General features: G+C 37.0%; 11 protein-coding genes and 5 pseudogenes across 43 annotated transcripts in view; 10 read left to right on the plus strand and 6 right to left on the minus strand.

The window, feature by feature from the left end:
- Window positions 1-3,238, plus strand: part of LOC147537429 (urease-like) — a 3,329-nt pseudogene extending 91 nt beyond the window's left edge. Inside the window, exons 2-5 of the transcript XR_015225872.1 lie at window positions 410-520; window positions 2,277-2,429; window positions 2,578-2,955; window positions 3,044-3,238. The product of XR_015225872.1 is annotated as an urease-like (transcript). The remainder of the gene's footprint in view (window positions 1-409; window positions 521-2,276; window positions 2,430-2,577; window positions 2,956-3,043) is intronic.
- Window positions 3,239-13,977: 10,739 nt separating this feature from the next.
- Window positions 13,978-16,576, minus strand: LOC147537430 (protein FAR1-RELATED SEQUENCE 5-like; annotated as a pseudogene).
- An 11,206-nt stretch (window positions 16,577-27,782) lies between these two features.
- On the plus strand, window positions 27,783-33,509 carry LOC147537431 (putative F-box protein At4g38870). 6 transcript variants are annotated; one of them, XM_086641669.1, is made up of 9 exons: window positions 27,828-29,216; window positions 29,664-29,727; window positions 29,835-29,874; window positions 30,904-30,993; window positions 31,077-31,150; window positions 31,239-31,299; window positions 31,385-31,483; window positions 31,794-32,030; window positions 33,008-33,509. In XM_086641669.1, the coding sequence occupies exons 1-8, from the start codon at window positions 29,173-29,175 to the stop codon at window positions 31,853-31,855; spliced, it is 534 nt and encodes a 177-aa protein (XP_086497795.1). In that variant the 5' UTR covers window positions 27,828-29,172; the 3' UTR covers window positions 31,856-32,030; window positions 33,008-33,509. The 6 variants fall into 6 exon arrangements, with proteins under 6 accessions (XP_086497797.1, XP_086497792.1, XP_086497794.1 ...); XM_086641670.1 differs by having other exon boundaries at window positions 28,044-28,149; window positions 31,385-31,475; XM_086641671.1 differs by lacking the exon at window positions 30,904-30,993 and having other exon boundaries at window positions 27,783-29,216; window positions 31,385-31,475.
- A 36-nt stretch (window positions 33,510-33,545) lies between these two features.
- LOC147537432 (hexose carrier protein HEX6-like) lies at window positions 33,546-37,399 on the minus strand (annotated as a pseudogene). Its single transcript, XR_015225607.1, has 3 exons — window positions 37,134-37,399; window positions 34,518-34,840; window positions 33,546-34,184 (listed from the first exon to the last, which is right to left on the minus strand). The product of XR_015225607.1 is annotated as a hexose carrier protein HEX6-like (transcript).
- A 21,342-nt stretch (window positions 37,400-58,741) lies between these two features.
- On the plus strand, window positions 58,742-60,040 carry LOC147537433 (hexose carrier protein HEX6-like; annotated as a pseudogene). Its single transcript, XR_015225873.1, has 2 exons — window positions 58,742-59,071; window positions 59,405-60,040. The product of XR_015225873.1 is annotated as a hexose carrier protein HEX6-like (transcript).
- Window positions 60,041-60,169: 129 nt separating this feature from the next.
- On the minus strand, window positions 60,170-65,872 carry LOC147537434 (uncharacterized). 9 transcript variants are annotated; one of them, XM_086639997.1, is made up of 9 exons: window positions 65,557-65,834; window positions 63,973-64,036; window positions 63,826-63,865; window positions 62,602-62,709; window positions 62,455-62,518; window positions 62,306-62,366; window positions 62,129-62,220; window positions 61,582-61,818; window positions 60,170-60,674 (listed from the first exon to the last, which is right to left on the minus strand). In XM_086639997.1, exons 5-9 carry the CDS (start codon window positions 62,485-62,487, stop codon window positions 60,564-60,566), a joined length of 534 nt encoding a protein of 177 aa, XP_086496123.1. In that variant the 5' UTR covers window positions 62,488-62,518; window positions 62,602-62,709; window positions 63,826-63,865; window positions 63,973-64,036; window positions 65,557-65,834; the 3' UTR covers window positions 60,170-60,563. The 9 variants fall into 9 exon arrangements, 7 of the variants coding, with proteins under 7 accessions (XP_086496123.1, XP_086496124.1, XP_086496122.1 ...); XM_086639998.1 differs by having other exon boundaries at window positions 62,602-62,706; window positions 63,973-64,123; window positions 64,386-65,834; XM_086639996.1 differs by having other exon boundaries at window positions 63,973-64,123; window positions 64,386-65,834.
- Window positions 65,873-70,607: 4,735 nt separating this feature from the next.
- Window positions 70,608-74,072, plus strand: LOC147537435 (hexose carrier protein HEX6-like). The gene is made up of 3 exons (XM_086639999.1): window positions 70,608-70,872; window positions 72,153-72,475; window positions 72,898-74,072. The coding sequence occupies exons 1-3, from the start codon at window positions 70,731-70,733 to the stop codon at window positions 73,981-73,983; spliced, it is 1,551 nt and encodes a 516-aa protein (XP_086496125.1). The 5' UTR covers window positions 70,608-70,730; the 3' UTR covers window positions 73,984-74,072.
- Window positions 74,073-75,506: 1,434 nt separating this feature from the next.
- LOC147537436 (hexose carrier protein HEX6-like) lies at window positions 75,507-78,472 on the plus strand. The gene is made up of 3 exons (XM_086639991.1): window positions 75,507-75,848; window positions 76,572-76,894; window positions 77,219-78,472. The coding sequence occupies exons 1-3, from the start codon at window positions 75,707-75,709 to the stop codon at window positions 78,302-78,304; spliced, it is 1,551 nt and encodes a 516-aa protein (XP_086496117.1). The 5' UTR covers window positions 75,507-75,706; the 3' UTR covers window positions 78,305-78,472.
- LOC147537437 (uncharacterized) lies at window positions 76,446-84,236 on the minus strand. Of its 7 annotated transcripts, none has more exons than XR_015225123.1 (13): window positions 84,030-84,236; window positions 83,304-83,399; window positions 82,730-82,788; window positions 82,560-82,629; window positions 82,413-82,452; window positions 81,196-81,303; window positions 81,039-81,112; window positions 80,890-80,950; window positions 80,713-80,804; window positions 80,143-80,379; window positions 79,032-79,202; window positions 78,507-78,648; window positions 76,446-77,252 (listed from the first exon to the last, which is right to left on the minus strand). XR_015225123.1 is itself a non-coding variant. In XM_086640000.1 (12 exons), the coding sequence occupies exons 2-11, from the start codon at window positions 83,352-83,354 to the stop codon at window positions 79,050-79,052; spliced, it is 945 nt and encodes a 314-aa protein (XP_086496126.1). In that variant the 5' UTR covers window positions 83,355-83,399; window positions 84,030-84,236; the 3' UTR covers window positions 76,446-78,648; window positions 79,032-79,049. The 7 variants fall into 7 exon arrangements, 3 of the variants coding, with proteins under 3 accessions (XP_086496126.1, XP_086496127.1, XP_086496128.1); XR_015225121.1 differs by having other exon boundaries at window positions 76,446-77,429; XR_015225122.1 differs by having other exon boundaries at window positions 77,380-78,648.
- Window positions 84,237-87,001: 2,765 nt separating this feature from the next.
- Window positions 87,002-92,667, plus strand: CCD7 (carotenoid cleavage dioxygenase 7). The gene is made up of 7 exons (XM_086639017.1): window positions 87,002-87,819; window positions 88,973-89,101; window positions 89,713-89,844; window positions 90,633-90,905; window positions 91,040-91,125; window positions 91,760-92,071; window positions 92,366-92,667. The coding sequence occupies exons 1-7, from the start codon at window positions 87,012-87,014 to the stop codon at window positions 92,513-92,515; spliced, it is 1,890 nt and encodes a 629-aa protein (XP_086495143.1). The 5' UTR covers window positions 87,002-87,011; the 3' UTR covers window positions 92,516-92,667.
- Window positions 92,668-98,448: 5,781 nt separating this feature from the next.
- LOC147537439 (dnaJ protein homolog 2-like) lies at window positions 98,449-102,685 on the plus strand. 2 transcript variants are annotated; one of them, XM_086639018.1, is made up of 8 exons: window positions 98,449-98,630; window positions 99,350-99,583; window positions 100,346-100,511; window positions 100,620-100,761; window positions 101,108-101,241; window positions 101,326-101,468; window positions 101,590-101,788; window positions 102,139-102,685. In XM_086639018.1, exons 2-8 carry the CDS (start codon window positions 99,434-99,436, stop codon window positions 102,468-102,470), a joined length of 1,266 nt encoding a protein of 421 aa, XP_086495144.1. In that variant the 5' UTR covers window positions 98,449-98,630; window positions 99,350-99,433; the 3' UTR covers window positions 102,471-102,685. The 2 variants fall into 2 exon arrangements, with proteins under 2 accessions (XP_086495144.1, XP_086495145.1); XM_086639019.1 differs by having other exon boundaries at window positions 98,616-98,989.
- An 8,838-nt stretch (window positions 102,686-111,523) lies between these two features.
- On the minus strand, window positions 111,524-126,461 carry HUB1 (histone mono-ubiquitination 1). 2 transcript variants are annotated; one of them, XM_086644151.1, is made up of 19 exons: window positions 125,752-126,461; window positions 123,150-123,311; window positions 122,928-123,015; window positions 121,661-121,888; window positions 121,406-121,567; window positions 119,397-119,590; window positions 119,229-119,312; window positions 118,993-119,112; window positions 118,715-118,901; window positions 118,465-118,625; window positions 118,295-118,366; window positions 117,931-118,007; window positions 115,954-116,148; window positions 115,406-115,478; window positions 115,186-115,272; window positions 114,337-114,474; window positions 113,782-113,984; window positions 113,527-113,692; window positions 111,524-112,339 (listed from the first exon to the last, which is right to left on the minus strand). In XM_086644151.1, exons 1-19 carry the CDS (start codon window positions 125,863-125,865, stop codon window positions 112,208-112,210), a joined length of 2,643 nt encoding a protein of 880 aa, XP_086500277.1. In that variant the 5' UTR covers window positions 125,866-126,461; the 3' UTR covers window positions 111,524-112,207. The 2 variants fall into 2 exon arrangements, with proteins under 2 accessions (XP_086500277.1, XP_086500278.1); XM_086644152.1 differs by lacking the exon at window positions 125,752-126,461 and adding an exon at window positions 124,061-124,257.
- A 19,664-nt stretch (window positions 126,462-146,125) lies between these two features.
- Window positions 146,126-170,388, plus strand: ASG3 (SNF2 domain-containing protein / helicase domain-containing protein). 5 transcript variants are annotated; one of them, XM_086639979.1, is made up of 18 exons: window positions 146,126-146,309; window positions 146,693-146,798; window positions 155,520-155,660; window positions 159,271-159,349; window positions 159,480-159,649; window positions 159,846-159,980; window positions 161,121-161,301; window positions 163,616-163,751; window positions 163,889-164,006; window positions 164,933-165,022; window positions 165,234-165,341; window positions 165,437-165,631; window positions 166,283-166,408; window positions 166,613-167,289; window positions 167,878-168,023; window positions 168,341-168,505; window positions 169,677-169,791; window positions 170,037-170,388. In XM_086639979.1, exons 4-18 carry the CDS (start codon window positions 159,271-159,273, stop codon window positions 170,059-170,061), a joined length of 2,466 nt encoding a protein of 821 aa, XP_086496105.1. In that variant the 5' UTR covers window positions 146,126-146,309; window positions 146,693-146,798; window positions 155,520-155,660; the 3' UTR covers window positions 170,062-170,388. The 5 variants fall into 5 exon arrangements, with proteins under 5 accessions (XP_086496105.1, XP_086496103.1, XP_086496101.1 ...); XM_086639977.1 differs by having other exon boundaries at window positions 146,247-146,309; window positions 146,693-146,837; window positions 155,157-155,660; XM_086639976.1 differs by lacking the exons at window positions 146,126-146,309; window positions 146,693-146,798; window positions 155,520-155,660 and adding an exon at window positions 158,076-158,511 and having other exon boundaries at window positions 170,037-170,108; window positions 170,139-170,190.
- A 332-nt stretch (window positions 170,389-170,720) lies between these two features.
- On the plus strand, window positions 170,721-172,767 carry LOC147537442 (type III polyketide synthase A pseudogene; annotated as a pseudogene).
- Window positions 172,768-182,095: 9,328 nt separating this feature from the next.
- Window positions 182,096-215,369, plus strand: LOC147537443 (uncharacterized). Its single transcript, XM_086641699.1, has 3 exons — window positions 182,096-182,919; window positions 211,706-213,943; window positions 214,145-215,369. The coding sequence occupies exons 2-3, from the start codon at window positions 212,437-212,439 to the stop codon at window positions 214,357-214,359; spliced, it is 1,722 nt and encodes a 573-aa protein (XP_086497825.1). The 5' UTR covers window positions 182,096-182,919; window positions 211,706-212,436; the 3' UTR covers window positions 214,360-215,369.
- A 16,553-nt stretch (window positions 215,370-231,922) lies between these two features.
- SRS2 (P-loop containing nucleoside triphosphate hydrolases superfamily protein) lies at window positions 231,923-249,794 on the minus strand. Of its 5 annotated transcripts, none has more exons than XM_086639985.1 (30): window positions 249,474-249,794; window positions 249,200-249,403; window positions 248,413-249,055; window positions 248,261-248,302; window positions 248,013-248,176; window positions 247,082-247,283; window positions 246,411-246,467; window positions 246,157-246,262; window positions 245,931-246,064; window positions 245,737-245,811; window positions 245,453-245,578; window positions 245,214-245,345; window positions 245,044-245,127; window positions 242,281-242,394; window positions 242,102-242,202; window positions 241,380-241,446; window positions 240,598-240,648; window positions 239,526-239,603; window positions 238,566-238,775; window positions 238,420-238,458; window positions 237,529-237,600; window positions 237,362-237,448; window positions 237,226-237,282; window positions 235,719-235,927; window positions 235,559-235,652; window positions 234,067-234,117; window positions 233,721-233,783; window positions 233,398-233,457; window positions 232,730-232,792; window positions 231,923-232,257 (listed from the first exon to the last, which is right to left on the minus strand). In XM_086639985.1, the coding sequence occupies exons 2-30, from the start codon at window positions 249,379-249,381 to the stop codon at window positions 232,168-232,170; spliced, it is 3,453 nt and encodes a 1,150-aa protein (XP_086496111.1). In that variant the 5' UTR covers window positions 249,382-249,403; window positions 249,474-249,794; the 3' UTR covers window positions 231,923-232,167. The 5 variants fall into 5 exon arrangements, with proteins under 5 accessions (XP_086496111.1, XP_086496109.1, XP_086496107.1 ...); XM_086639983.1 differs by having other exon boundaries at window positions 234,064-234,117; XM_086639981.1 differs by having other exon boundaries at window positions 233,983-234,117.
- Between the last annotated feature and the right edge of the window lie 18,514 nt (window positions 249,795-268,308).

The following is a 268,308-nucleotide window of genomic DNA, read 5'->3' on the forward strand; positions in this document are numbered from 1 at the left end:
TCTTTATGATGATTTAACGATACTTTTTTAATCACCTGAAAACTGCTTTTCTTGGCAGATGTATATTCCGTCTGTTTTTCCTTTTTATTATTATATAAATTATAATCTTCACCAGTTACTCTGAGAGTGAATATTCATGCCGGAAGCACCTAGCTAACCTAAGAGCAAATCTATTTATTAAACGCTTTAGGCACCACTTTTCAGCCTGTTATCTCCAATACATACGACATCTTATGTTGTTGTTGAAAGATCTTCCTCTCGTCACTATTAGTCTACTATTAAGCAGGTGGCGCTATTATTTCACATCTCTCTAAATAATCAGCATCTCATTGTTAGCGAGTTCTGTAGGCAGAATTTCTTATTCAATTTATTGAATTTGACATCCTTTTGCTCTCGTCCCAAATTGTAGATTGGTAGTCATTATTACTTCATCGAGGTAAATCCATTTCTGATTTTTGATCGAAGAAGAGCATATGGTATGCGATTGGATATACCAGCAGGGACGGCTACTAGGTTTGTGGTATGATCCTGCTACATTTGTTTCTGAACTCAGTTCTCTCTCTCACTTATCATTTTGCGTGTTGCTAACTTGCTAGCTTGGGTTGGTGAATCTAAACTCATTTATACTCATTTCATGACACAAACAAATAGTCTTGTAAACAAATTAGTCTCTGGATCTTTTTTTTGGTTGCCAATACGCGGACAACCAAATTCGTTATGTGGACAACTTTTTCTTTGGGTGTAAATATAATACGTTAATTTTAGTGGACAACCAAATCTCTCTCTCTCTAGCTCCTTCCTACCCTTTACGCCATCATCACCATGGAACTGGGGAGTAAAATTCCTCTGCAGAACCATGGATCCATGAACATCTTTCTTTTTCGTGAGAGATAAGAACATCATTCATGCCTATTAGATTACATATTTCTGATCCTCTCTAGTTATCTCAAACATTAGAATGTTTGGTTTATGTGGGTTTAACCAAATTTCAGAAGTTCTCAACAAAACAAAATTCTTCTTCTTCCCCTAAAATTGATCAAATCAATCATCTACCCAAGTTGAATCAATGGAAGAAACATGCGCAGAAATCAAAATTGCAATGGGAAAAGTGAAATACCCAGATCAAGAAAAGCAGCATCCAAGTAAGAGACATTGATTTCAACAGAAACACCACTAGTTTGAGCTCCAGTAGTGAAAATTACAGCATACCCTAATATATCAATTAGTGAAGCAGTTGCTCCTCCATGTAAAAAATTCTCAGAATTCTAATCAATCAAGAAAAATGAAAGAAACCCATGTTAGAAAAGTTAGAGAGAGAGAGAGAGAGGAAAGGGTTTTTGTTGTTGTTGTTGTTGTTGTTGATTGAAGACTTACAAGGAGAGGCTGAGGGACTTTGAAAGAGCAGAGAATTCAACCTGGTTCAATGAGATCAACTTTGATACCATGAATGATTAATGGGTCGAATAATGAAGGAGATAATTCATCTATTTGAAATTGAGACACCCTTTTCTTTCTCATCTACACTTCTCTCTAACAATCTCTTCACTGACTCCAAATCCATAATCTTCTCTCTCTCTCTCTAGATTATTCATGATTCGTTTCTCCACTGGTTTATTAAGCAGACTACCATAGAAGAAGCAAAACAATAAGATAAATTGAGAAGAATAAGTTATTATTCTTATTAGGGTTTTAGTTTCTTTGATGCATCAAATTATAAGAACAATTAGTTAAGATAATTGGAGTTCCTGTTGTTGGGCAGTCTTGATTCATCAAGAAAAATACCATCAAGGTGGTGGTTGTCGGACCGAGAAAGAATATGGGTGAATTACAAGAAATAAATTGTCCTTTAAAAAAATAATTAGTTATATTTCAACCCCATATATTTGTCCACATAAGAGAATTGTTTGTCCACCTTTTTTTTTCTGTATTGAGTAAAAATTATACAGATGCTTGTAGTTTCTTTGCTGCATCCAATCAGTTTGGGTATTCTTCAGTACTGCAGGTTTTGTTTGAATACTCATTTAAGTACCTGTAGAAAGGCTAGCCATCCTATATACTTATTCTGTGAAGCAAACAAGATACTTCATGGTGTTCGGTCACTCTGATCCCCGTGATTAGTATCTGTTAATTATTAGTTTGTGTAGTATACTTTTTACGTATATTTGCCTGTATTGTCCTAAATGTGGCTTAGGGGATTGGAGGGGTATGTATTTGTTCTGTTTTTCATCAGTTAGCTCATACTTAAGTTAAAATCATTGAACTGGTTGCTTGACCAGCCAGGAGAAGCGAGAAGTCTTACTCCTGTAAGCATTGGAAGAAGTCAAGTGATCAGAGGTGGGAATGGCATTGCAGATGGTCCTGTTGGTTACCAAGGTCATGGAGGCTGTGAGTGCCAAAAAATTCGGTCACATAGAAGAAGATAATGCTAGGTTTGGACATTCAACTGTAATACTGTTATTGGAATCTTGTCCCCTTTTGTCCTCCCATATTGTATTAGCAAATAGTTAGGATTATTTGCGTCTCCCTGACCCCATAAGAACAAGAAAAGTATGTCTAATTTCCGAATTAACTCTGCAGTGAAGGTACCACAGTAGAATATTATTTTTTCACAAGAAAAATTTCTCGTGAAACTTATGCAAACATGTCTGGGCCTACAACTGGGGACAAAATCCACTTTGGTGGTACGAACTTGTATGCAGAAATTGAAAAAGACTTTTCTGTATATGGTGATGAATGTGTAATTGGAGGTGGGATAGTGATCAGGTATGAACGGGGCAAGCTTCGAGCTGTCCATCATCAGATTGCTTGGATACTGTTATCACAAACGCTGTGATAATTGATTATAAGGGAATCTACGAAGCAGATATAGGTATCAAAGATAGACTGATTGTTGGTATGGGGAAAGCAGGAAATCCAGATGCAATGGATGGCGTTTTGCTTAGTATGATTGTTGGGGTATATACTTCTATCATCTGCGCTAGAGTAAATATGAACTTAAATCTTGGTTCTTGCATAATCTTATTCTTCTATTTGTTGAATTCAGGGACCGTTGTTTGTCATGTCAACTTTATCTATCCTCAGTAGACACAGCAATATCAAGTGGTTAGGAATCCTGATTCTAAATCTGAACTGTTGAGTATGTAAGAACACTTTGACACTTGTTCTGAACCATAGTTAATATACTCACTAGATCTATATCTTTTAAGGAATTCAAGTTAGTGCAGGGCTTTACCTGTGATTCTGTTGTGAACTGTCTAATCTACAAATAGAGTCCAGCTCGAGACACTTCTAAGTTGTAATTAGTGTTGTTATAAAGGTTGGGCTGGGCCGGGGCCGGTCCCGTTCCGTACAGGTTGTACAGACCCGGCCTGCCCTGTACGGATAACGCGCCAGGTAAGCCCGGATTTATAACCGGTCCCGGACTGGGCCTATAATTTTGGTCCACCAGGCCAAAATCGGCGCGGCCCGTCTCAACGGTCAGATTTCAAATTATTTTTTTAAACCAAGTACAAAAACGGCTAGTTGGGTTTTTTACCTCTCTTAACTTCATTTTCAAGCTCTAAAATTTTTCATCTTTATTATTTTACCTCTCATTCTATGCAAACTACAAAGACTCAAGATTTCAAAATTTTCAAGTATTGGTTTAGTAATTAAAGAGGACTATTATTCAAGAGTCAAGTAATCAATTATTGAAGACTTTAATTAATTACTTTATTAATCAATTATTCAAGACTTTAATTAAGTGTATCAAGTAAGTAATTTACTTCTTTATCAACCTATTTGAGTTTTTTTACATATAATTTTTTTTTCCTATCCTCTCATTTTTATTTTAGTTATGGATTACTATGATTTTGGTAGTCCCTTCGGACATGATAATGTCCAAATGTCCGGTGAAGAACCAACTATAGAGACTAATACCTTCGGAACTCAACAATCTAAAAGATTTATATGAACAATATGAACGAATGTATGGAACTCAAAGGATTCAAAGTAATCAAAATATTGCTTCGTCTAGTGAAAATCATCCATGACAGAGATTGGTACTACGTAAAAGAAATAATCAGGTGATCAAGGTTGTAGTTATTGTTTTGAACTTAAAATGTAATTACAAGGTGTTTTAGACAATGACACAAACATAAATAATGATCACTTCGATGTTCTACAATGGTGGAGACAAAATAGAATCTATTACCCACTATTATGGCACGTGATTTACTTTCTCCTCCCTCATTAACCGTTGCATCGGAGTCAACTTTTAGTGCATGTTCACAGGTTTTGACCGATAGAAGGAACTAGTTAAATGACGATATTTTAAAACAATTATATGCGTGAAAAATTGGGATGATTTTGTAACTAGACAAACCACTTACATAGAGGAACTTCAAAAAGAATTTGAAAATCTACAAGTGGAAGATGAAGTAATTGTTGAAGATTAGTTACTTATTTATCATGTTGTATTTTTATTTTTACTTTTCTAATGTAAAGATAATTTGAACGATTGATAGGTTAAGTCGGTGCCAACCTAGTTGTGATGTGCTTAATCTATAGTGATCCAAGTATCTACCTTTTGTTTTGTAACTTTTTTTTTATTTCATTTTAATTAAATAAGAAATACCTTTATTTCTACCATTTGAATGTCTTTCATTTATGTTTCTAATTAATTTGGTTGTCTTGCAAAAGAGTAAAGAAACTAAAAGAATTACACTAAAAGACAAACTACTCTACAGTGACTACTAAAAGTAACACCAATTAATTTGAAACCACTAAAAGACAAACTAATCTAGATAAGAAACTATGAAAAAAAAACTAATATTGATAGGCTTTATGGAAAGAAAAAATGTTTTCAAATAAAAAAATGGTCTTCCTCAAAAAAATATAAAACAAAAAGTGTTTTGAGGCCCGGCCTGGCCCGGACCAGTTAACAGTCCCGGGTTGAAGCTCGGGACTTTTCAACCCGGGCTGGCTAGGCCCGAGCCGGTAACAGGCCAGTGCCAAAACTGACCCGGTCCGACCTTTATAACATCACTAGTTGTAATCCCCAGTCTTTCCCCAAAATGTCCGTATTGGGAGAGATGTCATGAAAGCTTTGTCCAATTACCATGATTCACTTTCATCAAAAAAAAATAAAATTAGCATGATTCTTACAAGTATGAGGAAATGAAGTGCATTGGATATTCTTATAAGATTCTTACATTCAATTGCCATACCGATAAAAATGACAAACAAATTTTTGGAAAAGTTGGCCCAAACTCCTTAGTAAGTTTTGCACATTTTTGGACATAGTAAGTTTTGCATAAGTTCACAAATGTTATGAAAGATTTGCACAGGGAGTTCAAGCCTAAAGAGATATTGACATATCTTTTTGGCAACCAATAGAAAATGTGGTCTCCGGTTCAATTAGCACTGATATTGTGCCAGATAGTTCCTGAATATCTTTTCAGTTTTCACATGTTTTTAAATCCATGAAGGTATCACGAGGATAATTGGAGGAGGGAAAGGACCAGCTTATGGGACTCGTGCAACACTTGTACACCTGCACCGGTTCATATGAAGCTCATGCTACAGTCAACTGATAATCTCCACTTGAACTGTGGTTTTACAGGAAAGGTTCGTGCGCTCTACAGTCAACTGTATGTTTCCCCTTATTACTTTTAGTTCAAAGGGAAACAGTCCGGATAGTGAGAAAACATCATAGAATGAATGGATGATTTAGTTGAACTCTCATAGTAGAAAACATAAAGAAAACACCCTCTATTAGTTCAAACATACAACAAGTGTCAAGTGTCAGACCTCGAACATGAATGCTCTTTCTTCTTCCAAGTAACCTATATGGTTATTCTGCACGACTTTGCTAGAAACTTCGGTATCACAATGAGAATAAACCGGTAACATATAATACAGGTTAAGGTTTCGGGTGATTAGTATCTTGAGTCGTTTTTTGTTGTTCATACTTAAACTGGTTTTGGTTTTTTATCTTGTTCCAATCCAAGCATGTTTTACCTGTTTCCTTCCCACTTCATTGTTTATCCCTTACTATTACTTTCTCGGTCTCCAATTTAATACTATATGCTTTTACCTAATAGAAAACTGTTGAGGAATCTCAAGACCAACTTGGATAGTATAGTTCCTATATAATGTAATCTTTTTTCTTCTTTATTTCTTTGTTTGTCATTTTTCATAATGGAGGTAACACCTATGCGTCGAGGATTGTTATTGATACTAGGTCTTCACAAATCTATCTTCGTATATGCATGTATGTGATTTTGATCACCTTCTTCAATTCGAATCCGAGCTTGTTTTAGTTTTCACATTGATTTAAGTTGTATTATGAATGTGTGAGTTAACAGAAGAAACTCGTGCACTACCCTTTGGTGTAACGGTTGGACACCCCTGGTAAGCCCATGATGCATCAATGCCTTGTAACGACTAACATAGTCGAATTCTCAAAAAAAAAAAAAAACTCATTTGAGAGAGTTCCTTGATCATTATTTAATCAGTAGAAATAATGATTTAAGTTTGGGTTTTTGGTCCAGAGTGTCTAAAAAACTAATTCCCATAGAAAAACTCGAATATCTACGAGAATCATTTTCTTCTAATACGTATAATACCCTTCTATATGAAGGGTTCCAACCTTCTATGAAACTTATTTAGCGCGTGGGAATAGAATGTGATTATTTGGAATCGCATGCCCATAATCAGTGGCAGATCTAAGTTGGGGCTAAGGAGCCTGTAGCCCCTCTCAATATTTATAAGGTTGTATACAATATGTAATATTCAAAAAAAAAAAATTCAGTATTATAAGTTCCGCTGCATTCCTAACTTAACCAATAGATGATGTTGGCTCAATGACAGAACGCACGCTGAACTAAAGCTAGGTTGCGAGCTCGAGTTACAACTCTTTCATTTTGTATTGTTTATTATGCTTAATATTTGTATAAATAATTTGTCTGTGCATTAGAACATCATAACAGAATCAGTAACTTATTGGTTTGATCTCCTGTTTGAGCAGCAACAGACTGCGGGTGATGGTCATGATCTCGGTCTGTTCTTGAAGAACAGACCAATCCCCACAATCATCCTTTTCACTTATTTGGGTTATTTAGGTGTCGTTTGACAACCAAAAGTAGAAGTATTTTTGCTTTTAGTAGAAGTTCTTTTGCTTTAAAAAAAGTAAAAAAATTTCAAAAGTATATTTGACAAAATGTTACTTATAAGTAAACAAAGTCAAAAAGTTAGTTTGGTAACTAAATTTACTTTTGATAATTTTATTTTTCTTTTTCATAGAGACACTTGATTTTAATTGAATTTGTTTATGATTTTCACGATTACTCTCGTATACGAAGTAGTGGTGATATTGGTGGTAGTGGTGGTGCGATGAAGATATGGTTATGGGGTGTGGTGGTGGTTGAGGTATGATGGTGGTGGTGGTAGGGGTATGATGGTGGCAGCGGTGGTGGTTGTGGTGGAGGTATGGGTGGTGGTGGAGGTTTGATGGTGACGATTGTGGTGGTGGAAGTATGGTGGTGGTAGAAGTATGGTGGTGGTGGAAGTACCGTGGTGGTATTAGTGGAAATACGGTGGTGGTTGGGATACGGTGGTGGTGGATAAGATATGTAAGTGGTAACGGTGGAGGTATGGTGGTGGTAGTGATGAAGGTACCGTTGTGGTGAAGGTATGATGGTGGTGAAGGTATGGTGGTTGTGGTGAAGGTACCGTGGTGGTGGTGGTGAAGGTACCGTGGTGGTGGTGGAGCTACGAGGTGGTTGTTGTCGAGGTGTGGTGGTGGTGGTACGAAGGTGGTGGTTAAGGTGTGGTGGTGGTAGTTAAGGTAGGGTGGTGGGGGAGGTACAATGCTTGTTGTGGTGGTGGTGGGGGTAGAATGGTGGGGTAGAAGTTCAATTGTGGTAGTGGAGGGGAAATAGACAAAAAAAAAAAAAAAATCGTCAAGTAAAATTCATTCATGTCTCAAAAAAGTTACTTTACTTTGAAGTCAAAAGCTAAAAATTTTAACTTTAAAAGAAAGTCAAATTTTAACTTAAATGAAGTCGGTAATTTTTGCATACCAAACTAACTTTTTGACTTTTCTACTTTTTGTTTTGATGAAGAGACTTTTCTACAAGCAAAAAAATAACTTATTTTAGTGTCGCCAAACGACACCAGTATTTTCCTACTAATTTTAGGGGTTCCCACTTAGTTGAACCGCATTTCAAGTTTTGTAGAGATTATTTCATTGTATAATGTATACCTGAGTTCATTCTGAAACCATGATTTAATTTTTTTGTTTCTAGAAAAAATTTATTTCGTAAATTATAACTACTTACTGAGAGTTTCTAAAATGAGCAGATCTCTATGATATTCCACTATTTCTCTTTCCCTCAATACAAAAGTTCCCAACAAAATTGAGAGACCAAGAAATCAGTCCCTAAGAATTCAACTTTATTTTCTTCTTCATTCTCCGAAAGTAGTATAGAATTACAAGGACATGGTTAGTATATATGTTTTTTTTTTTCTGATTTATTTACTTACTTTATGAGTTATAAAAGGGTGAACTCTCTTAGTATCCATTACTAATTTGTGGTTTTAATTTTATCAATAAAATATTTCGTAATGGAGAGTTACCTGTACCAAACATTTTTCTTATGGCTAGATCTAATTTTGTGGTCCTTGCAAAAAGAAAAAAAAAATTCATGTTTTTCTTTTGGGTTTTTTGGGCTTACCCCCTCGTCACTAATTTGTATTGAGTTTACCCCCCCTCAATAATGGGTAATTGAGCTTACCCCCTTGGACTTACCATTAGTGACAAAAACACAAAGGCTATGTTTGATGTACGTGAAATAATTGCCACTACCAAGAACAACTATTCTTCATTATGATTCATATTAGGGATTCTACCTCATTTTATTGTTTGATTTGGTCAGGAATATGATTAGTAAAGATTGATTTTGTTTATATATTATTTACTTTCTGATTTTATTATCACATACCAAACATATCCTTAGTAGTTTTGACAAAAAATCTAAATCCAAAGAGGTAAGCTCAATTACCAATTCCTGAAGGGGGTAAACTCAATTACCAATTAATTATGAGGGGGTAAGCTCAAAAAACCTTTTTCTTTTCGAGTTAGACTTGTGGATAATCCACAAGCAACCTCCCTTTCTCAGTACCTTACTCCTAGGGAAGTCGAATCATTGTTGCCTATCTCAAAGAAAGATACACTGCATTGCGACCTCTCTCAAAGAAAGATACACTGAATATAATGATGCCTTTAACTTTGACAAAAAATATATCTCGTGGGTACTGTCAATTCAATGGCAAAACTTGCTAATGGTTTCAGTAGTAAATTACTTTTCAATAATTGCTCTTTTTGACTTGAAGTTTTTATGGATTCATTGCTCATGCAACACTCTCATTTTAGAGTTTCTCTCTGTAGACATTCTATAATAAATGTGTTCACCTCATATTAGAGTGTCTAACAAAGTGTTCCATTGGAGATGAGTTTTTATCAAAAACTCCAAAATGTCATGTGTGACACTCTGAGTGTTAGAGATTGAGTGTCCCATTGGAGATGCTCTAAGGGAACAACCTAGGTCTATTATAAAGTATTTGTATGTATGGGAGCCTGCTAATCTTGTAATTTTCAATCAGTCGTTAACCACGTTCAAAATTGACCTAACAACCAACTTTTTATATAGATTCCAACGTCATTACATCTATTATACAAAACGATCAAGATGACTAGGAAAAAATGAATGTTCTTAGATAGTGAGTAGGACAAACACTTCTCATTAAAATCTATTATACAAAATAGACCAATATGACTAGGACAAAATGAATGTTCTTAGATAGTGACTAGGACAAACACTTCTCATTAAAATCCAGCCATCCGTTTTTTTCCCAAATTAAATTTGATTGCCCCTTGAATTACCTCTTTATTGTCCCTTAATTACCTCTTTTGGTTACCAAATGTGGAACCTTCATTTTCCTATTCCCTCCAAGAACTTCATTTTTCTTTCACTATGTCATAACAATGTTCTTTTTTGTGAAAATGATTCTTCTTTACATATATATGAAGTGGGAAGTTTCTTGAGTTCTCACCGTAAGTTTCTGATATTGGTAAATTTAGAGTTTTTTGTTTTTTTGTACAATATTTTAATATGTTTTTATTGATTTGCAGATAACATTGAGATTACTCATATAAATTTACTTTTTTTAAAAATATTTTTGTAAGTAAAATTACCGAGCCCGTCCGGCCCGAGACCGGTGGAGCCCGCTCGGGCAGGCAGGCTCGGACGAGCTACGGGCCGTGATAAGGAGACTTCTGTCCGGCCCGATCCATCCGACACCTACACGCGGGCTAGGCATACTCGTGCCCGACCCGCCCGAGTCCGGCTATATATTGCCCGAACCTGCCCGATTCCCACTCGTGATAAGAAGGGTGCTTAACTTCTTAAGAAAAACACCACACTCCGTGTCACTACCAATGCGGGATTTCTTTACAACAACTTTTCTTTATTACAGAAGTTTTTAACTACTTCTTTCATTGTCGTGATTCAAATTTTCAAGTCTAAATGACAAAATATGTGTAGACTTATCATGTATCCTTGGGATAATGGCACATGGCAAAAGGTTGTGACCAGGACAAAATAAATGCTTCTGCCCTGCTGAGTTGGCAGGTGATTTGGACAACCATAGGCATATAATAAACACAAAAATGATACACCTCCCGGCTCATTTCCCGGCCGAAACCCGGCCGGGTGAGTTGGCTTGCCAAGCGGGAGGTGGAATCATGACGTGGGTTAGTTTGAGTTGGATTTAATGTGAAATCTGTTTTTAGTCCCTCCTATTATACTTAATTATACTTGAGGACCTCAATAAAAGTGAGATTTTCCAACTTTCTTGGTCCCAAAACGAGCTAGGGTTCTGTTCTCTTTTTCTCTCTCTTAGAAACGGCACCACCACAACCAAGCTAGCGTTTCCTGGCAAAAATCTAACCAAACACCCGAGAAATACCCATCTTCACGAAGAAAACCAAACTCCAAACCGAGTGAGTTGTTTCCTGGCGATGATCACAACCAAACTTCACTTCTTCATAGGTAAGGTTTGATTTTGTTTTGGTTTTATCTATTCCTCCCAACTTATCATACTTTCTAACTCTCTCTCTCTACGGGTTTGAAGATTTCACTACAAACCGAGGTGAGTCCTCATGGTTTTCTATCTCTCTAAACTTTATTTGATTATATTTGTCTGTAAGTAATACTTATGATTTTGACCTAAATTCTAATTTTGCCCTAAATTCTGATTTTGCTCTAAATCATGCCTAAATTGTGACCTAAATTGTCTTATGTGATAAAATTGTGGGTTGATTAGAGTTTTATAGCATACTAATTTGGTTTTTGAGTTGCTAATCGTATTCATGCTAATCAAGTCTCTTCTTCTCAGCAATTACCTATATTTTTGTTTCTCTTATATTACTTAACTCTGTCCGACTTTTTCAATTTTTTATGGTAGGTTCGGTTCAACTGTTAACATTTGAGCGAAGAATTTGAGATCGAAACAGTGCTCCGAATCTCTCATGTTTATTTTGCTGAGTATATGTGAATGAATCTTAAATTTTACTTTTAAAGTACGTTGAAAGAAAAGTTCTATCTATTGGATATTTGGATTGTAGTTTAAATGGGATGCTTGAGAAGTCTGTAGATACATATATTCGAATGTCGAAATTAGTGATTGTAGTTTCACCTCACTCTAACTCACATTTGTTTAGTTTGTTAGCAAAATTGGGTTGTTTTGCCTGATTTTGAAAATTTATGGAGAACTACGAAATGGGTATTCCATTTTTATGGATTTATTTGTTAGCAATGGTGAAATTGATAAGTGTTTGAAGTTTCACCGAGCTCTGATTGAGAGAGGGTTCATACCTGACATAATATCTTGTAATAAGATCTTAAATATCCTCTGTAAGGATAATCATATTAAAGTTCTATCTATTGGAAAGAAAAGTTCTATCTATTGGATATTTGGATTCATGTCAATGTGATACAGATGCTATGATGCAATCTCCAGTCTCAATGACTTCATATGGGCCGAACCGGTTCGTTCGGAGAGCTCCCAATCTACGACTCCTGCAAATTCGACAAGATTGATAGAAGAAGTGGTAACCTCAATGCCGAAAAAGATGGAGTTATTCAAGGTTTAGCCATGTTAGTAGTTTTGTCTAAACTGGTTTAATGGTTATTGCAAGTGTTTTATATCTTCAAATATGTTGTATTGGAACTAGGTTTCATGTTGTATTAGAACAAGATTTTGTGGTGTTATCTTATACGTTTGAGTTTTGTTACAACATTTGTATTTGTGGCTTCAAAATTAAGTATACGTTCCAATACAACATATTTGAAATGCTTATTTACTTACCCTAGAGAGAAGACATAACAAGGATTGCATTTGATTTCTAGCAACAGAATCACCAACAAAAGCCAATGATTTCCCTCTTAGAATATCTAAGAATTGATAAGGATTGAATATAGGTAAATCACAACCATCTGGTTTCCATCTCCATTTCATGAAATCAGTATCAGGTCTACCATATCTCATACAGTTTTGATGATTATGAATATGATTACAAGTATTATTTGTATAATATGGTGCATAGAACTCCAATTCAAACTCATCACTTCAACTTACAAAAACAAACATAACCTTTCATAAACCATTGAAAGAAAAATCGATTTCTAGCACATCAAGAAGTTTTAGCTCATAGAACTCCAATTCAAACTCTGATTAGCATGAATACGATTAGCAACTCAAAAACCAAATACAAAATTTGTTACAACCATCACAAAATTAAGTATACGTTCCAACCGTTACTAAATTAAGTTTGTCATCACAACAATTACAAAATTAAACGCATTCTTCTTAGTCCTTTCATCGAAAATGCAATCTTCTTATTCGTCGGTTAAAAAATCAAATTCATCGTCAGGCTCGTCGATCAATTGAAAATGTGTCCTTCCAGCATTAGATTGTCGAACTCCCACATTTGCTGAAAACGGGACATTTGAACCACTTGCAAATTGAGGACGACACACTCCCAACAATAAATCCATGTGAGACTGCACCAAGCGAACATATTAAGATTTCTAAACTAAAGTAAACACAAACAAACTTGGATTTTTTTAACTAAACAAGAAGAAAAGAGTAAGTTAATAAATTACCATCTTAGGTTCCGGTGTAAAAAATATAGTTTGACTACGACGAATCGAACTCTCTTGTGTACTCAACTCGGACTCACATGAAGGCATCTTAAAAGTTCGAATCTATAAAATAAACACAAACATGCTAAGAATTTTAACTAAATAAGATGAAAAGAGGTAAGTTGAGAAATTACCATCATAGGCTCCGGCGTTGAATATACTTGGGGCAAACTCTCTTGTGTCTTCACCTCTGACTCACATGAAGTCATCTTAGAAGATGAAACCTATAAAATAAACACAAACATGATAAGAATTTTAACTAAATAAGATGAAAAGAGGAAAGTTAACAAATTACTATCATAGGTTCCGGCGTTGAACATACTTGGGGCAAACTCTCTTGTGTCTTCACCTCGGGCTCACATGAAGTCATCTTAGAAGATGAAACCTATAAAATAAACACAAATATAATAGGATTTAATATAGTAGACAATGTAAGAAAAATATGAAACATTAATAGAGGTAAGTTAGACAAACACGACTTACTTTTCTCTTTTTGTATGGTTTCTTTTTAAATCCAGTCTCTCTTGGACGACCCTTCGACTTAACTAACACAGGATCATGGATATCTTCACGTGCATTATCCTCACAGTTGACTGTATAACCCGTTTGTCGACTTGTCCCAGAACTAGTTCTATGGACTTCTTTTGAGTTCATCTTCAACTTATATTTCGACATCCATTCTTTCAAATGATTAGTGCTTCTCTCGTCCAAAGATGCCTCATCTTCTATTTCAGTGTAACAAACACAATTCATCATAACGTTTCTGCTCTGGTGTTGTATCGCACCCGCCATAGTTTACATTAACCCGTGTATGAGATCTCTTCACATCCTTCCTCCATCTCCTTAGAATGTATTTCTCTGGTATGACCTTCACATCATTTCTACACAACACCATCAGTGAATGTCGGCATAAAATGCCCTTAGACTCAAACAAAAGACAATTACATTTAATCTCACACTCAGTAGGCTGAAACAACGCCATATATCTAGCCTTACTAAATTCCTTTTTCTCTGAAATTAAATACTCATACTGTGCGTCGTACTCTCTAACATCCACATAGTCACAAGCAAGTTTTCCAGATAGTTCAGAGTGAAAATCTTGAAACTTAGCTAGTGTGTAAATGTCCCTCATCTGTTTTTCTATTTCGAAAGGAGTCACTAAAGGCAAGACAAAATTATAAGACCTAAAGTCTTCTCTTGCCTCTTTCTCAACTTTATCCTTTAAAGCAACGTTGTATTGTTCAACAAAAACTTTTAATAATGTTTTCGCGTTCACATATCCATCAAAAAACGCATTCATTCTCTCACTTCGTTGGGTACTAGACATTCCCGCCCATTTCACAAATATTGGAACCTATCGTTTTCTCTCTCTCTCTATACATATCATTCAACCATCGATTATCCCATAAATTATAATGATCCATCATATATTTCCACTTAGACTCGAACTTTTCGATGCTAACTGTGTCATAAACAATATCATGTAGCGTAGTATTTATCTTCTTGTATTATTTGTAGCTACTTAGTTTCTGACATAGGGGTGTTCGTTGGTTCGGTATCCGGTATTTTGGTGTCATCCGTTACCAAACCACTAATGGTTTGGTTAGTGATGTTTCAAACCGTTACCAAACCGGTCAGAGTTTGGTTCGGTGACTAACCAAACCATCATAAGCGGTTTGGATACTACTGGATACCAAACCATCCATAAAACGCAATTTGTTCTCCATGAAAATCGGTGAATCGAGTTACTTTCTTCATACATTGACGTATAAAATCAAGACAACACTCCTGAAAAACTTGGAGAAACCATCAAACTAACATAATGCATCGAAAAAACATTTGAAACATGAAAGACATGTGTAGGTCTCCCGCCGAAATATTATATAATAGCTAGTAACATTGATGATACATGAATTGTTTTAATCTAATACTAGCTAGTAACATTATATTGTAGTAGTGTTGTTGTTTTGTATGGGTAGTAGTTATTCTTATTTATAGCAACTTGATGAAAGATATGTATTTGTATGAAATTATAGAGATACGATAGATGTATTTTAGAAAAAATTATGTAAATATATAATTATATATATTAATTGAACTTGACTGGTTCGGTTTGGTTTTAATGGTTCCTAAAAAGTGAATCCACTTACCGAACCAAACTAGTTGGTTTTTGGAAATCTACAACCATACCAAACCACTCGTTGTTTGGTTTGGTTTGAAAACCGACTGGACCGGTTTGGATTGGTTTGGTTTGATTGGTTCGGTCTATTTTTGCACACCCCTAGAAAGTTTCTGAGGTATCTTCTTCATTATATGCCAAAGACACCATCACTGTCTTGTGTTAGGGAAAACTTCCTCAATAGCACACCGCATAGCTTGATCTTGATCTGTAATAATACCATCAGGCGCCTTACCATCCATACAATCAAGCCAAGTCCTGAACAACCAACTAAATGTCTCTGTATCTTCATTAGACAATAGACTACAACCCTAAAGAATAGATTGTCCATGATGGTTAATCCTAACAAAAGGAGCAAAAGGAAGGCCATATCTATTTGTTAGGTAGGTTGTATCGAATGTTACAACATCGCCAAATTCTTTGTATGCCTCTCTACTCCTCCTATCTGTCCAAAACACATTACGTAAGCAACCCTCATCGTCTAAATCCATACTAAAAATAAAACCATTGTTCTTCTTCTGCATAGTCAAAAAGTATCGTTGAATAGCTGCAGCATCTCCTTCCCCAAGACGAATTGCTCTTTTCTTTTGTATATAATTTCTGCAATCTCTTTCATTAAATGGGACATTCTCATGTCCACCAGCTGCTACAACATGTTGCTTATAGTTTCGGTTCACTTTAATTCCTGCCATATCACTAATTTCAAGTTGTCTTGCCACACGTGCATTAATCTTTCGATAACATCTGAAGTGGCGAGCTTTTCCGGGGCTAAGAATATGATTGTGCTCTAAAAGAACACTACTAATTTCGTACTTCCCACTCTCATTCAACTTCCCACAAATTTTGGCTAGACGCCCAGTTTTACTAGTAGGTTGTGGTTGAATAGGATTGCTACTTTCTGATTTAGCTGACCCATTTTTTCCACAAGTTAGTGTAATGTATCGAACTACATCTTCCTTTTTTTTTATGATCGTTTGCTTATTGAGAACCCTTCTTTTCTAGCGTAAGAAAGACATACTTCATACATTTCATCAATGGTTTGGAACTCCAAACCAACACTTGGTACAATTATTTCTTTATGTTTGTCACTTTCTTTCTCAGACATTAGCTCAAAATCATCCATATGTTCACTTTCTGAAGATTGCGCCATCTCTGCAAAAGACACTCTATTAAGCAAATATTATCAGATTCTAACTACTTCAACTACTAAAAATTAAAGTTGTATGTAACCAATGAAAAAGTCCAATCCATAATTGAATAGATATACATGGGATCATTTAACTAAAGTGAACTTCTCATAGTTATGTGAAGTTAATATTGGATCGGCCAAAATTATAAAGTAATTATGACAAAGCTAAGTTATTAATAATGAAGTCTAGTAGACTAATCAAACTCAAACAAGATTTTTGCAATAAAGAAATAGTAAGTCGAACGGGGTAAAAAAGATGCCCTAACTACACTATACAAGCTTTGTTCAATAAACCCTAATAAAGAAATAGTTATTTCAGCTGGAGCATTGAAACAATTAGTGGTTTTGGTATATAGTTACTGTTTCTACCATTAACACTCCAATTTGATTGATTTCAATTACCCATTTTCTATTACTATTTGAAACTTTGTAAGCGTTTTCTGTTCCCCTTGAGATCTTGCTATTTGGGTAGTCACTTTTCATTCTTGATGTTTCTCAAATTGGTGTTTTTCGTTTTGAAATTTTGATTTTGAGTGTGTTTTTTATTTGTGATAGACTGTTATGACAAGATACAATAACTTGACTGGAGTGGCTCATAAATGGACTGCTAATTGTTCTTGGTATAGGCTTGGATTACAGAGATGGCTTCTTATGTGAAGTCCATTGACAAAAAACACTTACTAGAAGCTGGTTTAGAAGGGTTTTATGGACCAACTTTATCAGAAAAACAAGACAATCCTGGTTTTCAAGTTTGAAGTGATTTCATTGCTAATAATCAAATCCCTGGAATCGATTTCGCCACTGTTCACCCTAAAACATAAACCAAAATCATTCAATTCCAAATACAAAGGAAAAGTCAATATTCTTGTTCCAACTCCTTCCTAACCCTTTACCACGATTCTACTGTCCTTCTCCAACAAGATTTGGAAGACAATTAGGGTTTTTAAAAACATATCTAGGGTTTTCAAATTCCAGTCTAATGTAAAATAGTTAGAGAGAGAAAGTAAATAAGATAGAAAGAGAGAGTGAGGGAGGGAGAAACACCTAACTAGAGCTTGTGGAAAATGAACAAGATGAAGGTCGGAGCTTGGTGGTGGTGGTGGCGGTGGCAATTTTTGTTCTAACAGAGGGAGGGAGAGAGAAAACCCTACCAAGCCAACAACTATTTTGCCCTAAAATCTGATTTTTGGTAATCTTTATTGGGGTCCTCAAGTATAATTAAGTATAATAGGAGGGACTAAAAACAGATTTCACATTAAATCCAACTCAAACTAACCCACGTCATGATTCCACCTCCCGGTTGGCAAGCCAACTCACCCGGCCGGGTTTCGGCCGGGAAATGAACCGGGAGGTGTATCATTTTTGTTAAACAAAACCAGTAAAGAGCTAAAAGGAAAGAACAGAGAATGAGATGAAAGAGGAAAGTATAGAGGTCGATGAAGAAATATTTCAGAAAGAGAAACTAATGAAGATCGGCTGGATTTGGAGATTCGATTGAAAATGTTCTTAACCGAGTTGGAAAGAGGAGGGAATTTTAGAAACTAAAATCATTATTCTCTCTAGAAATCTTATAGATACAGTAGAGAGAGAAAGTCAGATTCGAATTTGAGATACCAAGAGAGATTTGCTACAAAGATTGGTCGAAATTATTTCTAAAGGAGATTGAGGGATTTGATTAGGCTAGCTGTAGTGAACCAAAAGGGTAGTGGTCTGTTCAGCTGAAATTTTGAATTGGAAATCTCATAAAATATAGTAGAAAAAGATAGCTGGGTTTTCTATAGAGAAGGAAAGAGGACAGAGAAAGATTTGCTTGATATTTTATGAGAGATTAAGAAGGAAAGTAAAGTGATTGAGAAGTGGAAGATTTTATTTACAGAATCGACGGGTTTTGGGGCATTGTTTTAATTCTTCTTCTACTATCTATATAACAGAACAGAGAACAAGGAAGTAGATTATCTCGGATTGGGGGGTCAAATCATCCTCTCTCGAGCTCACCAAACCACAGAAATATCAGAGAAAGAGAGAGAGATAATCTCTCGGCTGGGACCAAAATTACACCATTATCATCTTCATTTTCTACTTCTTCTGTATTCTTTCTTTTTTGTGAAAGAAAAGAGAGATAAATAGAGAGAGAAAGAGTGATTGTAAGAGAGAAGAGGGTATTTGCAGAGTGAGAAAGAGAGAAAACAGAGTTGATATTAAGAAAGATTTGTATTGAAAAATCAGAAGTTTAATCCATTAATGATTCATACTATTACTGTATTTTCCTTCTCTGTCTAATAATTTTAGTGAGAGAAATATTAGAAGAAAGTGAAAAACAGTAAAGAGAGAGAGACTACAGAAAGTTAGAGAGAAAAAACAGTGAGGAAGATGAGAAAATCTGTGGGAAAATAATTTTCCCATAGAGAAATTGTTTCCAGGAAGACGAGAAAATCGAATTCCTTAAGGCGCGTTTGGTTGCAGACGGGAAAATCAGCAGAAGAAACGATTTCCAGCGAGAAAAAGTTAGGTCTTCTCCTTTTTCTCTCCTATTTAGTTTTAATCTTGATCATGATTAGCTAACATTGTTTTTCTAGGGTTTTAGGATGAAACTCATACTTGAACTTTTAGAGACATATTTTTACTTTGTTAATTCTCTTGATTGTGATTCAAAGTTGAAATTGTTTTAATTTGTAGAATTGATTTTCTTTTTATTGTTTATACTTTTAAATTTGATATATCATGCTTAGATTAGATTCTTTGATGATATATGCTTATTGATTGATAAACAATAGTTTAGAGATTTGTTTTTCGAAATAAACAATTACATTGTTATAGATTATTGGGTTTAAACGAAAACATCTTCCGGAATTAAGATAGTTCATTATCTGAAATTCCGAGTTATAAAAAAAGAGGATTGATTAGATAACTATTTGTTTTAAAGGTGATTTTATGTAGTAGATTCCGAAACCCCTAGACTTCTTCCCCCATTTGAGTTCATCTTTTTATTTGTTTTAATATTTTATATATTTTATTTTAAAACCAAAATCAGAACATTTGAAAAATCTTATTACTTCCTAGTTTTAGAATAAGCTTAACTAGTCTCTGAGGAACGAACCGGTCTTACCGGAATTTATTATGACTTGACACCCGTGCACTTGCGGGTGTAGACCTATTTAGGTACTTTTTAGGCCCATCAAGTTTTTGGCGCCGCTGCCGGGGACTATGTTTGAAATTTTTTCTAAACTTGGAAAGTTTTTATTTTTGGTAAGTTTTGACTTTTTGAATACTTTGACTTGCTTTTCAATTTTTGGTGTGTAGAGCACTAAGGAGCTAAAGAGGAGATGCAACAAGGAGGACCTCAAAAGAAGAAATTTACATTTTTTTAATTTTTTGTATTCATCTGCAAAGGTCGTCGCCCGTCTCGAACGGGAGGTAACTTTCTCTAATCACCCACGAATCCCCTGTTAGTGGGTACTTTTTATAAGATCTTCGTAGTGCTTCCTCGATTTTCGTGTTAAAAAAATAAGAAATAAAAAAATAAAAAAAGGAGATGGATAGATCGTGGTCCCAACATGAAGAGGTTGTTGATTTGAAGTCGTCTGACTCGCTTAAGGACGATGAATCATGGTTGATAAATGTGTTAAATGAGACCATTGTCTCGCTTGACTTTGGTGAGGATATAGAATTCTTTAAGGACCCTGAGTACATCGCGATCAAAGAGAGTATAGAAGGTTTATCTAAGCCGACTTCTAGGGAGTGTGAGTCTGATATTAGGGTTTCTCTATTAAAGGAACCCGAAGTACTTGTTTTAGAGACCTCCAATTTAAATCCAGGTGTCGTTGATAGTCCTCTAGATTGCTTTGTATTTTGTCCCTCAAAACCATGTGTAGATTTTGAAGCACTCACTCCCTCTGTCGATCATCCATATGAAGACCCATTCTATCCGATCTGTACTCTCTCTAGTGCGGTCCCAAACTTAACGACCTTATTGTCGTCTAAGTTTGGGGATTGCCCTTCTTACTTGATAGTCTCACTTACACTATCACCGATTCACAAAAATGTGAGACTATCGTTCACCCAAAACTTTGTGTTTTGGGTGGACCCACAGATGTATCGAATATTGGTTTACAGTTAGTTACACTTCTGTCATCCAGTAGGTATAATTTTTTTCCATTTTTCGAATCATCTGTTTCGTCTGGCTGAAGACGTTAAACTTAGCGCTTTCTGGGAGGCAACCCATGCAGAGGACGCTGAATCGGGTAATATCTTTCCCTTCACCCTGTTATTTTTTGCATAGTCTTCAGAACATTGAGGACAATGTTCGGTTTAAGTTTGGGACAGGGGAATGAATTTTTTTGTTAAATCCTTATTTCAAAAATTCAAAAGGGTTCAAAATTTTTCAAAATTTTAAATTTTTGGATTGAAAATGTGAGTCTAGTTATTTTTGCTTGTTAATAGTTATAGAGTCTAGTTGGTTGTACTACACTTTTGCTAAAAGTTTTTCCACGAATTTCGAGTCTTGAGGTTGTCTGTGCACTAGCCATGTGAGTGTTAAATAGGTGAAGAGTTGACTTTTCTGAGAGACTTTAATCGATCATTAGTGGAGACTTAACCTATGTGAGATTCTGAGCCTTTCTTGTTGTTTTGAGTGATCTCTTCTGAGCTAATTCTGAGTAGAATGAAGAGCTACTCAACCTCGCAATATTGAAATGAGAACTCATTTGATCTCTTGAGTTCAAATTTTACAACCACTAGGGATGTCATCAGGAAGCGAACTTTATCTTGTAGTCTGAGAAACTTGAAAACAGTGTCAACTAGAGGAAGATAGGAACCTTATCATTTAGAACCCTGAGAATAAGGCATGAAGCAAAGTGGAGAGAATTATACCCAAGGAAAGTGTTAAGAAAGTATGTTGTGTATTTTGAGTTTTATTACCAGAAGCGTATTGAAAAAAAGAAAAAAAAAAAAAAAAAAAAAAAAAAAAAAGGAAATAGAAAAGGAAAAAAAAAAAGTGTTTGTTTAGTTGTTTTTGTTTATCCCTTGAAGTAGTTCTTGAAGATTTGAAGAAGTCGAGTTCTCAGGAGTTCTAGTCATATCCTCATCAGTGTCTATCGACCTCTAGGAAGCATTATTAGACAGTAGATCAGGTAAGAAGAGTTGGTTAGCTTCCCCATTCCATATCAGTGGTTGTTTCCTTCCTATGAGATCAGTCGTTTACGAAAAATTTAGTCCGTCTTTTGTAATGTGTTGAGTTTGCTTTCATACTCATACTCGCACATTGAGTGAACCATTTCTGAGTGACTTAAATTTTTTAAGTGTATGACCGTGAGGTAGTAGTCGAGGCGAAATGTATTGAGAGGGTAATCAAAGTCTTGTCTGTTCTAAACCGAAATGATATTCATATTGGCTGGTCACGTGCACGTGTTGCGTAACATCATAAACTGAGCACAAAGAGAAAGATACCAAGAGTTTTTTTTAGAAAGATTGGAAGAGATTGGATTGAGAGAGCTGGGTATATTTCGAATTTGGAATGAAGATAGGAAAGATTTCAAGTAGAGATATCTAGAGAGGGAGAGAGATTGATTTGGTTGGCTTTATCTCTTATACAAGAAGACAGAAAACAGAGTGAAGAATTATCTCATCTTTGGGGAGATCCTCCCTTAAGCTAAAACAGAATACATTCAATAGAGGGAGAACCAGAGCATCATCATCTTCTTATCTTTCTTTTCTTTGTATTTCTTTTTGTGAGAGAAAGTAAAAACAATATAGAAAAGAGAGAGAGAGATTTTGTTAGAGAAACAACTTTTAGAGTGAGAAAGAGAGAAAACAGAGTACAGAGAGAGAATTGTAAAGGGAGACAAATTTCTACATATTTTCTTTTTTCTCTTCTTTGTTAAAAGAATTTATTTTGGTGAGAAGAGAGATAGAGAGAGAACAAAACTTCTTAAATCTTTTTGTGAGAGAGAGATTAAAGAAAATGGTTCTTTGAGTTTTCTTTTTGTCCTTGTGAGAGGGACTCTCATCAACATTAATCGACCTTCTTCATCTACATCAATGTTCATCACCATTATCATGGAAGCTTAATATTGGGTGATATCTCTCTTGTCTTCCACTCTTGATTCTTATATTAAAACTCTTTGTAATGAATTTGATAACTATGAGTACCTAAATATCTCAATCTAGGATTTTTAATGAAGTTTTAACGTATGATGTTGATGTTCCTTTCATGTCTATTATCTTAATGTTCTTTAATCGTAGTAATATTAAATTCTAGGTGTTGATATACGAAGATTACTTCACTAACGATGCTTTTGATTTGATGGTTCATGTTTAGATTAAATTCTTTAATGAATCATGCTTATAGATTGATAGTTAGTAGTTGCAACTTTAATATTACGATACTTTGAATTTAGACTTTAGCGTTATTTGGTTTCAATTCGACTATTTTCCGAGGTTTGGTACGATCGGTTACCAAAACTTGAGTGATAAGAAAAGATAAGCATGTTTAGTTCATCACTAATATTTGTTAAAACATATTCTAAAATCCTAGGTCTTCTCCCCCATTTGAGTTCATCTCCCGTTGTTCATTTTAGTATTTTAATTTTATTTTATTTTTCTTTTATCACCAAAACCCAACTTTGAAGAAAAACCGAGTTACTTCCAAGTCTTAGAATAGGTTTGACTTAGTCTCTGAGGAACGAACCGGTCTTACCGGAACTATTACTTGACGCCCGTGCACTTGCGGGTGTAGACCTATTTAGGGTAACCTTTCTAGGCCCATCATCAATTCAATTAACATTTCAACAAATCATAAGTCATTCATCACATCAAATCATGCTTCAAAAGTATCCGAATACAAGAGATAGATAAATATGGTGAATGAATAATAAATGAGAAAAAGATGAAGAGAGAATCTAACTTTTTCGATGTGGTGCGAGGCTAAGATCTACGAAAAATATGAGTATCCAGGTGCATCCTATCTCCCCTTAGTGAAATTCTGGATTCCCTTTAGAATTGCCAAAATGGTGGTCCTCGAGCAAAAACCAGAGTTCCCCGTAGCAATCCCCATCATCTTCTTCATTTATCACGAACCACCATTAAAGACTACTCAAGCTTTCTCTCTCTAGACATTTCTAACCCAAAATCAAATCAAACCACATGAGAAGCTAGCCAATAGGATGGGGAACAAAAGCCCTAAGCTTTCCGGCCAAAAGAGTGACCGGAACCATCCTAACTAGCTCCGGCTAGGTCTCCACATTCCGGACACAAAACTTGAAGATCCAGCCAAAGAGAGGTGTCTCGTGCACGTCTGAGCTGTCCCGAGCAGCTGTCCCGAACCTTTCTCTAGGCCGTCCCGTGCTTTGATGAAGGAATCCCGAGCTGTTGAAGACAAACCCGAAGTGAACCAATGTTGATGCACCATGATGTGGTACTTGAACAATGAAGCAAAACGCTGCCAAAATTTTGCTACTATACACTATAAATGAATCGGTTAGTTAGCTTGGAGAGGAAGGGTCCTCTGTCGGCAAGAGTTCTAATTTGAGACAAGATAATATATACTATCTTGATCTTTCACCTCACCGAATTTTGAGAAAGGTGAGAACAAATTTTTATGTTAACAGCGTATCAAATTCAAGAGCCATAGCATCCATCCATCTTTGATATTCCAAAGCTTGTGCGGCAAGTAGGGACTACTACATGTTCACGCAGATATTTGGTAGGCACGTAAGTGAACCAATAAGCTTGTGCAGATGGTATGATACAAGTGATGAAAGATACTAAATGAGTGGAGAATGGAGTGAGGGGATTATAGAATTCAATGGGTAAGTGCCAAACTTTCTAGCAAATTTGGCATATAGCTTTGTGGGAGTATTGTTGAGGAGATAAATTTTGATTTAGTATTGGTGGGTTTGCGTCAACCTTGTCGTTTCTCACTATCTAAATTCAACTTTACAGGAACCAAATTCACTACGAGACGCGAAGCATAGTGAGTTAGTGACTAAAGAAGACAGAGCAATTTATAAGGCAGATAGGTTGTAGAAGCAGAAGTAAATTATAGTAGTTTTTTTAGAGAGAGTTGAAAATAACATCCGGGATTTAGTAAATGTCTGCCAAAGAAGTCCAAATAAACCCATATTCACCAATATTTAGTACTTTAACAACTACAAAATACATAACACTAAACGTATTTGTTTTTTGTTTTTCATCTTTAACCTCATCACTGCGATTCTTGAAGTTGTATTTTCAAAAATGATAATCGACACATCTGCAATTGGTCCAGCCAACACCAAAAGTCGCATCCCCTCATATGAAGCCCTGCAAATGATACAATGAAGATTGTAACACAACAGGAGGATGGAGTACAAGCATTTTTAGTTAAATTAGATATAAATGGAGTTGCATACCATTTTCGGGCACAAGGTGAACTGTCGATTTGGAATTTCTAGAGTTCTCAAAAGATTTCACCTGTAGATTACCTTTCCTTCGACCGCGAGCACATATAATCTTTTCTTGCTTTCATCTATAGAGTCCATTGTCATTAAACTCCTGAGTTCACATAAAAACTTACTTGTTTCAACAACTGATTAATTTTGCAAAAAAAATTTCAAAATCTATGCACATCAACGTAAACAACAAAAAAAAATTTAAACTTGCTTCTGGTCTTCATTGAGGTTAGCCATAGTTTTTAAGTACTTTTAACACCTAAAGAAGGTACTTTAACATGTTCTAGTAAGGTATACAAATCTTCATTAATCAAACCCAAACCTAATCAAGCTCAAACATACCACAAACAAAAATCAACCTCAAACATTGAAAAACAGTAAACAAAAAATAAAGTCCAACGTTTAACAAGAAATAATAATTCAAAATTGGTGAAATGAGGAGTATGAATCGATAAACAAAGTATGCGCTATGTTTGGTTATAGTTTTTGAAATTTTTAGGTTTTCTTAAACAATCTATTGAGATGAAAATAAGAACTCTACAATGCAATAAACAAGACTTGAAAGAGCAAGGATTACCTCTTATTATGATGAAAATCGACAAGAGAATATAAGAAGTGAATTTGATGGTTTAGGGTTCAGTTGAGGGTAGGGGTGGGAATCGGTCCGGACGGGCGGGCAACGGACACTAACTCAACCGGTCCGGGCGGAACGGACACAAGTCTTAATTGTCCACTCGGACATCCGGACAAAACGGGCAGACATTTCAGATTTTTCTCCAACAAAGTGCCCGTCCGTGACCGTTTTGATAGCCGGACAAACCGAGTATCGGTCGGTCGGGCACCGGTCACTAATTGACAAATAAAGAAATTTTTATTCGAAATTAAAACTGTTTAGTAGGTAAATACAACTTTCTAAACTCTCACTTTATAATTCCAAAAGGTAAATGAATACAAAATTAAAAGATAATCATTGAGATTTTTCACGAATTACCATCAGTTCTATTCTTCTTCTCGTGGATTACGATCGTTGTATTGTGGATTCGAGGGTTACTAATGAAATATTGAGATTTGAAGGAGAAAGAGACTAGAAAAGTAGAGAGGTGAAGACAAGATTAAGAAAAATGATTTGTAGGGTTATATATTTTTACTCTTGAAATCTGAAGGTTGTAGCTAACCCTCCAAATCTAAAGGCTTAAAACCAATCATATAGGCGGGCGGGTATAACGAGTAGGATAAACGGACGGGTATTGCAGGGTTCGGTCGGGCGGACTCGGTCGGATCATTGGGTAAGGACCTGTTCTCGCGTCCGTCAACTTAAGCTCTTTCGGTCGGGCGGGTACTGACTGATTCGGGCCTCAGACGGTCACTGACCCTTCGGACTCGAACGGTCGTGGGCGGGTTCTGGGCCAAAATCCCACCCCTAGTTGAGGGGAAGCACTGGTAGAGAGAAAGCTGTGTGAAATTTTGAAGGGAAATTTTAAAAGGCCCCCCCCCGTTTTTGTTAAAAGGCCTCCCCGCTAAAAGCGCCCCTCATTATAACCCATTTGGTTATAGGGCCCCCTCTACAAAAGAGCACCTCCTTCATCAATATTTGACCTAACGGCAAAGTTAACGCCGTTAGGTCAAACTTAACCCAAGACCAGAGATGTTGACCACGCCACATCATCATCTTCTCCGGTAGGTCGCCGGCCGGCCAAACTTCCGGCCGGCGACCTTCAAATTTTTTTTTTTTTTATTTTTTATTCTCTCTTCTCTCTCTCTCCAAAAAAAAATTTTTTTTTTTTTTTTTAACTCTCTCTCTCTCTCTAGATCTCTAGAGAGAGATCTAGAGAGAGAGAGATCATGGATCTGTTCGCAGACCCCATTAGAGGTCTGCGAACAGACCTTGGTCTGCGAACAGACCTTCAAAGGGTCTGTTCGCAGACCCTTTGAAGGTCTGCGAACAGATTCGTTTTGGATCTGTTCGCAGACCATCAAAGGGTCTGCGAACAGACCCTTTGGAGGTCTGCGAACAGATCCGTTTTGGATCTGTTCGCAGACATAGATATGCTCTCTCTCTCTCTCTCTAGATCTGTAGAGAGAGAGAGAGAGTTAAAAAAAAAAAAAAAATTTTTTTTTTGGAGAGAGAGAGAAGAGAGAGAATAAAAAAAAAAAAAAAAAATTTGAAGCTCGCCGGCCGGAAGTTTGGCCGGCCGGCGATCCTGCCGGAGAAGATGATGATGTGGCGTGGTCAAATGATGTGGCAGAGAGAGAAAATGAGATGGAGGAGAGAAAATGTGGGTGAAATACACCTTTAAAGGGGGTTTTTTTCACCCATTCAAAGAGGAGGGCCCTTTAACCAAGCTAAGTCAAAGGTTTTTTACTAAGTCAACGAAACCATGGGGAGGCCTTTTAACAAAAACGGGGAGGCCTTTTAAAATCTCCCAATTTTGAAAGGTTTTTAAATTTTCATCCTTTATAATCTGGACGGTTGATTAAAATCAACCATCCCGATTTTAAGACCCTATCATTGGCTCGGAAGGACTGAGTAATAATGCTGTTTGGGGCGAAAGCCACACTGTAGCGACCCAATTAAGAGGGGCCACGTGGCTTCGTTTTGCTACTTTTCAAATTTTGCGGAATATCAGTCTAGTCCGCGAAACCAGCGAGTTTATGACTAAGTCCCTCTGCACAAATCAGATCTGGACCGTTGAATCTCTCAATGGTCCAGATCATAAAGGAAAGTGGAGTGAAAAGTAACCAAAGATGAGCGGTGAGTAAATTCCCATAGAACGATTCCTTTCATCATCTCCATGGAATTTGGGATTCCCTAAAACTGGACCAAAATCCTCAAATCAGAAATATGGAAATTCCCTAAAAAAGTATGGAAACCCACCCAAATCAGAAATATGGGAAGTTGCAAAACTGAACCAAAATCCGTAAATTCCCTACAAAAGTAATTTTCTTCCTAACCTAATCCTCAAATCAGAAACCCACCCAAATCTACTATATAAAGGAGTAAAGGGGAAAAAAACTTGGTATTCTTATGGATAGAAACAGAGAGAAAAAAATTGAGGAAAGAAGACGCAGAGAAAGAGAAAGCCATGAAGAAGAGAAAGATGGATAGTGGTAATTATCATACTCCCAACCCTACTAATATTATGTTTCTTGATAATTTAGTATTAGAGATAATGCTAAGACTTCCTATAAAGTCATTGATGCGTTTTAAATCAGTATCTAAACATTGGCAGTACTTTATTCAACACGATTCACACTTTCATGATTTATATTTCACCCGATCCAAGAACAATCCCAAAAACAATCCCATGCTCCTTTTCCGTATATTGGAACATGAAACTTCTTTATCTTCAATGCATCTACGTGAATGTGCAGCAGATAGTGAAACTCATAAGGTTTTAACAAATGACTTGTGTACTTTAAAACCCGTAAATGGTTTGATATGTTTTCGCGAGACGTGCAACCAAAACTCAATTATTCTTTACAATCTTAGCACTAGAGAAGAAAGAAAATTGGGCACACTAGAGGAGGATACAAAGATAATGGAAAGTTTTGAAGAATTTGATTCCCATTCCTTTGAAATGTATGGATTAGGATTTGATCCTATAAGTAAGGTATATAAAGCCATTCGCTTATGGTACGTATACCCTAAAGATGACATTCAGGTTAAGAAGATTAGGTTTTGTGAGGTATTCACTATAGGCAAAGACACTTGTTGGAGAAGAATTGATGTGAGACTACCATGTGATGTTGGCTATTTTGATTATATTTATGCAAATGGTTTTATTTTTTGGAGGCCTTGTGGGCATACATCTTACGACATGTTCAATTTTATATTAGCATTTGATGTTAGAAATGAGACAATCAAGATGATCTCGATTCCTATTCCTCTTGGGAGCGTAGATCATTTGTTAGAGGTGGATGGATGTTTAGCTATTTTAGAGATAGATAGAACACAAAAGATTTTGAAGATGTGGATTCTACGCGAAGAGGAAGACAAGAGTAGTAATTGGATTGAAGAAATTATTCACTTTAATTGGAAAGGAAATGATTGGGTTTTCCAAGTTGAAGCCATTCAAGGGACAAACTTAATTATCATTGGAGTACGACAAGTGATGGCCACATGCGAAATAGATGTTCACCATCATTATGATCGAAAAAAGAAGACATCAGAACTGGTACAAATCCTTGATCCGTGCTCCTCATTCACAAGCTTTATTCCAAGTCTTTTTCCTGTACAAAAGTAACAAGTAACAAAACAAACATTCTTCACTTTGCATCAAATCTTAATTTTGCATTGTAACTCCGAATTCTACTTAAACGTATGGACATTTGTATTTTCTTTGCTTTTATCTCTATAGTTGATTTATATTGCTAAGTGTTTCATGCTTGTTTATTTAGAATTCTGTAAAGTTAATGTAGTTCTCTTCATGAAATTCAAAGATGTAATGTAGTCATAACTGACTACAGAAAAAAGAAGACGTGAATATGAGGAAAAAAAAGATTGATGTTAACATTCATACCCAATAATTTACTAGTTTACTGGTCGAGGTGGTGACGTGAAGAAAGAAAAACAAAACCGTTGTATGTTTGGAAGCACAAGTAACGATTTCAGTTTCACGCAGTGAAACACTTCCAGAAGCAGAAGCAGAAGCTGCCCAGATGACGGAGGTGCTGAGACATGTCAATGTACTAGTCTTTAATCTGTTTTCCTATCCTTTCTTAATCTCTATAGAAATTTACCTTTGTAAGTACTTTGTTCAAATACAATACTTTTTCTTATTCCCCGTTCACAGGAAAGATCACGAAGGCAGATGCCAAAAGTTGATAAAAAGTGTAAGTTGTTTTCCTATATCACTCTTTAATTTTGGACCCTAAAATGTTCATCTTCTATAGATGAGTTCGTACTAAATGAACATTTTAATCTACGTGCATGCCAATTTGGTCAAGTCAAAATAATCAATGCTATTGTTACCCTTTAGAGTCAGTGGGACTGACTTATTTCATCCTAATCCTTCTGAAATTTTTACGGGATCTGAAGAAGTGAACTTTCTTACTTGCTAGGTCGACCTGCAATGTCTCAAGTAGTATAAGTTACTGCGGAAACAGTCAGAAAAGGGTTCTAAGGAAACGGAGTCTATTTATCATTCATAAAAGCCTTCATTATCTCATTATCTTTCTTATAGTGCTATATTTTACATGGATATTGGTATATTTTGATAAATTTGGGTCGTGGTTTATATCTCACATTCCCATCTTCATGCGGTTTTGAACTATGATGTGTTTTGATATACAATTGTTGATCTGCTAGTTCTACGACTAATAATTGAAATCATTAAGTTGTCCACAATAATTAGTTTCTAGAAAGTTATATATTAGATGAATCATAGCATTGAAACCATATCACGCACTCTTATTTAGCTTTCTTTTGATTGTGAAGATCCTTGAGCTAACTTAGTTGTGGGGTTTCCATTCATTACAGTAGTCTCCAATTTGCAATATCTTGCTATTTCCTCAGATTCAAAGAGCAAATAACTCGAGTATTTAGAAGTCTGGATGTCAAGTAATTTTAGTGGCATAAGTTTAATTTTGTAATACCATATGTAGATGAGTGTTCAACTTGATCACACAATGATAAGAAAGAGAATATAAATCATCAAAGACTTGAAATGTCCCTTGATTAAAATATCTAGTCCTATGGAGCAGGGAAACCCACCTATAAGTCGAATAGTTTAGATTTAATTTCATAAATTTTGGTAAATGGTAAAATAGAATGTTTCAATATTTATGCTCTCTAAAGATGATTGATACTAAGTATTCTTAGCCATTATAAATGTTTCAATATTTATGCTCCACCTATGCAAGTTGCATTTTGTAATACCGGTGGATCAACTTCAATAAGGTCACATGGTGAAAATAGTAGATCCAAAGCTCAACGTGTTGCTGCTAGTGATGGTAAGCAATTCGTATATCTAATGAAACATCAGTATGAATCCCAAGAAACAAGACGCTTCATGCAATATCTCTTTCCTTCTCAGGTGTTACTTCAGACGGCCCCACTTCAACTGCACCTAATGAAATGAAGAAAGAAAAAAAATATGTCGAACCTTGGGTAAGAGTTGACCTTGCTCAGCTCCATCTGTTTTTGCTAGTAAAAGTAAATTTTATTGTGATATCTATCTTCTTTGAATACAATACAGGACTACGACAGTAACTACCCAGTGACCCTTCCCATGAGGAGGCCCAACCTGGGTGACCCAGGTAAGCTTTAGTATAGCATTCCCATATTTTACCATATGAGATGTTTTGTTACAAGATCTTTTATTAATCACTAGTTTTCTTTTAGAACTTCTGGACGAGGAAGAATTTGGGGAGGGATCAGTTAACCTGGAGTATGATGAAACAACTATAAATCCAGCTGAAGAGCTAGGCCTGACGCCTGACGGTAAGTTATCTGATAAATACCATACCATCTAGGAGAACACAAAAGACAGTATTAGAAAATGTCAAGTAGGAATGTAGGAGAAAGCTGAGGATTCGTGGTTGTTCTTTTAACTTTATTTGGGACGGCAATATCTTAGATTTGATCTGGCTTAAGGTCTACGACAAGAACACTGTAACAGTTGTCATATTCTTAGATATTAGCAAGGTTTGAAACAATTCTTAATAAGAACTAATTGTCCGGGACTCCCGCTTTAGCTTTTACATTATACAGTCAGGCAGGGTTTTTTATACTTAATTGATGGTGTTGGCAGAAGGAAAGTGGAGAAACAGACATGTTCTTTCTTCAGCTACCTGTTTCCCTACCTTTTGTTAAACGTCAGGCTAGTGCCAAGGGGAAAGAGACATCTAGAAGTAGCAGCTCACCACCATCCCAAAATATAGCTCCTCCAGGAAAAGGTTTGAATGAGTTGCCGCAGGGGTATCTGGGAAAAATGCTAGTATACAAGAGCGGAGCCATCAAACTGAAGCTCGGGGAAATCCTTTACGATGTAAGTACATACATTCATGACATCATACCTTTACCGTGTTGTAGATACAGGCAAATTGACTGATGATTATGGCATTTGGCGGACCTCTTACCTAGTAAGCCATCTTGAGTTTTCTTCTAAGAAATCCTTATTTCCCATTAGTCAAATTTTAACCTTGATATGTTCATGATATCTGTTATAACAAATCACCAAAACTAGAGAAGAGATGATAAGAGTCAGTCGTAGAAGAACACAAGTGATTACGTGGTTTAATCGTGCAAACCTACTCCACTGTGCAAATTGCACGATGATTTTTCTGTGAATGAAGAACAAGAGTATGTAGACTTCTCAAAAGCTTTTTCTGCTTCCTCTGTTTCCCCAAAACCCAAAGAACACAGTGCCCCCCCCCCCCCCCCTACATCGATAACTGCTAAGATTAGGATAACAAATTTTTTTAGGTTCTAGAAGTAACCTTCTCTTTCTTATGCGATGGAGGAGTGGAAGACTCTAGCTGCATGGTCTGGTAGAGGTTTTAGATATTAGTAGTTGCTAAATCAATCAATCAGATCACTAAGTTCTTGTTGAGGACGTTTAAGTTGTGCTATTTTATTTTTCGGATTCGTTTTGCTCGATAATGAAGTACAAATTAGCCAAGTCCTTGATTAAGCTGAACAAATAAACAACTCTTAGGTGGTGTTTCTTTTTCTTTTGCCTGCATCTGGCTCTTCGGGATCTGAATAGTGTGACTCAATGTACCCAAAATCAACCTAAGTTAGCCATTTTTATATGAGTCGGACAGAATATAACACTCTATTATGACTCAAGTCAATCATCAAGTCAGAATTCAGATCTAACTTGAACAAAGACAGCCATTTAGACAGAGTCCGGTAGAAAACAAACACTTCACTTTATGACTAAACTCTATTCAGACCTCAAGTCAGATTTCAAATCTGATTCAGAAAAAAATACTAATCATTTTCTTGTCTAACTGCACGCAGGTCTCCCCTGGTACAAATTGTGCGTTTCCCCAAGATGTTGCAGCCATAAACACAAAAGAGAAAAGTTGTTATGTGCTTGGAAAGCTCAAAAAGCGTGCCATTATAACCTAGGATATCAATTCCCTCCTAAGTAGTTCGATCAACTTGGGTTAATGTTCTTGAACCCAGGAGGTAAATCATTTGTTAATTTTGTTGTTGATGAATCTCAAGTATAGAGCAGGTTGATAAACCTTGTAATGTTGTTCGATCAATAGAGCAGGTAAATCATATGTACTTAAAACATGTACTGACTGAACAGGTAAGAAACATACAACTGTGATTAGGGTTCTAATTGTTGTCTGTGATTAGGGTTCTAATTGTTGTCTGTGATTAAAGTAGTTCATCTCGACTTCGACTCAAGGAAGATTTTGCTGATTTTGAGTCCGTTTGAGCCAAACATACAAGACTATTAAATCAACACTTTTTCCGTTCTTTGTAGTGATATACATTTTCTTGATTTCTCCGATTATGATCAATTTATGAAGTTGCTTATCGTTCTAACATTTATTGGTGAGTGGCTTATTAATATCTATCCAGTTCGGCTCGATAATCATGAATTTCTATTGGGTAATTGGCTTATTCTATAAATGAGTCAGCCAGTCAGGTAAAATGAAAAACATCAATCAAATAGGTGAAGCATATCGACTGCAAACATCGACCCGGATGTTGAACAAAGGCCCACTAGGCCTGTCAAAACTGCAGATATAAGTGAAGCACTCTCGCTTAAACCAATTGTTCGAAACAATATCGTTGCGTAAAATGCAATGACATTGATTCCTGTTACTTGTTGGAAAAATGGAATTGCAATTGACATTACTAGTTGAGGCCTATATTTTTTCTCCAAGATTTTTCTAAGTGGGTTCGTGTTATTTCGTAACGTCTTTTCATGCCCCTTTTTGTGTCCAATAAGGCTATTTGGAGTTTCAGGAAGAAAAATGGAACCAAGAGTTAAGACCAAGGCCTGGAACTGCAGCCATGGCAAGTGAAATTCTCCAGCCAAAACCACTTTTGATTTTTCGCTGCCGAAAGATATGAGATTGGCTGATAAAACTCCAATGCCAACACTAAATTGGAAGTCAATGCTAATTGCTCCTCTGTATCTAGGTGGTGCCATTTCTGATAGATATAGTGGGACTGCCTGATGAAACGAACAAGAAGGAAAGAACATAAAATGGATAAGTGAAGGAAATGACAAAATCAATAGAAAAACAAGGGTAGAACTTGCAAAGAAATTATCGGAGAACCAATGATGAACGGAGTCCACAAACGAAACTGTCAGTTTTAGGAGTCATTCTGTTAACTTATACGAACTTAGAGGTTAAAGTGTTGATTGTGCAAAAGCGATGGACTAAATAGTCGCCCTGTGGTTGAAGCCTTAATAAAAGCGAGGTCTTGTTTCAAGAAAATTGGTACGGAAGATGCCAAGATCTTTTGTGGTAATCAAATCTGAGTCAATTTGAGTCAGACATACCTGATTAGCGAATCCAACACCAACACCAAGTACTAGTCGGCCGAATATGAGCATATAAATATTAAGGGCCGCGGCACCAAGGGCGGTACCAAGGAGGAAAGCAACACCACCAATGAGTATAGAAGGCTTACGACCAAAAACTCTTGTGACAGATGATGCGAAAAATGAAGCAACAAGTCCAGCAATGTACAGAGAAGATGTGAATAATGTCAAGAGTTGACTATCAAATTTGCAGTAGTTGCTTATTTTCTTATCCTCTTTCATTCTCTTGTATACCTCTAGGAAGAATTTCTTCAAAAATGGCTCCATTGATGTCACTCCACCTACCATTAGGGTTACTCACATTTTAGTGTGGAAACATGTAAACAAATTCCCAAAGTGTCTGAAACCTGTCTAATTGGTGTTTTTAGAGTTCTCCATATATTTGAAATTGTGTAAAGTGAAATTATAGATCTTTACTTCACATATACACACATGCATTTCAGTACTTGACATGCACCCCCACTATTATATGAATATTAGGGCTACACCCCCACTTTTTGAAAACTTTTGATATACACCCCCACCTGGACGGAAACCGTCAACCCAGAGTTAAGTTGGGTGTGTGTGAAACACACGCGCCAACCATGACGATTTTACCCTTTTGTAGTTGTTGAAATATTTTGAGCGATTTTGACATACCACTATTGTATGAATTTTTGGACTACACCCCCATTTTTTAAAAAAACAAAATTTTTCAATTTGCCCTCCAACGATCATCTTTTACCTCTTTTCTTACAAACTTATTTATCTTAGACAAGCTAAAAGATCAAAGCGAAAGAACTTATTTATCTTATATGTCAAATAAGATAAATAAGTTCCGCCCATATAAGATAAATAAGTTCTTTCGCTTGATATCCCAAATAGTTCCTCCCATCTTTTCTATAGTTTGATATCTCAAATAGTTCTTTCACTTTGACCTTTTAGCTTGTCTAAGATAAATAAATTTATAAGACAAAAGGTAAAAGATGATCGTTGGAGGGCAAATTGAAAAATTATGTTTTTTCAAAAAAATGGGGGTGTAGTCCAAAAATTCATATAATAGTGGGGGTTTATGTCAAAATCGCTCAAAATATTTCAACAACTACAAAGGGTAAAATTGTCATGGTTGGCGCGTGTGTTTCGCACACACCCAACTTACCTCTGAGTTGACGGTTTCCGTCCAGGTGGGGGTGTATATCAAAAGTTTTGAAAAAGTGGGGGTGTAGTCCTAATATTCATATAATAGTGGGGGTGTATGTCAAATTCCCCCTATATTTTATGAGGCGTAAAGATAGTAGATGAATATTACGGGACAAAAAAAAAAAAAAATCCAATTTTGTCTCACAAAATGAAGATGCTCCATAAGTCAAATTTTGTTTACCAAAGTCTTTATGTGTCGGAGACTTTTCTTTATGCCCAAAGCCACGACCTCCAATATTTTGTGAGTATTTGTTCAACGTCGTCTTTTCAGTATAATAATGATTTAATTTACCAAAATTTCAGTTAAAAGGGATGTGAGATTTTATGGGCAATGCCCAAAGTTGTTGAAGACAATCTCGATAAAGACAATCTCATAAATGATTGAGACAATGATCTTGAGGGCAATGCCCACCTAACTTCTTCTCCGGCTGGAGAGTCACCGACAGGCGTCGACCTTAACTTAAAAAAACTCTTTCGTCTTTTTTTTTTCTTCCTTCTTTTTCTCTTTCCCTCTCCACTCGTTTCAACAACGGGAGGACAAAAGAATGAGAAATATTTTTTCTTTCTTTGAGTTAAGGTCATGGGTCGGAAGTTGTTGACTGGCGACATTCCGTCGGAGAAGTAGGAACATGGACATCGCCTCTAACCAAACTTGGTCAAGTTGTTTTTACCAAGTCTTGTGTGAAAAACACACTGCCTTAAACAACTGAGTATTGTCTATAAAACTTCCCAAAAAGGATCAGGTCAAACTTTGAATTTGAGGTGATGTTATGTATGGCACGAATTGTATGTTTACACTTTACATTCACTTGTTATGCTGAAAGTCTGAAAGGGTTCTCTAAAGGCACTCCTTCCTTTTGCTTTTAGCCCTTCTCTCTCTTGACACTTCCCTAAACTCCAGATTGAGCAGTCCAAAACCCATGGATTTGGGCAGTCTGGGGCACTCAGACCGGGCCTAATCTATGTTGTTCAAACCCAACACAGATTATAGGCTCAGTCCGAACTCCCTCAGACTGCTCCAATCCATGAGGCGCTAAGAGAGAGGGAGACCCAAGAGTAAAAACAAGGGGCTCCGATATACCCATCCATGCTGAAAATGTTGGTGGGTTCGGTACTATGGTTACAACTGATACAACCCGACTGGACCTAACCCTAGCCGCTATTGAGCCAACACTTCCAACCCCTGCAATTTCAATATTTGGAAGCACACATAGAGAATTTGTATAGTAGGTTAACTGCAAATTGTCTAGTCATGAATTTGTATAGTAGGTTCAACAAAAAAAAAAAAACAGGCCAAGGATACACATCTCTAATAAAATAAAGTATTTAATGAGCGATCCACAACTAGTAACAGTTTCCTTATTAAGTCCTTACTAGAGTATTAACAGTACACACCTGAAATTCCTATGTCATAACCAAAGAGAAGACCTCCCATCGCAACCATCATACAAGATAAAACACAAATCTTGTCACCCTCCCATTGTATTTCCTTCCTACTTCGGCTGATGCTCCCACTTCCAACACTCCAACAGCCATGATTGATGAGAGTGAGAGAGAGAGAGAGCTGGAGAGAGAGATTGATGAGAAGAGAAACTTTTGGAGAGATATTGATGAGAAAAAGAAGATAATTGAAGGTTATTGGTGACATTGAGTAGTCTTAGGATGGAGACAGGGGAGGATCGTTTTTGCAGCTTCAAACTCAAGCTGCAAAAAAAAAAAAGAGAATCTATACTTGATGATATAGATTTGATTCCTCAAAACGATTACTTATTCTTGAGTTTGGAATTTTCGATGGAGTATATTACTGAAACATGCTCATACCAAAATTATTTGAACCTGACAAGTGAAAGTGCACCTTTTGTGAAGTAGAGAACAAAGTAGAGCACTATAAGGGGATAAATGTAGTAAGTCATATCAATGTCTTCTAAAGAAGGTACAAGTGAGTAGTCATGTTATCTCCAAACTTAATGTAATTATAATTATCATTTCTACTTTATATTTGCTACTCTCGTAACATTATAGAAATAGGGTACGGGCTATACCCTAGTAATAAAACAAAAGGGATTTTATGTTGACTGAGATAATTATGGAAGCAGGGCATGTGCTATACCCTAGTAATAAAACAAACGGAAATGCTGTATGAAGCGAATCGATAAATGATGCGCCCAAAAAGGTGCGAACCCAAGTGGAGGTATCAAGTAGTAACCCGATAAAGTCAGGGTCGATCCAAGGATAAGAAAGTGATTCGAATAATGAAGGGTCTTATCCACCCGTTTAGGTATCACAAGTAAACTTAGGCAAAAACGAAAAGAGACAAAGGTAAACGGGGTTTTTTTTTTATAATGGAGTAAGCCACAAAGAAGAAGGCAAATAAAACTAAACTAAAAAAATCTAAGTAAGCGACCGAGAGAGATACGAGAGAAGAGTCGGAGGGACAAGAGTCGAGACGGGTAAGAGTCGATTCGGGCAAAAGTCGGTTGAGAGGAATACTCCGATCCACAAGATCGAAAGTGACAAATACTAAGTATCTATTCGCATGAAAAGTTTATTAACTTCACCCACATTGACAATCCTCAGCATAATGTGTCAAACTAAGCATAATCGATCAAACGTCACTAAGCATCGACTATCAAACTTAACACACACTATCTAATAAATTGACAATGAACAAGTATGACACTAATAAGTATAATACGTCAAACTAGGTATAATCGATCAAAGGTTAGTAAGCATCGATTATCAAACTAAGTACGCATTATCAAACCTTGTGTCAATAGACGATTAAGATCAAGGCTTCTAATTTATAAAATTAGACGAAGTCAATTCAATTAACATTTCAACAAATCATAAGTCATTCATCACATCAAATCATGCTTCAAAAGTAGGGGTGGGAATTGGGCGCGTATGGGCGTCAATGGGCACTTGAAGCATCGGGCTGGGCGGGTCGGGCACAAAATCTCATGACTTCAAAAAAAAAAAAAATCACTTTTTCCTCTTTTTTTATAGAATCTGGAAACACCTTTCCTGATTCTAAAGAGACAATGTGAGATTAAAACTAAACATTATTTGTGTTGTTCCTTTTAGGAATTTAATCTCACATTGAAAACTAATGAAGAATTCTCATGAGATATAATATAAACTTACCCCTCTTTGTCCGCTCAAAGCCAAAGACTACTTCAGTATTCTACTAAGAATTCTCGTGGGCCAATGCAAAGCAATATATTGAGTTCATGTGATTTTCCTTAAGCATATTGTTTACCATCTCAACTAAGCCTAGCAACATAGATAGTTGGGGCTTCATCAACCCATAAAGTTGATGTAATTTAGTTGGTTATCATTGGGTGAGGTTAAGTGGGTGCGGGCATGGGCGGGTGCGCGGGTAGAGGTTTTAACCCATGCCCGCCCACTAAAATTTGGCGGGCTGGGCGGGTTGTGCCCAAGACGGGCGCGGGCGTCCATGGTCATCGTTGGGCTCGGGTGCCCGTGGGCGGGTTCGGGTTCATGGGCAAATTCCCACCCCTATTCAAAAGTATCCGAATACAAGAGATAGATAAATATGGTGAATGAATAATAAATGAGAAAAAGATGAAGAGAGAATCCAACTTTTTCGATGTGGTGCGAGGCTAAGATCTACGGAAAATATGAGTATCTAGGTGCATCCTGAAGGAGTTGAAGGAGATGTCCTTCGACCAAGGTGACAATGCGAACAAATTTTCGGATAGGACAATTGATGTGGAAGATCATCAAGTCCGATTGATTTAGGGATCGTAGAGTTGTAGCTAGAGACCAACTACGATCGTCGAATTACGAAGTAATTCGCGGCTAACTTCGATCGGATCCTACAACGGGTTACACATAAGAGTGACAAATTGATCTAGGATATGACTAGTGGGAGTGAGATATAATCATGGGAGTGTCCCATAAACATATCTCATAGGCCTAAAAAGGAATTAGGCAAAGATAGTACAAAAGGGGCAAAAACAGGGTTTTTGGGCCTAGACCGGTTCGGGTACTTCTAGGACTCGGATTGGGCTGAATTTTGGAGGGTTAGTTGCTGATATAATAAACATTATATCTGTCAATTTTCGTGGTGTTTGGGCACCTCCTCCTTAGGGAATTGAGAAAATACCAATAGTTGCTATTTTCGACTATTTCCCTAAATCTTATTCTAAAGGGTGTTTTAGGAAACCTAAAAGGAGGTGGATTCTTATTAGGGTTCTATATAAACACTCTTAGGGCAGAGAATAAGGTGTGGAATTTCTCTCTAAGCTTTCTTACTCTACCACATCAAGTAGAGAGGAGAAAGTGAGCTAATTCCCATTAACTATCTTCTAGTCAAGCAAGAAGAAGGTCTTCTTATTTTCCAACCACCATTGGTGTGCTAGCTATACAACAAGGTGGGAGATCAAATTGATTGCTCGTGTCCCAAGTAGAGGAGCTACACTTGAAGCTCTTGGTCTTCTTCAATCAATTCAACTAGTTCGAGGGAAAAGCGATTAAGGTAATCTACTATCTCCATTAGATTAATTACTAGTTTTGCATGTGATCCTGAGAATACTAGTGTAGACATTAGATGTCATATTTCCGCTATAAACACTAGTAGAAGGGTGTAAATCCCTACAGTGGTGTCAGAGCCTCTTGCCATTAACTAGTTTTTGCTAAGAATCGAACTAATTAATATGCTTAATAGTTTGAAAATTGAGTTTATAAAAGTATTTTAAAAGATGTTTTTAAAAGTATTTTAAACTCATAATTTGATGGGATTCAATAAATTTTCAAATTGAGAATCAAATTGATGATTAAAAGTGTTTTAAAAGACTCAATTTCATTGAATTTCAAACTAATCCATGCTTGATTATGTTGATAGTTATATTTAAAAAGGTTTTAAACATAAAATTTGATTAATTTTGAATTGGATTCAAAGATTTTTCAAAATTGATTTCAAAATTGTTCTTTGAAAAATTTCAAAAACCTAGATTTTGATCCAAAATTAGTTTGATTAAGAGTTGTTTTTTAAATTTTGGAAACTTTTGAAAAACAAAGATTTGGAATTTTAGAAGTGTTCTAAAAGGAGTAGTTTTGAGTTTGGGAAACTCTCAAAACAAATTTGGAAAAATTTAAAAAGTTTCTAAAAGTTTTGAAAAATTTTAGAAGTGTTCTAAAAGGAATTTCAAAAATTTAAGAAAAATTTTAAAATTGGAAAATAGCAACTTGAAGTTGCATAAGAAAAAAAAAAAAAAAAAAAATTTCTTTTTGGAAACTAGGGTTTTGAAAAACCCTAGTGTCCGGCCAGGAAGCTTCCTGGCCGGACCAGAAGCTCCTGGATGCGTCCTCTGGACGCGTCCAGAGCAGCTACTGAGACGCGTCTTGAAGACGCGACCAGCAGCTGCGACAGAAGCTTCGGGACGCGTCTTGAAGACGCGTCCAGAGCAGCTACTAAGGACGCGTCTTGAAGACGCGTCCAGGTCGCGTCTAAGACGCGACCAGCAGCTGCGAAGGAGCTTCCTGGACGCGTCTAGGACGCGTCCAGAGCACTCGACCAGACGCGTCTTGGAGACGCGTCTGGGAGGTTCTGGGTGTCTCGGACTAGTCCGAGACACCTAGTGCTGGTCCGGTCCAGTACCAGACACGTCTAGAACGCGTCTGGTACATGGACTAGCGTCCTGGCTCCGGCCAGGACGAGACCAGGCCTTGATAGGCCTCGGCCAGGACATGCCGGCCCTATGGGTCGTGCTATGTCCGGACCTTGTCCGAGCCCTTTTTTGGGCTTGGGCCGGGACTTGTCTAGGACTTGTCCCGGGCTTTTTCGAGGCTTTTCGGACCACGAAAAGGGACCATCATTCGAGTGGGAGTTTTTGCCAAAAAAAATTTCCGATTCCAACCAAATAATTCCAAAATCAATCCGGGCCATCCAAGAGCCCAAAACGGATTTCTCTTTAAATTGATTTATGAAATCATTAAGAATCGAACCAATATTTTTTCCGAAATTGACCCGGGCTTTCTCGAGCCCAAAACGGAGTTTTTCTAAAAGATGATTTTAATCATAAAACATAAAACCGGAAAGCACCATTAGTTGAATTCTTCGAATTTAGACTTAAGGTCCGCAATGTGACATGTGATGTCAACAAAAGTATCTCCCAAGATAATCATGCATATATAATTCTTAGCCTTGATATATTATATGATTGCATGTGATGTGAATGCGGGAAACTAGTATGGCCATAGATTTATTTCTTTATTCTTGTTTTAAGCACGGATGGGTGCATGCTTTGTAATTAATTTTAATTTCAAGTTTATACGATCTGCGAATCGTTAGAGTCTTGTAATTAGAGTTTAGGGTCTATGAGTCCATTGAAGAAACTCGAGGATGAAATCCAAAGGCGAGTGGGAGAAATCAATGGAGGTTCAAAGATGGCGATCTAAGACGAACCAAAAGGCGAAACAAGAAGAAAACCAAGGGTGATTAGATCTTCTAGGTTAAGGGCCATCAGTGAAGTAGTTCGCTCACCCGGAACGACAGAGTCAAAGGGTAGGGCCTTCGTCCGCTTTACTTCGAAGAACTGGGGTCTTGGAATCACTTATTCAATCGGGGACGATTTTATATTGAATAATGTGGGAAAACTAATGTTTTTCAAAAACGATAACGAGTTTTAAAACTTTGCCATTACTTTATGTAGTTTTAAAGATGACACAAGGAAACAAGTTCGACCTTGGAACATACCTAAGGAAGGTGTTAAACGAAAACATCCATGAAGGATGGAATCGGGAGATACTTCAAATATTGGATGGAGAGTTTAAAAACAAGCTAAATGTCTCAGACTATCCATTTTTGGATTTTTTTGACTGCTAAGGAAATAGAGCATCAAGAGGATGATCAAAAGAGGGCAGAACCAGAATCAATGACTTCTCGATTGTTATCAGCCATGGAGGCTACTCTTAACGAGAAACCTCTGAACATGGAAGTCCCCTCCATCACTCCGAAAACTGAGGATTCAATCCGAAGCAAAGCGAGAGTGGAGAGGTTTGATACAACCAGTAAATTATTGCGTCTGCACCTCGAGAAAGGAAAACCAGTAGGTCCTCATGTTCGGCAAATGATAGAACTCTTTGCTAAACTAGAAGAGCTGGGTTCTCCTGTTAGCCAATCGGCGGCTAATGACATGATCCTCTATTCACTTCATGAAGGGTTCAATCTATTTAAGATGGAATATGCGATGAATGGATGGAACAAGCCTTTAGAGGAACTTGATGCAATGCTTCAGGCAGCAGAACGACTAACAATGGACTTGGAGCCAAAGAATAAGATTCTTGTGGCTCAAGAGAACAAGAGGCAGAAGAAGAAACCCGCGTTAAAAGGAAAAGGCAAACGTATTGCAAAACCTCAAAACAAAGGTATTCAATCTACGTCAAGATGTTTCTACTGCAGTGGCATAGGCCACTGGAAAAGAAACTGCCCTAAGTTCTTGGAGGACAAAAAGAATGGAACAGTAGCTTCCAATTCAGGTATAAACAGTTCACTTATCAAATACTGTAAAATTCCCAAATTATGGTATGTAATACCTAAAATTGCCCTTTCATTGTGAATGTACAGACGCAGCTGGGAACTGAGTATTTGGCTAAGGAAGACAAGATCCAAGAGGGAGCAGAAGCCTCGACTGCTAAGGATGCTGAAAGGGATCGAAGTCTACTTTAGGCACTATTCTAGATTAATCGTTTTTCTAGTTTTTTAACATCATCTCTGTACTAAGTATTATGGAGAATCAATAAAGAATTTTATTTCTAAATTGAGATGTTAATAAGTGCTAAGTTTAACAAACTATACCAAAAAATTCTAAACTTGGTCAAAAACCTATAAGATAGGTTCATCCCAATCGAAAGGGATGAGGACAACAAGTCCACTATAACCAAAACATGAATCAAACTGACAAGAAAGAAAGCCTTGAGTCAAAAACAGAGATTGATCTTCAAACGTACTTCTAACCTATCCATATTTGGAGTGTCCAAAAGGATTAAGATGAAGAACACGAATCAAACTCTATCCTCCAAAATCCATTTAGTCTAGACATAGCTTCTCACAAAACTACCAAAATTCCGTCTAACAGCTAAGCTTGTAAAAGCATTACAAAACTAGCTAATATCTGACGCAATTTCTTTTAAAAGAAATTTGGGCTTCTTCCATAACTAATCAAGAGAACAAAGTGTTTGTTGCTCATGATAGTATTCTTCTAATAATTAGCACACCTAGTAGTCTAGGAGAAAAACACTAATTATTAAAAGAATAAGTGGGAGAAAAGTACAAGTCGATTTAATTCGATCATGAGAAAAATCATGGAGGGTCATGAAGAACAATCATGAAACTTGTACAAGTCGATTAAATTCGACCAAGAGCAACAAATTGCGGCTCCTCGGAAAAGGAAAGGTTAAAGACATGATCTAATAAACCCACCGCACAAAAGCGAATGTCATTCGCCAGAGAACTCTCAAAACAAGTGAAAGTGTCTCTAAAGGAATATCTCAAAGTAGTTGAGAAAATTCCAAATTGTTGTTCAAAAGCCCTAAAAGTCAAATCTCAAAGACACAGAAAATAAAGGTTATTTCTGAAGAGATAAAAGACCTGCGCAGAAACGGAAACTGACTCTAGATTTTGGCTAGAAGCCAAAATCATCGTGGAATCCATATCTCGTCAAGACATGAAGCTTGATAATTTAAGTCAACAAAAGACCTAAATTGGTTTTCCAAAATAGAAAACTGAGAAGGATGGAAACATTCGTGTTTCCCGAAACGAGACAAGAAGAATAAAGATTCTTCCAATCAAGTTATGTCCACAAGCATGCTTCAGAAATCTATCGACGGATTAAAAGCACGCAAGAGTTAGAATCTTCGATTCAAAAGGCAATCAGAGAAATTTGATTCCTGGAGAATGAAGAAAATCTTGAATCACGAGTTTCAAGAAGGTAAGTGGGAGTAAACAAACCTTCCGGGTCCGTATGCAGAGTACATACAAAAGATTGAGTACGACATAAGGTGTTGTATAACAGTAACGAACTGACTCAATAAAGGACCACACACAAAAGGATAAAATGACATTTTGGGCATCTGAAGATCTATAAGCATAGATCAAAAGGATGATAGGATTAGAGAGACTCAGTACGCTGAGATGCTTGAGATCCGAAACAGAAAATCTAAGACTCGGAAAGTCTAAAAGAATTTCGACCCAAAAACTCATGACAGAGGGCGTTGCAAAACTCGGAGTCTAAAAGACACCGATGAGCTAGCACACATGAGAGAGACATTTATGTTCGAAAACATAAAGTCAATCATGTTGGACATGATTAGCATTTAAACATCCGAATTCGGATTGGAAAACCGAAACACTACTTAGTACATCCTAGAAGGCTAAAGGATGAAGTAGTACAAAGTTGAACATGTCATCGTAGCAAACTTCCAGACATGGAAGGAAAGTAGGCTAAAAGTGTTTTAAGCCGGGAACTGTTGCAAATACTACACAAAGAATTAAAGGCCTTAACTCTAGTAAAGATTACTAGATATTATCAAGGTTGAAGATAGTAATCTTCAAATTAATTGATAATAAGCAAAGTTTAAAACCGACTACCACGGTAGTCAAACTAAACTGTCACCTAAGACATAGTATGAGATTCATACACAGTCTAAGGCATGAGGTATAAATTTTAAACCTCGACAAGTAAAACTGAGTGGGTAAAAGGAGTTTTACGGAAGAGGCTCAGATTTACAACTCTCGTTATCAGAAATAATAAGAATTATTTCACCAGTCGTCTAAACTTGGTTTAGTGTTTAAACGACAGTCCATCGATAATAAAACGTTCCGAATAGGTTTGTCAGATACGTGATCTGATGAATGAAACCCTATTAAGTGAACTTGGAATAATTATTATCAAAAATCCCTGGTCCAGGTCATTGCATGGACAACAATGACTCACGAAGACTAGCACGGGAGTCGATGGGATAGCGCAGTTTCATGGGCTATATGAATAGTATATTCTATTCGACTACGTGGGTGTGTAAAAGGTTTATACACTGGATAACCCTCAAATGAGAAGTACATCACTCGTGATGGACGTCAATACTTCTCATAAAGACAATTGGAGAGATTCCTCAAAACATGAGTGCTCCACTCATCTTATGTAAGTAATGCCCGACTTTGGTTCCGTTAAACGCCGCGCCGTAAAAGGAGGTTATAAAGACGGATACTGGGAAGGACAGGATAGACATGAAGTTAAGTTGGAGCGCAAGAATGGATTGTGTCACCCTAATCACATTAGGTACAAAGTGTCTCAAGGCCACTTGATGAGTAGCAACTGAAAATGCGTGGCCGCGCTCAAACGGATTAAAGTTAATCGTTTGTCTTTTGAAATTGTACTCGGATATCAAGAAAGTCTGAATGACGCGACGTATCAGATGGGATACTAAATTGACACGGGAATCGAGGCATTGCACTTGTTCTAAGTCCAAGTGGGAGTCTGAAGGAGTTGAAGGAGATGTCCTTCGACCAAGGTGACAATGCGAACAAATTGTCGGATAGGACAATTGATGTGGAAGATCATCAAGTCCGATTGATTTAGGGATCGTAGAGTTGTAGCTAGAGACCAACTACGATCGTCGAATTACGAAGTAATTCGCGGCTAACTTCGATCGGATCCTACAACGGGTTACACATAAGAGTGACAAATTGATCTAGGATATGACTAGTGGGAGTGAGATATAATCATGGGAGTGTCCCATAAACATATCTCATAGGCCTAAAAAGGAATTAGGCAAAGATAGTACAAAAGGGGCAAAAACAGGGTTTTTGGGCCTAGACCGGTTCGGGTACTTCTAGGACTCGGATTGGGCTGAATTTTGGAGGGTTAGTTGCTGATATAATAAACATTATATCTGTCAATTTTCGTGGTGTTTGGGCACCTCCTCCTTAGGGAATTGAGAAAATACCAATAGTTGTTATTTTCGACTATTTCCCTAAATCTTATTCTAAAGGGTGTTTTAGGAAACCTAAAAGGAGGTGGATTCTTATTAGGGTTCTATATAAACACTCTTAGGGCAGAGAATAAGGTGTGGAATTTCTCTCTAAGCTTTCTTACTCTACCACATCAAGTAGAGAGGAGAAAGTGAGCTAATTCCCATTAACTATCTTCTAGTCAAGCAAGAAGAAGGTCTTCTTATTTTCCAACCACCATTGGTGTGCTAGCTATACAACAAGGTGGGAGATCAAATTGATTGCTCGTGTCCCAAGTAGAGGAGCTACACTTGAAGCTCTTGGTCTTCTTCAATCAATTCAACTAGTTCGAGGGAAAAGCGATTAAGGTAATCTACTATCTCCATTAGATTAATTACTAGTTTTGCATGTGATCCTGGGAATACTAGTGTAGACATTAGATGTCATATTTCCGCTATAAACACTAGTAGAAGGGTGTAAATCCCTTCACATCCTATCTCCCCTTAGTGAAATTCTGGATTCCCTTTAGAATTGCCAAAATGGTGGTCCTCGAGCAAAAAACCAGAATTCCCCGTAGCAATCCCCATCATCTTCTTCATTTATCACGAACCACCATTAAAGACTACTCAAGCTTTCTCTCTCTAGACATTTCTAACCCAAAATCAAATCAAACCACATGAGAAGCTAGCCAATAGGATGGGGAACAAAAGCCCTAAGCTTTCCGGCCAAAAGAGTGACCGGAACCACCCTAACTAGCTCCGGCTAGGTCTCCACATTCCGGACACAAAACTTGAAGATCCAGCCAAAGAGAGGTGTCTCGTGCACGTCTGAGCTGTCCCGAGCAACCGAGCAGCTGTCCCGAACCTCTCTCTAGGCCGTCCCGTGCTTTGATGAAGGAATCCCGAGCTGTTGAAGACAAACCCGAAGTGAACCAATGTTGATGCACCATGATGTGGTACTTGAACAATGAAGCAAAACGCTGCCAAAATTTTGCTACTATACACTATAAATGAATCGGTTAGTTAGCTTGGAGAGGAAGGGTCCTCTGTCGGCAAGAGTTCTAATTTGAGACAAGATAATATATACTATCTTGATCTTTCACCTCACCGAATTTTGAGAAAGGTGAGAACAAATTTTTATGTTAACAGCGTATCAAATTCAAGAGCCATAGCATCCATCCATCTTTGATATTCCAAAGCTTGTGCGGCAAGTAGGGACTACTACATGTTCACGCAGATATTTGGTAGGCACGTAAGTGAACCAATAAGCTTGTGCAGATGGTATGATACAAGTGATGAAAGATACTAAATGAGTGGAGAATGGAGTGAGGGGATTATAGAATTCAATGGGTAAGTGCCAAACTTTCTAGCAAATTTGGCATATAGCTTTGTGGGAGTATTGTTGAGGAGATAAATTTTGATTTAGTATTGGTGGGTTTGCGTCAACCTTGTCGTTTCTCACTATCTAAATTCAACTTTACAGGAACCAAATTCACTACGAGACGCGAAGCATAGTGAGTTAGTGACTAAAGAAGACAGAGCAATTTATAAAGCAGATAGGTTGTAGAAGCAGAAGTAAATTATAGTAGTTTTTTTAGAGAGAGTTGAAAATAACATCCGGGATTTAGTAAATGTCTGCCAAAGAAGTCCAAATAAACCCATATTCACCAATATTTAGTACTTTAACAACTACAAAATACATAACACTAAACGTATTTGTTTTTTGTTCTTCACCTTTAACCTCATCACTGCGATTCTTGAAGTTGTATTTTCAAAGATGATAATCGACACATCTGCAATTAGTCCAGCCAACACCAAAAGTCGCATCCCCTCATATGAAGCCCTGCAAATGATATAATGAAGATTGTAACACAACCGGAGGATGGAGTACAAACATTTTTAGTTAAATTAGATATAAATGGAGTTGCATACCATTTTCGGACACAAGGTGAACTGTCGATTTGGAATTTCTAGAGTTCTCAAAAGATTTCACCTGTAGATTACCTTTCCTTCGACCGCGAGCACATATAATCTTTTCTTACTTTCATCTATAGAGTCCATTGTCATTAAACTCCTGAGTTCACATAAAAACTCACTTGTTTCAACACCTGATTAATTTTGCAAAAAAAATTTCAAAATCTATGCACATCAACATAAACAACAAAAAAAAATTTAAACTTGCTTCTGGTCTTCATTGAGCTTAGCCATAGTTTTCAAGTACTTTTAACACCTAAAGAAGGTACTTTAACATGTTCTAGTAAGGTATACAAATCTTCATTAATCAAACCCAAACCTAATCAAGCTCAAACGTACCGCTAACAAAAATCAACCTCAAACATTGAAAAACAGTAAACAAAAAATAAAGTCCAACGTTTAACAAGAAATAATAATTCAAAATTGGTGAAATGAGGAGTATGAATCGATAAACAAAGTATGCGCTAGGTTTGGTTATAGTTTTTGACATTTTTAGGTTTTCTTAAACAATCTATTGAGATGAAAATAAGAACTCTACAATGCAATAAACAAGACTTAAAAGAGCAAGGGTTACCTCTTATTATGACGAAAATCGACAAGAGAATATAAGAAGTGAATTTGATGGTTTAGGGTTCAGTTGAGGGTAGGGGTGGGAATCGGTCCGGACGGGCGGGCAACGGACACTAACTCAACCGGTCCGGGCGGAATGGGCACAAGTCTTAATTGTCCACTTGGACATCCGGACAAAACGGGCAGACATTTCAGATTTTTCTCCAACAAAGTGCCCGTCCGTGACCGTTTTGATAGCCGGACAAACCGGGTATCGGTCGGTCGGGCACCGGTCACTAATGGACAAATAAAGAAATTTTTATTCGAAATTAAAACTGTTTAGTAGGTAAATACAACTTTCTAAACTCTCACTTTATAATTCCAAAAGGTAAATGAATACAAAATTAAAAGATAATCATTGAGATTTTTCACGAATTACCATCGGTTCTATTCGTCTTCTCGTGGATTACGATCGTTGTATTGTGGATTCGAGGGTTACTGATGAAATATTGAGATTTGAAGGAGAAAGAGACTAGAAAAGTAGAGAGGTGAAGAAAAGATTAAGAAAAGTGATTTGTAGGGTTATATATTTTTACTCTTGAAATCTAACAGTTGTAGCTTGATGAGACATGAAAATGTCCCATCTGAATCTCTTAACTCGGGTTAGTTAGTCCAGTTCGAGCCGTTATTATGATGAATTGTTTGTTTCTCTCTCCCAGGTGTCTTTTATGCAGTTTAGTGCGTAAAACGGATAAAATCAAGAGAAAGACGTGTTAGAGGTATTTTGGTCATTTGTGATTCTGGGAATTTTGGTCAACATTGGTCCTCAGTTGAAAAGTAGAATCCAAGATGAATTTGTGGGTGAAAACGGAAGTCAAATTGGAGTTCGGATGAAAGACTTATTGCTAGTCAAATTATGGGTAAAAATCAAGTCAACAAAGACACGTGGCATGCAATCCAACGTCAAGGATGTAATTTTCGGTACTGTTTTGGGCACGCGGGAGTGAGTCGGTATTTTCAAGAAGACATTATCTGGTGCATCGCACATGAGAGCTTTAAAGCTCCCCTGACAGATCGAACGGACAGGAAACACGTGCGGTTGGATCAAACGGTTAGGTTTCTTTTTCTCGGTAGTCCCCACCTTACCGTATCTTTCTAATTAAAGGGATGGTGCCAACTCACCAGCAACGTGATATTCTATTGGGTTTGTTGAACCAAAATGGAAATAACCAATTGGCTAACCAAGAATAAATCTTTTTAAACTTCTCCTTCCTTCTTTCTCTCATCTTTTTATTATTTTAGAAACAAATCTCTTACAGTAGAGAGAGAAAATACATGGGAGCTGGTTTAGTACAGAGAAAAGCTAGAGGATATCAAACCGAGAAGGAAATAGTGGATTCGATTTTGAGGAAGATTTTCAGAGACCTTATCAGATATTTTTTAACAAAGAAATAAAGAGGACTATTGCTTCTTCTCGGCTGGAATTGGATGTAAATTGGCAAGTCTCTTTTGGAAAGAAGATTGAAAATATTTTAATTTAGAAAGTCTAGAGAGAGATAGCTGGAGATATAATCAAGAGAGAGAGAGAGAGAAGCCGAGAAGGACAGAGATGATCTTTGAGAGATATTCCATTGATGGAAGGGATGATGTGAGAAGATTTAGAAGATTGACAGAGGAGTTGAGTATTATTTTTCTATTCTTATCTATAAAACAGAGAGCTGTAGAGGAGGCAAATCATCTTGGTTTGGGGGTCAAAGAGGACCATCTCTAAGCTTAACCAAATAGAAAGATTAGAGAGAGAGAGAGAAACACCATTATCTTCATCTACTTCTTCTTCTTCTTATTCTGTAATTCTTTTAGTGAAAGAAAGAAATTATAAATTGAGAAAGAGTGATTTGTAGAGTGAAAAAGAGAGAAGAAATAGAAAACAATAGACATTTGATTTTCGGTTTTATTTATATATCTTCTTTTCTTCCTCTTCTTCTTGTTGTTATGGTTCCTGTTGAGAAAGATAGAGAGATTGAAAATAAAAAGAAAGAAGTGAGAAAACAGTAGAGAGAGGAAGAGAGAAATCAGTTGAGGAAGACGAGAAAACTGGTGAGAAAATAATTTTCCTACAGGGAAATCGTTTCCGAGAAGATGAGAACATCGATTTCCCTAAGGGTCTGTTTGTCTGTGAAACAGTAAAAAAGAAGGAAAACACTTCCCTTAGGGTCTGTTTGGTTGAAAAGCAGCAAGAAAAGTTAAATTCTTTTTTTTCTTATACTTCATATTTATTATTGTTAATCTCTTTAATCATGATTAGCTAAGATTCTCTATCTAGGGTTTTACTATGAAATCATATTTGACCTTTTGAGAAACATATTTTTGATCGATTGATTTTCTCGATTGTGCTTCAAAGTTCGATTTGTTTTAATTCGTCAAATCGATTTTCTTTTCATTGTTTATACTTTTAAATTTGATATATCATGCTTGTGTTAGATTCTTTGATGATACATGCTTATTGATTGATAGACAATAGTTTAGAGATTTATTTTTCGAAATAAACAATAACATTGTTATACAGTATCGGTTTTAAACGAAGACATCTCCCAGAATTAGGATAGTTCATTATCCGAAATTCTGAGTTATAGGAAAAGAGAATTGATTAGATATTGATTCTAAAAGTGATTTTATTGTGTGGATTCCAAAACCCTAGGCTTTCTCCCCCATTTGAGTTCCTTGTATCATTATTTGTTGAGTTAATTCCTATATGGCCCCCTACTTTGTGACCAGCTTCCTTTATGGCCCCCTTTTTTTCGTAAATTCAAATATGGCCCCCTATTTTCAAGTAAATGTCCTAATTGTCCTTCCTATTTATAATTTTTCAAAATAAAATTAAATACATTCCACCTCATTTCCACCTCACCTCACATGTCTCTCCACCTCACCTCTCTCTCCACCTTTCTTTCTCTCTCTCCACCTTTCTTTCTCTCTCTCTCCACTTCTCTTTCTCTCTCTCTCCACCTTTCTTTCTCTGTCTCTCTCTTTCAACCTCTCCCACTTCGTCTTCCCCGGCAAGGTCGCCGGCCGGAAAATTTTCCGGCCGGCGACCTTAAAAAAAAAAAAAAAAAAACTCTCATCTCTCTCTCTCTCTCAAAAGATTTCGGCGAAGGGGTTACCCTTCGCCGGAATCTGTTGAACCAGACCGGTCTGGTTCAACAGCAGACCTTCGAAGGGTCTGCTCGAACAGACCTTCGAAGGGTCTGCTCGAACAGACCTTCGAAGGGTCTGCTCGAACAGACCTTCGAAGGGTCTGTTCCGAGCAGACCTTCAAAGGGTCTGCTCGGAACAGACCTTCAGATCTGTTGAACCAGACCTGAAGGTCTGGTTCAACAGATTCCGGCGAAGGGTAACCCCTTCGCCGGAATCTTTTGAGAGAGAGAGAGAGATGAGAGTTTTTTTTTTTGTTTTTTTAAGGTCGCCGGCCGGAAAATTTTCCGGCCGGCGACCTTGCCGGGGAAGACGAAGTGGGAGAGGTTGAAAGAGAGAGACAGAGAAAGAAAGGTGGAGAGAGAGAAAAAGAGAAGTGGAGAGAGAGAGAAAGAAAGGTGGAGAGAGAGAGAAAGAAAGGTGGAGAGAGAGAGGTGAGGTGGAAATGAGGTGGAATGTATTTAATTTTATTTTGAAAAATTATAAATAGGAAGGACAATTAGGACAATTAGGACATTTACTTGAAAATAGGGGGCCATATTTGAATTTACGAAAAAAAGGGGGCCATATAGGAAGCTGGTCACAAAGTAGGGGGCCATATAGGAATTAACTCTTATTTGTTTTATTATTTTGTTCTTTATTATCTTATCACCAAAACCACAAAACAAATTTTCAAACAACACTGTATGATTTATAAGTCTTAGAATAGGTTTAACTAGTCTCTGAGGAACGAACCGGTCTTACCTGAAAAATTACAACTTGACACCCGTGCACTTGCGGGTGTAGACCTATTTAGGAAACTATCTAGGCCCATCAAGTTTTTGGCGCCGCTGCCGGGGAATATGTTTTAAATTTATTCTAATTTTGGAAAGTTTGTATTTTTGGTAAGTTTTGAATTTTGGATACTTTGACTTGCTTCTCTGTTTTTTGTATGCAGAACACTAAGGAGCTGAAGAGGAGGCGCAACAAGGAGGAGGACCTCAAAAGAAGAAATTTACTGTTTTTATTTTTTTGTATTTATTTTGGTGAAAGAGAGACTTAGACTTTTTAGTACTTTCTTTTGTTTTGACCCTAAATTGGAGGGCTTTTATAAATTGTAACCGAAAATCAAACGAAGCCTCGGGTTCGAACACTTGAGGGAAGAGTGGCCCGGGTCGTCTGCAAAGGTCATCGCCCGTCTTGAACGGGAGGTAATTTCTCTGACCACCCACGAATCCCCTATTAGTAGGCACTTTTCATAAGATCTTCGTAGTGCTTCCTTGGTTTTCGTGTTAAAAAAAAAAGGACCAATAGAAAGGAATCAAGTGTAGGTTCTGCAAGTGTCAATTCCCATCTTGTGATCGTGCCTGACTATCATGGCACATTTTTCTAATGGTTGGATGTACCCTGTTGATGATGATGACCTTGATCTAAAGGGACCCGTTATCAACCGAACTGATATAACCTTAAGAGAATACCAACAGTTGCGTAAAGACTGGCTTAACCGACGTGGTACGACTCTAAGAGATTATCAACGACTTAACGAGGGGAATAGGCTAGTTGAGCCTAACCGAACTGGTATGACCCTAAGAGAGTACCAACAGATGTGTAGAGACGAGCCTAACCGACCTGGTATCACATTTAGAGATTCAACAAATGTCTAGAAACGGTCCGATTAGTGAGTGGAGTAGACCAGAACCTGATCGATCTCGTATGCCATTAGGAGAACACCGACAAATGTATAGAGATGGTCAAAATAGTGATGGATATGGTCCGACACCAAATATATATGAGAGACCTTATAGTCCACACTATTCTGAGACCAAGGACTTTAGAGGCAGGTATGATCCTAATATGTACGGTGGGAGTTTTTATAAAGAGTCTTTATTTAATTACACTAGTGAGCCTTATTATGAAGAGACTCTTGAAGATAGATCTCGATCAGAATCCGAGAGTCGTCTTATTGAGATGATGTCACAATTTGCGTCTCAAACGCAGCAGGAGATTGAGTCCTTGACATAACAGATAAAAATGCTTAAGTCACGGTTGTTCGCCGACGAGGAAGGGGTTTCACCACCCCAAACTCAGGAATGTACTAGGTACGATGACGAGGTTAATACGTCTAACCCTAGTACTAAGTTAAATGTCGATGAATTTACTGATAATATGCTAGAGCCTGAAAGGTCTGATGACCTTGTTGTCTTGCTTCCTCCACCTATGTCGCCTCACCATGATAGGGCTACACTAGACATTGATATTCAAGATGATGGCTTTATGAGCAAGTTTGGGAATGACACTAATCTGAACTTTCCGACATTTGACACTTGTAAGGAGTCAGTCTTAGATGAAATGTTAGGAAGGCATGACACTATAAATAACTGCGAGGCCGCAGATGTCTTTGAGGACATTGATGACGCTAGAGACATGTTGGATAGTTTGTCAAACTGTTTACCTACGGAAACCATGGACCTTGACGTGGTCCCCGAGCATATTGCCTTACCCTCAGAGTCTAGTTTGACCTTTCACATGGTCTCAGACTCGGTTGTTGATCCCTTTTGGGACACTTCAGATGTCTCCTCGAGAACTTCTATGGAAATAGTGGATATTCTATCCACTAAACTTGCAGATGACTTTCTGCCTTCAACGGATATATTGACCCTTCATTGTTATGTCGATCCTTTTGATGAATTTTTAGACGTTGGTCCCAGTATTTATAGTTACTTAGTGGACTGTGCATCCACTAAGTTTGGGGATTGGCCCTCTTCTTTGATAGTCTCACATGCACTCTCTGCAATTCACAAAAATGTGAGACTATCGTTCACTGAAAACTTTATGTTTTGGGTGGACCCACAGATGTATCGGTTATTGGTTTACAGTTAATCACATATTTGTAATCCAGTAGGTATAATTTTTTTATATTTTTTAAGTCATCTGTTTCGTCTGGCTGAAGACGTTAAACTTAGCGCTTTCTGGGAGGCAACCCATGCAGAGGACGCTGAACCGGGTAATATCTTTCCCTTCACCCTATTATTTTTTGCATAGTCTTCAGAACATTGAGGACAATGTTCGGTTTAAGTTTAGGGATAGGGAAATGAATTTTTTTGCTAAGTAAAATTCAAAAGGGTTCAAAATTTTTCAAAATTTTAAATTTTTGGATTGAAAATATGAGTCTAATTGTTTTTGCTTGTTAATAGTTATAGAATCTAGTTGGTTGTACTACACTTTTGCTAAAGGTTTTTCCACGAATTTCGAGTCTTGAAGTTGTCTGTGCACTAGCCATGTGAGTGTTAGATAGGTGAAGAGTAGACTTTTCTAAGAAAACTTAATCGATCATTAGTGGAGACTTAATCTATGTGAGATTCTGAGCCTTTCTTTTTTTGCTTTGAGTGACCTCTTCTGCGTTAACTCCGAGTAGAGTGAAGAGCTACTCAACTTCGCAACATTCATTAGAGCTCAGTTGATCTCTTGAGTTCAAATTTTACAACCACTAGGGATGTCATCAGGAAGCGAACCTTTATTCTTGTAGTCTGAGAAACTTGAAAACAGTGTCAACTAGAGGAAAATAGGAACCTCATCATTTAGAACCCTGAGAATAAGGCATGAAGCAAAGTGGAGAGAATTACACCCAGGGAAAGTGTTAAGAAAGTATGTTATGTATTTTGAGTTTTATTACGAGAAGCGTATTGAATAAAAGAGAAAAAAAAAAGAAAAAAAAAAAAAAAAGAAAAAGAAAAAGAAAAAAGAAAAAAAAAATAGAAAAATCAAAGAAAAAAAAAAGTGTGTTTGTTTAGTTTAAGTGTTTATCCCTTGAATTAGTTCTTGAAGATTTGAAGACGTCGAGTTCTCAGGAGTTTTAGTCATATCGTCATTAGTGTCTATCGACCTCTAGGAAGCATTGTTAGACAGTAGATCAGGTTAGAAGAGTTGGTTAGCTTCCCCATTTCATATTAGTGGTTGTTTCCTTCTTTGAGATCAACCGTCCACAAAATTTTTCATGTGTTGAGTTTTCCTTCATATTCATACTAACACATAGAGTGAACCATTCTTGAGTGACTTGAATTTTTGAGTGTATGACCGTGAGGCAGTAGTTGAGGCGAAATGTATCGAGACGGTAATCAAGGTCTTGTCTTTTCAGAACCGAAATGATACTTATATTGGCTGGTCACGTGTACTTCGAGTCGTGATTACTAGTGAAGAGATTTTTAGCGTTTGTATGGTTTGATTGACTTGGATTTCATTTCTATTAACTTTTGAAAATCTACCGGATAAACATTTTTAGTCCATGTCATATTTAGACCCTTCTGGATTTTTGATATTTTTGAATTTTGTGGGTATATTCACTGCAAACCCTCACGAGACAAAACTCGTCCTCTAGGACAACCTAGAGGTTTAACGGCTTGTTGCATGTGCTAAGTGCAACCGTGATTCCCTACGAAAGTGGTGAACCGAGCTTAGTTCTATCTTTCTGTTTTGCTCGAGGACTAGCAAAATCTAAGTTTGGGGATGTTTGATGAGACATGAAAATGTCCCATCTGAATCTCTTAACTCGGGTTAGTTAGTCCAGTTCGAGCCGTTATTATGATGAATTGTTTGTTTCTCTCTCCCAGGTGTCTTTTATGGAGTTTAGTGCGTAAAACGGATAAAATCAAGAGAAAGACGTGTTAGAGGTATTTTGGTCATTTGTGATTCTGGAAATTTTGGTCAACATTGGTCCTCGGTTGAAAAGTAGAACCCAAGATGAATTTGTGGGTGAAAACGGAAGTCAAATTGGAGTTCGGATGAAAGACTTATTGCTAGTCAAATTATGGGTAAAAATCAAGTCAACAAAGACACTTGGCATGCAATCCAACGTCAAGGATGTAATTTTCGGTACTGTTTTGGGCACGGGAAATGCTAAATGTACAAAGAATCTTCGACAAGATTCTTGACAAAATGCTAAGTGAACGGTCCCGATCAAAGTCAAACTTTGAAAAACTTTGATCAACTTTTGTCTTTTAGTGAAAATGAGTCATTAAGTCGAGAATTTTGTCAAGGACTTTGTACATGTAGCACTCCCGTTTGGGCACGCGGGAGTGAGTCGGTATTTTCAAGAAGACATTATCTGGTGCATCGCACATGAGAGCTTTAAAGCTCCCCTTACAGATCGAACGGACAGGAAGCACGTGCGGTTGGATCAAACGGTTAGCTTTCTTTTTCCCGGTAGTCCCCACCTTACCGTATCTTTCTAATTAAAGGGATGGTGCCAACTCACCAGCAACGTGATATTCTATTGGGTTTGTTGAACCAAAATGGAAATAACCAATTGGCTAACCAAGAATAAATCTTTTTAAACTTCTCCTTCCTTCTTTCTCTCATCTTTTTATTATTTTAGAAAGGGAGAATTTGACATACACCCCCACTATTATATGAATATTAGGACTACACCCCCACTTTTTCAAAACTTTTGATATACACCCCCACTTGGACGGAAACCGTCAACTCAGAGTTAAGTTGGGTGTGTGCGAAACACACGCGCCAACCATGACGATTTTACCCTTTGTAGTTGTTGAAATATTTTGAGCGATTTTGACATACACCCCTACTATTATATGAATTTTTGGACTAAACCCCCATTTTTTTGAAAAAATAAAATTTTTCAATTTGCCCTCCAACGATCATCTTTTACCTTTTGTCTTATAAATTTATTTATCTTAGACAAGCTAAAAGGTCAAAGTGAAAGAACTATTTGAGATATCAAACTATAGAAAAGATGGGAGGAACTATTTGGGATATCAAGCGAAAGAACTTATTTATCTTATATGGGAGGAACTTATTTATCTTATTTGACATATAAGATAAATAAGTTCTTTCGCTTTGATCTTTTAGCTTGTCTAAGATAAATAAGTTTATAAGAAAAGAGGTAAAAGATGATCGTTGGAGGGCAAATAGAAAAATTTTGTTTTTTCAAAAAACGGGGGTGTAGTCCAAAAATTCATATAATAGTGGGGGTGTATGTCAAAATCGCTCAAAATATTTCAACAACTACAAAAGGGTAAAATCGTCATGGTTGGCGCGTGTGTTTCACACACACCCAACTTAACTCTGAGTTGACGGTTTCCGTCCAGGTGGGGGTGTATATCAAAAGTTTTCAAAAAGTGGGGGTGTAGCCTAATATTCATATAATAGTGGGGGTGTTTGTCAAGTACTGAAATGCATGTGTGGATATGTGAAGTAAATATCTATAATTTCACTTTACACAATTTCAAATATATGGAGAACTCTAAAAACACCAATTAGACAGGTTTCGACACTTTGGGAATTTGTTTACATGTTTCCACACTAAAATGTGAGTAACCCTAATGGTAGGTGGAGTGACATCAATGGAGCCATTTTTGAAGAAATTCTTCCCAGAGGTATACAAGAGAATGAAAGAGGATAAGAAAATAAGCATCTACTGCAAATTTGATAGTCAACTCTTGACATTATTCACATCTTCTCTGTACATTGCTGGACTTGTGGCTTCATTTTTCGCATCATCTGTCACAAGAGTTTTTGGTCGTAAGCCTTCTATACTCATTGGTGGTGTTGCTTTCCTCCTTGGTACCGCCCTTGGTGCCGCGGCCCTTAATATTTATATGCTCATATTCGGCCGACTATTACTTGGTGTTGGTGTTGGATTCGCTAATCAGGTATGTCTGACTCAAATTGACTCAGATTTGATTACCACAAAAGATTTTGGCATCTTCGGTACCAATTTTCTTGAAACAAGACCTCGCTTTTATTAAGGCTTCAACCACAGGGCGACTATTTAGTCCATCGCTTTTGCACAATCAACACTTTAACCTCTAAGCTCGTATAAGTTAACAGAATGACTCCTAAAACTGACAGTTTCGCTTGTGGACTCCGTTCATCATTGGTTCTCCGATAATTTCTTTGCAAGTTCTACCCTTGTTTTTCTATTGTTTTTGCCATTTCCTTCACTTGTCCATTTTATGTTCTTTCCTTCTTGTTTGTTTCACCAGGCAGTCCCACTATATCTATCAGAAATGGCACCACCTAGATACAGAGGAGCAATTAGCATTGGTTTCCAATTTAGTGTTGGCATTGGAGTTTTATCAGCCAATCTCATATCTTTCGGCAGCGAAAAAATCAAAAGTGGTTTTGGCTAGAGAATTTCACTTGCCATGGCTGCAGTTCAAGCCTTGGTCTTAACTCTTGGTTCCATTTTTCTTCCTGAAACTCCAAATAGCCTTATTGGACACAAAAAGGGGCACAAAAAGGCGAAATTGGTATTACAGAAAGTAAGAGGTGTTATTGATGTTGAAGCAGAGTTTGAAGATTTAATCGAAGCTAGTTCAAAATCGACAAAGACGTTACGAAATAACACGAACCCACTTAGAAAAATCTTGGAGAAAAAATATAGGCCTCAACTAGTAATGTCAATAGCAATTCCATTTTTCCAACAAGTAACAGGAATCAATGTCATTGCATTTTACGCACCGATATTGTTTCGAACAATTGGTTTAAGCGAGAGTGCTTCACTTATATCTGCAGTTTTGACAGGCCTAGTGGGCCTTTGTTCAACATTCGGGTCGATGTTTGCAGTCGATATGCTTCACCTATTTGATTGATGTTTTTCATTTTACCTGACTGGCTGACTCATTTATAGAATAAGCCAATTACCCAATAGAAAATCATGATTATCGAGCCGAACTGGATAGATATTAATAAGCCACTCACCAATAAATGTTAGAACGATAAATAGCTACTTCATAAATTGATCATAATTTGAGAAATCAAGAAAATGTATATCACTACAAAGAACGGAAAAAGTATTGATTTAATAGTCTTGTATGTTTGGCTCAAACGGACTCAAAATCAGCAAAATCTTCCTTGAGTCGAAGTCGAGATGAACTACTTTAATCACAGACAACAATTAGAACCCTAATCACAGACAACAATTAGAACCCTAATCACAGTTGTATGTTTCTTACCTGTTCAGTCAGTACATGTTTTAAGTACATATGATTTACCTGCTCTATTGATCGAACAACATTACAAGGTTTATCAACCTGCTCTATACTTGAGATTCATCAACAACAAAATTAACAAATGATTTACCTCCTGGGTTCAAGAACATTAACCCAAGTTGATCAAACTACTTGGGAGGGAATTGATATCCTAGGTTATAATGGCACGCTTTTTGAGCTTTCCAAGCACATAACAACTTTTCTCTTTTGTGTTTATGGCTGCAACATCTTGGGGAAACGCACAATTTGTACCAGGGGAGACCTGCGTGCAGTTAGACAAGAAAATGATTAGTTTTTTTTTCTGAATCAGATTTGAAATCTGACTTGAGGTCTGAATAGAGTTTAGTCATAAAGTGAAGTGTTTGTTTTCTACCGGACTCTGTCTAAATGGCTGTCTTTGTTCAAGTTAGATCTGAATTCTGACTTGATGATTGACTTGAGTCATAATAGAGTGTTATATTCTGTCTGACTCATATAAAAATTGCTAACTTAGGTTGATTTTGGGTACATTGAGTCACACTAAGAGTTGTTTATTTGTTCAGCTTAATCAAGGACTTGGCTAATTTGTACTTCATTATGGAGCAAAACGAATCCGAAAATTAAAATAGCACAACTTAAACGTCCTCAACAAGAACTTAGAACCTAAAAAATATCTAAAACCTCTACCAGACCATGCAGCTAGAGTCTTCCACTCCTCCATCGCATAAGAAAGAGAAGGTTACTTCTAGAACCTAAAAAAATTTGTTACCTAATCTTAGCAGTTATCGATGTAGGGGGGGGGGGGGGGGGGGCACTGTGTTCTTTTGGTTTTGGGGAAACAGAGGAAGCAGAAAAAGCTTTTGAGAAGTCTACATACTCTTGTTCTTCATTCACAGAAAAATCATCGTGCAATTTGCACAGTGGAGTAGGTTTGCACGATTAAACCACGTAATCACTTGTGTTCTTCTACGACTGACTCTTATCATCTCTTCTCTAGTTTTGGTGATTTGTTATAACAGATATCATGAACATATCAAGGTTAAAATTTGACTAATGGGAAATAAGGATTTCTTAGAAGAAAACTCAAGATGGCTTACTAGGTAAGAGGTCCGCCAAATGCCATAATCATCAGTCAATTTGCCTGTATCTACAACACGGTAAAGGTATGATGTCATAATGTATGTACTTACATCGTACAGGATTTCCTCGAGCTTCAGTTTGATGGCTCCGCTCTTGTATACTAGCATTTTTCCCAGATACCCCTGCGGCAACTTATTCAAACCTTTTCCTGGAGGAGCTATATTTTGGGATGGTGGTGAGCTGCTACTTCCAGATGTCTCTTTCCCCTTGGCACTAGCCAGACGTTTAACAAAAGGTAGGGAAACAGGTAGCTGAAGAAAGAACATGTCTGTTTCTCCACTTTCCTTCTGTCAACACCATCAATTAAGTATAAAAAACCCTGCCTGACTGTATAATGTAAAAGCTAAAGCGGGAGTCCCGGACAATTAGTTCTTATTAAGAATTGTTTCAAACCTTGCTAATATCTAAGAATATGACAACTGTTACAGTGTTCTTGTCGTAGACCTTAAGCCAGATCAAATCTAAGATATAGCCGTCCCAAATAAAGTTAAAAGAACAACCACGAATCCTCAGCCTTCTCCTAGATTCCTACTTGACATTTTCTAATACTGTCTTTTGTGTTCTCCTAGATGGTATGGTATTTATCAGATAACTTACCGTCAGGCCTAGCTCTTCAGCTGGATTTATAGTTGTTTCATCATACTCCAGGTTAACTGATCCCTGCCCAAATTCTTCCTCGTCCAGAAGTTCTAAAAGAAAACTAGCGATTCATAAATGATCTTGTAACAAAATATCTCATACGGTAAAAGATGGGAATGCTATACTAAAGCTTACCTGGGTCACCCAGGTTGGGCCTCCTCATGGGAAGGGTCACTGGGTAGTTACTGTGGTAGTCCTGTATTGTATTCAAAGAAGATAGATATCACAATAAAATTTACTTTTACTAGCAAAAACAGATGGAGCTGAGCAAGGTCAACTCTTACCCAAGGTTCGACATATTTTTTTTCTTTCTTCATTTCATTAGGTGCAGTTGAAGTGGGGCCGTACCTGAGAAGGAAAGAGATATTGCATGAAGCGTCTTGTTTCTTGGGATTCATACTGATGTTTCATTAGATATACGAATTGCTTACCATCACTAGCAGCAACACGTTGAGCTTTGGATCTACTATTTTCACCATGTGACCTTATTGAAGTTGATCCACCGGTATTACCAAATGCAACTTGCATAGGTGGAGCTGCTGCATGTTAGAATACTAAAAAATAAGGAAGAACTGAGAGATAACAAATCAAGAATCACAACTTATAATGGTTAAGGACAATTAGTATCAATCATCTTTAGAGAGGATAAATAGTGAAACATTCTATTTTACCATTTACCAAAATTTATAAAACTAAATATAAACTATTCGGCTTATAGGTGGGTTTCCCTGCTCCATAGGACTAGATATTTTAACCAAGGGACATTTCAAGTCTTTGATGATTTATATTCTCTTTCTTATCATTGTGTGATCAAGTTGAACACTCATCTACATATGGTATTACAAAATTAAACTTATGCCACTAAAATTACTTGACATCCAGACTTCTAAATACTCGAGTTATTTGGTCTTCGAATCTGAGGAAATAGCAAGATATTGCAAATTGGAGACTACTGTAATGAATGGAAACCCCACAACTAAGTTAGCTCAAGGATCTTCACTATCAAAAGAAAGCTAAATAAGAGTGCGTGATATGGTTTCAATGCTATGATTCATCTAATATATAACTTTCTAGAAACTAATTATTGTGGACAACTTAATGATTTCAATTATTAGTCGTAGAACTAGCAGATCAACAATTGTATATCAAAACACATCATAGTTCAAAACCGCATGAAGATGGGAATGTGAGATATAAACCACGACCCAAATTTATCAAAATATACCAATATCCATGTAAAATACAGCACTATAAGAAAGATAATGAGATAATGAAGGCTTTTATGAATGATAAACAGACTCCGTTTCCTTAGAACCCTTTTCTGACTGTTTCCGCAGTAACTTATACTACTTGAGACATTGCAGGTCGACCTAGCAAGTGAAGGGTCTTATAACCAAATGCCAAATAACTGAACAAGGTTTTTTAATATCATAAGTAAGAAAGTTCACTTCTTCAGATCCCGTAAAAATTTCAGAAGGATTAGGATGAAATAAGTCAGTCCCACTGACTCTAAAGGGTAACAATAGCATTGATTATTTTGACTTGACCAAATTGGCATGCACGTAGATTAAAATGTTCATTTAGTACGAACTCATCTATAGAAGATGAACATTTTAGGGTCCAAAATTAAAGAGTGATATAGGAAAACAACTTACACTTTTTATCAACTTTTGGCATCTGCCTTCGTGATCTTTCCTGTGAACGGGGAATAAGAAAAAGTATTGTATTTGAACAAAGTACTTACAAAGGTAAATTTCTATAGAGATTAAGAAAGGATAGGAAAACAGATTAAAGACTAGTACATTGACATGTCTCAGCACCTCCGTCATCTGGGCAGCTTCTGCTTCTGCTTCTGGAAGTGTTTCACTGCGTGAAACTGAAATAGTTACTTGTGCTTCCAAACATACAACGGTTTTGTTTTTCTTTCTTCACGTCACCACCTCGACCAGTAAACTAGTAAATTATTGGGTATGAACGTTAACATCAATCTTTTTTTTCCTCATATTCACGTCTTCTTTTTTCTGTAGTCAGTTATGACTACATTACATCTTTGAATTTCATGAAGAGAACTACATTAACTTTACAGAATTCTAAATAAACAAGCATGAAACACTTAGCAATATAAATCAACTATAGAGATAAAAGCAAAGAAAATACAAATGTCCATACGTTTAAGTAGAATTCGGAGTTACAATGCAAAATTAAGATTTGATGCAAAGTGAAGAATGTGTGTTTTGTTACTTGTTACTTTTGTACAGGAAAAAGACTTGGAATAAAGCTTGTGAATGAGGAGCACGGATCAAGGATTTGTACCACTTCTGATGTCTTCTTTTTTCGATCATAATGATGGTGAACATCTATTTCGCATGTGGCCATCACTTGTCGTACTCGAATGATAATTAAGTTTGTCCCTTGAATGGCTTCAACTTGGAAAACCCAATCATTTCCTTTCCAATTAAAGTGAATAATTTCTTCAATCCAATTACTACTCTTGTCTTCCTCTTCGCGTAGAATCCACATCTTCAAAATCTTTTTTGTTCTATCTATCTCTAAAATAGCTAAACATCCATCAACCTCTAACATATGATGTATGCTCCCAAGAGGAATAGGAATCGAGATCATCTTGATTGTCTCATTTCTAACATCAAATGCTAATATAAAATTGAACATCTCGTAAGATGGCCCACAAGGCCTCCAAAAAATAAAACCATTTGCATAAATATAATCAAAATAGCCAACATCACATGGTAGTCTCACATCAATTCTTCTCCAACAAGTGTCTTTGCCTATTGTGAATACCTCACAAAACCTAATCTTCTTAACCTGAATGTCATCTTCAGGGTATACGTACCATAAGCGAATGGCTTTATATACCTTACTTATAGGATCAAATCCTAATCCATACATTTCAAAGGAATGGGAATCAAATTCTTCAAAACTTTCCATTATCTTTGTATCCTCCTCTAGTGTGCCCAATTTTCTTTCTTCTCTAGTGCTAAGATTGTAAAGAATAATTGAGTTTTGGTTGCCCGTCTCGCGAAAACATATCAAACCATTTACGGGTTTTAAAGTACACAAGTCATTTGTTAAAACCTTATGAGTTTCACTATCTGCTGCACATTCACGTAGATGCATTGAAGATAAAGAAGTTTCATGTTCCATTATACTGCCATTTGTTAAAAGGAGCATAGGATTGTTTTTGGGATTGTTCTTGGATCGGGTGAAATATAAATCATGGAAGTGTGAATCGTTTTGAATAAAATACTGCCAATGTTTAGATACTGATTTAAAACGCATCAATGACTTTATAGGAAGTCTTAGCATTATCTCTAATACTAAATTATCAAGAAACATAATATTAGTAGGGTTGGGAGTATGATAATTACCAATATCCATCTTTCTCTTCTTCATGGCTTTCTCTTTCTCTGCGTCTTCTTTCCTCAATTTTTTCTCTCTGTTTCTATCCATAAGAATACCAAGTTGTTTTCCCCTTTACTCCTTTATATAGTAGATTTGGGTGGGTTTCTGATTTGAGGATTAGGTTAGGAAGAAAATTACTTTTGTAGGGAATTTACGGATTTTGGTTCAGTTTTGCAACTTCCCATATTTCTGATTTGGGTGGGTTTCCATACTTTTTTAGGGAATTTCCATATTTCTGATTTGAAGACTCCCAAATTCGAGAGATGATGAAAGGAATCGTTCTATGGGATTTACTCACCGCTCATCAGTTGTATCGAGAGGGAGAGAGGGTGAAGTCACTTTTCACTCCACTTTCCTTTATGATCTGGACCATACAGAGATTCAACGGTCCAGATCTGATTTGTTCAGAGGGATTTAGTCATAAACTCGCTGGTTTCGCGGACTAGACTCATATTCCGCAAAATTTGAAAAGTAGCAAAATGAAGCCACGTGGCCCCTCTTAATTGGGTCGCTACAGTGTCGCTTTTGGGCTTTCGCCCCAAACAGCATTATTACTCAGTCCTTCCGAGCCAATGATAGGGTCTTAAAATCGGGATCGTTGATTTTAATCAACCGTCCAGATTATAAAAAACAAAATTTTAAATTTTAAAAACCTTTCAAAATTTTACACCGCTTTCTCTCACCTGTGCTTCCCCTCAACTACGGGTGGGATTTTGGCCTGGAACCCGTCCACGACCGTTCGAGTCCGGAGGGTCAGTGACCGTCTGAGGCCCGAATCAGTCAGTCACCGCTCGACGGAAAGAGCTTAAGTGGACGGACGCGAGCACAGGTCCTTACCCAGTGACCCGACCGAGTCCGCCCGGCCGAACCCTGCAATACCCGTCCGTTTATCCTACTCGTTATACCCGCCCGCCTATATGATTGGTTTTAAGCCTTTAGATTTGGAGGATTAGCTACGACAATTAGATTTCAAGAGTAAAAATATATAACCCTAGAAATCACTTTTCTTAATCTTGTCTTCAACTCTCTACTTTTCTAGTCTCTTTCTCCTTCAAATCTCGATATTTCATCAGTAACCCTCGAATCCACAATACAACGATCGTAATCCATGAGAAGAAGAATAGAACTGATGGTAATTCGTGAAAAATCTCAATGATTATCTTTTAATTTTGTGTTCATTTGCCTTTTGGAATTATAAAATGAGAGTTTAGAAAGTTGTATTTAGCTACTAAACAATTTTAATTTCGAATAAAAATTTCTTTATTTGTCCATTAGTGACCGGTGCCCGACCGACCGATACCCGATTTGTCCGGCTATCAAAACGGTCACGGACGGGCACTTTGTTGGAGAAAAATCTAAAATGTCCGTCCGTTTTGTCCTGAAGTCCGAATGGACAATTAAGACTTGTGCCCGTTCCGTCCGGACCGGTTGAGTTAGTGTCCGTTTCCCGCCCGTCCTGACCGATTCCCACCCCTACCCTCAACTGAACCCTAAACCATCAACTTTACTTCTTATATTCTCTTGTCGATTTTCGTCATAATAAGAGGTAATCCTTGCTCTCTTAAGTCTTGTTTATTGTATTATAGAGTTCTTATTTTCATCTCAATAGATTGTTTAAGAAAACCTAAAAATGTCAAAAACTATAACCAAACCTAGCGCATACTTTGTTTATCGATTCATACTCCTCATTTCACCAATTTTGAATTATTATTTCTTGTTAAACATTGGACTTTATTTTTTGTTTACTGTTTTTCAATGTTTGAGGTTGTTTTTTGTTTGTGGTATGTTTGAGCTTGATTTGGTTTGGGTTTGATTAATGGAGATTTGTATACCTTACTAGAACATATTAAAGTAACCTTCTTTAGGTGTTAAAAGTACTTGAAAACTATGGCTAAGCTCAATGAAGACCAGAAGCAACTTTAATTTTTTTTTTTTTGTTTATGTTGATGTGCATAGATTTTGAAAATTGTTTTGCAAAATTAATCAGGTGTTGAAACAAGTAAGTTTTTATGTGAACTCAGGAGTTTAATGACAATGGACTCTATAGATGAAAGCAAGAAAAGATTATATGTGCTCGCGGTCGAAGGAAAGGTAATCTACAGGTGAAATCTTTTGAGAACTCTAGAAATTCCAAATCGACAGTTCACCTTGTGTTCGAAAATGGTATGCAACTCCATTTATATCTAATTTAACTAAAAATGTTTGTACTCCATCCTCCGGTTGTGTTACAATCTTCATTGTATCATTTGCAGGGCTTCATATGAGGGGATGCGACTTTTGGTCTTGGCTGGACCAATTGCAGATGTGTCGGTTATCATCTTTGAAAATACAACTTCAAGAATCGCAGTGATGAGGTTAAAGATGAAGAACAAAAAACAAATACGTTTAGTGTTATGTATTTTGTAGTTGTTAAAGTACTAAATATTGGTGAATATGGGTTTATTTGGACTTCTTTGGCAGACATTTACTAAATCCCAGATGTTATTTTCAACTCTCTCTAAAAAACTGCTATAATTTACTACAACCTATCTGCTTTATAAATTGCTCTGTCTTCTTTAGTCACTAACTCACTATGCTTCGTGTCTCGTAGTGAATTTGGTTCCTGTAAAGTTGAATTTAGATAGTGAGAAACGACAAGGTTGAGGCAAACCAACCAATACTAAATCAAAATTTATCTCCTCAACAATACTCCCACAAAGCTATATGCCAAATTTGCTAGAAAGTTTGGCACTTAGCCATTGAATTCTATAATCCCCTCACTCCATTCTCCACTCATTTAGTATCTTTCATCACTTGTATCATACCATCTGCACAAGGTTATTGGTTCACTTACGTGCCTACCAAATATCTGCGTGAACATGTCGTAGTCCCCACTTGCCGCACAAGCTTTGGAATATCAAAGATGGATGGATGCTATGGCTCTTGAATTTGATACGCTGTTAACATAAAAATTTGTTCTCACCTTTCTCAAAATTGGGTGAGGTGAAAGATCCAAGATAGTATATATTATCTTGTCTCAAATTAGAATTCTTGCCGACAGAGGACCCTTCCTCTCCAAGCTAACTAACCGATTCATTTATAGTGTATAGTAGCAAAATTTTGGCAGCGTTTTGCTTCATTGTTCAAGTACCACATCCTGGTGCATCAACATTGGTTCACTTCGAGTTTGTCTTCAACAACTCAGGATTCCTTCATCAAAGCACGGGACGGCCTAGAGAGAGGTTCGGGACAGCTGCTCGGTTGCTCGGGACAGCTCAGACATGCACGAGACACCTCTCTTTGGCTGGATCTTCAAATTTTGTGGCCAGAATGTGGAGACCTAGCCGGAGCTAGTTAGGGTGGTTCCGGTCACTCTTTTGGCCGGAAAGCTTAGGGCTTTTGTTCCCCATCCTATTGGCTAGCTTCTCATGTGGTTTGATTTGACTTTGGGTTAGAAATGTCTAGAGAGAGAAAGCTTGAGTAGTCTTTAATGGTGGTTTGTGATAAATGAAGAAAATGATGGTGATTGCTACGGGGAACTCTGGTTTTTGCTCGAGGACACCATTTTGGCAATTCTAAAGAGAATCCAGAATTTCACTAAGGGGAGATAGGATGCACCTAGATACTCATATTTTTCGTAGATGTTAGCCTCGCACCACATCGAAAAAGCGGGATTCTCTCTTCATCTTTTTCTCATTTATTATTCATTCACCATACTTATCTAACTCTTGTATCCGGATACTTTTGAAGCATGATTTGATGTGATGAATGACTTATGATTTGTTTAAATGTTAATTTAATTGACTTCGTCTAATTTTATAAATTAGAAGCCTTGATCTTAATCGTCTATTGACACAAGGTTTGATAATGCGTACTTAGTTTGATAATCGATGCTTACTAACCTTTGAGCGATTATACTTAGTTTGACGTATTATACTTATTAGTGTCATACTTGTTCATTGTCAATTTATTAGATAGTGTGTGTTAAGTTTGATAGTTGATGCTTAGTGACGTTTGATCGATTATGCTTAGTTTGACACATTATGCTTAGGATTGTCAATGTGGGTGAAGTTAATAAACTTTTCATGCGAATAGATACTTAGTATTTGTCACTTTCGATCTCGTGGATCGGAGTATTCCTCTCAACCGACTCTTACCCGAATCGACTCTTACCCGTCTCGACTCTTGTCCCTCCGACTCTTCTCTCGAATCTCTCTCGGTCGCTTACTTAGATTTTTAGTTTAGTTTTATTTGCCTTCTTCTTTGTTGCTTACTCCATTATAAAACCCCCCGTTTACCTTTGTCTCTTTTCGTTTTTGCCTAAGTTTACTTGTGATACCTAAACGGGTGGATAAAACCCTTCATTATCCGAATCACCTTCCTATCCTTGGATCGACCCTGACTTTATCGGGTTACTACTTGATACCTCCACTTGGGTTCGCACCTTTTCGGGCGCATCATTTATCGATTCGCTTCATACAACATTTCCGTTTGTTTTATTACTAGGGTATAGCACATGCCCTGCTTCTATAATTATCTCGGTCAACATAAAATCCCTTTTGTTTTATTACTAGGGCATAATGTTACGAGAGAGTAGTAAATATAAAGTAACAATGATAATTATAATTACATTAAGTTTGGAGATAACACGACTACTCACTTGTACCTTCTTTAGAAGACATTGATATACTTACTACATTTATCCCCTTATAGTGCTCTACTTTGTTCTCTACTTCACAAAAGGTGCATTTTCACTTAACATGTTCAAATAATTTTGGTATGAGCATGTTTCATTAATATACTCTAATCTTATTGATTATGGTATATATACACAAAGATTGTATACCTCCATCCAAGATTCCAAACGCAAGAATAAGTAGTCGTTTTGAGGAATCAAATCTTTATCATCAAGTATAGATTCCTTTTTTTGTTTTTGCAGCTTGAGTTTGAAGCTGCAAAAACCATCCGCCCCTGTCTCCATCCTAAGACTACTCAATGTCACCAATAACCTTCAATTATTTTCAATCCACCTGTCAAATATGACTGGTTAACTATCTTATTTTTCTCATCAATATCTCTCCAAAAGTTTCTCTTCTCATCAATCTCTCTCTCTCTCTCTCTCTCTCTCTCTCTCTCTCTCTCTCTCTCACTCTCATCAATCATGGCTGTTGGAGTGTTGGAAGTGGGAGCATCAGCAGAAGTTGGAAGGAAATACAATGGGAGGGTGACAACATTTGTAGTTTTATCTTGTATGATGGCTGCCATGGGAGGTCTTTTATTTGGTTATGACATAGGAATTTCAGGTGTGTACTCTTAATACTCTAGTAAGGACTAAATAAGGAAACTGTATCATTCATACTTTATTTTATAGAGATGTGTATCCTTCCCTTGTTACATAGATATGTATCATTCATGACCAGACAATTTCCATTTGACCTACTATACAAATTCCCTATGTGTGCTTCCAAATATTGAAATTGCAGGGGTTGGAAGTGTTGGCTCAATAGCGGCTAGGGTTAGGTCGAGTCGGGTTGTATCAGTTGTAACCATAGTACCGAACCCACCAACATTTTCAGCATGGATGTGTCTATTGGAGACCTGTCTTTTTACTCTTGGGTCTCCCTCTCTCTTAGCGCCTCATGGGAATGGAGCAGTTTGAGGGAGTTCGGACTGAGTCTAATCTGTGTTGGGTTTGAACAACATAGATTAGGCCCAGTCTGAGTGCCCCAGACTGCCCAAATCCATGGGTCTTGGACTGCTCAATCTGAAGTTTTGGGAAGTGTAAAGAGAGAGAAGGGCTAAACGCAAAAGGAAGGAGTGCCTTTAGAGAACCCTTTCAGACTTTCAGCATAACAAGTGAATGTAGAGTGTAAACATACAATTCGTAGCACACATAACATCACCTCAGATTCAAAGTTTGACCTGATCCTTTTTGGGAAGTTTTATAGACGATACTCACAGTTGTTAAAGGCAATGTGTTTTTCACACAAGACTTGGTCAAAGCAACTTGACCAAGTATGGTTAGAGGCGATGCCCATGTTCCTTCTTCTCCGACGGAATGTAGCCAGTCGACAACTTCCGACCAATGACCTTAATTCAAAGAAAGAAAAAATATTTCTTGTTCTTTTGTCCTCCCCTTGCTGACACGAGTAGAGAGGGAAAGAGAAAAAGAAGGAAGAAAAAAGAAGACGAAAGAATTTTTTTAAGTTAAGGTCGATGCCTGCCGGTGACTCTGCAGCCGGAGAAGAAGGTAGGTGGGCATTGCCCTCTAGATCATTGTCTCAAATCATTTATGAGATTGTCTTCAACAACTTTGGGCATTGCCCATAAAATCTCTCATCCTTTTAACTGAAATTTTGGTAAATTAAATCATTATTATACTGAAAAGACAACGTTGAACAACTCATAAAATATACCAGTACTGAAATGCATGTGTGGATATGTGAAGTAAAGATCTATAATTTCACTTTACACTTCAAATATATGGAGAACAACTCTAAAAACACCAATTAGACAGATTTCAACACTTTGGGAATTTGTTTACATGTTTCCACACTAAAATGTGAGTAACCCGAAATGGTAGGTGGAGTGACATCAATGGAGCCATTTTTGAAGAAATTCTTCCCAGAGGTATACAAGAGAATGAAAGAGGACAAGAAAATAAGCAACTACTGCAAATTTGATAGTCAACTCTTGACATTATTCACATCTTCTCTATACATTGCTGGACTTGTTGCTTCATTTTTTGCATCATCTGTCACAAGAGTTTTTGGTCGGAAGCCTTCTATACTCATTGGTGGTGTTGCTTTCCTCCTCGGCACCGCCTTAGGTGTCGCTGCCCTCAATATTTATATGCTCATACTTGGTCGACTACTACTTGGTGTTGGTGTTGGATTCGCTAATCAGGTATGTCTGACTCAGATTTAATTACTATCATGGCTAGCAATTGAACGATAATGTCTAACAAAAAGTCCTTCTTTATACTCGGACCTAGTCAAACGTAAGATTTGTAGACAACATCTTTTATGTATACATAATAAGCGTAACAAAACTATTAACTAATTTTATCGTGACACTGATTATATTGTCTCATATGACTTAGTTGCATATGGGTTTTAGCACAAAATTATATAGGCCCACCTTTATTAAGGCTTAATGGCGACTATTTAGTCCCTCATTTTTGCACAATCAACACTTTAACCTCTAAGTTTGTATAATTAACAGAATGACTCCTAGAATTGACACGTTTGTGGACTCTGTTCCTTAATTGTTTTCGGCGTTTCCTTCTCTCATCCATTTAAAAAAAATTTTGCTTGTTGTTTCATCAGGCAGTTCCACTATATCTATCAGAAATGGCACCACCTAGATACAGAGGAGCAATTAACATTGGTTTCTCATTTAGTATTGCCATTGGAAATTTATCAGCCAACCTCATAAATTTCGGCACTGAAAAAATAAAACATGGATTTGGCTGGAGAATTTCACTTGCCATGGCTGCAGTTCCAGCTTTAGTCTTAACTCTTGGTTCCATTTTTCTTCCGGAAACTCCAAATAGCCTTATTGGACAGAAAAACGGGCACGACAGGGCAAAATTAGTATTGCAGAAAGTAAGAGGTGTCATTGATGTTGAAGCAGAGTTTGAAGATTTACTCGAAGCTAGATCGAAATCGACAAAGACCTTAGGAAATAACACGAACCCACTAAGAAAAATCTTGGAGAAAAAATATAGGCCTCAACTAGTAATGTCAATGGCAATTCCATTTTTCCAACAATTAACAGGAATCAATGTTATTGCATTTTACGCACCGATATTGTTTCGAACTATTGGTTTAGGCGAGAGTGCTTCACTTATGTCTGCAGTTTTAATGGGCCTAGTAGCCCTTTGTTCGACATTTGGGTCGATGTTAGCCGTCGATAAATTTGGCCGACGGGCCTTGTTTATAGTAGGAGGAATCCAAATGTTTATATCACAAATGATAGTTGGTGGAATAATGGCATACAAACTAGGTGATCATACTGCATTATTGATTAAAGGGTATGCATATTTGGTACTAGTTCTTATCTGTGTTTATGTTTTAGGGTTTGGGTGGTCATGGGGTCCATTAGGTTGGTTAGTACCAAGTGAGATTTATCCATTAGAGATTAGATCAGCTGGTCAAAGTATAACAGTTGCTGTTAGTTTTATCTTTACATTTCTTATTGCTCAAGTATTTTTATCAATGCTTTGCCATTTTAAGTCTGGGATTTTCTTCTTCTTTGGTGGATGGGTATTTATCATGACAGTATTTGTTTACTTCTTATTGCCTGAAACTAAAGGTATACCCATTGAACAAATGGATCAAGTTTGGAGAGAACATTGGTTTTGGAAGAACATTGTGGGTGAGAATAATGGAGATTGTACTAGTACTATTTAGGGTTTTAATATATATATGTGTGTGTGTGCACGCGCGCTTGCCAGCACGTGTAATATCTAGTGTTTGAATATGTATACATGTGTGTGATATCTTGGAGTATAAATGGCTAAGATTATAACTAAATGGGTAGAACGAAGAATCTAGTGACAAAGTGACTTACTATTCTTCCTCCATTTTTTTCAATTTTCTGTAATGAGTGTCCTCTTACCTAATTCAATTGTTCGTAACATCATTATCTACCACAATATTTTTATTTCAGACATATTTTATTTATGACTTAATGACTCATACAAGTCCTAAAACGTCAATTTCGCGATTGACTTTCTGAATCAAAATTTGGGAATAAATCATGACCACCCGTTGTATTTCTTAAAACATAGCGACCCAATCCTAGAGTGAGTTTATGTGGTCCTTAAGTACTACAAAAATTATGCATATTTTGATTGGTGGATGCCATAATACTCCAAAATTTGTAATTAAAAGATGGGTTAATTCCGTTTTGGCCCCCGATTTGTGACCAACTGGCCGTTTTGGCCCCGAATTGTGTCCGGCAGTTCGTTTTGACCCCAAAAAATTCCTAAATGGCCCCAAATTTTTTCAACCTCCCAATTTTACCCCCATGGCATTTCTGTAATTATTTTTTTTTTTTTCTTTGTCCACCTCATCTAACAATCACCACATCACTCTGTCCACCTCACCCTTCTTCTCCGGCGAAAAGTTGTCGGCCGGAATTTAATTCCGGCCGGCCACCTTTACCAAAAAAAAAAAAAAAAAATTTTCTTCATTTCTCTCTCTTCTTCATCTTCTCTCTCTCTCTTCTTCCTCTCTCTCTAACCCCTCTCTCTCTCTCTAACCCCTCTCTCTCTCTAACCCCTCTCTCTTTCTCTCTATAATTCTGGCGAAGGGGCGGAGCCCCTTCGCCGGAGAACCAGACCTTCAAGGTCTGGTTTGAAACCAGACTCGGTCTGGTTTCAAACCAGATCCCGGTCTGGCTTGAAACCAGATCGGGATCTGGTTTCTAATACCAGATCCCGATCTGGTTTCAAGCCAGACCGGGATCTGGTTGTTGCAACCAGACCTTCAAGGTCTGGTTCTCCGGCGAAGGGGCGGAGCCCCTTCGCCGGAATTATAGAGAGAAAGAGAGAGGGGTTAGAGAGAGAGGAAGAAGAGATAAAGAAGACGAAGAAGAGAGAGAAAGAAGGAGATGAAGAAGAGAGAGAAATGAAGAAAATTTTTTTTATTTTTTTTTTTGGTAAAGGTGGCCGGCCGGAATTTTTTATTCCGGCCGGCAACTTTTCGCCGGAGAAGAAGGGTGAGGTGGACAGAGTGATGTGGTGATTGTTAGATGAGGTGGACAAAGAAAAAAAATAATAATTACAGAAATGTCATGGGGGTAAAATTGGGAGGTTGAAAAAATTTGGGGCCATTTAGGAATTTTTTGGGGCCAAAACGAACTGCCGGACACAATTCGGAGCCAAAACGGCCAGTTGGTCACAAATCGGGGGCCAAAACGGAATTAACCCTTAAAAGATCCCCCATTTTCATGGGAGTTGAATCCAAACTCTCAATGAAATAAAATTCAAGTCAATTGTTTACTTTGATAAATCTCAATGACATCAATAACCTTCAATTATTTTCAACCCCCCAGTCAAATATGACTGCTTAACTCTCTTCTTTCTTCTCATCAATCTCTCTCTCTCTCTTCATTCTCTCTCTATCAATCATGGCTGTTGGAGTGTTGGAAGTGGGAGTGGCAGCAAAAGCAGGAAGGAAATACAACGGAAGGGTGACAACATTTGTAGTTCTATCTTGTATGATGGCTGCCATGGGAGGTCTTTTATTCGGTTATGACATAGGAATTTCAGGTTTGATACTCTTAATACTATATATAGTAAGGACTTAATAAAGAATCCATTAGTATATGAATTCTATGAGGGTCGTACTACTTGTGAATAGTTCATTAAATACTTTATTTCATTGAGATGTGTATGGTCGTCACCTACGGAGATATGTATCGTTCATGATCGGGCAATTCGCCGTACCTACTATATAAATTTGCTACGTGCTGTCAATAATTTGAAATTGCAGGGGTTGCAAGTGCTCACTCATTAGCGACTAGGGTCGGTCGAGTCGGGTCGGATCGGTTGTTACCTAACCCACCAACATTTTCAGCATAGCAAGGGTATATAGAGTGTAAACGTAGTGAATTAAATAATCATACTAAATAGACGGCGTTCAACAAAACTAACAAATATTATAAGGAAATGATAGTAAGGGAAATTATAGGCAGATTTGGAATAGTAACTCAAATCAGACGTTGGGGGTTGATTGTCAACTTCCTCTTGATTTGTGTCTTAAACCAAAAAAATTACCCCGTATGTTGATTTGGAAGTTTTTTCTCAAATCTACACGGCATTTCTCTTGCTCTATCACTAGTGAATACTAAAATGCACGTGTGGGTATATGAAATAAAGATTTGTAATTTCACTTACAATATTTCAGATATCTTAAAACACCAATGGATAAATTTCGACACTTTCCGAAATTTATGTATTTCCGCACTAAAATGTGAATAACCCTAATGGTAGGTGGAGTGACATCAATGGAGCCATTTTTGAAGAAATTCTTCCCGGAGGTATACAAGAGAATGAAAGAGGACAAGAAAATAAGCAACTACTGCAAATTTGATAGTCAACTCTTGACATTATTCACATCTTCTCTGTACATTGCTGGACTTGTTGCTTCATTTTTCGCATCATCTGTCACAAGAGGTTTTGGTCGTAAGCCTTCTATACTCATTGGTGGTGTTGCTTTCCTCCTTGGTACCGCCCTTGGTGCCGCGGCCCTTAATATTTATATGCTCATATTCGGCCGACTATTACTCGGTGTTGGTGTTGGATTTGCTAATCAGGTATGTCTGACTCAAATTTGATTACCACAGGAGATTTTGGCATCTTACGTACCAATTTTTTTGAAACAAGACCTTGCTTTTATTAAGGGTTCAACCACAGGGCGACTATTTAGTCCCTCGCTTTTGCACAATCAACACTTTAACCTCTAAGTTCGTATAAGTTAACAGAATGACTCCTAAAACTGACAGTTCCGTTTGTGGACTCCGTTCATCATTGGTTCTCCGATAATTTCTTATGCAAGTTCTACCCTTGTTTTTCTATTGTTTTTGCCATTTCCTTCACTGATCCATTTTATCTTCTTTCCTTCTTGTTTGTTTCATCAGGCAGTCCCACTATATCTATCAGAAATGGCACCACCTAGATACAGAGGAGCAATTAGCATTGGGTTCCAATTTAGTGTAGGCATTGGAGTTTTGTCAGCCAATCTCATAAATTTCGGCAGCGAAAAAATCAAAAGTGGTTTTGGCTGGAGAATTTCACTTGCCATGGCTGCAGTTCCAGCATTGGTCTTAACTCTTGGTTCCATTTTTCTTCCTGAAACTCCAAATAGCCTTATTGGACACAAAAACGGGCACAAAAAGGCGAAATTGGTACTACAGAAAGTAAGAGGTGTTATTGATGTTGAAGCAGAGTTTGAAGATCTAATCGAAGCTAGTTCAAAATCAACAAAGACCTTAGGAAATAACATGAACCCACTTAGAAAAATCTTGGAGAAAAAATATAGGCCTCAACTAGTAATGTCAATAGCAATTCCATTTTTCCAACAAGTAACAGGAATCAATGTCATTGCATTTTACGCACCGATATTGTTTCGAACAATTGGTTTAGGCGAGAGTGCTTCACTTATGTCTGCAGTTTTAACGGGTCTAGTGGGCCTTTGTTCAACATTCGGGTCAATGTTAGCCGTCGATAAATTTGGCCGACGGGCCTTGTTTATAGTAGGAGGAGTCCAAATGTTTATATCACAAATGATAGTTGGTGGAATAATGGCATATAAACTAGGTGATCATACTGCATTATTGACTAAAGGGTATGCATATTTGGTACTAGTTCTTATCTGTGTTTATGTTTCAGGGTTTGGGTGGTCATGGGGTCCATTAGGTTGGTTGGTACCAAGTGAGATATTTCCATTAGAGATTAGATCAGCTGGTCAAAGTATAACAGTTGCTGTTAGTTTTATCTTTACATTTCTTATTGCTCAAGTATTTTTATCAATGCTTTGCCATTTTAAGTCCGGGATTTTCTTCTTCTTTGGTGGATGGGTATTTATCATGACAGTATTTGTTTACTTCTTATTGCCTGAAACTAAAGGTATACCCATTGAACAAATGGATCAAGTTTGGAGAGAACATTGGTTTTGGAAGAACATTGTGGGTGATAATAAAGGAGATTCTACTAGTACTATCTAGGGTTTTAATATGTATATACATGCGTGTGTGTGTTTGATAACTTGGAGTATTCATATATGAGGTAAAGATAACCAGTCTCCTATGGGTGCAGAGTACTGTTTCGAGAATTGTTTAGTTGTATCCGAGACGAATTAATTATATTTTGGAAGTTTGCTCCGTTTATATTAATTAACTTACTATACTCGTTATATCAAAACATTACCTGGTCGTGCCGTGCCTTTCTCTAGGGCAACCATCTCATCACCTTATATGCTTCACCTATTTGATTGATGTTTTTCATTTTACCCGACTCATTTATAGAGTAAGCCAATTACCCAATAGAAATTCATGATTATCGAGCCAAACTGCATAGATATTAATAAACCATCCATAAATAAATGTTAGAACGATAAATAGCTACTTCATAAATTGATCATAATCTGAGAAATCAAGAAAATGTACTTCACTAGAAAGAACGGAAAAAGTGTTGATTTAATAGTCTTATATATTTGGCTCAAACGGACTCAAAATCAGCAAAATCTTCCTTGAGTCGAAGTCGAGATGAACCACTTTAATTACAGACAACAATTAGAACCCTAATCACCGTTGTATGTTTCTTACCTGTTTAGTCAGTACATGTTTTAAGGACATGTGATTTACCTGCTCTATGGATCGAACAACATTACAAGGTTTATCAACCTGCTCTATACTTGAGATTCATCAACAACAAAATTAACAAATGATTTACCTCCTGGGTTCAAGAACATTAACCCAAGTTGATCGAACTACTTAGGAGGGAATCGATATCCGGGGTTATAATGGCACGCTTTTTGAGCCCTCCAAGCACATAACAACTTTTCTCTTTTGTGTTTATGGCTGCAACATCTTGGGGAAACGCACAATTTGTACCAGGGGAAACCTGCGTGCAGTTAGACAAGAAAATGATTAGAGTTTTTTTTCTGAATCAGATTTGAAATCTGACTTGAGGTCTGAATAGAGTTTAGTCATAAAATGAAGTGTTTGTTTTCTACCAGACTGTCTAAATGGCTGTCTTTGTTCAAGTTAGATCTAATTTCTGACTTGATGATTGACTTGAGCCATAATACTATAATAGAGTGTTATATTCTGTCTGACTCGTATAACACTATTCAGATCCCGAAGAGCCAGATGCAGGCAAAAGAAAAAGAAAAAGAAACACCACCTAAGAGTTGTTTATTTGTTCAGATTTATCAAGGACTTGGCTAATCTATACTTCATTATTGAGCTAAACGAATCCGATAAATAAAATAGCAGAACTTAAACGTCCTCAACAAGAACTTAGTAATCTGATTGATTTAGCAACTACTAATATCTAAAACATCTACCAGACCAAGCAGCTAGAGTCTTCCACTCCTCCATCGCTTAAGAAAGAGAAGGTTACTTCTAGAACCTAAAAAAATTTGTTATCCTAATCTTAGCAGTTATCGATGTACGGGGGGCACTGTGTTCTTTTGGTTTTGGGGAAACAGAGGAAGCAGAAAAAGCTTTTGAGAAGTCTACGTACTCTTGTTCTTCATTCACAGAAAAATCATCTTGCAATTTGCACAGTGGAGTAGGTTTGCACGATTAAACCACGTAATCACTTGTGTTTTTCTACGACTGACTCTTATCATCTCTTATCTAGTTTTGGTGATTTGTTATAACAGATATCATGAACTATATCAAGGTTAAAATTTGACTAATGGGAAATAAAGATTTTCTTAGAAGAAAACTCAAGATGGCTTACTAGGTAAAAGGTCCGCCAAATGCCATAATCATCAGTCAACATGCCTGTATCTACAACACGGTAAAGGTATGATGTCATGAATGTATGTACTTACATCGTAAAGGATTTCCCCGAGCTTCAGTTTGATGGCTCCGCTCTTGTATACTAGCATTTTTCCCAGATATCCCTGCGGCAACTCATTCAAACCTTTTCCTGGAGGAGCTATATTTTGGGATGGTGGTGAGCTGCTACTTCCAGATGTCTCTTTCCCCTTGGCACCAGCCGGACGTTTAACGAAAGGTAGGGAAACAGGTAGCTGAAGAAAGAACATGTCTGTTTCTCCACTTTCCTTCTGTCAACACCATCAATTAAGTATAAAAAACCCTGCCTGACAGTATAATGTAAAAGCTAAAGCGGGAGTCCCGGACAATTAGTTCTTATTAAGAATTGTTTCAAACCTTTCTAATATCTAAGAATATGACAATTGTTACAGTGTTCTTGTCTTAGACCTTAAGCCAGATCAAATCTAAGATATTGCCGTCCCAAATAAAGTTAAAGAACAACCCAAAATGATAAACGGAACTCAATTAGGAATCCTCAGCCTTCTCCTATGTTCCTAATTGACATTTTCTAATACTGTCCTTAGTGTTCTCCTAGATGGTATGGTATTTATCAGATAACTTACCGTCAGGCCTAGCTCTTCGGCCGGATTTATAGTTGTTTCATCATACTCCGCGCTAGCTGATCCTTCCCCAAATTCTTCCTCGTCCAGAAGTTCTAAAAGAAAACTAGCGATTAATGAAGGATCTTGTAACAAAATATCTCGTACGGTAAAAGATGGAAATGCTATTATAAAGCTTACCTGGGTCACCCAGGTTGGGCCTCCTCATGGGAAGGGTCACTGGGTAGTTACTGCCGTAGTCCTGTATTGTATTCAAAGAAGATAGATATCACAATAAAAATTACTTTTACTAGCAAAAACAGATGGAGCTAAGCAAGGTCAACTCTTACCCAAGGTTCGACATATTTTTTTTCTTTCTTCATTTCATTAGGTGCAGTTGAAGTGGGGCCGTCTGAAGTAACACCTGAGAAGGAAAGAGATATTGCATGAAGCGTCTTGTTTCTTGGGATTCATACTGATGTTTCATTAGATATACGAATTGCTTACCATCACTAGCAGCAACACGTTGAGCTTTGGATCTACTATTTTCACGATGTGACCTTATTGAAGTTGATCCACCGGTATTACCAAATGCAACTTGCATAGGTGGAGCTGCTGCATGTTAGAATACTAAAAAATAAGGAAGAAACTGAGAGATAACAAATCAAGAATCACAACTTATAATGGCTAAGGATAATTAGTATCAATCATATTTAGAGAGCATAAATATTGAAACATTCTATTTTACCATTTACCAAAATATATGAAATTAAATCTAAACTATTCGGCTTATAGGTGGGTTTCCCTGCTCCATAGGACTAGATATTTTAATCAAGGGGCATTTCAAGTCTTTGATGATTTATATTCTCTTTCTTATCATTGTGTGATCAAGTTGAACACTCATCTACATATGGTATTACAAAATTAAACTTATGCCACTAAAATTACTTGACATCCAGACTTCTAAATACTCGAGTTATTTGGTCTTCGAATCTGAGGAAATAGCAAGATATTGCAAATTGGAGATTACTGTAATGAATGGAAACCCCACAAATAAGTTAGCTCAAGGATCTTCACAATAAAAAGAAAGCTAAATAGGAGTGTGTGATATGGTTTCAATGCTATGATTCATCTAATATATAACTTTCTAGAAACTAATTATTGTGGACAACTTAATGATTTCAATTATTAGTCGTAGAACTAGCAGATCAACAATTGTATATCAAAACACATCATAGTTCAAAACCGCATGAAGATGGGAATGTGAGATATAAACCACGACCCAAATTTATCAAAATATACCAATATCCATGTAAAATATAGCACTATAAGAAAGATAATGAAGGCTTTTATGAATGATAAACAGACTCCGTTTCCTTAGAACCCTTTTCTGACTGTTTCCGCAGTAACTTGTACTACTTGAGACATTGCAGGTCGACCTAGCAAGTGAAGGGTCTTATAACCAAATGCCAAATAACTAAACAAGGTTTTTTAATATCATAAGTAAGAAAGTTCACTTCTTCAGATCCCGTAAAAATTTCAGAAGGATTAGGATGAAATAAGTCAGTCCCACTGACTATAAAGGGTAACAATAGCATTGATTATTTTGACTTGACCAAATTGGCATGCACATAGATTAAAATGTTCATTTAGTACGAACTCATCTATAGAAGATGAACATTGTAGGGTCCAAAACTAAAGAGTGATATAGGAAAACAACTTACACTTTTTATCAACTTTTGGCATCTGCCTTCGTGATCTTTCCTGTGAACGGGGAATAAGAAAAAGTATTGTATTTGAACAAAGTACTTATAAAGGTAAATTTCTATAGAGATTAAGAAAGGATAGGAAAACAGATTAAAGACTAGTACATTGACATGTCTCAGCACCTCCGTCATCTGGGCAGCTTCTGCTTCTGCTTCTGCTTCTGGAAGTGTTTCACTGCGTGAAACTGAAATAGTTACTTGTGCTTCCAAACATACAACGGAAGTGATAAATAAAATAGTACAGTAGAATATAAAACAAAATATCATGTTAGTACGCTTTTGGTTCAGGTGGTTTGGATGCTCTTTGGGTAGGAACCTTCGGTGCAAACTTCACCTGAAAAGGTTAAAACCGAACGGCATGAAAAAGTGCTAATAAACAAGTTGAGTTATAATGTAGAAACATAAACCTCGAGAATCTAAAAAAGTGTCAAATTTATGTACTACTATTATCATTAGATTTATCGATATAATAAGGGTGGAGGCCTAGTGGAGGGTATCTTTTTTGGAATATACCCTCCTCTTCAATGACTAAGATTTTACACTTCCCAAACTTATCTCCAAGAGTTGAGATTATACTTCCCAAATTTATCTTCAAAGTTACACTTAATTTATCTTCAAAGTTACTCTTTCCAATTTCAAAGTTTAATAGAACTGGTCACGGGTTGTACCCTTGTTGTATTAAAAAGCAGTAAAATAGTACAAACAATTAAAGAAGTTAAGTAAGTTCTAATTATTAAGTATTTGAAAAACAAAGCTTTGTGAAATCAGTCATAACTAATAATATCTATCTCATATTACTCTACGGTAAATCAAACTATGAAGGAGAAAGATTGTGGCATGACATCAGACCTTCCTGGGAGCAGATTTTTTGTCGCTCGGATCTTTATCTTCTTCCTTCATCTTTGTCGTTTTTACTCCTCCGTTAGCTTAGTCAAGCTAGCAAACCTATAAAACCGAAAGAAGATCTTAAGAAAAACGAGTTATCTGCACGAAAAACTACTGACACAAAATGATTCACTGTCTTTTAGTGTAAGCTGCCATAAACTAGCGGCATAATGGCGAACTTCTGCCGTGCCCGTAAACTGATATCATAACATAGAGTTTTTTAATTTGATGATTTCTTAGTGGATCAAATGACAACTCAATACATAACATTTTGAAAAAAAACACCCATTATCAAACTTTCCAATAAATTAGTAGAAAATGAACTTAATTCCTTCATTATTGTTCTGTTTCCAATATTAGGATCAAACTCTGCCAGTTTTCTTTAAGTATAATACTTTCTCTCTCTCTTTGATTATTTTATTTCTAATTCTTTCTTGAATTTAACAACAAAGTAATTAAGAAACCCCCAAAATAAAATCCGTACAAGATCACTGAGTAATTTTTTCAAGAAAAGAGCTAAATCATTCTGAAGATTGACTAACTACTTCAAGACGATAACAAGAACAACTAAACTCCCTTTTTAAACCCAAAGGAAATGATCTTAGGGTTGATGAAATGCTCTTGACAGGAACCCAGAAAGATTTGGAAATTTGACAAAAGAGTAATACTACTAGTTTAAATCTAAATTACCTCTCAATTTTCCAAAAAAGGATTCCTTCTTCTCCGTCGTCTGTCAATCGCCTCGCCTGACGGTGTTTCTAGTTTCCTTAGTTGATAGTGGTTGAGTATTTCATTTGGCATAAATTAGGGCATCTTTCGAAGTTGTTCCACTGGTTTGTACTTGACTCTTTTACTTGTTAACTTTTTGAGGTCGCGGGTTCGAATCCCCTATTAGTCATCCTGCTAATTGGATTTTCTTTTTTAGATTTTTTTTTTTTGGGGGGATAGTTTGACAATGAGACCACATTAATGGCAAACTTTGGACTACACCCCTATTTTTTTCGAACAACTAATATAAGTCCGGTTTATGGATGAAAACAAAAGGGAGACTAGCTCCGAAAGGGGATTACCCTTTTCTCATATTTGAGAAGAAATTTTTCGGCTACAGAGAGAGTTGGAGCTAGGATTTCTCTTTATGGATATTTTATGTTTTGGTAAGGATCTCCATTAATTCAGACCCTCGATGAAGGGAAATAAGAGAGATAAAGAACTAATTAGAGATGGTATAGAAAAGCAAAGTAGAAAAAACACAACAAAACAAAACTATTTGTTAAGATTCGGGGGTGGGATTTCCACCCGATGGTCGTAAACAAGCCGGATATGCCCTTTACCCCTTACGCCCGCTCGGGGTCTAAAATGGTCGTAACCTACACTCGAGATGGACATATCCCACTCTCCCTGATAGAATAAGTATACATGCTCGGGTTAAAAGGCTTACACTTGGGACCCATACCCCTAGCCCGTGTGATATCCCTAACAAGAGCCTCGTCTATAACATTAAGTATTTATAGTATTGGGTATTAACAAGCAGTGCCGGCCCAAGCGTATTTGAGGCCCAAAGCCAAAGCAAGAATAGGAGCCCCTTTGTGTATAAGCAAAAACTAATAAAATCAAAATACAAAAAGCTGCTTGAAGGAAGGATCAAACCCTTGACATTCACCTCATAAGCCAGGCTCTAAACCACTAAGCTACAATTAAATCTTGTCAATTGCTTCACTTTTTCTTTATCCAAGCGTCGTTACCCTATAAGAATTCATAGAAGAGGCCCTGAAATAGGTGGGGGCCCAAAGCAGCCGCTTTGGGTGCTTTGGGCCTAGGCCGCCCCTGTTAACAAGCTCATCGTCTTCTCCATAGGATTGATTAATCCCATTGCCCAGCAAGAAGACACGCTATAGCAAGCTTCAAAGCATTGCTTCATGTGAATTAGGAGCGGGTGTTGTTGGCTTTGAAACCAGGTAACCTTATGGAAGTTTTACTATATGTTTCCAACGTGACACTATGTTCTCAAACTCAAAGAAAACTTACACTTCACATAGTTAGTCCTACATTACTTCTTTACAAGTGAGAAAGGTGTTGCAAGATAAAACGATAGGAGGTAGGGAGTTTTTTCTTTTTGTTGCAATTGTAGGGAGCTCGTCAACTTGGCTCCTTAGCTTTAATTGGTGCAAGCAAGGGTATTCATATAACTTATGGTCTAACATGGTGATTTACCTGATACTCGACTCGCTCGCTTGATCCCAAATTGACAGAGTCTCCAAATGGGTGTGGGCGGGCTTTGATATCAGTAGGAAAATTGAAAAATTATTTGCCCGATCTACCCGACCCAGTCGAGCCCGAAGCACATCTACCTGTAGGCACCCGTACTCGTCCCGTTCTTGCCCCTAGTTAAGATGTCTATTCAGGATTAATTATCTATTTTTTGTTTTTTTGATGAAAGGAGTTAAAATACCTAGTTGGCCACATATACTGTACAATATTAAATTTGCCATTTTTATGGTGAATTCTCATGCACCACGATTTGGGCATAAAGTAGTCCCGCCGGACATATTATTTTATTACAGGAAAATATGTCCCCAATCCCCATAACTCCCAATTTATGGGTTAGTTTTTGGCGAATTAATCAGTACCAAATAAGGATATCCTTTAGATTGAGGCACTTAATTAGTGGAGCTATAGTTCCATGTAGTAAACTTTCACAAAAGAAAATAAGGGGACAGGTTAAGGACAATGGTGGACATCAAGGTCCTGGCTGACAATTTTGAGGTCCAATGTCAAATTTTAATCGGGATCTATTTATACAAGTTTGAGGTAAAAGAAAAGTTTTACACGCGAAGTAATGATCACAAATTTGAAATAGTTTGCTTAAAAAAATGTTATAATAAATCATTGACGAACCCAAATGAATGGGGTTGCTCTGTGATTGTCACAAGACGCTTTTCGTGGGAGTCAAATTCAAGACCTATTGTGCACAAATCATGTAACTTCCAACTAAGCTACTATCAGTTCAATGTTCTAATGTTACTCTTGCTTCACTAAATACGTTAATTTGACGAAATATACAGAACTAAATGGCCCCTTGTGGTGGTGGGTCCAGTGCGAGCGCCCTGCTCGCACTGGCCCATCCACGACCCTAGTGGGCATATGTGTTATTAGTTGGAGACATTTGAAATGTTTTCAAATACCTAGTTATTCGATTGAGGTATTTCAAATGTCCTGAAATGTCAGTGCTTTACTGCTATTCATTTGGGAAACTTCACATGTCCCTCAATGTCTTTCTTCTTAGTTCAGGACATTTCAACCTCTTTAAATGTTGTTATCTGTTTGGGACATAAAATTACAATATTTTAAAACATTATAGTTTTATGGACATTGGTACACAATTCAAATGCCCGTACGTTCTAACTCATTATTTATTTATTAACGTGATGACTCGCGACAGTGCCTCCATTAAACAACTCCTTTAACTATTCCATTTTAAATTTGTTTATTTGCTACATAATTAAACACTTCATAAAAGAAAAACTAAAGTCCAAACATTATGATTATATATGTATAGTGCATTTAGCTAGTGATCCATCAAATTATAACCTTCCCACTAAACCAAAGAAACTTCAAACTCCCACAATATAAACCTAAAAATCCCCCAGCAAAATTTTACAACCCAAAAAAAAAATGCAAGCAATTATTTCCTTTCAACCTATCTTTCCCTCCAAACTCCTAACTTCACCAGCCAAACTACAAACGCTACAAAAACTCCAGCCACCAACTAAACTACACCGGGGTGTACCCATCACTGCAGTCCCAGCAGCAACCCATAATCTGGTTCCACCACAGCCACCTCCACCACGGCCTCCGCCCCCAACGCCACCAGCACTATCATCGGAAACTGAAGCTTTTTGGGACTACCAATTCCTCTTTGTATCTCAACGATCGGAAACAGTCAATCCAGTTACCCTTTGTACAATAGACGGTAAAATACCATATGATTTTCCCACCGGAACTTACTATTTAACCGGACCAGGAATCTTCTCCGACGACCATGGATCAACAGTTCACCCATTAGACGGTCATGGGTACCTTAGAGCTTTTAGTATCAATGGGGTTTCTGGTGAAGTAAAATTTTCAGCTAAATACATTAAAACAGAAGCTCAAATTGAAGAATTTGACATGAAATCTGGTACTTGGAAATTTACTCATCGTGGTCCATTTTCTGTTTTAAAAGGTGGCAAGAAAATTGGAAATACCAAAGTTATGAAAAATGTAGCTAATACTAGTATTGTTAAATGGAGTAATAGATTACTTTGTTTTTGGGAAGGTGGGTTTCCTTATGAAATTGATCAATCTGGGTGTTTAGATACAATTGGGAAGTTTGATTTTTGTGGATTTTCCCCGGGAAATGATGTTGTCGACGAAAACGTCCGAAAGGCTTTCGGTGGGTTTTGGGCTTTGGCTGCTCAAGTGTTAAAACCGTTTCTTATTGGTGAGTGCAGCATACCCTCTTGTATTTCGGGCAAATATGTACGAAAAAAATTCATCTAGTTTGTTTTCTTATATTTTTTTATTAGATGACACGTATTTGCACGATAGTAGAAGTTATGAAGATGAACACTGTTGTGCATGCATGTTTAGATGTATGCTCGGTCTCAACATACATAATACACCCCTATGACATGCGCCCTTTAGCAACATATATGAGTCAGGTCGCATTTTCTAACTCTTTATTTATATCATGTGCTAACTCGGCGACCTTTTCGCCACCTAAATAGGCGAGACCGCGAGAATCGTAAAAGAAAAAAGTCCATTAAATAGTAGATTCCATTAAAGGACCCCTTTAACTATTCTATTTTGAGTTTGCTTATTTCATACATAATTAAACACTACATAAAAGAAAAAAGTCCAAACATTATGATTATATGTATAGTGCATGTAGTTAGTGATACATCAAATTATAACCTTCCCACTAAACAAAAGATTTCTAACTCCCACAACATTAAACCGAAAAATCCCCAACAATTCTTTACAACCAAAAAGTAAAAAAAAAATGCAAGAAAAAAATATGACATTGATATTTTTCAAGTTTATTCATCAAGGTGGAAGCTTTACAAGTCTCGTGGTCCAACTTGAGGGGCGGTATTAGATTATATGTTTGATCGAGAAGGATTCAAATCCTAAGACAAAGATGCAACTAAACAAGATATTTAAAGATCCTTGATATATTATTTAGTTTTCTTGTAATTATGTTAAAAGAGAACCTTAGAATTCTTACATACCTAATTACTCTATGCATAGGAATAGTTTTATTTACATTATTGTTGAGTTACATTGAGTCATCGTGACCAATCTATCCCACAATTGTGACGAATAATAAATATTGTCTCTTTGCTTTTCTTCGCTGGTGTAGTAGGTCGTTATTGATTCTCCGACTGAAACCACGTTAAACCCTCGAGTTATTTACTTCAGTTTATCTTTGCATTCATATAATTTCACAGTTAATATCTCTTGGATGATTGTGAAGATATGATTCCGAATACAGATCGATGCAATCTCTGTTAATACTAATAGCTACCTGACAAAAAACTAATGCAACAAAAGTTTGATTTACAGACATTTCTTCATGTTTTTATTTTGTACAGGGATTTTCAAGATGCCACCTAAGAGATTGTTATCACATTACAAGATTGATCCCTTATTAGACAGACTTCTACTTGTCTCATGCAATGCAGAAGATATGTTGCTTCCTCATAGTACATTCACTTTCTATGGTATATATAATACATAACAAGAAATTATGATTCGTAAAATGAACTACTTATTTGTTAATGTGCTCCTTTTTGTTATATTCTATAATGTAATAGTCCCACATTGCTCGCAAGAGTATCCAGAGACTGGACTATAGGTATAAGCTCAAGCTTAGTAAGTACCGAGGTCTTTTGGGTAGGCCTGTGGTGCCTTCGCCAAGAACAAAACTCCATACTTGTGTGAGGTGATTAAAGAGGGGACAATATCGACAACTGCTAAGGCTTGGGGCATTACATATAACCAACCTCCAACTCAACTACTCAAGAGGTGTTTTTGGTTCAACTTTGATATACATTTTGCCCTATTTCATTCTTAAACATGTCTATAGGACATGCATGAAGATGATTTAGGATTTTGGAACATGATCGATTGATCATATGAGATAAACGGGAGACAGATATCCTCTTTTCTGTTCTCACTATTTCGCCCTTGTAGTTCTATAGTTGCTTTTATTTATGTAACTTCAAAATAGTTATCTCAACTTCAATGGTTCAACATTTTCTTATTCTTTTTATATGTCGTGTCAAGTTATCAACATCTTTGACATTTCACAATGTTTGTTGGTTTTCGACAGAATATGACTCGGAGTTCAAATTATTACAAAAACAAGAATTTGACATTCCCGACCACTTGATGATCCACGATTGGGCTTTCACAGAGACTCACTATATTCTATTTGCCAACCGCATTAAACTTAATGTAACAGGTATTCAAAACCCTAATTCCTGACCACTCTTTTTCTCTATTTGCCAACCTCTACTCTAAAGCATGATATTAAGATTATGGTGTATACTTTATAGGGTTTTTTGGGCTTACCCCCTCCTCACTAATTGGTAATTGAGTTAACCCCCCTTAATAATGGGTAATTGAGCTTACCCCCTTGGACTTACTATTAGTGACAAAAATACAAAGACTATGTTTGGCGTACGTGAACTAATTGCCACTGCCAAGAACAACTATTCTTCAATATGATTCATATTAGAGATTCTACCTCATTTTATTGTTTGATTTGGTCAGGAATATGATTAGTAAAGATTGATTTTGTTTATATATTATTTACTTTCTGATTTTATTATCACATACCAAACATATCCTTAGTAGTTTTGACAAAAAATCTAAATTCAAGGGGGTTAGCTCAATTACCAATTACTGAAGGGGGTAAACTCAATTACCAATTAATTGTGAGGGGGTAAGTTCAAAAAACCTTACTTTATAAATGGTCTTCCACTTTTGACTAACACAACATTTAACCTTCACTTTTGCCCAATAGACTTCTTGCTCCCCAAACTTAACAACTTCACCAATCTAACTGTCAAATTTATCTTAACAAAAAAAAGAAACTGTCAAATCTTTATTCTTTCCCGTCTTACCCTTTTTCGATTTCTATTACCCAAAATTACCCTTTTTCGCTTCCTATTAAGTAAAGAAAGGTAGAGAAAGAGTGAGATAAGTTATGACTAAATATTGTTTAAATGACATACATTTGAATTGCAGGATCAATGTTGGCATTAAGTGGATTATCTCCAATGATATCTGCATTATCAGTAAACTCAAACAAATCAACATCCCCTATTTACTTGCTTCCGAGATTTCCAAGTAAAGTCTGTATCAAAAGAGATTGGAAAGTAGCCATTGAAGCACCTTCCCAAATGTGGGCATTACATATTGGCAATGCATTTGAGGAGATTGATCAAAATGGAAAGTTAAACCTTCAAATTCACATTATTGTTTGTTCTTATAGATGGTTTAATTTTCAAAAGATGTTCGGTAATATTTCTTCTTCTAATTAATATATAGTATATTTTTTGTGTTATTAAGACATATTTGATTCATGGGTTATGATAGAAACTTATATCTTTGATATCCTAAAGGCAGTATCTTGTTTTTTGAAATGCATACAGGGTATGATTGGAAGAAGGGGAAATTGGACCCTTCTTTTATGAATGCAAGAGATAGTGATGAGGATTTATTACCCCACCTAGTAAAGGTACTCTCTGTTATCATTATTATACATCTTTTGGACATTAGAATTTGAAGGCAGATAATCATTTTTTCGGCAGATAATCATTTTTTTCGGCTTAAAAGCCGGTTCTGAAAGAGAGTTAGGATTGACGGGCTTTAACATGATAACGAAATTAGTGTTTCAAGTATATACGAAGACTTCATGAGGTAATTTATGTAGACGCCCCTCATCCTTACTAGAGGTATTCCTTTCCACATGAATCCCACTTAAAATTGGTTTCAAGGGGGAAGCCTATAGAACATTCTACTCTGTACCTAGCTTTGTGACAGTGAAGCGTCGAGTAACTTCAACATAGGCATTGCGAGACAGAGCTAATTAGGCCCAATGTGCTCTAACACTCTCTATGACCCTTATACTGAGACACAAAGAGGCATAGAAGCTAGAGCTATTAGGTATGACTTAAAAAACACATTCGACTCGACTTGAATGGAACTAGGAAGGATGCTGCCTTTTTTAGAGTTTTGATGTACTAACTTCTCGGTTAGTACCGATGAGTTTTGATGTATCTTTTGGTATGTAAATTGAAGGTTTTAACATATCTAACTACAAATAGTATCATATTGGTAAATGATAATAAGAAACATAACTTGTAATGCAGGTTTCTATCAAATTAAATGAGGATGGAAATGATAAAAAATGTGAAGTAGAAGCCCTAAACAATTGGAATGAACCTTCAGATTTTCCTGCAATTAACCCACGATTCTCTGGTACCAGGAGTCAATTTATTTATACAGCGACCACTTCTACTTGTCAAAACTTGCCATATTTTCCATTTGATACAATAGCCAAGTTAGATATCTCCAATGGAGTAGTCTCCACTTGGTCAGTTGGAAAGAGAAGATTTATCGGTGAGCCAGTCTTCGTCCCCAAAGGAATTCATGAAGATGATGGATACATTCTAGTCATAGAGGTATGAAATCAAAATCGTTTTATATTCTTGTATTTCTAGTATCATTGATAATGTTACCATCCAATTCGTCTCATGTTGATATTGTCTTTGATTTTACTGCCCAGGCCCAACTAGTATAAAAGTTAAGGATAAAGTTGGTCTTACAGTCCAGATTTTGACGCTCTTCCAAGTGAATGAGTGATGTTAGTCGAACGACAAAATTAGAGATTGTAATGAACATACATAACTAGAATTGGGCTTTCACAAATCATTGTTTTTAGTTTTGTGACTTAAGTTTTGGTGTTGATGTTTCAGTATGCAGTAGCAATACAAAGGTGCTACTTGGTTATTTTAAATCCCAAGAAGATAGGCAAAAGTGATACATTTATAGCAAGGCTTGAAGTTCCTAAGCATTTAAATTTTCCTTTGGGCTTTCATGGATATTGGGCAGCAAATGATTCATGATATTTAGTAAGCCATGGAGATTTCAGAGATCAAGGACATTCAACATGCACTTATATATACATGTGTATTCACCGCAGTGGTGTTTTGATTGTGAAACTCTTGGGCCGTAACTAAACGTTTAACTAATTATACGGTGGGCAACATATGGACAACCAAACATCTTACGTGAACGACTATTTTATATGGACAAATGGAAACATTAGAAATTTTATACGGAAACCAGTTTTTAAGGAGACATCACTTTAATATATTAAACTCATGCTCTATAAAAATCAAATTTTTTATTTTAAGTCTCATTTTTTTATTCCATAAACCCTAGGCGCTTCTTCTTCTTCATCACAAGTGAGAATAAACTTTGAGACGCTGTTGATCATGATCAGACAAAAAAAAGGAAATTCTTGAAGAATCTTCACAAGGAGAAAGATAATGTTCATTCCAACATAAAACTTTGATTTTCAACATTTTTTTTTTCAAATTTTTTAGATTATGGTTTAAATCTTTCCCAACTATGAGTTGTAGAACTAAATCCTAGAAACCATGGATTAGAAAATGTTACAAACCACAAACATTATTTCTATAACAAGAGATCTGCTTGTGTTTAGTGGAAAACCCACGGAAAATGGACAGATTTTCGTAGAAATCTCACGGAAAAATGTCAGATTTTTGTGGGAATCCAAAAAAAAAATGACTAGTCAGAAGCCAACTTGCCACAAAATTTGGCAACTTGGCTTATGTTGTGAGATTTCGTGGGAAGTATCCTTCTGACTTCTCACTTTTTTTATCCCACGAAAGTGGCAAACTAGAAGCCAAGTTGCCACAAAATCGGCAACTTGGCTTTTTCCTTGGTTTTTGTTTTGTTCTTCATTTTTATTTTGTAAGCATTTTACATATCCACAAATAATGAAATAACTTGAGATCATTTCTAGTTAAAAAATAATATTATTTAACAAATAGTTTAACATAAACCATAATTCTCTTAAATTTGAAAGGATAAACAATATAATCAATCGTAAAGATACGATTTTATTAAAAAACAACTAGCGAGGAAAAATATTATTCAGGACTATGACGATCCATATAGGGTTTGATAAATAAGATAATGAAGTGGTAAAAATCGTATTTTCTTGTAGAAGAAGAAGGTTTATTTTTATACGTTTACTTAACAGTGAAACTAACATAGCTTAAATTGCTCCAATCCAAAAAGAGTACAAAATATTACCCAAAGTACCTCATACCCCAAAATGTAAACATCCAAACGTAAGTTGGTTTCAACCCTATAGATCTCAGATCTAAGAAACAAATATCAAATTACCTTACTAACAAAGACATTGAAACATTAGACTAAATTAACCAAGAGGCAATTGAAGCTCCTAAAAAAAAAAAATTCAAAGTAGAAGTCTTATACCTAAGAACCAAATAACTTGGGTGTCTTCAATACCTCCTTCATTTGTTATTTTTGTACTGTGCCCCTCTTTAAAAAGCCTTGAGTTCTGATTTTTTCACTCCCAATCCAATATTTTTCAAATCTCATAGCCTTCGAATTAAAAAACGAACACACACGTTCAAGCATCAGACTTGTCCCAGTAGTATTATTGGATAAGTTAAAAGATTCACTAGTTAAAAATGATACAAAGACATCATTTCCTTCATACATTTAGGGTGCTTTCCACCACCAACATCATTAATGTTATTTCCTTCTTGACATACCCATATCTCTTTCATAAGCTCAAAGCTTCAGATGTCTTCATGATAGTGGATTTTTCTTTTTCGATAATTGTTTACAAATTTCTTCTTTATCTTCCTAATCTTGTTTACTAATTGCTTCCTATCAACATTAATATGTAGATATCCCTGAATATTGTATAGAAATCCTTTAAGATTAGAGTTTACTTACGGACATTGTTTCTTGTAGTAATTTATAGACCTTAGTATAACAAGCTCATCTTCTTCACTCCACAATCTCTGGAACCACTTCTTAGGTTTTTATCCTTCTTCAACTTCCTCATCCTCCTCATCATTGTCTCCACCACCTCCATCAACTTTCTTCTCCTTTGCTTTCAACTCCGTTTTGTCACCCTAAGATGGGCGTTTAGAGGTTGTTGGTTTTGCTTTAACAGGACTCATGATAGTATCCTCATGTTTAGGTTTTAGAGGGTATATCTCAACATCTTTAGAATCAGATTCCTCCTCTTCCTCATGGTCACCAACTGTCTATAGTTTATCAACCTCAAATGGGTGTTTGGAAGGTGGTTTCGTTTGAGCTGGTTTGGGTTTCCGAGAGGACATACTTCGTCTCTAAAATTTGATTTATCATCACCGTCATCTTCAAATTCAGATTTTTTTGCTCAATGGGTTAACTTTCTTGAGGGTTCATCGGAATCCTTATCTTCTCCTTCATCACTTTGTTCATTTTCTTCTTCTCGATCGTTAGAAGTTGAAGTTGAAAGTTGATTGGGTTTTCGTAGCCATAACATGAGGGAGATAGAGATTAGAGAGGGAAACAAAAAAAAACAGTAAAAGGTACGTTGTACTTTGGGGTGTTGGTGAAGACTTGGGGGTTGTTTGTTATAAATAAAAGAAGAAAAGCATACTAAAGTATCTGATGGTTGGGGTGTCCCGAGGGCGTATGTTTGTGAATAAGGAAACGCCTCATCCAATACTTCGAGAAGATCTAATCTTTGATCGACTAATAATTCGTTTTGTAGAAATAAGAGTTCTTTCGTTTGGTTGTCATTTGTTATTTCTTAGACAAACAACAGTACCCTATTGCATGTAATTCCATTGCCATGAATTAAGAACTAAAACTTAATTCAAAATAAAAAGAGATAACATCTCTCATATGAAAAACACAAATAAAAAACATATTCAAAAGGAAGGGTCCAAGCCAAATCAGCAAAACCACACCAAAGTAATGAAGAAAAATACATATTACTGCATCTTCAATAACCAACAAGAAGCTATCCTCTTGCAAATATATCATGTTGTGTTGTATTATATATGCAGTCTTAGTTGTGGAGGTGATGTTCAAATAGATCTAGAAGAGGAAGAAGATGACATTAATGTTCACTGAGGATTAAAAGTGAGAGTTTCAATAAGAGATGAGAGATTTGACTTTGAGATGTAAATGGAGATAAATGGTTTCAATGGGTCATAGATGGATTTATATAGTTAAGAGAATTCAATTTACAAAAGACAAAGAAAATGGAGGTTTGGACTTTGGATGCCAGGGTCGACCCTAAAATTTACAGAAGACGAAGAAAATAGGGCCTAGGGCCCTAAAATTTAGGAGGCCTCTGATTTTTATAATCTTTATATGTTAATAGTATTATTATATCTATTTGTTTATGTAAATATACATCAAGTGTATTTAGGTAGAAGAGTTGGTAAATTAGTTGACTAAAGAACCTAAACGCATTAAACACTCCATAAATAATAGGAAGTTTAAAGGACAAAAACAAGTCATAACATTTTAAACTTAACTAAGAACTCATGGAAGCATAAAATAAACCTAAATAAAAGAACAACAAAAATTAAATTAAATGCGTATTCTTATAATTTCTTTTCTCGTTTCTCTTTAAGCTTCAACCTCACATGTTTATTTCATCTTCTAGAGTGTTTATTACACAATTACATAGAGGTAAGCTTTTTCTTTCTTTGATTTTTCTTTGTTTTTTTATATTTTGTTTATGTTTAGGTTCTTATTGTTATTTCTAGATTGTTATGGCTCCAATTTACGTGGCTCCGAGAAAACAAAGAAAAAAAACTTCGATCAAGATTTGATTAAATCACAGTCTAGAGCTGATTAATTCACTACGAAAAGAACAAAAGAATAATAACCTAGATAAAGTGTTGATCGATAAATCATTTTTTCAACTTAAAGTGTTGGGGGGCCCGTCAATGCGTTCGCCTAGGGTCCCTCAAAAGTCAGGATCGATATTGTTGGTTCATTCCGATGAAAGGTCAAATGAAGTAGAGGAAATGTGGAACTCAAAATTGAAATGACTTTGTTTGCCCACACCAATTTTTGATACTTTTCATATTTCAAATAGCTCACATCTTTTCATATTCTAAATAATTGTCCTACTAAGCATGAGGTATTTATGTAGTCTTAGTCACCTAGCATTCATTTTATCTCAGTCAGCAAAACAAGTTCTGTTTCGTCATGTAGATATAGATATAGATTGTATTAGTTAATGATTCCCAGATTCATGACTGTTTTAATATTTAAGACCTTGTAATCTTGTCCCCTTATTAAATCAGAATCAATAAAATCAAACATAATGGATTTACATTGGGTCTAAAAATAGTTGTCCATATAAGATACTGGGGAGATTTGCTGTTTGGACCCCATTTCTTATAATTGACTTGTTGTTTCGACCCCCTTTTTCCAGCGTTGCATTTTGGACTCCCTTTTGAGAAAAGTATGTTAAATATAACTGCCCTAATATATTTTGGACTATTTCACCCTTCTTCATGGTAGTATTACCCAACTCCATTATCAACTTCAGGAGTAGAATTTGTTACTACCCATCACCTTTTCCTTCTCAATTACATTTAACCACCACCACCATGGGAAACCACCCCACCATCGGAAGTCAGGAATACTAGCCCGCAACAGGAAAACCCTCAATTTCGTGTCCGAAGAGAAAGTATACAAAAAAAATCGGTCTTGTTAGAAAGAGAAAGTTAATGGGAGATCAAGAGAGATTTTAATTGAGAAGGGTTTATACAAACATGGTAAAAAATCCCATATCCAAAATTTTCAATTTGATTCTATTAATAAACTAGCAAACACAGTGAGTAGTATCCCATAATCTTAGCAAAACAACAAAATTTTTTCTCCCAAACTCAAAAAATTCAAATCCATATTGAACAAAACCTGAAATCCAAATCTCAAATCTATCTCCAAAGCTCAAAATATGAAAAAAAAAGAAGAAGCCGAATTACCATCAACAACTTCATCTCTCTCTCGCTCTAGGTATTTTAAGAGAACACAAAATAATCAATAGTAACCCTAAAACAAATCAACAGTTTTCAAAAATATAATAGTAAACAGTAACCCTAGAACAAATCATAAAAGAACAAACTTGCTCACTAACTATTGAAAAGTTATTCCAAAATCAAACCAGTTGTTAATTTTTACTTCAAAAGAAATGTGAGATTGGTGATTGAAAATAAGAATTCAATTAGGATATACCCATGTTTGGTTCCACATAATAGATGAGAAAAAAAAAGCAACAAAATGGATGAAAACAAATCCTGATTGATGATAAAAAATAATGGAAAATGAATGAAAGCAAACAGACACGTAGAAATGAAAGAAAAACCCACCATTTTATTTCCCACCCTTAGTTTGAGAGAGAATAAAAGCTGATTACGGTAGAAGGAAGGGGAGAGGAGCGGTCAATGGTGGTGGTTTAGGAGGAAGTGGGTCCAAACTGTAATATATATTTTTTTGGAGCGAAAACCATTCTATAAAATGGATAAAAGATTACAAAACCCAGTTCCGGAGATAACATAAACGTTACAACAAAGACCTGAAATGGAAGAAATAACAACAAAGGGGGTTAAACCACCATACTAGACAAATTAAGGGGTTAACACTGCATCCGCAAAAGAGTGGGCAACTTGATCCGAATTCCGTCTACAATACTGGATTGTAGCGTGTCTATCTCTTGCGCGTACACGAAGGGTTTCAAGCTCCGTCGATAGGCGCCACGGGGCGATCTGGTCATCGTCGGAATATTAATGTAAGGGTAAATTGAGATTTTTTTTTGAAGTATAAGTTTAGAGATGGAATATTTCCGAAATATTCTGTCAAAAGGGAGTCCAAAGTGCAACACTGAAAAAAGGGAGTCCAAACAGCAAGTCAATTATACGAAAGGGGTCAAAAAAGCAAATCTCCTTATGTACCATAAATTCAGAGGTAACCCCAGGGCTCGTGGGTTGGGTATTTTAAGCCCGTGTGGCAGGCGGTTCTATTTGTCTTTCTAATTTTTACTCTTTTTTGTTTCGATAAATAGAAGCTCGTCAACCACACCAAAACCCCTCTTTTCTTTAGCCGAAAGTTGAAAGGGAGACGAGCCTCTCTCTCTCTCTTGCTTGCGACCAACCTGTAAGACTTCCCTCTCTCTCTCATCAAATTTGTTCGTTCGATCTGTGTAACTGACTATCAAATCCTTCAAAAGACTAGATCTTACTTCAGATTTCTTTCACTCAGTTGTTAACCCATTTAGGGTTTCCTTTTCATCTGATTTTGATGGGTAACTAGTTTTTATCATGTGGTTTAGGTTAGTTCGGGAATTTAATTTCGCAAGATCACTTTTTTTTTCTCTTTATTGTTGTTTTATTAGGGTTTTCTTTAAAATCGAATGGTTGAATCGGGTTGTTGAGATTCTGGTTGTGGGTATTACTATTCAATCAGTATAGTATCTTTTCAGATCTGATTGTTATCTTTAGCCGCTAGGGTTTCAGGTATGAGATGGATACTACTGTGAATCTCACCAAGAAGAGTTTTTGTTACTACTTTGATGTTGATCTGCTTATTGATAGTAATGCCTTCTTGATTTTATAGTCTGTTTTTCTTCAGAAAACTATTTTGTTTTTAGTTGTGTTCTTGACCTCTGATTTGGTAATGTTTTGCCTTAGATGCTTCCCATAATCTTTCTTACTCTGGTTGGGTACATCTAGGGTTTTAATTGGTAGTCCTCTTTATATTTAAATGTTCCACTTTTTGGAAGGAGTGACAATTTATTTATTTTTGTGTATGCTTCCTAACTTGTTATTTTGTAAGTTATGATTTTTCTTATTCTAAAGTTCCTCTTCTTGTTGCAGTTTAGCATCTTGTGTACACTTCTCTTGGGGCGGTGGACTATATTTGTTTTTTTGAGCAAAGAGTAGATTGACGGATACCCAATCATGTTTGGCCGTGCTCCGAAGAAGAGTGACAACACAAAATACTACGAGGTTCTTGGTGTTCCTAAAAGTGCTTCTCAAGATGAGTTGAAGAAGGCATATAGAAAAGCCGCCATTAAGAATCATCCGGACAAAGGTGGAGATCCTGAAAAGGTGAGTAGTATGTGTAAATACTTGTGTTCTTAGAGTAACTGTGTTTCCGATAAGGGTTGTTTGTTGGAATGTTACAGCTTATTTTACTATTGAAGTTTATTCAGCAACGATCTTATTTTCTCATGGAATTTTGGGGGATGTATGAAAAATGTACTCATATACATTAGGTGTTGTTACGTTATAGTGAGAAGACTTTATCTTGTATAGTTTCGTTTTTCGCTTAATTGAATCTTCTTCAAAAAAAGATATAGTGAGAACTGAGAAGACTTTGAGCTAAATGGCAATTTGTGGCCTTCCCACCATCTTTTGCTAGTTCATACTAGATGCAATCAGCCAATCACAGAATCTTATATTGTATCTTGTGAAGTGACAGGAGTATGCGATAGGATTACTTGACCAACTGTTTCTAGTTATTCACATCTTCTTTTGGCCTTAGTATTTCTTCAAATTTGCTAGTCTCAGATAATGCCAAAAAAATTTCATTTGTTTCCATGTCTTATTTTCTTTGTTGGGTTAGCATGTTCACTTCTTATAATTCATTTAGTTTAATTTCCATAAAAATGTGTACAACGAACAAATTATGTTGCAAGTGTTACAGTGTGTGACGAAGAAACTTTTCAGGGTAACGAACCAAATAGTTGAATTTGGAAAACTTCTTAGTCTTACGAATGAACTTCTTTTGTGAATCATTTGCAATCGTTCATTGTCATAATAACTGTCTAGAATAGCTTCTTATTTTGTTCCATTTTTTCTGTTTTTTAGTTCAAGGAGTTGGCTCAAGCTTATGAAGTTCTGAACGATCCCGAGAAAAGAGAAATATATGATCAGTACGGAGAAGATGCTCTTAAAGAAGGAATGGGTGGCGGAGGTGGAGGTCACAACCCCTTTGACATATTTGAATCGTTTTTTGGTGGAGGAGGTTTCGGTGGTAAGGCAACTACTGAGTTTGTTTTATTTTATTTTATTATTTTAATTTCTGTTTCTATCTGTTTATCTACTCTTTATGTCTACTAATTCATTGGTTGACATTTTACAGGAGGGGGTGGCTCAAGAAGACAGAGGCAGAAACAGGGTGAGGATGTTGTCCATACCCTGAAGGTTTCTCTGGAAGACTTGTACAACGGAACTTCGAAGAAACTCTCTCTCTCTAGGAACGTGTTGTGCTCAAAGTGTAAAGGGTACGCCTTCTCTCTGCTCATTCGATTTTAGAATCATTATTAACTTTGGGTTCTTTTCACCTCATCCTGTAGAGTAGTTTGTTCTAACCAGAGTATGTGACGTTTTCTGTTACTGGCTTCTGTTATATTTTTCTTATTTGAAAATTATTCTCAGTAGAGAGAGACGATGACCGAATATTGCTTATGGGTTATTAGTCAAAACTTAATGTTAGGTTGGTTGATTCTTGTACTTGACCATGGACTTCTCTCCCAAATAGTCATGTAGTATCACTCATTTTGTCATTTTACATTGAATAAAACCAATAAATTGGGTTTTCTTTATCTGATTCAAACCTTGATATTTCAGGAATGGATCGAAGAGTGGGGCATCATCTACATGCAGTGGATGCCAAGGTTCTGGAATGAAGATATCGACTCGTCAAATTGGACCAGGCATGATCCAGCAGATGCAACATGTCTGTCCTCAGTGCAGAGGCTCAGGTACCTAACTGAACACAACTCGTTTTTCTAAAGGAATCGTGGATCCTCATATTTGTATGCTCTTTTTATTCGTTCTCGATCTAGGTGAGGTCATTAGCGAGAAGGATAAATGTGGACAGTGCAAAGGGAACAAAGTTTCTCAAGAGAAGAAGGTACTGGAGGTGCATGTTGAGAAAGGAATGCAGCATGGACAAAAAATCGTTTTCCAGGGAGAAGCAGATGAAGCTGTAAGTAGAAACAAGTTATGCTCTCATTGTATCAAATCAATTGAAGTTGAAATCTTCTAATTTTGGAAGTATTAGCTTTTCTTGTGGATTTTATGAACATTGTAAATTATTCTATTTGCAGCCTGATACAATTACAGGAGACATCGTCTTTGTGTTGCAACTGAAGGAGCACCCGAAGTTCAAGCGAAAGTTTGATGATCTTTACGTGGAACATTCACTTAGCTTGACTGAAGCTCTATGTGGCTTCCAGTTTGCTCTAACCCATCTAGATGGCAGACAACTTCTGATCAAATCAAATCCTGGGGAGATCATCAAGCCTGGTAACAAAATATAAACTCAATTTTCATTTTCATACTCTCTTCAGATGTTCTTATATTGTAGTATAAAGGTGGTGTTTGTTAGTCTTGTAAGTTCAGATCCCAGATTCGACTCGAGATCTGAATTGACTAGAATTGGAATCCAGAATGTTTGTTTGTCTGACTCGTGCATCTTGATTCTTCTGAATGTTTGTTGTGCTTCTGACTAAAACAAGTCAGACTCGCATTTCTGGATTTTGACACCAAAAAAGCACCCAACTCTCACTGAAGGCAAATGTTGCTATGAGCTGCCATATGGGGATTAGGCTTGGTGCTTGTGGTTGTAATTACTGATGATAAAAGTACACGTACAGGTCAGCACAAGGCGATCAACGATGAGGGCATGCCGCATTACCAGAGACCATTCATGAAGGGTAGGCTATACATATTGTTCAACGTTGACTTCCCAGAACCCGGAGTTCTGTCACCTGACCAGTGTCGCAACTTGGAGAAAATACTTCCACCAAGACCAAACAGCACCAAATTGTCAGAGATGGAAGTCGACGATTGTGAAGAAACAATCTTGCACGATGTCAACATTGAGGAGGAAATGAGGCGTAAGAAGCAGCAACAGCAACAGGAAGCTTACGATGAAGATGATGACGAATCCTCAGGAGGTCCTAGAGTCCAGTGTGCCCAGCAGTAAGAGACTTATAGGTGAGAGGTTTAAGGTTATAATAGACTGGTTCAAAACTTAGGTCTGGTTGATTACTATTTTCATGGATATCTGTTAGTTTATTAAGTCCTTTTCGAAATAATTTTACTTCTTAATTCATACTTCAGCATATTTGATTTTTGGAGATCTTATGATCTTTGACAAATTTTAGTATTTTTTTAAGAATGTCAATGGATTTGGCCAAATAGAGATGTGTTTCTTGATTAACCTCTTCCCAAGGGGTGAGTTTTGGCAGAGACATGTCTCAAGGAACTTGAAAAATCCCCATAAACTTGCTCATATCAATAAAACTGTTCATACAACCTAATTATTACAAATACACTTCTTTCTGTGGATACTGTTCTGCTTTTGTAATTTCAAAACTAGTTGATGACAACATTAAAACCACAAAAATAAGATTTTGTCCATGTGTTGTATATTTGTCCTATAAATGGAAGTACAGAACTAATTCTTGCTTGTAATAATTTTTTTTTTGGGGGATTCTGACCCTAATGGTCGTTACATTTGAGTGACATTGATACATCATGATTTTTTTTAAAGATCTTAGTAGGGGTCGGGCTTCCATATATTAATACTTCTATTTATTTAGTGTCTATATTATATAAGATAAATTTCGATGATAAACTATTTTTTTTTTTTACTGAGACTCTATTTCAAGACTTCACGGGATTGAGGAGTGTAATCACTCCACCAAAGGGTGGACACTCTTTACTTTTTTTTGATGAAATAAGGACACTCTTTAGTTATTGGAGAAATAATGGCCAAACGATGTCTTGGGATCTTCAAAATTTACTTGGTCAGGTTTTTGCTAAATAACGACCTGTATGTTGTGAAGTAGGCAAAATATTTGTGAAAATAATGTCAAAGATAGCGTTTGAGTCTTCAACCTTGGTCACATTCGTCACTCAAACCAACAAGTTAGCCAAGATAAAATTTGTTCTTTGTCAACCTTTGTACATTTTTTACACCAAAGTAAGACAGAGTTCTCTAGGATTCTCAAAAAAAAAAAAAAAACAATCGTCAAAAAAAAAAAAAAATTTGCTTATAGTAGGAAAAAAAGCACCCCATTTTTTATAATAGAAATAAAATGTCATTTTCATCTTCCGAATTAGTAAAAGGTACGCTTCTATTATACTTATTCTACAAAAGGGACGAAGATAAGTACCACTTTTTGTGAGAAAAGCACGACTAATATTGACTAGTTAAGAACGAAATGATAACCAATACTTTGATGAACTGATTAACAAACTTTAGGGTCCATTTGGTACGTGGGAAAATTATGTGGGAAAATCGATTTTCCACTGTTTGGTTGGACATTTGAGCGTGCGAAATCAATTTCTTGAAGAAAAAAAATGTAGGAAAATAGTCTCAAAAAATATTCCACCTTTAAGATGGGAAAACTGATTTCTTACACACTCTCTAAGACGCATGCGAGCTGTTCGTTAACGACACTCCACGCTTTATTATTTGACCTCCAAATCAACTGCCCAATTTGCCATTTAATCTCTGTTCTAATTGAGTTTTTTGTCCAAACTTTAAGCTTGAATATATCATTCATCCAGAATTGGATATGAGCGCTTCTTGGCTCTAAAGTTAACAACTCACGAACAAATGCAATGGGGTGCTCGATTTCTTAGTTTGACGAGTCGAACTACACCAAAATTGACTCTGATTCCAGCAAAATTACCTGTAAATTGAATTTTATAACCCTAATCTTAGTTATGTGACTTATAAACCACTCTATTAAAACTCGTCTGTTATTTTAACAAAGCAAAAACTAACAAAAGCTAATATTGATCTATAAAATTGTGAGGTTACGACTCATAATTTACTTACAACATTAAACCAAACCGTTGTGCTTTTTATATAGGTAGGAAAAGGTAGGTACATAATTGACAGCTAAACTTGCAGTCCCAAAACTAGCTAATGGTTTTCCTATGCCAAAGACATCTTTTTTGGTCAAACATTAGAATCTATTTTATTGTTGTTGCCGAAAGAACATTAGAATCTATTTAGATGACAAAGGTATTCCACAAGAGACTACATAAAAATGTTACAAAAATAGAGAAGTAAAAAGTATAAACTCGCAACAACTAGCTTACTTCATTCGGCATGTTTGTCGTTTATACGCCTCCAACTTTTCTTGTCTCCCTGATAAAAAAAAAACTAGGAAGAAGATAATACACGGCAAAGAATTTTTTTTTTTATCTGTAGCGACGTCCAAAGGCTAAGAGTTCCTCGTGTTTCAGTGGCCCAAAGACTTAAAAGATTGAAAGGAACATAATTAGCACTTTTTTAATAAAAAACTTCTATCTGTAAATGGTTAAGAAAGTTAATTGCATTTTGATTCCAATTTGTGACCAATTTGCCATTTTAGTCAGCAATCGTGTAAAACTTCGTTTTGGCACCCAAATTTTGTCAGACATCCTAGTTTCTCTCTTAAAGTAAATGTATAATTGTTCCTTTGTTTCTTGTTCATCTTTTTTTTTTTTTTCTTATTTCTTTTCTCCCCTCAACCATCACCATTGTCTTCTCCCCCTCTCATCTGCATCTTTCAACTCTAACTTCTTTGCGAATTCCCCCAAAGTATTTCTGAGACAAATCTCACAAAAGTAATTCTAGAAAAAATGAAGATAAGAGGACTCAAATTTGTTGTCCTTGAAAAATACCAATAAAATAGTAAGAAAGTATAAAAAATTCAGAAACTCATCTCTTCTAAATCAAATTTAAGGTGTCGAACTACCACTACCCACACCGCTTCAGTGCAAGACAGAGAAAGAATTCCCTCCTCTCAAATCCAAAAGAGATTTTCCCCATGATTCATCTTCAAATTTGCTTAGCAAAATACTAGTCAAACTTGACCATTCGAAGAGGTCAGCTGATTGACTGGGGCGACACGTGTCGAATCCCTGAATACGTAGGAGTGACCTTGACTAAGCCAACAGAGAGGTGAATTCCAAAGAACTCTGTCACCTAAGTTTTAATATGGAAGGTCGACGCGAGTTTTCTCGGTACCTTGAGCTTTGTCATGACTTAAAATCCAACAGAAGGATGGATCTGAGTCAGCTTTGTAACCTGAACCTTGGAATGTGGTATACAAAAGTATCTTCTATATCTTAAGCTCGGCTCTTCCTAAAAGAAATGTCGGTTACGAGGAAAACCAGATATTGTCAATATCCGTTTGCTTTATCTTAAGATGCAATCATATCCGCTATGATCGGAAAAGATTCTACTAATGAAAATTTTATGTGGTCCTCTTTAAGGCGGTAATTCACAACTGTCATGCAAGCCTCTATTAACAACACCGGTTAGCCCTGAAAATAGTCTCGATTCTTACCTTCTGATTATTGACTTTCAACCGACAATACTAAACTGACTTGAGCGTCAGAGTGTGTCTTTGCAAATACACCATTATCTCTTCACTGACGACAAGTAAGAACAGTAACTCGAAAGTACAAGGATGATTTACGAGAAGTTGCTTTCCGACATCATCAAATTTTATTTGAGATTTTTCGAGATTCAGATTCTCTATCTACAAATCAAGTTTATGACTATCCAAAACAAGTGAAGAATTTCTCCTCTATTATGGTTGATTTCTTCCGGATTTTTTTTGGTTTATCTTTTCATGTCCCTTTTTTTTTTTTTTACCGGTGGAACCCCAAGTAAATTTGGTGAATGTAATATGAAAACCAAGAGCACGAGAAAAACAACCGAAAACAAACAATACAACAAAATCTAAAATTCTAGTTCGTCTTTACTGACACAAATTTTACTAAATAAATGGTACTCCATTCTTGATGTTTTTTGTTTTCAGCTTTCAAATCTATAATATTTACTTTTTTTTTGTTGAACTAAATCTATAATATTTACTTGCAACAAAAAAAAGTCTATATACTCCGTCCGTTCCAAATTAAGAGTCCCATATCGGTAATCCAACTTATTTTCATATTCTTTTTCTTTTTCAAGATTTACCCTTATGTATTGAATTTTTTGGTTTATAGTCCAAAAACCTACCCTTAAACCCACTTTTAGTCAAGCCTAACCTTAATATGGGATTTTAAGCCAAAATATTAATTAAAATGAAAATCTAATCCAAATGAGTCCATCTCTATAGAAAACACACATCTCTAGGTTTCATATTTAATCATAATACCCATTATGACCTTATATGTAGGATCCTCTTTTGAATATCAATCTCCAAAATTCTATTTCCTTTTTTATCTCTCATTTTCTCTCTCCAATCTCATCACCATAACCGAAACCCTTAATTTTTTTCTCTAAAACCGAAACCTTATTTCATAATACAGAAACCATTATAGTTTCTCCATTTCTGAAGCTCTGAATCTTCTTAAGCTCTATTTCACCAACCGAAACCACTATCTTTTATCCATATTTGGTTCTCCATTATCAAATCGTTAGTTTTGTATCCATGAGAAGAACTTCAGCTGCTTAGAATAGTCGAATCCCAAATCAACTTAACATTGTTCTTCATCATCATCTTCAAACATCTAAATTCTTTCATCTTAATCGGTATCATCTCCTTCCTTTTACGATTTTAACCGATATCATCTTTAAACATCTTCATTCTTTCATTATTATAAGTTTTCTCTCTCTAAGATGCATCATATGTTTCATCATTTTTAAATCCGTTTTTTTCCTTTCATCACTTCGATTATATTTTCATCATCTCCCTGTTTTTAGTTCATTTTCATTATCTATCAGTTTTAAGCTTTAGATAAAACTTATGTTTTCATCATTGGTTATCTTCATCTTCTGATCCAAACCAGATTTCTATATCATTTTATTCTAACAGATTCTGAAATACAATATTTTTACAAAACATTACTTGTTTTTTATTGAACAAAACATATATGTGTTTTCTGGTTATTATGTAGTTGAAGTACACTATTTTTTTTACTAATTCTTGTTTTGCTTCCTAAATAATGCGTTATTTACTCTTCATGTTTAATATTTCATTGCATAAAAAAACGTCTTTTACAAAATGAAACATTTTATTTACCGAAACATACAAATACTACAAAACATTATACAAAATGTATCATACTTGTTTTGTTTTCCTTTATACATTATAATTTCTGTTGACTATTTTTTTCATTTTTGTCTTTGTAGTTTAGGATTTAATTATGAAATTTTCAACAGAATGATCCAACGTACTGAAGAAGATAATATTAAAATGAGGGGTTGGGCAAAAGGCCCAAAATCAGCCCAACAATATGTATCAGGCCCACTGCAGATAAAGAATGAGGGGCAGGTCCAAAAAAGTCAGGCTAGGGGTGGAATTCCGAAACACCCTTCTTCTTTTTGAAATTTACGAAACGACCATCGAAAAATTCCCGGGAAACTCGAAAATTTCTGACAAGTAATCTGACACGCCTCCCATCAGACTGTGTACTTTCCATAAATTCACAAAATTGCCATCGAAAAATTCCCGGGAAATTCGAATTTTTTTGGAAAATAGTCTGACGCACCTGACATTAAACCTTGTACTTTCCATGAATTTACAGAATTGCCATTACAAAATTTACCAACTTGCCATTTTCGTTCTTTTTTCCAGATTTATTTCTTATTTCTTATTTATTTTCTCCCACACATATTTCTCTCTCCAATCTCAACAAATTTCGTTCTTTTTTTCCAGATTTATTTCTGATCTCTTTCCAATCTCAACAAATTTCTTCATTTTTGGTAGTATTTCATTGATTTGTATAAAGAAATTTTCTTGTGTACCGGGAACTATTTAGTGTACTGGTCATTTTTTAGATATGTACTACACATTTTTGTACTGGGAATTTTCTTGTGTACCGGGAATTGTTCTGTGTACAAGCCATTTGGTTATGTACTAGAAATTTTTGTAGTGGGAATTTTCTTGTGTACCGGGAATTGTTCTGTGTACTCGTCATTTGGTTATGCACTAGACATTTTTGTACTGGGGAATTTTCTTGTGCATCGGGAATTGTTCTATGTACTGGTCATTTGGTTTAGTATTGGACACTTTTGAACTGGGAATTTTCTCCTGTACCGGAAATGGTTCTGTGCACTGGACATTTGGTTATGTACTTTGATGTTTTTAGAGATGAAGAAGATAAAATGTGAAACAAATAAGAGTGATGAAGAAGAAAAATAAGAACATAAAACTTTTAGAGAGAGAGACAGAAAACTTTGATGTTTATAGAGATTGAAAGAGATGAAGAAGATAAAATGTGAAACAAAATAAGAATGATGAACACCCAAAAATGAGAACATAAAACTTTTAGAGAGAGTAAGAACAGAAAATTGATGTTTTTAGAGATTGAAAGAGATGAAGAAAATAAAATGTGAAACAAAAAAGAATGATGGACATCCAAAAATAAGAAAATAAAACTTTTAGAGAGAGAAAGAAAAGAAAATTTATGTTTTTAGAGATTGAAAGAGATGAAGAAGATAAAATGTGAAAAACAAAATAAGAATGATGAAAAGAAGATTTTTGGATGTATAAATAAGAAGAAAGAAGGAGTTGAAACAAAATATAATGGGAGGGATCCAAAAAAATTGGCTGAAATTTCGTCAAAAAATGGCGCCATTTTTGAATTTTCAGAAAATCTGAATGTTTCTCTGACATGACGTCATGTACGGGGAATTAATTGATTCGCTGTCGTCCGTCAGATTGTCAGAAAACACAGAAATTTCCCGTGGAGGGGTAAAAGAGGGATAAATAAAATAAAAACCAGGAAACTGTGAGCTGTCCTGACAATTTGGACTGGGTTCTAATTTTTTTTTTGGGCTGGGGGTAATGCTTATTTACCCTCCATTTTTTGGGCCTCTCCCACAAAAATCCTATTAAAATCAGATGGTTGGGATAAATCTTCACTCAAGTTGGTCAGTTGTTTCCAGGTGATGCTAAAACATTTCGATTCGCCCTTCGTCAATATAGTATAAGCACAAACCACGACTTCGATTTAACAATTACCCAAATGATAGAGATGGATGGGTCAAAAGTTGCCAATTTCTTTCAATCCCTAGACCCGGCATCATGGGCAGACTCATTCTTTACCGGTAAAAGATAATCAAATCTCAACAATTTTCATATTTCAGCATATAATTATCGTTCTTGTATTTACAAAACAAAACATGTTTTCTAGTTACAGATAACTGTTCATAAATTATACATTATTTTTTAACAAGAAAACATTATTTCTAGTGGACAAATCATAATTTATCTACCTGTGCACATTTAAGATAAATCCTAAACAACTTCTTAATCAATAATTTTTACATACGTACACTGCTATATCTTCACAACTATTAGAGACATTCAACAACCAGATTCAACATGCTAGGGTACTTCCAATTACAACGATGTTGGATGCAATTCGTATGCATATAATGGCGAAGATGAAATCAATCGCGAGTTAAATCAAGAACCACCTATTTCAACAAATTTATTTCTTGTTCACTTTTTTCATCAACAACTCTCTCACTTACCTGTATCAAATGAATAACGTTAATGAATATATTCAGTGTAAGATGTAAAATATCTAATAAATAACATATTATTTATATACTGTTTTAACAAAAACAGTACCAAAATGTATTTTGTATTAAGCAATATACATTATTTACAATGGATAATATATTTAGGTGAAATTTTTTCAATCATGTACTGATTTCATCAATATATACATTTTCTGGTTCAAAACCAGCCAGATCTTTCTCCATCCCATCCATGAAAAAGCAAAACAGAAATCCTAAATCCAAAAATCCTAAAAGTAATTTTCATCATACATAACACGATTTTGTTAACAAAAACGGAAAATCGGTGAACTATCATAAACCCTACACCCACAAAGAGAAAAAAAAACAAAAAGTTTCTAAAAACTCACGAAATCTTGAAGAGAACCTGACCGTTTCAAAAAGAAACAAGGTTGAAGAGAACTGGTCGATTTTTTCAGCTGGATCTTTTAGTTTGACGATTGAACATAAGGGACGAATGAAGAGAGCGAGCTGGTTTTTCGATTTCTAAGGTTTCGAGGATTGGACTCTTTCCGTTTTTTCGAAGAGAGAGAAAAATATATTTGTTTTCTAATTTTGAAAGTAAGAGAGAGAAAGAAGTAAGATTGTTTCCTTATTTAAAACCTAAATCACGAAAATTTGTGTTGCAAAACACTTGGTCTGGATTCTACGAAAAAATAGGAGGGAATTGATTTGGGATATTGACGAAAATTATATTATCTATAAGAGGGTAGTAGGGACCAAAATGAGAAAGAACAAAAATCTCTTTTTCTCAAAAAATTGAAACCTATTCCATTTTTTTATATTATTTTGGACCTAAAACACATGGACTCATATTTATTTGATAACATTTTTTGAAGTAATTCGAGGATTCCACTTTTATTCCAGAAATTCATTTGTTAATTTAGTTTCTCACTTGATTGCAACTAAATCTTTAGTTGGTAAGTCAATCAAATTTAGCCATTAATACTTTAGAGTAACTGGATTAATCCAAGAGAGAGAAGTCTCAAATGTCTTAATTAACTTAATTAATGCATCATATATTAAAAATATTAAAAAAAACATTCATGAAAAAGTGAAAATTTTTCTACAATACATTTGAAATGAAATTCTTAATTTGAGACATCTAAAAAAAGAATTGTGGACTCCTAATTCCATAACTTTTTTCACATTTTCCCCTTCGAGCAACAGCCAAAATTGAAAATTTCATTCTTTGAAGGAGTAGTTGCAATCAGGGATGTCAATGACTGACCATAGGAGTCGTCGAGAATCCATTGGATAGTGGATGTAGCTGTAATAGTCCCAGTATACCAAAATTTATCTGAAACTGTATAGGCAGCCTCGAACCCACCAGGAGAAATAGACATGACTATGAAGATGCCAACTTTCTTATCTTGGACTTGTTTCAAGAACTTGTACAGGTAAAGCATTTCATTCACTTCGACTTCTCTTTCGACGGATTAAACTAATCTCAATACATAAACCAGTATCGATCTATTAAAATAAGAGAACCCAGCTTGATGTGCAACCTAATTTCCTATTATTGAACACAACAAGATTAAATCTAAGCTTTACACATGAGACCACAATGGGTAAAATTATTCAGATGCAAACCCTAAAAAACTACAGACCTCCCAGAAAGGACAGTATTATATTGGTCCGAAATCATATACTATGTTGATTACCTTGCTAAGACATACCCACAAAAGAATGAAAATAACCTAAACCCAAATTACTTTTCAACTGGAACATTAAAAGCACAAACAACAGTAGTTTCAAATTTTCATAACTAGTCTGCTACCAAACCAAAACTTCTGCATAAAGATGGGTATAACAGGATTTGGAACTCAGTTGAACGTACGCACCGAACGAGGCGAAAACAGATTTCTTCGGATGATCTGCAAAATAATCGATTTTTGCGTTCCAATTGTTCCAAGCGGTTGAAAATGGAGAAGAAAAACCCAGAATTTACAAAGATGAGTAAAAAACTCAACCATTGGTTCTCATACAAGGGTGAGCTTTCCCTATTGGTTGAGTAAAAAGCTGCAAGAATCACTGGTTTCTACCCCTAATTATATAATTTTTCATTTTATCTTTTATTTTTTACATACTTCTGGATTTTCACAAGGCAATGAACCTGGTCAGGGTTTTAAGCCCAGGAGATGAGCAGCTTCTGGAGAGCTTGCAAAGATGCCTTTCTTTCAAATATAGACAGGTTTCACATCGTTTCGCCCGAAACTAGCTGAGCAAACTGCACACTTGCGGTGTCGAGTTTCAAGAATTCTTTGGACACAGGTGCTGCAGAAGAGATGGTAGCATTTGGTGATGACAACCTGACAGAAAGAAGAGAAAAAGCACGATTACAAGATATGATACGATAAATAATTAGATCTAGCTCAATCAATACAGAGAACAAATAAACTAGTTCAAGGCCTGAGGCGTGACAAGCACTAGGGCTCTTTCAGAAGCAAAAGTCAAGGGATGTTTTAAGAATTTTCAGTAATATTCAAGTCTAGATCTAACCAAATTCACTGACATCTTGAAGTTTCTGTGTTTATCATCTTCATGGAAATATGTCAAGATTCTAATAAGTCCTCTGCTGAAGTCATCTTGGAGTTTTCCATTAAAAGCTTGGAAAAAGCTTTGGCAAGTAACTTCTAATATTCCACTACATGAGTTCTTCATAGTTTGTATAGATAACATAACTTAACTAAGAAAAGGGTGATTTGGAGAGGCAATCATTTTGAAAAGCTAGGAACTGAATCAGATAAGCCAATCCAGCCGACACAAAACAGGTTTCCCAAAATTATGGTTCTTACTTAGTTATGACTTATGACTCATGAGCCGTATGGTTAATCTTCAAATTTTATCAATTCCAATTCGGAAGGTTTTTACTCAACCATCAAATTGTTCATGTATTCGAGATGCAAGATGAAGTATTGTCACATTAGAACCAACCATCGATCTGATATCATGAAAGTAAAAAATTATGTAACAGAAGACATTTGTTGGTCAATCTGGAAAGCAAGGAATGATGGCATTTTCAAGGACTCTTACGCTACTTTCAACTTAGAAGTGGAAGACATCCTCGGGTTGTTGTTTCATTGGAGTAGAAACTTAGGTTGGGCTGAAGATTGGTCTTATTTTGACTTCATTTTGAAAAGGATGGTGTAATAAATAATATGTAAGTGATGTAAACCATCTCTTTTCCTTTTTTCTTTCCCGTTTGTATTCTTTTTCTCTCAATATTAATTCAAACTTTAAATTAAAAAAAACAAACAAAAAAAATGCAACAGAAGCTTTCATGCCCTAAAAACAAAATTTGATCATCTTAGCATCAAATCATGAACCTAATTTTGATAGGAGCCCGAAGTAGATGGTACAGAGGTAGAAGTCTTAAAATAAGTTATTTTGTTCCAATAGTGCCCGATTGATATGGAAAGTTGGAAACAGTGTTCGTTAGCGTGAATGTTAAGTGTGTGAAGACCATAAATTACTAGATATTTCATGAAGTGCATACCTCCTTTGGTCTTTCGTGGCAGATACTACATTTGAGTATCACCCTGTACTCACTAGCTTCTTGCTTCAGCTTTTCAACGACAGATGATGCCTGGGTTTCTGCTCTTAGATGAGTAGCTTTTCTGGACATGGCTTCTAACTCTTCCTCTATCCTTTTCTTGTTAAATCTTGTGAACGTAAGCATTTAAAAACCTATCTTAGTAAACCCTCGCATACATTTGAATGAGAACACAGTAGGTTGGTACGAGTAATTTACCTTGCTCTCTCTAGTTCAATACGCAACTCTACGACATCTTTTCGAGTTTTCTCAGCCTTGGCAAGGGATTTGTCCAAGGCTTCCCTTAGACGGCGTGAATCTCTTTTGACATCATACAACTTCTTCTGGATGTTATCAGAAACAGCCGAGTTTTGCGATCTATCCTCTGCAACCTTCTGAACTTGTTCTGAGCACATACGTAGCTGCAAAGCAAGCATCAATGAATTTAAATCAGTAAGTAATTTAGTGTTGTGGAAGACTAAAATAAAGTAAGAAGTTAGGTTTAACAACTAGAAAACATGATTTGTTTAAACAATTCCAAGACCGGTAAAGAAAATACTAAAAGAGGCTATATCTTATAGGCAATTGCTACCCTAATAGTCTAGCCTACTTCAGATGTCCTAATAACACTAAACACTTACAAAATCCCTAATTTAAGCCCCCCTTACGGGCCTCGTGGCAACCTAATAACACCAAGCCAATCCAGCCATGATTTTCCTACATCATAATGCTGAGAACAGATTTGGTTTTGAATTCACATTAACTTCAGTATACCTGCTCATTGATTCGTGCTCCTTTGAGCTCATAAAATTCCAGAGATGCATTAGCTTGCTGTAAATCCTTTTCTTTGATTTGTTTTTCCATGCGCAAAGATTCCTCAAACTGCCTTGCCTTCGCACCATCCAAAACAAGCTGAAAACAGGATAACAGAATCAATTAGTTTGCCTTCGAGGACTGAAGAGTATTGAAACTAGTAAGAAAAACTAAAGGATTTTGCCTTTAGGCATGTAAAAGCATCAGTATATTTACACGTTCTGTGATGCTATTTGGGCCCTTCAAAGAGTTACCCACTTAAAGATCTTTTAGCATAACAGTAGGACATGCTTGTGGATGGGATATAATAGGAAAAAACTTCTCACATAAAAGAGAACAAGCATTCCAGGATGACGAGATGAATAACACCACACTAGAATCATATTAAGGAGAAACACTAATCTTCACAAGCTGCTGTTAAGATTATTGACACCCTGATTATGGTATCTGCTCTATTTTTGACTCCAGCAGTGACGATATCTTATTCAAACCAGAGTTAAAACACCATGAGACAATTGAGACAATGAGTATATATCTTCTTCAACAGGCCAGCATGATAACATGAGATGCCCGTGAGCCTACCCTTGGACGTTTGCACCAGATTCGGATAATGAGAAAAGGATAATAACTTAATAAGTGAATCATTTTCTCCATCTAACACCTAGTTTGGCAGCAATGGAGAGCAGATGAACGTTGTAAATTTTCGTACAAGAGGAACCTCATATATGAAAGACAAACAAGTTGATATTTCCAAAACAAACAAAAAACATGTTAGAAGCATAAAAGATTTGACTGGAATTCACTTCACACCTTGATGTTACAATCATCTCTCTCTGTAATTTGTTGCAGTAGTTGCTGGTTTTGAGTCTGCATATCTTCATATGCCTGCCCAATTGACTGCAGGTAACAAAATACACAGGTTGGTCTTAGTCATGGTCCACTAAACTGGAGGCATCCCGTACGCAGGTGGCTGATCAAAAGAGAACAGAGCAGCATTTTCAGGGAAAAGGAACAACGATAACAAACAGACCTCTATCTCCGATAAGTAAGCCTCGCCTTCTTCATGTTTGGATTTGAGAACTTCGGAGAGTACGGATATGTCCCTGACTCAGAAATGAAATATAAAGTTTGTTAATTTTGCAGATCATTTGGGTTAGAATGTGGAGTCACGGTAAGCAAAAATAACTTCACTTGAAAGTTGAAACCATACAAAAGTAATGAAGTCATTAACTGTAAATTGACCTTTTCTATATCAGAGCAATAGAAATTACGTAAAAGTTAGAAAGCTCAAGAATGAGAAGTGAGAACAGAACACACTGTGACCAACTGATGAAAATTTCGAAAGCAGAAGAAGGTTCAAGATTCTGCTATCAGTGGCGGAGAAACTGGTGGAAATAGAGGAGCTAGTTTGTAGACAAGAAGAAGACATTAGGTTTGTTTCGAAGGTCAAATAAAAATGTTGGCTTTATATGTTTATTTCCTTTTTGGGAGGAGGAGTAGGAGAAGGAAAGGAAGAAGACCTCATCATGTAAGCACATAATGGAAGCTAATGAATGAATATTCTAGAAAAACGCTAACCTCCGACAAGCTTCAGACTTTTGCCTGAGATCAGCAGTCTCTGCTTCAGCTGTGGCTAGCCTTTGTTGCGACGTGGCTTCAGCTTCATTTGCTTCTTTGACACGCAGTTCCAAGCTGTGTTCGTCAAGCGAAACTCTAAGACTTTGAACATTTGCCCATGCCTGATATTCCAAATCCTTAGCTTCTATGACCTCTCTGCACAATCATAAGCAAATTGTCAATGCATGCCAACCCATTTTATACGAAACTGATGTGAACGAGGAAATACCTGGTTTTTCAACAAAAACAAATCAAACATTCATTAACAATAAATACTTTCTAATATACTAAGTCTTCATAGCAAAGAACTGAACTCGAACACTATTTGATATTCTAAAACTCTACCTTTAACAAAAATCAACTGAGGCCTACTTACAGATAGAGGGAATTCCCTAACTCCAGTATATTTCTAGTTACATCTGTCTCAATCTAAGAAACTAAAAAAAATGACAAATTTCCTTAATCAATGCATTAAATAAAAAGGAAACAATGAGAAGTAAGAAAAGAAAAATAAAAATAACAGAAAAAAGGAAGAGCTGACTAGGGTTGGTGTTCATCACCCATCCACCCTTTTTTTTGAATAATTTGAATTAATATGAAAGAGAAAAGGGACGAAGGGGAGGACCAAGGAACACAGCTATTCCCATCCACCCTTGAAAAGAGTTAGCTCTCGACTTTTGCATTTATGTACATGTAATCATTGGAAGGCAACTAATTAGTTTCTCCATGTTTCGATTATCTTCATTGGGAGCTTCTAAGAAGTTTAAACTTCTCGCGCTTGTAAGGAAGAAATCCATAACCCATCACCGGCAACTAACTTTGTTCAGTATAAAGTGGAGTCAAGGATTTGTTGTCGCGAACAACACCCTGTATACTTCTTCCAAAAAAAAAAAACAACACCCTGTATAAAGAGGAGTGGAATTAATGCCTTGCGGGAAACACCCTGGGTTGGTTGTCCTTGGTGCGCTCAGTAATGGGGCATGCATTAGGTTTTGCTTGAACTCGGCTTAACACTGCTCTTCATGGTTGTGGGATGTTGGGTTTCAATTGAATTTCCCCAAGTAACTCATGGGGCTTGGCAAACCTGTGCCCTTGTCAGCAAGGGGTTTTCCTACAGCAAAAGGATGATCTGCTGGGGGTGATTTGGGTGGCTGAATGTGTGCTGCTAGCATAGCCATCTGGTACGCCATTTCTCCGAGTCTTGTTGGTTTTATATTATTCTTGACTTCAACTAACTAACATCTACGTCCATCCACAAAACATCATCCCTGCTATTGTTAATGCAAGCTTCCCACATTTTGGTTGCCCTCATTGAAGCCAATATATTCGCCCCAAAACCATTGGCTCTATCACCAATTTGATGAAAATGCATGCACCAAAGCTTTACGCAGGGGATACGCATGAAAATACTGTTTTTTTTTTGAAAATTTGAATTTATATTATACGAAAAGAAATAAATTAAACAATCACTAAATATAAATACTTTACTAATAAATCCAGGTCTCATAAAAGACACTTAACAAGAACTCTGCTTAATTTTCTGAACTTTTGAGCTCTACCTCTAAAATAAATCAACTAAGGCCTCTTTAAAGATGGAAGGGTTTCCCTAAACTCAATCATTTTTTTGTTACATTTTTCACTCAATCTAGGAAGCTAAAGAAGATAACTATCCCACATATCATGCATTAAACAAAGGGAACAAATAAAGAAGTAGAAAAACAGAACCAAAATAGAAAAGGATCTGACGCTTAGAGTCGGGTCGATTTTCATCAGCAAATGACCACTTTTTTGCTAATAATTTTACATGTGACCTATCCAAAACAATGGATACTCAAAAAAAATTGTTGATACATCATAGTTTAATGAACGAAACTGCGGAAACAAGCAGCGAGTACTTAGTAAGGAAATACTATTGGGTCACAGCATAGAAAGTCTAACCTCGTATCAGTTGATTCAAGCCTATACATTTCCACAAACAGCTCCAGCTCATGATCACTCTCCTTCAAATCATGAACCTGTAACAAACAAGATAAATTACTGATATTTACTCAACCCCCGGTGTTTTGCCAAATAAAAATAATGTACTGAGATTAAAAATCAGGGCTCATTTACCACAACAGTAACTTGATGTTAGAAGTACAATGAAACAAAAGAAAACATTCCCATGATAACTCTTTTGCTGCATATATAAATGTGACTTGTGCTTTTCACTTTATTTCAGTGTATACATGGGTAATCACTGGCCATTACAACATAGATATTAAACAAAACACCAAAACAAAATCATGGACTGACACCATACCACAGCTTTCAAATTTTGAATTTCTGTGTCCTGCTCATCAGATCTTCGAGACAGTTTTTGTAACTCATTTACCTGCAGAAAAATGCCACAATTAGCCTACCAATGTGCAGCTCAGAGAAAATGGCAATATAGGTGCATGTATATTCTATAGATAAATAAAGGATAATCACCTTCCTATCAAGAATATCAGACACAGACTGAACTTCTGCACGCAATGAATGAACCTCTGCAGCATCTTCTTTGTATTTACGCAATTGACTTTGCATATTACTAATGTTCTTGGGGAATGAAGAAAGCAAAGCTTTAAACTCAGAAATTATTTCTTTCCTTCCTGATGTAAAAAAACTCATAAATGTTATTGTACACACTGGAAATTACTTAGAGTTCATAGAAACTGAAGAGTACACCTCAGAATTGCACCTGGTTCTCTTGAAGCCTCTTCTAGTTTATTGTCAAAAAGATTTCTTTGGTCAATGTGTTTCTGTATCTCTCTTTCTAGATCACATATGTGAGAATCGGCATCTGCAGAAGCTCTTCGGAAAACATCTGCTATATCAACTTTTACACTCATTTCAGCCTCCCGCCAGGCAAAGTTTTCCTTCTCCACCTACAAAAAGTAAACAAAGTGTATGTCAGAAACTGGAACTGATAAAAACAGCCACCTGGAGAACCAAAAAATAAGATTTCAAAATTAACACCTGTAGTTTCTCAAGTAATTCACGACAGCGGATAACCTCCGCTTTTGATTTTTGGACCTGATCGTTCAACAAGAGGTAGGCTTTCGATGAAGTAATATATTTCCAATTCTTCCAAGTTTTCTGTCGATCAAAATTACAAATTAAAAAATGTAATGCGAATCTAGAACAGTATAAGTAATTGAGTATTATAGTACTAGTAGGAGTGTCAATCGTCACAGAAACTAAAGAATCCTGACCTGCAGACCTGCCAACTTCTTTAGAATTCCTATCCTTTCTTCATGAACACTCTTGAGTTCCCGCAGTCGAGATGAAGCCAACTCCTGTTTCAATGATCAATTATACACATTCAGAAGAGACCTTGAGAAGTAAAACATAACAAGACGGAATTAGAAGTCTGGAAATACCACCAACTCCTTCAACATAGACTCCATTTCTTGCAAATTTTTTTGCTTATCTCTAGTCTTATCTCCAGATGTGTGTTTATTCCCAAAGCTCAAGACAGGGAAAGATGAACCTTTGGCAGCATCTTTTTGTGCTTTCAGGGTTGCTAACTTGGAGTTGCTTTCTTCCAACTCCGCTAAAGTGCTCTTCAATTCCCCTTCAAAATTTCCAGCAAAGTGAGCATGGATAATGAACGTTCAAGTTGTATATTTGAACTACACAAACAATAAGTGACAATCTTAAGAACTTTAAAAGCACTCAAGAGACAGATTTCCAGTAAGTTAAAAAAACTGCTACCCTCTCGAGTATCAGAAACATGTAATTTTATACCATTCTTAACATTGAAGCATAACTACTCATAAAAATACTTAACCGGTCAAATCTAGTAGGGTGAGCCCTATAAGCAACATACAGAAATGGAGAATATTTACTTTTTTTCTCAATATATTCATTCAAAGTTTCAACAAAAATTGAGGTGCTGGACAAGGTGAGTTGGTGAGCCTCTAGCCTTGCCTCTGCTTGCATAGGTGCGCCATCGTGATCACCTCTTACCACGGAAATGCACCCCAGATATCTTTCTCCCATCCCTCCATGCCGTCTTTTAATAACTTATAACTATTCATGACATTTACTTGCAAGGTGAGTTGGTGAGCCTCTAGCCACGCCTCTGCTTGCATGGGTGCGCCATGGTGATCGCCTCTTACCACATAACAGCACCCCAGATATCTTCCTCCCATCCCTCCATGCCGTAATAATTTATTACTATTCATGATATTTACTTCCACGCCTCTATTTAAGCATATTATAATACAAAAGATTAAAGTAGTCAACCGAAAACTAAAGAATAAATGGCCATTTTGGGTAGTCTGGCTCCTTAGGAACCAAATTTTTTAGCTAAGATCGGTAATGCTTTCGACTACCTAGCCCCAGGCCGACAACATGGAAAAACTGAAGTGCACAGAAAAGACAATTACAACGTTCATCACTTTCTCGGCTAACAACATAAATTTATTAACTATTAAGCACTTGTGAGATGGGTGATAATCAAGGGTTTAGTATAGCAGGATTTGAAGGAAAATTCCTCTGTAATTATTTGACAACAAAATCCATATAAATGCCTAGTGAAGATTCATAAACATTACTTTAGGCGCATGTATCGATAAACAAATACCTAGATACACATGGACCACCCTAATTAATCCTATACTTCAATGGTTCAATTAATAAAATATAGTAATGTATAGGAGGAAGGTGCCCTGAGTATTAGCACATAATTTGTTTCACATCAGGAGTGCCAACTGCGAAGATCTCCGTAACATGAATGAATATCCACAATCCATAATTCATCTCCTTTGGATACTAAAACTCAAGTTCAACGCCCATTGACCACATACAAACTTCTAAGTTCTAACTATTATAATGCGTGGAAAATGTCACACGGCCTTCACTGTTTCTGAATAAGCAAACAAAAGAGTATTCGAGTTCACAAACTGTGAAATTGGAGGAAAAGAGGTAGCTTGATCCTGCCACATCATATGATAATATAACCAATGCCAGTGCTACCAAAAAAATATAAAGATGGTAACTATGTTTGTGAAATACAAAAAAACGTCCAAAGACTAAGGTTGTGTTTGTTTTTCTGAATAATCCAAAATCTGAAACATCATGCATAATTTTAATTATTTTTACATGCTTTTGTGCTTCCAACAGAGTTAGATCTAAGAACAAGTCCTCTCGAGTAGATGTTACTGCAGCTCAACAAACAAGTCTGAATAAGGAAAGAACTTGTTTTAAGATCTGATTTTACTAAAGAGGTAAAGGCACGGAATCCATATTATACAAGTAATTTGCACATAACTGAACTCATGTCCATACTCATATCCGTTGAAGAAACAACACAACCTGAGCTATGTAAAACATATCAAGAAAGCTAAAGAAAAAGAAGATAGAAGGAAATGAAAAATGTTATTACCTTCCAAACATTTCAAATCAGCTTTATTCTTCGCACTAGAGCCCCGCTGGCTCTGCACTTCTTTTACCACTGACCTATGCTTCAAATGAAGATCTCCTAAAGCTACTCTTAAGTTCTTCACTTCATCAACTAAATCCCGAGTACGATTTTGCCTATCTGAATCTAAAGTGAACCAACAAAAATGAAACTAAGAAACTACACAAAAGCTGCAAAGTAGCGGGATAAACAAATGTATGTCAGCCCATATAAGTATACCCTCTTTCGGAAGTTTATTCAGAAGTGTAGCACAAACTTGATCCTGCGTCTTCCACAACTCATTAATGGCAAGTACAATATTTCGCAAGATGTTCAAGGGCGTCGAAACTGATGTACAGTTACCGTCTCCAATATGATTAGGATAGTTATTCGCAGAGCAGCTATCAGTTGCACCCGTCTCTAGGAGCCGGCAAAGAAAAGTATTCTCTGCGGAAGATGCTGCCTCATCTGCAATATGCAAAAAGGACAGCATTACAACTTTATATTTTCATAATGCTGAGCAATGAGTTGAGATGAAATATTGTGACATCCAAAACTATTCTGTCACTAGGGTCAGGGACAGAATTCCGAGAACCTAAGACAGCTAAATTTTCGGAGGAGTTTTAAACGTAATGTCAGAGGTATTAGAGACTACGAAAATAACAAGCTGCGTACAATCATATGTCTATCATAACATTGTATAAAATGGGGAAAGCATTAAAGAAAGATAAGTCGCCAAAGGAACTGAAGCTCTGCTAGCTATATATGCAAATTGAATAAGAGGTCTCCCGCTCCTTTGCCATATATTGTGTTAGAAGGATAAGTTTCTCTCCTAGTTTATCTTGATTCCGATAGAGAAACAATTAATAAAAGGTACTTATTCTCGTATAAATAGTTTAATGCCTAATGAGTTAAGTTCGCGTCGGTTATGTGAGGTTCAAGTCTGGCCGTTCATGTTTGTTAAGAGTTTGATAGAGATAAGATCCGACGGCCGATATAAAATCCTCTTTTTGTAATTCGAATCAAAACAAAAGGGTATTAGTGTCAACAATTAAATTCTAACTTCTTGAAACTACGATTGGACTTTTATATCCTCATTTGTATTAGATATTATCAGATATGCCAGCTTCTAACAAATTGACTGCAAGGCTATTGTTGGCATTTACTAGATACCCAACAATTATGGGAGGAAATCGTGAGAGGAAGGGAAATTAGTGGGGAGCAATCAGTTACAATCTAAACTACACAAATCACTTCCCCTCACCCGCACACATATTTTTCTCCACTAAATATGGTTTTATTTCTCTCCCTCTCTCCTCTTCTCTGCAACTTGCTCTATTAATTTGATGAATGAACATTACTAATATAATTGAAGTTGATAATTTGCAGGAAAGAATTTCAGAACGTTACGGCGTTAGCCAAAAGGGATCTGTCGCGTCCGTAGGACGCGGCGGAAAAGTGTAAATAAAAATGGAAACACATGTGTGAAAGTTATCATATTCCCCACCATTTGATGTCAAAGATTGTGCAGCATCCTGTCCATTGCTAACCGAGCCTCTTCCATGGATGGAATGTGATTCCAAGTCGTTAACCAACTGTTACAAAAACAAAATAGTTCCTTATCATCAGACTAATTTAAAAGGCCTTTTATCCTGATGTTGATCCAAGCAGATAAAGTAGAAGGCCACAAAACAAATGTTAAGACAATATGTTTGACAAGAATAAGTACCTGATGCCAAGATGCCTGAACAACAGTCAAGGTTTCACCATAAGCCTGTTGTTTATCTTTTCTCTGAGCATATGTACTCTCAAGTGCAAAATACTCAGCCTTGTGAGCTTCCAATTGCTGACAAAGCTTTTGATTTTTATATTGTAGAACGGCAGTATCAAGCTACAGCACCCGATGAAAATTAAATTAATTAGAGATCGAGAGTCAATAATCTCAAGTGGATTAAAGTGCGCACCCAAATTCATTTGATGAACTTAACCTGTTAATTTGGCACAAATGGAAGAATTTTCAAGAGATCAAAACAACAGTACCATAGTTGTTGCTTGCAGGCCTAATTCTAGCAACATACTTTCGAGGAACTCCCGAAGGGCTAAACCAATATAGGTCAGTAGCCACCAAGGTATATGTCTCTTAGTTCGGTAGCCACTGGGAAATAGAACGATTATTCTCATCTACTTGTGTCTGTTTGCTCTGTAGCTTATGATTCAGTTGTGTGACCTAATCAACGAATTAATTTTGGTGATGGTAATGACCAATCATTGATCAAATAACTAAACATTCCTACTTAACACGACAGGAGGGGATTTATGCATCTAGAAATAACATTACGAATCAACATCATGTACAGTGTACATATCATTATTGACTGATACTCTGTGTTATGATTCACAGGAAAAAGCACTGGAATTTATTAGTAATTACGCATAGTTTACCAACTTTGGGCATAGAGCAATTAATACAAAATCAGACACGTAACATTATCAACCAGAAAACTTCTGACAACTATTTTCACATTATTAGAAGGTGGAGCATGTAACGGTGAAGAAGGAACATGATAAATGTTGTACGGTTGATCAGTTTGAACTAGCATCTTGATCAATGGGAAATTTTCTCTCACTTTTCAATTATACCTCCATATCAATCTTTGTGCATCCTACGGACAAAGAAAGTAGGGTTTAGTCTTCTGTTGTGCTTCGTGAGAGAAACATATGTCAATCAACTTGAACTTCTATCGTCATTAGTACATCACCAACTAAAGAGTGTGTCAATGTCTCAATGTCTCCCATAGATTACCCGTTGTTCTTTTTGGCATAATACCAATAACACCCTGACGTAACAAGTTCGCAACTTCATTAATAGTAAAACAATTCTTCACAATAATTCTCTCTAAGCTCTATAGTTTCACTAAAAGAGAGAAAAAAATCTTACTAGGAATAGCTCCATGAAAAATACTCCAATACCTACTAAACTTTCTCAGGAATCTTTTTAGATATAAAATAACTCCTAAATAGAAACTTATGACCTTGTATAACACCCTCTAACGGCTTACTTATTAGCCCATTCTCAACTTGCTTTAATGGGCCCAATTGATATTATCCATTATAGTTAAGTATTACATTTAGAATTTGACTGACACAGTCACAGGCCATCTTATATTTTTATGGGTCTTATCTAACTCAAGATGTTCCAACACCCTAATTATATTTTGGTCCTCAAAACACATTTAGCTTTTGTTTTTTAAGTTAAAGCACATCTATCATTTTAGTGCAAATAATAGTTAGTCTGTTAGTCTTCATGCTTATTACAGAAACATTTTAAGCCTTAAAACTGATTTTCTAATATATAACAGGTGTTTTGCCCATCATACTATAAGCTCATATCCTAATTCCGTAACTTGTTATGAATAACTCGACAGTATCACTGCTACAACCATGCAAGTAACATTGCCCAAGCTGCAACTACATATAGTCTCTCTGGGCTTGAATGTGGGCAACATATCTTTCCCAGTTTCCCCCAATCGTAACTTAAAAAACCCAAAATTTCCACCTCAAAACCATTATGCCTACTATAAATCACTAACAGACAATCTATGAAATAAAGAAAGGATGAAGCAAGAAAAGTAAACCTATACGAACTAAAAGCTTCGCAATTTGACTCCTACCAATAAGATAATACATTGAGATTGAGAAACTCATATCTATGACTGTGTGTATAGCTCTTTTCGTGGAAAATGTGCGCAGATGTCTAGTTATACAATACCTAACAAGAAATCTTCATTCACTTTATTGCATTTTAATTCACAAGAAGATATATAACTAAATAAATGCATTCATTGTGTAGTTATGCATACGCTTAAACTCACACGTGAAATGCAAAAAGAACCAAGACACGACTATGAAAAATCAAATATTATACGTGTCATGGGATCCAAAACTGGAACAGTGTGAGATCAAAACATCTCTACCGATTGTTAGGAATACCAACGGAACAATCTTCAGAAATAAATAGCCAGAATTACCGGGTATTTTGACCCTTATCTATGCTGAAAGAAAACTCCTGATAGTTTGATTGCATAACACTTCTGGAGTACAATAATACCCTAAATTTCTTGATAAAATTGGTACCATAATAAATTACCTACACTCAGAAACTGCCTAGAGTTTTCCATAGAAACCTAAATTGTGAACAAGAAATTACTCCCAGAAGAGAAATTTACTCCAAACAAAGCAAAATTTAATTAGAAAAGCCACAAACAACGAGTAAACCGTAAGTTAAGAACTATTAAATTAACAAACTCAAAGGATTTCCATAAAAATTCAACCTTTTTCTCTTCAGAAGAAGGCAATAACGAAGAATTCTTCTTAGCCGTGTCAGCAGTGGGGGTTATATGATTGAAATGACGCCGTTTCCGATCAGGTTCACCAGCACTCTCCATCGAAACAAATTCAATCAAATCAAAAACTATCGAAGTCCCACTGTTTAACTCGCATTAGGTTTAGGTCAAGAAAATGAAAAAAAAAAAGTGTTTTTTTTTCTTCAAATTGATAATAACAAGGGCAATATAATCAACAACAAAGATCCCCCTTTATTTCGAAGATGGTAGATATGAAAGAGTGAAAACCCCTAGGGCAGGTAATATGATGGATGGCGATAATGATGGAAACCCTAATTTTATTAGCAAAACTGTAAAGAGTTTGAAAGTATTGGCGATTAAAGAAGAAAGATGAATCAAGTATAGAACAGAAGTGATGAAGGTATCTTTCTAGGTTTTTGCTTAGTTGCAGTCGAGTTTAGAATTCTCTCTTTCTCTCTCTTCATGTGTCTCTTTCTCTCTCTAAAACTCCATTGAACCAAAAGAGAACAAATATCTAGAAGACTACAAACCCAAATACTAACTGGCGGGTCGAGCGGGCTGCCAGCTGGGTTGAGAATTGAGATGCACCCTAACCCACAAAAATAAACAATGGTGAAATTCCTTCCATTTTTAGGAGGAAAATTAAACTCTACCTAATGATTGTCTAGATTTCGCTTATTTTCTTTTATTTTATTTTTGAGAAAGAGGTAATATATTGATTATTGTGCCGAGACAGCACTCTAAAAGTCAAATTTTCTTTTAGTTTAACATAGAAAGTATTTATATCTTACCGCTCTGTTATAGTGGTACAATTGGCTAGTGAAAAAAGAATGTGATTGATTATTACGACAAGGAACATCGTTAATTACAATATCTTATTGTGTTGCTTAGTTTAGTCAAGAATAAAATTAGTAAAAATTAAGTTAGTTTTGTCGTGTGTTTGGATCATGGAAGTTGTAATTCCAGCATCCACGAAATTAGAAGTTTTGTCGTTTGGATCGAGATTTTAGGAAGATCTTAACTTTCTAGAGATCTATGACCATCATGGAAGTAGTGGTGGCACTTTCACACTCAACACATACTATTAACAAAGAAAAAATTAAGAAATAATATTTGATTATTAAATATGTTAATTTTATTTTATCTAAATATTTTACATAAGCTAAAACACCGAAAAGTTAACAAAATAATTTGAACTATACATTAAAAACTTAAATACTAAAAGTAAAAAAAAAAACAGAAAAATTGAAAACTAAAATAGCTTGAGAGATAAAATTTTAAACATAAATGAAAACAATAAGATGTTAAAAAAAACAATCATTATTAATTATTTTAAAAATAATTTATTTTTGAACTTTTTTTTTTTGATGAAAGGAAACAACATAAACAAAACAAACAGGTACAAGGTCTCTACTGTAAAGCAGAAATAAAGGGAGGTACAACATTCCAAACGTTTCTGTATCCATGTCTTCTGCCCCATTTTGCAAGCGCGTCTGCTTGAGCATTACATTCTCTAGGAGCAAATGTGAATATAATGCTGGCGGATTTGTCTTTGAGATCCGTCACTTGTTGCATAATCTTTTTGGATTGCCAGTGGAGTCCAACACTTTGACCGTTGATGAAAAGTATTAGTGTTTGGTTATCACTCTCTATATGAGTGTGGGTAATGTTTAACTGTATGGTCCATCTTATACTGGCGAGGATGGCTATGCTTTCACATTTTTCCGCGTTCTGGCATCAAACTGTGTCAGTTGCTGCTAATGAAGTTAGAGTCTTCATCCCGAATGATACATCCTATGCCGGCTAGTTCTGAGATTGTGGAAAAAGAGGCGTCGACGTTTAGCTTAATGAATGGTGTCGATGGAGGTCTCCATGTTTGTTGCTTAGTTTTTTCCCTGCATTTGTTAGTGATAATAGATTCAATCTTGAGAGGCGTAATAGAGGTGTTATTTATCCTGTCTATCATTTGTCTCGGATTTTGTTTGTTTGTGTTGAAGCAGTTTTCACATCACGCTTTCCATATAACCAAAGAATTTTGGCGTACAGATTAGTAAGTTCCTCATCTAAATTTTTCCATTGTTGTATCCATTGATTTGTCGTGATTATTTGATTTGTTCTTACCTGAAAGTGGAACCATATTGCTTTCGCAAAAGTACAATGAAGCATTACGTGGTCTAATGTTTCGTTATCACTACAGTTTATACAAGAGTATGAGTTTTCGATGAATTTACCTATTTTTGCCTTCACTGATAAACTGTTGGTGCAGCATTTCTAGATAAATAGTTTAACACGAGGGATGGCATTCATATTCCATATTAAAAACCAGTCGTTTTGATCCTGCATAAGATTTGCGCTTCCAATTCTCAGAAAATTGTACATAGATTTAATAGAAAAATTACCTGATTTTGTTAGCGTCCACGTCGGTTTATCCTCTTGGTTACTCTGAATGTTTATGCTCAGGATTGAGCTGCAGATATCACTGTTAAAATAATTTTGTAAAACATTAATATTCCAGGTATTATTATTTATTAGTTGAGCTACCCATTCAAGGTTCGGTCCACTCTGGTTAGTAATGGGAGGGGGGTGATTCGGAATCCAGAAGTCCTGCCAGATATTAATATTTTCTCCTTTGTTGATATCCCAGAAGATCAGGCCCTCTATCTGATTGAACTGTTTGGTAATGGATTTCCAGTGATTAGCTTTAGGAGGAGAGGGCTTATGAGACTTGAGGAAGTACTTTCCTTTAAGTACTTGGACCCAGACATCATTAGGATTGTTGATAAGACGCTAGTTAATCTTGTTGAGGAAGGCCTGGTTGTCGAGAAGGGGAAGACGAAAGCCCAGCCCTCCAAGTTTACGCGGCTTGTAAATGGTCGACCAGTTGATAGTATGGAACGTTTTGGATTTTTCCCACCAGAAAGTCCTTTGAAGGGACTCAATGTTGTCGCATATGCCTTTCGGGATGGCAAAGCACTGCATTTGGTATCGAGAAACGATCGCTGCGATAGTAGAAGTAACTACCGAGCGACCAGCTTGAGAGAGGAGATGAAATTGCCATTTGGCGAGCTTGATTTTAATTTGGGTAAGAAGAGGTTGGAAAGCAGACTTTTTGTTCCTGTCAATGAAAAGATTAGTGCCAAGGTATTTATCACCCGCAGAAGAGTGGTGGACTTTGAGCTCCCGGATGACCATACGTTTAAATTTCGGGTGCGAGTTTTTAGAGAAGAAGATATTAGATTTAGAATAGTTGATCATCTGTCCCGAAGCATCGCTGAACTCTTTCAGAATAAGCTTAAGATTATAGATGTTGTCAAGAGAATTTTGCCCGAAGATAATACAATCATTAGCAAAAAGAAGGTGATTGATGGTGAGCTCCGAATTAGGTATAGGGAAGCCTATGAAGGAGGAATTGCTATTTCTTCTTCTCTAGAAGCCGACTGAGGCCTTCTATGGCTATCGCGAACAGGAAAGGCGAAAGTGGGTCGCCCTGTCTAATCCCACGACTAACATCGAAGGTTAAGCCAGGACGCCCATTAATGAGAACAACCATGGAACTGGTAGTGAGGCAGATGCTAATGAGCTTAATCTAATTAGGGGTAAAACCCATCATATGCGTAACACTCTCCAGATAGTTCCATTCGATCGGTCAAAAGCCTTGGACATATCGAGTTTGAGACCAAAATAGCTTTTCGCTCCTTTGATTTTCTTATAGGAGTGAATAAGCTCTTGGCTAATGATGATATTGTCTGTAATTTGTCTACCTGAAACATAAGTGGCCTGGAAAGGGGAGATAATATCAGTTAAGATAGGATTGAGCCTATTGGCAAGGATTTTGGTGATTATTTTATAAGTGGTGTTGAGAAGACTAATGGGCCTATAATCTGCAGGCGATTGGGGAGTTTTGATTTTGGGAAGAAGACAGATGTGCGTATGATTCGACATCATCGGCAGAGTTGCTTCTCTGAAGAAGAGGGAGACCAGGTGAATAATGTCTTCCTTGACCGTATCCCAATTGGCTTGGTAGAAAAGAGGAGGATAACCATCTGGGTCAGGGCTGCTCCTGGTTTTAGAGAGAACGTGGCCTTCCAGATTTCCTCCACCTCAGGGATAGCGATTAATACCTCATTCTGGGATTGGGAAATCTGAGGAGTGAAACACTCAATGAGGTTAGCCGACAAGGTGGATCCGGCCGACGAGGAGATATTATGAAGATGGTTAGAAAAGACTGTGGAGATCTCCGCCTCATAATTGGTCCATGAGTTGTCATCCTTTTTTATGGAATGGATCTAATTTTTGCGGTTTCTCGTGGTAGCTTTAGCATGGAAGTATTGAGTGTTTCTGTCTCCTAACTTGATATTCGCTATTCTCGATTTTTCTTTCCACAGGCTCTCTTGTTGGAGAACAAGGGTTCTGGGTGAAGGTTTCCTTGAATCTATCTACATCTTTAATGGATTGCAGTTTTTGAGTGAGGCTTTTGATGCTACTATCAATATGACCGAAGACTTCTTTATTCCACTTAGAAAGTTTGATGGCAAGGGAGTTGAGCTTGGTTTGGATGGGATTAGGAAGGGTGATCCAGTTAGTTTTGATAAACTGCGCACAATTATGGTGGGACATCCAGGTGCGAATGAATTTGAAAGGTCTGCGCCCCAGAGAAGAGTTGGGTTTGGTAGAGAAAAGCATAGGGTTATGATCAGAACCCAGAGTAGGGAGATGGGTAAGTTTAGATTGGGGATGGATGGTGAGCCACTTGTAATTAACTAAAGCTCGGTCGAGCCTCTCTTGAATGAGGTTACCTTTAAATTGTTTGTTTGACCAAGTATACGGGTATCCCATAAAACCAATGTCATGTAGGCCCAGATCATTTATAGTCTGCTTACACTTAGAGATAGTCATCTGAGAGGCTACTTTTCCTCCTAGCTTTTCAGATTGGTCAAAGATGCAGTTCATGTCGCCAATAACAAGCCAAGGGATATTGTTATCAAATGCATGTGGAGCCAAGGTATCCCAGGGCTTCATTTTGTTTTTATTGTAAGGCCACCCATAGAAACCCGTGAGATGAAAGATTTTATCATTGTTCGCTTGGGTGCCTTTCACATAAATCATATTGTTGTCCGCGTAAATGACTTCTATGTCAAATTGAGGAGACCAGAACAGAGCTAGCCCCCCGCGCTTTATTAATCGGGGCAATCACATGTTTCTCATAAATGTTATTCAGGTTAAGTATTTTGTCGAGGTTCGTATTGATGCACTTGGTTTCAGAAAGGAATATAAAGTCCGGGTTGTGTTCTTTAATGAGCCTGTAAGACGGTTTGCAAAATTGCCACAACCACGGACATTCCATGCCATGACCGACAACTTCATGGATCAGTGGCACGGGGTCTAAGATCTATTCACTAAGGGCAGACCACCTACTGGGATCTGGGACGAGAGATGAAGCTAAGAATAAAGGCCACCCTCCGACAGTCCAAGAAGACGGCCCACAGGTAAGAAATAAGGCAACTGACGAGGTCAAAGGACGACTAACCAGGTCAAGACTAAAACCACCCTAGGTCAAAGAGGGAAGAGGAGAGGTGCTCTAAGCTTAAGGGCCACACTCAAAATGTCCAGAAGACAAAATTAAGAGTATAAAGGCCCCCCCAGGTCAAAAGGTGAGAGAAAGGGTGAAAAGTCTTAGGCCCACTCTCTACAAGCCAAGAAGACAAGGAGTAGATTATAAAGGCCGCCCGAGAAACTGTCTGAGCTAAATCTCCCTGGAAAAGCGAGAGGAAGGACGACTGGTATTCCAACTAGGAAGGAAGAACACTAAAGACAATAATAGTCTAACAGTCACAACCAACACAGAATTCAAAGAGAAATAAATGAGTAACAGAAAGACAAAAAGAAGTAAGTATCTAACAAACAGAGAAACACTGCTGAGAACAGAAGAAAGAGAGCTAAACAAAAACTGACAAGGAAGAATAAACTAAAACTAACCGTCTGAAATATATCTCAACTAGAGCTACTACAAACAAGATGACTGAAACTGAGGTGTCTAGTACCACCCAGTTCAACCTATCACCTCAAGGAACCAAAAAATGTCCAGATATGGACTATAGCTAACTGAGATAATAATCAGACTATTACCACAAAAGATCCTGCACCAAACAAAACTAGCAACACCAAAAGACTAACCTAAACACCACTAAACATAACTAACATGCACATAACAGAAAACTAAACCAAGATAACAGAAAACTAAAAAGAAGACACCCAGGAACTGACTAATGAGAAGACGAAATTGAGAGTGCAGCTTCATCCCTATCCCCTGCATTGGTGATGATGTTAAGACTATGAGTGAGTAGCAATGATTCTTGCAAGAGGCTTCTAGCTTCCACATTCTCCAGCATAGTTGCATCCTCCTGAGAGTCCTCGAGAGATTGATTAGAGTGGCCAGCAGATTAGGGTCTCGAGTTGTCTCTAACTCTCTTACCTGAAGCTTGAAAAAGCTGGTGAGGTGGAATGACTCCATGGACAGGTGATGGAGGGGGAGCTAGGAGTTGAGGGGGTTCAGGTAGCAAGGTAATAGAGTCTTCCATAATAGCTTCCATAGGTTCAGGGTTGGATTCTAACTCTTAACGAAAATAGGACAGCTATTAAGTGGGTGCTCAACAATACGACATAACTGACAAATGGCTCCTGAAAATTTCTAATAGCTTATCTTGATAACTTTCTCTCATCATAGAAAATTAGATTGATCACTGCTAACAAAGGGGACCTGATATCATACATAAAATGAACTCTGACTGTGTTGTTGTTAACTCTACCAAAGTTTCTGGGTTTGATGCTGATTATCTTGCCCAGGCAACCAAAGATGAAGTTAAAATCTTCCCTATCCTGTAGTGCTTGAGGAATCTTGTACAAAGTGCATCTCATAGGTTCGAAGAATAAGTCTTCAGTAGAATCTGTAAGTGGAAACACCACTTCCTTGAGGACCAACAACATACCTCTTAGTACCAAGGACGTCCAAAATTGAGTGCATCTAGAACAAACTGGCTCTTGGGTTTGATGAGAAATGTGTTCACAGGACCTTCAGTAAGGAAGTAGTCACAATCACAGGAGAATCTGGATTGTGGGTACAACATCTTTTTGATGAAAGTAAGCCCTACATTATATGGACATACCCAACGAGCAATAAAGCTAGTGTCAATGGGTTGAAGCTCCTGTTTTGATGATGGTTTGGTAAACTTAAGGGTTAATTTGCCATGAGTTGAAAGGGAGTATGGGGAGGCCATGGAAGTAAAGAGGTAAGAGTAAACTGAAAAGAGATGGAAGAAGGTGACAGGGTAAGGTAAGAAGATCTGGTTTAAATAGCGAAGTGGAAGCTTGAAGAAGACGAAGAGATTTAGCCAAATTAAAATAATTGCTTAACATGGAGGGGACTTGGGAATCAGCCACACACCAGTACCGTCTACTCAACTAAAGTGGTAGTGACCGGTGACATACTCGATAGAGAGAGAGAAGAAGCAATCCACAACGGAAAAAAAAACAAGACACAAAACCAGCAAAACTAGTAAAAACCGGCTAAAAGGAAGAGGAAGGGTTGGAAATTACCTTTACGTGTTGATAATGGCAGTAAAAGTATCTAGGGTTTGACGCGTAGAGATCTTAAGCTGCTATTCGAATTGATGCTCCCCCAATCCCTAGGGTTCTTGACTTGGGAAACTAAATTCGCGTGCTGGAGGAGCTAATTATTGTTGTCCTTTATGAAATCTTTGTAGGGAGGTGGTTGGAGGGTAGTAATTGTACTCTAGCTTGATTAATTTTGGACGATTTAGGGTTGAAGAAGCTGAAATCTAGGGTTTCGAATTGGGGATCTAGAGGTGAAAAGGAGAAGGGAAAAATCGCCTTGCTGACGTCATGGCGCTCTTTCTCTCTCTCTCCTTAAAGAACCCCTGTATCTTCTCTCTTCTTTCTCTATTTTTGAACTTAACAATATAACAAAAAGTACACACACACATATATATATATACATACTAGGGCATAGGTCGTGCCCATTGGGCAAGAATAGTTTAGGCAAACATATTCAGTGATATTGGTTAAGTAAGTGATGCTCCATCGTCTAACTAACCCCACCACTTCTTATCATTGTCATCTACCCATCTCACCGCGCCACCGCCACCAGCACAACAACCACACATCAAACCACATATTAAATTCCATGCATGTGATCTCAATCTAAATCAATGACTCAAATTCCCTTTACTACTGTGTATTTGTGATACCTTTGTTCAGAAACTTTGAAAGAACGAAATAATGGAGTTGGAATGTAGTTTACCATTGCAGCTCGTGAAGGAACTAAATAACGGAGTTGTAGGGATACCACATTCAAGTTTCTTCGGCGTTGAAGGAGGTCGTCTCAATGTAATTTTTCTCTTCACTTTCTCGGTTTTCTTTCGGCTTACACTTCAAAAGATTTCTAGTTTAATTCATTTGCATATAGTTTATTTCTTATACCTAAAAAGAAAAAATAGCATAAAATACTTTTTTTATATTGAAGTTGTTAGAATAATTCATACTATTATACATGCATATAGTCAAATATGAATATCAAGCTATATGTCATATATAATCCAAACTAGACATGCTCTCCAATGATTCAAAGAGATAAACCTAAATTGCGGAAGCGTACCTTGATCCATAGCTTGTATTTGGTGCGACGGGTTGATCTTCCACTTGGTTCTTCTTCCTTTAGAATCTCTCTTGTGATGAAGGTATTTCACACTTAACCAAAATTGTAGAGATTGGGGAAGAATCCCAAATGGGGACCATAATCCCTATTTATAGACTCATATTTCGAATTTGCCCCCTCATCAAATTAGAAATCACTTAATGGTCTCTACACGTGTATTCCATGACAGTTTGATACCTATTAGTCAACTCAATCCATATTAGACCACTTTACGACTTGACAATTTACTGAGATAGCCATACACACGTCTATACATATGTGAGCCCACATATATTGGAATTTCTTCCAACGATCTCTCACATAGGCCACATTTGCTATCTAGAAATTCGTACATCTTTATGAGCTCAAAATGTGCTATCAAATATTAGGTATCCCAAACAATCTGGTCCATCAGTTGTGCTAGTATAGGATTAAAGGGACTCTCGTAACATTCAATCGTCACTAAATCCATCAGTAGTCACACATACCAACATAACCAAATGACATAGATCAATCATGGACGCATAGCATGGAAATTACATGCAATGTGATCTTACCATGCCTATTCCCAACTGGTCCTACTGAAACATTATTGAGATCCATACTTAACTTAAAAACAAAGTGGAATGTACTTAATACTTTATTTCTGCAGAAAGACTTTAGTTCAGCAAATGCTGTCTGAAATACAAAATAGAGCAACGTCTGAATTACATCAACCCAAACATTACAAACTCCCACTAAACCGAAGTATCCTTAAGTGGTGGAACACCCATGTGAGCAACATGCTCATGAAAGACCTTAGGTGTCAATCCTTTAGTCAGCGAATCCGCAATCATGGAGTTTGTCCCAATATGCTCAATAGATAACTGTCCACTTTGTACTCTTTCTTTTACAACAAGGAACTTTATGTCAATATGTTTTGACCGAGAAGAGCTCCTGTTGTTGTTGGAGTATTGAACTGCTGAGTTATTGTCACAGTATAACTTTAGTGGTCTTTCAATACCATTCAGAATGCGCAGCCCAGTGACAAAATTTCGCAGCCATAGTCCATGGTTTGATGCCTCATAGCAGGTCGCAAATTCCGCTGCCATGGTGGAGGAAGTTATGAGTGTTTGTTTAGCACTCTTCCAAGATATCGCTCTACCAGCCAGTAGATAAATGTAACCTGATGTAGATTTCTTACTATCTTGGCATCCAGCAAAGTCAGAATCAGAGTACCCTATGATCTCCCAGTGATCTGACCTCTTGTATGTGAGCATGTAATCCTTAGTTCTCTGCAAGTATCTGAAAACCCTTTTGGCTGCTTTTCAATGATCCATTCCAGAATTGCTTAAATATCTGCCTAACATACCGGCAATGAATGCTAAGTCTGGACGTGTACAAACTTGAGCATACATCAGACTCCCAACTGCTGAAGCATAGGGAATCTGTTGCATTTCTTTAATTTCCAGGTTAGTTCGAGGGCACTAGTTTAGACTAAACTTGTCTCCTTTAGCGACTAGGGTGTCTCCTGGTTTACATTCTTGCATACCATATCTTTTAAGAACTTTTTTAATATAGCTCTTTTGTGATAATCCAAGAATACCTAGTGCGCGATCACGGTGTATCTGGATCCCTGATACAAATGAAGCTTCGCCAAGCTCTTTCATATCAAATTTCTTTGATAGAAATTTCTTAGTTTCATGCAACATTTCCTAATCATTGGTAGTTAGTATGTCGTCGACATACAAAACTAGGAATACAAAGCTACTCCCATTGAACTTGTGATACACACAATCCTCAACAATATTTGTCTCGAAACCAAATAAGACTACAACTTGATGAAATTTGTAGTACCACTGACGGGAAGCTTGCTTGAGCCCAGAGATGGATTTCTATAATTTGCAAACCATAGTCAAATATGAATATCAAGCTATATGTCATATATAATCCAAACTAGACATGTTCTCCAATGATTCAAAGAGATAAACCTAAATTGCGGAAGCGTACCTTGATCCATAGCTTGTATTTGGTGTGACGGGTTGATCTTCCACTTGGTTCTTCTTCCTTTAGAATCTCTCTTGTGATGAAGGTATTCCACACTTAACAAAAATTGTAGAGATTGGGGAAGAAGCCCAAATGGGGGCCATAACCCCTATTTATAGACTCATATTTCTAATTTGGCCCCTCATCAAATTAGAAATCACTTAATGGTCTCTACACGTTTATTCCGTGGCACTTTGATACATACTAGTCAAGTCAATCCATATTAGACCACTTTACGACATGACAATTTACTGAGATAGCCATACACATGTCTATACATATGTGAGCCCACATATATTAGAATTTCTTCCAACAGAAGTTACTTATGATAATGTAAAAGTTGGATTTACCAATTAAACCAACTGATTTTTATTATTCGGGTTTTGCCTGCCTCTATGCTTTTTCATCTCTGTTATTACATCGTCAAGGCATTCACAAAGGATTTCTTTGGAGGCAAGCTTACACCTTTCTAATAGTCTGATCAATTATCATATGTCGGACATTGTAAGGTGGTGGTTGTTGATGAAGTTGGGTGGTTGCTTCTGAAGTTGGTGACAAAGAAAAAGAACTAGTTATCTAGTTTCAAGTCCTTCATTTTTTGGCATCGAAAACCAGATGCCGTATCTTTTTTTAGTTGTAAACCATTAGTTGATTGTTTTTTATTTGATGTTTTTTATTCTCTTAGGTTTAAATACTGCATTTGGTCTTCTTATACAGATCAAATATTTTATGATATCCAATTAATTTTTTAAAGTGAACTAACTAGCACATATTTAATTTTATTAGACAAATTCGTAAGTTTTCAAATACAAATTAGGATATGTAATGAAATTAATTATTGCGTTCACCGAAATCAAAATAGCGTGAAGATGAACAAAGTAAGTCAGCTTTTCTTTTCCCACCCTCCATTTTCTATATATTTAGAGTTATTTATACTTACTTTCATTAAAGTCGGTTATAGATCTTAACTGACATCGATTTTAAGATGTTCAATATTTTATATTTCAATTTATTACATGTTTGATATATTTGACTATTATTTTCCAAATTTATGCAACTACACAAATTTTATTAGTGTACAATGATTTTCATTTGGATGCTACATTATTTTGAGTTCAAAGTGAATGTGAGGGGAATATGCAGTCGAGTAAGTCCTAGTCTATATAATAAAACAGGTGGATAGGTGTTGACTGGTACAAACCCCTTGATAAATCCAGACATCCAATCCACATCAGCATTGGTCTAGACCGTTGGATTCAACGAAAATCCAACCTATAGCCATTGTTACTTCCTCCTCTTCCTTTTTAACAGACATATCTTGTCGGTTTTGTTACTTCCTTCTCTCCCTTCTCAATTCTTTGTCAAATCTCCATGGAAGAAGAAATCAAACTTCTCAATCATAAAATATCTGGGTAAGTCACTCCCCCATTTTTTCGTCTCACTCTCAATAAATCTGGGTAAATCATCCCTCGATCTTCAACATCAATATCTGGGGGTTAATTATCAGGTAAGATATAGGTGTGTTTTGGTAATTTCAAGTTTTTTAATTTCATCAATTTTTGTATATAAGGGGAAATGTGTATTGTGCATTTATCAGGCAAGATATTGGGTGTGTTCTAATATTTTCAAGTTCAAGTTTTTTAATTTCATCAATTTCAACTTCTGATTTTTTTTATGTATATAAGGGAAAATATGTATTGTGCATTCTGCATGAATTAGTTTACTTTAGGTTCTTAATTGAAAACCTAGGGTTTAGTGTTTTACTAGAGTTAACTGTTGTTTAGTCATCTATCTAGGGGGTTTGTTTTAATTCATGAGTTGTTGTGAGACATTGGGTCTGGTAGTAATGTCTTCTATAGATTATGTTAGTTTTTGGATTACTTTATATTGTTTCTCGATTTTGTTTAAGTCTGTTCTACAGGCTAGGTTATCTACTTTTCGTTATTTCGTTATCAGCGCGACATCATCGTGTGCTTCATCCGCAATCGCCAGCTGTGAAAAATCCACCATCTGCTTCTTTGTTAATATCGTGTCCTTCCCATCTCTACCAACGATTTATTTTTAATCTTGATTAACTCTTTTCTCTCTTTATCAATTTATCGACTCTCTACACCTGGTAAAAATTGTAAGGACAGATTTGATGTTATCTCTGCAATCTTCATCATCTTTTTTGAGTTGGGATCAGTTTCCTTTTCCTTGATTAATTTGTTTTCATTTAATTCATTTGCTCATTTTTGCTTATGGCTAGGGTAGATGTGATGCCTTTCAATTTTTGAAATCTCCTGACACCAAGATTTATACCATGAGTAGGAAGTTGTATATACTAATGACATAAGAATCATAGACTTTTGTTTGTTGAAAGGATTTGGGTTTTTAATTTTGTTTTAACATGATTTTGTTTGCACTTAATTTCTTTATTATATCATTAGTCGAAAATTAAATCGAAACAAAGCAGAAGAATCTTGCAGAGTTACGAATTTAGTCGACAAACAGGATTTGAAGATCGATTTTATTTGCCCCTGATTTTCTCAAATTTGTATATGATAGAATTTCTTAAATCTTACCTAAAGAGGGCTTCAAATTAATCAAATTAAATTATTTGCCTTTTGATGCAGTAAGGTGGTGAAATTTTAGTGCCTCTTCACCAGGTTATTATTTGATCTTTCGTTGTTGATAGTATTAACTTTGGGTACTTTGATTTTTCGCATAATTTTGGGTGCTTTGTTAGCGCTACTCACCATTTAGTGTTCGACCTTTATAATCGCTTGCAATCTAACAGAAGTAGTAAAAGAAAAAAATTCATTTGTAATCATTTTGTTTGCGCCTAATTTTTCAAAATTGTTTATCATAAAGATTCATCAAAGCAAATGCAATTTGAAGTGTTGTTGAATCTTTGTGATGGCTTACTTCAATCTAGCCGATCTGCTTTTGTACCACTGAATTTGTGTTTTTGTTTATTGATTGACGAATTGTGGGGAAAAAATGAGTTTTTGTCGAGTACTTGATAAATAAAGTTGCAGGTTGATCGGTCTTGTTGTAAGATGGGTAGAGAGTAATCCACAATGTGCGATCAAATTTGTTTTCATAAAGTACTAACGTGTGAAGCTCATGATTCACATGTTGTTACTGCTAAAGGGTGTAAAACACAACTTTTATTGTATTACCTTTGTAATAGACGGCATAACAAAATTGGGAATCTATTAGAGATTTTTGCAACTGTTATAAGTGGGTTGGCTTTACTATCCAAGGAGGCACACAAGATGTTTCTATGGAGGGCTTTGGTTTCTTTACATAAATTGAAATGGGTCTTTTACGTTCAACAATTTTTTTGTTGTATTTTATTAGGTCAATTTCTTGAAAAAGTCCAAAATCGGTAGGTTATGTTAATATATGGTTATTGAAACATTAGCCAGTAATGTTCTTGGTTGATTTAGATGAGGTCTTGCAAGCCACTAACATGGTCGGATTTAACACATAATGGGCCTCATTCTTTGGGAGGATTGGGTTCAGATTCAAATTTACTCATAACTTGCTATTTCATGCACTTATGGAAGGCTAAATATGAGTTTCTGCTGAAGTATCTAGGCTATTCATCTTTGATAATGTAAGTTACTAGATTTTTTCATGTTAGTTTTTCCGGAGGTGCTTTTCTCGATTACTTTAAAACAGAGAGCAAAACTAATTACAGAGCACTGATCAACCTCATTAACCAGGATAAAAATATATAAACCCCCTGAAAGATCAATTTGTTGTTCGGTTAGTCCCTTGCAAGACGTTTAGCTACTTTCGGTATTTTCTACCAGATGTAGGGTCATTGACACCATTAGACATTAGGATTGTCAGTGTATCGGGGTGTGTTGTAATAGGTTGTATCTTAAAGCCTGTTTTTTTAGGATGGCTTGTTTCTAATTTATTTGGTGTATTGGTGATTGGTGCAAACAAACAATATTGCACAAATCATATCTACTACCATTACTGGTGATATGGTGCTTGCACCTGCTTACGCACATTACCTACCTTGTTATGACGCTGAAGTTGGGCTTACAAACTATGTCGTAGTATATATTTCGTAATTGTTCTTATTTGTTTCATGAAAAAATGACGCATTCTGACAACATTTATGGGCACTCCAGTTTATTGTACCAACCTATTGTTGGCTCGATGCTTCTTAAAAACACTAAAAGTGGATGGGGGGTCCGAGGGGAATGTTGAGGTAAGTATTAGAACTTATTTTGACCTAATTGGTCACCCTACATTCCACTACCACTTTTTATCACGTAAAGTCTTAAACTCATGTCAACAGGTCTGATAGATCAATATTCAATATGGAGTACGAAATTTTAGTCCTAGGATTCTGATAATATAGATCAAGTTAATAGGAGAAGATTTTTGAGAAGTTGCTTAAGATCAATGACTTCAGGAATTTTCTAACAATTGTATGGAAAATTCAGAAATGTAAGTCGCGTTCTATCTTCACCATCGTGTACGACAGAAGGAGGAGATGAATAACGATGACGGGTACTTGTTTCATATTCTTATTGAATTTATTCTTTTTTATTTGGAGGATGAAATACCTAAATGAACAATAAGATTTATAACCGGTTATATGGCAACATATAATGGTATGCTCATATAAGATTTATGAGAAAGTAAGCGGATATAACTGATTGGTGCAGCAGTTGCCATCTTCCGTTTACTGAAAACATACTTGAAAGACCAGGTTCAGATGCCTTGGCAGAGACTCATCTTTGCAAATGCTCTTACCTTCATGTTTACTCTTATATTCTGCTAGAATTTTGTCCAATAGTAGTAAGTGTTGATTTGGTACTTGCAGCCGGTGTTTCATATTTATGCTTGGAGCTGCAGATGATTAGAATCATAATAATATAAGACGGGTATAAAGTCCATTTATGTTAATTATTCTCATGTTTATCTTTCTACGATATAACAAAGAGCAAACTTCTTCATATAAAACACTTGAAAGAAAAAAAATAAGTTAACTATTTGCATCAGCGAATGGAGAGAGCTCTTTTCCATTACAATCTATATTGAAAATACCAACATATCCAAATAACACGAAAGTAACTAATTTCAACTTGAATGTAACTAAGTGTAACTAATTTATTGCTTATGTCATTAGGTGTCTTAGTTAAGAATGACGAATACATCAACACAAGTTTTACTATAACAGTATCGAATGTCGAACTTGGGAATTTGATCTACATTGCAACCATTGTATCAAATGCTACGATAAAAGTCACCATGCCACCAGATGTTCTAACTTTTATGTATGTGAAGGAAAAGAAATTTATTGTCGTGAACGTAGTTGGCAGTGGTGGATTTACATAAAGCCTAGGGGGTCTATAGACCCCCCTCAAATGTTAAAAATTATTACATGACTTATAATACTTTTAAATAATAACAGTCAGTAGTATATGGTAGTGCACGTTATTCTTCAAACATAGCTTGCTTGTGGTGCAATGGTTGGAGTTCCTAAGGAACGCAACTAATGACCTGAGTTTGAGACCCACAGTCTACATTTTTTATTGAGGAATTAAAAGTTACACAAATTTTTTGATTATATTCAAAATCGCTATAAAATATTATCTCGTTCATTAACCGAGTGGTTATAGCTATTGCATAAGGATGGAATTGACAATGTGATCATGGGTTCAATCCCCTCAACCTTCTTTTGTAGACATTTAAATGAAGTTTCCTAGATGTTTTAAGTTGAAATTTTTGAATTAAAAAAGTCGGATAATAAATAGATCCCAACAAAATAAACCATCTCTCTCAAAACCGTCTCCATCCTTTTCTCTCTCTCTCTCTCTCTCTCTAAGAGGTGAATTATGGATGTAAGAATTATGAATGTATGACATTAGTCTAAAACCATTAAGTTCTTAGTATCAAATATGGCTATTAATTTTATCAATAATTTCTTTTATTTGCTTAAGTTCGTGTGTTGTAATTTTTAGGATGAACATAATAACTTTTTTAGCCCTCCTGGAAATATATTCTGGATACGCCACTGGTAGTTGGGAACAGATTGGAAAATATTGCTGCTGTTGAAGTATTTGTATGGTGTGATAGGGTTCACCAAGAAAAGAATCCAATTGTTGTCTACACCAAAATTACCTCTTGGTCTGAAGATGATGGAAGTAGAAGAGTTGCGCCCGTGATCATGGAATTCATAGTCGAACCTTAATTTAGTTATATGTGTAGATCTGGTATGTTTTTTTTTTTGCATAAATAGATCTGGTATGTTATACGTTATAGGTGTTGTATTTATATGTTTAAATATATGGTGTGTTATATGTGTTATCATCTGTTTTTATTTAGTGCTATTTCCCGAATCGCTCCCTAAATTATGCCTAGCTTTCTAGTTTATCGAAAATACCCAGATGACCACCTATTCTAATTTTTTGTCTATTGACTGTTAACTTTTTTTATTGACTTTGCAGAAATGCCATCAATTTCATTATTTCACATCAACTCTCTTTTATCTCTCTAAAAACTTTCTTTTTGTCTCTCTAAAACTTTCTTTTATCTCATCATATCTTTCTTTTTTTCTTCCCTCTATTCATAAGATTGATAGATGGAACTTAAGAATTAAAAAACAAGAAGTAAATGTTCAAAATAATAAAAGAACGCACCAAAAGAGAAACGAAATAATAAGTTGAAGAAACTTTTTTTTATCTTTTTTTGCGGATTGACTTTTCTGTGACCGTTCCACTTCAACCTTTTATTTCTTCTTCAGTTCTTCCACAATGCACTTACTTTCTCTCTAAAATAAAAACAATGACAGTGAAAAAGATTAAAGGGGACAGACAATAAAAATGAAGTAACAGAATAGTCAAACCTAAAATGAAAACTGAATGTAATGGGAAAAGAGCTACTACCCAGTACTTCTAATTCATCCACTAAACAAAATCCCCCATTAAAATCCTTTCTTAACCCCCATTCTTGTAAACATATTATTGAAAGAAATAAAAAAAATCCCCACAACAAACTCGAAGTCGGTAGTGATATTTACTTTCATTAGTAAAGGGATGGGAAAAGTCGATGAAAGTTTGTAGAGAGATAGAAAGAGAGTAGATGGAAAGGATTAAAATGAACGAATTTCTGGAAAGTCTTAAAAAAAGTTAGCAGTCAATGGACAAAAAATTAGAAAAGGATCTGGGTATTTTCGATAAGCTAAAGGGATAGGCAGGAAGCTTGCGCAATTCAGACAATAACCCTCAATAAGAAAAACACATAACACATATAACATACCATATATTAACACATAAATATAATTTCATCGAGTTTTTTAAAAAATATATATTAAAATCTAGTAAGTTGTATAATTACTTTTTATGCTATTTTTATAAATTACAATCCTTTTCAAACCATTTTGCAAATCCATTACAATCCTTTACAAATCCAACGCTAATATTTCTAAAATTAAGTATTATACTCCCCAATGCAATGCAAATATTTTGAAAATGGATTATTTTACTCCCTAATGCAATGCAACCCTTTTGCAACCAATGTGCAACTATTTTGGAAATAAAAATTAACTATTATACCCCTCAATGCAATGCAACCCTTTTAACTATTTTAGAAACTTGACTATTATACCCTCGACATAATGCAACCATCTTGCAAACCATATGATTTTTTTAATGAAATTAACTATTATACCCCTAATGAAATGCAACCCTTTTGCAACTATTTGACAAACAAATGTAAACCAATTGCAAATATATGCAAACCCACTGCAAACTTAACAGTCAAGTTTATCTTCTAACTGAGGCATTTTATCAAAGGTTTTTCTTAATTAAAATGTCAATGAAGCATTTGAATTTTGAAATTGAACTTTTCATCCACTTTCTACCACTTTCCCCCTCTACAATGACTTCAATTCTATAACACCAGAATCCTCCTAAACCTTCCACATTCATGAATTCTGACATAAAAATTGTCGGAGAACATAGGTTTGTGTCTTCCAAGTCATTAGTATAGTTTATTTCATAAAAGTCCTGATCTATGGCCTAAATATGACTTCTTTTGCCAACACTCTGACTTCAGTAACTCCACTTACGTATTTCTCTCTGATCGCGACAATGACCTAAATCTCACAAACCATTCACAACTTGGTCAATTTATAATTAAGTGTTCAAACCAACATAAGTTATTTGAATTCCATATTTTCAACAACTATGATTTAATTACAATTATAAAAGGGAGACAAATACCTGGATCAAAGCTAGATCTCATTGCATAGAAAATCAATAACTCCAAAGCAATTTTAATAATCAAACAATAATCACAACTTAGCAAATCACCTCCATGTCTCTTAGTATTTTCACCGATCGTCTCCAAAAGTACATCCGCATCTTTCACACTTCAAATCCTACGTTGTCTTGATTTAGATATCGCCTTACTACCAGCATAGATACATCAATCTAAAAGATATTAGATAAAGAGAAAGTAAAAGAGCAAGGGAAAGTAAGGATGAGGGAGAGTTTATACTCCCTCCGTCCCATTTTGCTTGTAGTTTTGGGAAATTGAACTTATTAAGAAAAACTTATTTAATGTTGATGACTAAAATTACATTACCAAATTATCCCTATCTAATATAACATATTTCTCGGAAATAACATTGGTAGAATTGTAGAACTAATTAAAAGTAAAGGGTAGTTTTGAAAATGTCATCATATTAGTAATTAAATAAATGTTATATAACGAAACAAACATTTTGGGGCATCCATAAAAAGAATAACAACCAAACAAAAATGGACAGAGGGAGTATTAAATTAAGGGGTTAGTTTTGTTTTTTCGTACATGAGTGAATTACGAAAATGGCATAAAGAGCTGAATACTAAAAAAAAGTTGATGTATCCTTATATCGAAACAAAAAATTTAAACAAAAATTTTGAACAAATTTCTCTATGGTTATTTCTGAACATTATAAAAATTTAAGTGCCAAGCAGTTGTTATGTATTCGTTATATCTTTGTTCTTGTTAGTCTCCAAGGGTAATTCACTTGAATCTCAAACGAAAAATAAGTAGAATTCCCATTTTTCGTAGGTGAATCAAGTGCTAAAATGAAAAGTTAAAACCAAATTTTTTTTCTTTAAATCACTAAACAAAATAAGATAAGGAAAATAACTACGAAGAATCTGTTTCTTAAAATATTTGGTTCTCGAAGAAAATATTTCTCTATTTCTATTTTCGTACTTGCTTTCGGAGAAAACCTATAAAGTTGGCAATTAAACCTACAAGTTCAGTTTTCATTAAAAGATATGGGATTGTTCGTTGACGAATCACCCACAACCAACTCCACTACGCTTCACATGAGTTTGAACGGGATGAGACTTGAGAGCAGTAATCCCAAATTGTGGGTATATAAAAAAAATGATGCTCTGCCCAGTGGATTTCTTGACCCAATCCTGACACCCTACGTGGCGCGTCACGCGGGCGAAGTATCTTACATGGATGACTAGGTTATTAGGGACTTTGCAAATGGTGCCTTGAATTTCGTTTAATCATAAAGAGGGAATTCCCAACCAAAAATAGCTAAAGCCCGTGGGAAAGAGAACGAGCAACTCGTCTTTTCCTCTTGGAACTTAGGTTTTCCTTCTTCATTCAAAGTGTGACTCCAAGGGTTTCCTCCATCACAATCGATCTGATATCTCTCTCCCTCTCTATATACATATGTATATATATATATATATATATGTGTGTGTGTGTGTGTATATATAATATATTTTACCGATCCACGGTTTCCTTAATAAATTGAAATCAGGTTTTTAGCGTTCCTTCTTTCTCTTTTCATATCTTGATGGTTTTCATAGTTTTAATTTGATACTTTAGTGATTTTGAAGGGATGATTTCGGCCAAATTACTTAGATCAGATTACTTAGACGATCGTTACTTGGGTCAAATTGTTGTAATTATCGACCCCAAACTACCGATTTTGCTCAGATTTTTTCCTACATTGGTTCAATTGCTTAAAATTGTTCTGAAATAAGTTCAAATTAATTTTCCCTAGATTTTAATGTGATGATTTTGCCGTAAATTGGTACAAGGTGTCCATAAGCGGTATACTTTTTTTTAGTATATTTTATAGAAACTATTTGAAGTATTTTAACTATTCAAATGTAATTACGATCTTCATTAAATGTGTAGGGAGGATTTCATAACAAGGGATGTGGATTTTGGTGTTAGTTGGGCGAACTTCATTTGAGTCCATGTGGGGAGGGTCATGCCAAGATCATCATATCAAAATCTAAAGGTCGTAGGTTCAATTGTTGTCCATAGTCATCATATGATGGTTGTGTAGGGATTTAAACCCTTATACTAGTGTTTATAGCGGAAATAAGACATCTAATGTCTACACTAGTATTCCCAGGATCACATGCAAAACTAGTAATTAAACTAACGGAGATAGTAAATTACCTTAATCGCTTTTCCCTCGAACTAGTTGAATTGATTGAAGAAGACCAAGAGCTTCAAGTGTAGCTCCTCTACTTGGGACACGAGCAATCAACTTGATCTCCCACCTTGTTGTATAGCTAGCACACCAATGGTGGTTGGAAAGAAGAACACCTTCTTCTTTGACTAGATAGATAGTAATGGGAATTAGCTCACTTTCTCCTCTCTACTTGATGTGGTAGAGTAAGAAAGCTTAGAGAGAAATTCCACACCTTATTCTCTGCCCTAAGAGTGTTTATATAGAACCCTAATAAGAATCCACCTCCTTTTAGGTTTCCTAAAACACCCTTTAGAATAAGATTTAGGGAAATAGTCGAAAATAGCAACTATTGGTATTTTCTCAAGTCCCTAAGGAGATGACGTCCAAACCCAGTCAAAATTTGCAGATTTAATGTTCCTAACATAAGGAAACGTCCCTCCAAAAATCAGCCCAATCCGAGCCCTAGAAGTGCCCGAATCGGCTAAGGCCCAAAAACCCTGTTTTTGGCCTTTTTGTACTATCTTTGCCTAATTCCTTTTTAGGCCTATGAGATATGTTTATGGGACACTCCCATGATTATATCTCACTCCCACTAGTCATATCCTAGATCAATTTGACACTCTTATGTGTAACCCGTTGTAGGATCCGATCGAAGTTAGCCGCGAATTACTTCGTAATTCGACGATCGTAGTTGGTCTCTAGCTACAACTCTACGATCCCTAAATCAATCGGACTTGATGATCTTCCACATCAATTGTCCTATCCGACAAATTGTTCGCATTGTCACCTTGGTCGAAGGACATCTCCTTCAACTCCTTCAGACTCCCACTTGGACTGAGAACAAGTGCAATGCCTCGATTCCCGTGTCAATTTAGTATCCCATCTGATACGTCACGTCATTCAGACTTTCTTGATATCCGAGTACAACTGTAAAAGACAAACGATTAACTTTTAATCCGTTTGAGCGCGGCCACGCATTTTCAGTTGCTACTCATCAAGTGGCCTTGAGACACTTTGTACCTAATGTGATTAGGGTGACACAATCCATTCTTGCGCTCCCACTTAACTTCATGTCTATCCTGTCCTTCCCAGTATCCGTCTTTATAACCTCCTTTTACGGCGCGGCGTTTGACAAAACCAAAGTCGGACATTCTTTTCATAAGATGAGTGGAGCACTCATGTTTTGAGGAATCTCTCCAATTGTCTTTATGAGAAGTATTGACGTTCATCACGAGTGATGTACTTCTCATTTGAGGGTTATCCAGTGTATAAACCTTTTACACACCCACGTAGTCGAATAAAATATACTATTCCTATAGCCCATGAAACTGCGTTATCCCATCGACTCCCGTGCTAGTCTTCGTGAGTCATTGTTGTCCATGCAATGACCTGGACCAGGGTTTTTGATAATAAATATTCCAAGTTCACTTAATAGGGTTTCATTCATCAGATCACGTATCTGACAAACCTATTCGGAATGTTTTATTATTGATGGACTGTCGTTTAAATACTAAACCAAATTTAGACGACTTGTGAAATAACTCTATTATTTCTGATAACGAGAGTTGTAAATCTGAGCCTCTTCCGTAAAACTCTTTTTACCCACTCAGTTTTACTCGTCGAGGTTTATTCCAAATTTACCTCATGCCTTAGACTGTGTATGAGTCTCATACTATGTCTTAGGTGACAGTTTAGTTTGACTACGTATGTAGTCCGTTTTTAAACTTTGCTAATTATCAATTAATTTGAAGATTGCTTACTTTAACCTTGATAATTTCTAGTAACTTTTACTAGAGTTAAGACTTTTAATTCTTTATGTAGTATTTGCAACAGTTCCCGGCTTAAAACACTTTTAGCCTACTTTCCTTCAATGTCTGGAAGTTTGCTACGATGACATGTTCAACTTTTGTACTACTTCATCCTTTAGCCTTCTAGGATGTTTCTATGTAGTGTTTCGGTTTTCAAATCCGAATTTGGATATTCAAATGCTAATCATATCCAATATGATTGACTTTATGTATTCGAACATAAATCTCCCTCTCATGCTTGTTTGCTACATCGGTGTCTTTTAAAACTCCGATTTAGCAACGCTCTTAGTCATGAGTTTTGGGTCGAAATTCTTTTAGACTTTCCGAGTCTTAGATTTTCTGTTTCGGATCTCAAGCATCTCAGCGTACTGAGTCTCTCCAATCCTATCATCCTTTTGATCTATGCTTATAGATCTTCAGATGCCCAAAATGACATTTCATCCTTGTGTGTGGTCCTTTTATTGAGTCAGTGTGTTCACTGTTACACAACATCTTATGTCGTACTTAATCTTTTGTATGTACTCAGCATACGGACCCGGAAGGTTTGTTTCTCCCACTTGCCTTCTTGAAACTCGTGATTCAAGATTTTCTTCATTCCTCAGGAATCAAACTTCTTTGATTGCCTTTTTGAATCGAAGGTTCTAACTCTTGCGTGCTTTTAATCCGTCGATAGATTTCTGAAGCATGCTTATGGACATAACTAGATTGGAAGAATCTTATTCTTTTTGTCTAGTTTCGGGAAACATGAATGTTTCCATCCTTCTCAGTTTTCTACTTTGGAAAACCAATTTAGGTCTTCTGTTGACTTAAATTATCAAGCTTCATGTCTTGACGAGATATGGATTCCACGATGATTTTGGCTTCTAGCCAAAATCTAGAGTCAGTTTCCGTTTCTGCGCAGGTCTTTTATCTCTTCAGAAATAACCTTTATTTTCTGAGTCTTTAAGATTTTATTTTGACCTTTCAGGGCTTTTGAACAACAACTTGGAGTTATCTCAACTACTTTGAGATATTCCTTTAGAGACACTTTCACTCGCTTTGAGAGTTCTCCTGCGAATGACATTCGCTTTTGTGCGGTGGGTTTACAAGATCATATCTTTAACCTTTCCTTTTCCGAGGAGCCGCAGTTTGTTGCTCTTAGTCGAATTTAATCGTCTTGTACAAGTTTTCATGATTGTTCTTCATGACTCTTCATGATTTTTCTCATGATCGAATTAAATCGACTTGTACTTTTCTCCCACTTATTCTTGTAATAATTAGTGCTTTTCTCCCAGACTACTAGGTGTGCTAATTATTAGAAGAATACTATCATGAGCAACAAACACTTTGTTCTCTTGATTGGTTATGGAAGAAGCCCAAATTTCTTCTAAAAGAAATTGCGTCAGATATTAGCTAGTTTTTGTAATGCTTTTACAAGCTTAGCTGTTAGACGGACTTTGGTAAGTGTGAAAACAATTGTTTCTAGAATATATCCAAAAATATTTGGAAGACTGGCTTAAACCCATCTTTGATCGAATTATGCATAGCAATGTTCGATTGCTCCCACTGAATCCACCATCCCTCAGATGTGTTCCATGGAGCGAGTTGGGAAACGGTTGCTCAACTCCTTTGATGGTTATCAAGTATTTGACTCAAGTTTTTACCACTCCAATCTAATTGGATGACTTAAACTCTCTTGTCAAAATGATTCTTTTACTTCGGTTTGTACTTTGTTTGAACCTTTCAAACATTCCGACTTATACTTTATGATTTGTATGTTTCCATACTTCATGAAGTTGTCAGAGTACGTATTTGAAGTTTCTCTCGTTAGCTTCTGCAGTTAAACTTATAGGTCTGCATAACACTGTATGAGTCCTAATAGATTACCAGTCTCTATGCCTTTTGAAAAGGATGACTTTGTCAATTCAGTTCTTAAGACCTAATTGACAATGCTAAAGTTTAATGAGTTTGAATTTCTTGATTTTAGCCATTATCAATGTTAACCTTCAGTTAATTTTACCACTGGTTTAAAACATCATATGTTTCTAGAAGAACAAAATAATCACTATTAAGTTCTAAGCTAGATCAGTGTCTAAAAGAAGACTTTGATCCCTTTCAGCATCCCTAGCATTACTGCTTCTGCTCCCTCTTGGATCTTTACTTCTATTAGTCAAGTATGTAATTCCCTTAAGCTCCCACTGAGAAGCTCATCTGGTCTTAAATACCTGATGAAGGAATTTTACGATACTTGTTTTTAACTTTGTTAACAAGGACACGGAACCGAAATTCGTAATTTCATTCCTTTTTGTCCTCCAGGTGCTGAGGGTAGTTTCCTTTTAAATGGTCTAGCCATTGTTTAGAAACATTCACAGTAATGAGAAATACTCTTGATCATGTACTCGACAACTGCTTTTCTTTGATCAAATGTTTGTCTCACTTGACTGACCCTTTGCCCTTTTGAATCTTAAGAGCTCTTTCTTAGATTTTTGTACCAAATCTCAAGAACCTTTCTTAGATTGGATATTCCCGTATGTTCTGCTCAGCTTGTCCGTAACAACCTGAGTGACTCATCTAAGGTCTTATCTATCTTTGTTCAATCGATATTGAATTGGGTGATAGATGTATTCTGTTGTCTTCCCTTAGGATGACTTTCAGATTGCCTTGGAGGTCTCGTACCTCCCCATTTATGACTTCTGTAGGAATTTCTTCCTTAGTTTGTCTTAATGGTTATGCTAGCATCCATTACTCTTCCAAAGAGAATGTTATACGCTTGCTTGCAAAAGGCTTTTGACTTTCTCTTGTATGAGTCAACATTGGGATTGGGTATTCTAGTGACCTTCCTTTTGAATCTGAGAACTATTCTCGGATTCATTCTTCCATTCTAGGAAGTGGATCAGCACCTCCCTTAGGTGTGATTCAATGTTGAAATCGTTCGTGTCATCTTAAAACTACATAAAGAAATGGCAAAGTTTTAAAACTCGTTATCGTTTTTGAAAAACTTAGTTTCCCACATTATTCAATAAAAATCGTCCCCGATTGAATAAGTGATTCCAAGACCCCAGTTCTTCGGAGTAAAGCGGACGAAGGCCCTACCCTTTGACTCCGTCGTTCCGGGTGAGTGAACTACTTCACTGATCATACCTTATGACTCTTGGTTGATAGATTTCATTAATGAATGACTAATCTATCCTTTTGCCTCGAGTATCCAAGACTCTCTTGCTGATCTCGTTGAGTAGAACCATTTAGACGTGTAGGCCTCTTCTATAGACCTACCCGCATTGTCCCAAGGTAGAGGAGGTACTCTGCGAAGGCCGACCCACCTTCCTCGAACAAGGGCGCAACGAGTGTCTTAATCTGGATAGGCGATTACTCAAGATTACGTTTTGGGGACTTTTACGCTAGTCTGGCGTTTGCTATAGTGAACTATTTAGCCTAACTAACGTCCACGACATAAAGCGTAAATAAGTAAGTAAATGCGCGCGAGAAAGTAAATCAAGCAGACATGGATCCTAGTATGGCCCCTAACCTAGAAGATCTAATCTCCTTTGGTTTTCTTCTTGTTTCGCCTTTTGGTTCATCTTAGATCACCATCTTTGAACCTACATTGATTTCTCCCACTCGCCTTTGGATTTCATCCTCGAGTTTCTTCAATGGACTCATAGACCCTAAACTCTAATTACAAGACTCTAACGATTCGCAGATCGTATAAACTTGAAATTAAAATTAATTACAAAGCATGCACCCATCCGTGCTTAAAACAAGAATAAAGATATAAATCTGTGGCCATACTAGTTTCCCGCATTCACATCACATGCAATCATATAATATATCAAGGCTAAGAATTATATATGCATGATTATCTTGGGAGATACTTTTGTTGACATCACATGTCACATGACGAACCTTAAGTCTAAATTCGAAGAATTCGACTAATGGTGCGTTCTCGTTTTATCTCTTATGATTTCTAAAATCAACTTTAAGAAAAACTCCGTTTTGGGCTCGAGAAAGCCCGGGTCAATTTCGGAAAAATATTGGTTCGATTCTTAATGATTTCATAAATCAATTTAAAGAGAAATCTGTTTTGGCCTTCTGGATGGCCCGGATTGATTTTGGAATTATTTGGTTGGAATCGGAAGAAATTTTGGCAAAAACTCCCACTCGAATGATGGTCCCTTTTCGTGGTCCGAAAAGCCTCGAAAAAGCCCGGGTCAAGTCCTAGACAAGTCCCGGCCCAAGCCCACAAAAGGGCTCGGACAAGGTCCGGACATAGCACGGCCCATAGGGCCGGCATGTCCTGGCCGAGGCCTACCAAGGCCTGGTCTCGTCCTGGCCCGGAGCCAGGACGCTAGTCCATGCACCGGACGCGTCCTAGACGTGTCTGGTGCTGGACCGGACCAGCACTAGGTGTCTTGGACTAGTCCGAGACACCCAGAACCTCCCAGACGCGTCTCCAAGACGCGTCTGGTCGAGAGCTCTGGCCGCGTCCTAGACGCGTCCAGGAAGCTACCAGTGCAGCTTCTGGTCGCGTCCTAGACGCGTCCGAGCTGCTCTGGACGCGTCTCCAGATGCTTCCATTACAGCTGGTGGTCGAGTCCTAGACTCGACCTGGACGCGTCTCCAAGACGCGTCCCAGCTGCTCTGGACGCGTCCTAGACGCGACCAGCGGCAATCTGGTTGCAGTTGCTGGACGCGTCTCCTGCAGCTGCTCTGGACGCGTTCAGTGGACGCGACCAGCAGCTTCTGTCCGGCCAGGAAGCTTCCTGGCCGGACACTAGGGTTTCCAAAACCCTAGTTTCCAAAATTTTTTTTTTTTTTTTTTTTGTTGTTGTGCAAATCTTATTTGCTAACTTCCAATTTTAAAACTCTTTCTAAATTTTGAAATCTTTTAGAACACTTCTAAAATTTTACAAAACTTTTAGAAACTTTTAAAATTTTCCAAATTTTGTTTTGAGAGTTTCCTAAAACTCAAAACACTTCTTTTTAGAACACTTCTAGATTCTAAATTTTGTTTTTCAAAAGTTTCCAAAACTTAAAAACAACTCTTAATCAAACCAATTTTGGATCAAAATCTAGGTTTTTGAAACTTTTCAAAGAACAATTTTGAAATCAATTTGAAAAATCTTTGAATCCAATTCAAAATTAATCAAATTTCATGTTTAAAACCTTTTTAAACATAACTATCAACTTAATCAAGCATGGATTAGTTTGAAATTTAATCAAATTGAGTCTTTTAAAACACTTTTAACAATTTGATTCTCAATTTGAAATTCATTGAATCCCATTCAATAATATCAAATTGTGAGTTTAAATAATTTTTAAAACACTTTTAAAATACTTTTATAAACTCAATTTATTAAACTATCAATCATATCCAATATGAACTAGTTCGATTCTTAGCAAAAACTAGTTCATTGCAAGAGGCTCTGACGCCACTGTAGGGATTTAAACCCTTATACTAGTGTTTATAGTAGAAATAAGACATCTAATGTCTACACTAGTATTCCCAGGATCACATGCAAAACTAGTAATTAAACTAACGGAGATAGTAGATTACCTTAATCGCTTTTCCCTCGAACTAGTTGAATTGATTGAAGAAGACCAAGAGCTTCAAGTGTAGCTCCTCTACTTGGGACACGAGCAATCAACTTGATCTCCCACCTTGTTGTATAGCTAGCACACCAATGGTGGTTGGAAAGAAGAACACCTTCTTCTTTGACTAGATAGATAGTAATGGGAATTAGCTCACTTTCTCCTCTCTACTTGATGTGGTAGAGTAAGAAAGCTTAGAGAGAAATTCCACACCTTATTATCTGCCCTAAGAGTGTTTATATAGAACCCTAATAAGAATCCACCTCCTTTTAGGTTTCCTAAAACACCCTTTAGAATAAGATTTAGGGAAATAGTCGAAAATAGCAACTATTGGTATTTTCTCAATTCCCTAAGGAGATGACGTCCAAATCCAGCCAAAATTGGCAGATTTAATGTTCATAATATAAGGAAACGTCCCTCCAAAAATCAGCCCAATCCGAGCCCTAGAAGTGCCCGAATCGGCTAAGGCCCAAAAACCCTGTTTTTGGCCTTTTTGTACTATCTTTGCCTAATTCCTTTTTAGGCCTATGAGATATGTTTATGGGACACTCCCATGATTATATCTCACTCCCACTAGTCATATCCTAGATCAATTTGACACTCTTATGTGTAACCCGTTGTAGGATCCGATCGAAGTTAGCCGCGAATTACTTCGTAATTCGACGATCGTAGTTGGTCTCTAGCTACAACTCTACGATCCCTAAATCAATCGGACTTGATGATCTTCCACATCAATTGTCCTATCTGACAAATTGTTCGCATTGTCACCTTGGTCGAAGGACATCTCCTTCAACTCCTTCAGGTTGATGATCGAAAAAACGATCATCAGTTGACTAAAGTCAATAAGTCAAAAAATGACCGAAAGCCCAACTGGTCAACTCGTATCAAGTCAACATGGAGGTGGAATCAGAAAGAGAAGCCCATAATTAGGGGGCCGGTGCGATCGTCCTAGACGCCTAAGCTCTGCCTTGGCTAAAATACAACTAGGTCTGTCTTGGAATTTAAGAGAAGACTAGGGGGTCTATGTAAGTGGGGTTGATTCCTCAGTCCCGAAACATGGGGGCAGAAGCTTTCTCAATGCTTTGCCGACTTAATCCTGAATCCTATTAAAGGTCCTAGTAAGTGAGGATTTTGAGTGTCAGAGAGGTTTCCGTGTTCCTTGCAGGTTTCACCCCTAGAACGTGAGGAGCAAAACGGGTTTCAACGTAGCAGTCTCAATATTCTAACTGATTCCTTGAAGAGAAATTTTGATATCGGTGAATTGGCGCTAGAAGGAGGACGCACTCCAACAAGCTATTATTGTTAGGTAACCCGAATCTTAAACTCAATTCCTAGCGGAATCACATTTTTTTATTTTACTTTCGATTTTTGTTTTGAAATTGATAATGTCTTCAGAAAAACTACAAGATATGGAAAATTTACAAGCCGATGAACCCAAAAGCGACCAACCACAAGTGCACAGACGCCAAGAAATAAAACTCAGTAAGACCAAGGTCGATCCATAAAGACAAATTAAAAATCTATCTAGATCTAAAACTAGTAAAATAACAAAGAACTCAGACTTTTGATTGGTGAGACATTGAAGGTAATAATAGAATTAGTGATGCAAACCTGTTTAGATTTGTAGAGAGACATAGAGAACTTCGATTTGGATGAAGAAGAACAAATGCAAATCTAAGTTCACACGAAGAAAACACGAGTTGCTTACCCATGGGAACCTCCGTAGCTCTTTTGATTGGGATGAAGAACGATGAAAACCCCAGTTGGGAAGAAGAGAACACGAGTTGGTTGTTGAAAGGCTAAATCTCTTTACCTCTTTTTGGTAGTGAAACCCCTCTTTAGTTATGATTAACGAAATTGAAAGGACCAGTTCTGAAATTATTGAAATCCCTTATAACCTTGGCATTCACGTGAGATGCTTTGCTTGCGTGGCGTGCCATGTAGGCATGCTGAGAAACCCTCCGAACACAACATCATTCTTGTAGGGAGATTTGCTATTCGGACCCCCTTTCGTATAATCGACTTGCTGTTTGGACTCCCTTTTTCCAGAGTTGCACTTTGGACTCCCTTTTGATGGAATCTCTCAGGAATATTCCGTCTCTAAAGCTATACTTTGAGTAATTCCCACTTTACCCTTATATAATCAATATTGCAGTTTAGACTCCCTAATTTATTTAACTCATCTTCTTCCCACACACCCTAATCACTTAATCATTTGAATTGACTCACATTACCAAAACACTAACTCTATGAACTGGTTTCCCCTCTTCTCCTTCAGAACCCAACTCACAATAAATCTCCCGGAGACTTGTTCCGCTATTTTGTTGAGCTTCATCAAGATGGAAGCTTTAGGTAGGATCAAACCAGAGACTCTCGTCTTTCTTCTCTGTTTCCAACACCATTAACATGAATATTTGTTTGACTCCAACACCATTAACATGAATATTTGTTTGAACTAAGTATGGTTCTCCACTTATGTTGCCCAAGAACTTGAAATCAAATCCATGGTGTTTTGGTCCATCTTATGGCATCTGTGTTAAGATTATCAAAAACCCAAGCATCAATTTCTGAAAAAATAATATACCAGAACTTTAACAGATCAAGAACTTAGTAATCTATACTAGTTTGATAGAGAAAAAGTTTTAACTTTAATATGTAAAAGGCAGTAACAGTTCCAGCTGATTTTCCTTCTGTGGGAGTTGATCATCAACATCATCTCAGATTCCTTTACTATCTAAGTGTCTAACGACTCCGAAATTGATTCAATTTTGGGAGTACTAGAAGATCGTGTACCTGATGATGAACTTCTTTACTACTGTCTAATTAATGAGGGAGGTGGTCTAATTTCATGAGGAGATGGTGATATAAACATACAAAAAAAGAAAAAAAATTGGGCCGAGTTGCTGAATGGTATACTCAAGTGCTATTCACATCTTTCTCTCTAGAAGACTAACTAATTGGTGTTTTAGTGGGAGGTGGGTGCTATTCATATCTTTCTCTCTCTAGAAGATTAACTAATTGGTGTTTTAGTGACAGGTGGGTTTGTCATCCCATGCAATTTGAAATCAAATGGTATCATGAGTACACATATTTGAAGCATTTTTTGTGTTTTCTCTTGTTCTCAAGATCATTTGAATTGGTTTTTAATATTAGGAGAGATAAAGATAATTAAAATCAATTGATAAATTGACATGAATATTTGTGGGTTACTTATTTAGGTTGGGTTAGGTTAATTAGAGGGTACAATAGTATTTTTCTCTCTTGAAATGTTATATTTAACTTTTTTTTTGAAAAAGGGAGTCCAAAATGCAACTCTGGAAAAAGGGAGTCCAAACAGCAAGTCGATTATGAGAAAGGGGGTCCAAACAGCAAATCTCCCATTCTTGTATAAAGAATTGTGGAATGGTTTTCTTATACGTTCTTACACCTCCATGATATAACTATGTGTCTTGCCCTAATGAGTTTTGGTCTTGGACACTCTCCATTTGGACCGAGCTTAACCCATCTGAGCTTTGCCTAAAGTGCACCAAGCAGGTACTCCACAGTTCCGTCTGAGTCTTGAATTGTCGATATCGAACAACTCTAAAACATGGCAGTTTAAACAAGTTATAGACACGAGGATTCAATAATTTAGCCAGTCCAATAGTCCTTCTGGACACATACAGTGTTAAAGTCCAACCGACCCGACCCAATGAGGGAGTAAGCTCACAGCCGTTGCCCCGATCCCATCCGTAGAGAGTAGAGATGTGGGTTGGTGGTGGGAGAGAGAAGTTTCAATGATCTTCATATAAAGAATATGAATATCCATATAGCATAAGAGTAGGGTGGACCGGAAAAAGAAACGGTCAAAAATCTGAAAAGAAGTCGTGGCGGGGTTTTCTTAATGAAACCGAACGACTGTGAGAACTCAGAACTTGAGAGAAGAGAGAGAGAGAGAGAGAGAGAGAGAGAGATGTATAACAACTACGAACAGAGGCTCAAATCCGCAGCTCAGTTTGTTCTCTCGACCGAACTTAATCGAACAAGCGAACATCAACCAAACTTCGATGGTGCTATTGCTTCTGAAATTGGGGTTAAGGCGTTGCTTAAACCTCATCAGATCGAAGGGGTTTCGTGGCTTATAGGCAGATATGTTTCTGGTGTCAACGTCATTTTAGGTTAGATTCTCTCTCTCTACCTCTGTTTGCGTACTTCCCCTTTGATCTCAAATTTCTGAAATTGGGTTTGTTTGCAGGAGACGAGGTTGGATTCTGCTTCCCCCCATTTATCATTTAGGGTTTCTCTTTGAATATAAAACTTGGAAATGGAAGCAAAATGGTTTTAGTAAAGTTATTTGGTCCATGTACGATTATTATCATTTTAGGGCTGCATTAGCCATTTGAATGACTAGAATAATGATTCGACGAATTGGTTAACTTTCAAGTTACGAACGAGAGAACCATGAAATACCCAATAAATATGCTATCCAAATTATTCGACGAATTGGTTCTTTAGGTCATGTTAATTAATAATAGTAAAGTTTGAAATAAGTACTGTCATTTAAAGTGTCGACTATGTGAGTGGCACGACTTTTGTTTTGCCAGATGGTTCAATGTCGAGTCGCCCTCATCTTAGTTAGCAGTGCAAGTGGTAAGGGTGGATAGAGTAGTATAAGCGAATTGAATAATGAATAGAGAGAGATATTGGGAAAGCTGGATTATGTGGTTGATGGATGATAGTAGTGGAATACACATCTTGATGGGTGAACTCACTATTCATAATGGTATACTCTTTCTGCTGGTCTTACCTTGCAGCGAGTCTAGCGATTAGTGATCAACTAACTAAGATTCCACTCTTAATAGTTTTGAGTAGAAAAGGAAGGTTTAAAGAACTGATTTATTTTTACTTGTGCACATTCCGAAATGAACGTTTGGCAGATGGGTCTTGGGAAGACTTTGCAAGCAATCACTTTTTTGAGCTACTTGAAGGTCCATCTGAAAACACCTGGGCCATTCTGTGAGTAAAGGTTTTTATACTTTTATCCTCCATATAAAAGATTTGCATTGTTAATTTGATAACTGGCTTTAGAGATTAGTTGGTGCTTAACATTATTTTTTGTTTGTTTATTTTTGTTATATCTGTGCAGTGGTATTATGTCCTCTTAGTGTCACAGATGGATGGGTATCAGAGATTGCCAAATTTTGCCCTAACTTAAAAGTTCTACAGTATGTGGGTAACAAAGAACACAGATGTGATCTACGCAGGGAAGCATATGAGAATACAAAAGAACAATCTTCCTTGCCAAGTCACTCTCGAGTAACTTTACTATCTTACCCGTATTGTTTTTAATGATTAATGTCTTGATATGAACATTTTCATGACATCTCATGGGTTTCCGTTGTGTTCTCTATTGGTTTTGTCGGGCTTCCTTAATGTGGTATTTGCCCTCTGATATAATTTAAGTTCAGACACCAGTATTATTCAGATGGTGCTCGTCTTTGTTTGGTTTCAGGCACAGACATCTTTCCCATATGATGTTCTATTAACGACTTACGACATAGCATTGGTGGATCAAGATTTTCTTTGTCAAATTCCATGGCATTATGCTGTGATTGATGAAGCTCAAAGACTTAAAAATCCTTCCAGTGTATGTACTGACCACTCCTTTTAACATCTTTTTCCTTGTCTAGTGATTAATTAACTTCTGAAACTATCTCAATTTCCATGGGACATCCATTATAGTTGAACTCATCTTGGAGCCTGGTAGATGGTAAGATAAAAAGAAAATTTAGTTGTTTGTTTTTTTGAAAATTTGAATTAATGTTTAAGAAGCAAAACTGTCAACAGAAGAACTACAAGCAAGTTATGATTTTACGTTACGACATTACATACTCCCACTTCAATTTATGATGAGCTTAACATTAACTTATTTTTGTCATTTTGATTTTTTATGGAGAGATACTTCATTATATGATAACTTTCTAAAAGTCTTTTTTTCTTGTACATTGTGTGCGGTTCCTATATAGAAGTTTACAGGATTACCCCTTAATATATAGTATTTTAAATGATTGACTAAACCATCTGACATCTCGAACCTAACCTTTTATCCTCTTAAAGGGGGCATATTCCCTAATATTATTACTAGGATTTTTGTTTTTTCAGACCTAGAGTGAATAGAAACTGGGTGATATAAAAAGAAAAGCCGGTTACAACGTAAATGTTTTAGTAAGTTATATGACTTTTGTTTGTTTTAAAATCTTTAAAACACACTCTAGAGTGAATAGAAACTGGGTGATATAAAAAGAAAAGCCGGTTACAACGTAAATGTTTTAGTAAGTTATATGACTTTTGTTTGTTTTAAAATCTTTAAAACACACTCTATGTACGCCTATAATTGTAATTGACTATCTAAACCATCTCACTTGACGTTCTAAGGTTAATTCTCTTTTGATGTTCCCATAGGCTGTTAGAGAGAGGGTCGGAACTTAGTGAGCTGAAATGAAAAGCTGGTGGTTTTACAACTAAAATGTTAAACGTAAGCGAGTAAGATAGTATTTTCTATGTAACACATGCACTTGTTTTGGTATTTTCCATGTAAAACTTGCACTCGTGTTTGTATTTTCTATGTAACACAATCATGATTTTAAATCCTAGCGTTTACTCCATTTAAATGTTAAATGGTTCATAATATTGTCTGACAAACTTTGCACTTGATATGGACTGCAATAATGCTGCAGTTTGCATTTCCATTTGAAGTATAACCACACCTAATTGTACAACCTTGCAGGTTTTATACAATGTATTGGAAGAGAGGTTTGTTATTCCAAGAAGGTTATTGATGACGGGAACTCCTATACAGAACAACCTTTCGGAATTGTGGGCTCTTATGCATTTTTGCATGCCTGTGATATTTGGGAAACTAGAGGATTTTATTATCACATTTAAGGAGGCTGGAGATCCCTCAACAGGTTTTGTTTTCATTAGTACCTTAAAAAGTTCCAGTAGTATACCTGTCAAATTCGTGCAAACTTTACTCGTAAAAACCTGTCAAATTCGTGAAAACTTGTCAAATTCGTGAAAACTTGTCAAATTCGTGAAAACCTTACCTAGGGAAGTGAAGCCTAAATAGGTTGTTGCACCCTTTTTGACAAAAGAAGTTGGCTTAGTGAGTTCAGAATTGGCTGCTATTTATGAAATGGAAATAAGCATCGCTAATCTATTTAAATCCTATCAACAAATCACCGTGTTTTTTGTCATCCATGAAACTATAGCTTATGTCAGAAGATTTTTACGAGTGTTAATTGGGGAAAAAACTTGTTCGATTTGATCATCTTGGTACCCACTTAATAGGAAAACCAATGTTGTTAAATCACAAATTGTATAATGAGGTGTTTTTCTGTTTGATAGATCGTATCGTTGAGTCAAATTGTAAATCGTGAGATTTGCAATATTTCTTACCATGCATATATATATATATATATATATATATATATATATATATATAGTAACTATGATGTCTGCAACTTATCTACGCATTTATCATATATATTTATACCATAGAATAGAAAAAATATTTTTATTATAAGAAAAGCATTTCATACTTAGAGTTAGAAATATTAAATTAGTTAATAGCTATACAATATGTTTACGTGTACAACAAAAATAATATTTATCTATTTAGTATACATACAATATATTTAATATGATTACATTACTTGCACTAAATAAAGTTATTTTTACATCCTATTTCCAAATGGAGTCTTTTCAATGTCAGACAATTAGTTCTTTTTCAATGGCCAGGGACATCTTTGTTTAGTACGAGGTAGCAAGAAGTATCTAGAACTACTTCATCCACTCTTTTTAAATAGCTTAGTGTGAACCAAATAACCAGGAAGCGTCCTTGAGTGCTATGGACAATAAATGGCCTTAGATTGCCAAACCAGGCCATTGCAACTGGCAGGGCCACGACTGAGAATTTGGGGCACCGTGCAAAATCTGAATCTGGGCCTTTTGTATAATTAAAAAAAATTTACTAGAAAATTTTTAACAAAATGCAAGATAATTTATCAGTAGATAAATGAAAACTCTAGATGAATCCGAATTGTTTTTGAAGAAAGTAGTCTGTAACATTTTTTTTGTTTTTTTTTCGTTTGTATAGGAAAACTAGTCTAACAATCCAAAATCACTTGTGAGCAAAATGTTTATTTATTTTATCTTAGATTATAAGTTTTAACTACAAATAGCATAATGAAATTTTTGAAGATGGTATATTTTATATAATGATTTTCACATAGATATATATGTACATATTCAAAAGAGGGGAAAAAAAATAATAAAATGGTTAAAAGATGTGTAATGGAGTAGAAATAAGGATTGGTATTATACTCTCACCCTCACAAAAAGAGGGGAAAAAACGGGATGTGAATGCCAAGGCAAGCGGTCTTGGGCTGCTAGTATGGAACTCACCTACTTAACCAATTGTATGAAATGATGTGCCGTGATTCAATAAACATCCCAAGTTATATATACCTTAAATCCAGATCTTTACAAGAAACGGGCCCTAGTGGTGGGGGGCCAAGTGCGGGCACCCTGGCCGCACCCCCCCACCACACGGGCCTGCAGCTTGGGAGTTTATCCTTCAGCAATACTTTGGACAATATGGAAGGAGAAGCCTATAGGAGAGAATCAGAGATATAGCTGCAACAAAAGGACTTCATTTGACACCGGGGCAGAATCCTTGGGCTAAACTTACAACGCTTAATGATTTTGTACTTAATTGGGTGGCTATTGTTGTAACATATAGCCCTTAATGTCTCAATTTTTGAGTTTGAATTTTCTTTGTAGCTTTTCCCTTTTCTAATTAATTGAAATAATTTAAAAAATTTAGTTGAAACGAGGTCTGGGTTTTAGTCTTGGGTTTGTTTTGAAGTTGGTTTATTTTAGGAGATTTTTTGGGGGAAGTTGTAAAAGTGGTTGACTAATTTAAGCTCAACCAAGTTAAACCGCTGGATGGAAAAAGTGAAGATTAAAATTGGGCGGCTAGATATGCAGAGGTAAATCGGATGGCCACCTTCAAAAAAGGCCCTTTTGTTTTATGATAAGGATGTCGGGCGCTCACCCTGCCTCTAATTCTAGACCCCTCTCCCTTCCCTTGACAACCTTGAAAGTTGGTTTTTGTGATCCATTTCCAAATTTTCCGTGTTTTAGAAACATTTTATGCATCGGAGGTTGCTAATTGAGGAGAGCATCTTCTTGAAATATCTTCTGGCTTTTGGTGAGCAGATGATGATGGATCCAAAGGCAAAAACAAATTCAAAACATTGAGATACATATTGAGAGCATTCATGCTGAGACGAACAAAGTCGATGCTTGTTCAACGTGGAACTCTTGTGCTGCCACCTCTTACTGACATTACAGTGTTAGATTCTCCATCCTAGTTCTACATTATCGATTATAGTAAATTGCATTCAGGGCTTGAATGGGTTTTGTTGCGAGCTTCTGAACCATTATATCTTGTTTACATGAGATAATTATTGCAAAATTTGGTCTTGACAGGATGGCACCACTTGTAGCTCTGCAGAAAAAGGTCTATATTTCAATATTGAGGAGGGAGCTTCCTAAGCTCCTTGCGTTCTCTTCGGGAGCTTCTAACCACCAGTCCTTACAGAATATTGTAATGCTGATGTCTTGACATATAGTAAAGTTGTTTAATATCTTTATTTCTGTAGTTAATAATCTGTATTACTGTTTTGTTCGCAACTGTTAGTTCTGTTTCTGTTGTTATTACACTTAACCGCTTACGATGGGGTCACATTTCCTAGTACCGTTAGTCTCCCACAGGCTCACTGACAGGAAAAACACCTTTCGCATTTGGTTCTATGTATTGGTGAATTAGATCTTTAAAGCAATCCTTCAGCTGAAAGTTAAGCTGAATGCGCACTTCAATGATAAACTTTACAAGGGGCACAGACATTTCAGATTAAACAAGTAAATGCACATGAATTAGTTTTTTACTTCATAAACAACAATACCTCCTTAGCTAACGCCCTAACAAAATATTTTTCTGCTAGCTCTAGTACGTTTATATGATCTTACATGGCCATGTTTTAGCTATCAACCTTCAAGGCTTCAATACCGTCAAGTAGGTGTTTTTATCCTCATTGCTGCAGAATGTTCTTAGTCACAAATAAAGCATCAAACATGACCTTACTTTTGTAACTAAATGACCAGACATACTTTTCAAGAGGAGATTTACGAAGATCAGATATATGCCAGTCATATATTGTTTTTTCACGTACTAAATCAATCTTAATTGAATATCTTGCTAGGTTAATAAACAATAATCTGGCATTCATCTGATTCCTTATATAATCCTAAGAGTATAAGGTGTCTGGTTAGGTGCATGCCCTTCAACATCATTGTATTTCTAACAGGTTAGATATGGCAAGTTTTAGAATTTACTCGGAGTCGCTGCCTGGGGATTTGGGTGATGCTATTCCATAGATTTACGGCATCTGTTTTTTGGACAATCTTCTACATTGTGATTAATCTTAAATTTTGTCTTGCTTGAATGTGTTATTATGTGATCCATTTTTTCAGGTGATACAGTTGCGGAAGGCGTGCAGTCATCCTTACCTCTTCCCTGGTATAGAGCCCGAACCATATGAAGAGGGCGAACATCTTGTTCAGGTTATCATCGTATTTCGTCAGTACTCTTTCTACTAGCTTCGTTTGGAATCACTGCGGAAGCACGCGGGAGGAAAGACTGATGAAAAATAGTGGAAAGCAAACAAGAGACTTCACTATTTCAATTGATAATTTGACACACACCCAAATACACATACGCACACATTACTGCACAGGATGTAACTCCTTTTCTTTCTATGTGATTATTGGTCAGGCTAGTGGCAAGCTTATTATTTTGGACCAACTTCTTCAGAAGCTACATACTTCTGGACACCGAGTTTTGCTGTTTGCGCAGATGACTCGTACACTTGACATTCTCCAGGTGTGCTGTCTTCTGCTACCAAATATTAATAGATCTATTAAGCTCATATGCAGCTTGATGATTTCTGTATGAACTGAATTTCGCGTGAAAGATAGGACTATCTAGAGCTGCGGAAGTATACCTATGAACGCCTTGATGGTTCTGTTCGCGCTGAGGAACGCTTTGCTGCAATAAGAAGTTTTAGCCAACAACCAGTCAAGGGAGTAATGAATTCTGAAACCGGTCCATTTGTATTCATGATCTCTACTAGAGCAGGAGGGGTTGGACTTAATCTCGTTGGGGCTGATACAGTGAGTTCTGATATTTGAATTTATGGTGTGAGTACGTGGGACATATTTTGGTTATTGTTTTTTCCTACCTTCCAATACTGCATGTTGTTATTATAGTTTCATTGTATATCTGTCCCAGCCTAGAACCATATGTATGTTTGCCAGTTAAGTAGTTTGGACCGACCAATCCACTGAATAACATGGGGTAGCACGAGTTGATGGCATGCCCCTCCTCCTCCCCTCACACACCTCGCCCCCAACCCACAAGACTAAGTGTTATGTTTGAAACTTTGGATTCTTGGAATCTAATTTAAACTATAAGAGTAGAGTTTGTAGCCTGTTAATTTTTCAGTTTAGTAGTTTGGGCCGTTTCTCTCGCAATGCACTCGACATTCAACGTTTATGTTTGATTTCACTACTATTCAAGATAAGATAGCTTACAGTTTCAGAATTTTGGAATTAATATTCTCAAGAATATAGTATTGTAAGAAAACATGATCAGTCAAATATACCGAAGACCTTTAGTTCAGTTTGATCCCACTTTACTATAACTTTTTGATACTGAGGGCTGTTCTTAGGGCTTTGAATCGACTGAGATGCATCTCATCATCTCATGTATTTATATAAATCTTTCATTTTTCGTCTTTTAACTATTTCAGATGCTTGCTGTAGGTTATCTTCTATGAGCAAGATTGGAATCCTCAGGTAGATAAGCAAGCTTTGCAGCGTGTGCACCGAATTGGCCAGACTAATCGTGTTTTATCTATAAACCTAGTAACAGGAAGGACCATCGAAGAGGTGAGAATGTGAGATGTAAAATATGTTTAAATTTGAGAAGAAGAGTTGTTTTAAGATCTAATTTTATTAAAGAGATGAAAATGTGCATTAACTTGTGTACAATATGCAAAATACATGTAAAAACATGATTAGTACATGTACAGATTAATCATGTTGAAAAACAAACACCACCTTAGAGTTGTTTTTATGTTGTTATATTTACAGGTGGTTATGCGAAGAGCAGAGAAAAAATTGCAGCTCAGTCATAATGTTGTGGGACATGATGATGATGATGATGAAGATGATGGTACAATAAACAGGAAACCAAACGAAATTGGAGCTGACGACTTGCACTCAGTCATATTTGGACTACACATGCTTGACCCATCATGCGTCGACGATAGAAAATCCACTGAAGTTAACATGGCAGAATTGACTGCTATGGCTGAAAAGGTAACTGAAATGCGCAATCATTCATCAGACAATGATGATAGGAAATTTGAGGTTAATCCAATGGATTTGTTAATAGGAGATAACTTTTCCTTAACAAGTAGTTCTGCTTCTATTAATTTTGATCCTGGGCTAGATGAGGCTTTGTATTTGTCATGGGTTGAGAAATTCAAACAAGCTTCACAATCAAATGATTACTCCACCGCTGAGTTGAAACCAAGAAGAAACTTACCTGAAGAGAAGAATGTAAAATTTGAAGATGCAAAAAGGAAGGCTGAGGAAAAAAAGTTAAAGAAGTGGGAAGCTCTTGGTTACCAGTCATTGGCTATTAAAGATACTATTTGCAACATGGATGATGATACGATGTCAGATTTGGGTTCTGTACAATTTGTTTATGGAGATTGCACAAATCCATCTAAAGTTTGCCCATCGGAGCCAACCATAATATTTAGGTAAACTTCTTTCGTGTTTAATTTCAGAGGATAGCAAGTGCTACTTGATCCCGTTTCATCTTTTGCTAGTAATAGACATGATGCTAGGAAATAACCACTTTCTAGTCTTGAAATGTACATATTACATTTTACCTTTCTTGCTGTACTCTTTAGATTTCTTACTATTAGTTTCTAGCAAGAATTGGCAACTGTTTGGTTTTTAAGTTTGTATACCGCGAACAAGGGACATAAAAGAAATAATGCAGAAGATATGCTCTCATTCATCCATGTTCTTATTTGGTGAGGACCAAGAATCTCACTGCCAAGTATTGAATCCCACTCTCCTCAATGTGGCAACGCATAATACCACCCAAGTTGGGGTCGTGAATCTTCTCATCTATCTTGGTTCACATATGAATTATTTTTAGCACTAAATTCTTTTGGTTTAACTTGTGCTATCTTTGTCCTGCACTACAGATCCTCTTCAACCCTTTAATTACCTATAAATTATAAAATTGTACTGCATTAAATTTTGTCAGTTACAATACCAAATTTCTACCAGCGATTAATTTTTTTTCATGAAATTGGTTGAAATTGTTGCTTTTGCAGTTGTGTTGATAATTCTGGGAATTGGGGGCGTGGAGGAATGTTCGATGCTCTTGCCAAGCTTTCAGAAAGTATACCAGAGGCTTACCACCACGCTTTTGAATTAGAAGATCTTCATATGGGTGATCTTCACTTGATAAAAATAAATGGTCAGCATTTGTTTTACTACATGTTTCTTAGTTCATTTTGTCGACCCACATCTCTTATTTTGCACCATTAAGTGGCGATAATAAACTTTGGTGTTTGGTCGTTCGAATATATGTGTATTTATACCTTTCTTCTGTGAGTCTGCGATGCTAGAGATGTAAAATCAACTGATTTTATGTTGACACTTTTATTCAGAACCTTTGTGGTGGTCCTGGTGGATCAACAATGATCTGTTCTCGACTTGCCGTAGTTAGATATTTTATTTTATTTTATTAATAATAATTTTCACATCTTGAAGTATATGTTTTACTTTCCTCAGATGAGCATGAAATTCAGGCTCAAGATGCAAATGACTCGAAGTGGGTTGCTTTGGCTGTTGTACAATCGTATAATGCCAGACGCAAAGTACCCCGCAGCAATATCTCAATACCTGACTTGGAGAAAAGCTTGTCAAAGGCATCTTATGCTGCCTCCCAGAATTCTGGTAAGTTGTTTGCCAATTTATAGAAGTGAGCACTTGTTTTCTGCTTATTGAAGATCTTTTACTTCGGCTTCTGAAATGCAAATTCCAAATGATCAAATCTGTATGCTATTACTTGTGTTTCTGATCACTTTTTGTGGACCCTCTCAGCCTTATGCTCTTTGTTTCTAGTTTGTTTATGATAAGCTACGCCATTAGGGTGGGAATTCCTTGGGATCAGGCAGGGGTATCCCCGATTTCACAACGATCCGAGTCGAGTAACTTGGCCGAATTTCAACCGAGTTTGAACCAAATATATATATGTACACATATGTATGTGTGTGTGTGTATATATATACTATATCTTACATATTATTGCATAGGCTACAAAGTCTACTTCGTTGGAGTAATACCACATTGGTTTAGGGAGGGGGTGGTGGACACCTTATAAATGTGATGGAAAGCTTCACCTCTTGACCTAGCTTTGGGGGTGAGCGAGGTTTAAGCTTGAAGAAAAGGAAGCCCAAAGGAAAGGAAGACCCAAGACCGCACCCACATACTTCGTTGGAGTAATACCACATTGGTTTAGGGAGGGGGTGGTGGACACCTTATACATGTGATGGAAAGCTTCACTTCTTGAGCTAGCTTTTGGGGTGAGCGAGGTTTAAGGCCCCTTGAAGAAAAGGAAGCCCAACGGAAAGGAAGACCTAAGACAGCACCCACATACTCTAATATTCATATTAAACTCCAACGAAGTTTCATACGTAAGGGGGTGTGGCATAGGATCGACTCTGTCCACCCCCCATCCGGTCCACAAGTTACTTGAGTGGGTCGGCAACTGCTTCTGAGATTGGAATTCAATGTGTGTGTGTAGGATGACATATTACTCTCAAGGACGTTTAACCTTTTTCTCTAAAATTAAATTTCCGTGTCTTCTTAGGGAAAGAAATTTTTCTCCCGGTAACCAATTTTTCTAAATAGGGAAAATGATGACACATTTCCGCCAGGAAAAGTTTCTCGTCCGAAGTTTTTATCTGTATATTTATGTATACGCAGGTGCACAATGCACGTAAATGTAACAAAATGTAAATAAATGTTACACATCTTTTGAAACTGGTATTTCAATTGGCTGCAAACTAGGGATAACATAATAATTTCCGAAGTTATCTGATAAACTACTCCATGATTTCAAAAGCATCAATCCATATGCCTCGAATTGGGTATCAAGATGGATCTGGACGTTCAGAATGGTACACGGTGGAGCGGCTTCTGCGCAAGTATGCATCAATGTATGGTATCAGAATTTTTGTGTAAGTTTTCCATTCACAAGTCTCTTTTTCACTTGATTTGCTACTATCCAACTACATTTTAAATATCTCGTCTTCGAATAAAGAAAAGATATCTGTAGTTGTCACAGATGAATTTGACAGAAGCATAAATATTTACAACATTTTTGCAATTCTTGTGCAAAATAGACATGTTCCCATCATTTTTATGAAACTGTCTCCTAGTCAATCTATTTTGCTGAAATCTATATTCACATTATTCTTTGCAGGTATTACTATCGACGATCATCTTGAAAACGTTCTATGTGGTTGGTGGTCTGGAACATTCTATTTTGTTCAAGAAATGTGTGTAATCGTGATGGGTCTTGTGAAAATGTGGTGGGCACCCTCGATGTATTTTCCGTAGTTTTAATCTAATCGTGTATTTCGAATTGTTGATGACTGAGTCTCTAGGTGTCCTTAGGCAATCTCTTCTTTGGCTTGGTTGTTTCTCAAATATATATACTCTAGTGAGAGTGACTAACAATCTGCAATGTGGTTTTACTGTGAAACTCTGGGAAAGTTAGGATTACAAGTTGACGACTTGCTATTCCAAATATAATGACAATTACGCTTCACAAAGATCATCAAGTTTTATAGCTAGATTATATACACACGCACACAGACATTTGCAGACTAGCACACATACTGGATGATGGAAATTTTGTAATGAAGATATGTTCGCACAGGAGGCTTACAACCTAATTGCGAAAACTTAATTAACTCTACAATACTCCATAATGCACGTATTTCATGTATTATTTCCTAACACAACCAAATTCCATCCGAGAATTCTAACACCCAAACATTTACCTTCAAACATATTTGCTTAATTTGCATTCAAAGCCACCACAGAAGATCCTATCCATTATGATCTTTATGCTAGCTTATTCACCAGAAATCTGAAATTAAGGATGTCGATATCAGAGGTTGATGGTAGTGGCAAGGTGACGAGCTGCAGCGACAATGGTGATGATCTAGTCAGTCAACAAGACTCAGTTCATTCAGGTGGACGAGAAGGTAATAAGAAGGCAGCAGTACTGGCGATAAGGAAGGCGTTCCCTAGTCATCTGGTTCCTAAGGAATGCTTGGTTGAAGGTTACTTCTGTGATACTAATTGTGATAATACTGCCATTAAAGAGAAGTTAGAACGTTTGTGCAAGTTCTTCTTAACTATGTGTATATATACCTGTCTGTAGAGGGGGCACTATTTGTAACTGTCAAGGTTTGGGTGATCACAAGTGGTATGAGAGGCGAGCACAACTCCTTAGTGAGAATGAAGGATGTGATAGTCCTACACTTCCATAGCCTTGTGTATAGGAAAGCTCAACCTTAGTACCGAGCCTCTAGGAATAAAAATCCTGTACTGCTGGGGCTTGGTCTCGGTAGCAAAAGTAGACACAATCTCGGCAACTGCCCGGGCTTGGGTCGTCGCAATATGTAAGGTCTACAAATAGCTAACTTGCACAGGTTTGTGTAAGCTAGAAACAAATTAGCCAAACAAGTTATTGACACGTTTCATGAAAACTAAATAGGAAATTGAGTTTTCGGTCTAATTGCGTGTTCCTTTAACTAAAGGGAAATGGGGCCATTCTTGAAAAAAGGACCCTTCCTTCTGAATTCACAAGAGCCCATTCGGTGCGAGCCCACGGAGTTCACAAGAGCTCATTCGGTACGCACCCGCCGAAATTTACTCCAGTAGGCTATTTTTGTGAATTCAGGGCACTCGCACCGAATTCACAAGAGGAGTCTTTTTAACAAGAATGGGGGCTCTATAATTTCCCTTAAGTAAATTGATTGTTACAGAAGTTATGATAAATATACAAACAATCATGTGGTGAAGAACTACGTTTTTAACGAAAAAAATATAACAACTTCACAAGTTTTTTGCAGCAAGATTCAACTAGGAAACGATAGATTTTAGCTATCAATTTCACATTTTTTCCATATAGGTAAGAACACAACTGTTCAGACAAGGTACACAGTAATGTGCAAGGAGAAATTAGACAAGAACCCACAACTGACTAAAGAAGGATCAGCAAGATCAGCGACAATCACGAAAAGGTTTGAAATACAAATGAAGCTTTCATAAAAATGGCTATTGAAGCAAGCCTAGACTGCATTAAAGACTGGTGAAGATCAGTAGATGATATTACTCATATAGTTTACGTGAACGAAATTAGGTTATCAGGAGATCTTTATTACTTGGCCACAAATCTAGGGCTCATAAGCGATGTTGGACGCATAATGCTCCATTTTATTGGGTGTTATGGAGGCGTAACAGGCCTGTGTAGCCAAAGACAGCTGAAAACAACCCGGGTAAGTGCTATTAACAACAGCCCGGATAACCATACTGGGCTACCATCCTCCGAACATGGCCTGTTCTTACGATCTGGTCGGAGCTGCATTACTCGGAGACTGGGCGGCAGCCGCTATTATAGGGATGGACCCATTATCATAGCTAGAAAAACCATTCATGGAGTTGAGTGTTGCAGTCCAACAATTCTTGCCTGGGACACATATAGTAATAGATGGTAGAATAACAGAAGAAGGTATAAACCTCAATCTTGGGAGAGATTTACCACAGAAGATTGAAGAAAATATAGAGGGTTTTTGTAAGACGATGATAGAGAAAGGAGGATTGAAAGAAGATTATGAGTTTAGCAACTTATTTTGGGCAACTCATCCAGGAGGACCAGCAATAGTTAGTTAAAGAGTAAACTCAAATCGAGAGAAGAAAAGCTTAAATGTAGTAGGAAGGCTTTGATGGATTATGGGAATGTTACTAGTAATACAATATTTTATGTAATGGATTATTTGATGGATTGCAACAATAAAAAAAAAAGATTATTTGATGGTGGAGTTCCTTGTGAAGAAGAAGATGGTGGTGGTGAAGGGAGCCGCTGCCACCCGAGGAGGAGTGGGGTTGGCTTTAGCATTTGGTCCTGGTATTACATTTGAAGGAATTCTTGTTCAAAACCTCCTACAATGATTGTTTCGATAAAACAGTTTTATGACTTCACTATGTTGCATATGACATTTTAATTAGGTTGACACCTCTTGAAGCATCCAGTGGCGTATGCAGGATTTACTTTGAGGGGGTTCTAAAAAATCTCTATAAAAAATTGCAGCCACAGAAACATAAGCAAATAATAATATTTTATTGATAAAATTAATAACCCCAAATAATTGATACCAAGAGATTCAAAAACTTAATATTTTAGGCAGGTTTCATACTTTTATAATCCATATATTCATAATTGACCTCTACGAGTTTTCATTGCTTGGAAGTTCTTCATAACCAATCTCCATAGATATATCATTTTCAATGTATATAAACATATTATCACTCAACCATTCATTACTCATCTGATTGCGCAGTTGACTTATAATGATGTTCATTGCTGAAAATGATCTCTCAATTGTAGCAGTTGCCACAGGTAGCACCAGTGCCAAAGTCAAACGCAAATAGACTAATTTATATACTTCATGCATTCCTGCTCTACCATTTTTTAGCAAGGTCACCGATTCCATCTAACTGGGAGAAGTCGTTTTAAAAAAACACATCAACAATGTAATTTTCAAGTTGATCACAAAGTCGCAATGACGTCAAATGAATTTGAATCATTTAGATAAAATTCAACAAGACGCATCAATTTGTTCTGGTCAAAAAGAGAGAATGAATTAGATGGACTTAAAGAAGCAATGCACAAAAGCAACTCTGTGTTGGAGTCAGTGGAATGTGCATTCAGTTCCTGAAGTTGTATATCTATAACAGTGCAAAATACCTCAACTCGATAATGATGAAGAACTATTACTTCTTGTAATAAACGTCTTTTCCGCACTCGAGTTATATATAAAGTTAGCATCCATATCAGTATATATCTATGAACTAGTCTTTCTAAAGTTAGAAAAAACTAAAATCGGTTAGAAAAATTCAATCAATTTTACCTTAAGATCTTACCAATCTACCGAAAATCAAGTGATGTTTAAGAATACATGGAATTATCTTTATTAATTGCTTTCTCCTTCCAACAAAAGGAATAACAAAATTTTCATGCTTGGACTTGAACGCGCGACCACTAGAGTGGTGACGCCATTTTTCATCCACTGAGCCAACAACAACTATTATTAACAACTCACATCTACTTTTTTTTTTTTGTTGAAAGAAACTCACATCTACTTATACAGTTACAATTTTTTTTTTTTTTTACCAAATGTCTATTGAATCATACAAGTTCAGAGGGGTCTATAGACCCCCTAGACCCATGATGAATCCGCTACTCGAAGCATCTATTTTACTTTGGGTTACAAGAATCAAATTTGTTTATTTTGTCTTCAATTGGTTTTAACATTCAAATTGACCAACAACTTTAGTGTATGGTTCAATCCACCAACAACTACTCGCTTCCAATATCAGATTAGGTTTTCATTTTCTTCCTATTTCATATTAGGATTCATATAAATTGGATCACCCGGGCTAAAGATGTCCTGCCTTTCTTATTTTAAGGATTTTAATTTTCTTGTAGCAACTGTATTGATTTATGAGAAAATGACTTGTTGGGTTCAATAAAATATCATAATAATAAAAAAAGCCTCCATTTTTTCCTATTAAGTAGAAATTACTAAAATTTTATGTGTAATCATAGGTAAAGTTTGAAATAATATTGATAATTATCAATTAGGTCATTTTTTTAATTTTTCATTCCCAAAATAACCTTGTCCACTAAAACTCATTCTCTCTCTAAACAAAATACTGAAAATTTAGAGTTGTAGCTAGAGACCAACTACGATCGTCGAATTACGAAGTAATTCGCGGCTAACTTCGATCGGATCCTACAACGGGTTACACATAAGAGTGACAAATTGATCTAGGATATGACTAGTGGGAGTGAGATATAATCATAGGAGTGTCCCATAAACATATCTCATAGGCCTAAAAAGGAATTAGGCAAAGATAGTACAAAAAGGCCAAAAACAGGGTTTTGGGCCTAGGCCGATTCGGGCACTTCTAGGGCTCGGATTGGGCTGATTTTTGGAGGGACTTTTCCTTATGTTATGAACATTAAATCTGCCAATTTTGGCTGGGTTTGGACGTCATCTCCCTAGGGAATTGAGAAAATACCAATAGTTGCTATTTTCGACTATTTCCCTAAATCTTATTCTAAAGGGTGTTTTAGGAAACCTAAAAGGAGGTGGATTCTCATTAGGGTTCTATATAAACACTCTTAGGGCAGAGAATAAGGTGTGGAATTTCTCTCTAAGCTTTCTTACTCTACCACATCAAGTAGAGAGGAGAAAGTGAGCTAATTCCCATTAACTATCTATCTAGTCAAAGAAGAAGGTGTTCTTCTTTCCAACCACCATTGGTGTGCTAGCTATACAACAAGGTGGGAGATCAAATTGATTGCTCGTGTCCCAAGTAGAGGAGCTACACTTGAAGCTTTTGGTCTTCTTCAATCAATTCAACTAGTTCGAGGGAAAAGCGATTAAGGTAATCTACTATCTCCATTAGTTTAATTACTAGTTTTGCATGTGATCCTGGGAATACTAGTGTAGACATTAGATGTCTTATTTCCGCTATAAACACTAGTAGAAGGGTGTAAATCCCTACAGTGGCGTCAGAGCCTCTTGCTATTAACTAGTTTTTGCTAAGAACCGAACTAGTTCATATTAGATATGATTGATAGTTTGATAAATTGAGTTTATAAAAGTATTTTAAAAGTGTTTTAAAACTATTTAAACTCACAATTTGATATTATTGAATGGGATTCAATGAATTTCAAATTGAGAATCAAATTGATGATTAAAAGTGTTTTAAAAACTCAATTTGATTGAATTTCAAACTAATCCATGCTTGATTAAGTTGATAGTTATGTTTAAAAAGTTTTTAAACATAAAATTGATTAATTTTGAATTGGATTCAAAGATTTTTCAAATTGATTTCAAAATTGTTCTTTGAAAAAGTTTCAAAAACCTAGATTTTGATCCAAAATTGGTTTGATTAAGAGTTGTTTTTAAGTTTTGGAAACTTTTGAAAAACAAAAATTTGGAATTTTAGAAGTGTTCTAAAAAGAGTAGTTTTGAGTTTAGGAAACTCCCAAAACAAATTTGAAAAAATTTAAAAGTTTCTAAAAGTTTTGAAAAATTTTAGAAGTGTTCTAAAAAAGAATTTCAAAATTTTAAGAAAAGTTTTAAAATTGGAAAATAGCAACTTAGAGTTGCATAAGAAATTTTTTTTTTTGGAAACTAGGGTTTTGAAAAACCCTAGTGTCCGGCCAGGAAGCTGGCCGGACCAGAAGCTCCTGGATGCGTCCTCTGGACGCGTCCAGAGCAGCTGCTGAGACGCGTCTTGAAGACGCGTCTAGAGCAGCTGTTGGGACGCGTCTTGGAGACGCGACCAGCAGCTGCGGAGGGAGCTTCCTGGACGCGTCTAGGACGCGTCCAGAGCACTCGACCAGACGCGTCTTGGAGACGCGTCTGGGAGGTTCTGGGTGTCTCGGACTAGTCCGAGACACCTAGTGCTGGTCCGGTCCAGCACCAGACACGTCTAGGACGCGTCTGGTACATGGACTAGCGTCCTGGCTCCAGCCAGGACGAGACCAGGCCTTGATAGGCCTCGGCCAGGACATGCCGGCCCTATGGGCCGTGCTATGTCCGGACCTTGTCCGAGCCCTTTTGTGGGCTTGGGCCGGGACTTGTCTAGGACTTGTCCCGGGCTTTTCCGAGGCTTTTCGGACCACGAAAAGGGACCATCATTCGAGTGGGAGTTTTTGCCAAAATTTCTTCCGATTCCAACTAAATAATTCCAAAATCAATCCGGGCCATCCAAGGGCCCAAAACGGATTTCTCTTTAAATTGATTTATGAAATCATTAAGAATCGAACCAATATTTTTTCTGAAATTGACCCGGGCTTTCTCGAGCCCAAAATGGAGTTTTTCTTAAAGATGATTTTAGAAATCATAAAAGATAAAACCGGAACGCACCATTGGTTGAATTCTTCGAATTTAGACTTAAGGTCCGTAATGTGATATGTGATGTCAACAAAAGTATCTCCCAAGATAATCATGCATATATAATTCTTAGCCTTGATATATTATATGATTGCATGTGATGTGAATGCGGGAAACTAGTATGGCCATAGATTTATATCTTTATTCTTGTTTTAAGCACGGATGGGTGCATGCTTTGTAATTAATTTTAATTTCAAGTTTATACGATCTGCGAATCGTTAGAGTCTTGTAATTAGAGTTTAGGGTCAATGAGTCCATTGAAGAAAACTCAAGGATGGAATCCAAAGGCGAGTGGGAGAAATCAATGGAGGTTCAAAGATGGAGATCTAAACGAACCAAAAGGCGAAACAAGAAGAAAACCAAAGGAGATTAGATCTTCTAGGTTAGGGGCCATACTAGGATCCATGTCTGCTTGATTTACTTTCTCGCGCGCATTTACTTACTTATTTACGCTTTATGTCGTGGATGTTAGTTAGGCTAAATAGTTCACTATAACAAACGCCAGACTAGCGTAAAAGTCCCCAAAACGTAATCTTGAGTAATCGCCTATCCAGATTAAGACACTCGTTGCGCCCTTGTTCGAGGAAGGTGGGTCGGCCTTCGCAGAGTACCTCCTCTACCTTGGGACAATGCGGGTAGGTCTATAGAAGAGGCCTACACGTCTAAATGGTTCTACTCAACGAGATCAGCAAGAGAGTCTTGGATACTCGAGGCAAAAGGATAGATTAGTCATTCATTAATGAAATCTATCAACCAAGAGTCATAAGGTATGATCAGTGAAGTAGTTCACTCACCCGGAACGACGGAGTCAAAGGGTAGGGCCTTCGTCCGCTTTACTCCGAAGAACTGGGGTCTTGGAATCACTTATTCAATCGGGGACGATTTTTATTGAATAATGTGGGAAAACTAAGTTTTTCAAAAACGATAACGAGTTTTAAAACTTTGTCATTTCTTTATGTAGTTTTTAAGATGACACATAGAAACGGTTTCAACAATTGAATCACACCTATGGGAGGTGTTGATCCACTTCCTAGAATGGAAGAATGAATCCGAGAATAGTTCTCAGATTCAAAAGGAAGGTCACTAGAATACCCAATCCCAATGTTGACTCATACAAGAGAAGGTCAAAAGCCTTTTGCAAGCAATCGTATAACATTCTCTTTGGAAGAGTAATGGATGCTAGCATAACCATTAAGACAAACTAAGGAAGAAATTCCTACAGAAGTCATAAATGGGGAGGTACGAGACCTCCAAGGCAATCTGAAAGTCATCCTAAGGGAAGACAACAGAATACATCTATCACCCAATTCAGTATCGATTGAACAAAGATAGATAAGACCTTAGATGAGTCACTCAGGTTGTTACGGTCAAACTGAGCAGAACATACGGGAATATCCAATCTAGGAAAGGTTCTTGAGATTTGGTACAAAGAATCTAAGAAAGAGCTCTTGAGATTCAAAAGGGCAAAGGGTCAGTCAAGTGAGGCAAACATTTGATCAAAGAAAAGCAGTTGCCGAGTACATGATCAAGAGTATTCCTCATTACTGTGAATGTTTTCAAACAATGGCTAGACCATTTAAAAGGAAACTACCTTTAGCACCTGGAGGACAAATGGAATAGAATTATGAATTCCGGTTCCGTATCCTTGTTAACAAAGTTAAAAACAAGTATCGTAAAATTCCTTCATCAGGTATTTTAAACCGGATGTGCGGCTCCATGGAGCTTAAGGGAATTACATACTTGACTAAAAGAAGTAAAGATCCAAGAGGGAGCAGAAGCAGTAATGCTAGGGATGCTGAAAGGGATCAAAGTCTTCTTTTAGACACTGATCTAGCTTAGAACTTAATAGTGATTATTTTGTTCTTCTAGAAACATATGATGTTTTAAACCAGTGGTAAAATTAACTGAAGGTTAACATTGATAATGGCTAAAATCAAGAGATTCAAACTCATTAAACTTCAGCATTGTCAATTGGGTCTTAAGGACTAATTGACAAAGTCACCCTTTTCAAAAGGCATAGAGACTAGTAATCTATTAGGACTCATACAGTGTTATGCAGACCTATAAGTTTACTTGCAGAAGCTAACGAGAGAAACTTCAAATACGTATTCTGACAACTTCATGAAGTATGGAAACGTACAAATCATAAAGTATAAGTCGGAATGTTTGAAAGGTTCAAACAAAGTACAAACCGAAGTAAAAGAATCATTTTGACAAGAGAGTTTAAGTCATCCGATTAGATTGGAGTGGTAAAAACTTGAGTCAAATACTTGATAACCATCAAAGGAGTTGAGAAACCGTTTCCCAACTCGCTCCATGGAACACATTTGAGGGATGGTGGATTCAGTGGGAGAAATCGAACATTGCTATGCATAATTCGATCAAAGATGGGTTTAAGCCAGTCTTCCAAATATTTTTGGACATATTCTAGAAACGATCGTTTTCATACTTACCAAAGTCCGTTTAAAGGCTAAAACTTGTAAGAGCGTTACAAAAATTAGCTAATATCTGACGCAATTTCTTTGGAAGAAAGTAGGGCTTCTTCCACAACCAATCAAGAGAACAAAGTGTTCGTTGCTCATGATAGTATTCTTCTAGTAATTAGCACACCTAGTAGTCTGGGAGATAAGCACTAATTATTACAAGAATAAGTGGGAGAAAAGTACAAGTCGATTTAATTCGATCATGAGAAAAATCATGAAGAGTCATGAAGAACAATCATGAAACTTGTACAAGACGATTAAATTCGACCAAGAGCAACAAACTGCGGCTCCTCGGAAAAGGAAAGGTTAAAGATATGATCTTATAAACCCACCGCATAAAAGCGAATGTCATTCGCCGGAAAACTCTCAAGAGAAGTGAAAGTGTCTCTAAAGGAAAATCTCAAAGTAGTTGAGAAAATTCCAAATTGTTGTTCAAAAGCCCTAAAAGGTAAAATCTCAAAGACTCAGAAAATAAAGGTTATATCTGAAGAGATAAAAGACCTGCGCAGAAACGGAAACTGACTCTAGATTTTGGCTAGAAGCCAAAATCATCATGGAATCCATATCTCGTCATGACATGAAGCTTGATAATTTAAGTCAACAGAAGACCTAAATTGGTTTTCAAAAATAGAAAACTGAGAAGGATGGAAACATTCATGTTTCCCGAAACGAGACAAGAAGAATAAAGATTCTTCCAATCAAGTTATGTCCACATGCATGCTTCAAAAATCTATCAACGGATTAAAAGCACACAAGAGTTAGAATCTTCGATTCAAAAGGCAATCAAAGAAGTTTGATTCCTGAGGAATGAAGAAAATCTTGAATCACGAGTTTCAAGAAGGTAAGTGGGAGAAACAAACCTTCCGGGTCCGTATGCAGAGTACATACAAAAGATTGAGTACGACATAAGGTGTTGTATAACAGTAACGAACTGACTCAATAAAGGACCACACACAAAAGGATAAAATGCCATTTTGGGCATCTGAAGATCTATAGGCATAGATCAAAAGGATGATAGGATTAGAGAGACTCAGTACGCTGAGATGCTTGAGATCCGAAACAGAAAATCTAAGACTCGGAAAGTCTAAAAGAATTTCGACCCAAAAACTCATGACAGAGGGCGTTGCAAAAATCGGAGTCTGAAAAGACACCGATGAGCTAGCACGCATGAGAGAGACATTTATGTTCGAAAACATAAAGTCAATCATGTTGGACATGATTAGCATTTAAACATCCGAATTCGGATTGGAAAACCGAAACACTACTTAGTACATCCTAGAAGGCTAAAGGATGAAGTAGTACAAAATTGAACATGTCATCGTAGCAAACTTTCAGACATGGAAGGAAAGTAGGCTAAAAGTGTTTAAGCCGGGAACTGTTGCAAAAACTACATAAAGAATTAAAAGCCTTAACTCTAGTAAAAGTTACTAGAAATTATCAAGGTTGAAGATAACAGTCTTCAAATTAATTGATAATTAGCAAAGTTTAAAACGGACTACATACGTGGTCAAACTAAACTGTCACCTAAGACATAGTATGAGACTCATACACAGTCTAAGGCATGAGGTAAATTTGGAATAAACCTCGACGAGTAAAACTGAGTGGGTAAAAAGAGTCTTACGGAAGAGGCTCAGATTTACAACTCTCGTTATCAGAAATAATAGAGTTATTTCACAAGTCGTCTAAATTTGGTTTAGTATTTAAACGACAGTCCATTGATGATAAAACATTCCGAATAGGTTTGTCAGATACGTGATCTGATGAATGAAACCCTATTAAGTGAACTTGGAATATTTATTATCGAATCCCTGGTCCAGGTCATTGCATGGACAACAATGACTCACGAAGACTAGCACGGGAGTCGATGGGTGATGTGACACGAAAATGTCACATTTGAGGCGCCTAACTTAGACTAATTAGTCCTTTTCGAGTGTTATGAATAATATTTTATATGTTTTTCTTGTTTAGGTACCATATTTGGAGCTAAACATGGAATTCGGAATAAAGGGGGCGAATTATCACTATCATTTCATGTGCCCAAAATGAGAGAAAAAGACTTCAAGCAAACCATATGAGAAGAGGAGTCAAAGACGAGCCAAACGGTGAAAACAGAAGTCAATTCCGAGTTCGGACGGGGAAGTTGTGAAAGAAAGAAGTCGAGGTTCGGTCTTAAAGCAAGGATTCTATGAAGGCACCCTCCTTTGGTTATAATTCCAGAAGGCACCCTCTTGACTTCCAAGTGAAGATTAAAACCCAAGTCTAAAACCCAAGCCCAAAGAAGATGAAAGAAGGAAGAGATTTTGGAGGCACCCAATGGACTCAAGTTTGAGTCAAAGTCAAGGTTGACTAAGTCTAGGGTTTGAGTCAAATACACTATTCATCTTCTTCCATCATCATCATTCTAACAATACACAAGTTTTTGGGAGGAAGAGAGAGAAAGTTAGGGTTTCAAGTTTGGAAGTTCAAGGGTTTAAAGAGTTAAGAGGAGCTTGAGAGAGAGAAAAAGAGAGGAAGGAGAAGGAGGAGTGCCGGCCAAGCAAGGCCGGCCAAGCTCAAGGCCGGCCAAGCTTGGCCGGCAGCAGCTCGGGCTGCATAGAGCAGCTCGGGCTGCTCGGGAAGCAACCGATGTGCACGGGCAGAACAGCAGCAACGCGGGTTGATGGCAGCAGCTCGGACTGACACGAGATGCGTCTTCTCGTGCTCGGGTAGCTCGGACATGGACGGCAGCAGCTTGGCGCATGTGCACGGGATGCTCGGAGAGTAGACGGGATGGCTCCATATGCTCGGATTTGAGCTATTTGGCCGGATTTCTTGATTTTTGGCCGGAACCCTAGCTTTCTTTTGTCGGATTTTTCATGGTGTTCCGGCAACTTTCTTGATCCGAAACCTTAGGGCTTTTACTCCCCGTGTCTTGATCTATCTTCCCATGTAGTTTGATTTGATTTTGGGTGAAAAATCTTTAGAGAGAGAAAGCTTGATGAAGCTTTAATGGAGGTTGTGTTCTAAATGGAGAAGATGATGGTGGTCGCTATGGGGAGATCTGATTTTTGCTCGGGGACACCCAAAGTGCACTCTTAAAGGGAAATCCAGAAAATTGCTACGGGGAGATCGACTACACTTAGAGACTCATTCTTTTCGACGAACCTAGCCTCGAGCCACATCGAAAAAGGGGGATTTCTCATCATCTTCTTTTCATTTATTACTTATTCACCATGTTAGCTAAATCAAGTGTGTCGATTATATGAGATGAAATGTGATGAATTCGTGATTATGTTTAATATGATTTCATGTTTCGATTATGAATTGATGTTCATTTGATTCGATTATCGTTTTGATCGTATTTTCATGTGTCTTGTCAAGCACTTCGCATAGTTAATAGACGAAACGAAGTATTCGATATCGATCGTAGTCTAAGTCATAATTTCATGTGTCTTGTCATGCACTTCACATAGTTAGGCGACTAGACGACACTTTCGATGACTCGGGATTAACCGATTTAGACGTTTGTTTGACTAAGTATGATCTCCGGATATACGTAGTACTTAGAGACATCTACTTTAGGAGTCGAACCTCGTTTGTACTTCGACACATTAAATCGGACTACACATAGTCGTAGGTTTATCATTATGGATTTCCGGACTTCGACACCACTCTCACTTATTTGTTGCCCGAATCGAGTCTTACCGTCTCCCGACTCTTGTTCCTCCGACTCTTCTCTCGAATCTCTCTCGCCCGTTTACTTTTATTGTTTAGTTTAGTTTATTTTACTTGTTTGCTTTATTCTCTTATCACCTTATTCGATCAAACCCCCATTTATCTTTGTTTTCTTTCCTTTTAGTCTAAGTTAGCTTGAAATATCTAGACCGAGGGACAAGACCCTTCGATATCCAAACTACCTTCCTATCCTTGGATCGATCCCGGCTTTGCCGGATTACTACTTGATACCTCCGCTTGGGTGTGCAACCTTTTCGGGTGCATCAAGTTTTTGAATAGCGCAGTTTCATGGGCTATAGGAATAGTATATTCTATTCGACTACGTGGGTGTGTAAAAGGTTTATACACTGGATAACCCTCAAATGAGAAGTACATCACTCGTGATGAACGTCAATACTTCTCATAAAGACAATTGGAGAGATTCCTCAAAACATGAGTGCTCCACTCATCTTATGTAAGGAATGCCCGACTTTGGTTCCGTTAAACGCCGCGCCGTAAAAGGAGGTTATAAAGGCGGATACTGGGAAGGATAGGATAGACATGAAGTTAAGTGGGAGCGCAAGAATGGATTGTGTCACCCTAATCACATTAGGTACAAAGTGTCTCAAGGCCACTTGATGAGTAGCAACTGAAAATGCGTGGCCGCGCTCAAACGGATTAAAAGTTAATCGTTTGTCTTTTACAGTGGTACTCAGATATCAAGAAAGTCTGAATGACGTGACATATCAGATGGGATACTAAATTGACACGGGAATCGAGGCATTGCACTTGTTCTAAGTCCAAGTGGGAGTCTGAAGGAGTTGTAGGAGATGTCCTTCGACCAAGGTGACAATGCGAACAATTTGTCGGATAGGATAATTGATGTGGAAGATCATCAAGTCCGATTGATTTAGGGATCGTAGAGTTGTAGCTAGAGACCAACTACGATCGTCGAATTACGAAGTAATTCGCGGCTAACTTCGATCGGATCCTACAACGGGTTACACATAAGAGTGACAAATTGATCTAGGATATGACTAGTGGGAGTGAGATATAATCATAGGAGTGTCCCATAAACATATCTCATAGGCCTAAAAAGGAATTAGGCAAGGATAGTACAAAAAGGCCAAAAACAGGGTTTTGGGCCTAGGCCGATTCGGGCACTTCTAGGGCTCGGATTGGGCTGATTTTTGGAGGGACGTTTCCTTATGTTATGAACATTAAATCTGCCAATTTTAGCTGGGTTTGGACGTCATCTCCTTAGGGAATTGAGAAAATACCAATAGTTGCTATTTTCGACTATTTCCCTAAATCTTATTCTAAAGGGTGTTTTAGGAAACCTAAAAGGAGGTGGATTCTCATTAGGGTTCTATATAAACACTCTTAGGGCAGAGAATAAGGTGTGAAATTTCTCTCTAAGCTTTCTTACTCTACCACATCAAGTAGAGAGGAGAAAGTGAGCTAATTCCCATTAACTATCTATCTAGTCAAAGAAGAAGGTGTTCTTCTTTCCAACCACCATTGGTGTGCTAGCTATACAACAAGGTGGGAGATCAAATTGATTGCTCGTGTCCCAAGTAGAGGAGCTACACTTGAAGCTCTTGGTCTTCTTCAATCAATTCAACTAGTTCGAGGGAAAAGCGATTAAGGTAATCTACTATCTCCATTAGTTTAATTACTAGTTTTGCATGTGATCCTGGGAATACTAGTGTAGACATTAGATGTCTTATTTCCGCTATAAACACTAGTAGAAGGGTGTAAATCCCTACAGAAAAGCCCAAAAAGGTACCTGCAAGTATACAAGGTCAAGTAATAATAAATCCGGAAGACCGGAGTCGATCCTCAAGGAAAAGTAACTTTGCTTTAAATCTAGAACTTAACCCCCTTTCATTAAATTGATTTTGATTTAGAAAATGGTAAAACAATAACAAACTAAAGAGGAAGGGAGGAAGATGAGAGAAGATCTAGAATTTTAGAACCCACCATATTAATTCAGTTTCTAACACATGGATCAACTAAATCTCTTTTGTTATAACTCGAAATTTAATATAATGAACTATTTAAATTCCGAAAGATATTCTTGATAAAACCATTTTATAATCACGTAAAAGATAATTATTAGACATTAAAGCTCAATCAAAAGATTTAATCAATCAATATATGTCTCAGTAAGATCCATAAAAGGTCTCATCTACAACCCTAGATGATGAATTAGCTATACATGGAATTTAAAGAAATATTTATTGAAATTATAAAATAAATGAAATTACAAAAGAGAAAGGAAAAGAAATCACCAAAGTGTATCCAATTCCATAGCTCCATGTGCCACCATATTGTCCAATGTTTGCTCCAAATATGCTCAAGAATACCCCCTAAATCCAAGTAGTAACATCTTTGAGAAGATGGGAGATAAAGAGATTTAGAAGACACAATAGAGAGAAATAGGTTGTAGAAAAGAATTGGGAGAAGAAAATAATTTAGAAATAGAAATTAGATGTAGAAAGAAATTGGGAAGAAGAGATGAGGGTGACTAGATAAAAAGTAGAAGAAGATAGGTTTTAGGGTTAGAAAAGAAAGAAAACAAGAAGACTACAATAGATAGATAAGAAGATGGGTGAGAATGAGAGGGATTTCAAGTCTAAGTTTAGGAGTTAGGGAGAAAAGGAGAATTTTGGGTTGCTTTCTATCCAAGAAAAGACACTTGTTGGCTAAATAATGAGTGGGGACCAAATGGGGGGAGAAAAAAAAATAATTTCAGAAACTCAATACCTTTTTCTAGAGTTCTGGTAGCTAAGGTTTTAAAAGGATGAGAAATTCGGGCTAAATGAAGTTGGGATCATGGAGTTATCTTGCACCAGGAACGACATCCGTTAGATTAAGTAGATGAACAATCCGCGCGGATCTGAATGACTAAGGGTTTTGGGACTATAGAAGCTACATTGTGACGGACAACACTGTATCGCGCCTTAGGGTGCTTGATTCGATACTTCGCGGCTCACGTGATTAAGTTAGTTTACAGCCTAGGTCATGCCATCTCGTTTCAAGGTGTTTTGCATGCCCAACTGTGTACCTACTTTGTCCAAAATTTGACCTCAGCTTTGACTTCGTTTAATTTACTCGTCCATACTCCGATTTGATTTCTGTTTTCACCTACGGGTTTGTTTTTTACTATACTTTTAACCCATGTGCCGGTATTGGCAAATTTACCAGAATGTCCTTGACTCCAAATGATCAAAATGCCCTTTGTGTACCTTTCGTCTATTTTTATCCGTTTGTCCTCTTAACTTCACAAAAGACACCAAATCAAGCAACCCAATCATTTTATTACAATAAAGGCTCGAAATGGACTAATTTGTCTACATTAAACCACTTAGATGAGACATCTTCATGACCCATCAAACGTAAAACTCTTAATTCAGACCTAATGATCCAGACTTGGAAAACAAACATATAACTGGTGAAATAAATTCAACCAAATCAGATCCAGACACATATAAATAAACAAACACAACTGTGATCTCTATTACTAATCTTTCCTTCGTGTACAATATATTGTATAAACATACATCAGAAGTGTAAGGTTTCCCCCACTCAAAACCTATTTAGCACTTTTGTTTATGGTATTGGAGCTATAGAGCCTAATCGATTTTTTTGTTTTTGCCACTTCTTATTGTTGAGGTTATGATCTAATTTTTTTGGCATCTTTCATATTTTCTTTGTCTGTGTTTACTGCTTCAATCAAGCACCTCCCGACAAATTATTTTTAATATAAAAATATTACGTAGTCGTGGCTCATGACTTCACCACCAATCTCCAATATGTCAACCTATTCTTCCTCTTCATCACCTACTGTCTCGTTTCCTTCATCCCAATTCCATGGTAAGCCTAGAACTCACCTCCGAAAATTTTCTACTTTGGTTTCCCAAAAAACTCTCTTTTAGCGAGTCAATGTCTTATGCAGTTTATTGATGCGAAAGTATCGATCCCTTCCTCCATCCACTATTTGAATGTAGTGGCCTACCAAAATAGTGGGGTGCCTATAGCAAAAATCAAGGAGGAGTCAAGGTGTTGGTGATTTTTACTTCGTCGGTTCTTTGTGTGGGAGTTTTTCTGCATTTTTGCTTTGGATTGAGGTAGGTTTGTTCTTCTCCATAATTTTAATAGTCTTTCATAGAAAAATCAAGGGATTTTAATGGGTCTTCGAATCGCATTATTCAACCAGGGACGATTTTCTTGGATAATGTGGCAAAAATAGAGGCTTTTGCAAAATATTGAATGTAATACTTAGAAAAATCCTTTTTCTGTTTCATGTAGTTTTTCAATAGCAAAAGGAAGTCTTTTCAACCTATGTTCAATCCTCGAAGATGACAAATTAAACATGGATAACTTCCACGATTGGGAGGTGAATCTGAGAATGGTTCTCGAATCCACAAACAAAGAATGGGTACTAGATACCCCAATTTCAAAGATAACCGCGACCTCAACGGTTGAGGAACGTTAGCAGGCCAAAATTATTCGGATGAAATCGGTTTCAGTAACATGCCTTATGTTGGCCACCATGGAACCAAATCTTGAAAATAGATTTTGGAAAATGGATGCGCACACAATCATCCGACGATTAAGGGACATGTCCCAACATAAATCGTTGTTGAGGAAGTACGAGACTTTCAAGGCAATCCGGAAAGGCATTGGAATGTCCGAATCAAAGAAAGAACTTCTGTTGATTCAGAGGAACAAAGGGTTCCAGATGGCCCCGTTTTCGCCGTTAACGTCAAATGTCCACGAAATTCTCTTCACCTCTCCCAAAAATACCCTTATGCGTTGTCACCTCTCTCACCACCTCATCATCTTCTTCGATAAGGTCGTCGACCGGTCAAAATTTTTGGCAACTGGCCGTCGACCTTCACACTTAAAAAAAAATCATTTCTTTTTTCTCTCTCTCCCTCTCTTTCTCACCACTAGGGTTTGGGGAAATCCAAACACTAGATCAGGTTTGGGGAAAACCCAAGCCAGGGTTATTGAAGGTTACTGTTGAAGTTTCAACAATGTTCGTTGAAGCTTCAACAGTGAAGCTTTAGCGTGTTGTTGAAGCTGTGGATCTGGTTGGGGTTTCCCCAAACCCTAGTGGAGAGAGAAAGAGAGGAAAAAGAAAGAAGAAACAAAAAAAATTATTTTTTATAAGTATGAAGGTCGTCGGCCAGTTGCAGAAAATTTTGGCTGCCGACGACCTTATCGGATAAGATGATGAGGTGGCGAAAGGGATGATGTGGCAAAGAGAAGTGATGAGATGGATAAGAGAGAGGTTGGCAACACGGAATGGTAGTTTTGGGAGAGGGGAAAACACTTTCACAGACATTTGACGTTAGCGCCAAAAAGGGGATCATCTGAGTATTTCGATAAAATAGGGGGCTACGCAGGAAGCTGGCCATAAGTAGGGGGCCATTTGGGAAATAATCCAAAAAAAAATGTAAGTCTTCATTTTGAATTTTTAGAGAGAGATAACTACGCCTCTTTATCCCGTGATATGAAAATGACTATTTAAACCACAGATAAACTTGGCTCTGTCGACGATACAATTAGTAAGCTGAATCCACCTTGCGACTCGCACTTTTCGGAGAGGGGCAATGATGTAGTTGGTAGTTGGATTCTTAATTTAATGTCTCCTTATGTTTAAGTATCTTATATGCTGATATTAGAGATTAAAATACTTCAGCAAAAAAAGAAAAAGTTATTCTTTAAGTAAAGAAAATAAAACATGATGAAGTGAGGTCCCAAAAAAAGTAATATTAAGATAGATGAAAAATGAATGAAATATGATTTCGCTTGGTTTCAAAAAAAAAAATATTAAGATGGATGGACTAACTCAATTTACAGTTATATGAGGTCGATTTTGGAATTCCATTCTTCGGCTAAATTCATCTTATGATAAAAATGTCTTGCCTTCTTATTTTAAGGATTTTAATTTTCTTGTAGCAACTGTATTGATTCTTTTTTTCTAATTTAATAAAAATGCATACCACATTTCTTTGAAAATTATTGCAGAATTTTAATTGGTACTTGTTCTTAGCTGTTAGTTGAAATAAAACAGATCCGATTACAAAACTATTAATCCAACAACTATCATCATGTATGAGTTGGTTACTGTACTTGGTTTAATATAAGTAATAAATCTTGGACAATACACCTGCTCACGTTTAAGGTTAATACATATATTTATATATACTTTTCTTTTGTTCGAGAACTCAGGTTATAACAAGTTATCACGTTTAAGGTTTTATTAAGATATTAACATTATATTATTTTCTAAGTGATGAAAGGTACTATAAATAGAGACTAGTATCCTTTTTGTTTCCACACAAAATAAAGAAAAAAGAACTTAGTTGAAGTGTTGAATTAGTGTACTTTTAATTTGAGATTATGGCGAAAGCTTCTTCTTTATGCCTTCTCATTCTTTTGGTTGTTTTTTACGCATCCGGTAAGCAGTCATTTCTTTCTTTTATGTCATTCATGATTCATGATTTGCACGAGTTATGATTTAACATTTAATATACTTATTTTAAATAGTCATCTCTAGGTTTTTAATATGTTTTCCGTCAGCCGATATACTGGAGGTTGGATATTTAGGAAATGATTTACTGTCGTTCTAGTAAATAGTCATCAGTGCACTCTCTAAGTTTGCTTTTACTACATCTAGAGTTTGTTTGTTAGTTATCATGCTTTCGAAAAGAAAGTCGTATCATGACCTTTTTCTTTGTTGCAATCATATCATGACCTTAGAAGTTTGTTTGTTAATCTTTTCGGTAGTTTATTTACTTAACCCATCTTTCATGTAACTTTCACCTAATACTTTGTTGCCGGTGGACCGGCGGTATGTTGCAGTAGAAGTCGAAGCACAAGACTTTTTTGATTTGGTACGAAAATGTCCAATCAAGACTGAGATCAAGGTTAAAGTGGGCACTACCACCTCCGCCGACTGTTTCAAACAATGCACTGAAAAATCAGAAAAGGAATTCATTACTGCCTCGTTCAACCTTATCTCTCCTCCTGAGGTCGACCTTGATTCAGACAATTCAAAACAATCAGACTTAATCTGGTCTTGTATATGTTGCCACAAATAATCAACTATTCTTTTTTGTCCATCAGACCACTCTCACAAGTCACAACTCTACTACTACTGCACCACCACCACGAGAACGGTATAAAAAATATGATAAAAGTGGTCCTCTATACATATGGGGCAATTTATTTTCTATATTTTGTATTTTTCAAATAAAGTGGGCAAACATAAGACCCTCCATATTGTACGGTTGTATCTATTTTATTTTATTGTACGGATATGTCTATTTTATTGTATTGTCTTACATCTATTTCATTGAAATTTTATGTAGTATATGCATCTTTTGATGTTTTGCTTTAAGTCTTCGCATTCTATAGACCCTTGTATATTGAATATAAATGTAAAAAACGAAAGAAAATGAAAAACATGTCAATAGCACATGCAAACGGTAACGGAAATATCCTCTATGATTCAACGCTTTCCAGGGCTGGGCAAGAAGATATAAGTGTATATAGAACAATTGTATTTTTATTATTTCTGAAGGCACTACAAAAAGGAAGACCATTTATGATGGATGGGATCCGTCGCAGATAAAAGAAAAGCCGTCGGAAAAGGTTAATTCTGACGAGGCCCAACCGTTGTAAAGTGGTCGTAAATGGTGGCGACAAATACTATTTTCGACGGCTGCAGTCGTCGAAAATAGATATTTTTCCGATGATTTACTTGGAGAATCTCGTCGGAAAAAATCCTGATAAATGTGAACCTAGCTCGGCCTATTCCTGATGGTTTGTTTTTGTAGATCCATCGGAAATAGTGGTCAAAGTATTTCCGACGGCTCTTTTTCGACGAAAATATTATTTTTTTAAATCGCTTTTTCGTTTTTCGTTGCTGCTGCTACTGCAGCAACAACATTATCAATTACATAAACCTGCTGGCAAAAATATCATAAATCTGCTAACAATATAAAAACCAAACATTCACAAGAATAACAAATTAAAAGTAGTGGATATTTCATTAACAAAGTCACATACATGAAAAATAACAAAGTCGAAAACCAATAACGCAAACAATACTGTTGGTTTCACACAAGCATACCGTAAAATAACAAAGTCGCTAAGTAATGTAAACAGAAAAAAAAAAAACGAGTCAAAATCGAAGCTGAGATTCAAAAATCTAATTGATATTTCATTCAACACCCCAAACGACTCGAGATATCATGGTAACTGTTAAATTTGTGGCCATCCAACTCAAAACCAATTGGCTATGAGTGGAGAGGACATATACTTTATATTCTTACTTGCTAGTTTCCTATTCTCTCATGTGGGACTATTCTCACACGCCCCCTCACGTGTGGGAATCTTTGAGCCTAACACGTGTTTTTTCTTTACTTGTGACGTGGAGCACGTGTGACTTTTAAGCCAATCACGTGTGGGCCTAGCTCTGGTACCATGTTAAATTTATGGCCATCCAACTCAAAACCAATTGGCTTTGAGTTGGATGGCATCAGAGCTAGGCTCACACGTGATAGGCTTAAAAGCCACACGTGGTCCACGTCACCCGTACAGAAAAAAACACACGTGTTAGGCTCAAAGAACCCCACACGTGAGGGGGCGTGTGAGAATAGTCCCACATGGGAGAATGGGTAACTAGCAACCAAGAATATAAAGTATAGGTCCTCTCCACTCATTGCCAATTGGTTTTGAGTTGGATGGCCACAAACTTAACAGTAACTGCATTAACATGCATACAAAATGAAGTTAGTGTCTTATGATTTGAAACTAAAAATTATGTGAAATTCGACCAATTTGGAGTATTGAACTTCCTTTAACGCTCCATGACTATTAGTGAATGCTCGCTCCATGGCTGACTATAACTTCAGAAAAATACGGTAAAGACTTCGAAGAATGGACTCTCAACATACACAAAAACAAGTAAAAATGTGGGGTATAGAGGGGCATCCAAAACAGGATTGAAGGATACATGGACCAACTGGCTAAACTCACTAGCTGATAAAGAATACAAATGGCGTTGTATTTTGTTTTCAGTCTAGTTCTTAAGTACGAAAATGAAACAACAAATTCTTGGTGTTTAGTCTGTTTTTGTTTTGTAGGTTAGTGGTAGTTGATTTACCTGTCGATTTTTTTATACAAATTCTTGGTCTCATTACTTTCGACTAAGGGGTGGCGGGACTCATGATGATGCACAAAATGTCCAGACGTTGACTAACGTCTGAACAGTCAAGATCAGACCTGAAGTCTACTGGGTCAACCCGACTTCAGGTAGCAGGACAACTAAGCCTCTGATGGTCCACCAAATATTCCCCTAACTGGGAGGTCAGCCAGAAGAAACCAACCTTGCATAACGCTCTTGGCATGGACAAATCAGCCCTGGGGTCTTCAAAGGAGAAAGGGGGGTCCGCACAGGTTCGCCCAGTGTCTTATGCCCAGAGCTAGGGAGGCAGCAACACCAAGCGACCTACCGACTTAATCCCGAAACTTCTAGAAAGATCTCAGTCGGCTACACATCTCGAAGTGTTTAAGCCAATTTGGACTCCACGTATCTAAATGAGGAAACTTTTCCTTTAGAGTCTATCACATCGGCAAGATATCTACGAAGAATCCTTGAACTTAGGAACTTCCACTTATCAAAGATCTTGAGATAGTCTCTAAGAGAAACCCTAGACACTCAAGAGAGGAAACTTCTCCTTCGGTTTGACGGCAACCGCCTCACCACCGCTACTAATCACAGTCGGCCTAACATCACCTATAAAAGCCCCCCCCCCCCCCGCCCATCGTCCTTCATAGGACACGATCTCTTTACCCTAAAAGATCACAAGAAACTCAGAGTTCTCATAACTTGCCCCCCAAAAGGATCAATCAATATTCATTCTTTTACTGCAAAGAGCACCCTGACTGGCTTGAGCGTCGGAGCGATTTTCGAACCCTTTGCAGGTTTCCCCCCTCGGGAACAGACGAACAAGAGCAGGAGCAGGAACAAGAGCAGGAGTAAGAGCAGGAGCGAGGAGCTGGAATAAAGAGAAGCAGAGCAGGAAGCAGAGCTGGAAGCAGGAATAGTAGGCTGAATAACACCCAACATAACGGAGGAATCATACATAACGAAGGTTGTCATGCATCAACTCCATTTTTCATGCTGATATAACGGAATGCCAATTTTTGACATCAGCAAAACCCAGATCCTATTGTACTCAATCTCGATCCACTACAGGTCACTAAAACCATAAAGGAGGTGATAGAGGAACTTACAGAGGTGGTGGTCGTGGAGCTTGAATCAAGGATTCTTCTTTGTTTTGGGCGCTCCTCCAGACAGACAACCAATAATTTGTCAATATTGTGGAAGAAGTGGTCATTAGCTTTGACAATGCTTTAATCTAACTTGTTTATCAGACTTTGCTCAATCGTTTGCTTTGCTGCTCCTGGACTTGAAAATTTTTCTGGTGCAAATAGCCATATAACCACTGATGCTTCTACTGTTATTTCTTTTCCTGACACTGTTGTTCCTGACCAAATCATGGTTGGCAATGGGCAAGGTCAGCAGTTGCAGGCCCGGGTGATGTTTCTCTTCCTCATTTTAATTTTATTTTCAAAAATGTCCTTCATGATGCTTATAAAAAAAGAATCCTCCATTTTTAAACTTTTTCACGACATTAATTGTTCCATTGTTCTAGTTTCTGTGTAAAAAAAAAATCCCAACGGGGAGGACCCTGCTCGCTGCAACGATATCTGATGGCTTTTTTCGCCTTTTCAATGTCCCTGCAGAAGGAACTACTTCAGCTATTTTCACAAAAGTGGCATCTCAAGGATCTCGTACCAGCCCAGACATCTTGCACAAGAGACTTGCTCATCCACATCTTAGGGATAACTTTAATTTTATTTTGTCTAAGTTAAGTTACCTTTAGCTTCCTTTGTAATATAAAACAATTTGTGTGAAAATTTTGTGGCATTAAAACACCATTTGCTTCTGCTTACTATTGTTAATCACTATTCGAGTTCACCATTAGAGATCATTCATTCTGATCTATGAGGTCCAGCCTTAGTTATTTCGACCTCTGGTTTCCGTTATGTCCTTTTACTGATTGAAGATTACACCTGATATAGTTGGATATATTTCTTGAAACAAAAATCTGAAGTCACTCAAATTGTAAAGAATTTCAAAATTTTGGTTGAAAATCAATTTTCAAATAAAATAAAAAATTTCAATCAGATGGGGGAGGAGAGTTTGTAAATACACAAATTTTTGTTGATTGTGGAATCATCCACCGTCGTTCATATCCCCACACTCAACAGCAAAATGGAGTTGCGGAGCGAAAAAATTGACATTTGGTCGAAACGTCTTTGACACGGATTTATCAGTCTCCGACCCCCACTTATCTTTGGTTGAAGGCATATACAACTGTTGTTTATACTCTGAATGGTCTTCCAACTACAGTCCTTAATGAGCTTTCTCTATTTCGAAATTCTTTTTCTCGATGACCAAACTACTCTAATCTTCGAACTTTTTGTTGTTGTTGTTGCTATCCATTACTCGTTCCTTAGAACTCCTTCAAACTTCAACAAAAAACTTGACCTTGCATCTTCATTGGATACAACTCTAATCACAAAGGCTATAGATGTTTAGAAGAAAACTCAACTGGTGTTTTTGTCTCACTACATGCTCTATTCGATGAATCTGTTTTTTCGTTCAACAACCCTAAAGCTTTATCGTCTAACATTTATTCGTTTTCAAACTCTATCCAAAACCCATTTCTCTCTCTTGAAATGTTTTTCCTTTGTCTGGCCAAATGAATGCTTCAAATCCTTTCCTAAATGCCAATATATTTGCATCTCAATCTCATCGTCTATGTGTTATTCACACATCCCCAGCTGGTGGGCTTCAAGGGACCACGCGTAATACAGCTGTCCCACTTCCTCTTCTGGCTTCTACAGTTGTTCCATTGCATGCAAGTGCGTCCCCACCTGTTTCTCTATCAGCCTGTTAAATTGATAGAGACACAAGAAATATAACTAGCAAAGGTGATTTCATTGATTGAATGGGATACATATTTATAGAGTATACATTAGGGTTTGTAGAGAAATAATGAATAAGGAAACATTACAAAGAGGAAATAACTATAATTACAGTTGCTATAATATTAATCTCTTTCTATCTTGGGAGATATCTTCTGGATATCTTTCTTCTCTTCAATATACTTCAATACCCCCCCGCAAGTTGGAGCAGGGGAAGGAATCTGAATCAAGCCCAACTTGGAGAGTAATCGATGAAACAGATCAGAACCAAGTGGTTTCGTAAAGATGTCAGCGAGCTGGTCGGCGGAGCGAAGGTGAGTCATCTTGATGAGACCAGATTCAATTTTCTCCCGAACGAAATGGCAATCGATTTCGATATGCTTAGTGCGTTCATGGAAGATGGGATTGGCAGCAATGTGCATAGCCGCCATATTGTCACAGAAGACCTGAAAGGGTTCTGGAATCGAGACGCGAAGGTGTTGAAACAAATATTTCAGCCACTGCATTTCCGCAGTGAGTGTAGCGAGAGCCCGATATTCTGCCTCAGCCGAAGATCGGGAAACAGTCGGTTGTTTCTTGGACTTCCAAGACAACGGACTTGAACCAAGCATAGTGAAATAGCCGGTGGTCGAGCGACGGGTGATAGGACAACTGGCCCAATCAGAGTCGGTAAAACCAGAAATTGTCAGAGTGCTGGACGAAGAGAGAAGGAGGCCATGATTCATGGTGCCTTTCAAATAACGAAGAACTCGAGTGGCCGCATCCATATGATTGGAGTGGGGATTTTGCATGAATTGACTAAGGTAATTCACAGAAAAGGAAATGTCAGGGCGAGTCACCGTAACATAAAGAAGCCGGCCAATAAGACGTCGAAACGAAGTCGAATCGTCTAATGGCGTACCGTCAGTAGGTAATAACTTTAAGTGTTGTTCCATTGGGAAAGGACTTGGTTTAGCTCCTAGGAGACCCGAGTCGCGAAGAATGTCCAACGTATATTTGCGTTGACAAAGGAAAATGCCTTTTGGAGAACGAGATACTTCAATTCCAAGGAAGTATTGAAGTCGTCCAAGGTTCTTAAGAGAGAAACGTTTCTCAAGACGTAGTTGGAGAGATGAAATTTCCGAGGCATTATTGCCGGTTATGATGATGTCATCTACGTAGACTAAGACGTAAATGGCAGTCGAACCCTTAAAGAAACAAAACAAGAAGTGATCAGAAGATGATTGTTTGAAACCTTCAGCCTGTAAGCCAGTAGAAAATTTGGCAAACCACTGTCGAGAGGCTTGTTTTAAACCATAAAGGGATTTGTGCAAACGACATACTTTGTGGTCATCAGTCTTGGAAAATCCAGGCGGAATAGTCATGTAGACTTCCTCATGCAAATCTCCTTGGAGAAAAGCATTATTCACATTTAATTGTTGGAGGGGCCAATTTTTAATGGCAGCAATAGAAAGAAGTGCACGAACAGTGACCAATTTGGCGACTGGGGCGAAGGTATCATGATAGTCGATGCCTTCAACTTGGGTATAACCCTTAGCAACGAGTCGTGCTTTATGACGTTCAATTGATCCGTCAGAACGGTATTTAATTTTGTATACCCATTTACAACCAATTGGTTTCTTACCCGGGGGTAAGGGGGCTAATGACCAAGTGTGATTTTGTTCAAGAGCCTGAATTTCTTTATCCATTGCAGCACGCCATTCAGGAAAATTTTTGGCGGCGGAATAGGATGTGGGCTCTTCGGTGTTGACAATGGAAGTAAGAAATGCCCGATGGGAAGGGGTGAATTTGTCAAAACTGACATAGTCAGTTAATGGATATTTGGTGGAAGTCGTGGGTGCAGCAGTACAAGAACAAAGATAGTCAGCCAAATGGGCAGGACGTCTCGTTGTACGTACTGGGCGAGAAGAAGGTAAAGATTCTTCGGGAGGAGCAACTGAAACCGGGGTGGTGTCAGAATTCAAAAGTGAAGAGTCTTGTGAAGGAGAGTCATCTTGCAGAGGGGAAATACCCTGCGAGAGAATAACAGAGTCAGAAGGAAGCTCGTGAGATTCCTCTGGTGGAGAAGCAGCGGAAGATGAAGTTTCTACCACAATAGGTGGGGTGGTTGTCGCGTCAGTGGAAGAGTGTGAATGTTCATCGACCAAAGACGGGAGTTTATACAAGTCCGGATGAGGTGAGTGGGTATCGTCGATTGGACTGAAGTAATAGGCATCCGATGTAAGCGGAGTGAATGAGGTAGGTTCAGGGAGTATCGATTGACGGTCAACAAAAGGAAACTTATCCTCAAAAAAACGCACGTTCCGGGAATCATAGAGACTGTGCGTCTCTAAGTCGTAGATGGTGTATCCTTTCTTCCCAGGTGGATAACCAACAAAGATTCCAGGTTTAGCTCGATGATCAAACTTATGTTGGATGTTGGTATTGGTTGCAAAACATAGACAACCGAAAACTCGGAGAGCTAAGTAGTCCGGTGGAGAATCGTATAGCATTTCATAAGGAGATTTGTATGAAAGTACTGGGGTTGGCATTCTATTGATTAAATAGGTTGCCGTTTTTAAACATTCTCCCCAAAATTGTAAAGGGAGATATGCTTGAAAACGCAAGGCGCGAGCAACATCGAGTAAATGACGATGTTTGCGTTCGACGACACCATTTTGTTCGGGTGTGGAGACGCAACTTCGTTGATGAAGAATTCCATGAGAATGGAACCAAGTTTGGAGATCATTGGATAAGAACTCGGCTCCATTATCAGAACGGAAAGTCTCAATCGGGTTTGAAAAGGTATTTTCAGGACTCGATGATATAGAATTAATCTTCTTATGATATTGTTTAGAAACAAACTGAAAAAAGAAGTTTAAATGTATCTTAGTCTCAGACTTGGTTTGCATAAGGAATGTCCAAGTAAATCTGGAGAAGTCATCAACAAGTGTGAGGAAATAACATTTGTTGGTTAAAGATGAAACCGGAAAGGGTCCCCAAATATCAGCATGAATAAGTTGAAAAGCAAAAGTACTAAAACTACTACTTTTATTAAAAACCAACTTAGATTGTTTTGCCATAGGGCATACAACGCACTCATGCGACTTATTAAAGGAAATAAACGGGAAACGTTCTGATAAATAACGTAAACGGCCTAAATTAGGATGTCCAAGTCGACGGTGCCAGACGTCGAGTGACTTATTCAAAGCAAGTGCGGTAAAAGTCCTATGGAGAATGTAGAGTCCATCAATAGCATCAGCCCGACCAATCTCATGATGATTTGAGATCGTCTGAAAAAGACAATGAGTTGAATCAAAATAAACACCAGATTTCAAAGATTTACAAGTCTGATTTACAGACATCAAATTAAATTTGAAATTAGGAATGTAATAAAATTGGTCAATAGAGAGAGAGTCAGAAAAAGTGACTCTGCCAATATATTTGACTAAGTAAGACGCTCCATCGGGAATTTGAACATAACAAGATGGTGGTGCTAAAACATAAGAGCTAAAAGCATCTAATGAAAAACAAACATGGTTTGAAGCACCACTATCAACAATCCAAGCAGAAGGATGAGATAGGGAAGTACCTGACATCATAGCAGAACTGGAAGGAGTCTGTGCATTGACAACTGCCATAATGCGATCACAGTCTTCTCTGGTAAGAGTTGGAGCTGGAGAAGAGCTGGAACCCTGAGAAGTGCTACGGGCACCACCTGGACGAGGGGGGCGACCATGGAGAAGATAACATCGATCAACAGGGTGACCGAGACGTTTGCAATGAGTGCACATTACATCTCTGTTACAAGTGTCAGCAGTGTGTCCATGAAGGTTGCACTTAGTACAATAAGGACGAATTCGCTTATTTCTCGGGGGAGGTAAATCACTTTCTTTCAGCTTGTTAGCGGCCGTGATCTTGGCGTTGAAAGCGTGAAAGTCAAAGGGAGCATTGATCTTGTTTTTCTGCTCTTCTTGAATGACCAAATTATATACCTTAGCCAGAGAAGGTAACGGTTCCATTAGAAGGATGTTATTGCAAGTTGCAGAATAACGTGCATGAAGACCCATGAGAAACTCAATTGTACGCGAGGTAAGATGATATTCAATGGTTGTTTTGCCAATAGGGCAAGCACATGAAGTGGGTGGAATGATAACATCCAATTCGTCCCAATAAGACTTCAACTGAGAGTAATAAGCTGAAATAGTCTGGTGCTCCTGAGTAAGGGCAGAAATCTTTTTCTTCAGTTGATAAATGTAGGTAGCGTTAGACGTAGCAAAACGCTCCTTCAAATTCTTCCAAAGATCAAAAGCAGAAGCCGAACGTCTCGTGCTACGTCGGATTTCCTCGCTGACAGAATTGGATATCCAAGCAGCCACCATGGTGTCACAACGGATCCATGCATGAAGTTGCGCAGGATCCGTCGGTTTAGGGAGCGACCCATCGATAAAACCTTGCTTATTTTTTATGATAAGAGCATCATGCATACTGTGATCCCATTCAGCATAGTCTGGCCCGGTAAGCACGGGGTTAACACCAATAGAAGTTGCATTGTCCGAAGGATGCACATAATAAGCCTCAGATATTTGTTGGAGAGGAGTTGAGTCTGTCATCGGTGGAGTGTCATCGGAATTCGAGTTCAGATCACTTATGTTGGCAGATTGTCCAGAAGTCATTGTTCTGTAAAGAATAGAAGAAATAATCTATTTTAAATTCAACGTCACAATATTATGTAGAAGTGACGGTTCAGAATGCAGCGTCACAGTAAAATTATAAAGGACAATCCAGATTGTCACAACTAATAGAAGTGTTGGCTAGGAATAAAAGGGACAGTATGCTGTCTCAAAAAAATAGTCCTAACGGAAGTGTTGGGAAGTAAAGGGGACAATCCAGAATGTCACCAACAGAAGTGTTGGGAAGTTAAAAAAACAGTATACTGTCACAAATAGTCCAAACAGTTGTGTACTGTTGGAAAAAAAAAACGTCACAAACGTGAGATGTCACAAAAAAGAAGTCAAATATCTGGGTCGGTCAAAGTCAGAAGTTTGGGTCAGTACGAATGGACCTGGTCAGAGTCAAAGTTCGGTGGAAAAGTCCGGTCAATGGGGCAAGACGGGAGTCAATTAGAGTTGACTCCGTCACCTGACACGGGGCAAGACAACCGGGTAGGGCCACGGATCAAAGCAACCGGGTAGGGTCAGTCGATTTTCCCGACCAAATTTAGGGTTCCTGTTTGAAGCGCCGTCGCCGACCAAAATTAGGGTTCAGGCAGAGGGTTTATCAAATTAGGGTTTCTTCAAAAATGATCGGTTTGGTGTAATTAACAAGGGGGAACTATCAATCGAAGAGGGAGTAGTTGAAATCGATTGATTTCGTCCACCAACAGTAAGTAAATATGGAGAATTCGTAGAGAGAGAAAGCTCTCTGGAACTGCCGCTTTCGGCCAAATTTGTAATGGATTTGGTGGACAACCCTAGGTGGTCGTGGTTATTTTCTGACGAGAAGATGGTCCAGGTGTGGTGGTGTTTCTGACACGGGCAGATTTCCGACAGGAGACTCAAACTCTAGAGTTTGATCACCGGAGAAGATGAAGTCGTGAACCAAAAATAAGTTTTGGTTCCGATCTGGAACTGAATAGGTGTTGTTCCGGGTTTAAGATATCCTCTGGTATTGAAAGAAAAAAAAAACCAGGTTAATTTGGTTCTGGTATCCTAATATACTAGGTTTTCTCTATTTCAGATTTATATGGAACCGGATTATGTCTGTTCTGGTTTTGTGAAGGAAACCCAGAACGAAACAGAACTAGTTTTAACCTTAAATCGGAACAGAAACAATTCTTATCTAGAATTGGAACAGAATTATTAATTCTAAAAAAAATATCAAAAAAAATTCGAAAAAAATTCGAAAAAATTGAATTTTTATGAAAACTGACCTTTGAAGATGGAGTTGGGATGATCAAAATATAACGATAATAAGAATCCGTAGAGCTCCTTGGAAGAATAAAACCGAAGTAACGAAGTAATTATTACCAACAAAAAATCCCGGAAATATTAATTTGGCTCTAATACCATGTTAAATTGATAGAGACACAAGAAATATAACTAGCAAAGGTGCTTTCATTGATTGAATGGGATACATATTTATAGAGTATACATTAGGGTTTGTAGAGAAATAATGAATAAGGAAACATTACAAAGAGGAAATAACTATAATTACAGTTGCTATAATATTAATCTCTTTCTATCTTGGGAGATATCTTCTGGATATCTTTCTTCTCTTCAATATACTTCAATACAGCCATCCACCCACTATTCTTCCAGAAATGCCTGCACTTGGTTGGCAGTCTTAGTTTACCCACGTCAACTTCTACTCTATCGTTGCCCTCCGGAAATGTAGAGTCTACATCACCCAATCCTCACAACTCAACACAACCACTAATGTAGGTAACTTCACGACATCCAATGGTAACACGAGCAAGTGACGGTACAACAAAATTGAAGGTGCTCTTCACCTCCTCACACAACACACTCGTCTCCCCCATTCATAACCCTAATTTCTCATAACAAGTTACGTATAATCAAGCCTCCAAGTACTCTCACTGGACAACAACGATGAATGATGAGATTCAAGCTCTTACTAACAATAAAACGTGGACTCTTGTTCCTTTATCCCCGATCATGAATCTTATCGACTGCAAATGGATTTACAAGGTCAAATAACAATCTGATGGTACTGTGGAACGTTACAATACTAGGTTGGTTGCTCGTGGTTTTAATCAACGATAAGATATCGACCATACAGAGATTTTTAGCCAAATTGTTTGTCCTGCCACCATTCGCATTGTTCTCTCTTTTGTGGTGATATGTCCTTTCAATTTGAAGGAGATTTGTTTCTAAAGGAGTGTCTTTCGACCAAGATGACAATGAGCTCATTTGTCGAATAGGATTATGATTACTTTTTGCAGAAGATCATCTAGTCCAGTCGAATTAGGGGTTGTAATGCTTAGCTAGAAGCCAACTACGATCGTTGAATCACTTCGATGATTCGCGGCTTATGTCGACTGGATCCTATAACGAGTTACACCAAAGAGTGGTGGATTGATCGGAGAGAGTTGACTAGAGGGAAAAAAGGAAAAAATAATGATATAGATCCAATTTGAGAACCCCAAAAGGTCCGGATTACATCCGGACAAAGATAGGACGAACCAGGCCCGAAAGAAGGTCTGGAACAAAAGAGATGGGCTGACCATGTTATGAGCAGCCACATGAAGTGGACGGCCAGGCCCAGCCCACTAAAGGGGCTGCCCTGGACAGACACACATAAGAGGAGTCCCAAATGGGACATAAACTCCATCTGGAAATCCCACTCAGAAAAGGCACTCTGAGTCTTATCTTTTCTGGGGTTTTTAATTGAATCCTAATTGGAATATGATTCTTTTAGGGTTAATTCTATTTTGGCCCCCTAAAGATGACCAACTCACCAAAATAGCCCCCCTGAAGATGATCAACTTCCAAAATAACCCCCTAAATCACTTTTCCGTCCACTTTACCGTTAGAAAATAACTTTACTTGTACATTATTTATGGTTCCAAGAACATTAATTATGTAGTTTAATCAATTCATTATTAAATTTCTTGGAACTCTTAACAACTATTTTCTCATTACCAATTCTACCCTGTTGACTTTACTTGTACATTATTTATGGTTCCAAGAACATTAATTATGTAGTTTAATCAATTCATTATTAAATTTCTTGGAACTCTTAACAACTATTTTTTATTAATTTCAAACTAGTTTCTTTTTTCTCTCTCTATTATCTTTAACATCTCTTACCTAGATCTTCATCATCAATATTTACTCATCAAGCTACTAAACTCTTTTCAAAACCAAACGATTTCATTAAAACTAACAATCTAAGTAAATGGGTACTTCAAAAGACCCTAATCTAGAGAGAGAAAGTATAGTGACTCCAAACAAATCAACTAATCAACCAATTGAAATAAGGAATAAAGCTAATAATTTCTATAATAGCAAACCTAGCATCGATAAGAGTCAATAGTTGAACCATTATCTTCCTGATCTTTATAGGGTAATTGATGGAAATTTATAGTGGTATAAGGTACCCACAATGATTCCCATTACCACTAACCATTCTCATCATAGCAAACCCTTTTAAAACACAAAGTAAAATGTAGAATGATGATGATGATTATGATGTTGAAAATATATTTTGAACATGACGACGATGATGATGATGATAAAAAGAGATTTTTTAGATGATGAAGAGAAAAAGAGATTTTGAAGATGATGATGGTGATGAAGGTGGAAATGAGAAGATGTAAAGATAATGGAGGAGATAAAAAAAATTAATTAATGAATGAAATGACTTGTTAATTAATGATCTTGAAACTATAAATATTGAGAGTAATGTCAGAAGGGTAAAATCGGTAACAAAAAAGAAAAAAACTTAATGTTTGATGGTAATTAAACGGAAAAGTGATTTAGGGGGTCATTTTGGAAGTTGGTCATCTTTAGGGGGTCATTTTGGTGGGTTGGTCATCTTTAGGGTGTCAAAATAGAATTAACCTTTTTTTTTATCTAAGGGTCGTCATTAGACAGAAAAAAGTGTGAAATTTTCTCTACAGAAAATCAATCTCTACAACATCAAGTGGAGAGAGAGATTTTAGAGAAAAGGCTTCCAACATATATATTTATTCAAATAAGAAGAGTTCTTCTCAACCTTCTATTAAAGTCCTAGCTGATATTAAAGAAGGGAGATCAAGTCAACTTGCTCAGGTGTCTCAAGTAGAAGAGCTGCAATTTGGAACTCTCATCTTCGGGATAAAGGCATCGGATGTAGTTAGAGGGAAAGCGATTAAGGTAATCTTCTATCCTATCCTAGTTCATATTTAGTTATTGCATGTGATCTTGGAAATTGGTGTTAGACGTATTAGCCACCTAGATTCTGCTTAGAACACTAGGTGACACCAAAATCCAATAGAATGATTGATCGGTACGCCAATTGTATGTAAAGAACGCCTTTTTAAATGGTGATTTAACAAAAGAGGTATTCAAGGAGCAACCACAAGGGTTTGGTCGCCCTCATTATCCAACTCATATATGCGAGCTTCACAAAAAAAATTGTGGTCTGAAACAAAACCCAATGGCATGGCATCACAAATTCAAATCTTCACTCATACAATTAGGATTTAAACAATTAGTTTCTGATCTTCAATATATTCTCAACGAGATACAGTTAGTTTTGTGCTGATTTCACTATATCTGGATGACATTCTTGTCACTAGCTTGTCAGATTTAGAGGTAAGCCAACTTGATTTCTCATCTTCACAATAAATTCTATCTCACTGATTTGGGAAATTTATCTTATTTCTTGAGAATGGAAGTTACTCGAAATCAAGATTCAATAACAATTACTCCACGCAAGTATTCTGTTGAGTTACTTCATCATTTTGGCTTATTGAATTCCAAACCATCCCCAACCCCAACCAGAGTAGGAGCCAAACTATCAACGAAAGATGGGGAATCTATTTCTAATCCACAAAATATTTGAAGTTTTACCGTATCTTAATCTCATGAGACCAAATATTACGTATGTTGTAAATCACGTCTCCAAGTTTATGCAAGCACCATGAATGTCCACTTCACGACGACAAAGAGAATTCTCAGGTTTCTGAAGGGAACCATCACCCATGGTCTAACTCTCAGAAGATCACCATCCTTAACCATTTGCGCCTACTTAGATGTTGACTGTGCAGGCTCTCGTGATGACAGATGTACTACCTCAGGCCTATGTGCTCTATTGGGTCAGAATGTCATTATCTAGACCTCAAAGACTCAAACACCAGTGCCCAGTTCATCTTTCGAAGCAAAGTATTGTTAGGAAAAATAACCTAATTAACTTGTTCAGGAATATGAAGATAAGCGATGCGAAAGTAAAAGTAGAGACACCAAGATTATTTAACGTGGCAAAAAACCCCTCCAAGATAGAAGGTAAAAAATCACGGGACCTAGTCCAGAAATCTTCCACTATGATTAAATAATGGGTTACACAACTCTTCACCAAACCTATGGTGGATAAACTGAACAAAGAAACAAAGAAATAGAAATCTCTTACTCCTTAGGATTTGAACAAATCCTAGATTACTAAAGGTTGAACAAGATAACCACAAACTAAATTGCTTCACAAGATTAAGAATCTTCTTTTCTTCAAACCAATATTCTTCTCTTTCAATCTCTCTTGAAAGAACCACTTCAGAAATCTCTCTTTCTCTGACTTCTCTTTGTTCTGGAAGTTGTTGTGAATAATCTCTTCCCTTTCATTCCCTTTTATAATGATAAATAGGGAGGTTTACCAAAAGAAATAGGAATTCCTTTTTAGGCTTGAGAAAATAGAAACTTCTATTTTTCCCCAAACAAGGAATAAGGGAAATCCTATTCCAACTAGGAGTCCTTTAATTATAAGGAGGGACCCCAACAAGTATATGGTCGTGGCCCACACAACAGTTGAAGTTACTTGGCTTAAACATCTATTACTCGAGTTGGTCTTCCTTATAGAGGTGCCCCTATCATTTAATGCGACAACATCAGTGCAACTTATGTGGCGGTAAATCTAGTGTTACACTCACGAACCAAGCATGCCGCGATTGATTTCCACTTTGTCCGAAAGCATGTTAACACTGGAAGACTTCGAGTTCATTATGTACAAGGGGAGGAAAACCTTGTCGATATCTTCACTAAAGGTCTCGCTTACAAGCTCTCACTTGGTAAATGTCGTTCAGCTTGACGGGGTACGGGGATGTAAGTGTATATACAAAAATTGTATTTTCATTATTTCTTAAGGGTAGTTTTGCCCTTTAACATCGTATTTTCATTGGTCTCCAGTCGGGGATAGGGCGCTGAATTAATAATTCGCTTAAATGATAAGATAATACATTTTTTATGATTTATATACACCCCATATAAAATATAAATTAACAATTCTTTACATGCTACACATTATATGAATGATTTACTGTTAATGTTATTTGAATCTCATCCGTTATTGTTGTTTTTTTCACACCTTAAGATAGGAAACCATGTTGTGTGTCTGATTTGTTTTTGTTAACATATGTTGATCTTGTAGTTAGTTATATTGAAAATATTTTTTAATGTTCATAATGTGATACATTGAACACAAGAAGCATAATAAGGTGAGAGATTGATGTGTTCTTTCAAATTAAATCCTTCATTTGATAGATGTTCGTACAAGCATCGTGCAATAATTAAGTGGAAATTTAAAAAGTATTTGTTGATTGAGTATTTCGTTATAAATTAATAATTATTTATTTATTTAATTATTAATAACTCTTTTAATTAATAAATTTTGATGGTCCAATGAGTACTAATTTAAGGAGGTTCTATTGTATCTCTGGGAGAAGACATGAAAACCTATTTACATAACAGAGAGAAATAAGACTAGAGATCAAATGTAGAAATGAGGGAATAGATTGTCCTTTAGAATGTTTACAAGAGTCGTGATATCATTAAAACTTGAGCTTTATATTTTGGGTATTGGGGGTCTGTAGAAGCTTAAAGTGGCACGGAGAGCCTATAGAGACTAGAGGTAGAAATTGGAGGCAGTAGAGGCCTTTAGAATATCCAGGGCCGGCCCAAGTAGTTGAGGACCTAAAGAGAAAAATTTGGGGCCCTTTTCACATTCACTATAAAAAAAAATTAACCTTTTGTTGTAACAGATAAACTAATACGAAAAGTGTAACTAAAAATCATAAATCTGAACTATATACTATATAAGATAATCCAATTTACATATAGAGATGAGGTAAATATGTTTCGAAAATTATATTATTGTCTTTTGAGATGCAAAATTACTAATTATGTATTCATAGTTCAATTCTTATGTCGTATCTTGTTTAATTAATAACATGGCTTAGTCGTTCAATCCTCTCTTGTGACATATATAGACGATGTAAATATGTTTCGAAAACATTCTCCTTGTCTATTGAGATGCAAAATTACTAATTCTATGTTCATAGCTCAATTTTTCCGTCATATCATGTTCAATTAATAACACAGCTAACCCGTTCAATCCTCTCTTGTGACAATATGGTGGAGCGGAGGTAACACTCGAACAACTTTAGCAACTCCACTCAGCAGAGGCAACATTCTATTCAATTAATAACATAGTTAACCCATTCAATCATGTCTTGTGACATGGTGGAGCGGAAGTAACACTCCAACAACTTTAGCAACTTCTCTCAGGAGAGGCTACTATGTTTGGTATAGTTAATAAAATCTTTTAAGAAATCTAAGCATTTGAAAAATTAATTCTTTAGAATTAGAACTAATAAAATAAGCACTTTAATCGCTTTTCTTATGCCACTTCGTTGGATCACTTTTAAGAATTTGAGTATCAGGGAGAGTTGAACTCCATCTATCAGATTGCATGGCATGCTTCAAATAGTTTTCCAAATTAAGACAAATCCTCTTAAGACAATTGCTTGAAGTTTGGATTTTAGGCTCTAGCACAACCCAAGAGAGAGAACGAGGACAACAAAATGAATAGAGAATCAATGTTTAATGAGTAATTTATACTATACCAAATATTTAATGAATAATTTATACTATACTAATTTAGAAAGAGAAGAAAAAAAATGTAACTTAGGGTTTGAGAACTTTAAAACTTAATGTTAGACAAGGTGTGATTAGACTAGGAGGGTGTTTGATTTTTGCACTTATTAAGTGATTTTCACTTATTAAGTGCGGGCCGGCAATTTTAGGTCGTTTGTTTTTTCACTTAATAAGTGAAAATCACTTCTAAGTGGTGGGAAAGTAAGTGCAAAATAGTAAGCTCCAAGTTGGAGCTTATTATTCTGCACTTACTTTGTAAGTGCTAAAAAGGACATTTCTATCCTTCTCCTAATATTGTAATTACCAATATAATTTTAACTAAGAAGAAAATCTTAAACAATTGATAAATACAAAAAAAATTTATGACTTTCGCTATGACTCTTCTCTATCTTCACTCATCATTCACCTAAGTTTTCCTCCTAAATTTTTTTAACATCTCTTCCTTAACTAATCATGGAACACCCAAACTCCATGATACAACTAAGTTCTTTCACCTTCATAATTCTTAATTATTTACGATTAATATTTTTGACATAACATTCGTAAACCGTAATTTTCTTTTACCTAAACTAACGAACTTATTACGAATTACTATAAAATGCTAATGTGTAAATACACTAAGGTTAAAACAGCCAATTTTTCATTTTTATAACATTTACAATTAATATAAAAATTAAAATCAAGCACTTAGAACGATGGAAAACAAACGCCATAGCACTTACATTTGATATCACTTACTAAGTGATTATCACTTAGTAAGTGGTAGCACTTGTAAGTGCTAAAAAATCAAACACCCTCTAGGTTTTAATTTTTTTTACTTTTTTTGTGGGCCCCACGCGGTAACTAGTTGGTCACTTTAAGTAGAGTAGCTTGAAACCAAAAGAAAGTACCGTAAGATGCTTGGGCCACGGTTCATTTGGGTTTGGACTTGTAAATTTTTTTTGTTTTAATTTCTTGGAAGTGCCTTTAATTAACTCGTACTTTGGGGACCTCCTAAAAATGAGGCCCAACGCAGCCGCTTTGGCTGTTTTGGGACTGGGCCGCTATCCATAAGGGTCATGACACCATTAAAGTGGACTTTTTAATTTGTATATGGGACGTCTGTACATGTTTGAACCCAGTAGAACTTCAGAGTGGCATAGGGCGCCTATAAAGGGTAGTACTTAGTTAAACTTAGGGTTACTTCCCAAATGGCCCCCAACTTTGTGACCAGCTTCCTGCCTGGCCCCCTACTTTAGCAATAATTTCCGTATGACTCCCTTTTTCCGTTACTCCATCTCATTTTCTCTCTCCGCCGAGTCACCTATCACGCCACATCATCATCTTCTCCGGCAGGGTCGCCGACCGGCCAAATTTCCGGCCGGCAACCTTCAAATATTTTATAATTTTTTTATTTTATTTTCTCTCTCCTCTCTCTCTCTTTAGGAAAAAAATTCGAGAGAGAGAGGAGAGAGAAATTTAAAAAAGAAAATTAATATTTGAAGGTCGCCGGCCGGCGCCCTGTACCGAAGAAGATGAAGATGTGGCGTGATAAGCGACTTGGCAGAGAGAGAAAATGAGATGGAGGAGAGAGAGTAATGGAAAGTTAAAGACAACGAAAAAAAGGGGTCATAAGGGAATTATTGCTAAAGTAGGGGGTCAGGCATGAAGTTGGTCACAAAGTTGGGGGCCATTTGGGAAATAACCCTTAACTTAAAACTCCCCCGTCTTAAATCAAGAGCCATATATTCCTTTTCGATCCATCCAAAATTAAGTGTCCATTTTTTTACTATATTAAATCCCTACTTTTTTCAATTGTACCCTCGTATTAGTGTTGACAATATATGATGTATTTATTTTTTAAAGCAGTTATTAGTATTATGGTAACCGTTTGGAGGGAAATAAGAATAATGTTCTTCCATAAAGTGGTCTTATATATATGATACTTGCTGATGTAAAAGTTTGTCTTTCTAGAATCAGTCAAGGGGTTGAAACGATACGTTGAATCTCGTTATGCTCCTCACAGTCTGGTGGGGAACCTGCAGGGAACTCGAAAACCTCTTTGATGCTCAAGACAGCCAGATTGCTCTTGCAGTTAGATATTGAATATTGAGTGAAACTTGGTTATGGAGTTGTAACTTACTCGTAAATTGAGAGAGTCAGTTCGCTCGTTTTCCTCATGTCCTATTCGAGGCTTGTTGCATACGCTAAATGCAACCGGGAGTCCTCCGAAAGTGAGCTAGGTTTACTTTATTGTCTTGTTTGTTTGCTCGAGGACTAGCAAATTCTAAGTTTGGGGATGTTGATGTGGCGTGAAAATGCCACATTTAGGTCACTTAACTTTGATGAGTTAGTTATTTTCGAGTTTTATTTCTAATTATTTATGTGTTTTTATTGCTAGGTAGTTTATTTGTGGTTTGGCCTGTAATTCGGAATAAAGAGAGCGAATTATCACATTTTCATCTTATGCGGCAAAATGGAAGAAAAGAGCACCAGGGGTATTTTGGTCATTTTGGTCAAAGTCAGAAGTCAAACAACAAGTGAAGTCAATGACGAGTTCGACGGTGAAAACGGAATTCAATTCGGAGTTCGGACGGGGAAGTTACAATAGAAAGAAGCCAAAGTCTTTCCTTGAAGGCACTCCCCTTGATTTCTAGATGAGAGCCAAAGCCCAACCCATAACCAAGAGCCCAAAGAAGAGAAAGCAAGGAAGATTTCTATGAGCACCTCTTAAAGAAGTCTAAGTCTAAATAGCCCAAGACTTAGTCAAACTTGACTAAGTCTAGGGTTTGGGTATACACAAGTTAGAGAAAGGGAGAGGACTATTCATCTTCTTCCCCAAGCAAGAGAGAGAGGCTAGGGTTTGTTGAAGTTTCTTTAGGGTTCTTGGATTTTTGAGAAAGTTTGAGAGAGGGTTGAAAGAGGGAAGAAGGAGGGGTGCCGGCCAACTTGGCCGGCACCATGGAGCACGGGCATGGAAGCCGCGGCCAGCACTCGAAGCAGCTCGCACGGCCATGGAACTCGCGGCAGCAGCAGCTCCAGCAAGCTTCAAGCTGCTGCTCTTGCTCGGATCGGATGCGGCTGCAGGCTTCTTCACGGGACGCGACCAGGGATGGCTGTTCTTGACGGGACAGCAGCTTGTTCTTCACGGCACAGAGCATCAACGACCACCAACTTCTCCACAGCACGAACAGCAGCTCGGATGCACCTCTAGACAGCTCGGACTTCACGCGGGATGCTCGGATTTGCTAAGTTTGGTCGGATCTAGGGTTTGGCCGAACCCTAGATTTCTTTCTTGCCGGATTTCTAGGTTTTCCGGCCACCTTTTTGGCCGGAAACCATAGGGATTTTGTTTCCCACATCATGAGCTTGCTTCCTATGTGTTTGATTTTGATTTTGGGTAAGAAATCTTTAGAGAGAGAAAGCTTGATTAAGCTTTAATGGAGTTTGGGTGAAAAATGGAGAAGATGATGGTGGTCGCTATGGGGAACCCAGAATTTTGCTAAGGGGAGATCAGCTGCACTTTAAAGACTCATATTTTCCGACGATCTTAGCCTCGAACCACATCGAAAAAGGGGGATTCTCTCACCATTTCCTTTCCATTTCTTATTCAATCACCATGTTTAGCTAACTTTAGTTTGTCGATTATATGAGATGAAATGTGATGAATTCATGACTATGTTTAATATGATTTGATGTTTTGATTATAAATTGATGTTCATTTATTTCGATTATCGTTTTGATCGTATTTTCATGTGTCTTGTCAAGCACTTCACATAGTTTATAGACGAAACGAAGTATTCGATATCGATCGTAGTCTAAGTCATAATTTCATGTGTCTTGTCAAGCACTTCACATAGTTAGGCGACTAGACGACACTTTCGATGACTCGGGATTAACCGATTATGACGTTTGTTTGACTAAGTATGATCTCCGGATATACGTAGCGCTTATAGACATCACCTTAGGACTCGAACATCGATTGTACTTTGACACATTAAATCGGACTACACATAGTCGTAGGTTTATCATTATGGATTCCGGACTTCGACACCTCTCTCACTTATTTGTTGCCCGAATCGAGTTTTACCGCCTCCCGACTCTTGTTCCTCCGACTCTTCTCTCGAATCTCTCTCGCCCGTTTACTTTTATTGCTTAGTCTAGTTTCATTAGTTATCTTGTTTTGTTACTCTCACAATCTAAAACCCACATTTATCTTTGTTTCCTTTTCTTTTTGGTCTAAGTTGGCTTTTGATATCTAGACCGGGGGATAAGACCCTTCGACATCCAAACTACCTTCCTATCCTTGGATCGATCCCGGCTTTGCCGGATTACTACTTGATACCTCCGCTTGGGTGTGCAACCTTTTCGGGTGCATCAAGTTTTTGGCGCCGCTGCCGGGGATAGGTTTAGTAGTTTAGATATCGTTTACGTGTTTTGTTCATTAGTTTAGTGTTATTTGCTTACTTGGACGTTTATTTTCTTTGTTTTTTTAGTTTCTTTTTAATTCTTGTTTTCTTTGAGGTACTCATCCAAAGAGCTTTAAAGGACGAAAGCAAACAAGTTTGGGGATAAAAAGGTAGAGACAAGAAAAGGGAAGAGGATCCAATTGTGGTAACAAACGCCACCTCTAGTATCGTTCCCTAACCTTTACCTATTTGAGCAGCTTAAGTGCATTTGCATCTTGTCTATTATTGATAGTTGTAGTCGAATTGAACACTTGTGATTGCTTGCATTTTTTTAATTGTGCTTCAATGGATGTTAATGGGAATGATAGTTGGAATGATGGGTATGAGGTTCATCGACCGCTTAGAAGTCTTAGGGACTTCCTTGAACCTAATATGGCTAGCATACCTTCATGCATCATATTTCCGAGTAATGTGTGTAATTTAGACATTGACCCTGAGATTATTCCATTACTTCCTATATTCCGAGGCTTAGAGAATGAAGATCCATATTTTCATTTGAGAGAGTTCGATGAGATTTGCTCGATACTCCCAATCAATGGAGAACTTGAGGGAATCGCTAAGCTCAAATTATTTCCATTATCATTGAAAGAAAAGTCGAAGATATGGTTTCATTCTCTAAGGCCTCGGACTATAAGAAGTTGGGATGAGATGACTAGGGCGTTTTTGAAAAAGTTTTTCCCAATCCATCGAACCAACACCCTAAGAAGAGAAATTATGAATTTTGAGCAACACAAAGAGGAGACCTTTTTTGGGTGTTGGGAGAGATTTAAAGACCTCCTTCTCGCATGTCCACATCATAACTATGAAATATGGAGGGTCATCGGGTTCTTTTACGATGGCTTGACCTCCAAAATGAAACACTTCGTGGAAGTGATGTGCAACGGAGAATTTATGAGTAAAAGTCCTAATGAGGCTTGGGAGTACCTCGACCTCTTAGCGGAGAAGGCCCAAGATTGGGACACACCCGTTAAGAGTGACGGAGATATAGCCGAAGGATGCCATTACTCAAAAGGAGGCATATGCTTTTTAAAGGAGAACGGGGAAGTAGAAGATAAAATTGCCTACATGACTCAGAAAGAATGTATAGATATGCATGATGGTGATTTAGCGATTGATAGTGTCTGTAGCATTTGTGCAAGTCGAGAACACCTAGCGAGTAAATGCCCTACTATTTCTCTTCGTCGAGATGTCTCGCTAGGATGCACAAATGTCGTAAACAAGCATATGAAGCCCGTAGGTTCGAGGAGTGATGTCTTTACCAATGATTATGAGAATCTTCAAGAGCCATTAGTTGGTTCTTATGCGTCTCATCATGAGATGACTCTTGAAGATGTTTCGAAATCATTTTATGAGGCAGAAACTCAGATTAGCCAAAACACCTTTCACGCCCTTAAAGAGATGGAGGAAAAATTGAAAGACATCGAGAAAAGGGTTTCACAACCCCATAGTCCAACAAATCTCAAGGGTACAGGTGAGGGTAATACACCTAGTGCTAATGTTAAGTCCAACTTCATTCTTGGAAGTGATGAAATGATTAGCTTGGATATTCCTATGAAGGTAGACATACCCGAGGATCTTACAAATTCCGAGAGAGGAGATGGACATAACGAGGTTTTAAAGTCGAAATCTGAGTCTGAACTAGTTGATGAACCTCATTCCACTTTTCATAAACAATTGTTCCCTACTCGTGATATGAATATGCTTGCATTGATAGTTAAGAGGGACAATACTACTAGTGCTCAGGAGAATCATAACGACATGACTAATTTTTTACCTGAGACCTTTGTAGCTAGTAAAAATGGACGAGATGTGGATGCCCTCTTAAGCGGGGCTATAGATTTTCCTAAGGACACATATGATATCGAGACAAGAATAATGTTTAAAGGATTGGTTGAACCCTCACTTAAGGAAACTTGTGACTTAGTCTTGAGCCTTATGGGCAGCCCCTTAGGTTTTAGTTCGACATCTCAACCAATATCTCATACATATGTAGATCCTTTTAGTGAAATGCATGTTTTCCCTGTTATTATATCAAACTTTGTTGCATTGTCATCATCCAAGTTTGGGGATTACCTCTTATTTTTTACCGTCTCACTTATGTACCAATGTCATTACATTGTTGTGAGACGGTTCTTACCGGTTACATCTTTTCTTTGGGAAGACCCCCAAATCTTTCGTCTTTTGTTATATGATTGGTTGGTCTATTGAGGTGGGACCTTGATGTTTGTGGGTAGCATCTCTGAAAACCCTCCACGAGACAAAACTCGTGCTCTCGTGCATACGAGAGACTCAAAGGCTAGTTGCATAGCTTGATGCAATCGAGTGATCCCGCGTGAGTGGTCATTTTTATATGGTCATGCTTATGCTTCATTCTTATTATATTATTGATGTGTTAGGAGTGTTCCTCAATTTGTACACCTTTGGGACGTGGTTCGTTCCAAGTTTGGGGATGGCGTTGGGCTCATCATCAACTTGGAACTCGAATACACAAGTCTTGGTAGTATTATCTTTTATCTCCTTCGGCTATGGTAATATCCTTCCACTCTTCTCTTTAACTTATTGTACCTCTTATATTTTAGTGAACATATACTTAGAACATTGAGGACAATGTTAGTTTTAAGTTTGGGGATGGGGATACGACCTTTTGGTCGCATGACATCATGACCTTAGATTTCAAAAGGCAAGAGGGTTCAACAAATTGACCAAATTTGAAAATTTTTGGGTAGATTTGGTATGACTCTAGTGGTATTTTTAAGTATGTTGATACATGTGGTTCTTTCTTGATAAATCTTATGCATGCTCTTAGTCTTTTCATGAATGTTAAGTCCTTTGGTGTTGGTGTCTTATCATGTGAGTATCATCTTAAGGAAGAAGGAACACTTCTAAGTGACCTAAAATAGTCATTAGTGGAGACTTCAACCCATGTGAGATATCTGAGCCTTTCTATTGCTTTTGAGTGTACTCTTCCGCGCTAACTCCGAGTAGAATGAAGAGCTACTCAACTTCGCAACTTTCAAAAGAGCTTAGACGATCTCATGAGCTCAACTTCCTTAGCCACTAGGAGTGACATCGGGATAGCGAATAAACCTTACTCTTGTAGTCCATGAAACTCGATAATAGTGTCGACTTTAGGGAAACGGATACTCCACCATCCATTCATCATACTACTCCCGAGAATGAAGGCATGAAAAGTAAAGAAGAAAGAATGTGAAAGCAAAGTGTGAAAGTAAAGGTGATTTGTTGAGAATACTAGTTTGTACTTTTGTGTTTGGTTATGTGTGTAAAAAAGAGAAAAGAGAAAGAAAAAAAAGAAGAGAAAAATAAAAAAGAGAAAAAAAAAAAGAAAAAAAAAAGAAAAGAAAAATAAAAAGAAAGAAACTTGTTTTTGTGTAAAAGTTCATGTGAACTTTTGAGTGTTTATGTAAGTATTTGGAATAAATAAAGTATTCAAAGCAAAAAGTCAAGTTAAAGGTTGTTTGAGTGTTCTTTTATCATTGAAGGCGTCGACATTCTCGGGATTTCATCATCTTCCATTCCATCACTTGTATCCGTTTACCTTTAGGAGACATTATTAGAGGGTACAGTGGGTGAGAAGGGTGAGTGAGCTTCCCCATTCCGTTAGTGGTTATTTCCATTCCTAAGAGATCATTTCGTTTTAGAACTTGATATCCTCATTTAATTTTTATATGTGTTTAGTTTACTTTATTCCATGCTCACACATGAGAGTGAACCATTAGATTCCATTTTGAGTGATTTCATGTTTAAGAGTGTATGACCGTGAGGCCAAAGTCGAGGCGAAATGTGCTATGATAGGAAACAAAGTTTTGTTACTTTAGACTTGGATGATACTCATGATGATGGGATACTTACATTTGAGTATAACACTATTAGTGAGGAGATTCTTAGCATGCTTTTGTGTTTATTGGTTTGATTCATATGTTTGACATACTTAAGTCTCTCACTTGTTGATCATCACCTTATTTGCATCGATAGTTGAACCCTTTTGTCCCTTGGAATCTAGAACTTTGTGGGTGTATTCACTGGAAACCCTCACGAGACAAAACTCGTCCTTGAGGGGTAACCTAAGGGTTTAAAGGCTTGTTGCATACGCTAAATGCAACCGGGAGTCCTCCGAAAGTGAGCTAGGTTTACTTTATTGTCTTGTTTGTTTGCTCGAGGACTAGCAAATTCTAAGTTTGGGGATGTTGATGTGGCGTGAAAATGCCACATTTAGGTCACTTAACTTTGATGAGTTAGTTCTTTTCGAGTTTTATTTCTAATTATTTATGTGTTTTTATTGCTAGGTAGTTTATTTGTGGTTTGGCGTGTAATTCGGAATAAAGAGAGCGAATTATCACATTTTCATCTTATGCGGCAAAATGGAAGAAAAGAGCACCAGGGGTATTTTGGTCATTTTGGTCAAAGTCAGAAGTCAAACAACAAGTGAAGTCAATGACGAGTTCGACGGTGAAAACGGAATTCAATTCGGAGTTCGGACGGGGAAGTTACAATAGAAAGAAGCCAAAGTCTTTCCTTGAAGGCACTCCCCTTGATTTCTAAATGAGAGCCAAAGCCCAACCCATAACCAAGAGCCCAAAGTAGAGAAAGCAAGGAAGATTTCTATGAGCACCTCTTAAAGAAGTCTAAGTCTAAATAGCCCAAGACTTAGTCAAACTTGACTAAGTCTAGGGTTTGGGTATACACAAGTTAGAGAAAGGGAGAGGACTATTCATCTTCTTCCCCAAGCAAGAGAGAGAGGCTAGGGTTTGTTGAAGTTTCTTTAGGGTTCTTGGATTTTTGAGAAAGTTTGAGAGAGGGTTGAAAGAGGGAAGAAGGAGGGGTGCCGGCCAACTTGGCCGGCACCATGGAGCACGGGCATGGAAGCCGCGGCCAGCACTCGAAGCAGCTCGCACGGCCATGGAACTCGCGGCAGCAGCAGCTCCAGCAAGCTTCAAGCTGCTGCTCTTGCTCGGATCGGATGCGGCTGCAGGCTTCTTCACGGGACGCGACCAGGGATGGCTGTTCTTGACGGGACAGCAGCTTGTTCTTCACGGCACAGAGCATCAACGACCACCAACTTCTCCACAGCACGAACAGCAGCTCGGCTGCACCTCTAGACAGCTCGGACTTCACGCGGGATGCTCGGATTTGCTAAGTTTGGTCGGATCTAGGGTTTGGCCGAACCCTAGATTTCTTTCTTGCCGGATTTCTAGGTTTTCCGGCCACCTTTTTGGCCGGAAACCATAGGGATTTTGTTTCCCACATCATGAGCTTGCTTCCTATGTGTTTGATTTTGATTTTGGGTAAGAAATCTTTAGAGAGAGAAAGCTTGATTAAGCTTTAATGGAGTTTGGGTGAAAAATGGAGAAGATGATGGTGGTCGCTATGGGGAACCCAGAATTTTGCTAAGGGGAGATCAGCTGCACTTTAAAGACTCATATTTTCCGACGATCTTAGCCTCGAACCACATTGAAAAAGGGGGATTCTCTCACCATTTCCTTTCCATTTCTTATTCAATCACCATGTTTAGCTAACTTTAGTTTGTCGATTATATGAGATGAAATGTGATGAATTCATGACTATGTTTAATATGATTTGATGTTTTGATTATAAATTGATGTTCATTTATTTCGATTATCGTTTTGATCGTATTTTCATGTGTCTTGTCAAGCACTTCACATAGTTTATAGACGAAACGAAGTATTCGATATCGATCGTAGTCTAAGTCATAATTTCATGTGTCTTGTCAAACACTTCACATAGTTAGGCGACTAGACGACACTTTCGATGACTCGGGATTAACCGATTATGACGTTTGTTTGACTAAGTATGATCTCCGGATATACGTAGCGCTTATAGACATCACCTTAGGACTCGAACATCGATTGTACTTTGACACATTAAATCGGACTACACATAGTCGTAGGTTTATCATTATGGATTCCGGACTTCGACACCTCTCTCACTTATTTGTTGCCCGAATCGAGTTTTACCGCCTCCCGACTCTTGTTCCTCCGACTCTTCTCTCGAATCTCTCTCGCCCGTTTACTTTTATTGCTTAGTCTAGTTTCATTAGTTATCTTGTTTTGTTACTCTCACAATCTAAAACCCACATTTATCTTTGTTTCCTTTTCTTTTTGGTCTAAGTTGGCTTTTGATATCTAGACCGGGGGATAAGACCCTTCGACATCCAAACTACCTTCCTATCCTTGGATCGATCCCGGCTTTGCCGGATTACTACTTGATACCTCCGCTTGGGTGTGTAACCTTTTCGGGTGCATCAGTGGTGGTGGAGGCTTGGTGATGGGAGTGGTGGAAACATGGTGATTATGGTAGTGGTGGTGAAGGCTTAGAGATGGTGGTGGTGGAGTGTGGTGGAGGTTGTGGAGACATGGTGATGGTTGTAGTGGTGGTGGAATGTAGTGCCCTAACAATTAATTACGGGGTGCCTATAGCAGGACCACCTTATCACCCCTTTAAAAACCCTACTGCCCCTCATATTTTCTCTCTTTTTCCAGCCGTGAGAAACAGGGCAGCAACAAGTTAATTAAATTGGGAAGAATCTAGAGAGAGAAAGTGTGGCTTAGAGAGAGGAAGTGTGGAGGAAGGAGAAGGAGGATCAAAGAGCTTTACTAAAGGGGTTTGGTTTCTTCTTCTTGGTGCTACAAAATCAAGTAGGTTTCTTTTTCCCTAGGGTTTACATAGCCCTCTTCAATTTTAAACCTAGTTTTGAATAGGTAGAACTATAATATCTTTAAACTTGCAATTGTTGCTAGGTTATCATCAAATTAGTACCAATTAGTGATACAATAGACATATACTATGATTAGAAACTAATTCCAACAACAATAAAGTAACCCTAGAACATTATAGTTATATTAATGGAGTATATATATACCCGGACAGCCAACCTAGGTTATTTAAGTTATATAAATATAGTATAAATACCCCCGAACAGCAGCCTAGATGCTAAGGATTATTTGTGTTTATGTGATTGATGTTGATAATTGATGTTTGTGATCAATTAGATGTAGTATTTTGCATCTCTAGACATATTTATAAAAGTAAACTCATCGTAATAGGTTATAGTGATAATATAACCAATACTTATCATGTTTGACTCGTTTGATTGTATGAGATTATATGTTTGATATTGGAGCATAAGTGCTATCAATAGTTGTGTGTGATACATTGCTTTAGGTTGTTAACCTAGAAAGCATAGGCTAGTCGGAACCAAGAATGGTTGGCTCGACATGTGGGTCGATTGCAAACACTAGTTACTGATGTGATATTAGATAACTTGGTGGACCATGATTTTGAGTTTCGTTAATGGATTGAACTAAGACTGGTTGGCTCGACATGTGGGTCGATTGCAAACACGGGCTTGTCAATTTGATATTGGACAACCTAGTGGACCAGGGGCTTGAGTTCTAATACAGATTGACGGTTGTAATCCATAGGTGGTTGGCTCGACAGGATAATCGATGCAAACACAAGTTCATTCTTGTGGACCACATACTTCTAGTTTGAGAAGTAATTTACCAACTAGAGGTTGGCTCGCCTCCTGCTCATATAAGAAGTGCTCGTGTTGCACGGATTGCCTTTTGGAGAGGTATCCATGGTTTATTGAGAGGTTTAAGTCGATGCAAACACGGATGCAAAGTGAAGCTATCTCGTGGACTTCAAAATTGGTTGTGCCCCTCCAAAAGGGAAGTTGTATTGTTTGAATCTCTTCAACTGTGAATCAGGTTGACTTTAGTGGTGTTGACACGAAAGGTGTAACACAATAAACTGTTATTGTTTTTCTTTTGTTCGATACTTGGTTTTGTTATTGAATTGGTCTATTTAGACCTTAGGTAATTAGAAATCTACTAGCTGGGTTCTGACCCAGCCTACTATTTTTCAGGTGATAGAGATCGGGAAGCGCCACCAGCTTGATCCCAGTTTGTCAGCTCAGAGCTTCTTTCTTAGTTTTCGCTTTCGAGATTAGGTAGTTATTTGGAGTTTCACTTTCTAGATAGTTATTTCTTTCATTCGTTATTGTCCGACCTACGTGTCGATGATTCAGAACCATTGTTTGAGTTAAGAAAGTTTAATGAATTTCTTTTAGATGATTTATTGATTCTTATGAGCTTCACATTTGATATTATTTGTCTCTTTTGATGGGTATATCAACTATGTTTACTGTTCTACGGAGAAATGCTTTGAGTTTAGGTTTTCATGGCGGCCGACGTGGAAATCTAGATTTGGGGCGTTACATGGAAGCTTGGTGGTGGTCGTGGTGGTATTTGAAGTGTTGTGGTGTGGTGGTTGCGGTGGAGGTGGTGGAGGTGTGGGGTGGTGGTGGTGGTGGTGGTGGTGGTGGTGGTGGAGGTGCGCCAATAGTGGTGGTTGAGGTATGGTGGTAGTGGTGTAAATTGTGTTATGGTGGAGTTGGAGGTAGACAAGAAAAAAAATAGTCACGTAATATTCGTGTATGTGTTGGGAAAAAGTAACTTAACTTTAAAGTCATACGCAAAAATTTTGAACTTCAATAGGAAGTCAAATTTTAACTCAAGTAGCAGAAATTTTTACGTTACCAAACTAACTTTTTTACTTAAATAAGCAAAAAAGTAACTAATTTAATGTTGCCAAACGACACCTTAGAGTGTAAGATAAATTGTTTTTCAGAGATTGTAGATTCCTTAAGAGAAATTTCCTCCTTACGGGACTCTTGAAGCTCAAGTTTAATAAATAGTTAAGATCCTCACCGGGATCTTTGATAGGATTTGGTATTAAGTCGGTAAAGCATTAGCCACGTTTTTACCCCCACTTCCGCACCCCCCACATTTGGAAATATAATTGAGATATTGGCCCCACTTACGTGGCCTCACCTGGTTGTGTTTGAGCCAAGACAAGGTTTAGGCGTCAAGTCCTAGACTTGAGTGGCAAACCTCTTTCGGATCCAACCTCATTGTCGACTTGATACGGGTTGACCCGATGAACTTTTGGTATTTTCTTCACTTATTGACTGATGTGACACGAAAATGTCACATTTGGAGAGCCTAACTTAGACTAATTAGTCATTTCCGAGTGTTATCACTATCATTTCATGTGCCCAAAACGAGAGAAAATGACTTCAAGCAAATCAAATTACAAGTTGAGGCAATGACGAGTCCGACGGTGAAAACGGAAGTCAATTCCGAGTTCGGACGGGGAAGTTATGAAAGAAAGAAGTCTGGGGGTATTTTAGTCCTTTGTGACAGTTTGAAGATGTAGAGACAAGGATGGAGGCACCTCTTGGTTTCTAAACCAAGCCCAAAGCCCACAAAAGCCCATAGAAGAATGACAAGGAGGAATTATATGAGCACCCTCTCTTTATGGATTAGAGTCAACAAAGTCTAAATGAATTGACTAAGTCAAGGGACTCTAGGGTTAGTAGTTTAGGCTACTATTCATCATCTTCTATCTTGGAAAGCAACAAAAACACAACCTGGGAGAGAGAAGAGGCTAGGGTTAGGTGTTGTTGATCAAGGAAGGTTTCTAGGGTTTGGTGTTGAAGAGAGAGGGAAAAAAAAGAGAGGAGGAGGATTGCCGGCCAAAGCAAGGCCGGCCTAGTCTTGGCCCGCAGCAGCTCGGGCTGCACGGCAGCAGCTCGAGCTGCTCGAGAAATCTGCACAGCAGCCCGGGAGAGAACGACATCAACAACAACAACGTGAGCAGCACACGGGATGGCTGGAAAGAGACCGGAACAGCAGCTCCGAGTTCTCTTGCACGCGACCAGCAGCTCAGATCTTCATGGAGGGCTCGGGTTTCGCGTCACGGAGCACGGGACGGTTGTGGGACGTGCGCGGCAGCTCGGAACAAGCACGGGACGGATCGGGACAGTGGCTTCTTGGCCGGATCTCACCATTTTGGCCGGATTTTGACCATCCTTTGGTCGGAATTTTCTAGGGTTCCGACAACCTTCTTGATCCGGAACCTTAGGGCTTTTACTCCCCATGTCTTGATCTAGCTTCTCATGTGGTTTGATTTCATTTTGGGCTAGAAATTGCTACAGAGAGAAAGCTAGGGTTTAGCTGCAATGGAGTTTGTGATAAATGGAGAAGATGATGGTGGTCGTAACGGGGAACCCAGAAATTTGCTAAGGGGAGATCGGCTGCAACTAAAAACTCATATTTTCCGACGATCTTAGCCTCGAACCACATCGAAAAAGGGAGATTCTCTCATCATTTTCTTTCCATTTCTTATTCATTCACCATATTTAGCTAACTTTAGTGTGTCGATTATATGAGATGAAATGTGATGAATTCGTGATTATGTTTAATATGATTTGATGTTTTGATTATAAATTGATGTTCATTTATTTCGGTTATCGTTTTGATCGTATTTTCATGTGTCTTGTCAAGAACTTCGCATAGTTAATAGACGAAACGAAGTATTCGATATCGATCGTAGTCTAAGTCATAATTTCATGTGTCTTGTCATGCACTTCACATAGTTAGGCGACTAGACAACACTTTCGTTGACTCGGGATAAACCGATTTAGACGTTTGTTTGACTAAGTATGATCTCCGGATATACATAGTACTTAGAGACATCTACTTTAGGAGTCGAACATCAATTATACTTTGAAACATTAGATCGGACTACATATAGTCGTAGGTTTATCATTATGCATTCCCGAACTTCGCACCTCACTCACTTATTTGTCTCCCGACTCTTGTTGCCTCCCGACTCTTGTTTCCTCCGACACTTCTCTCGAATCTCTCTCGTCCGTTTACATATATTATTTAGTTAGTTTTATTTGTGTTTCTTCTCTTGTTTACTTGTTCGATCAAATACCCCCATTATCTTTGTTTCTTTCCTTTTTAGTCTAAGTTAGCTAGTGATACCTAGACCGGCGAACCAGACTCCTTCGTTATCCGAATCACCTTCCTATCCTTGGATCGACTCCGGTTTTACCAGTTACTACTTGATACCTCCGCTTGGGTGTGCAACCTTTTCGGGTGCATCATTGACCTCAGTCAACTTATGCCCATTTTTTGAATCATCTTATTTTGATAGTTAAAGAATGAAAAGTCAAAAAAAAAAATTTAATTTAAGAATTGTCAGAACGAATGCTTAAACTTAAAATTAGTTGAAGTGAAAGTGAAAAAGCGACAAATTTAATGCTTAAAATTGACCAATTTTAAATTTTAAATTTTAAAATCATCAGATATCATTGTGCCTTTAATTTAGTGCTACATTTTAAACATTTTTAAGAGTAATGAATTGGTATTAGAATTGACTTTAATTAACAATAATTGGTCGTTTATGGTAAGTGAAGTGAAAGAAATAATACCTTTATATAATTCTTTGAGTTCTAAAAAATATGCTCAAAGTTATTACGGGTGAAATGAAAAAATAAAAAAAATAGTGAAAAAAAGTGAGACTCATGATTTAGGTCATACAGAGTAGTAAATGCATTTACGTTGTGGAACGGGATTGGATGTTGGGACCATAAAAGCCTAGGACGAGTTTCGCACCAACTGAGCAATATACCACGTTGCTACGTAGAATGAGATATATTATAGAAGGTTTTTTTCTCTAGCACTACTCGAGTGAGACCCCTAAGTGGGAGGGGTTCGGTGCGGTTGCATTGACTGTACCCATGCATCTGAGTTACATATAAAAAAAATTCTGGGAAGAACTACTCCTATGTGTCATAATTGGTTTAACGTATGTACATGGCCGACCCTGAGGTGCAAGCGGGTAAATCCTCGCTTCTGACCTCCAGTGCCAAAGGACCCACAAAGACTACAAAGAAAGAATAAAGGGGTCCCAATTTATTGTCTTTATAAAAATGTTTAACCAATATAACAAGTAGCTTAATGTAGCTCCATTGGTCGAAAGTATGTTAGAGAGCTCAAACAACCTAAGTTCTTCCTCAATCCTTCATTTCAATCCTACATGCAATCACATATTCTGATCTAACCTACACACAAACAACTAATCAATACCTTTTTCATCCATTATTCTCTCTCAACCACCATAAATCAGCAACCCAAAGATAGCCCTAATACGTGAAATCCAAATCACAAAATCAACCTCTCAACCAGCCAAATCACTACCTTTCTCTACTAGAACTGACCTTAATAGAACCATCACAGTAACCACAATAGATTTGTACTTTCTCTCCCCACCTCAATCAACCAAACAAGCTACTAGTTAGCTTTAGGGTTACTTCGGGATAGATTGGGGATCCAGTTACTGATGATCTTACCTTTTGTGTAAGTTGACTCTTTCCCATTTGCAGTCACCGAAAATTAGCAACTCGGTTCAGGTGAAACTCTCAGTAACCCTAGGAACACATCAGCAAAGAAAAATCCTAACAACTTAGAAGATGCTAAGCATGGAAAGATCGAAAGACGCAGTGAATAATCATTAAATAGAATCACCTGGCTACCCTCTTCAGATACTAGTATTTCAGCCAGAGGGAAGTCTATCTGATCTTAACTCTTTTAATTTTGATTGTTCTTTTTAATCTCTATCTTCTTCTGCTTAATCTATACGAACCATAGATACACTGTTCCCATATCAGATTATCGAACAACTTTAGCCAATAGAAACCAAACACCACATCTAGTTATCAATTTGCAGTCTTTCTCTTACAATCTCTTAACACCTCTATCTTGACTCATAAATACCCATAATATCAGTCTTGCATGTGGATTTTATTTCCTCTTTTGGTGATTAGCATTGCATCATTATAGTCTTGCATGTGGATTTTATTTCCTCTTTTGGTGATTAGCATTGCATCATTAGAGCATGAGCTTAGAGCTCATCAAATGGTGGTTTTTTTCATCCCTATCATGGTAACGGATGAACTTACCGTAGGTTTACACATCTCGTCGATCCCAACTGAATATAACTTCAACCTTCAATCTCATCCTACCACCTTCTATTACTGCACCCAAAAATCTTTCAACTCCTGGAATCAAATTAGGTTTAGTTGGATCCATCGATTAACCTTGTGGCTCATGAGTTCATACCGATTATCCTATAAGAGATTTAGTATAAGTATTAACTTACCTTTCGACCCCGGTCGGCACTCTACTTTGTATATTAATCTCCATCTTCGTCGTGCAGTTTATGCTACCTATGTTCCAACTCACTTTTTGTTGAGTACATGTGTATTTGGTGATCTTATAGATTTAACTCTGAATCCAAGTTCTGTAACATGTTCACTTCCACTCCTTTACGCAATTTTATTGCGATCTTTTGCCGGATTAGCAGGGTATTCATACTTGGGCTATGACGGCGATCCCATTTTCCAGGTATCTGAACTATTTCTACATTGTAGAATTCGATCGGATATGGTCTCTGTATATGGAGAATACTGGCGGGATAACCCGGAATCATCCTATGATTCCATCTTGCAGACACCCTCGTTTCTTCTGGAAATTTTAAGTGTGTGTTTAATCCATCTTAACTGTTAAAAGAAGTTAGATACGAGCTTCATCTTTATAGATACCAGACAGACTCTCAAGATTAAATATAGTATCTTACTCAAGAAGAGTTGCCAGCCTTGCAAGCTACAGAATGAAGACTGCTCTACAAACCGAAGTTATACTTTGCACCTCTTCAGTTCTGATATTTTGTTGTATTACTTTAATTATTGTATTTGTGTTTTTCTTCTTAGTATATTGTAATTGACTCTTTAATGTTAATGTAATCCTTTCAACAAAAAAAAAAGTTCTTCCTCAACCATAAGCATTTTTTCTCATCGTAAATTGTATTTTTTTTCTTTAAAATTATTTTAGTTGACACTTCTACCACCACGATTACTAAACCTCGACTATTACCATGGCCACCATGACTTCCAACATTAAACTTCTAGGGAAATGCTATTTTTCCAAGGACGTTGACAAGGAGTTTGACATAATGATGAGGTGGATGCCTTTCATAAGTAAAAAAGTGGATGACCCAAATCTGAACCGTTCAAATCGAACGACTCAAAGTAAAACAAATTTTTCATCCACTTTTTTACTTATGAAAGGCATACACTTCATCATTATGTCAAACTCCTTGTCAACCTCCTTGGGAAACTAGCATCACCCGATTACTAAACCTTCACCGTTATACCCCCACTATAACAACCACAATTACTAGACCTCTACCACTGTACCTGCACTACCACCACCATCACCACCACGTCCACCACCATTACTAAACCTAACCAAATAACCACCACCATTACTAAACCTCTAGCACCACAATCAACATTAAAGCACAACCAACACTATCACCATTAAAGCAAACAAAGAAGGTTGTTCGGGCTCTTTTCTTAGAGAATCATTTTCCATTTTTTTTCTGGTTAACATAAACTGAAAAGGCTACTGACACTCTGAGTTTCGAACTCGCAAAACCACTTGATTCGGAGGTTGACTAAAGACCGACGAAGGCTCTCTGTAACCCAGAACCGATTTCTTAGTAACTCAATCAGATCGTTCGATTCAGACAACAAGTTATGAACACAAGTTTCATGTTTAAACCTCATAATATGTACAAAGAAAATGTAGAAAGTTCCGAGATACAAACTTTTTCTTGTGAAACGTGTGTAGGCCACATTCTTAAAATTCACTTCGGGCCTCCGAAATCTCAGAATCGGCCTTGCGTATGTATTGACGAACCCAAGAGGAAACTCATTTCCGTTAAGGGCTTTCAATATATTATAGAGTTATTTTGCAAAAGGGACATACATAAGTACCGAGTGATGAGTTTGAAGCATGAAGATGTTCTTTTTTTTTTAGTTTGGGGCCAATGTAACACAATTTCGGTTGTTTTTATTTAAAAAATTTATTTACATTTTATTTTGTACTCCCTTAAAACGAATGGTATTTATATGTATAATTTGAAATAAGAGTAATACCATCGTTTAAAAACTATGCTTTAGATTAACCTCATTTTACTTTCATCACTTCAAACCGTTTTCCAAACAAAGGTTTTTGAGACTATGCTTTTGCTAAAAGAGTCTCAATTTTTTTATTGTTCAATTCATGTGAATGATTGGTCTATTTCTCAAACTCATAAAGAACATTAAAATTTCTTGATAACAAATATGTTTTCAATAAAAAAATATTTATGTTTCTTAAATTTGTGTGAGAAAATAGATACCATTTTCAAGCACCCAAAGAGAAGAATTAAAAAGGCCGCCACTTTGGGGAATAAAGAAAATTCTCCGAAAAATAAAGATTTTTCTTAAAATTAGTCAAATAAGATTGACTTTTATGTTTCTTTTTATTGTTAAGGGGCTTCTAATTTTGGGAGTTCAAAAAAATAAAACAAATTTTAGAAGGCTCCTCCATCTCATCACCTCTCTCTACCACCTCATCTTCTCGCCACCTCATCATCTTCTCCGGCGAAGGTCGCCGGGCGACCTTCAAACATAATTTTTTTTTTTCTTTCTCTCTAACACTCCGGCGAAGGGAGACCTTCGTCAGAGGTCTGGTCTGTCCATGAACAGACCAGATCTGGTATGTCCACTCTAAACATTTTTTTTCTCCAATAAAGATCTCTAAAATACCTCTACTCAATACATCACTCTTTAATTTAGTAGATAAAAAATAGTTAAAAAGCAAGAATTTCTATTGGTTAGAATTATTGAGTGACAGTTAAAGAGTCTCTAGTAGACACTCTAATTTTAAAATCTCTTTTGAGAGTCTATTAATAAATTCTCCACATCATCATAGAGCGTCTAGTAGAATGTCCCATTGGGGAAGGTTCTTTAAGAAAATCTCTATAAATCGTAAGTGGCAATCTAAATTTTAGAGTTTGAGTGTGTCATTGGAGATGCTCTTAACCCTTTATATATAAGGGTTAATTTCATTTTTGCCCCTAATTTGTGACCAACTCACTATTCCGACCCCCATAAGTGTCTGGAAGTTCAATTTGCTCCCCAAGAAGGCAAGAACACTTTTCTGGCAGTGATCACGTTAGCAAGTCAAATCCCTTACTTTTCTATTCCAAGACTACCCCTCTGACAAAATCTTCCCTACCCCACACCAAATCCCAAGTTGTCAAGTCAAGATTGCTATGAACTGTTCTAAACCTTCCTCCCTAAGACACTTTCTTTTCCATCTAGATATTTCATTAGCGGGGATTATGTGAAGATTTGTTTGAACACCAATTGGAAATTTCTTTTGTCAAAAACTTTGAGGAACTCCAATTGTTTTAACACATGAAATTCAGACAAGCGACGACAAAGGTTGAGCACAGGAAGGAAAACTTATTCACAGGGGGCAGCATCTAGGAGCCATGATTTTTGTAGTCGTACTGCTTCGTCGACCATCAAAAGAAGGAACAACTTGGATCAAATGACTATACCCCAGGAAAGTAGAGCTCAGCTTTTCTCCAAGATGGAATTGACCCTATATAATTAAACAATCTCTTTAGAAACCAACCTAAAAGGTTTCTTATTCCGTTGGGATTAAAATGTAATTTCCACCTCTCTTCTCTCCTGCAGCCAGTTGGACTGCTCCACCTCACCAGAACACTTTCAAACCCGACAATTTTATGCCCCTTCCAACCACCATTATATCTTCATTACATCTTCCTTCATTAATGATAAAGTGGTCTGAAGTATTGGCAGGGCCGGTCCTGACTTTTGTGAGGCCCAAAGCGAGTCGAATAAATGTGGCCTCTAGTTTTTTTTTAGTTTATATGTATAATTTGCCAAAACTCCCATGGCTAATTTTGTTGGAAAAAAATCGATAAATTTTGGGTTTAACTTGGTATTTAATAGTGCAATGGCTTGCACATAATAAAGATTGTGAAAACTCATACATATAACACGATAATTACACAGGTTACTTTGCAAAAACTCACAAATAGTTGCATGAGTTTGCACAAGAAACCGAAGCTAAAGTTTGAAAAGTATTCACATTTAGCTTTAATCAAGACAAACGAGAATTTCTTTTTTTTTTTGCATTAAGACGAATAAGAAATTTGACCTTGTGTTGTGTATTCATATCATATAGATACATATATAATACAAGAACTATTAGTATCTACAGTATTTCCACAAAACTTGTTAAAATTTCTTACAGTATGATTTTGAACGAACAAGTCTTTCAAACTAAATCACTTACATCCCAATTCTATAGATAAAATATATTTGAAGGTTCATGTTCTTTATTGATGAGATTTTTATTTCGATTGTCATACGTAGATTGGTGCAAATTAATTATATTTATTCTTACCCAAGTTATCAATATCATTTTCTATCTAACTTTTTAAGACATGATCTGTATTGACTTAAACTTTCTGAAGGGGTTCTCCATAAGATGTTCTACGAGGGTTTCAACTTGAGTTCTCGATAATGAGTGAGAAAGAGACATATAAAGGGGATGAGAGTATGCCCATATTTAACTCATTGACAAATGACCAGCATTGAGTCACGGCAACAACCACTTTTAGACGTAAAGATGAATAAAGGGAAGGACGAGAAAAAATATTTTGACAAAAGGTAAAAAAGAAAGTATTTGGGGGAAATTTGACTTAGAATAAGGGTCAAATTTTATAGTTGGTCACAACTAGAGGCCAAATTTCACTCTTAGTTATAAGTAGGGGGCCACATTTGAATAATCATTTATGTTACAAAAAACCCACAAATGAAATGGTGGGCCCCATTCAACATAAAAGATGGTGGCCCTTATGAGCTTGAGACTTAAGTTACCCACGCAATTCTCTAGTCTCCTCACGTGGGTGGCTGGGTGAGGGTTATTTGTATTATAGGCACCCCAAACAAATAAAACGTAAAAGAAACAACCAACAAATGTGGCCCCCAAAACTGTGTGGCCCAAAGCAAGGCTTTGCCTGCTTTGGGCCCAGGGCCGGCCATGAGTATTGGGCTTCAATCTCCTTGGTTTTTCCTTCAGCTTCCAAGTTTTCAATGAAAGTGCTTCTTCAAACAAACTTACGTGCTGTTTGTTTTTTTTATTTTTTCAGATCTGAAATCTGAATTGGAACATGCAGATATTTGTTTTTAAATTAAAAAAAATCTGAAGGCTGAATTGGGCCGAAGTCTGAAATGGCTGAAAAAGAGCCTATATATTTCAGATTTTAAAATAAGTTTGGAAAATGGGTCCAACTGCTGAATTTCGACAAATGACGTTCATGCCCTTGTAGTTTAGAAATTTTTGTCCCAACAGTAAATGAGTAAACACCACCACCACCGGCAAAATCGTACCACCACTAAGTCAGACAACCACCACCACTTGGTCAGACGACTACCGCCACCTAAGTCAGACGACCACCACCACCAAAGTCAGACGACCACTGCCACCTAAGCCAGACCAGCACCACCACCAAATGAGTTAAGGCCAACAACAACACCAAATGAGTCAGACCAACACCACCACCATCTATAAGACCACCACCATCTATAAGTAAGACCACCACCATCACCATCTATAAGACGACGACCACCACCACCACCACCATCTAAGTCAGACCATTAATTATATACATTTTCAATCAAATATTTTATGTAGGATCCCCCACCACCACCACTAGGGGTGTACTCGAGTCGAGCCGAGCCGAGTAGTAAGATGTTCAAGCTCGGTTCGTGTATTTGACTGTCGAGCTCGAGCTCGTTCGAGTAGTTGTCCACTTGTTCAAGCTCGGTTCGTATAAGTTTGAACGAGCTCGAGCTCGAACTCGAGCTCGCATTGTTTTAAGCTCGTTTATCAAAATACTTCAAATTAAAACTTTCTAAATCATCAAAATACTTCAATTATCATTTGTCACATACAATAATAATGATTAATGATTCATATTCCGATAATTTTTTAATGGTTGATATTTCATGTACAAGTTTCAATAATAATACGTAATTATGTACTATACTATTATAAGAGTATGTTAAACGAGCTGTTCACGAGTAGCTCGTGATACACTAAAGAATGTTCAAGCTCGGCTCGTTTATGTAAACGAGCTTGATTTTGAGCTCGTGTTAAGCTGTTCACCCAGACCACCACCACCCACCACCCAGATCCACGACCACCAACACCACCGAGAACACCACCCCAACACCACCAACACCCAGACCACCAACACCACCGAGAACACAAACCCCACCACCACAATAGGTACAAACCCCTACCACCACCACCCACCAAAAACCAACGACACCACAAAATACCACCACTAACGCATAAACAACCAGATCTTGTCATCGTAAATCCTAGCCAAATCCTTGACTATTCTGAAGATCGATTAGAGAGAGAGGGACAGATAGAGAGAAATACAAAAGAACTCGCCGGATCTGGTCGATTTTAGGCAATCTGTCGGTGAGAGGAAGAGGACAGAGAGAGAGAGAAAGGGGTTGAAAGAGAGAGAGCGTATCCCTAGCCGCACCTCCATGATCGGACCTCCTCGCCGGACTTGTTTTATTAGAGAGGAGGAATGTTGCAGAGAGGAGCCGGCAGAAATATGAGAGAGAAATTAGGTTTAGGTTTTTCTTTTTATTTTGGACATGGGAGGAGAGAAATTAGGGTTTAGGTTTTCGGTTTAGGTTATGTTTGTCTAACCTATGAAATAAGGGTAAAAGTGTCAAAAATGTAATTCTGACCTATCAATTCAGATTTAGAAAACAAACATCTAACTCCCAATATAACTCAGCCAATTCAGATTCAGCAAATTCAGTCCAGCAAATTCGGTCCAGCAAATTCAGATTCAGCAAATTCAGATTCAGACGTTAAAAAAAAAACTAACAGCACCTTAGGGAAAAAAATTCAAGCATTTAACCACCTCATTAGTTCTGCACGGACTTCATAGCTCGTAAATCTCCATGTTCAAGTATAGCTTAATAATATTCCGTTTGAAAGATCAAGGAACAAAGTGAAGAAGTTAAATAACATAAGTGATAAGTGATTTCCTAATAAGCACTAGATCGCTATAGAAAGGAAACCCTAACCATTTCCTGATTAATATAGCCACTTTTAATCATCTTCTAATGATGGAGAAGGTTGTTCATCTTCTCTCATTTTACGGTTACAGTGATTTGTATTGCTCGATCAGATGCGAGGCATGGAGACGTGATGTTGGCACCACGGTGCATCCTAGACTTTGCAGATAAGAAATCTGTAATACAAACAATGGAAGAGAATATCGCCAATCAATGAATAAGTTTAAGTAGTTGGTATCAGACTATATTGAACAAGGGAAAGTAAGCAATATGACCACTATATCAGACAACATACCGAAAATAAGAATAAGAAAAGAGTGGAATTCTGTACCGAAAATTTTTACTAGTTTTAGCAACAGCTATTTAGCCAATATAATTGGCCATATCAGTATTAGCTCTCTACTGATATAATGTGCAAGTCAGTAAACAGTCTGATATATAACAATATCAAATAAAGGTGTGCAATTTGCAACTCCTTATTTCAAACTTATATCAAAAGTTCTTTTTTTCTTTTGGTTGGTCTTAAATTAAGAAAATGGTGCATGGGGACCCATTCGAAGGTCCGATTTCCTGGTACGAAACTACCATCAGCATCGCTTCGAGATTAAAAGTGGAACAGATATTATAACAAATGAGGCTGCGAAAAACCTGTTTAGGTGTAGCTTCAGATGAACCCATTGCCTTTTCAATCCTTAGTTTCTGGAAATGTTCCTGAAAGAAAATCCATACCCCAATAACAATTTGTAAGAAAATGATACTACCATAATTACCAAGTCATAGTGTGAGAATAGTCCCACATGGAAGAAGGGCTATCTAGCAATCAAGAATATAATGTCTAGGTACTCTGCACTCATTGCTTATTGGTTTTGAGTTGGATGACCACAAACTTAACATGGTATCAGAGCTAGGGTGACACGTGATAGGCTTAAAAGGCACACGTGCTCCACGTCACCCAAAAAAAACAAGTGTTAAACTAACCACGTCAAACACGAGGGGGTGTGTAGTCCTACATGGGAGAAGGGCTACCTAGCAATCAAGAAACAATGTCTAGGTCCTCTCCACTCATTGTCAATTAGTTTTGAGTTGGATGACCACAAACTTAACACATAGTATGAGTTCGCAATTAAAATATGATCATTAATAGTGTTATATGGAAAATATTGTCAATATAGAACATTAGTCCTATGCGTGACAGCACTCATGTGTTCTATTGGCAATCGAAAAAACATATTGAAAGAAGAAACTGAAAAGAGAAAGAATAACTTGAATCAGAAAAATAGACAGGAAAGAAAAACTCTATTGAATTGAAATCTTACCTGCTTTTCTCTCATTATATGAGCACGTTTATCAGCAGGCATTTTCTCCCACATTAAAACCTAACAGATGAAAATTACATTTTAACGAACCACATGATGCAGCTAATGAAATTGTTCTAACTATTTATTTCCATCAAAGCACCATCATCAAAACCTGAAGTTAACTATTTATTCCATCTTTAACACATTGATATCATGTCCAACCATATCTTGAGGAGTTCAAATTGACAAACATTGTTACGAAGGATTACAAATTTTTGATGATCTTTTGTATGAAGAACACTAGTTGGCAATGCTAATGAATGTTTGAAGTTTGAACTTACATATTCTGCATACTGAAAGGCTTCAGCATTCCTCAAGCAAGACTTCAATGTGCGTAGTGCATCCTGAACAATAGTTTGCATATTAAAATGGGCATTCATCTAAGGAAACAAATATACCTTAGTTAATCTTAACTCCGACAAATACGACTTTTTACTGTATCTAAGATTGACTATCTGACCAGAAATGCATATGTTTAAGTCTATAATCATGTCTAACGCTTTTAGTATGCACTAACTACTTGAACAGTACATGCATGCCTACCAAGCGGCTAAAAGAGGCTTCAACTATAAAACTGCTAAGGGAGGATGACAACGATGGACAAATGAAAACGATGAGTAGTGCCACCTTGTTTTTTGTACCCTTGTTCCGCAGACGTTCATCAATTACAAAACCAACCTGCAAATGTTGTTGAAGGAAATTAGAACTAGAGTCAGATGTTCAAATGCTTTAGATTACACTAGTAATATTTTAGGTACATAGAAAAATTAGAGACATGGAAAATTAATGTGGAATAGAAAATTTGCAAGTATAAATGATCATGCATGATCCATACACGTAGTCAGGCAGCAAAAAATCAGCAATGCGTTCTTTATTCCTTGTATGCTTTTATTGCACATTGTGTCTTCCAATTATTTTGTGCTTCGCTTTTGTGCCACAATTTATTTTCAAGAAAGCCTATATAATCCTACTGGCAGGGTGGCTCCTTGGAGCTTACGGAGGCACGTGCATCTTGGGCACCATTATAGTAGGTATAGGGGAAATTTGGTCAAAACTCCCTACAAACTTTTTGTTTTGGTGAAAAGGATCAGTCAATTTTTTTTAGTATTCAGCTCCCTGAGTATTTTTTTAATTTCCGACACCTTGCGACAGCTTTGCAACACCTTGCGATAGCTTTGCAACAACTTTACAACACCTTGTGACAGCTTTGCAACAACTTTGCAATGCCTTGCAACAGCTTTTCAATGCCTTTCAACACCTTGCCACAACTTTACAAAAAATATTGGGTTTTTAACCAAAAAAAAATACAAATATTTGGGTTTTTAACAAAAAAAAATACAAATATTTGGGTTTTTAGCAAAAAAAAATATAAAGTTTGGGTTTTCAACCAAAAAAAAGTATAACTTGTCTTTTTAACTTAAAAAAGTTTAAAATTGGGTCTTCGGCCTAATTTCCTGGCAGGGTATAATAGTTTTTCATTTTTCTTAACAGTCTTATTTATAGTTTGAACACACCTATACATATGTTATAGAAGAGAATACGATTAATTGTGTGGATGATTACCTTATCATGTAGTTTTTCATACAAAAACGTAGGGCCGTAGGTTATGAAACCTTCAACATTGTCATTTGTCAATATTTTGTTTGAAAGAATCACATAAAAATTATATATGGCATGAGCTTCACATTTATAACTTAATGGGATTAAAAATTCAACTCAAATGATGTTTTTTTTCTTCGTAATACCCACATTTAACCCCGACAAAATCAGCCATAGAATCATCCCTACATTCCTACAAGTATTGACATTGTGTACTGATTTGTTCACATAGTCTTTTCTTCTTCTTTGCAAATTTTCGTTTTTCTTGGATCACGACTTTAGGTTCTTTCAGTTTATTGAGTTTTGTCCCCTCTAAATTATATCTTGGTTTTACTTTTTCCCAATGCATTTTGGTGATAAAAAATATCTCAGCAAACAAGACTAGTTATAATATGAAACAGAGACTATTATCTATTGGCTGCATGGCATTAGAATTTGTTAACTGAATAGAACAATGAATCAATAATGAACACTTCAAATTGTTTTTCTAATTACTAATTGGATGGAGAAGAAACTACACCTTGTCAAGCAACCTTTTAGGTTCTTCAAATGCTTTCTTTTTGGCCCATTGATGAAATAAATGAGACACAGTTGACCGATCTTCAATACTAAACCTGAAAGCAATAAAATCTTTCATAGAATGTAGAGATAGCAAACACTATTATAGTTTCTAAAATTACCTTTTCAAAAAATTATTCCCATTGTTTGTGTCTGGATATTCTACTGACTCGTTTGGCAGGATCAAGTTACTAGGAATATCCGAACAATCAGTTTGGAAGGAATCTTCTCTAAGAACTTGCTCAGGCTTTGGTGCGGCATTGTTACTTTGCTCAGTTCTTCCAGAAGTATTCTTAGTTACGTTATTCACAACTTCCCTAGTCATTTCAATCTGTTTTATATAATGCCCATTAAACAACTAAGAAAAATAACTACGACAGAATTATATAACGATTATAAAATATTTCAAGGTCCTCAAGGAGATCCATTTACAAAATAATTCAAAAAAGTATCATTCTCACATTTCTCATCTAGACAGGATTGTGGGCATACTAGCGTAAAATTATCATTCTAAACATGTAACTAGGGCACTCTTTTTATATTTTTCGCCGTGTCAAATGTGGATTTTGGAACCCGATACTCGGGAGCCGGGATACTTGTATTCTAGTCACTTCAACAAGTTGAATATGAGATTTTTTTTATGTACAGACTTCAATTCTAACCAATTTCTCGTCGCCTTCACTAGTGACTATTGAGTGATAGAGAAAATCTTCTCATACTTCTCATCTAGACAGTTCCCTCTCTCTTTTAGAAGTACTTTGATTCTGTATTTGGCTTTCAGTTTTATTCTTTATTGTCATGGTACTAAAAAGTCTATTAGAACCAAATCATTCTACTGCAAAGATAACAGCATTTGAAGTTTTTTGGTGAGACTAGCTTGAAGCCTTCGTCTTTTCTTTGACTCTTACAAAAAGGATCAAAGGTGAATATCATCATTTGGTTTTTGTCCTTCTTAATATTTTCTTATATATAATGATGCGGGTGCACAAAATGCCTTCTCTAGTAGGACAATAGTACAACTTACAGTTTTATTGAGAATATTATCGATTTAATACATCTTCATGGAGGAAAAATAATTATCTTAAGTTTTAACAATTAAAAAAATTAAAGTGAATAACAGTGTCAAGCGTTTTAGTTTATATGTCGGCAGCTAAGTCAGGTGCGCCCCATGTTATCGTGCAGGTGTTTTATTTTCTTACTTATTAGGTCCTTTATTTTACTTCTAATTTTTTACGTTTGAATCGACCATTGTTCTACATTATACGAATATATCAATATAAGTAAAAGATTTTAACCCTATTGTGCTATTTTATCTCCCTAATACAGTTGTGTGCAAGTATAAAAATGTACCCAAAGCTACAAGTCTCACATTATATCTACTGAAGTGAGTGCAAGTATCTGACAAGAGTGTACGAGTATCCAACAAAAGTATCTGACTATCCTGACTTTGCGAAAAATTAAAAGGCAGTATCCATGTCACATAGAATAATTCCAAATTTCTAGTAGCACAAAAAATAGCGACAATGAGCAACGTCAGCAACACCTAATGAAAGAATCTACACTTCTTCAATGTAGAATACTGAAGGAACAAAATTTTAAAAAATTACGGGCCTCCTTAGGATTACTCACCTGAACTTCCAAAAGATGATCTGGAATTTCTCGTAGAAAGCGCGAAGGTTGAAGCAACTGGAAAGAAATTATACTTGTCACCAGAAATAGCCAGTGCGGAAGATTATCAACAAGTTCAATGTTAAAGGATACCAACCTGCCAATTAGAATCCATCAGAACATACAAAATGTACAATTTTTTTCGAGCACGAGTCATAGCCACATATAAAAGTCGCCGCTCCTCCTGCCAAAATACATTACCCAATGAGCACATAGTACAATGGAATCTAGCAAATAAACCAAAAATGAAACTTATATTCTTACCTCGAGAGAAGCCTCACCGTTTTTTACAACACCATTAAATTCATGTAATAGAGGGATCTCAGATTCATTTGCCTGTATCAATAGACCAAGGTGTCATTACATTGCACCATGTCTTAACGTCATACATGATAACCTTAAGAGTGATTTCGTTAAATATAAATTAGTTGACAAATCAAATGGTTCGTCATGCGTTCAGGTAAACCATGACTCGGATACTGACTCTCCTAACTCGAAGAGTTAAAGATCGTTCCCTGCTACCCCGAAGCCCATGCCTAGTCGTGAATAACTCATGATCCCCACAAATTAATTTACACTTGCCACTACTCTCAAGAATTGTGAATGCTAGTCAGCTTTTTTTTGGAGGGGGGCATTAGGATTCCACCTCAACTGCAATTTCTATTTTTATATTTTTGGTGCCTCCCGCCTGATGTAGCACAAGTTCCACATGGCAGCTGTGGGGTGCCATTAGTAGTACTAATATTAAAGTAATAAAGCAGGGTATAAGCACTTTCAATTTATGTTTCTTAGGGTTTTATTGGAAGAGGACCTTCAAGTTGCCTACGACTATACTAACACTAATACAAGTATACAACACACAAAGAACAATTAGCATTGTTGTTGTCGACCCTTGATAAGCTCAAATATGAGTCTTGTTGCTTTACATCCATTGTTAGGAGATAATGTTCACCACAAACAATCCTTTGAGATGGCCTCTCATGAAGAGCCTTACAGAGTAACTAAGGTTGCTGGGCAATTGATCCAGTTGGATGGAAGTTCACAGTCCAAGCTCATTGATTTAGAACCATGAACATGCATCATTCTGTGAGTCAAACAACATATTCTTCACCAAGATAAATACTAAGGTATTAAGTATTAGTTCCAATTACTTACCTTAACAATGAAAACAGTGTCCCATTCTAAGCCTTTTGACTGAGAAAAAGACCAAAAAAAAGACGAGTACAAGATTAGATTTTATCTCACAAACATGACCACCGCATGTGAGGCAAATTTCATGAAACATTTGTAAAGGAAACCACCTGATGAATTGTAGTCAAAGTAACAGAATTGTTATTGTCGCGCTTCCTACAACAGAAGTTTTCTCTTTCTCTTGTGGATATGTGGTCAACAAATGACTTGAGTACATTAGCACAGCCTTTCTCCTCTGCCTCACAATGTTTTTCTGATTCTTTATGATTGAATTGTGTTGACAAAAAATCTGAGACATCATCCAGTAAGTACTGAAGGACCTGCATTGTTGTATCTCCTATGTCACTTTCTTAAACATGATATGTATAATATATGGTGACGCAACGACTTAGGCGAAGTCGAAGTCTGATATGAAGTTCACGAAAATCATAAGTAATTAAATTAGGATGATAACAAAATTCAGCAAAATAACCAACACTGTTTGATGCAATGGCAGCATGCATAGTTTCTATAATAACCAACACTGTTTGATGCAATTGATAAAGCCTTTTGCAATTTGCATATTCCATAATATTCAGTAAACCATATACGCATGCTAGAAGATTGAGCTTATACATTCCTAATCCAGGAATTGAAGCTTAGCACATAATTTGACGTCCGTTTAAGTTATAGCTTATTATATTATATCTATGCTTCAGAGTGATACTACATCCAGGACCAAGCTCCATGTAAACCGCTTACCAACAGATATACATCTAATGCATCAACGCGGATGACTAAGATTACACTAAATTTATAGTCGGTTTAACAACCAGAAAACATGATACTGTAAAAAGAAGACATTACATAAATAAAGATTAACAGATACGAATTTCGATTTCAAAATACATCAAAATGAAAAGGAAATGAACAGGCCTACTTGAAGACCTTTATGGTAAGCCCTGATCGGCAGCTCGGAAACCCTTTTAGGATTCCTAATTCACCATAAATTTTATTTCCAAACAAACACAAACAGAGCAAAGACATCATACAATTAAACATCAAGATGACTGAAGTTGATGTGAACTTACAGATCTGATGTCATTGTCTTCATTTAGCAACTTCCCGCCATCAGCATCAGCAACTGCACGTTGTTCAAGAAGGTATTTCTGCAAGATAAAAGTTACGTAAGCACCGAGTTTGGAGTGTCGGGTGAGATTCGTAAGAATGAGAAAGAAACATTACTGTTCTTACAAAAGTTCCTCTTCCATTTAGGACAACTGGTAAAGAGACACCACATAGAACACACTATACAACACATATAACATAGTACAGTATAAAATAAGGAGTAAGGACAATTATAGAAAACCGACAAGACTCATAAATACCTCAACTATGTGTAAGTCCAGATACATACCATGGTTTGCCTTAATGCAATTTCTCACTTTTTGCAAGTTGGTACTAAGACTTCGACATCGCCTTGATGAACTGCTATTGCATTTTTTTTTCTTTTCTCTTTATGTAGTTGTTTATCCTTGCTAGTCTTCAAAGTGTTCATCATGGTTTAACAGCATAAAGCTATTAAACTGAACAAATTAAGGAGCATATGTACTATAAGGTTTTAGGCTTTTAGCTTTAGAAGGGACTTATGTGTTGGCCCCACCTTGGTGCCCCTTCAAGGTTATGTTTCATCTTATGAAGCTTCAAGGCTTAAAACCCTTTTTACAGCATTTCCTTTGAATATATCTGTTCGATTTTGAGTAGCAACTATGGACATGGAAAATTACCACCATAAACTTGATTCAATCCATCTCAGGTACACATCTCCTCCACAGGATAAATCTCAAGTTTAGCAAGACGAGGTGGTCTTCATCACAAATAAATTATAACGTCTATCTCTACTTTGTTAAAAGGGTATATGATGTAACACATTGGCTGAAACTTAAATAGACTACAATCTTAAGATAACAATAAAATAAAATTAAGATTTCATAAATTCATATTCGTAAAATTTACGAAACCCGAATAAGAAAAACCAGCTTTGACCTACAGTAGATTAAGAAATTCACAAAAAAAGAGTATACATTTTAACATGTTTCTCTAAGAGACTCAGTAATTCCTTACGTTTCGTGTAGAGAATAAAATGAAATCATAGAGGCTAACCTGAGGTACCATGTTTGCCACTGAAGTTACCACAGTTGAAATTGATGGTTCCTATAAAACAAAAGAAAACAGTGAAAATAATTCAGCAGATGATAAATTGAAGTTGCATAGTCGCCACGGGCAGTCCTACATAACATGGACATTGATACAGGTATGAATATCCAGCAGACCAACACTGCAACACACTGTTGGATGGCGATAAGAAAAGGCTAATAAGAGTATAAGACCATACATATTTAATTTTACTTGTCTTAATTAAAAATCTTTTTACTTACAATGTTACTTTGGGTCAACAATTTTACATTTTCTATGGAAAATGTTAACCTAGAGTCCTGTTTAATAGTTCTAACATGATTGTGTTCAAGCACTCTTACGGAATTAAAATATAGTGAGTATCCTACATGGATATCCGAATTCCGAAACAGTATAAATGTATAATACAAAACAACATAATTTTAATTACATAGCTGTTGTCCTACAAAATGAACTGATTTGCAATGAGTCAGGTTCCAGAAAGACATTAGTTGTTCTTACGTAAGTCGTAATCCAATAAGAATTATTCAGCGAAAGTACATAGGCTAATATGAAAAGGAGGTCAAGGCCATATTAATGAATAGTATGTGAGAGTTTAAACCTATTTGGTTGAAGCTCTCCTTGTTACTCGTCCTAAATACTACGTGACATTCTAGACGGAATTTGAACATAACTATGATGAAACAGAAACAAGACAAAATAAACTAACAATCTCCAAATTTCTGTAATTCAAGAGTCATCCTTCTTACCCTGTGAACAAGTTTCGATATCATGTCAAGCGTAGACAACACCTTGCGGCCCTGAGTAAGTTGACTCCTATGATGATAAAGAAACGCAAGATACAAGTTATAGGCACAGTTATCGCCGAACGGAAAATGAAAATATCACACATCCATCATCAATATAGACATATAGTCATCATTATGTATATGATGGATAAAGGGCATATGTAGTGCATATCCATATTTAATTCATGTGAAAAATAGCAAAGAAGAGCAACACTTAATCAGACATTTGTGGTGCCAAAGAGCACATACATATTCATAAAAAATTGGTCATGTTTATGTAGTTGGGATGTGTTTTATTTTATTCCAGTAAACAATAGTTCAATTTTCTATTTACCGAATAGAATGTGAAGAAAGTTACTTCCCCCTTTTGTCGCGCACTTTGACATTGCAAGGTTATTCACTATGCACCAATTATAGTTTTCTTTTTAAGTCAATAGTAACTGCCTAGAGGGTGTACATCTATGGCGGGAGGGAGAGCGGTCGGGTGAACGTGTTTCTGTTATAAAGCTTAGACAAACTCTCATTGTCTGAGAAGGGAATCAAGTTCTAGAACCATGTATCTCTTTCTAAGAAAATGCATGGAGAAGTAGGGCCATAACATAACCAGTATGATGAATTGACTCCATGAGATAGCAACGAATGCATATAGTGATATAGAAATAGGTTAATGTGTAAATAAAGACCTCTTGAATGTACCAGAGATTTTGGCAGCAAAAATGTCATGGGCAGCTGATATAAAGCTGGTTTTCCTAGTAGCGGCTATTCTGTCAATATAGTCAACCACCTGAGGAGAGAAACGTCGAATGATGAATCTAAAAAGAAGAAATCAGAAATAGAAATGCAAAAGCTGTGTCACAAGTACCCTCTTCTTTTCTTCTTTTTCACAGGATAAGAAAGCTTTGAACACTTGACGAAATGAACCATCATCACAACCAGGTAATGTCGTTCGAAGCATTGCAAAAATAGCTTTTACAACCTGTTGGAACACAAACTGATTAATCAAATCAAAAACCTATGCTAGTAACATGACCGAATGTTGAAGCAATTGTTCGGTATAAGAAGAAAACAATTAAAGGAAACTAAGAAAAGGTAAAACTTAAATTCAGCTGCTAAAAAGAGAGAAAATATTATTATGTTCTTATAGTTTGTTCAGGCTATAAAACAATTATGCAACTGTCCATCAAATAATGATTATATGTATGTCTTTGTACTACCTTTTATATCAGATACTGCAAATAACTGCAGCACTATCTAGCTCATCATCCAGTAACATAGAAAAGGATGGACGCTGCAGCATAACTACTTTTCTTATTTTTATCATGACAAAGACTGGAAATGAGTGAATTATTTTTTTAGTACACAACAAATTTCCGTACTTTTTCATATAATTAGGTTCCTGGGGTACATATGAAGTTACAAGAACAGAATTTGTTATATAGATCATGACCAAGGAATAAATTTCGGTTTTGATAGAAACTTCGGTCAGTCCGAAAATAGAAATATTTCGGGTCAGTGTGGAAATTTTACATATCATGGAAATGATATAAATACGATGAAATTGTATATAACAAGATTATTAAACCATAATGAAGCATAAATTTTGCATATAACGGGTTAACATAATCTATTAGTTTGAAGGGGTATTAACAATTACACGGTTATGTCCGAGGCTAAATTAAATAACTTCTTGACAATAACACCCAAAAGACAACATTCTTACTGATAATAGTTAACAAACTCTGTTAGTTTGAGAAGGTATCGTCAATTACACAGCTATATCAGGGTTGTTGATAAGATAAAATCAATTTAGGTAGTTAAGTCCGAGGGTAAATTAATCAAATAGATATAAAAATATTAAGAAAGTAACATAAAAATCAAGAGATATCTATGAGAAATCAAGAAAAAAATGAAGATGAAAAAGATGAAGGAAAGAGATATGTTTTTAGTTGTAGTTTTAGTTTTAGTTCCTCTGGGTTTTTTTGCTACAGTACCATAATGTTGTCGAGTCCATCATGTCTGTCGAAATTTCCTTTGTGTCAATGGAAATTATGCACGAAATAGTTGTAAGTGTGATTTCATGCACCTAATCTAAATTTCAAGAACATTTCGCAAATTACCACTAAAATTTGTCGAAATTTCATTCCTTGATCATGACTCGTGAAATATTTAGAACCAACAAATGTATAACTACGGGAACTTCAATCAAGTAAGATATAACATATGAACTTACTACTTGAAACCAAGGAATGAAATTTCGGTTTCGATGGAAATTTCGGTTTCGATGGAAATTTCGGTCGGTCCAAAAGTGGAAACGTTTCGTAGAAATGTTTCGGTCAGTGTGGAAATCTTACAAATCTACAGAAATGATAGAAATATGATGCAATTATGTATAACAAAATTATTAAACCATAATGAAGCATAAAAATGATGTTTAACATTATCTATTAGTTTGAGGGAGTATTAACAATTACACAGTTACTTCCGGGGGTAAATTGAATAATTCTTTGGCTATAACACCCAAAAGATAACATTCTTACTAATAATAATTAACAAACTATGTTAGTTTGAGAAGGTATCATCAATTACACAGTTATATTAGAGGTGTTACTAAGATAAAATCAATTTTAGGCAGTTAAGTCAAGTCGTAAATCATTCAAATAGATCTAAAAACCATGGAAAACATAGCATAAAAATTAAGAAAGATCTAAGAGAAATGAAGATGAAAAAGACGAAGAAATGGATATTTTTCTAGTATTAGTTTCTCTGGTTTTTTTGCTAGACTTCTACTATGTCGGTCGAAATTTCCATCATGTCGGTGGAAATTTCGATATTTCCCACAACTTCGGTGGAAATTTCGATCATGTCGGTGGAAACTATGCAGGAAATAGTTGTAAGTGTTATTTCGTGCACCTAATCTCATTTTAGGAAACGTTTTGCGAAATTTCGGTGAAATTTCGGGAAGTTTCATTCCTTGCTTGAAACGTTATAGCTAAAAAATAGAGCCAAATGAACAAGACGGATATTTCCAAAAATCTACCAAGACAATAAAAGTCTTTTAGATCTCTTCTGAATAGAGTAATCAACCGGAGAGAGAAGCGCGGATATGCAATACAAAAAATGGATATATATTATATATATATATATATATATATATATACATACATACATACATAGACACACATATACATATAAAAGCTGAAAATGGTGGAATTTGCAGAAAATGATAGAGATGGGAAATCTAAATGTCCATTCCCGACTTCCATTATTATATGTGCCCAAGGACTAGCGATATATGTGCAAGGAAACATAGTTTTCCAAGCTTGATACTTCCTCATGTCCTTACCCAATCAAGTGTTCGCTAATGTCCGACCAGAAAAATGAACTACAGAATAACATGCCAAGAAGTGAAATTCCCAAAACGATACAATTATTTCACATAATGACAATTGACATGAAATCTCAAAATTCAGAAAAATAAGACTATCTCCACCTTTATCTTTGTGCACAATAAGGAGAAGTCAATTTTAGTAGTTAAGGAATTCAAGAGAAGATCTAACAATCACTCCTATCATAATTAAAAACAAAATAATCATCTGACAGCGTAAACATAAAGATGTAAGAAGACCTTTTTCCTGTAAAAGGCAACACCATGAACATTGAAGGGTATTTTTCTGTTGCGGAATGCTACTTGGAATGCTTTTCCAGTTATCTGTAATTTAAATAGAGAAAATTGCAACTTGAGAAGGTAGCTTGCAATAAATTGTACAATATATGGGTGACGGGAGTAAATTTTACCTGCCTCCGGTAAAGAACTGCTACATTGCCAAAGGAAGCCTTTGAATCCTTAGTATCAGATGTGAACTCTAAGATTTTATCTACTACAAAAGCACACTGTGCATCCTCCTTGTAGCATTCCTTAACAGTTATCTGACAATCATGGACACCGCATAGAAGTTATATTTATTAGCCCCCAAAAAAATGGATATATAGCGGTGAAAGATTGAGCTGGTAAACAAAAATCATAATGAGAATACCTTAGATCCACAGGAGTTGTCAGTAAAAACTTGTTTCAGAGGACACCGTTTTACATTGTTGTGGATAAGAGACGACGCGGCATCAACAATACATCGCGTTGAACGATAGTTTTTGGTTAATCTAATCTGAAAATAGGTCATCAGCCAAAAAGGAGTCAAGAATCTATAAACTACCATGACCAGTCAAAGGTCCGTTAACCATTACATCAAATCATATGATTAGAGACCAGTTGGTAAAGGGAACAGTAATCATAACAAAAACAATTGAAAGAGCATAGTAACACCTCCTTGTGCTTTGGAAAATCTTTGCGAAACGAATCAAAGCCAGAGATGTCAGCACCATTGAAACTGAAAATAGACTGCAATACACAACAAGTTTGGCTTTGATACTTTTTTGTGTAAAAGGACAAATAAACACTACTGGTTTTTCATCAAAACTGATGCAATCTAAAACAAAGTTCACTAAGAAAAGGTGCACCTGATCCTCGTCACCAACTATTGTTATGCGATTATGAGATGCAAGGATACGCAAAAAGTTATATTGCATGGAACTTGTGTCCTGAAACTCGTCAATTACTATAGCTTTCCATAGATCCTGACACTCTTTAGATACTGGACATAGAAAAGTATACAACACTTGTGAGATAACTAACAAGTTTGAAGTTCCATAATTTTGAGAAACACCAACACAACATAATTCTGACCTTCTGGAAAATCAGTGAGGAGCTGCAGTGAACAACTTATAAGATCATGATAGTCCAGAGCATTACAGGATTTTAAAATTCCATCGTAGTTATCAAGAACTGCAGCCTGACTCGTCGGGAGATGAGAAACTTGAAGTATTAGTAATGGAGGCGAAGCTAATTAAACTAGAGGAATATCGGCCCCTACTATATGGTCTCCATCAATTACCAATATGCAGCAACAAGATATATGAAACGGCATACGATTCACTTACTCCAGTCTCCTCACCCATTCTTTTGCAATCCAAGGGGGTCCTTCCACACGCTTTAGCCTGAAATAGAAACTTGCTAGATAAGCTACCTATATCATGCTAGTCAAGAATGAGAGGGACAGAGAAGGGTCCAGATGGATTGGAATATAAGAAAAAGAAGTGGAAAAGCAGTATCATTTCATTGAGCATTTGCATTTGTGCACAGCAAGCTGGGCAGTCAACCCATAATAGGAAATAACTGGGTTACCGGTAGTTTTGCTAAGGAAAAACATGTCGTTGAACTATTTTGGTTAATGTGAAAATAATTACAATTTACAGATTTATGGACTACGGTAGTGATAGAAATGTTGAGCAAACAGTTCTATGAACTCAAAGAAAAAAATAAAAACTAATAGCAATTTGTTTGACGCCCATATATGTAAGTCTAAGACTAGAATTTGGGAACTCAAGCTGGTCCAGGGTGATAAAGAGCTATGCAAAAAGAAAGAGTACGTGTATGTCTATAAAACCAATTTTATGAATAAAAGGCATTTATGTATATCTCAGTGGAAATAAGAATGAGAAGCTTTCCATTTAAAACAAGCAAGGATACATGATTCACAACCTTACATGGTTTCCTAGACCTTGGCAGAGAGAGAACATTATTATAAACATAACCAAATTTGAATGACTACCTGAGTCACAAACTTCTGCCACTTCTTTGACATATCCTTGAAACAGTGTGCAGAATTCGTATTACTAGAGTCCTTATCAAGTTCAGATGTATCAAGGTTTTGCCCATTGTTTTGTCCAATTTCCAACAACCGCAGAGCTTCAATAATTGCACGTCTTTGTTGCCCATGTCCATATATTAGGAACTCTGATGTGCGCCCTAGCCTGTCAACGAACACTCGTAGAACTAGTAGTTAGTTCATTTTCGAATTAGTATAACCCGGAGACGATACGGTGAAGGTGCGCCAAATAACAGATATAAGCAAATAAAGATAGGGCATAAAATAGGTTTCTGCAAGTATACACTTACTTTCACACTCGAACTGTTAAGCGATAAATGTGACTCAGACAATCAACTCCTATCATTAATCACTACAAATTTATAAAACTACAAACTTTTAAGCTAAATGTAACAACTCGCCGAGCATATATCTGAAGAGATCGCTATAAATCTTACCAAGCAATCAGTCCTCTGTAGTCAGTCACAAAATTACTATGAAAAACGAGGACATTTTCTAGTCATTAAGCAATTTGGTAGTGTTACATAGAGTTACAATGAATTAAAACAAACTAGAAATAAAATCGGGTTTTCATCGAGAGCAACTCATAAAAGCCTATCCCAAAAAGACCACATATAGAGAACTCCTAAGTCTTAATGAGTAAAGAAGCTCTCAATAATTCAAACTTTGGCAACTATCAAAGCTAGTTAGATCTTCTAACTAGAAAATTTATAAGTCAAGGTCCCTGTTGCGTACAGTAGATACAAAGATTTCCTACCAAACAAATCGAAGACCAATATCAAAATAATGGATCCTTTTTTTGGAGCATACATTTCAAACTTCAATAAGCAGAAGTAGATTCAAATTTTAAGACTGGACGCTGTAACAGACGTACTTCTCTGCATGTGAACGACAAAGTTGAAGACAAAATGAGTGAAATGTGCTGATCATGAGTTCTTTTGCAGCTGACTTCCCCGCCACCGCTCCAATCCTATCCCTCATCTCTGATGCAGCAGCGGTTGTGAAAGTCATGGCCAGGATGTTGGAAGGCCCAATGCCCTAGAATGTTCTAAATAGTAAGAAACGAGCACCCAAATAAAATAAGGGAAAGAACAAGTTATTCAGGGCATCAAATGTAAGTACCTCGTTAAGTAGCATCAGTACACGCCCAACCATTGTGGATGTCTGACATCAAAACCAACGCTTTCACTTATAAATTCCAAGAAAACTAAAACTAATAACAGACGACAGAAAAACAAAACAACTTCTCACTTAATGGCATAAAACAATCTAACCTTCCCACTTCCAGGACCAGCAATTATCATTAATGGGATTGAAATATCACTACAAGCTGCCCCTTTTTGTTGATCATTCAGTGACTGCAAATATTCCATACATGCTTTTGGCATGCTTTCAATGTTGACGGGTTTAGCAGTATCATTACATCCAATTCCACTTTCAACCTTATCTCCCCTAATTTCTCCTGTAATTCTAGCTTCTGTAAGCTTACCGGTTTTACCAGATGAATCGCCATTCGTACCCTGCATTTCTGTCTTTACTGCGGATCGCTGCTCACACAAAGCATCAATTTCTTCCAAAACAGTATCATCCAAATAAAAGTCATCATCAAGAACACAAGACTCAGAGAGAATACCACTTAGATTATTACTACATTCAACTTGCTTAGTTGGGGTATTAACGATAGATGATTCTAAAACAAACCCATTGTCTATAGGAGCTTCCACTATCCTTCCTCCACCATTATCTACACAATTTTCTCTTTTCTTGGTAAATAAATTATCTGGACATGATCTAATACAGTATGGTGAATCTATTGAACAAGCCTTATTAACCAAAATCGGGGACTCCCCGTTAACTTGGAGCTCACTAAGAGGATATCTATGAAAAGTTTTGCTGTTGTTGAATTCATTTACAATTCTGGGAGCAGAAATCAACCAGAAAAAAAAAAATCAGCTCATCCAACAAAGAAAAATTCAATTAAACACTAAATTTTCTGCAATTTGGAAAAAAAAAATGATTTTGTAAGTTTCATAGAAATGGCGGAGGTAATGAATTACTAACTTGGGATGATTCCGATTGGGACCCGATGATGATGATGATGAAGGAGATGGATCATCGCGTGGGCGTTTACGAGTGAGAAGTGCTTTCGCAGCTCTGTAATGTTCAGATATTCGAACTCTTTGTTCATCAGTAATCCCTTTAGAAGACAAGCAAGGCTTAGGGAAACCATTTTCTTTGTTCATTTCTTCTTCTTCTTCATTCAAGCTGAAAATAGAAACTGTCTACTTTTTAATCCGTAATCTAGAGAGAGAAAGTGGGAGTGCGAGGGAATTACCGTGTATTTAGAGAGAGATTTGAATGTTTTGAAAGCGAGATTGAAGATATTGGAGCGAATCGGGAAGAGCGAGAAGAACCCTAGTTACTAGAGAGTAGAGAGAGAAGAAATAATGACGAATCGGTGCCCAAAAGGCTTCCCGCGCGTTTGAACCGAAGAAAAGAAAATTTTCTTGGCACCCAATTTTTTGCTATTTTCAACAACAAAAAGAAAGAAGCGGCTCCGGGATGACGGTTACCCACCTTTTTTCTTTCAAACCAATTGGGATACTGTCAGTCCTGATATTCATTACCTGGTTCATAACTTTTTTCTTTCCGCTTCTCTTCCGGGAGATGCTAACCACACACACATTTGTCTAATCCCAAAAACAGCTACACCTCAGATTCCGGCGGACTACAGGCCGATTAGTCTCCTTAATACACCCTATAAGATCATCACGAAAATTTTAGTTGATAAGTTTAAAGAAACACTTAATGATATTATTACTCCGGTTCAAGCGGCTTATATCCCGGGTAAACAAATTTCAGATAATATCATCATAGGACAGAAAATAATACATTCCATGAAAAAGATGAAAGGAGCGACAGGATACTTTGGATTGAAACTAGACATATCCAAAGCTTTCGATAGAATTGAGTGGAACTTTTTAACGGACATTATGAGGAAGCTAGGATATTCTGAACACTGGATCAAGATGATTAATACTTGTCTCACTACCTCTTCTATGGCTGTTCTGATCAATGGTCATCCGGGGTCCACCTTTTATCCGACTAGAGGCATAAGACAAGGTGATCCCCTCTCCCCTTTTCTCTTCATATTAGCTATTGAAGGTCTAAGTAGAATGCTAGAAGCTAAGCAGGACTCTGAGACCTTTATTGGGTTCCCTACGAATAATACTAACCTTACCATTTCACATCTTCTGTTTGCTGATGATTGCATTATCCCTCGGTAAAAACTCCTTGGATAACATTCACATTCTCAAGAACACTCTTAAAATTTTCAGTGATTCATCAGGACAGATGATTAACTATAAGAAATCCAATATATTCTATTCAAAGAACTCTCACCCAAAATTCAAGCGTATTATTATGCGCTCTCTTAAAGTTAAAAATGCGTCCACTTCAGATAAATATCTTGGGGCGCAACTCTTTATCGGAGCCAATAAAAATAATGCTTTTAAGGATATCCTTCAGCAAATTAAGATTAAACTAGAGAATTGGAATCATTCATTCCTTTCTTGAGCTGGGCGCTCTGTTGTTATTTCGACAATAGCAGCCGCCGTACCCCGATACCAAATGCAATGCCATTCCAAAAGGTATTAGCAAAGGCATTACGACTATTCAAAAGTCGTTCTGGTGGGGTAAGTCTAAAGGCATTTGTACGAAATCTTGGTCGTCCATTTGTCTTCCTAAAGCCTTGGGAGGGCTGGGAATACATCGTACTGAGCTAGACAACTCAGCTATGCTCATTAAATTAGCTTGGAGGATTAAGGCGGAACCCAATGCGATGTGGGTTCGATTCCTGAAAGTTAAATATTTTCCTCTTACAGAGTCCCCGGGTCCAGCAAAACCTCATCACTCATGGCTCTGGAAGACTATTAGTAAGCAGCTGCATCAGATTGAAGACTTTACGACATGGGAGGTCCATAACGGTAATAAGATAAACATTTGGACTGATAATTGGATCCCAGACAACAATCTTCCGCAGAATCACAATAATGATGTAAATATCACGACGGTGGCACAGTTAATCAATAACAATAAATGGGATGACGAGATTCTTAATAGTATCTTTGATAACCAGACACAAAACTTAATCAAATCAGTCCCCATTTATACAGCAGGAGAAGACCAAAGGATGTGGAAGTTGACAAAATCGGGTAAATTCACAGTTAAATCTATGTACCAATACCTTTGCACTAGTATGAATTCCCCTACTATCCTTAATCCAAATTGAAAATTTATTTGGAAACTCCCTACTATCCCAAGAATTCAAATTTTCATATGGAAAATTTGTACTAAATCTCTCCCAGTTAGGAAAACAATTGGAAAATTTATTGACAATAACTTGCTTTGCCCAAATTGTAATGAGATTGAATCTATAGAGCATGCACTCCTACATTGCCCCCTGGCTAAAAATATTTGGTTCTAATTTTAACATTATTTCTGAAAATATTGTGAATTTGACAGAATGGATCTTTTCTTGGGAACACACCCCTCAATTTAGCGACTTGGCTTATCAGAATCTTTTGGCCACAATTTTGTGGATCATATGGAAAACTAGATGCGATCATTGTTTTCAATTTGAAATTAATGACCTCTCCCATATTATTAAAATGATTCAAAATTTTCCTAAGAATGTGCCAATAAATATTAGCAAGAACAAACCCATGCAAACTAGATGGATTCCTCCGGAACACTCTTGGTTGAAAATTAACGTAGATGCTTCGTTTATAAATGTTCATGAAATAACAGGTACTAGTCTCATTATTAATGATTCTGAAGCTAAATTCATAGAAGCTCACACGTCTATTTCCAGAAGTAGAAACAATGAAGAAGGCGAGGCTGTAGTTATTCTTAATGGCCTACAGTGGGCGGCCGAACATAATTATAAAAATATCATCATCGAAAGTGATAACATTAATATCATCCAGAACATCCAGAATTCCAAGCATGGAGTTCACTGGCAATCACGGGTTCACATCCGAAAAATTCATGAAGTCAAAAACCAGATCAATAGGGTGAAATTTAGCTACACTAGCAGGAAATTTAACGCTCCAGCGGACAAGCTCGCGAAATGGGCTAGAAAGAAGAACAAATCTGAAACTTGGAGTAGAATTCCTTACTTTATAGTTCCGTTGTATTGTAATAACACTTTAATCTCTTAATATGATTTGCACCTTTTAACAAAAAAAAAACAACAAAAAAACATTTGGTGGATGTTCTGTAAAAATAAAAAATGAGGAACAAGGGACATGGTGTTAGATGGAAACAAAAATATTAAAATTTTTTTTTTTAGTAAAAGTCATTATAAGAAATTGATACATCAAAGATGTGATAAGCACTGTAACATCTGAATTAAACTTTAAAACAAACGAGTCTAAAGCTCAACAAAATAAACGCCTAAAGGCTAAAGTCCATCTAACTTTATACCTTTAATAACTCAAGTTCAACAAACTATGGATTTCACTTTCTCTAGGAATCAAACCTTAGACTTCCAGGATTTTGGAGTTTATGTCAACACTATAAACCACTCGGGCAACTAAGTGTTAACTATTTGAAGAATTTTTTTTAGATCTTTTCAGCTTTCTATTTTGCTTCTTCCCCTCCCGCCTCCACAGCTCCACCATAACTCCGTCGACTCCCGCCATTACTCTGGTGACATCCACCATTAACTCCCACAGTCTCCACCATCAAGTCCAACTGTCTCCTCTCTCACTCTCTTCATCCCTCTTTCTTTTATTTTATATCTTTCTCTCTTTATCCCTCTTCCTTCTATGTTCTCTCTTTCTTTTCGCTCTATAAGCTCCAGCGAAGGGACTCACCCCTTCGTTGGAACTTAGAGAGAAAAACAAGTCAAGTGATGGAGAAAGAAGACGAGAGAGAAAAAAAAGGAGATAGTTCTTGCTAATACATTATCTTCATTCTGCTACAGAGAGGTCTTTCCAAAACATCAATCGTGTTGTTCTTGGGTCGAAAAGAAAATTCCAACAATTTCTTTGTCCTCAATGCTTCTTATTTCTGAGAATTAGTCACTCCAATGGTCTTCGATGGTTCTATGGGTATCCAAAATACAAACGAGATGGATTCCTTATTGCTACGGTTGTAGAAATAGGTATTTTGAGACCATGTCTTAATGTCCAGTGGTTAAAATAGCTCTGATGGACGGTTTTGGTAGAACAAGGCTCTTGCATGGAAATCGAAAAGAGATGTAGCTCAAATACCATTATAAATGATAATATCTTTGGCGGCATATCGGTTCAAGTAGTTTCTTCTTTTTTATCAATCAAAACTCCTTCCCCAAACTGTACCAAGTCTTTCCACGACTCCACCACCCGGTCAACTGTTGTAGGAGTAGCCCATTACCTTCTGGGTGGAATTGCTACAACATGGCCAAAGAAGTAAAGATTGTGAATACTAACACTGTACTTCAAGTAGATGACGACATTGCTCGTATTCATAGTCTTGAAGAAGTAATGGTAGGGTGAGTGGTTGGCCAGTGAGACGATGGGGGTTAAACTCTTCGTCGAGAGGGAAACAACCTAGATCACGAGCTAAGTGGAATTGTGTATATCTCTTTTCCCGAAATATCAATGAATTTTGAGGGGACCACCTAGAACAAAGATAAGAAATAATCCATCCTTTTTATTTCTAAGTATGAATATAAATATGAACCGTAAAATTTTAATATTTTGTATTCAGAGGGTATAGAGGGGCGGATTGTAGGGTTTTGTGTATCCTATACACTAACTAGTGTTGTAAGCGCAATCTCAAACATCTCATGTTTAACACTAGATTGCCCAGGATCGTTATGCATAAACTAATCAATGAACTAGAGAGGGATAAATACCTTAACGCGTTTTTCCCTCGAACCATTCCAATCGCATGCAAAGATCGAGAGCTCCAACTGTAGCTCCTCTACTTGAGACACCGAGTGAATAGACTTGATCTCCCTTCCTTTCAGACTGCTAGGACTTACTAGAAGGTTGAGAAGAACTCTTCTTCTTGACTAGATTGATAGAACGGGAGCTTTTTCTCTATATTCCTCTCTCTCCAATAGCTGTATATTCAGAGAGAGAGAGAGAGCTGTATATTTTTCCTTAGAGAAAAATCCACACCTTTTCTGTTCTCAACTGACCCAATATATAGACAAACCCTAATTAGAATCTCATTCAGATTAGGTTTCCTATTTCTGGGTCACAGAAAAGATAATTACCAAAATACCCTTTTGGGGTATTTTGATAACCCTTTAAGTGTGGCCGGCCAGGGCAGCCCACCATGGGCCTTATATGGCCGGCCCACTTACTCTGGTCGGCCATCTCATGGCCGGCCCAAAGAGCCTTCCTTCTATCTTGTCCCGAATCTCCATTCGGACCCTTTCGGCCTTTCCAGTCGAATCCCATCCAACTTTAGCCAGTTCCCGTCTAGTCAATTCTCTCCGATCAAGCTACCACTCTTATGTGTAACCCGTTGTAGGATCCGGTCTATGTTAGCCGCGAATCAACTCCTTGATCCGACGATCGTAGTTGGCTTCTAGCAAAGCATTACGACCCCTAATTGGACCGGACTGGATGATCTTTACGTGTGGTCATCGTTATCCTAACTGACAAATTGATCGCATTGCCACCTTGGCCGAAGGACACTCCTTGGGAAGGACATCTCCTTCAGACCGAACGGATAAATCCTTCAGTCTCCCACTTGTACTTAGAACAAGTGCAATGCTCGATTCCCATGTCGCTTAGTATCTCATCTGATACGTCACACCGTTCAGACTTTCTTGATCCGGAGAACAACTGTCAATTCAAATGATTAACTCTTAATCCATTTGAGTGTGGCCACACATTTTCCAGTTGCTTCTCCTCAAGTGGCCCGGAGATACTTATTCCTAACTTAATAGGAGGACATCATCCAGTCTTGTACTCCCACTTAACTTCATGTCTATCCTGTCTCCCCCAGTATGCTGCCTTTATAACCTCCTTTTACGGCGCGGCGTTTGACAGTACCAAAGTTTGACATTCCTTACATAAGATGAGTGGAGCACTCATGTTTACGGAATCTCTCCAATCTTGCCTATGAGAGTTTGTGACGCTTTTTCAACTCCTTGAAAAACTCTCATCTTTGGGTTATCCAGTGTAGATTCCCCAATCTACACCCATGTAATTGACTTAAATACCATATTCCTATAGCCCATGGAATTGCGCTATCAGTCAATTCCCATGCTAGTCTTCTTGAGTCATTGTTGTCCATGCAATGACCTGGACTAGGGACTCAATAATGAATCTATTCCATGTTCACTTAGTAGGGTTCCATTTACCAGATCACGTATCTGATAAACCTACCTGGAATTCCTCATTATTTTGGACCGTCAATTAAATACTAAACCATGATTTAACGACGAAATAATTAAATTATTTCTGATAATAAGAGTTTGTAAATCTTGAGCCTTCCCGTGTAACTCCTTACACCCCCAAGTTTACCAGTCTAAGCTTTTCAGGAAAGCTTAATGCCTATGACCTTAGTATTACCACCATACTTAGTCAAGGTGACAGTTTAGTTAATAGATTAAATCTATATGGATTTTGTTTGTTATCATCCAATGATAATCTTCAGTATCGCCATACTGAATTAAAACTTCCCAAGTTATAACTATTTTCTTTTATTTGTAAAGTTTGCAACAGTCTCTGTCTGGAACCCTTCCAGCTCACTGTTCTTCCAAGTCAAGATTGTCATCTTATTCTGGAAGTTTGCAACATATGACTTTTCAACCTTTTATTTTCATACCGAGATCTCACAAGTTCTTCTCAAGTACATTGTGTGATCCAGATCAGCTCATCTGGATTTGATTGGTGACGACCATAAATACTCCAAGTATTTTGCGACGTCGAGGTGAATGCTAATCATGTCCCACATGACCGATCTTATGCCTTTTGCATAACCATCTTTCTCATGCGTGCTTGCTCATCAGAATTCTTCAGATTCCGAATCTTGCTAAGCTGCGTGCCATGAGACTTGGGTAGAAATACTCCTTTTGAGTGTTTCACATTGGACTTCTCAAGACTTTTCCTTGAACAAGTCTTATCACCCTCTCGATCCATCTCTATAGATCTTTGGTGCCCAAAAAGCATTTCACCTTTATGTGGTCCTTTTATTGAGTCAGTTCTAAACTGTTTTCAACATCAGAATGTTGTTCTCAATCTCTAGTATGTCGTCTACATACCGGACCAAAGAAAACTGGGTCACTCCCACTAACCTTCTTGAACTTCTTAAATTCAAGATTTCTGTTCATTCCCAAAGAAAACAACTCTTGTATTCTTTGCTGAATCGAAGATTTCAACTCCTACTTGCTCGCTTTAATCCCTTGATGGATTTTGAAGCTTGCATTCTCACTAGATTTAGAAGAGTAAACTTCCTCCTGAATGTGTCATGTATACATTCCTTTGCTAGTAATAGATCATTATGGTCATGCTCTGGGAAACATCAATGTTTCCATCCTTGTCTGTTTTTCACTTTGAAAAACCTATTTGGACTTAACAGGAACCCTTCCTTTAAGCAAAATAGACCAAGTTCCAAACTTGATTTCAGACATGGATACCATTTTGATCATATGGCTCCAAGCCATGTTTCGGAGTGATTCCGTCACAGCTTCTGTGTAGCTAGCTCATTTTCTTCTTCAGCCAGATCTCCATCCTCTGAGACAGATTTATGAGCTTTCAAGGTCTATAAGGGGTGTGAGCAACTTTGAGACACTCTCAACAACTTGAGGGTTCTCCTGCGAATCACATTCGCCCTGCGCGGGAGGATCTCCGAGATCTACCATCTCTTCCTCTCTTTCCTTTTCTATCGGCTCAGAATAGTTAGGAATCGCGACTTCTGACATCGGTACAACGGTGTCAGTTTGTTGCTCAGATCGAATTTCTTCGATATCTAATATTTCTCCCACTTGTCTTCTTGAAATAACTCTTATTTCAAGGAAGACACCACCACGAGCAACAACCACCTTGTTCTCTGATTGCTTGTGGAAGAATCCCCAATATTTATTTATCTCATAAATAAATATTCTTTCTTTCTTTGATATGCAAACTTGGTTCTCGGAAACCATTTACGTTTCATATCTATAGACCTTCAGAAAAGACCACTTTTGGAACCCTTCCAAACCCATACTATTATGGTGTCTTTTCAGCTTTTGACGGAATATGGTTAGCTAGGAAGAACGACCGTGTTTGAGAATATATCCTAGAAAGTGTTCGGAAGATTGGCCTTAACCCATCATTGATCGACTCATGTCTCACATGTTCGATTACTCCCACTAGACTCATCATCCATATGATGTGTTTGTGGAGCAAGGTGAGAAACTATTTCTCAACTTCTTTTGATGGTCATCAAATTTCTGATTCAAATATTCATCATCTCGATCCAATCAAATGACTTATATTTTCGTCAAGTGGATTCAGGTTGACTCTAGTTAGTGTACCAATAGTTTTACGTACATCTGTATGTACAAAAACTATTAGTTTACTAGCCTTTTCTCCCTTTCTAAAACGTGACTTTGTCAAATGGCCACTTTGAACAAAATTCACATGTGTCGTATGATTCAAAATCTTTAGACTTAGAAATCCATACCATTGGATCTTTTTCATGTGTTTTATGTCAATTTGACCAATGACAAAACATGAGTTGACCTCTCCGAATCCTTTGATTATAGCCTATCGTATCATTGTTAATGCTCTTGGTTCTCTAAGAACCCATCGTTAACTTAGCACTATTTTAAAACATCTGATGTTTCTAGAAGAACATAATAACTCTTATTAAGTTCTACCTAGATTAGTGTCTAAAAGAAGACTTTGATCCCTTTCAGCATCCTTAGCAACTCTTGCTTCTGCTCCCTCTTGGATCCTCACTTCTTTTAGTCAAGTATGTAATTCCCTTGAGCTCCCACTGAGCCTCACATCCGGTCTTAAATACCTGATGAAGGGAGTCTACAATACTTGCTAGATTAACTTAGTTAACAAGGATATAAGAATCGGAATTCATAATTCCTTTTCTTTTCTCTTCCAGGTACTCAGGGTAGTTTCCTTGAATGGCCTAGCCAAACTTTTACATCGACCCTTTAACCTTTTGAATCATAAGAACTCTTCTTATATTCTTTCGGTAACTGAATCTTAAGAACGTTTCTTAGATTCACTTTTCCTCAATGTTCTTTTTAAGACGACTTTCTTAGAGGCACCATCCTCTCCATTCACGACTTCTGGTGGAACTCTTCCTTTAGTTGTCGAATGGTTGTGTATGCATCCATATCATTAATCTCTACGTGAGAGAAGAATTTTATGGATGTTCACAAAAGACTTTGGATAATCATATCCTCAGTCGTCTGAAGAAACAATGAACATTAGGAATGATATATATTCTCGGACGTTTTCTTTAATTCGAATTCGAGAACGCTTCTCGGATTCCTTTCCAATCATGAAAATAATTTTCGTTTAATTCCTTCTTGAAGGAATGAACGAAGGTTGGAAAACTATTTTCTAATAGTCATACATCCTCTACTTTTAAAAGAAAATAAAACAAAATCCTAAAACTTATTATCATTGCAAAAACAGTTTTTGCCATATTATTCAGTGTAAACCGTCCCCCTTTGAATAATACGATTCCGAGATCCCATTCCTGTGAAGTTAAGCGTACTTTGGCACTGCCCTTAACTTCACCCTCCTGGGTGAGTAACTCCTTACTGATCATATCTCATATGACTCTTGGTTGATGAATAACACTTATGTGTTCAATTCATCCTTTTGCCTCGAAATCCAAAACCCTTTTGCTGACTCGTTGAGAATAACCATTTAGACATGTAGACCTCTTCATAGGTCTACCCGTATTGTCCCGAGGTAAAAGATGGCACCCTGCTTTGGCATGACCCACCATCGATGAACAAGGGCGCAACAGGTGTCTTAATCTGGGTAGGCATTACTCAAAATTCTTTTTGGGGACTCTTACGTTTTTGTTTGCATGCATTACTGTGAACTCTAACATAATCATACACCACACAAAACGTAAATAAGTAAATGCGCGCGAGAAAATAAATCAAGCAGACATGATCCTAGTATGGCCCCTAACCTAAAAGATCTAATCTTCATAGGTTCTTTGCTTGTTTAGCCTCCGTTCGCCTGGATCTCCATCCTCGAACATCCATTGAATTCTCCCACTCGAACCACGATCTCATCCTTTGGCTCTTCAATGGACTCAATTGTACCCTTAACTCTAATTACAAGACTTAACGATTCGCAGATCGTATAAAACTTGAAATTAAATTAATTACATCGGGCACCCATCCGTGCTTAAAAACAAGATAGAACAATTCTATGGCCATACTAGAACCCGCATTCACATCCATACATACATAATAATATGACATTCATAAAACACCCAAGTATGTATGAGATTCGCTTCCTTAGGTCGAATCTAGGTTTGCTATGTTCTAGATAGCTTTTCGGGAGATACTACCGACATCTCTATGTCTAACGTGCCTTAAGTCTAACTAATGGCTCGTTTGGTTTTATCCTAAAAGATTTTGAAATCGTTTTGGAAAAACTCCGATTCAGGCTTTGGTTGGCCGGGTCGCTTTCGGAAAAAATATGGTCAAAGTCGGAAGAAGAAAACAGAAACCTCCCACTTAAGTCAAGGCCCAAAAGACCCGAGTCTAACTCCAAAGACTTAAGTCAAACTTGGTCAAGGAACCCTTTGACTAGACCCAGTCAAGTCACGGTCAAGGTCCGAACCAAGGTCGAACTCGGATTGGCACGTTCCAGACGGTGCCAAGTCCCTCGGGTGGACGCGTCCTGGCCCTAGGTCAGACGCTTCCCAGCCCAACAGACGCGTCCTAGACGCTCTGTCCAAGCACATCCATCTCGTACTCCCAGTCCGAGACGGTTCCTGGTTTCACCAGACGCGTTCTGGAAGGAACAGTCCCGGTCGCGTTCGGATTCTCAATCTGAGACGCGTCCGGACTTCTCTGTGGTCGCGTCTGGAAGACGCGGCCTTAAGTGCCAGACGCTGATCCCTCGGGATCCCTGTCCGAGACGCTCTCGGACTCCCAGTCCGAGACGCTCTCGGACGCGTCTTTCTGTCCGAGAAAGCTTGGACGCGTCCTTATCCGAGACGCTCTCGGATTCCCAGTCCGGGAAGGACTGGGACGCGTCCTGGTCAGTCCGGCTCCTGGACAGCACCATGTTCCCTTCCAATTTTTCAAAATCTTCCATCTTTTTGCTGTTTTTGATGAATCTTCATCCAAAAACCAGCAATTTGAAAACTCTTTTCAAAAACCATCATCTTTAAAATTTTCTTTTTGAAAACTCTTTTCAAAAACACAAAATTTTAAAGTCCTCCCATTGAAACTCTTTCAATTTTCTATCTGATTAAGTCTAAATCTAATTTAAACTAATCAATTTCATGTCTAAATCCCTATTTAAACATAAAATCATCCAATCAATCAAGCTCGAATCTAATTCGATTAGTCAGAGATAGTTTCATGCAACCGGCTCTGATACCACTGTAGGGTTTTGTGTATCCTATACACTAATTAGTGTTGTAAGCGGAATCTCAAACATCTCATGTTTAACACTAGATTGCCCAGGATCGTTATGCATAAACTAATCAATGAACTAGAGAGGGATAAATACCTTAACGCGTTTTTCCCTCGAACCATTCCAATCGCATGCAAAGATCGAGAGCTCCAACTGTAGCTCCTCTACTTAAGACACCGAGTGAATAGACTTGATCTCCCTTCCTTTCAGACTGCTAGAACTTACTAGAAGGTTGAGAAGAACTCTTCTTCTTGACTAGATTGATAGAACGGGAGCTTTTTCTCTATATTCCTCTCTCTCGAATAGCTGTATATTCAGAGAGAAAGAGAGAGCTGTATATTTTTCCTTAGAGAAAAATCCACACCTTTTCTGTTCTCAACTGACCCAATATATAGACAAACCCTAATTAGAATCTCATTCAGATTAGGTTTTCTATTTCTGGGTCACAGAAAAGATAATTACCAAAATACCCTTTTGGGGTATTTTGATAACCCTTTAAGTGTGGCCGGCCAGGGCAGCCCACCATGGGCCTTATATGGCCGGCCCACTTACTCTGGTCGGCCATCTCATGGCCGGCCCAAAGAGCCTTCCTTCTATCTTGTCCCGAATCTCCATTCGGACCCTTTCGGCCTTTCCATTCGAATCCCATCCAACTTTAGCCAGTTCCCGTCTAGTCAATTCTCTCCGATCAAGCTACCACTCTTATGTGTAACCCGTTGTAGGATTCGGTCTATGTTAGCCGCGAATCAACTCCTTGATCCGACGATCGTAGTTGGCTTCTAGCAAAGCATTACGACCCCTAATTGGACCGGACTGGATGATCTTTACGTGTGGTCATCGTTATCCTAACTGACAAATTGATCGCATTGCCACCTTGGTCGAAGGACACTCCTTGGGAAGGACATCTCCTTCAGACCGAACGGATAAATCCTTCACGGATGACTCAAATGAAATGGATATCGTTCTATAGAATATAGAACATCATTTTTTTGTTTAATCGCACATCGACAACCAAATAACATAACATTTTTTACTACTCTGGTACGAAATGAGCCACTTCAACTAAGTTCATTGCTCCAGCCAAGAATACGACTAATCTAACATGGGTTACGTGAGCCCTGAGTAGTTTACCGGACAAACTGATAAGTCGAGCATTTCCGATCCACCAAGCGAACCCGTGAATTTCGTAAAATAAAATGGAAGAATTATAAGTTTCTAAAATCATACATATGAATATCGCAAATAAAGCCATTGGACAGATAAGCTGAGAGGGATTTTTTTTAGGAGAGAAGGGGTCTGACATGACGTCAGCATAAGAGATTTTTCCCTCTTTCCTATTTTACTTGAACCCTAGAAATCCATGATCGTAATTGCGTCTTAATTTCTTCAGCAAATCGTAACAGCAATTGAATCTTCTTGGAAGAACACATCTAAAGCTAGCTATCCTTCTTTTACCCATCTAACTAATCTCTTCTGAACACTCCAATATGTTCAATCAAAAACTCATCATAGCCTAGGTTTTCTTACCGCAAACTCATGTCCACCAAACCAAAAATCTTAACGGCAAGAAGACTTAATTGATATCCTAGTTTCTTAGTAACACTTTCAACGATACAACATCACCAGCCGAACGAGTCGCCAAGTACAAAGGAGAGAGTTGGGGGTGTAAGGGCTTTCATCATTCCATTCATCATCATCAACCAAGAACCAGGGGGTTCTCTTTCTCTAAATTAGTAACTTGCTTTAATTTAATCTTTCATCTTTTATTAGATAATTGAGTTGCACAACTAACTGTTTTAATTTTCTTCTCTAGCTGAGATATGTAGACCAATTAGTTTATATTTTTCTCTCACTTGCCTATATGAAGCCGTTTGGTCTCATCTGTCTCCTTTCTCTTCTAATCTTATGCTTATCTATCGAGTCTTCGCATGTAAGCATAGATAGATTTAGGACTGCTTTTGTTCTTGGCGTTCATGCATGTATACTTTCTTTCATTTAGGTTGTTATAATTCTGCAATATGCTTAGTCAGGGGAATTTTGTCTATCTTTTGCGTCTATTATAGGGGATCTTATGCTTGATGGTAGTAGTATAGTTTGAGCGACTTCTTCCCTTCTTTATCTCTCTTTATGAGGAACTAGCTTTTGGTGTTAATCAGTTTATCACCCTGACTTTTGAGTCTGTCCTTGTGTTGTTGTTATCCATATGCTCGTTCATCACGATGGTGATTAACTATTCTCCTTCTTTTAGTTGCATATAGTCCGGTCTTCTTCGTGGTTTCTTAGCATTAGTATTTTTGAAGTTAAGTGGCCTCTTTTACTTTCTTGTGTTTTTATTCTAGCTTGTGCTAGTTACTGCACTCTATTTTTCCTATTCTCAATCTTGTGTTGGTTTCTTGTTTATTGTTTTTGGTTGTCTCTGCTAGTGTCATTATGCAGCATTATACTATCCTTCTCCAAATGACATCTCTATTCTGGCATGGAATGTGAGAGGATGTGGGAAATACACGAATCGTAAGCATCTTTGGAACTTGATAAATAAGCATAAACCTGACATAATTTTTCTTTCCGAGACCAAATGTATGAACATGAACCTTAACAAGCTTCTCAACTTGAGCAACTTCTATGACCAAAAGGCTGTAGACCCCATAAACAAAGCAGGGGGGTCTAGCCATGTTCTGGTCTAAAGCCATAACCTTAGACTTTGTGTTGTTAGACAACAATATTATCCATGCTAAAGGCACTCAAACTCAGACCCAATTCAATTTTTACATCACTGGTTTTTACGGGTGCCCCTATAATAATAACAAAATGCAGCCCTGGCATAATCTGGCCCAGCATATTCCTAATGACACCACACCTTGGGTGGTGATAGGAGACCTGAACTGTATTTTACACCCCTCAGAGAAAGTGGGAGGGAATGCAGCCCAGCCGGCTAATTTGACCAAAATTAATTAAATCATTAACAATATGGGCCTGCAAGATATTGGATTTTCAGGCCCTCCTTTCACGTGGTCTAACAAGCAATTTAAGGGAAATCTCATACAGGAAAGGTTAGATAGGGCTTTAACCAACCACAATTGGCTTCTGGACTTCCCGGCCTCTCAACTTACTCATCTCCCCAATCTTGGATCTGATCATATCCCCATTCTCCTCACTACTAAAACTAAATCCAATCTAGGTAAAAAGCCATTCAAGTTCATTCGTACTTGGATGTCCCATCAAGGGTGTGTCGATTTTATCAGAAACAACTGGAACCAAATTCCTAATCAAATTCAGCATAAGCTCAATTTGCTGCCCATCCAACTCTCCAAATGGAACAAAACTGGTTTTGGTCACCTGGAATCGAAAACTAAACAGCTTACCATCAACATCCAAAATGTCAAAGATCACACTTTGGGATGTTGATAAAGGTACTCATGTGAACATCTGGCTTGACAACTGGGTCCCTAATCACCCGCCTCCTATTCAAAATGCTAGAAATGTTGATTTAGTGTGGGTTAGTCAGTTAATTACAAACAATGTCTGGAATCTAAACATCATTAATAATTGTTTTACCACTGAAATTAAAAATGCTATTATGAGTATTAACTTGCAGGCAGATGCAGAGGACACAACTAGATAGCCTTCAACCAAATCTGACAATTTTACTGTTAAATCGATGTATCATCATATTCGAAACAATGGCAATAAACATAGTAGCGATACGATGAATGGAAACATATATGGAATATGAATATTATACCACGGATAAAACTTTTTCTATGAGAATGTTGTACCAATAGTCTGCCAGTGAGAGATAAAATAGGTAAATTTATTGGTAATATATACTCTTGTATAAATTGTGATACTAATGAAACGATAGATCATGTGTTATTACAATGTCACTACGCCAAAGCGATCTGGTTCTATTTTCAGGTAAGAACGGATCAAATACAGTCAGTTAAACTATGGATCCTTTTTTGGAAGGATCTGGATGAGGATCTCACAAATTTGTATGCTAAAATATTATGGTTTATCTGGAAAGCGAGATGTGAGGCTTGCTTCACATCCGAAAAACAATCTCCAATGCAGGTCATACAAATGATCCAAGCTTCTACAATAGAACCATTAAAAGTAACCACAAAGATCAAAGAACCTAAGCATAAAAAATGGAGCCCTCCATCGACACCATTTCTAAAAATCAACACTGACGCCTCTTTTACAGATCTATCTAAGCCAGCAGGACTTGGATGTGTTATTTATGATTCGGATGCCAACTTCATCTCAGCTCTTGCAGATACTACCAGAGGTCAAAATGCGGAAGAATGTGAAAGGCTGGCAATCAAACAGACACTTATGTGGGCGATTAATCTCAAGATATCTCACGTGCATACAGAAATTGACAATCTTAATATCATTTCATTTCTGGAGGATCAAACTTTCACCACACAATGACAATCCAGGAAACATCTATTCGAAATTTTACAATTGAAGGACAGATTCACTGAGTCGAAATTCTCCTACATTCCTAGAGATTACAACTCGACCGCGAATGCATTAGCTAAATGGGGGAGGAAGAATCGCCAGAGGAAGATTTGAGACTCCTTGTCTTCTTTTATTTCCAGTCGTGTTTAGTTTCCTTGTATTATCTTAACAAAAAAAAAAGCCATCGAACACCCATCAAAGGGGTATTTTCCCATCCACGAGCTACTTTATCGGGTTGCTCAATCATTTGATAACTACAATCATTCTTTAATAAATGATTTTTATGAGTTAGACTAAATAGTCGTAATAGTGCGAAAAAAAGAAGTCTTGGTTACAATTTTTTCAGGAATAGTGGAATGGTGGTGTTGAGTTTTTCAACTTTTTGCCTTAAGATTAGCCAGTCATGTTTGTCGATGGGGTAGGGAAGGGATATAACTCGTTCCCTTTGTCCAAACTATTAAAAAATACAAATATTCTTTTGAAGGCTGGTTCCAAGATTTTCAAGAATAGTGGAATAGTGGCATTGAGTTCTTCGACCCTTTGCCTTATGATTTAGTCTAATCTTTTTCTCGATGGGGCTGACTATTACTGTGAAATTCATAAATGAAGCAGTTAATGATGGGGCCACCATTTTCCTTTTTGCAGTGGCGAATTTCGTATTTGTCCTAATAAAAGAAATTAACTCATTTTTCGAGGTCTCAGAGGGGAAAAACTAAGTTACAAATGAGAATAAATGCATGAAAAGCCCACAAAATGGGTCCAAATAAGAAATCAAACCCATCCAAAAATAATTATGTAAAAATAAAACGTTTTTAACATTTTTTTTTATCTGTTGACAACATATACAATTATGTTGTTAACAAGACAGTCATATTTTTTTTCATAATCCTCTTTGTACCCTTCTATGTTGACAAAATATATAAACATGTTGTTATAAACTGTTGACAAAATATACAATTGTGTTGTTATAAAATGTTGACAACATATGAAATAATGCCCTGACTTGTCATAAAATGTTGAAAACATATATAGTTGTACTGACTTGTTATAAAAGGATGACAACATACATAATTATGTTAACAACACATACCATGCAATAGCCAAAATATTATTTATCCGTTAATGAGTTTGTCAAATAGAAACGATAATATGCATAACATTTTGATTTTTGCAAAAGACATTAAAAAATGCATTAGCTAAATGTTTATGTAAAAAGTAAAACAATAAATGCAAAAACCATTTTTTCTTAACAAGACAAACCGAAAAATGCTTTAGCCAAAATGTTAGTGTCGTCCATGTTTGTCAAATGCAAAAGACAAAATGTGAAATATTTTTACAAAATACACCAAAAACGAATTCGTTCTGAAATTTACAAAATTGTTCAAAGTAAACTAAGATTTATTCAGAAATTTTCAAAAATGTTTTTCACGCTGATTTCGTGAGCAAAATTGTACGTTCGCAAATTGTTTTTTTTCAAATATTATTTAGGTTTGGGCCTAATTTCCTATTATACTCCAAATTTTGGATTTTTACATTATCATCCCTAAAAATGAGAGAGATCACCCCCTTCTTTTTGCGTCAAAGATCGCTAAGGCCCGTCTCGCAAGGATGCCTTCTCCGCCCTCCACCTAAGGTGCGCAGAAAAGGCCCAAAGCTAATCCTAGGAAATAGTAAAACCTTACAAAATCTTGTTGTCCAGGTGCAAGTAGTTGCATCTTTACATGTCTTTTTCACATAGTCTCTCTCCAAGACAGGCCCAAATCGCCTTTTGTGCGTTCAGAACTTACCCAACACGTCAAAGACAGGCCCAAATCGCCTTTTGTGCGTTCAAAACTTACCCAACATGTCGGGAGCTCGTGTGAGAGTTGGTTTGTTTGCCCTAATAATAATGGCGGAATACGAACGACTGAAAACATCTGAGTCGAAATATGACTTTCAAATTAAGTTTTGATTTAGTGGATGCTGCCAAAGGGAGGGGTATACGCAAAAAGGAATCCTTTTTGGGGAATTTAAAAACTCTTTCGTTTTTTACTTCCTATTTGTTGTTTACGGACTACGAGTCTTTTAGGGATATTGTTGATGGTTGTTTCTCAATTCGATCTCTACTGCAAAATCGAACATGAAAGTTTCTTCTCATCCAACTACCCGCGAATGAAACTGAACTAGAAATCTTATCAATACTGGAACTCATGAGGAAGAATATGGGTTTATGATAATCACATATGCAATATTTAAAGACAAAAGTATTCGGTTATTAGGGAACAATCAATATGCTTCTAATGTGGAGTCACGATCAACTAGGACATAAATAAAACCAATACACCTTTTGACCTGATCTTAGTCCCTGACTCACCATCCGTGGGCAAACCTTACTAGAATAACCATAGCGGACGCATCGAACAATCACCAAGTGGTGGCTAAGTTGGTGGTCAGCTCAAACTCGACTTGCCTGACACCAGAGAGACCCAACCGATTATCCGGTCAAAAGCGATCAAGGGAATTTTTAATTTTGACCAGGCAGGACCGAGTTGTCAGTGGAGCATAAAGTTTTGGTACATGATGGACACCGACCCATGAAATTAACGCCCGTGGACAACCTGACCGGATCCACTCCCTCCTGTTCCAGATTATTTAAGAACACTTGATTCAAACTTATTTTATGTACATCCAAGATGAACCGACCATCTATCTATACAATGCAGATGTTAGATAAAAACAACACATTGTAAAGGCCAGCGCATTGGGGAAAGCTAAATAGTTTCCGGGGTGTGAAATTTTAAAGGGAATATGTAGAATTTTAAAGATTTTCCGGGAAAATAAATATTAAGGGGAAATAAAAAAAACACTCCACCTCACCTCAATCTATCTCCACCTCACCTCACTCTCTCTCCACCTCACCTCTTTGTCTTCTCCGATTTGGTCGCCGGCCGGAAAATTTTCCGGGCGGCGACCATGAAGAAAAAAAAAAAAAAAAAGTTTTCACTCTCTCTCTCTCTCTGGAAACTCCGGCGAAGGGAAACCCCTTCGCCTAAGTTTCTAGAGAGAGAGAGTGAAATTTTTTTTTTTTTAATGGTCGCC

This window comes from Eschscholzia californica, unplaced genomic scaffold (assembly GCF_041429995.1).
Source record: "Eschscholzia californica isolate CP2 unplaced genomic scaffold, dmEscCali1.0.p SCAF_5, whole genome shotgun sequence".
NCBI classification, from domain to species: domain Eukaryota; kingdom Viridiplantae; phylum Streptophyta; class Magnoliopsida; order Ranunculales; family Papaveraceae; genus Eschscholzia; species Eschscholzia californica.

Coding starts and splice junctions, on each gene's coding strand:
- CCD7 (XM_086639017.1), top strand. CDS start 87,012: ATGCAAGCAATTATTTCCTTTCAACCTATCTTTCCCTCCAAACTCCTA. Junction 87,820..88,972: donor GTTAAAACCGTTTCTTATTG/GTGAGTGCAGCA, acceptor TATTTTGTACAG/GGATTTTCAAGATGCCACCT. Junction 90,906..91,039: donor TAATTTTCAAAAGATGTTCG/GTAATATTTCTT, acceptor AAATGCATACAG/GGTATGATTGGAAGAAGGGG.
- LOC147537443 (XM_086641699.1), top strand. CDS start 212,437: ATGGATGTTAATGGGAATGATAGTTGGAATGATGGGTATGAGGTTCAT. Junction 213,944..214,144: donor ACCTGAGACCTTTGTAGCTA/GTAAAAATGGAC, acceptor ATACATATGTAG/ATCCTTTTAGTGAAATGCAT.
- LOC147537436 (XM_086639991.1), top strand. CDS start 75,707: ATGGCTGTTGGAGTGTTGGAAGTGGGAGTGGCAGCAAAAGCAGGAAGG. Junction 75,849..76,571: donor TTATGACATAGGAATTTCAG/GTTTGATACTCT, acceptor CCCTAATGGTAG/GTGGAGTGACATCAATGGAG. Junction 76,895..77,218: donor GTGTTGGATTTGCTAATCAG/GTATGTCTGACT, acceptor TTGTTTCATCAG/GCAGTCCCACTATATCTATC.
- LOC147537435 (XM_086639999.1), top strand. CDS start 70,731: ATGGCTGTTGGAGTGTTGGAAGTGGGAGCATCAGCAGAAGTTGGAAGG. Junction 70,873..72,152: donor TTATGACATAGGAATTTCAG/GTGTGTACTCTT, acceptor CCGAAATGGTAG/GTGGAGTGACATCAATGGAG. Junction 72,476..72,897: donor GTGTTGGATTCGCTAATCAG/GTATGTCTGACT, acceptor TTGTTTCATCAG/GCAGTTCCACTATATCTATC.
- ASG3 (XM_086639980.1), top strand. CDS start 158,307: ATGTATAACAACTACGAACAGAGGCTCAAATCCGCAGCTCAGTTTGTT. Junction 163,752..163,888: donor CCTCTTACTGACATTACAGT/GTTAGATTCTCC, acceptor TGGTCTTGACAG/GATGGCACCACTTGTAGCTC. Junction 167,290..167,877: donor GAGCCAACCATAATATTTAG/GTAAACTTCTTT, acceptor TTGCTTTTGCAG/TTGTGTTGATAATTCTGGGA.
- LOC147537437 (XM_086640000.1), bottom strand. CDS start 83,354: ATGAAGGAAGAAGATAAAGATCCGAGCGACAAAAAATCTGCTCCCAGG. Junction 82,789..83,303: donor AAAAATCTGCTCCCAGGAAG/GTCTGATGTCAT, acceptor TAACCTTTTCAG/GTGAAGTTTGCACCGAAGGT. Junction 80,380..80,712: donor CCGAAGAGCTAGGCCTGACG/GTAAGTTATCTG, acceptor TGGTGTTGACAG/AAGGAAAGTGGAGAAACAGA.
- HUB1 (XM_086644151.1), bottom strand. CDS start 125,865: ATGGAGAGTGCTGGTGAACCTGATCGGAAACGGCGTCATTTCAATCAT. Junction 116,149..117,930: donor CTTGAATCAACTGATACGAG/GTTAGACTTTCT, acceptor ATGATTGTGCAG/AGAGGTCATAGAAGCTAAGG. Junction 115,273..115,405: donor CTTACTTATCGGAGATAGAG/GTCTGTTTGTTA, acceptor TGTTACCTGCAG/TCAATTGGGCAGGCATATGA.
- LOC147537431 (XM_086641666.1), top strand. CDS start 28,125: ATGAAGAAGAGAAAGATGGATAGTGGTAATTATCATACTCCCAACCCT. Junction 29,217..29,576: donor AAAAGAAGACATCAGAACTG/GTACAAATCCTT, acceptor ATAATTTACTAG/TTTACTGGTCGAGGTGGTGA.
- LOC147537434 (XM_086639992.1), bottom strand. CDS start 65,638: ATGGATAGAAACAGAGAGAAAAAATTGAGGAAAGAAGACGCAGAGAAA.
- LOC147537439 (XM_086639018.1), top strand. CDS start 99,434: ATGTTTGGCCGTGCTCCGAAGAAGAGTGACAACACAAAATACTACGAG. Junction 101,242..101,325: donor TCCTCAGTGCAGAGGCTCAG/GTACCTAACTGA, acceptor TTCTCGATCTAG/GTGAGGTCATTAGCGAGAAG. Junction 101,469..101,589: donor AGGGAGAAGCAGATGAAGCT/GTAAGTAGAAAC, acceptor TTCTATTTGCAG/CCTGATACAATTACAGGAGA.
- SRS2 (XM_086639981.1), bottom strand. CDS start 249,381: ATGAACAAAGAAAATGGTTTCCCTAAGCCTTGCTTGTCTTCTAAAGGG. Junction 246,468..247,081: donor GGCAGAAGTTTGTGACTCAG/GTAGTCATTCAA, acceptor TTTCTATTTCAG/GCTAAAGCGTGTGGAAGGAC. Junction 233,784..233,982: donor AAGCCTCTTTTAGCCGCTTG/GTAGGCATGCAT, acceptor ACTATTGTTCAG/GATGCACTACGCACATTGAA.